Genomic DNA, 288358 nt, shown 5'->3' with positions numbered 1-288358 from the left:
GGGAAGGCAAAGCATGCCCTGAGATCCAGCACTGCTTCTTCTGGAAACTTGTTTCTCAGAGCACTCTCACGAATGTGCAAAGATTCATGTACAAGGGGGATCACTGCCATGCTGGTTACAGTGGCAGAAAATAGGGAGCAACATAAATGTTGATCAAGAGGGAAATGGTTAAATAAATCAAGGAAGCTCGGTACCTTGGAGTACTGCAGCTATTAAAAAGAGTTATATGAGTCTTTATGTGCTGACTTGGAAAGACTCTATGTACATGATATAATAGTAAATGGAAAGGAAGATTATGGAAGTTCATGCCCATTTTGTTCAAATATACACACACTCACACATATGTGTGTTTATGTAAATAGAAAATCATCCAGAAGGATACTCAGCTGTTGACAGTGGGACAATGGGATGAGAACAGACAAGGGGAGGCTTTCATTTTGGGGTCTTATTTGAGTTTGTTGAAATTGGCATGGAGTCACTTTCAGATTAAATAAAAAGAAAGAAAGAGAGAAAAGCAAGTCCCAGGAGCTTATGGTCACCAGGCAGAAGGGACAAACGGAAGGTCCACAAATACAAAGAGGTCAGGATCATTGATCAAAGCAGGTCAGAGGGATTAAAGCAAATGAGAGCTAGGAGTCAGGAAGATGAGCTCATTGAAGACCAGGTCATGGCAGAGCAGTGGGGAGGAGCAGAGCCTAGGTGACCCGATTCCAGGAGCAGCATCATTGACTCTCTGACCTCGAGGCCACTTCCTGCAGGCTTTACGTGTGTGCAGCCGGCCTCGGCAGTCAGAAAGAGCCACCCCCGGTTACACTGTACCCGGAAAGGGGCAGAAATAGCAGAGTTCCAATGATGAAGAGGTTCTCCTAAGGCAGGCCCAACCCTTCTAGCTTTCTCTAACCCAGGCCCACCTTGCTCTATCCCTGAGGACAGAGAAGATGGAGCACTTCTGCCTTTTCATACCAGCTGCTTTCACCAAAGGTCTTTTCTTCTTTGCTCATTGCAAGACTTCGCAGAGCCTTTAACAAGCTTTTTTGCTTGTTTGTTTTTCATTATGAATCTCTAAGAGGGGATGCTATACACAGACAGCATTTCCAAAAAGTATTTGGCCCCAGAGCACTCCTTCATTAGGTAATATATTTTAATTGCCATCAAGTTTTAATTAAACAAGTACTATATGGGTGCTTTCTCCTTGTAAAGAACTCCAGGCTACCATGCTGGAGGGAAAGACCACGTGGAAAAAAGAAGACCTGGGGGATGAGACACCACATGGAGAGAGAAGCCAAGAGGGAAAGGCCCAAGGCCCGGCAGCCGGGCGGGTGAGGCCATCTTGACCCTGCAGCCCAGGGCAGCTGAATGCAGTCACATGACAGAACCAGATGGTTCTGTGTGGAACAAAGACAAGCCAGCCCTTCTGAGCCCCGTCTGAGGTGTTGACTCAGAGAATCATGAGCAATTGATTTTTGTTTTAAGCCACCAAGTTTCGGCGTGGTCCATTACACAGCAATAGACAACAGATACCTTCTCTCATCCCATCCCCAAAGTCAATCTCCCTTTTCCCCAAGGAAATATTATCTTGCAATTTGTTTAAAATAGTTCTATCAAGTATTTTTTTGCAATCTATTATGTGATTTGCAGCTGTTTTTGAGCATTAGAATTGTAGACTCATGCTTACATGAGAGAATAGAATTGTGGAATACTCACCCAATGAAATATTATTGCAACAGTGAAAATGAATGTTGCCACACACAAAACATGAATGGATGAAGCCTAGAGTCATAGTGTTGCATGAAAACAGAAAGTTGCAGAAGACTGTAATGCAGATCATTCATCTTTTCATATGATTATTGGCCGTTTCTTCTTCTCTAATTTTCTAGTTCATTTCTCTCGTCCACTTTTCTTTTGGGTTATTTGTCTTTTTCTTACTGATTTATTGGACTTCTTTATAAGTTTTAAGAAGTGCCCCCCAAAAGTAGAGTACTAGGGATTACTTGGATCTTGAGAAACATTTCCAAGAATAGAGTTTAAAATTACCAAACCAAATCCACCAACCAAAAACACCCTGGAAGGTATTGAAAAAAAAAAGAATGGACAAAATTAATGACAAATTACCAGGCTCTTTGACTTCGGGGCTGAAATGTCAAGGATCAGAGACCCAAAAGAGTTTCGGGCCCCGTTGCCAGATAAGAGGCTATTTATATAAATCCACAGTGCACAGAGGTTCTATTTCATATTTTCTTTGCTACCAATAGGAAATGCATCATTTAACTTGAGATATGGTCCCCCTTTTACACATTTCTTAGGATAGACCAATGAATTACTATCCCTCCTAGCAGTGAATTTATATTGCACTAAGGAAAAATAGACTCCTTTAACACCTGAAGAGTCACATTTCTTTCACTTGGGTCACTTGATAGGGCCATTATAGGCTCAGATAAGACATGTGGGACTCTGTTTAATATCGGGCAATTTTCCTGTGCCTCTTCATTTATTAAAAGAATGTCTCCATTAGCAGTCATTAGTACATTCTGTCAAGATGAGGGCTAAATGATCCTCAGTGGCTGAAGAGAAAGTGCTTTTTGAAGAAAAATAATGGCATTAATTGCTCAGTGGAATAGATAGGGCTTTCTTTGTCACAACCTCTCCCTCCCCGGCCCCCTCCCCTCCAGCGCAATCGGACACTGCTTACCTCTGTGAAAGATCCAGGCCATTTTCTCCCTATTCTATGAGTCAGCTCCTTGCTCCAGCCTGTGGCCTCTCCAGCGGCAGACCACTATCCACAGGGAATACACAGAGCTCCTCAGCCCATCACAGCGAGGAAACTTGACTGATTCCTCTTGCTCCCTAATTCATCCAAGGGTAAAAGAGGAAGGAGATGCCTCGCTTAGCAAACAATCTCATTTGAAGGGACTCCGTTTTAGCTACAGGAAGCAAATCACATTAGAGAAATAATTGCCCTCCTGTAGCTCCAAACTGAAACCCATCTCCTTTTTGCCCTTTCATTTGGAACTTACACTCTCTGGAATATGTGGTTCGAGGAGTGCAGGTGTAGGCGTGGGTGTTGTGTGCAGTATGTTTTCATAATCACAACACGTTTCCTACGTAGCTTTTTCATTAAAAATCTCAAAGTTTAAGTAGCGAAAAGCTTCCATCCCCTAAATATCGGTGTATCTCCAGGCTTTGTCTTTCTCTTACTCCCTCCCTCTCAGCTCACATCCATTCTCACGCACATTAGTAATTACATCTGTTTCAGTTGAGATATGTTCAGGGGAAGGTAAGAAAATACTAGTTAGCAGTAACGTAAGTAATGAAGACATTTAATAAACTTATGTGTAACAAGAAGGCTGGATGTAGGCAATTCCAGATTTTGTTTAGCCGACCAACAAGGACACCAGTGATCAGAGCTTCTTACCATCTTTCCGCTTTGTTGCCATCCGCGTGGCAGCCATACCTCTCAATGTGCCAAGGCACATCTCTCCAACAATCCCATTCTCTCCTGACAGGGTCACAAGCAGGAAGGAAAGAGATGGAAGCAAATTGGCCTTCTCATGAAGGTCTGTTTTATCAGGAAGAAAATCCTTCCTGAAGCCCCTTGGCCATTGGCCAGAACTGCTTGACCAACCAAAGGGAATTAAGTTATCATATTTGCACTTCGGCCAGTCATGACTTATCCTCTCCATCTGAGCCATTGCAACCCAAACACAGGTGGGATTTTACTCAGAAGGAAAGAGGAATTGAGGAGGCAACAGCTCCCAGATCTTGTTTCCAGCCGACTGTTCTTCTCACCTCTAGTTACATCTTTCCAACAGCCTACCAATGGGCAGCGCTACCTCATTGTCCTACTGTCATCTCAAACTCAGTCGTTCAGGAAACAGATTCCTTTTCTTATCCTAATACTGTCTCCCCTTTTTGCATTTCCTGACTTTTCCTGTGGTAATTTCATCTACCCATTATGGAGGATTGGAGCCTTAGGATCACTTTTGATGCCCTCTTAATGCCTTTCTTATCCAGTTGGTCCCCAAGGGAAGTCAATCCTTTGTCCTCCCAACATCTTCATTCATCGTTCCCACTGTTCTTGCCACACTTGCAGTCATGCTGTTCCAGCTGCACACGGACCACTTCATGTCATCTGAAATGGGCCCCAGCCTCAGGGTCGTGCACTCTGCAACCAGATTCACCTTCTTAAGGCCTGCAGTCCTCATTCCTCCCATACCTGGGACCATACACCTATGAGAGAAAAACTTCTTGGTTTGGGTTTTAAGATTTTCTACATTACCTTGTGAAAAAAATTCCCCATTATTCTCTACTCTGGCCAGACTGGTCAATTCACTGTTCCCTGAAATATGCTTTATGCATTCCCTTTGTCCACACCATTCCCTTTAAAAAGAAACTCCAGGGTTAGATAATTAGGCAAATTTAACTCTGGCCATATTTCCAGTGCTTTGCAATGTGTCAAAATGATAGTTGCATGGTAAATAATGATATAATACTCATTGGTGAATATCGAGGAAAGTTTGTAAAATATTCCATTCTAATTATTAAACTTCAAAAAGTTCAGAACCATTTTAAAAGATAAAGGAAGGGGTGCCTGGGTGCCTCAGTTGGTTAAGCGTCTGACTCTTGATTTCAGCTCAGGTCATGATCTCAGGGTTGTGGGATCGAGCCCTGTGTCAGGCTCTGCACTGGGCATGGAGCCTGCTTAAGAGTCTCTCTCTCCCTCTCCCCCTCCCCACCCCACTCTCCTTCTCTTATAAATAAATAAATAAATAAATAAATAAATAAATAAATAAATAAATAAATGTAGTAGCACTCTAAACCAGGACCGCAATAGATTCTTCAAAAGAGTAGCAGTAAATCTATACAATATGATGTCATCCCTCAGTGGAGAGACCATTCATTTGTTCATTCGTTGGTGATCAGGAGATAGCAATTTTATGGCCTGACAACTGCCACGCGAATTCTAGGCAGGAGAACTCCAAGATGTTTAGGAAAATATCTTGACAATTTGCTTGGGAATAGAGAGTGAGGTTCAGACAGAATTTGACTACACTATTTTTATCAGGGTGCCATGCTCATGTCTAGGGAAGGGGAAGACTTATCTTCTTAAGCGTTTCCTCATAAAGAAAAAGCAAGGCACCTCAAGAAAAAGGGCAAGGTTATCAAGACAGAACCTGTGTCAAAAACCAGGAGATACACCAAACTATTTTCTGTTCAAATATTTTATAAGAACTACAGCAAAATGTAGGAGGCCTAGGGCTTAGCTGCTAAGATTAGGTGAAGGTAAGTTCAGACACCAAGTTGCCTGTAGGACTTCTCCGAAGGAAGTTGTCAAAGGACAGATTTTTGTGGATATCTCAGGTTTATATGCCTAGCAGGAATGCTAAGGCTATGTCACTTCAAAGCTTTGTTGAAATTCTAGGAACTCATCTCTTCATTTGGAAGATAGAAGTTAGGGGTAAGGGTGGCAGGACACTATACGCCACCCAGGTCTGCTTTCTGTTGTATTTCCTATACACATCTACACATTTATGTTAATCTGACTTCTCATTTTTTGATTCACATTTCTTTGGTAAAATTGTCTATATCAGGAGCGATGCTTTTGGCAGAAAGTGACAGAAACTCCATTTCAACTGGCTCACACCCTAAAGGGGGATTTACTGGCCCATGTAACTAGAAGAGTCCAGATGTCGAGTGGCCATCAAGTGTGGTTCCATCAGCCTCCAAACTGCCTCTCTATCATTTGCTTGGTCCATCCCTCTTTTCTGGGTTGGCAACATACTCAAGCCAACAGCAAGGTGACCATAGCATCTCCTAGCTTTTCAGTCTGACCATAACACTGTCCACAGGAAGAGAGACCACTTGGTTCAGTAACACCACTCTTAAGAGTGAGACCCTCTTACCCCTAAACTCCTGCCAAACCTTCCATTTCATTTCATTGGCCAGAATTTTGTCAGATGCCCACTCCTGAACCAATCCCCGTGGCCTGAGGAATGCCATACACTAATTGTCTCAGGTCTGGATTCCTCATCTAATGAATCTCTGTGGCAAGGGGGCAGGATTCTCAGACCAGTTAAGCCCAGACTATTGCAGTGTGGAGGCAGCTCCCTAAACCTCAGGCCACATGGGCCTGAACAAAACTCCCTGAACAAAAATCGGGGGGCTGCCAGAAACAGGCAAAAGGAAATGGATGCTGGGCGAGCATCTTCAAAATTCCTTCTGTACAAAACTGTAGAATACCTATTTCATCTCGTACCACTGAACAGGATACAGGCATGTCTGATAACCAGAGGCTGTAATGTTCACAGACTTCAAGTCTGCCAGATCTTTATCTAACAAAGTCTAAAAATTTCCACAAGGAAATGGGAAACATGTAAACAATTACAGCTCTGTGGGAAACCGTACACCAGCATACGTGAAACCAATTGTTTCCACTCCATATGGGATACTAATCAGCTTAATTACATGGGGGAAAAAAAAACCTCCAAGAACCAAAACTGCTCCAATGTTTCATCAGAGGAAAACCAAAAAAGCTGAAAAATATGCTTTCTTTGAACAGAAAAACAGGTAAAATGTTGGAAAGGATCAATCAAAAATGGGCCTTTAATTGCTGTTTCTTTCACCAGAGGAACATAGAAGACATTGGAAAATACATTCTTTTCAGATAGAAAAATAGAATGTTGGAAAAGATCATTCCGAGACTGAGCGGTTTTTAGTTGTCAACCATTAATATCCATTTTTATTCTGCCACCGAGTTTACACTCAGCATTTACATATTATCTGCGAGATACTACGTGTGTCAGTTTTGTGGGTATGGTGAGCAGCCTGTCAATCTCACCCTGCTTTGGGCTCAAACTGACTTAGAAGTACAGTTGATGCATTCTTCCAACAAAACATCCGTTGAGGGCCTCTGACGTACCAGGCTGCCCCGAGCCTGCTGCTTCGTCATGTGCTCAGCCAGCTGCCTTCCTTCCCTTTCAGAGGAAGAGGGTACTTCGGAGGCCATCGTCCAGTGCCCTTCCTTTGAGCGCCCTGATCCTTCCTCTGATGCCAGCTCAGATGGGTCACTGATTTACGGGGCTCCTGATACCAAGAAAGAACCTCCAAAAGGCTGTATGAGAAGATAAAGAAATCATTGGCATAGCTCTTGTCCCTGAGACCCTCGCAATGGTTCTGGAGATAGAGCATCACCAGGAAAGAAAGAAAAGCCCATCTTTCAGAGAGTTGGTGAGCTGACACCCGAAGGGTAGGTAATACAGGAGCGAAACAGGAGTGAAATATGTCTTCCAAGTCCCAGGTTAACTATGGCGTGTATGCAGGGTGGGAAGGGAAACTGCACGAATGCAGAACAGTCCAAATGAGCCAGTAGAGGCTCAACTGTGGAAGGCTTGGAAGTCAGGGATAGATTTAGACCTTCTGGGCTAAGGAAAAGGGAATAGTTTACATATCAAAAGCAAGGCTCTGATACATTGCCTCCTCCCCACCCCCCAAAAATCATGCGTGTTGAAGCAGCCAGTGTGGTAGAGTGGAAAGAGTAAAGCCTTTGGTAAAGCCTTGGGTTGAATCCGGGCTTAACCACTTACCAGCCATGTGACCTTGGGAAAGCTTCTTATCATCTCTGAGCCTCAGTTTTCTCATGTAAATAAAGAAACGAGGTCTGTGTTCCAAAGTTGTGCTGTTGGGCGCCTGGGTGGCTCAGTCAGTTAAGTGTCTGCCTTCAGCTCAGCTCGTGGTCCCAGGGTCCTGGGATTGAGCCCCACATCGGGCTCCTGCTCGGCGGGAAGACTGCTTCTCCCTCTCCCACTCCCCTTGTTTGTGTTCCCTCTCTCGCTGTCTCTCTCTCTCTCTGTCAAATAAATAAACAAAACCTTTAAAAAAATAAACATTAAAAAAAAATAAAGTTGTGCTGTCTGGTGTGGTAGACATCAGCCTTAGTGGCTATTGCGCTTGAAATGCAGTTAGTCCAAATTCAGATGTACTCTAAGTTGTGAAATGTACACCAGATGTGGAAAATTCAGTATGAAAAAGTAAAAGGGAGAAAAATATCTCATGATTCTTTATATTGATTATATGCTGAAATTGATGACATTGGATATATTGGGTTAAATAAAATACATTGTGAAAGTTCATTTTATCTGTTTCTTTTTTACTTTTTTTAATGTAGCTACTAGAAAATTTAAAATTACATAGCCATAATGTTAGACGAAGCAAGAAACAGTTCTTTTTCTCTAGTAGAAACAGGAAGTAGGTGGTGCCTGGGTGGCACAGTTGGTTAAGCCTCCAACTCATGATTTTGGCTCAGGTCATGATCTCAGGGTCGTGAGATCAAGCCCGCATCAGGCACTGCCCTGGGTGTGGAACCTGCTTAAGATTCTTTTTCTCATTCTTCCTCTGCCCCTCCTGACTCTCTCTCTCTCAAATAAATAAATCTTAAAAAAGAAAGAAAGAAAGAAAGAAAGAAAGAAAGAAAGAAAGAAAGAAAGAAAGAAAGAAAGAAAGAAAGAAAGAAAGGAACTGTAAGTAAAATATTGTTCCCTAATATCTTTAAAATCAAATATCTTTAAATTTACCATACATGGCCACGATTTCTATCAATGCCGTTTGGCCGTGTCCTCCTACTCAGACTCTGGGCTGGACTTGCTACTTGCTTTGCCGTGGTGACTTGAGCAAACAGGATGCAAGCAGAGGCTGTCAGACTGTGCATCAGGGCTAACTCTCTTGCACTCTTGGGAACCTCACAGCTAAGTGAGTAAACCCAAGCTAGCCTGCTGAATGACAAAAGATAACATGGTCAAGTTTCCCCACTGTTCCAGCTGTCACAGAGCCAATCACCAGACATGTAAGCAAAGCCATTCTAGGTCATCCAGCCCCAACTAAGCTGATCTAGCTGACCCATAGAATCATGAGAAATAATAAATGTGTATTGTTTTAGCATAAGACTTGGGCTGTCTTGTGCAGCAAAAGTTAACTGGTAGAGTGTGGATGGGTCCATGACAACCATGTTATGAGTAGAGTCTTCAGCAGAGTCTGGGGAAGAATGGAGATTGGTAAAATCCAGTTAATCTGGTCTCTATTTGGGGGGTGAGCTTCCAACTTCATTCATACACACACATACACTGACATACACCCCCACACACACACATACACCACACACACACACACACACACACACACACATACAACTCAGAGAATTGGAAATGTGGGTTCAAACAGATTGAAGATCTCACACAGGATTTTCCAACCCTTTGAGGCATAAAGATTACTTTTTCTTTTTTTAAAAAAGATTTTATTTATTTATTTGACAGAGAGAGAGAGCATGTGCACAAGCAGGGAGAGCGGCAGAGGGAGAGGGAGAAACAGACTCCCCGATGAGCAGGGAGCCCCAATGGGGCTTGATCCCAGGACCCTGGGATCATGACCTGAGCCAAAGGCGGACACTTAACCAACAGAGCCACCTAGGTGCCCCAAGATTTCTTTTTCTGATGGCAAAACACTTGGACACCTGTATTCTGGTAGTTGTTTATTAATATCTATCTATTGACTGAGAACATATATAATGGCCACAGAGCCCTTGCCAGTACTTACATGCATTTATGAAATTGAAAGAGGGCTTTCCAGATGGATCAATTAAAAAATGATGCCACTCAGGGATGACTCAGCCCCAAAGTAGGACAAATGGCTCATGGAAGGGAGATAGAGCTGGTTTCAATTCTTGTATGAGCTCCTCAGCTGGGCAATTTGGGCCAGAGGACAGCCCATCTAACCACAGGGAAGCCCTGATAACCCAAAGACTATGGATTCAGTAAAGCTTTGAAATAAAATTGTGTTTGGCTCCTAGGAACGGTGTCTGGATGGATTTGAAAAATAGTCACTATTTATTTTACAGAAAAGACCAAAAAAAAGAAAAACAAGCTTTGAGGGTTGAAATGGATTCAGAGACTTCTAGCCATGATTTTAAACTTCCCCAAGGGTCTGTAGGCCAGAGCTGGGTAGAGACCACTCAAGATTGTGTCTAATGGCCACGGTAGGGCAAGAATGAAAGTGACATTGTCCATTTCTGGACCAAACTGAGTTCACAACTACAGATCAAGTGTGAGAATTGAGGAAGTACAGTGACACCTTACCATTCTGTCCCACATTGAAATCACAGAACTTGGGGCTAAATGAATCCTTTTATGTTTTGTTCACACATTTTTCTGTGGAAAAAAAAAGCCTACAAATGAATAATCTTCATATAAAATTCTGAGTTATTAATAACACTTAGCTTGAGCCATGAGTTAATTTAGCCACTCAACTCTCCCAGCGTAACCAAAATGTGCCACCTGAGAAACTGCTTTGGTGTGTCAAGATTCCCCCCAAAGGCCACTAAATCCAGAGTTGGGCATTGACGCATTATTCCATCACTCCTCACGTCCAGCCAAACACTGAATTAAATATAAAAATATGCCTTCCTATCTGTTGACTGTTCCCTGGAGACCCTGTGATCCTCCGTAACAATGCCTCATATATAATGTATTCACTTTTCTACAGCGCTTTTGTTAAACCACAAATCATAAACCACAGAACTATCTTTACAGGTAAAATAAATTTTTCTTTCACAATGATCTTATAAGATGACAAGGGCAAGCATGACATTTTTACCTGTTTTAGAGATGAGAGAAATTGAGGGACAGAGATGATATTCTTTTTTTTAATTTTATTTACTTATTTGACAGAGAGAGAGAGAGAGCGCAAGCGGGGGAAGAAGCAGAGGGAGAAGGAGAAGCAGGCTTCCCGCTGAGCAGGGAGCCCGATTCGGGATCATGGGATCATGACCCGAGCCAAAGGCAGATGCTTAACTGACTGAGCCATCAAAAAGTTGCCGCAACAGAGATAATACTCTTAAAATGATTAGCAGTCTGGTCAGCGCAGAGCTCTCTCCACTACCTGAAGCTGCTCTGTACGGGACAATAGGAAATCACAGGTACCATCTTTCTCAACTCTTTAGTTAACCCAAGCCAGTAGGCACGCTGGCAAATGTTTAACAACTGGATCTCCAAGTGGCAAAGCCATAATTTGCAGCACTTGCCAATTTCCATGGTATAAATACTCCCACCGAAGCTGATTTCCAGACCTTGTGATATCACCCAATGCGGTTGGGAAGCGATGCTCAGCAGCTCACCATTGTTTAGGGTTTCTGTACAATAGACCTAAGTAACCACAAGAACATGATAATAGTAAAATGTAGTAAAATAATTAGGATGTGAAGAATTTTGAGTATTTATTACCTCCATTTTTAAATAGAATTTATTTAATCCTAAATTTATATAATTTAATTTTTAATAACGCCCTGTATCACCCAATTCCTGAAAATTTAACAATTGGCTCTCACAGTCAGGAGGAGCTAACTCTGCATGCCCCAGACACAAGCCCTCCTTTCACGTTATTTGAAATTTCAAATAAAATACAAATCACCCCTAGGGGGCGTGGCTAATTGTACGCCTTAACACCATCCTCCCCAACCAACACGTATTTTGAGAATTTTTAGGTTGCACAAGTGAACGCATAGCAGTTTGCGGATGGCCTAGGCTAAAAGTCAAAGACAAATACTAAAACAGTGGTTCTCAGTCTAGGTGGCACATTAGAATATCCTCAGGGAGGGGTGCCTGGGTGGCTCAGTTGTTAAGCATCTGCCTTTGGCTCAGGTCATGATCCCAGGAGGCTCAGGTCATGATCCCAGGGTCCTGGGATCGAGCCCTGCATTGGGCTCCCTATTCAGCAGAAGGCCTGCTTCTCCCTCTCCCACTCCCCCTGCTTGAGTTCCCTCTCTCACTGTGTCTGTCAAATAAACAAATAAAATCTTTAAAAAAAAATAAAGAATATCCTCAGGGAGCCTTAACCATTTCTGATTCCTGGGTCCCACTCAGATTTTAATTCAGACTTGTTCTGGGATGGGCCCTGGCATCATTTTTCTTTATTTGTTTTTAAAACTTCTCTGTGATTATTATATGCAGCCCAGGTTGATAACCATTGCATAATAAAAACAACAATAACAATAACCGTCCCAGTGAAAGACCAGATGAGTTAAGAAAGGGCATGTTTTATTTATGCCGGGGTATTGAATATCAGTGTCCTTTCCCATTGGTATTGTTAATTTAGTGTATTCTCTGCATCCATAAAGAACTATCTGGTTTAAGAAAAAATGAAAATCAAACAAGCAGGTAGCACATTCGCCTGGATGAAGGCCCTGAGCCCTATTCGATCGCAGGGCGAGACCTCACCCACCACAAGGCAATCACAGTGTTCCAGCAGGCTGGACTTTTTTTTTGCACTCTCAGTGGGAAAAATGCTTGTAAGGTAAATCAACATATAAACAAGGGAAATGTTTAGTATTCTTAAGAAGGAAAGCTATGAACTATTTCTGAGTACTTGTAAAATTATTTTGAATAGAGCCACTTGACCAAACAATGACTTTGCTAATTTACAAATCACTCCTCTTATTGAGTGAGACACAGAGGATCCTCCAAAGGGAAGAGTGTTTTTACCATTTTCATTGGTGTTTGTCAGGGATTTGAGAGTAAGGGGTCTGCATTTACTCAGGAATATTCTAAAATATAGGCTTTTCAATAGCCCAGGTATACCCAGAAATCCCTATTTAACTCAAGAGAAAATGTAAACTCTATCAGTCAGTTGGTGGTGGTGGTGGTTACCTGATTTGTCAAAACTTAAAGAACTGTACACTTAAAAGTGGTGAATTACACGGTAAGAAAATGACGTATCCATTTTTAAAAAATGAACACAGGGATAGGCACAGATAAATGTTTGTGAAGAGAAAAGAGAGACAGAAAGACTTTCTTTTTCATTTTGCTAAATTGGAAAGTTTTCACTCTCTAAATGAAACCACATAAGTCCCGGCTACTAAAACAACTCTTCTGTGCTACTTTGTGCATTGCAGGCCAGTGTCTCCTCTGGCCTGAGACTAAAGACCTACTCAGCTGCCCGCGTAATCATGGGTGCCCTGTTTAAGCACAAGCTGTTTGTCTTTGAGAACCAGCAAAACTGGGCAGTAGAAATCATGGTATCACCGAGTAGAATACATTTTCTGTGCACTTAAAAGCAACAATGACAGAATGTTTGTCATATGTCAGGCACTGTAACGGGATGATCAAACTTTTTTTTTCCTAATGGGACCATTCTGGCTTCTATGCTGAGAAGCTATGGAGGTGATGGGAGGAAAGGGGTGTGAACAGAGCGGAAGCAGGGGGCTCACCAGGATGGTATTGCAACATGCAGGTAAGACATGGCTTGGTCCACACTGAAGGTATTGGGAAGGGTAAGACATGGTGGCACTTTGGATGTTTTGAAGACAGAGTCCACAATCTTTGCCAAAAGACTGGATGTGAAGTGTTAGAGAAAAAGGGGAGTCAAATATGCCTTATAGACTTGAGTCCCTGAATAGCTAGAAGGATAGAGTTGCCGTTTCTCGGGATGGGGAAGATGGAGGAGAAGCGATTTTCAAAGGACAGAAGGTCAGGTGTTCAGCATGTTAAGTGTGAGGTATCTACTAGCTGTCCAGTAGGGCTTTCAAATGGGAGATATACATGAGTCTGGAATTCAGAGGAAGGGTCAGGCTGGCAGTAGATGAGCTATGGCCATGACCCTGGGTAACTAACCACCGGGTGCGGGAGAGAAGAAAGAGTAGAGGTCCAAGGCAGGGATCTTGGACACTGCAACATTAGGAGGTCATGGAGGTAAGGAGGAACTGGCAAAAGAGACTGAGCTGGAGCAGCTAACAAGGTAGGAAGAGGGTGGTGTCCTGGGTGATGACGAAGAGAGTGTATTAACAGGGGAAAGATCTACCATATCAAGAAGACCCTGGAGTGAGGCATCTTTGGATCCCAGATCTTAGAGCAAGATCTTTAGTGAGGCATCCCTGGATCCCAGTCCAGGAGGCCACCCTTCCTTCCTCACCTTCACCTTGCCCACTTCTATCTCGGTCACATGTCTTATTACACTCCCCTGTAATCTCTCTCGAGCTCTCCTCTTGGTCATTTCACTATTTCCAGTGCCCAGCATATGTTTAGTTATTGACTAAACAAAAGATGAAGGAATGAGTAAATGGTCAGGGGTGGGGACTGGACCTGAGAGAAGTTTATATGCCTCCCATCCCCAACATCCGAGGAAAATGTGTTCTTTGTCTTCAAGGGCCACGAAGGTCAGGGTTGAGCTGGAGCCTCTTAGCTTGACTCACACAAACTGTTAAATTTTCAGGAATTCTGAAAGCTAGCCATTAAAAACAGCCATAATTAAAAACTATATTATGCAGGAAACGTGGGCGGCTCAGTCGGTTAAACATCTGCCTTTGGCTCAGGTCATGGTCCGTGGGTCCTGGGATCGAGCCCCATGGCGGGCGCCCTGCTCAGCGGAGAACCTGCTTCTCCCTCTCCCTCTGCTCCCCCTACTTGTGCTCACTCTGTCTCACTCTCTCTGACAAATAAACAAATAAATAAAATCTTTGGAAAAAAACCCTACATTTTGCAAACTTATAACCAAATAAATACATAAGAACAAATGTGATAAATACTCAAAAATCTCCATGTCCCGATTATTTCACTGCATTTTACTATTTTCCGTGCCCTCGAGTTTACCACTTGTATTATATCTGAATGGTGGAAACACTAGGCCATGGTGTGCTACTGGTTACTTTCTCCCACCACCACATTCAGCGACATCATGTTGGGACCTTGGAACAGATCATGGTGAGAAGATTTGCACCACTGCAGCAAGCACTGTCTACAAATCAGGACTCCCTCCCCCCAGTCTGTTGTTAAACATCTGCCTTCTTACCACTGGTTATTCTGTATTTCCTACAACAGCCTCTGGTACGCAACCTTTCTTCAGTGGGGGAGAAAACATCCCTGAATTCTCTGAGAATTCTTCTTTCATTTGCTATCTTTTACTTGTGTGGATTACAGGTGGACAAAACAGTGGCTTCACTGAATTCTTTCTCTCCCACCAGCGGTTCGATGGGCAGACAGCTAGTGTTTAGCGCCATCAATCAAATGGGTTTCAACATCACCACTGATGATGACTCCTCCCCCAGCCACCGCCCTGCAGCCTCGTCTGCTGGGTTCTTGTGAGAGAAAAAGTTTAGATTTATAAAAATCACTCATTATTATTTAACTGGGTCGGCAGCTGAGCTGGTTATGAAACGTGTGTCTGGATCAGAAATGTGGGTATAAACTGCCAGACTTAAAGGAATTTTTTTTAAAAAGCATATATGGTAAATGTGGAGGAGAGTAGGATTATTCCCTTTGAAAGCTAGGACTCCAGCCTGATTCCTCTCCAGGTCTCTTTCCAGCTCGCGGATGATGCAATTCATCTCCCCACTGGAGTGCATTATGCTCTCTTTAAAGACCCGGAGCTAATGGAACACTGAGAAAATCAATCCTTTCTTATTATGCAGGCCTGCTGTTTGGTAAATGGAAAGCACATTCTTTCTCCTTCTAAGTAGGCAAAAAGACAGCCCTGGGAGACACCTTGATTATACCCTCTGCATGTCCTGAATGAGAGTCTACACACCAGATCTATGCTTAACATACATTTAATTCGAAAGGCTAGGGGCATATCCACTCGCAATTCAATGGAGAGACAGCACACATGCACTCTATCTCTCTGTCTCTCTCTCTTTCCTCTGAAGAGGGCACATATCGTAATGCAGTACTTTGGAGGAGATCTATTCAACTGACATCTAACATCCAGAATCGTATCTACCATTTATTAAGCGTTTACCACGTGCCAAGTGACAGGCTTTAAAGATATTTTTAAAACAACAACAAGAAGGTGTATTGTATTTTTATCCCCCTTTTGCACTGAGCAAACTAGGTGAGATAAATGCACTAGGTCCCTGTAGGGAGCACAGTCTGGATTTAAACCCAGTTCCGTCTGACCCCAAAGCCAGGTCTACTAAACACTTTGTTCCATGCTGATGATCATGCCTCACTTAGAACTAACCAAGTGGAAAGCTATGGGCAGTTTCAGGGTTAATATAAGGATCTCTGCTAAGACTGAGAATACATTGCCTTGCAAGAAGACAATGTGCTCCCTGATATTGGAGATATTCAAGGAGAAATTGAAAGAACACTTCCCAGTGGAAGTTTCACAATTTGGTAGGCTTCTTATTCTAAGAAGAATGGTTGCTCAAATCTGCTACTTCCCAAAGGTGGTTTTTCATCAGGGAAACAGCGAACATATTTTTGGTAAGAAAGTTGACTTGTTCTACAAAACCAGACTAGAAATGAAGGACAAAAATGCAGTGATTTGGGCCATCATGTGGAAGGACTTCTTTTTAATCCAGGCAGTGAACAAGGCTTCTCTGGGAATGATGACCTTCTCTCCATGAGGTTGTTTATAGAAAAGCTGATGACCACACATAGAGTTCCTTTTGCCTCTACCCTTGTCCGGGACTTCATTACCTCTCACCTGCAATTTTGCCCCATTTTCCTAACTGATTCCTCCTCCAGTCTTTCCACAACCTAGATCATCCTCACGCTGATCTATCTCTATCACCACCCAAGCCAGTCTCACTTTTCACTCTCTTACTTACAAAGACTTCTTAGCTCACATTGGCAGGCTGAGTTCCAGAAAGCAGAAATAGACAGAGACTAGCAGATCTGATATCTACTTAGGAGAGCTCTTGAAATTAACACCTGTGTTGGGGCAGAAAGGGGGCAGGATTGGACAGACACGTGGAGAAGTCATCGAAACAAAGCTTCAACAAATCCCCAGGGGGTCTTTTGATATTGGGATGGCCTTCAGAGTTCTCCTGAATTGGGGTAAGATTGACAGACTCTTTCTTCTTCTCCGTAGACCAGTCATTGGATGTAGGCTGCTCCAGGAAACTGGCGTGAGCTTGGGCAAGGTGGCTACCTTCAGGAAAGAGCGCAAGACGACTGAGAGGAAGGGCCATCTGCTAGCAGCACACCATGAAGCCCACAGAACAAGCCCTTCAGTCCTGAAAGGGGATCTGGGTAACACGACACAGCGTCCCCGTTCTGTCCTACACCCGCAGAATATACTCCACTCCTTTGCCTGACCTGCAAGGTCCTTCACAATCTAGCCCCTGCTACCATCTCCAGCCCCATCTTCCTCCACTCCCTGCTGCCCAACCCAGATACATTCAGCTTCTCAGGGGATTCTTAAATGTGCTGCCACTTTCGTGATTTGTGCATATGCTTCCCTCTTACTAGGATGCTCTTACCTGCTGTGTTAGTCTCCTCTGGCTGCTTTAATAAATCACCACAAACTAAGTGTCTTAAAACAACACACATTTGGGGAACCTGGGTGGCTCAGTCGTTAAGCATCTGCCTTCGGCTCAGGTCATGATCCCGGGGTCCTGGGATTGAGCCCCGCATCGGGCTCCCTGCTTGGCGGGAAGTCTGCTTCTCCCTCTCCCACTCCCCCCTGCTTGTGTTCCCTCTCTCGCTGTGTCTCTCTTTGTCAAATAAATAAATAAAATCTAAAAACAAACAAACAAACAAACACGTTTATTTCCTCACAGTCCTGGAGGTCAGGAGTCCGACCTCAGTTCCACTAAAGCCATAATGGGGGATGTCAGCAGGGCCATGCTCCCTCAGAAAGCTCTGGGGAAGAATCCAACTGTCTTTTCCAGCCTCTGGAGCTGCATTCTTCGCATTCCTTGGCTGGCAGTTCCTTCCTCTGTCTTCAAAGCCGGCAGCGAAGTAAGTATCTTGCCTTATGGCCACCTGCACTTCTGTTGCTGCTACATCTGCTTTTGTCGCCCTCCTACAAGCTTACTTGTGATCGCATATGGGGGTCCACCAGATAATACGGGATAATTTCTCCCACCTCAAGATACCTACTCACATCTGTAAGTCTCTTTTGTCATATAAGGTAACACTCGCAGTTTCCAAGGATAAGGACCTGGATATCTCTGGGGGCCGTTATTCCATCTACCACATCTGCCGTGACCCACCTCCCTCTCTTTCAAGTCCCAGATCAAGCGTCACCTCTTCTGTGAAACTTACCCTGACATTCTCAGGTAGACTGAATTGGCACCCCTTTTTCATTCCTCAGCACTTTGTCCACGTCTTTATTCTATCAGTTACCCTGCTATGCTGTAATTTATTCATGAAACAATGAACTCATTCATGCATTGAGCACCTCCTATGTGCCCGACACTGTGCTTAATTCTTGGAGTTAAGGGCGCCTGGGTGGCTCAGATGGTTGAGCGTCTGCCTTCGGCTCAGGTCATGATCCCGGGGTCCTGGGATCGAGTCCCGCATCGGGCTCCCTGCTCCTTGGGAGTCTGCTTCTCCTTCCGCTTCTCTCTCTCTCTCTCTCTCCCTCTGTCTCTCATGAATAATAAATAAATAAAATCTTAAAAAAAAAATTCTTGGAGTTAAAGCAGTGAACAAACGGGACAAAAAGCCCAGCCCTGTCTAGCTTCTATTCCAATGAAGGTAGACAGACAACTTAAAAAGTTAACATAAACACTGTGTTAGAAAGAAACAAGTAAGCAAAAAAAAGCAAAAGTGCCAGAGAGAGCCAGGTATAAGAGATTAGGAATGTAGCAGAGGAAGATGGAGATAATTGCAGTTTGGAACAGGTGGCCAAGGAAGGCCTCCATGAAATGGTGACAGTTAAGTAAAGCCTTGAGGGAGATTTGGGTAGATATCCGGCAGAAGAGCTTCCTAGGGAGAGAGAAGTGCCAGCGCCAAGGTTCTGGGGCTAGAGTATGGCTTACGTGTTTGGGGAAAAGAGAAAAGAGCTCCTGGAGCATTTTGTGCCAAGGGGTAATGTGAGCTGACTTGTAACAGGATCCCTTTCCCAGGGCTGCCACATATAGCCACGTGGGGTGGACTGCCCACAACACTGTCGAGGGGGTTCCTTTTGCATTTTTTCCATGTACATAGACCGTACATGTAACATAGTGACTGTAACGGCTCCTGGCTGAGTAAAAATGAAGGCGATGCCAGGGTGGAAGCAAGGAGACCAATTAAAAGGCCTTTGTAACAACCCCTGCGATCTATCTACCGCTAGGACTGTTGCATCCCCAACACCTAGAACTGTGCCAGGAACATAGTAGGCAGACAAAGAATGAAATGCCTATATTCTGTATCACAGTGTAAGTTAGACTTGAGGACTCACATCTTTGTATTCCCCGGGCTCTCACTGGTTACTTCTTGGATTCATATTCTCAAATGAAGTGGTAGACCTGATGATTTTTCAAATCTAAAATTCTGTCAACCCAACTGCCATCTGGGCTTCTCCACTAGGATGTTCCACTATCATCTCCAATTCTACATCTTTAAGCTGAATTTATCCCTTTCTCCCCTTCCCACCTGAAACAACTTCCTCCTGGCTTTCCTCACCTGTGGATGGAGGCATTATAGGTTTGAAATCTGTTATCTTTAACCAAATTTGTCCAGGTCCAAGTCCTGGGACACCTCCAATTTCAATTCTAAATTTTTATTTCCTAAGCATTTCCCCCCACCCTGGAGTACTTTAAAGCAAATCTCAGACAACATATGCCCATCACCCAATCCTGCCCTCGCCGTATCTCCCCAAGAGCACGCAATGCCTGTCATTCTCATCTCATTCTCTATCTGCTACCAAGTTTCTGCTTCTTGCCATCCTTCCCCACTCATGGGATGCTCCCATTTCCTTTACTCTACCTCCAGGACCTACATCCAAGCTCAAGTCCTTCATGGTCCTTCGTTAGTCCTTGTTGGCCCCATCTCTCCATGATCACATCCTCCTCAAAATTCCTCTGCCCTTTGTGGTCTGGAATTTGGCTATATCTAGGGAGGAGGTGATGGGTAGGGAAAAGAATGCAAGCCTTGGAGGCAGTCAGTTGGGATTCAAATCCCAGCCCCCTCCTAGTGTGGGATCTTTGGGATTCATTCATACTCTCTGGGCCATAGTTTCTCCACATTAAAACTTTTGAAAAAGATTAAAGCTTTATTATTATTATTTTTTAGAGATTTTATTTATTTATTTATTTATTTATTTATTTATTTATTTATTTGACAGAGAGAGACACAGCGAGAGAAGGAACACAAGCAGGGGGAGTGGGAGAGGGAGAAGCAGGCTTCCCTCTGAGCAGGGAGCCCGAACCGGGGCTCGATCCCAGGACCCCAGGACCATGACCTGAGTTGAAGGCAGATGCTTAATGACTGAGCCACCCAGGCGCCCCAAGATTAAAACTTTAAAAAGTCTAATTCGTAGACCTGTGTGAGCATCCAAAGATAATGTTTACAAAGCATCTCATATGCATTAGGCACTCAGTAAATGCTGATTCCTTCTTCCTTGCCCGCTTGTCCGTTGCCCACAGTTCTGCTGCTTGCAGTTGGCATTTTGATTCCTTTCCCTACCACCTTATTGTATTCGGTTAAGTTCTTATTTATAAATATATGTTAGTAGCACATTTATTTCAGGCCATCACAGCCCAGGTTAGAACACAAGATGTTGGGAAACCCTTTTTCAGTAATTACTTACTTAGATGTGCATCAAAATCATCTTAATAATTGTCACTGTCAATTTTTTTAAACTTATTTGGATATTTTCAAATATACTCTACAATAGAAGAGAACACTGTAATGAACCTCCACGTATCTGTTACCCAGCTCCAAGAATTGTCAATTCTTAGCCAGTCTTGTTTCATCTATCCCTTACTCTAAATTTTTATTTCCTAAGCATTTTTCCCCCTGGAGTATTTTAAAGCAAATCTCAGACAACATATTGTTCTACTCATAAATAATTTAGTAAGTGTTTCTACTATGTAAGGACTGGTCTTAGTTTGCTAGAGCTGCCACAACAAAATTCCATAGATTCAGCGGCTTAAACAACAGAAATTTAGTTTCTAACAGTTCTGTTATCTAGAAGTCCAAGATCAAGGCATCAGCAAGTTTGGTTTTTCCTGAGACCTCTCTCCTTGGCTTACATACAGATGACCACTTTTTCGCTATAAGCCCACATGGCATTTCCTCTGTGCCCATGCACTCATGGTGTCTCTTCCTCTTCTTATAAGGACACCAGGCCTATTGGACTGGAGCCCCACGCTTATGATCTCATTTAATCTTTATTATTTCCTTAAGGCCCTGTCTCCAAATATAGTCACATTGGGGGTTAGGGCTTCAACAGTTAAGTTGAGGGGGGACACATTTCAGTCCATAATAAGGCTTTTTAAAAACATGATTGTAGCATCATTATTATACCTAAAAAATAATAATAATTGCTTTACTATTATCTAATACCCTGTCCATGTCAAACTTTCCTAGTTGCCCCCAAAACATTTTTTTAATAGTTGGGTTTTTGAGTATATGTGCTGCCAAAGTGAGTACAATGGTTGGTTTGTATAAATTAAGGTTCAGAAGGTGGCACATTGTTTTAGAAATACAGATTCCCAGGTCCCACCCAGGAGTTGGGATTTAGCTTCCACCTAGCTGCCTCTTCAGAAGGCAGCCTCTGGGGAGTCATGAAAATTTTTTACCCCAGTGGAAGTTTGACCATAAATATTTTAATCAAAATTATGCCAACATCAATAGATTTCCATCAAGAAAGTAATTTCTAAAATAAGTGTCTTTTATGTATCATATGACCTCACTGATATGAGGAATTCTTAATCTCAGGAAACAAACTGAGGGTTGCTGGAGTGGTAGGGGGTGGGAGGGATGGGGTGGCTGGGTGATAGACATTGGGGAGGGTATGTGCTCTGGTGAGCGCTGTGAATTGTGTAAGACTGATGAATCACAGACCTGTACCTCTGAAACAAATAATACATTGTATGTTAAAAGAAGAAGAAGAAGAAGAAGATAGCAGGAAGGGAAAAATGAAGGGGGGGGGAACCAGAGGGGGAGATGAACCATGAGAGATGATGGACTCTGAGAAACAAACTGAGGGTTCTAGAGGGGAGGGGGGTGGGGGGATGGGTTAGCCTGGTGATGGGTATTAAAGAGGGCACGTTCTGTGTGGAGCACTGGGTGTTACAGGCAAACAATGAATCATGGAACACTACATCAAACACTAATAATGTAAGGTATGGTGATTAACATAACATAATAAAATAAAATAAGTGTCTTTTTTTATTGCAGTATAGTTGACATACAATATTATATTAGTTTCAGATGTACAACATAGCGATCAACAATTAGATATATTATGCAGTGCTCCGCACGGTAAGTGTAGTCACCGTCTGTCACCATACAATGTTATTGCAATATTATTGACCATATTCTCCACGCTGTACCTTGCATTCTTGTGACTTGTTTATTTTATAAGTTTGTACCTCTTAATCCCCTCCACCTATTTTACCATTCCTCAACCTCTTCCCTCTCTGACAACCACCAGTTTGTTCTGTGTATTTATGAGTCTGTTTCTGCTTTTTTGTTTGTTTATTCATTTGTTTTGTTTCTTAAATTCCACATATGAGTGAAATTGTATGGTATGTGTCTTTCTCTGTCAGACTTATTTCACTTACCATAATATCCTCTAGGTTCATCCATGTTGTCACAAATGACAAGATTCCTTTTCCTTTTTTATGGCTGAGTGATATTCCATTGTATATACATATATATGACACTTTATCTATTCATCTGTCAATGGACACTTGGGCTACTTCCATAGTTTGCCTATTGTAATAATAATAAACATAGGGGTGCATATATCCTTTTGAATTAGTGTTTTTTTTTTCCTTTGGGTAAATATCCAGAAGTATAATTATAGGATCATGTGGTATTTCTATTTTTAGCTTTGAAGGACCTCATACCATTTTCCATAATGGCTGCACCAATATACTTTCCTACCAACTGTGCATGAGGGTTCCCAGAAAGAGTATCATTAAGCAGTAAAATTCATTGATCAATTTCACCTAGAGCATAATTCATTTCCAGTTTTACCACTTATATTATAGTTTATGGGAATTATTTTCATCAGCATTAATTCTTTTTCCATTTAAATGATACAACAAGATTTGATTCATTATCATGTTTTCGTCCATGTCAAATTTTACCAATTATAACATCTGCCTTTGCGAGTTTCATTTTGTGGTCATTATTTCTACCAAATTCAATTTTTCCCCAGTAAGATTTGGAGATCTACATTTTTGTCAAGATATGATTCTTTGGGCCATTTTTCATTAATAATCATTTTTTCCCCTGTATGTAGTTTCAGCTGCTGTTACTCTTTATTTTGTGTCGGTTATTTCCATCAGGGATATTCGTTATTACTCTGATAATAGACTGAGAACTTAGATTTATTTCTTTACTTTTCCATGAAAAAACATTATGTATCTAAGACATAGCAAAGGAGATAAAGTGTAGGAGTCAGAAAATGAGGAAAAGAGACACGCACAGGGGAAATGGAGACAGATTGAGATAGAAGCGGCAGCTCTCTTGAGATAGGGTTTGCTAGGCTCTCCGAGGGGTCCGGATGTCTTGAGGGTCAAAATGGCAAGATTAAAACAATATGGAGGCTGCAATATGATTCTTGAGCATGGGCTGGGCAAATAGTGCCCGGACTTGAAATCCTAGGAAGTTAAACACACAGTATCACTCACCCGACCACCTGCCCCTTTATGGCTCTTCATAGTTCCTTCTTATCCTTGCCTAGGGACTGAATTTCAGCCCTCTGCTCTTCTTGAATTTCAGGCAGACCCTAAGCCTCCCCCAAACTTCTGTTCCTTCCTTTCCCCTGCCCATTAACTACCTTCAGCAGGGGTGACCTCCCACTTGGTTTTATCAGTGCCTTGCACAGTGCCCTGCATGCAGTGGGTGTCCAACCTGTTCCTAGTTTATCTTAAACTATCACCCTTATGACTTAAACTCTCCTAAGCTCGACCACTGTTAACAAATTCAAACACATCTAACTCGACCTACCACTTCCTGGGGCGTAAGTGGGTGGATGGAGCCAGATTCGGCAATTCTGAACTGTTGGGGAGCCTCTCAATCTGTCTGCAGAAATGAAGCTTGAAAAGTTTTATTTTTTGCCGACGTTCCCTAGCAAATGCCTGCTGCACACCCACACACTTAGCCAGCAAGAAGAGAAGAGTTGCTGCAAGCGTTATTCCTTCTGGGACCAACCATCACGGGAGCAGCCCTCCCTGATCATCCAGCCCGGGGGCGGGGGGCCCAGCCCTCCTGGCCCAGCCCCCCAGCTGCCATCCGCAGAAGCTCAGGAGGAGGAGGTGCCAGGATGGGCTACAAATGGCAGCCCCTCATAGGAGAGTAGGGTGCTGGGGGGTGACCTTGTGGAGGTGAGGAGGAGGGACACAGAGACTAAGCCAACAGAGAGACAAGTAGATAAAGGAGGGGACTACAGGGCTAAGTTTTTGCAAATGTTTTAAATGGCTTGGAATGGCAGCACCCATAATGTAAACTGTGCGATCACAGGGTTAAAACCTGAGGATTAACAAAAGAAAACAGGGACGCCTGGGTGGCTCAGATGGTTAAGCGTCTGCCTTCGGCTCAGGTCATGATCCCAGGGTCCTGGAATCGAGTCCCGCATCGGGCTCCCAAGGAGCCTGCTTCTCCCTCTGCTTCTTTCTCTCTCTCTCCCTCTGTCTCTCATGAATAAATAAATAAAATCTTTAAAAAAAGAAAAAAGAAAAAGAAAACAGAAGGAACAAGAGAAGTCTTCTGGCCTTTAAGGGAATAGGAGAAAGAAGACGGAGGTGGGCTAGACTTGATGTTTCTCAAACTTGGCTGCAGGTTGGGATCACCTAGGGAGCTTTAAAAAGACTGAGGCCTGGGCCCCACCCCCAGAGACTTAGTTAACTGGTCTGGGGTGGGTTCTGGGCATCCAGATTTTTAAAAAGCTCCCCAAGGGGTTCTGATGTACAGCCAGCTGAGACCAACTGAGCTAGACTGAAGACGGAAGAGGAAATATGATCTGCTGTGTCTTCTGTGGCCCAAGAGAGAAGGACGTTGGGCCAGAACCCTCTGGTGTCCGTGGCAGGCTGTGTGGCTCAGTGGAGAGAGCTGTGTATGTGCATCTCAAGGTCTGGGTTCTGGTTTGGGAATGACCACTAGCCACGGTGTGACCTTGGATGATGGGGGTACTGACCAGAGAAGACCTGAGCTAACTCTGTGCGGGGCTGGTCACTTCTCCCTGCCTGCAGTTCCCCCACATCATCTCCGGCTCTGAAACATTCCAAATCTCTACTTTCATTAAAATAGCCCAGTCACTTCTAGTTCAACAGATTTTTTTTTCATGAATTATTCAAACTTGGGAGTTGAATGTTGAAAATAACATGTTCGAGTTGTCCTCATTAGGAAGCTTTTAGCTGCGGATCTCCTGTCTTCCACTCTATTTACAAAGCCTGGTCTCTGCAGAGTTGGGGGGATGAACACAGTCAATCATTTACAAAGTCTCTAGAGAATGCCATGTGGAAATAAAGTAAGTAATAAAACCCACACAATAAACAGAGACGGTTCAACAAAGGGACCAAGAGGGAGCAGCCAGGGGGCACTCAGAAGCGTTCACAGCCTTTCGTAAGCCTATTGGCCTTGCTGGGCTTCCGTTTTAGTTATGTCCATGAATATCTATTTCATGCCTACCTTGTAAAGGGGGAATTAAACAGATGACTCTTGCCCTTGGAGGACCCCTAATCTGGGGGATTGTGGCAGATGCACAAATAGCCAATGGTAAGGGAATATGAATGAGAGGCAGAATGCGGTATAGGCTTTTAACTTCTGACTTTCAACCATGAAGCAGTAAATCAAGTAAGCGGAAGGTGGAACTGAGTGATGACAACCCTCAGAAGGGCCCAGAATCTCTGCCTGTGGGACACCACGACCTCATCACCGATGTGGCCACCTTCCAGACAACACAGGGCTTCACTGTAACTGCATCTAGAGATGGAGTTGCTAAGGTGCAGAAATGAAAACCTAGTGATCTGTATAATTTGTAATAAAGTTATAAATACATTGTAACTCTAGAGGAAAGGTATCTCTAGAGAACAGAAGTTGAGATCAGATTCCTTCGCTTCGTTTTCAAGATCATTCTCTTTATTAGTGCCTCGTGATTAAACAAACCCCACCCAAGACAATGGAGAAAGTTCTGTCTGGTGGCTGTGCTCATGCATATCTCTGCAAGAATCAGCAGACAGTAACATCTGGAATGTATACAGTATATGTCAAGGAGGGGAGGAAATTAAAATGCTAAGATATTTACGATATCATTTTACTTTGCTTTGGAAAAGATGGTCGTAAGCTGTTATAATGTAAACCAGTAATTTGCAACCTCTAGTGTGGATCTGAATCACATATAAGCTTTGCTAAAACACTGATTGTTGGTCCCACCCCCAGGGTTTCTGATTCAGTAGGGCCTGGGCCAGAGCTGGAGTATTTGCATTTCTAACAATTTCCCAGGTGATGCTGCTGCTGCCTATTAGAGACCACACTTTGAGAACCATTGATAGGGATACCTAATTTGACTCTTCAAAATACTGTGCAAAGCAGCAAATACAATGCATTTGAAGACGCTAACTTGTGCTTCTTTTGCTCTACTGTACTATCTCTCTTGTCTATTCATGTTCCGACTTAGTTCTCATAACCGATAGGACGGATCTGTGGTTGAGCAGCTGTAGAAAAACGTGTCCCTTCTTGGCCACCATCATCTTAAATTACTATTGGCACATAGTGCTATTGTAAAATCTGAAATTTGGCTCATCGGTGCAGATTATTTTCTCCTCCAGTATTTCACGAGTAAATGAGATGATTTTTAAGAACTTGCCCCAGCCTAGAGTCCCATGATTTTATGAAGCAATGGTTTTAAGAAGCAGTGTCCATTTGCTTTGGAAGGAGGAAAATTACTTTTATATACGTCCATTTATCTATGGATGAACGAAGTCTCATTTAATTCTCCTGTAGCCATTCAAGTTGATGGCCATCTTAGCGATAGAAACATGGCAGTTCAGAGAGTTTAAGTAACCTGTCTGCATCACCCAGCTAATGAGTAATGGAATGGAGTTTGAACTCTGGTCCTTGCTCTGTCCTGCACGCTGCAGGCTCTTTGCTGCGGAGGCAAACTGAGAATGATGTTGGGGAAATGCTTCTTCTCACGGACTTATGCTTCTAAACACCACACTGCTTGGGTGTTTGCACCCAAGAGGGAGGCTTTGGCTCCAGGCCCCCTTGTTTATAGATCTGGAATCCCACACACATGGAAAGTGAATGTGGGGCCAAGAGGGAGGGCAGAGGGCTAGGCCAAGCTCGGATGGCACAACTGTCAACACAGCAAAAATACAGGGAAAGGCAAAGACATTTCAAAAATACAACCACAGCCATTTTCTTCTTGCTAGAGCCAGTAGCTTTTGACCCTCGATTTGAATGGGCTTTTATTTTCCTAAAAAAAAAAAAAAAAAAAAAAAGGCTGTTCTATTTGTAGCTCTCCTAATGACAACGTTCACAGGGATGATAGGAGGAAACCTCTCTGTGACACAGGCGGATCTTGCCAATCTTAACATCAAGTAACGCAAAATCACAGGCTGGAGTGACACTCAGGGAGGAAAACAGATCTTCCCAAGTCTGCACATTAGCGAGAAGAAAGTAAGAGCTATCAGCTACCACTTACCAAGGGTCCCTTAGGGGCCATCTAGTCTTACATAAGCAGTCTTCGAATTATTTGTAATCAGAAAGCCCAGCTCAGCCAGTTCTGTAGGCTGCTAGAAACTGAAGCAGGGGACTTGTTGGAGAACTGAAGCCAGGAACATGAGCAGCAGACACTGAAAAATTATTTAAATGATAGCCTACCCTGGGAAGGAGCCCACACGAGGGCCATGGACAGATTCCAGGCTATGAAGGCAGATTTTGCTGGGAGGGGAGGTCCAGCCCAGTGTCTCTCAAACTTGCATGTGCTTACGAAACACCCTGAGATTCTGTTAAATGCTGATTCTGATTCGGTAGGTCTGGCGTGGGCCTGAGATTCTGCATTTCTACCCAGGTCCCAGCTGATGCCCAAGCTGCCCACGCACAGACCGCACTCCAATAGCAAGAGTCTAGAGAACTTTTCATGTTCAGTCTTGAGTTCTCTTACGGGAATCAATTTTCAGATCCTCAAAACACATGTTTACTCTTTTCTAAAAGCTACCTAAGAGAGAGTGAGGTCAAAGTTGTATATTGCCCTTTTGAAATGGACTTCTTCCTACTATACAGAGCAAAGACCCTCCTCTCTTCCACCTCAGCTCTTAGGGGATCCGTTGCCTCAGGGTGCAAAACCCACCAGGTTCCCTAGTGAAACAATAATGTGAAACAAACATCTTTGTTGTTGCTGAGAAAGTGACTAACTCTAATAACTGGTTATAAATATTTTCACAAGTCAAATGGCATTGATTCATTGCTCACAACAGAATTGAAGGAGATGTGGATTATCCACTGAGAGTTATTTTAAAATAAGTTTGAGAAAAAAATCATTAAATGATTTTCAGCATTTAACTCAAAAAGAATTCAAAGAATTCAAAGACATTTCTATAACAAAACTTCCAATCCCACTGCTTAAATATGAACAAAATGTCTCAGCATTCACATCTAAAAAAGAAAGAAAAAATAGGGTGAGTATTGATGCTGAATTCTGTTCCCTTTTTAGCAATAAGTAGTAGTCAACATGGACATATTAATTGTTTTTAAAAAGCAGAGTAACATAAAGAAAAAATGTCTATGTCATGAAGAGATCTGTTTCCAATAAACATTTTGTTTAAAAACAGTAATTACCAAAACACATGTATGTTGTTTTCATCAATTGTGTACCAGTAATCACTGTAGGACTCAATTCAGAAGAAATGTTTTAACACTTAGAGACTTATGGACTCTGATTTTATATATATTATTTTGTTATAGAAAAATATGACACAAATTATGTTTTATAAGGATAAAGTTTTATAAGGTAAAGGAATGGAAAGATGAATCAAAGTTAAGAAAGAACAATGCAACAATTAAGAACTTCTTCTTCTTGGGTCACCTGGGTGGCTCGGTGTCAAGCAGCTGCCTTCAGCTCAGGTCATGATTCTGGGGTCCTGGGATGGAGCCCCGCGTCGGGCTCCCTGCTCAGTGGGGAGCCTGCTTCTCCCTCTCCCACTCCCCATGTTTGTGTTCCCTCTCTCGCTGTGTCTCTGTCAAATAAATAAATAAAATAAAATAAAAAAAAGAACTTGTTTTTCTATTTCTAAAAGGATGCTGATATCAAATCACTACAGCATAATAGGGTCCATTGGAAGCATTTTTACAAATTATATAAACGTCTTATTTTAAATGTCAATACTTTAAGAGTTTGTTCTTGTCTGTTCTTACTGGATATTATATATGAAATTACTGTAGATTCCATTGGAAACATTTTTTTAAATTGTGTAAGAGGCTTGTTTTATTTTATTTTTTTAAAGATTTTATTTATTTATTTGACACAGAGCGAGTGATAGAGAGACAGAGAGTACAAGCAGGGGGAGTGGCAGGCAGAGGGAGCGGGAGAAGCAGGCTCCCTGCTGAGCAAGGAGCCTGATACGGGGCTTCATCCCAGGACTCCAGGATCATGACCTGAGCCAAAGGCAGACATTTAACGACTGAACCACCCAGGCGCCCCAAGAGGCTTTTTTAAAAAATGTCAGCATTCAAAATAGATTATTGCATTCTTTCCAACTACTTAAACTTACGATAAAACGTTTTTAATGTAAACAAAAATTATGAGCTGTACATAGCTTTTCAGATTTTCTTTAAGAAGTTCATAGCAAAACACAAAAAGTTTGAAGACCACATGTCTGAAAGCTTTTCCTCTGACCTTCAAGGCATAGCAAGGTTTATCAAGACACAGAGTCATCTTGCCCATGTATGATGCAGCCCCCTCTCTGACCTCTCAGGCAAGCAGAGCAAACCACTTGTGACTTTGTGCCCCCAAATCTCCTGAGACCCGATTCCAACCTCACACCATCCTTCTACAGTGTGATTGATTACTTCTAACTCTTCTTCTTGTCATCTCCAGCAGCTTCTTAGCCCTGGCATAAGGAAGGAACTCAGTGCTGGAGGGCAAATGAAGGATGGATGGATCGATGCCTACATGGACAGATTCCGGGCTATGTAGCCAGGCATTCTAAATTATTCAGGATAAAATCACTTATTTTTAGAGTTAAAAAACAACAGCTCTTCAAGACCCTGCTCTCTGTATAACAGCATTTCACCAAGTTATCACACCTCTTGCTCATATCATACAGTGAAGGGTACACCTGACTGGGAGGAGTCAAAGTCATGGCAGAGCAGTTCCCTTAGCCCTTAGGAGGATGTCTTTTGTATCTTGGTTTTACTGATCCATTTTTTTGTTTACTTTTTAAATAACTGTACTCAAATTATGGTTGGTTTTTGTTTTCTTTTTTTGGCAGTGGGGAGGGAGGAGCAATAGGGAATGTTGGTAGAGAAGATAAAAGAGAATGTAGATTGGTTTCTCCAAAAGATAGTACTTCCCTGAGTTATTTAATACATAGCCATCCATTCCAGTCATCTTCGCCTCTCTCATCTCCATTTTTTTCATTTCATATTTACAAAAATGTATAAGGTATTAGTTACAATAATAATAATATGAATTTTCATGGATCTACTACACTGCTCGAGAAAGAGAACATTATCCGTTCTAAGTTCCTTCTGCGCCCCACCTTCGTGCCATTCTCCTGACTTCTCTTCTCCTAAAAGTAAGCACTGCTCCAAATTTTGGGTATATCATTCCATCACTTTTTTAAAAATAGATTCTCACACATGTCTTAACAATATATGATTTGGTTTTGTCTGTTTTTGCACTTCATATGTTATCATATTGCATATATTCTTTTACAACGTGATTTTTTCACTTGACGTTTTGTTTGAAAAAATCATCCATATTGATGTACATAGCTGAAGTTCATTAATTTTCATTGCAGCAAAGTATGCATTATACAAGTATGGCAAAATGATCCATTCTCCTATTGATAGCCATTTAATTGTATTTTGTTGTTTCTGCTACAAAAGAAATGTTGCTGTGTACGTATTTGTGCATGTGCCAATTGCACGTGTGTTAAGAGTTGGAATTCCTAGGAATTCCTAAGAATTTCTGGGTTAGAGAACATTTTATGTGTATGTTTAACTTTACTAGATAATGCCGAAATATTTCTAAAAGAGGATGGAGTAATTTATACTCCCACCAGCAGTGTATAAGACTTCACCATACCTTCACCAACATGTTTTAAAAATGTTTTATCAGTTTGGGGGCTATAAAATGTTACCTCATTCTGGTTTAACTTGTATCCCCTAATTATAAATGATTGAGCATGTTTACCTGTTTATTGGACAGTCATGGTTTCCCTTCTGTTAAATGCCTTTCTGTGCCTTTTGCCCATTTTTTTCAATGGGTTTTTTCCCTTTTTTATTGATTTTTAAAATATGTGTGTATTATACATGTGTGTTATAAAACATAGCTGATATATATATTATACAACATAGTTTTTTTTCTGGATAGAACTCCTTGTCAGTTATGTTTTGCAAATTTCTTTTCTCAGATTAGAACTTGTCTTTCACATTGTTGTGCCATCTCTTGATAATCAGAATTTTAATTGATAATCTTAATTTTAATGGAGTGGAGTTTGAAAATACTTTCCTTTTACTTTCTGTTCTTTGTTTAGAAAATTCTTTCCTGTATTGAGATCAAACAGATATTCTCCTATATTTTCTTCTAAAAGTTTTGAAGTTTTCCTTTTCATACTCAACTCTTCGATTTACCTAGAATTGACTGTTATGTGCAGTGTGAAGGAGGAACCAAATTTTTTTTTTTTTTGTCCATAAGTATATCCAATTTCCCCTACACCAACTATTGTGTGGTCCATACTTCCCTCACCAATCTGCAGTGCCAGGGCTATTGTATAAAACATTTCTATCCATGCATGGGGCAGTTTCTGGGATCTACTCTGTTCCATCGGTTTCAGTTTTTAAAATTCCATTTTGGTATAGCTTCTTTCCAATTGTGCTTCAATCAGTATGGGGAAGTCATACCATTATCCTTATCTTGGCTAAGGGTTTTGGGGGACTACATATATCTGTATCTACCTCATAGCATTGGTGTAAAGTGATCAAACCGGATATAACAGGGGCACGTGGGTGGCTCAGTTGGTTAAGCATCTGCCTTCGGCTCAGGTCATGATCCCAGGGTCTTGGGATCAAGTCCCACATCAGGCTCCCTGCTCAGTGGGGAGCCTGCTTCTCCCTCTGCCTGCAGCTCCCCCGGCTTGTGCTCTGTCAAATAAATAAAATCTTAAAAAAAAAATAGGATATGACATATACAATGCTTAATAAAATACCTGGCCCAGAATAAGCCCTCAGTAAACTGTAATTATCACTACCATGGTAAGTTATAGTATCCATTATTTACTTTCTTTAGTGTCACAATGGCTACATTCCTCAAAAAAATAAATTATCTGAGGATTTCAGGGTGGGGCCAGGCCATGTAGCATAAATTGCCTGTTTTATGCCAATAAAACTAATTAAAGAAAAAGAGGAATTAAGTCACACACACACAAAAAATGTGTGTGTTTCATAAGAAGGGATAATAAAAGGAGAGGTGGCTCTTTTGCCAATGACACACCCAGGCCAGATCTGAGAGTGTTTGAAAATTTCATCAAGATTTAAATTTAAGGCATTTTATGGGTTGTGATGGTATTACAATATGTCCACCAATTCCTTAACATTTCTCTTCTCAAAAAGTGGAGCCTATGAGAACGTGTTTAATAATGACATGTAGTATTTATTATGAGGAAGAGAATTTCTCAAATATTAAATCTGTACCACCTAAATATATTGAATGTAAAACCATTAATTTTACCTTATAACTGATTAAATAAATCTTTAATAAGTTTCTACCATGTGCCAGATCCTGGCATAGTACTAAAGAACTGGCGATGTGAACCACAATATGTTTCTCTTTATTTCTCTATGTTAACATAGGATCAGTTCTTCAGATATGTTTTTCAGTGCATTCTGTCTGCTGTTGGAATTCAAAATTACAATAATTATATTTTCATTAAAAAAAATTTCTTCTTGTGCCCTTTTCTGGGGGGGGGGCTGTTTTTTCTTATTCCTTGTTTATTTAAAAAAAAAAAGTGGAGCCTAATTCTCCTCCCCTCCAGTGTGGGCTAGACGTAATGGCTTACTCCTACTAACTAATATATTGTGGTGGAAGTGATGTTTATGTGACTTCCAAGATTAGGCTCCATGGTATATGACTTCCTTCTTGCTCTCTTTTGAATCATTCACACTGGAGGAAGTCAAGTGATGTGTTGTGAGGACACTCAGGTAGCCCGAGGGAGAGGTCCATGTGGTGAGGAACTGAGACGCTCTCCAATAGCCAGGTGAGGGAGCCATCTTGGCAACAGATCATCCAGCCCCAGTCAAGCTTTTAGATGACTGCAGCCACAGCAAAATCTTGACTGCAACCTCATGAGAGTCCTTGAGCCAGAACCACTCACCTAAGTTGCTTCCAAATTTCTAAGCCCCAGAAACTGTGAGATAATAAATGTTTGTTGTTTTAAACCACTACGTTTTGAGTTAATCTATTACACAGCAACAGATAACTAATATGTGGGTCCTCCACAAGAATGAGGAGCTGATAAAAAATACAAGACAAAAATAAATTTTAAAAATAACTAATTAAAAATAAAAAATAAAGAATAAGAAGCTGAAATGGAGAAGACAGTGATGGATGTGAGGAAATGACTTGAAATCTGGATCTCGACAATGACCAGGGTGGAGAGAGGTTTCTACAGTCCAGTGATATTTACTCAAAATTAGAAGAGGTACTCTCTCATTTGTTAATTTGCTTATTTTAATGAGGGAGAAAGATTAAGATGAAGGACAGCATTTTAAGTATATCATGTGTTTTCATCTTTATCATTGAATAGCTCCATTTTACAGATGAAGAAAACTATAGTTCAGAGTTACGTAACAGTAGCTGGGGGAGTCTGCCCAACTCCGGAGCCCATATCCTTAAAATTTATGTTATACTGGAATCTCCTATGATACCATAGTCAGTCTTATTATAGAATATCTAATTTCCACCATCTGATTTCATAAACACTTATTGAACACCCACAGTGTAGGAATTTCACTACCCATGTGATCCCAAATTAAATCTGGGCCAGTCCCTGCTCTTGAGTTGTACACAATCTCAAAATATACCTAAAAGCTGTGTGCTATCTGTCCTACTCCAAGGCACCGTCATGCCTCCCCAAGACCTCCACAAATAGCCTTCCCTGACTAGTTGCCTTGCTGTATTCCTGCCCTGCTCCCTCTGGTTTAACACGTAACCAAAATGATCTTGTTAAAACACTGTTTTACTCATGCCATTCACCTGTTAATACCCACCAACAGCTTTCCATGGCACTCAGAATAAAAGCCAATCCCCTCACCACAGCGGGCAAAACCCCACAAAGTCTAGTCTCTGCCTGTCCCTGATCCCTCTTTCTTTCCCATTGGCCTCCTTCTTCAGCCACGTGGGCCACTTCTCCAGTCCTCGGTCCTATAAGACCCCCTTCTTCCTGGAAAACTTGTTCTGCTCTTCCCATACTTCCGATCTCAGCTTAAATGTCACCTCCTCAAGGGAGACTTTCCAGAACACACTCTCAGTTGCCCTCCCCCTTACTCCACCCACCGTTCTGTCTCACAGCACATCATGGGTTTCCTGACAGCAATTATTACAATTTTATCAACTAGTATATTTGCTTATTTTCTGTCTTCCCCACTAGAATGTAAATCCCTTGAAGACAAAAACCATGTTTATCTAGATCACACTCTTTTACGTCCAACCTAGTTCTCTGCCTGCATAGAGTGGATGCTGAATAGCTATTGAATGAATCAATCCATCAGCTGAGATGGGGAGAGAATCAGCAAATAATTACAATACAGGTGTCAATCCTAATGGTTACTGTTTCTCAAAAGCTCCTGATGAGCCAGGCAGTGTATTCATACATTGTTTTATTGAGTTCCTATATTGTTCCAAGTCCTTACAAATACCATTTTCTTATTTCCATAAGAACTCTGCAGGGTAAATGCTATCATCTTCGTTATTTCAGATCAGGAAACTGAGGCTGTACACAATTTATAACATAGTTTATAGAAGACTACTCGACCAGAAAGTGGCAAAGTCAAGATGTGAACAGAACAGCCTTGCTACAAAGACTACATGTTTGCCTTATATCACATCAACTCTCTAAAACTTGGTACTTTACAAAAAACATGGGCTAAGGTCAAATCCTTGCATCACCACCACCCTATTCTAACCAACAAATAAAGAACCAGCTACAACCAAGGGACGTACCAAGTGCTATAGAACTTCCTGCACTTACTTCATGAAATATAATTAGATACATTAATTTATTTAAATATATGAAGTGCTTAGCATAGTGGCAGACACAAAATATTCACTCAACAAATGGTTACTGTAACTGGGAGGTAGACTCTCAAAGCTGTTAATGGCATGGACTTTGGAGCCAGACTTAACCTGAATTTGAAGCTTCTCTTCAACTTACTAGTTATGTGACCTTGGGTAAGTTAGTTCACATCTCTGTACCTCCATGTCTTCTTAGATTTGCTGTAAGATTAAATGCATTTCAAGTGCTTAGCACAGTAACGGCTAACAGTAATTTTCATTGTGTTGACTATTAAAGCATCACAAAGTGTTTAACTCTCCCTAAGGCAGCTGCCTGCTGTGTGACCTGTTGTTAGCACCTCTGCAATTCAGGGGGCCACACAAGCATGGAGCCCATTCACCCCACCCCATTTATTTGGCCGTAGGCCGACCCTGTCTTCTTTCAGAATGTCTCCTGATAATATGGAGTATTTGTTTCTCCTGGAATTCTTAATTTGTGGTAATGTTTACCAAATGAAGAAAAAAAAATTATAGTTAGAGTGACACAAGAAAAAGGGAATATTGATTAATTTAATAATATATTTTTGGTGAAAAAGAATGTTGAAGCAAGAGAAAACTGACCTCTAATGTCAGTTGTGCTGTGCATGCTTGGGTTAGTTAAGTAGCTTTTCTGAGTTTCTGCTTCTCCATCTATAAAATGAATACAGTAAAACTTACTTGCTAGATTATAATGATTATTTGAATGTATGTGAGTCATACATGGGAGAGTGAATTGTGCATAGTAGGTCCTCAATCCATAACAAATAAACACATTTGCTGAGCCAAAGAGACCCAGACCCTAAGTTAGATAGCAAAACTTAAAAAAAAAAAGTATCTCCCTTCATCGTAGATTCTAGCACATGGATTACAAACTGGTAGTTTCATTTGGATCACATGGCTATATTGAAACATTTGAATTTGTTGCCAAGATTTAAATACTGGCAGATATATTAACACTGTTGGATGACTTCCACCCTCTAGGAGGTACGTTTTCACTAGAAGTGTCAGAAGAGGCAGTAGGTGTTGTCTCCTATAAATTAAACACTATGTTAATAATTCACTAACTTACAATGAAAAACATTGACAACTTTAGGAATCAGAACTCAAGTCTTCTCTCATCAGCATATTCTCTTCTAGAAGGAAATGCACGTGGATGGCCAGATTGTAGACAAAGGATTTGTTGGTGAAGAGGAAATCAGAACAAGGGGTGTGTTCAACGATCCCAATGGCCAGTGACATCAATCTATAATGAGCTCAACCAGCCATATCCTCCACTAGGAGAGAGCTCCAAGGGGTGGTTGCCTGAGTCTTCTCTCTCTAAAGGACAGCGCCGGAGAACACCATCAACTTTTAATCCTTTTTTTTTTTAAAGATTTTATTTATTTATTTGACAGAGACAAAGCGAGAGAAGGACCACAAGCAGGGGGAGTGGGAGAGGGAGAAGCAGGCTTCCCAAGGAGCAGGGAGCCTAATGTAGAGCTCTATCCCAGGACCCCGGGATCATGACCTGAGCCAAAGGCAGATGCTTAACAGCTGTGCCACCCAAGCGCCCCTCAACTTTTAATTCTTTTGTACCCTTGATTCTCCTTCTTTGGTTAGGCTCCATGAAGATATAGTTCAGTTCCAGTCCTCCTATCTAATAAAATTGATAAGTGTAGTGTCTTAATAGAATATCTTTTATTTTGTTTGTTTTTTTAAAGATTTTATTTATTTATCTGACAAAGAGAGAGAGCACAAGCGGGGGAGCGTAAGGCAGAGGGAGAGGGAGAAGCAGGCTCCCCAAGGAGCGGGGAGTCCGATGCAGGGCTCGATCCCAGGACCCTGGGATCATGACCTGAGCTGAAGGCAGTTGCTTAACAAACTGAGCCACCCAGGCACCCCAATAGAATATCTTTTAAAAGTAAATTAGAAACAAGTTCACTGGGAAAAAGTGAGGAAATTATTTTTTAAAAAAAGAATGCATTTAACATTTTTTTCCAAAACATTTAAATGCACCTTTATGTGCCAATCTGTTGATCTAGGGCTAAGACCTATTCTTTCAATTTTACCTCATTTCCCTTGCACAATGCCCACCTGTAAAGCATCATCTACAATTTCCTTTTAGATTCTTTAAAGTGGAGCAAGAACATAAAGACCGCTGTGAAGCAATTTGAGAGCAGAAGCCTAGATTTTTACAATTTCAACCCAAAGTTCTCTCCTTTACATATCATTCAATGGCAACTTTAAAGGGCACCTGGGTGGCTCAGTCAGTTAAATATCTGTCTTCAGCTCAGGTCATGATCCCAGGGTCCTGGGATCAAGCCCCGCATCAGTTCCCTGCTCAGTGGGGAGACTGCTCCTCCCTCTCCCTCTGCCCATACCCCCCACTCATGTGCTCTCTCTATCTCTAACTCAAGTAAATAATCTTTTTTTCAAAAAAAATGGCAACTTTAATAAAAACATCTTCGTCCAAGTTTTTCACAGCACCTAACTTAATTTTCATCAAAACAAGAACTCATCATTTTTTGCACTCATTATTTCGTCAATTGATATAATATTTTCTTTAACTTTATAATTACAAAAGGCACAACCAACATAAACAGGTTTGGGAACAAACCCAACTGACTCTAGGAAAGCCTATAACGTGGTTGGTAGGCATACAACAGACTGGACTTCCAGCCAGAAGTTTTTAGTGAGATGTGGGCATTCGTCAGTATGTCTTACAGAGAAAACAGCACATCAGTTTCTGGCTTCTGTAACTGACTGGATCTATGCTGTCTTAGGTACAGTCACAACCCTCTCTTGCCTACCTGCGAACACACTATTTAGCCACCCAATGAGTGATTATTAAGTCAGGGAGGTTTCCTTCCCATTTAGCACGAGCTCATTTTGTAGCTCCAAGTTTGGAACTTACCTCGCGCTGGCCACTTACCTGGTGCTTCCAGGATCTGTTGTAAGGATCAAATCAAACTGTATCTGTGAAAACATTTTGTTAACTCAACAGCTTTAATCTAAAGGCTGTCATTCATTCTGTGTGTATTTATCACACCATCGTATTAGATTGTGGGTTCCTTGAGGATAGGAACAAAATCATTCTCTATAAAGCCAGCAGAGCAGTGACCACACAGTGAGGACCAAGATTACTTGGGGATTGGTTTTATATGGATATATGTAAAACTTCCTTGTTGCTCTTATCTGCCAGGTATAAGCCCATGCTGGAAAGATCCCATCAATCCTGCCTGTCCCATAAGTACGGAAGCATTGTCAGTGATCAAGAAAATAATGAATTTTACAGGATCCTTCACTCCAGAAAGAATCAGCTAGTAGCAGCTCCTTGGAATTACCAGGGATGACAATGGAGATTGACAAGGAAGATGAGCAGGTGGTTTTCTCTGAAAGGAGTGGCACTTTCACATAAAACCACAGCTCAATTTTTTTGACATGTTTCTTTGCTCTTTCCTATGCTATAAAAAGTCTGTTTTTGCAATTGTTGAATATATATATTTTTTACAGACAAAGTTTCGGTTTTTTCAGGAAGGATAACAACCTGCTATTGCTGATTTATTTCTTCCTGGTCACTGGTAATATCTTTGTGGTGTTTCTTTTCTTTCTTTCCTATTTTTTTTCCAAAGGCAGTGGGTGGTGATAGAAGAATATAAAGAAGTGTCTGTTACAGATAAAAAGCATCTGCGTTCTTGATGTCCCAAAGCCAAAGCAGTCTTCTAGGCTCCAATATTCTGCAACAATGGTTCTTAAACTTTAACCTGCATCAGAATCTGCTGGAGGGTTTGTTAAAACAGATTGCTAGACTCCACCTCCCGAGTTTCTGATTCAGTAGGTCTAGGATGAGACCCCAAGAATTTATATTTCCAACAAGTCCTGAACGGATGCTGACACTATAGGTTCGGGACCATACATTGAGCATCTCTGCCCTAACCCTAGAATGTTAGCTCAGCTACCCTATATCGAACCCCTACAATGTGCCAGGCTCTGTGCTGGGGACACCAAAAGAGGTGAGACTCATCTCATGCCCTTGAGGAGCTCGTAGTCAAAGTTGGGCAATAAACAGACATGTACATGAACGCATTTATTCATTGAGCGCAGTTAAGGGAATACGGCATCAATGTTCTTTCTCTGGGCCTCCGTTTCCCTCCCGATATGCGAGGCCTCTGGTAGTACTGCTCTTTTTGACACTAGCTCTTCCCTTCTCTGACTGGTTCCAGAAGGTCACAGTTGAAAAGGAACCTTGGTTTCTTGAGGAGTGGTTTTGGAAGACAGGCTGATTTCTTTTTATTAACATGTCAGTGCAGCTCCCTTCTGGGCCAGGAAGGTACTGAGGAAGGACCCAGAGGGGCCTGGACACATGTCAGCAGCACTTTGGTGTGGAAGGCGAAGTGGGCGTGTCAGAAATTATCCCCTCAGCCAGTCTCTAACCCCCAAATCCTTATTTCTTCATATCCAAATGTCACCCTTAATTTAAAGCTTGGCTTAGATGCCATCATGTGTGTGAAGACTTTCTTGGCCCCCTACCCTTCACTGTCTCCACTGAACGCCCCCACCCCAACCCCATGAACAGTTACAGCTTTTTTTCTTGCCTCTTCTGGGGCAGCTGCTTCCTCCTGCCTTTTAGAATAGCTCAGTCTTCTCTCTCTTGCTGACTGTGAATTCCATCTTTTCTCAGAATCCTCCACTGCACATGGCACCGCACCTCATACAATATTCAACACACATCAGAGAAATGAAGAATGAATAAACTGAGCGCTCATGCTACAAAAATCACTTCTATCCCCAAACCCACAATGTGAAGCAAAAGAAAATGGAAGAGAAGTTGGGATAGAAAGAAATGGAACATGGAGTGGGTAAATTGGCTCGTTCCAGAATCTGGCTAGAGACTGGAGGATTTAGTGGAGGATCACGGGAGTTGCAGGATTCCCTATTCACTCAGTTGCTGGCTTAGTTTTTCCTTTCTTCTTTAGTGTTGCTAGTGTGGCCAGGCTGCCTTCAGCAGCATCTGCTCTCACCTTGAACCCTCCTTGAAACAGAACTCAGCATTTGATGTGTCCCTCAAAACAGACCCACAGTGCATTCACAGAAGAGAATTTACTGAAGATTTGGTGGAGGGAAGGCAGAGGAGATTGGCGTCACACATCACAAAGCAAAGACTTCTTCAGTTCCTAAGGGGTATCTTGCTTCCCTTCAGAATTTTCTTCCAGTCGACTCCCTCACCACTCCCTGCTGCCTTCCCCAAACAGCTCCTAAAGCCCTGTTTGCTGCCCCAAGCACTTTGGGTCTTCCTAGGTGTAATACTTCACTCTACAAAATGGAAGCCTAAGAGTTAGCCAACCACAATCACCTATGGCTCCTGAGCAGTCCTCTGGGGGCCCCAGAACATCCCTCTGGCACACTCAGTCTACACAGATATATGAGATCCTATTAGCCAACTTCCACACTGCTCCCTGCTCAGTGATCACGTCCTTAGGGAGTCCCCTCCCACACAAATTAAAATGACCACGAAACCTCTGCTTTATTCTTCTGGAATACCTGCTCCTAGTGCCTTGACCTGGGTGTAAGATGTCCAACTATCCTGAGGCCACAAGCTGGAAGTATCACAAGAGAAATCTCATTGGGAGGCTTGGGACTGTGTGAGAAGAGAATGAAATGCCCAGACAGCCCTTAGCTGATCCAGCCCCAGCCATTTGAGTCACTTCAGCTGAGGGCCCAGATGTGGCATGGAGCAGAGACAAACTGCCCAAAATGCAGATTCCTGAGAAATTCCTGTTGCATTAGGCCAGTAATTGTGGGGATGGTTGGTTATACAGCAACAGATAACAAGAGTATCCTACCACTGAACTGCGAGCTCACTGGGCACTGGAAAAGCCAGGAAGAAAGCATTTCTTGAGGCTGTTGACACAGGGCACACCTTGGGAGATCCTACTATTGTCCCATGAGTCCCAAGTCAGCTCCAGAGCCCCAGACTGAAGACAGCCCTATCTTCCTGCTTCTTCATAACCCTCTTTGCCCCATCACCCCTCTTCCAACCTTCACTGGTCCTATGCAAAGTCACACTCCCTGCTTGGAATCCCCAGTGGGTTTCATGACTCCCAGAATAAAATCCAAACTTATTATTCCTTTGCACAATTTAACCCCTGCCTAAGGGTGTAACCTCATCTCAAGGACTCTCCTCCACACTTTCTCTGCCCACCACACCCAACCCCACTGGCTGTCTTCAGTTCCTCCATCAGACCAAACTTTCACTGCAGGGCCTTTGCCCTCACTGTTTCTTACCTGAATATTCTTTCTGCACTGTTCCCAGGGGTGGTTCTTTTTGTTCATCTTAATGGATCTCTCTCAGCTTTAATGACACCTCTTCCAAAGAGGCTTTTTCTGAGTTACCCTCTAAACAAGAATCCCAGTATCTCAGTCCTTATTTTTGTTATAGCACTTATTTCAGATCCAAAAACATTTTAAAAGTCTATCCATTGACCTACTTGCTTTTAGTCAATCAGCCCCACGAGAATGTAAGCTCCAAGAGGTCAGGGACTGGATCCATCTTGTTCGTTGCACCCAGGAGTATGCCTCACTCATAGTAGGTGCTTAATAGACATTTATGGGATGTTAATGCCAAGAACTATTCTTGCACCTGTATGCACGGAAGCTTTCATATTTCTACCAGAACCGTCTTGCCAAGATTTCCCTTGCTTGTAAAGTCCTGACTGTCAAACAATAAATAGATTGTATTTCTAGATACTACTGAGTCTAGAAGAAAAAGAATTTTCTAGTTCTTATAAAACCAGTATTAACTTTTAACTTATTATTATAGACAATTTCAAACATACACAAAAATAAACAAAATAGTTTAATGCACCTGTGCAAATTCCATCACCAGCTTCAACAAATATCAACTGATAGCCAGTTGTGTTGCATTTATTCTATCTTCCACTACCCCCCATATTATTTTGAAGCAAATCCCAGATATCACATCATTTCCTCTGTAAATAGTTCAGTATGTATCTAAATACTCTTTTTTTAAGGAAAAAAACATAACCACAATAAGCTGGTCACACCTAAAAATTACTTAACATCATAAAATATCCAGTCAGTGTTCAAATTTCCAATTGTCTCATAAATGTCATAAATAGTGTGGTTATCTATGACTTTCTCTTTTTCTTCTTTCCAGTTTATTTAAATCAGGATCCAAATAAGGCCCACACATATGCTTGGTCGATGTGTCTTTTAAGTCCCTTTAATCTTCAGAGTCTTCTTCTACCTCTGTCTGTTTCTCTGTCTGTCTGTCTATCTGCCTCCCCATCTCTCTCTTTCTCTTACTGCAATTTATTTGTTGAAGAAACCAGGGTGGTTGCCCTCCAGAGTTTCCTATGTATTAGTCTGCTTGGGCTGCTGTAACAAAATAGCCTGGACTAGGTCGCTTAGACAACAGAAATTTATTTGCTGACAATTTTGGAGCCTACAAGTCCAAGATTAAGGTGTTGGCAGGGTCGGTTCCTGGTGGGGCATCTCTTCCTGACTTGTAGGCAGCTACCTTTTCATTGTCTCCTCATATGGTTTTTCCCTCTCCTTGTGTGTGCTTGGAGAAAAAGAGGGGTCTCTGGTGTCTCTTTCTTTGCTCCTAAGGACTCCAGTATTATTGGATTAGAGCCCCACCCTATGATCTCATTTCACCTTAATTACCTCCTTATATGCTTATCCCCCAATATAGGCCCATTTGGGTTTAGAATTTCAATATATGAATTTGAGGGCTAGGAGGCTAGGCTAATTCAGTCCAAAATACCTACAGTCTGGATTTGGTTGATTGCATCCCTGTGGTGTCATTTAACATGTTCTTATGTCCTCTGTATTTTCTGTGTCTTTTTTTTTTTTTTTTTTTTTAGAGAGATAGCATCAGCCGGGGGGAGAGAAAGAAGGAGAGGGAGAAGCAGACTCCCCACCAAGCAGGGAGCCTAACACAGAACTCAATCCCAGGACCCAGGGATTATGATGTGAGCTGAAGGCAGACACTTAACCCACTGAGCCACCCAGGTGCTCCAATTTTCTGTATCTTTTGATAAGATGATTTTGTGGTGGTACTGTATACCTCCATCTATACTACTAGTTTATATAAATGAAACCCATACTTATTAACAAACTTATAGTTTAGTTATCCAAAAATGGAAATCAGTTCCTCAAAGCAGTCAAAATACAGAGTATATTTTCTTGTCTAGCCCTATCAAATTTTTCAAAGGTAAAATCATAAAACTCAATAAAGACAGTTAATATTTAATGAGCACTATGTGCCAGACACTTTGCCTCTACTCTTCAGAACAATCTTGTCATGAGGGAATATTGTTTCTTGCTTTTGCCAGTGGAGAAAATAAGATTTTAGGAAGTCTTAAAATGGCTTTTGAAAACATTTTCTCAAATATTTGGTCAAACACTAAGTTACTTGAATTTGCTTTTGAAAAAGCTTTAGATGGGATTGGATGAGGCATTAACTTATGAGAGTTCTCCCTGGGAGGGCTAAAATAGGTTGCCAATTAATATTCACCAAGTTAGTGATATCGAGTTTCACCACAGTGGCTCAACCTATGGTGAGACTAAAATGGAAAATTCATATAGATGAATACACTCCCCTCCACTCCATTATATTTCCTAGTATTTGTTTGAATTCTCACTACCTGTGCTTCTTGCTACATTTACACATTTTCACCAATTTTTGATTAAAAACCCTCATTTGATTGGACACTAGCCCTGCAGAGTTTTTTTTAATTTTGTTTTTATATGAGGATTACTGTATATGAGGTTCTATAATCCACTTTGTGGATTAACTCAATCAGTCTTCACAACAACCCTATCAGGTAGGTATTTTTATTATTCCTATTTTATAGAGGAGAAAAATGAAGGTCAGAGAAATGAAGTAACTTGTCCAAGGCCACCCAGCCAGTGAGTGGTGGCATTTAGATTTGGATCCAAGCAATTTGGCTCCAGGGTCTGTTCTCACAAGGTCAGAGGCTTTATGTGAAATCAGAGCCTTCTTCAATGTTCAAATGTCAAAGATGTGGCCCTCACGGACCGTTGTTCTTCAGGGGGCCATGATGCCACAGGCACCGTGATGCAGTATCTGGCTCACCACTGCCTCTCTCAGTCTGAAACTTCTTGTTTTCCATCAACCAGGCATGGCATCTGCTCAGTTTCACACCAGAGCAATTCAAATTCCTGAAAACCAGCTGACAAATCTAGTAAGTTCACTCTCAAGCACACCAGGACCCTCCTGTTGGCCAGTCTTCCATTTTCCTCATAGCAGGGAAGGCTCTTTGGAAAAAGAACTTTGGGTCAGAAAACTCAGAGCCAAGGGAGTGAATGATGTGTGGTGGGAAAGTACGTCCCAGCAGGTGGAATTGAAGTGGGGAGGAGGGTGGGGTCTACCTAGCGTTCAGGGTATGAAGGGAAGAACCGATGTGGTCATGTGCTGGCTATTCTCAACCTGTCCCCGACTTCCTGCATACCTTCTCGACCTTTCTCTGTCGTGCCCTATACTCAGGGAAGCTGATCCCAGTGGATTACATCAGCCAGGCCCCTCACCAGCTGATTTCTGATTGGACTCGGCAATGAGAGGCACTCGCAGACTGGAAAGTGGAAGGAGAGAAGATTCAGCTTTGCACCTTGTGCGGCCTTGGCTATGCCCCTCCATAGCTACAGCTCCTCAATGGCTTCAGCTCACACAACCTCTGGTAAAACTCTCTTTTCCGCTTGCCCCTTGCAAGCCTAGAAGGGTGGTAACAGCTTCCCGCTAGTCTCTGGGTTTGCCTCAACACCCTGTGTGTTCCCTTGACCTGAATCACACCTCAATGAGCAGTTCCCTCCTTAAAGTCTTTTCAGTTGTACCATCCAGGTGAAGTTGATTTCATGGTGGGACTCTGATTCAGGCACCCAAGTGTGCACATGGGCTGAGCAAGAGTGACTCAGAAGAACAAGAAAGGGCAGACTGGGGTGGGAGTGTTTGGGAGCTGGCCCTGCACCAAAGTGTAAATGTCAGATACCCTCAGACATAGTGCTGGCCGGGCCCAACAGGTGATTTTAAGAGGACTTATTTACCATCCACCCATTTGGGTAGCCAGGCGAAGCCCTTCCTTCCATATGAGAATGATAACCCAAGCCCTTTATGGTCTTCACTATGGCCGGCCAGGGACACCATGACTCTAGAACAAAGCTGGACAAATTCTCATACATGCTTTTGCTTTTGTTTTTGCAAACATTGCGACATGCCCTTTCTAGTGTAGAAGTTAGATGTTCCTCTGCCTCAATTCAGACCTTAGCTCTACCCCCTTGTTAGCCACGTGACCTTGAATAAATAGGTAATCCCTCTAGGCCTCCCTGTTCTCATCTATAAGATGGGGATAATGGGTTTGGGGCAAGGACTAAATGACTTACTACATATAAAGCTCTTAGCACAGTGCCTGACACCAGCAAAGGCTCAAAAAGTGTTATTATCTCCACCACTTATGTAGCCACATGACCCTGGGCAGTTCACCTCACCTTCTTGTGCCTCTGTTTCCTCCCCTAAAACTGGAATAGTAACACAGACCTCCTGGGGTATAAGGAGATCAAAATGAAGAAAATGTCAATGAAAGCATTCTAGAAACTATAAGGCATCTTATGAACGCAGGGTCTTTTAAAAATATATATAATGATTATTATCACAATTAAAAAACTAGCGAGGGCCCCTAAGAAATGTTTCCATAAGTCTTCACACCATTATCCATAGTGAGATGGAGGAGTAAATTTAATAAGGCCCATGAGAAGGTCTTGGATAAAGAACAAACTACTTAAAAAAAAAAAAAAGTTAAGAAAACTTCTGAGAAGTAGATTTGGTTTCATTATGAGACTAACAGCTTAAAAGTACCTCCTGAAAAGGAATTTCTAGCACAATATATTATCCAAATTCACTGATCATTAAGCCAAGTATGAACAATGACGAAAATACACTGGATCAGATGCACTGAAATGAGTAAGTCTCCCCAGGAGAGCCACTAGAGGAGTTTTCCCACTTCCCCAACCATCCAGAGTGGACCACTCCCCTCTTCGGGGCAGCACACCTCCCTGTGCACACCCAGGAGGCAGACAGCCACAGGCCAGGGCCCAGGGGCATGACCGTGTTTTTGGAAAATTAGACTCTCAAACTAGACTACTTTTGTTTTCCTGCCTTTCGTTGTCTGCCTTCCCCTTCATAATAATAAAAGCATTGACTTTGTGGTAAGGGTGTTAACGTCTTCGATACTCAAAGTATGGTGTGTGGACCAGCAGTATCAGCATTACCTGGAGCTTGTCAGAAATGTTCAATCTTGGGGAGCACCTGGGTGGCTCAGTCATTAAGCGTCTGCCTTCGGCTCAGGTCGTGATCCCAGGGTCCTGGGATCGAGTCCCCACATTGGGCTCCCTGCTCAGCTGGGAGCCTGCTTCTCCTTCTCCCACTCCCCCTGCTTGTGTTCCGTCTCGCTCTCCTTGTATAAATAAATAAATAAAAAGAAAAAAAAAAAGAAATGTTCAATCTTGGGCCCCACCCCAGACCTGCTGAATCAGAATCTGCACTTAAACATGATCCTCAGGTGATTCATAGGCTCACTAAAGTGTGAGAAGCACTGTTTTAATCTTTCTGAACCTTGCACTTATCTTGCAAGGTTATTGTGAGGGGCAAATGTATTCAAAGTGTCTGGCAAGTCCTAGGTGCTAAAGACATTATCCTCTTCACCCGGCACCTGGCGCTGTCATGCCTCCGTGCCCAGCTCCATCGGCCTGAGCCCTTCTCCTTGGCCTGGGCTTCTGAAAGCTGACCTTAACTTGCTTACTCAGACTCTACCACTGGGCCAGTGCCCCAGACTGACCTCAACTTTTTCCCTGGAGTCCCTGGCAGACTCACTGGGGCCTGTTGCTGTACTTCTCGGCACTCCCCGCTGACCTAGACTGTTCTAGACTCATCCCTGCTCTCCCCAAGCCCCATCTCTCTTGGCCTGCCCCTACGTTTGGATACCAAAAACCTCACAACAGCACTTATTTTAGTCACATTGCCATTACTCAAAATGGCCTTGGAACTGCTCCTTGGAATTTGCCTTCACAACCTCACACGACACCTGGCCCAGCATAGGCACTAACTAAATATTCCTTAGGGAAATGAATGAAGAACCAGTCTTCATATTAGGCCACAGTGTTTGGATTTATACCTCCTTTGGGGGATCCAGTCTCTTTGTTTTTCCTTTTTCTCACTTTTCTTTGCCATCTGAAAAGTGTGATGCAGAAGGCTGAAATTCAATGTTGGCCCAGGAAGAAAGGGCCGATGAGAATGCCTGACTCGTTAGGATTCTAGACCTCAACTTCTCTAAGCAAGGGAATCCTTATGGCCCCACAGGGTCCAGCCCTGCTCACTATGATTCCACACTGGGGTTTGAGGCCAGGAGGTAATAGTGTCTGGGCTTGGCCTGGCCTTCTGTATTTAGGTGCTATGGGTTATCAGAGTTCTGTCCAAATCTCCTTCACTAGCCAGTACACGTGTCTCCCAGCTGCTGCAAGTGCAAGGGCCTGAAGCTTCTACCTGTGACCTTCTTTGGACAATTGCTGTTGGATGAGCTATCTCACCTAGAAAATCGGGGGAATGTGTCATCCCCACTCCTGCCCCAAGCAACCAATGACTGATAGATACAGGGGTATAAAGCCCAGTCCCCTCGCTTCAAGGTGGGATAACTCTGTAATGCAGTTTACACTGCAGAGTCCCCACAGCCTGGCCAAAGCAGGAATTTACCTGAGACCACATCCCTGATTGGCTCATTCCTCTGCCTATCATGCTTCCCTCACTCCCTTACAAGTTTCTTTCCAGGGCAGCCCTCAATAAATTGTGTGCACCTAAAACTCTTTCTCAGGCTCTGCTTCCTGGAAAACCGATCTAAAACAGTGTTTTGTGGGTGAGTGGCAGGACAAGGTTTCTGTGTTTAAGGTCCTGAGTGCTCACCAAGCACCATCTTGACACCAGCCCAACATGACTTACACTGGCATCTCCTCCCCACTCCCATCAGCCCATGGAGACCCCAGAACCAAGTCTAAGGGAGAGGGATGAGGCCCTAGAGCTGTGTTGTCCAAAACGGTAGCCACTAGCTACATGTGACTACTGAACACTTGAACTATGGCTCATGCAACTGAAAAACTGAATAGTTAATTTCACTTAATTTTCATTTAAAAAATTGATACTTCAATTATTAGAAAACTATAAGAGCATGTTTGTAACAACTTGGGTGTGTAAATCTACATTTTCTCAAGTTGTAGATTTTATGAAATCTAGAATTCCAATGAAAATCTAGCATCCAAATCTATGTATAAAAAATGTGCACTGGGTGCCAAAGATCTAGTATTAAAAGATAACATAAAAGATATCACTGCTATTTTTAATGCTGGTTATATGTTAAAATAATATTTACTTTGTTAAATAAAATGTTATTAAACTTAATTTTCAAAATATGGCTACTAAAAGTTTTAAATTATGTACGTAATAAGAATATGCAGTAATTACACATGTAATAAGAATTAATGTGAGGACCAGACAAAGTACTGGAGCCCAGATTAGAATGTGACCAACAAGGGGCTTATACATGCTGAGCCCCAGAGACGTTAAGATATCTCAGTTGCTCATATAGCTTCTCAGGAAACTCCCACGTCTCAAGTGGAGTTCCCCAGAAACAGACGTTGAAATGAGGATTAATATGAAAAGCAAGTATTAAGAAAGTGCTCCCAGGAGAAGCTGGTAGAAAGCGGAGGACAGGGTAGGGACGCAGGGAAAGCTCAGCATGTATGATTTCAACATCCTGCAGAGGCTACCTTCAGCCTGATCCAAGCGGCACATTCTGAAGTATAAGTCATACTTCAGAGGTTCCCCAACTCAAGATGAGGGAGGTTGGTTTTCATAGCCCTCACACCAATCAGCCCTTTGTCCAAGGCCTCCTCAGCAGGGGACCTAAACTCCTGGGTACTTCCTGCATGTGATACTTGGCAACGCAGCTCTAGTAGCTCAAAGAGAGTTCTAGGAAAAAGAGTTATAGGTATAGACTATTGGAGGCAAAGCACACTGAAGCCAGGGAAGGAGTGACCAGAAACAGTAAAGAAATGTGAGGATTCTGGGGAGGACATCGACAGTGTCCACTATATTCCCTCATGGAAGGTCACTGTGTACATCTCTCCCTGGCAGCCTGAAGAGTGTAGCTGGATCAGCAACCTTATGCATTCTCTTCAATTTGCCTTCTGGTTTTCAGAATGTTCTCTATAGAGTTTCCTCTTAGGTCAACATTAAGCCAGGAGAGCCCAGCTGGCAAGGCTCCAGGCCCTCTACCCAGCTAAAAATGAAGCAATTCTACTTTTATTTTTTTTCTTTTATGTATTGGGCTTCTATATGTGCTTTTGCTTAACCATAGGTCTCCGCAGCTAAAAGAAAGCCTTGAGAACTACTGTGATAGACCATAGTCAAAATAAGTGTATTAGTTTTTTATCACTGCATAACAACTTACCAAAAACTTAGAAGCTTAATATATGTTTTTTTTCTCACAGTCTCTGTAGGTCAGAAGTCCAGGCACAACTAAGCTCGGAGTCTCATAAGGCTGCCATCCAGGTGTTGGCAGAGGCTGCAGTCTCATCAGAAGCTTGACTGGGGAAAGATCTGCTTCCAGGCTCCTTCAGGCTGTTGGCAGAATTGATCTCCTTGTAGTTGTAGGACCAGGGCCTGTTTTCTGACTGTCAGTGGGGGCTGCTGTCAGCAAATACAGGCCACTCAAAGTTTCTTGCCATATGGCCCTCTTGTGGCATGGCATCTTACTCCTCCGAGGCCTGTTGGAGTCTCTCTAGTGCATGCTAGCAAGACAGAGCTATATATGAACATAATAACATAATCGTGAGAATGACATATAATAACATAATCATAAGAGTGACATGCTTGCCATATTCTAGGGAGAATTCCTAGTCCCACCCACACTCAAAGGGAGGAGATTATACAGGGCATAAAAATGGAGCCATACTATGATCTGTCCACCACAACGGTTTCATTGGAGGCCTCTTGGGAAAGCCTTGCTGTGTCGTAGAAAGCATTGCTACATTTCTAATTCTTCCATTCATACCAACCTGGTCTTAAGCACGCAAGCAAGGTCTTTCCCATGGAGACCCTAAGTGATTTTGATCTATTCCTTTGCTTTCTGACCTCTCGTATCTGTGTGCATTTTGACAACACATTTTCAACTGGTATCTCTGGACCACTGGTTCAGTCTTGAGTTCCCCCTGGCTAGTTACACAGCCCCATCTCTGTATTCTTGCAGCTGTTGCCTGTGGTCCCACACTTAATAGTCTTTTTTTTAGTTAATTTCCTGCCTCAGTTTTCATGTATTTGATCAAAACTGTCACATGGGGGAAAACTACAGCTGACTGGATCAGACGAAGTACATTATAATTATTAAATAAGAAGATCTTGGTTAAATTTCTTCAGATAAGAAGAAGCTGTTTTAGATGAACAGTACTTGACTACCTTGAGAAATTGGACATCATTTAGATTTTTAGTTTAGCCTTGTAGTAATTTACAAAGAACATCTATAGGATACCAGCTTTAGGGAATTTGACCAGCATTACTAAAAGTCACATTTTGCTGAAAGCTTGTTGAATTTAGAACTCACATTTTATGTAAAACTTGAAGACTTTGATGCTTAATACCTCCAATTTATTATCTCTCTAAGGTCTTAAAATGTCATGATACCTTATTTCACCAATGAAAACAGTTAATAGTAAACATCAGGGAATGAAACAAAAACATGTTATTCATCAAGCATTATCAGAAAGAAAAACCTAAAAATCACCAGAGAAGCAAAGGAATTTGAGAACTGAAGATCATTTCACAGACTGACTAATCAGTAATGGCAAACATTTACCATGGAGGCCTCAACTTCCCTGGCTGGTGTCCGTAGCAGACATCATCAATCCATCGCTACATTCTTCTGCTGAGTCTGAATAGAGTTTCAGAGTTCTCAGTTCTCAGAACCTACTACTGCTTTAGATAAGGCTCTTAGGTTACAAGTAATAGAAACCAACTTGAGTCACCTTGAGCAAATGAGGAGGAAATTCATAGAAGAGTACAAGGCTTTCGTAAAATAGTCAAGCACAAGAATGCAGCTAGGCCTCAAGAACCAGGAACCAGAGCACCAACAGGACTCTGTCCCTTATCTCTGTGTGTTTCTGCCTGCTTGTTTCACTTTTGCTCTCTGCAGTCAGGCTTTCTTGGCATCTCCAATCTGCTTGTGGTCATGCGGCCACTCCTAGCACCCATGGTTACCTATTCCAATTACAGGCTCCGACAGCGACTGTATCTGAATCTCGGCATCAAATTCTCGAGGGAGAAACTCTGATTGACTGTGCTGGGGTCAGGTGACCCCTGCTGGTCCCATCAGCCCTAATCTAAAAGGAAGTGACAGAGCTCAAAATGGCTACATGGTGTCCGCTCCTTTGGAATGGAGAGCAGTTCTCAGAGAGGGTAGGGATGGCTCACAGCCTGAGCAGAAACTCAGAGATGTGTTCCATTACTATTATCAATCAACAGGCAGTGGCATAAGAGATGAAACATATTTTCTCCTTAGGGTCTAGATCAGGGTAGACCAACAGAACGTTTGTTGATAATGGACACGCTCTATATCTGCGCTTTCAGATATGATAGCCACTCACCACACTGTGCATTGTCGAGTAATTGAAATGTGTCTGAGGAACTGAATTTTTTATCTTATTTCTTTTTTATTTAAGTTTAAGTAGCTATATATAGCAAGTGGCTACCATACTAAGCAGTGTAGTTTAAAAATAAGGAAACTGAGGGTGCCTGGGTGGCTCAGATGGTTAAGCACCTGCCTTCAGCTCAGGTCATGGTCCCGGGGTCCTGGGATCGAGTCCCACATCGGGCTCCCTGCTCCGTGGGAGCCTGCTTCTCCCTCTGCCTCTCTCTCTCTGTCTCTCATGAATAAATAAATAAAATCTTAAAAAAAAAAAAATAAGGAACTTGAGCTCCCTGACCACATAGCTAGTAAATAACACAACCGAAACTGAAAGCTTGCTCTCCTCTATTTTTTAAATGTTTCCATCCTATTCCTTGTAATTGAGGAATCTGCATAAAGATTTTCCCAAATAATTCAAATTTGCCATTTTAATTGTCCATTCCTAACCATTCTTTGATGTAAAGCTTTCTGAGACATACTGCACACTTCCCCGCCTTGGAAAAAAGCCATGTGGCCATAATTGTAGACTTTTCTTAATAACACAAAGTGTGAACCTCAGTTGTCATTCTGGGTAATAATAACAAGGCCCTCAGAACAGGGCCTAGTGAGGCTTACAGGGCTGTCTTCCCCACACTTAACGTCTCTACAGCTGGAAGTGATTTGGCTCTTTCCTCTCTCCTTGTCACATCTTGATGTGGTGGCTTCTGACAGCATCCCACCTCCCTTCACTAGCTCAGCAATGAACCAAGTACAGGAACTTGATCCATTAGTGAGCTTAATTTCACCCACGATTCTAAACCATTAGGCCTGGGGGAGTTTCACAACTGAGTCAGGTACACAGGGTTTTATATAAAATTTTCCACAATACACAGTTTTTCTCTTAAAGGTCTATAATGCTGTGAATCTCATGAAAACTGATTGTGGGATAAATGGTATGCTGTTTTATTTTTACTTTAACTGTGCCACTCTGGATATGTCAATATTGCCATGTTTAGGGTACCAAGGCAGGATGGGGTTGTGCACAAAATATTTCAAGAAGTGAGACTGAAACTAGGTGTGGATTATTTTAGATGACTTTCCTAAGCTCTTTTTCCATAGTGTATTTTCAGGTCATGGGATAGCAACAGTTTTACAAATATTTTGTAAATATTAAAAAACCAAAGTGAACTCTAAGACTACTAAAAGAAATAATAATATTCATTTCCATATTCTCTACTTATATAGGGGCCAGACTTGTAGTAATTGGATCTATTCAAAACATAGCTGAGAGCATGAGAGCCAGAAAGGGCTCAAAGCAAAGGGAATAGTTGTCACAAAGCCCATGCACTAGAGCCCCTGACCTCTAGCCAGGAGAAACAAAACACCCTGATGGCCTTAGGCCTACGTCTCATGCTCTACTCCTGGAGCCCAGACTGAGGGTGCGTGAGAAGGGTGGTTCAGAAGGAGCTCTGGAGGGCGTCTGGGTGGCTCAGTCGGTGAAGCATCTAACTCTTGATTTCAGCTCAGGTCATGATCTCAGGGTCCTGGGATCGAGCCCCATGTGGAGCTCTGTGCTCAGCAGGGAGCCTGCTTGAGGATTCTCTCTCCCTCTCTCTTCCTCTGCCCCTCGCCTGTGCTCTCTCTCTCTCAAATCAATCAATCAATCTTTAGAAGGAAATCTGCGTTCTGCTTCCTGGACCACCAAAAGCCAATATATGACTATGTACTCCATTCACCGTCTCTGGGGAGAATATAATCCATTTTAGAAAGACTTCCCTTACACAATTAAAATGTTGGGGGTTTTTTCGACGTCTGTGAGGGTAGCATTCAGTTATCTGAAAAAATTGTTTATGTAGAGGCACCACCACCAGACAGGTGTTCTGCATTTTCACTTGGCCTTCTGAAACAGCTTGAGGATTTGCTCAAGGGAAGCACTCATTTTGCCTGTATGCTGCTTTACAAAATAACTTCCCTAACGCGTTCATCATTTCATTAGTTATTTATAGTCAAGTTTTGATTATCCACTAGGCAGGTTCCTGGCACGGTTTTCAGCCCTCTGTTTGCCTTTCTCACCTCCCACTGACACACACTTCTGCAGCTTGTAGCAACTTAGAACTTCCCCTGAGTCACAGCTCCTCTACCGCCACCCCCTGCCCCGTGCCAGCTCAGCTGCCCCTCCCCCAACGAGTCTACAAACCCAAACAACAGCTACCTACCTCTCCTCAGCCTTTCCCAAGAACAGGATGAGGTCACCAGAGAGGACTCTGGGACCCCTGGGCAGCATGCAGAGAGCCCCAGAGCTTCTGTGAAGGCTGGAGAAGGGTCATTAACCAGGGTGGGGCAGAGCCATCCACTAGCTTCTCATCTCACTTCACAGCGTGGCATCATTTTGTTTGAAGTGTTCTGTATTCCCAAGACATGGGACACACCCTCCCCTCCTCAAATTCCACATGAGTATAAAAACCAATTCCTAAGTTGCATCAGGATATTATTTCTTCTCTACCTGCCCTTTGGGCCTCAGTGAGAGCAGCACTGGCACCTTTTCGTGCTGAGGGATGGCTTCCAGGTCTTCTGATCCCTAAGCCAGAGCTATTGCCATGCTACCTTAGAGCAGTGGTTCTCAGTCTCGGAACTCTGAGGCCTAGGCCTCAGCTCCAGATATTCTGATTTTAACGGGTCTAAGGGTAGGTCTGAGCATTGGGCTTTTCAAACATCCCCCAAGTGATTCTAATGTGCAGCCAAGGCTGAGAACTACTGGCTTGGAGCCCCACTTGGCTAATAGTGATTGTGGAGGTAGCTCTTCAATTGCACAGCTGTGGCTCCACTGGTTTAGAATAAATGTTTGACTAGGAAGGGGAGAAGAAGTACATACACATAGAACAATTCAGGAGCTATTGCACACTGCCAGGGTCAACATTTCATTCGCTCATTTGGTCAACAAACATTTATTGAGGGCTGCTACTAGAATGGGTAGATGCAAAAAATGCATGACAAAGTCACTAACCCCCGGGATCTAACAATTCCCTAGAAGAAGCTTTTTGGACATGTTCTCTGGACCCCCAGAGTCCCCTACAGGGACAGTCAATTCTAGCCCTTCCTCCTTTCTGGTTTATGCCCGGTTAGTGACTCATAATTCCCCTGCACTTGCACATGATTTGACTGAACATATATAATCCTGGTGCCTATAGTCTCTGGTTGCTCTGCAGAATGCAGTTGCTTGAATTACGACAGTTATCTCTGCTAATAAAGTTCACTTTTTTACTGCAGAGTTATAAATACATATGCAGCTTGCATATTCGAGGAGGCATGTGGGAGGAAACGCTGAGCTGTGGGGCCCTTCTAGAACAGAAACCACTCCCTGGCACCTGCACATACATAACTTTCCTGATACCCCCCCCCCCCCCCCCCCCCCCCCGCTTCACTCCACAAAGGCTCATCTTTAGGGCTTTCTTATAAAAAGGATTTACTGTAAACAACCCTGGTGAGAAGATCAGAAATTAGCATCCTTGACATTTGCATTCTTTCCTCGGCCCCCAGATGGATTCACAGCCATTAGCTTCCCTTTTCCCAGGGAAAAATGGGTCCCACAGTCTCTGAGGAAACTGGAACGGTGTTAACTGGGATGTAAAGGGACAGCCAAATGGGGATTAAGAAGAAGAGCAGCAGGAAGAGGGGGGAGGAGGGATGGCCGATCTTGTAAATTTGAACCATGCAAATAAGTTCATTAAATCGAGGATATGCTCAGGGTGCTGCTGGTAAGGCATGTAAAGCAGCATCAGACAAATAAATCTGGCCAGTTATCTGAAGGAGAGAGCTAATGGAGGAATTTTCTAAAAGGAGCTTTAACTTTTTACTGAATGCAGAAACACTATACATTATCAACCAGCTGACTATAATTTTACAATTTAGCCTGGAATTTGAACTGCTTGCAGGAGATTGTACCTTGTGGGTAATAATAGGTATGTATGGTGAATGTTATATAGCACATTTCTTTAAAATATACAGTGAGCTACTTTGGTAACAAATATGTTTATTTACAAAGAAAATTATGATTATGTTGTGACACAGCATGGAGCAGGCACTGCTGGTTGTCTAACCAACAGTTTTTCCTTACTTTCCTTGCTAGTCAAGCACTGATTTGCGAGGGAGGCGGCTGGGTTTCAATCCTCCCCCAAGCGACACGTTGAGAGTGACTTTACCCTACCCCCAGGATCAAAAGGAAAGCCTAATGGGCCTCAGTGAATCTCAGGGGTCCATTCCCCTTTGCTGGAGCTACTTTAGGGGTGGGTATGCTGGATTGTCAGCTGCCAGATGGACCACTATTCCCCTTTAAGTCTAGGACCCATGCTGTCCAGAATCACTGTCTCTGTCCTGTTCCAGGCCATTGCTCACAAGAGGAACTCAGGTCAAGATTTGCAAAGAAGGGGCTGTTATTCCTCTAGAGATGGTTGTAGCTATACAGGCGGGCAGATGAGAGAGTCCCAGCAGCTTCCTGGCACAAATTTGAGGCGTTACACACTTAGGTGTTTGAGGCTAAGGTTGTTCAGGGTCAACTCTTCTGATCTTTAAGGATAGAATTTCTGAAGTCTGCTCCCCCGGTTCTCCCGAGAGTTGTGTATGCCCCAAATTCTATGTTAAGCCCCTTCGATCCAGAATGCACACAGTGGCTTTAGTTTTCCATCCTGAACCCTGACTGATACAGTGGCCAGGGGGCCAGTGAGGACAACAGGCTGGAGGGCTTTTCTTCTCCTTCTGCAAAGCAGACTGTAGAAGAGACAGCCCCTATCTGCCTCTGGACGACATGGCATTTGGATGTGATGCCTGGTACAGCTGTCACCATTTGCTGCAAGCCTGAAATAGAGCCAATATGCAAGTAAAAGGAGAGCCAGGAGAAATGCCCAGCAAAAGGAGCAGAAGTCCTGACGCACCTGCAGCCAATGGCCTTCTAATTGGCGCAGATTTCTTCTTTAAGGAAGCAAATGTTAAGATGGTTTGACAGCCGCTGCCATGTTTTCTGAGGATGAGACATTATATGGTGATTCACACCTGTTCTCCATCCTTTTCTTCATATAGTCTTCCTCCACACCAGGCAAATGATACCCAGGTGATCTCTGTCTCAGATGCATCACACACTTTTGAAATATCTATGTGGATTGTTGGTTTGCACTGGCAGTTGTGTCTACAATATTATTGCACCTTTTATTTTTTTTCTAAACCCCAATTATACTTTAAAATAGACTTACATTGCCAAGGCATTAGTACAATCCTATCATTTTTAATTTCTTCTTGTTTTACCCGTATATAGGCAGCCCTCACTTTGCATGGTAGCACGGGAGCATAAAAATGACCAGGCAAGCTGAAAGTGTACAAAGCGATCTTAATAATTAACAGGAAAAATTACAACTTCTCCATAAAATCTTTTTTCCAAAATATTAAAAACTTAACTTTCATTTACAAATGTATAGGGATATTTTAAAAATAGTAAAAGTTACATTTATTTAAGAGTGTTGCTTAAAACATTAGAAACATTGATTAAATGTTTTATTTCTTTGAAAAATTCTATCAAGAGTAGTTTGAACAGTGCTTACCTTCAGAGCGTCTTTTCTCTGCCTTGGCAAATTGTCATATCCGTTCTAACTTTAGCTCTGCTTCCAACATTTATCCTTTAAACTTACGGGTGAAATACCCTTGGGAGTTCCTTTAATATGAAAATGTTGCCAGTGTCATTTCCTCTGAGACATCCTCCTTTTTGTCACGCCACTCATTGATGATAAATTTGCCTTCTGGCTGCATACTTAAAGTTTCTTCAATAGCTGCAGTATCAACATTCTCACTATAGAAATGTATGTGTTATTTGCAACCCGAATAATTATGATCTAGGAACCATTATTATTATTGTTGTTGTGAAGTCAATACAGAAACTTCCTGGTGAGATCTGTATCAGTTATAGTAGTAGAACTTGAAGAGAACTGTCTATAAACTTTGGGGTTTTGCCTCTGGAAAAACAAAAACAAAACAAAACAAAGAAACATGTACTATGAATTCTCCCATCCTATTGAGTATTGACTTCCTAAAATGCTGTCGTTCTTTCCTAGGGCCCCGTTGCGCACCACAAGGAATTGTTTTGGTTAGAACCTATCTACTCTTCTGGAAAAAAAGAAGGGTGTGAAGCCAAGTTTTTACTTGAGGAAAGCCAGCTGGACACAAAGGAAATTCATTTTGTGAAGTCATTATCCATCCAGGCTAGCAATCATTAGAGTCTTACAGGTTGAGTGGCAGTACCTGCCTGGATCACTGTGTTAAAAAGGACTTTGAGACTATGTCTTGGCTCAACAGAAAAGAGTACTGCAATTGATTAGCAATGTCTGTCAGGGTTAGGGAGAAGAGAGTTGAGGGCATGTGCTCCGTACAGGCCATTCCTAATCTAGGGGCTGCCTCTTAAGGTCAGATGTACAAGCTTGCCAGCATATATAAAGGTATTTGATACCTCAGGGATGGACTTGTGCCAACCAAATTCATAAGAAACTGATATATAAATCAGAAAGGCCATTTATTGCCTAGATTTAGAAAGACAATTACGAATATGCACCTATTAAATGGGAACTTGAATGGTATTATGAAGGAACTTGACCTTTGGAGTCAGACAGACCTAGTTTTGCACCATGGCTGCAATTCTCAGTCACTACGTAGCTCCTTTATAGCATTCTGTTGATAAGGACATTGATGCTGTGTCTGGGGTCAGTAGGAAAAAAAAATGTCCTGGTTAGTTGACTATGTCTGGAACAGTCAAGATGGGGAAAGTGGGAGTGGCTATTATTGGTATATATTGTTATATGTCTAAATGCATGCACTCCCAATAAGAAAGTCTATTTTCTAGAATTGAAAAACTGCTTTGTGAACAAGGCTATAAAAGATGTTTGCTACATGATTTGTATAGCTAGTACCACTGAGCCATCTTCACAGTACAAACACAAATGATACATAAATAAGAAATGACAGTTTGTGGTTTTGGACACCGACTCTCCTGCTCAGAGCTGGAGGAAAAATGGTCACATATCCATCCTCCATTTTATATACACCTTATAGACCAGTACTGACTGATGGAAACATAATGCAAGCCATCAATGTGAACTACATAGGTTATTTTAAATTTTCTGATAGCCATATGAAAAAGCTGAAGAGAAACGAACACATTTTTACAAAAATTCTACCAGTTTTATTATCCATATACCTTGTGCTGAACACCCTCACTTTCAGAGGATAGTTTTTATATTTAGGGCTTGTGGTATCTCTGGCCAAGGACTGGTATTTAGAGGAGGTTGGGGGCCTTAGACCTCTCTAGTCTGTACTTACTGCTGGGTGGTAGACAGCAGCTGCCCAGCCTGACATTTGTGGTTCTCTTTGTGGAGCACTGGTCTCTCCACAACGACCACAGTCAGGCCCTCGGCCAAGCTAAACTATCTTTCTACCTTGGATTCTTTCAAAATTTCTCCTATAATCATAATTTTTTTTTTAACTTGGAGAAAAGAGCAGGCTCCTTTTCCTTCTTTAAACTGCGTTTCTGGAACCCTTACTGCTTTTCTCTAAACTAGTGGCTCCCATACTTGAGTGAGCATTAACATCACCAGGAGGGTTTGTTAATTACTGACCCAGCTGAAGTTTCAGATTCAGTAGGTCGGAGGCGGGGCTGCAGCATTTGCATTGCTAAACGTTCCCAGGGGATAGCAATGCAGCTGGTCCAGGAATCACACTTTGAGAACCACTGATCTATATCTTTCATGTCAGTGGAGGAAGGAGCTGAGAAGCTTTGGGTATTTGAAAGTGAAAAGTATCAGGTTACATCTTTCCTCCAAAATAAGTCAACCCCAATTCTGTTGTTATTGTTTCCCTGAAGCAGCATCTTCCCGTGCTCTAACACCTCCTCTTCCGAGATTTCTCCCCCAGTCTTTTGCTAGAGGCAAAGCAATGGGGTCTCTGCCTTTCCCAGACCTCTGTTACAGCCGTCTGTTTTTCCCTGGTGTGGTCAGCATCTGGGCACGCATGTTGACAGTCGTGGGCAGCAGGGCTGGAGACTTCTTTTGACTAGCTGTACCCTCTCCCTAACACCAAGACCTCTCATAAAACTCTCCTGGCCAAAAAGTATTTAATGATTGAGTGGCTGAAGGATACATGTTTGGAAAACAACAGGGGAACTAGTCACATGTTAGTTAAAACTTTCCAAAGTATCAGAGATAACAATGACACAAGGAATTGTTAAAAACCCAAACCAAAACAACAAACACGTGGACCTCCTGAGAACTCATTATGACTTTAGTATCACTTACATGGTGTCAATCACACACCATTCTAAATACCTACCATGGGAGTGCCTGGGTGGCTGAGTCATTGGGCGTCTGCCTTCGGCTCAGGTCATGATCCCAGCGCCCTGGGATCGAGCCCCACATTGGGCTCCCTGCTTGGCGGAAAGCCTGCTTCTCCCTCTCCCACTCCCCCTGCTTGTGTTCCCTCTCTCGCTGTGTCTCTCTCTGTCAAATGGATGGATAAAAGCTTTAAAAAATAAAAATAAAAAAAATAAATACCTACCATGGTTTTAAAGACGCGACTTCCATTTGATACAGATGCTGTTACTTGGAGTGATGGACCTAAGGTGCATTATTTTGAAGAAAATGGATTCAGTGCCCTTAAACACTGGGTCTCAGAGGCCTTTTTTTTTTAACTTTTTATTTTGGAAAATTTCAAATATTTATAAAGGTAAAGAGGACAATACGATGAAACTTCGTGAACCAATCATCTAGATTCAATAACGTCAACTCTTGGCCAATCTTGTTTAATCTGTAATTTCACCCACTTCAACAATACATGTAGTTCTTTTGAAGCGACTGCCAGTGTCATATCAGTTCATACATGAGAAGTTTCGGTGTGTGTCTCTAATATACGAAGATTATTTGGAGAACATAACAACACTATCATTATCACATTTAAATAATAAATCCTTAACATCAAATATTTAACCAGTGTTTAAATTTTCCCATTGTCTCATAAACTTTTTCAGTTTGTTTACTCAAACAACTTGTAGTCAAGTTGTATTGTACTCAGAATACAAATAGATTCATAAATTGTCATTGGTTGATACGTACTTAAGTCCCTCTTTTTAATTGCTAGGTTCTCATTCTTTCCCTTTAGGGTTTTTAAAAAAATTTTTTGGTTGAAGGAACTGGATTGGTTGCTCTATAATGTTTCCCACAGTCTGGAGGTTGCATATTATATTCCTGTTGTACCATTTACCTTATTCCTTCTCTCCCTCTGTAGGTAATAATTTCTTTTGAAAATTTTATGTTATCCTTTCATCAAAAAAATAGTTTAAAAATAGCCTACCTTACACACTTTTTCTCTGCCTTGCTTTTTTTCACTCAACGTTATCTGCTGGTGATCACTCCACCATAGTTTGCAGAGGAATCCCTCATTCCTTTTTTTATAGCTGCATATTACTCCACCATGTGGATGTTACAAAGCTTATTCAACCAGGCCCCTACTGCTAGACAATTGATCTGTTTGAAGTTTGTTGCTACTACAAATAGTGCTGCAATAAATAGCTAATACCTCTCTTTGTATTTTTGCCAGGGTATCTTTGGAATAGATACCCAGAAGGGAAACTGCTGAGACAAAGGATAAATGTGTATGTAAATTTCTAGAAATTGCAGAAGCTCTGCTTTTAAATGCAATGTGTTTCTGGGGCGCCTGGGTGGCTCAGTCATTAAGCGTCTGGCTTCAGCTCAGGTCATGATCCCGGGGTCCTGGGATTGAGCCCCGCATCCGGCTCTCTGCTCGGTGGGAAGCCTGCTTCTCCCTCTCTCACTCCCCCTCTCGCTGTCTCTCTGTCAAATAAATAAATAAAATCTTTAAAAAAAATAAATAAATAAATGCAATGTGTTTCTAGAAGTTGTTATCAAATGGATCCTGAAATAGATTCTGTTTTAGTTACCTATTTCTACATAACAAATAACCCCCACAGGTAGTGGCTTAAAACAACAGCTTTCATTATTTCTCATGATTGTGCAGTTTGGATGGGTCTCCTCAGGGATGGTTTATCTCTGCTCCATTTGGTTGACTGGGACAGCTTGGCTGGCGCTGGAGAATCCATGTGATTTCATTCACGTTTCGTGCCTCAGCCATAGTGAGTGGGACGGTTGGACACTGGCTGGGCTTCTCTCTCTCTCCATGTCTCACATTATCCAGAATCCCAGAATTCCAAGCTTCTTAAGCATGGTGTCTAAATCCCAAGATGGTAAAACTGGAAATTGCAAGGTCTCTTGAGGTGTTGGCCCAGACTCATATGACATTACTTCTGCAATCTCCAGGCCAAAACAAGTCTCATGGCCAACCAGATTCAAAGGGAAGGGAGATAAACCCCATATCCTGTTGGAGGAACAATATGCATATATAGAGATGAAAGCCATCGTTAATGGCCATCTTTCAGGCAATCTACCCCAGATCCCAACTGCATATGTGCATTACATAAACCAAAAACGCATGCCCTATTCTTACCTACTTCAGCATCAGCAGAATCTGTGGAAAGAGTCCATAAAGGTGGTGAGAAGTGAAACACCTCTTTATGCTGCAGTGTTAAGTGTGGGTGATGGTAAAGCTCAAGGGGACCCAAAGGCGAGATAACATCTACCAAAGAAAAGGGAGGAGGTCTTGCCTTGAGGTGCCTGATCACCTGTCTAGAACATAAATCTGTCAATAGCAATTGTATTCATTCATTCTGTTTGTGTTTATTCAAGAACATCGTTCCAGGTTCAAAGAATACAATGATGAACATCACAAACAAGGTCCTAGTTCTTGGAGTACTTAACTTTCTAGGTGGGGAAATGCAGAACAGGGTAAGGGATAGAAAGATAGATATATAAGAGAATATCCTGCCCTTGAAGGAGTTACAGTGTACAGTAGTTGAAAGTGGGGATGATATGCAATCGTGACCTGGCTAGAACCAAACAGAGATAATGGAAAGACAAATACAACTTAGTGTAAGTGGAGGGAAACAAACACAGAGTATCTGCTCTGCATAAATAGCTACATTACTAGCAGGAATGACTGCAGAGGTACAGACAATTCTGAGGAAAGGAGGGGTTCGGAGGAAACTGGAGGAAAGGAGGTATCACTGTGGCGTGGGGAGGTCAGGGAACACTGCATAATGGGAGGGAGGCATGGTGGGGAACAGAGCCCTCTTCTTTGTATCTGATGACACACTGGCAAGTCCCAGGGGTTGCTGTGTGATTAAAGGTTCTCACCAAGATGGCTTCCCTCCAAGACTGCCTCCTACTACTTGCTAAGAGAAAGGCAAAATGGGGTTTTAAAACTGATTGATCTGGTAGGTAATGCAGTTCTATATAAAATATCATATTTGTTCAAAGGCCAAAACTGGAGCCTGTGACAGATGTTCAAGGCGTAGTCCTCGGCTGTCAGATCTGCATGTTCTCCCTTGGTGATCTCACTCAGCTACGTGGCTTTACATAGTATCTAAATGCCAATGACTCACAAAAGGATATCTTCAGCTCTGACATCTTGCCATACTCACATATCAACCCTTTAATCTACATACTCATTTGGAAGTCTGATAAGCTTCACATGGCCAAAATGGAATGCTTGATTTTTCCCTGGAAAAACTCTGCTCCTCCCCCAGTTTCCTATCAGTTAGTGGCACCACCAGGACCAAGTTACTTAAGCCAAAACACCGGAGTCTGTTTTGACTTCTCTCTTTCTAACACTCCACATCCAACCCATCCCCCTGTCCTGCGGTTCTATCTTCAGAATGTATCTCAAATTCAGCTATCCTAAGCCTCTTCTCTGACACCAAGCCACCATCACATCTCATGTCCTAACCCATCTCTTGCCTACTCTCATGCTCCCCTCAGTCTATTACCCACACAGATGCCAGAGCAAACTTTTAAAAATAAAAGTAAGGTCATATAATATCTCTGATTAAAACCCTCCAATGGCTTACCACAGCAAGTAAATTAAAATTCAAACTCCTAGCCTTGGCTTACAAGGCCCTATTTATTCTAGCCCTGACTCTTGCTTCAGCCTCACCTTCTGTTACACTGTCCCACCCTTATAGCTCTCCAGCCACAATGGCCTTCTTTATATTTCTTAAACATGCTGAACTTGTGGCTTTCTTGGGAACTTTACATTGCTCTTTCCCTGCCCTCTTCTCTGCATGGCTGAAAACGCTTCATTTTTTAGGTCTCAGTTCAGATGGTGCCTCCTTAGAGATACCTCTCCCATTTAAAGGAACCCACAGTTAAAATTCACTAATCAAGGCACAGAGGGCACAGTGATGAATAATAAACAAAATACTAGCTCTTGTGAAACTTACGTTCTAAATGGAGAGAATGCAAAACATGGTAAGGGATATATTGTTACCCTGTTTTATATTCTCCGTAGCATTGATCATACTCTGAAAAATATCTTATTCATCTTCCTGTTTATGTCCATCCCTACTGTCCATTCAGTATACATTAGCAAAGGGAGATAGGACAGGGCACTTAACTGTCTTGGCTCTCCACAGTATTTCCAGCTCTTATGAAGGTGCTTACCATATAGTGGATCTCAACAAATATTTGTTAACTGTATGACTGAATGTGTTTGCATATATTAAAAATTATAGAAGTAACATTATAAAGGATGAATTTGTTATAGAGGAAAAACTGTTTATATCCCCTTTATTCCAATTATATCCTTCTAAATCTTGACTTCCAATCCCATCCCAACATTATGCTGATGTCAAGGGTTATTGGACCCATTCATTACATTTGCCACCAGGGAAATGCATGTCAGCCTAATTACTCCAGAGTGACATACATTTCCTAGAGGGCAACATACCTCTTTGCTTCCTGTAAAAATGTGTTCTTTCAGGGCTGTGTTAAATACTGGTGCTCCAGTTATGGTTTCTGATAGTCCTTTCTTTGTTCTTTAACATACACAATCATGACCTAGCCAGAACCAAATAGAGATAATGAAAAGACAAACACAACTTTGTGTAAGTGAAGGGAAACAAACACAGATTAGGGCATCTACTCTGTACCCTGTAAGATCTAACACAAACAACAATGAACCTGACTTAATAGTCTGATGCTGAACAAATTATATAGTCATTCATGGTTCAATTTCCTCTTTCTGTAACATCTGGATAATAGTGCTTATTCTTCCTAACTTCCTTGTGAAATGTACATTGTTTTATATCATAGAATTATGGAATATTAGGCCCTCAGGTATCTTGAGAATCATCTAATCAATAACCAAATGTGGAAACTGAAGCCTGGTGAGAGTAAGTGATTTACCTAAGCTCACAGCTAACTATTGGCATGGCTGGAACTAGAACTCAGATCTTCTGACTCTTAGACCAGTGTGTTTTTGGCCTTACCATACTGCAATGTCTGCTGTTTAACTTTTCATGGGTGTCTATATTATCTTCAAGTTAGCTTATATAATTCTTCAGGATCATGATAACTTGTTTCTCTCACAGTGCTTACTTGGTCATATGTATAAATATCTATTTAAAAAAGGAATAGTCTGTCCATAGTACCTGCCACCCCTCCCTGTCATAATCATCTGTAATTTTCTAGTTGCTTCCCCTCATTCATTGAAAATTTTAGCACCTGGCTCGCTGTCATTCTTTCCATGTGACTCCAGTTATTCTTGGTGATTTCACAAGCTCATAAATGAACTATATGACACTCTGACCACTTAGTTTACTGAACTCCTCACCTCTAATGAGACTTTTCTCTACCCCACCTCAGCTATCCATTCTCATGCTCAGATATTGTAACTCTAAATCTTGATTTTTTAAGCATTCCATTGTTTGACTACCGCCTCTCGTCTTCTAGTTCACTTATTATAATACCCTGACTCCAACCATTCTTCAACCCCATCGGGAACTCTGATCCTTTAGCTCTATCCATGTTTCACAGTTCTTCGTCTCCTCATTCTCTTTCTTCTTCATCCTAGAATCCTGGGTCCATCACTGTAATCAGTCCTTTGTGTACATCCACAACTCCATTGCCACTTTCTTTCTCCATCACTTGCCTGGAAAAACTCCAATCCTGCTTCAAGTCAACTCTCTACCCATCTTGTCCCTACACCCAAGCAGTGGAACAAACCTGGTTAAAACAATCATAACTTGTGCTATATAAACTTAGAATTATAAATTAGAGGAGGGCCCTCAGCAGTGCCCAGTAATTCCTCATTTCCTTAGTTAATCCTCTCTCATTCTTCTAGACTTTATGTTTATTTAAATCCTGCACTTTCAATGTCCAGTCCTCACTCTTACCTGATACTCTCACCCACTGATACACTGGGGAAAAAAAATAAAATTAAGCAAAAGAGAGAGACTGGCTCTTTTCCTTTTTCTTTTTTATCTTCCCTACTTCCCCAACATCCACGCCCTAAAACAAAGTGTCCATGCTATTAAGGCTAAACTCTCTGTTGAGAGATAGTTCTCCATGTATCTCTCCCATTTGTTTTGATTCAGACCTTCTTATCAAGGATATTTGTAGAGTGAATTGCCTTGGAAGATAGAGATAGTGTCTTCCTTTGGAGCAAACAATAGGGATGCTTACTGTCCACTATAATAAAAATAATTTCTTTCTCTGGAGCAAAGGACAAGCATGTTTACTGCCCAGTGTAAAAGATAAGTGTTCACTAAACTCAGATTTCCTTACTTGTAATGCAACACTCCATGTCCAGGCATTACCTGGCCCTCTTCCTACATTGCTTTGTGGGAATTGAGGTTCAGGAAATTGATGCAACAAAACTCTGATCTCTGGCTACTGTGAGAAATGAAATCCTTTGTCTCTGACCCAGGAGTCTCATGTTTTCTGCCTGCATTCATAAAATTATGACAGGCTAACTTGTTAGCATGCAAGTTGGATAAAATCTCAGACATTTCAGTTCTTGAAACTTTCTACTTCTGAATTGCTTCTCATTTCCTCTTGCCTTTTTAAGGACTTTGCTCCTACAGGTATCTGCTCTCTCTTTTGCATTGTCAATTTTTCCCTTTCGACTGTATCACTCCCCAGCCTGTACACGTGATGTAATATCTACCACCTTAAAAGACAAAAACAGCTCCCCTTAGGGTTCTCATTTCTCTTCATCTCCTGCTCCATTTCTCTGCTGCCTTTTAAAATAAGACTCCTTGAGAAAGTTGTCTTTATTCCTTTTCTTCACCTCTTCACTTTTCATTCCCTTCTAACTCATTCCAATATTATATCATTTTTCTGAAACCCTTCCGAAAGTTGTCAGCAACCTCCATGTGGTTTAATCCAATGGTCCTAAAAAATCCAATTTCTCTTTTTATTGGACTTAGCAGCAAACAACCAGTTGACCACTCTCTCTTTCTTGAAATACATTCTCGGTTTCTGGTTTTTCTTATTCCACTCACTATCCTTTGCTGGCTCTTCCTACTCTACAGAAAAGATTATGTGGGTTTGTCCTTTATTCCATTAATATAATACATTGATTTTCAGATGTTAAACTAACTTTGCATTCCTGGAATAAATCCAACTTGGGAATGATATATTATTCTTTTTTTTTTTAAGTTGCTTAATTCGATTTGGTATTATTTTGTTAAGGATTTTTGCATCTTTGTTCACAAGGGATATTGTTCTGCAGTCTTGTGATGTCTTTGTCTGGCTTTGGTATCAGGGTAGTACTGGCCTCATAAAATAAGCTGGGAAGTGTTCTTTTTCTCAAAGAATTTTTTAAGGATTGGTCTTATTTCTTCTTTAAACATTTGCTAGAATTCACCAGGGACACCATCTGGGCCTGGCTTTTGTTAGTGAGATTTTATTATTTTATTTTATTTTTTTTAAGATTTTATTTATTTGTCAGAGAGACAGAGAGAGAGAGCATACAAGCACAAGTAGGGGGAGTGGCAGAGGGAGAAGCAGGCTCCCCAATGAGCAGGGAGACCGATGTGGGACTCGATCCCAGGATCCTGGATCATGACCCAAGGCGAAGGCAGATACTCAACTGACTGAGCCACCCAGGTGTCCCTGTTAGTGAGATTTTAAATTGCTCTCTCTCTCTCTCTGTGTGTCAAATAAATAAAAATCTTTAAGAAAAAAATAAATTACTAATTCAATATCTTTACCTGTCAAAGGTTTATGCAGATATTTTGTTTCTTCTTGAGTCAGTTTTGATTATTTGTGTTCTTCTAGAAATTATTCCATTTTATCTAAGTTGTTTAATTTATTGGCATTCAGCTGTTGATAATATTCCCTTATAATCCTTTTAATTCCTGTAGAGTTGGTAGTGATATCCTTTTTTTCATGATTTTAGTAATTAGTGCCTTTTCTCTTATTTTCTTGGTCAGTCTAGGTAAATGCTTATCAATTTTATTGATCCTTTCAAAGAATCAACTTTTAAAAAAGTTTTCTCTATTGTTTTTCTGCTATAATATCTATTAATTCATTCCTTCTGCTTGCTTTGTGTTTAGCTTGCTTTTTGATTTCTAGTTTCTTATTGTGGAATCTTAGGTTTTTGATTTTTCAAAATCTTCTTATGTAGGCATCTAAAGTTATACATTTCTAAGCACTGCTTTTTTTTTATTTTTTTTAAGAGAGAGAGAGCACATGTACATGTGTGCAAGTGGGGGGAGGGGCAGAGGGAGAGAATCTTCATGAAGACTCCCCACAGAGTGTGGAGCCCCACTTGGGCTTGATCCCACAGTCCATGATATAAGGACTCCAGTGGAAACCAGGAGTCAGTTGCGCAACTGACTAAGCCACCCAGCCACCTGTAAGCACTGCTTTAGATGCATGCCATGAATTTTGATTAATTTCCCTTGTGATTTCTTCTTTGACTCATCGGTTATTCAGAAATATGTTGCTTGATTTCCAACTATTTGGTGTTTTCTCAGGTATCTTTCTGTTACAGATCTCTAATTCCATTGTGGTCACAGGACATATTTGTGTAATTTTAATATTCAATCTTCTGTATTTTATCGGGACTTGTTTTGGGCTATATTATATGGTTTATCCTGGAGAATGTTCCATATGCACTTGAAAAGAAATGTGTATTCTACAGTTTTTGGGTGGAGTGTTTTATAAATATTAGTTAAGACAAGTTGGTTGATGTTCTTAAAGTCTTCTATAGCTGTTCTATCAACTATTGAAAGTGGGATATTGACATTCTATTATATCGTCTGGTTCTCCTTTCATTTTTGCCAGTTTTTTGTGTCATACGTTTTTGGGAGTTGGTTCTTTGATGTATACATAACTATTATATCTTCTAGATGTGTTGACCACTTATCAAAAATGTTTCCAGTAATATGTCTTAAAGTTTGTCTGATATTAACATAGCCACTCTAGGCCTCTTATTATTACTGTTTACATGCTGTACCTTTTCCATTCTTTGCTTTCCATCTACTCATATCTTTGAACTCAGGTATGTCTTTTGTAGGCCAGTGACACAGAGTTGGGTCTTGCTGTTTTATTCTGTCTGATAGTATCTGCCTTTTGAGTAGCATGTTTTGTCCAATCATACTTAATGAACTTATTGATATACTCAGAATTTCTTTTTGCTAGTTTGCTAGTTCTTTTCTATATGTCTCATATCTTTTTTTTTTTTTTTAGAGAGAGAGAGAGAGAGACCGCGAGCATGCACGAGTGGGGGAAGGAGGGGCAGAGGGAGTGGGGGGAGGGGAGAATCTTAAGCAGGCTCCACACCCAGTGCAGAGCCCAACTTGGGGTTCCATCTCATGACCTGAGCTCAACCAACTGAGCCACCCAGATGCCCTGATGTGTTTCATATCTTTTTTAATCCAGTGAAGTAATGGAATTATGAAGCACTGATATATTTGGAAACAACTTAAACAATTTCTCACTAAACAAAATATGCAGAGTATAGAAAAATAGAAGAAACGACTCATACTTCTGTCATTCAACCACAACTTTACTTAATATTGTAGTATTTTTTTCCAGTCTTTTAAACTTTTTTTCTATTCAGATTTTTGCTTTTTTGTTCACATAGTTTATATCACATTATGCATACAATTGTATATCTTTAGCTCATGCAGTCTATTATATGCATTTCCTATGTAGTTCAGCCACAGAGCAGCCATCACCAACAGAGAGATATTTGAAGCAGTTAAGCAGAGATCCCTTTGGAAGAGCTTTTGACCAAATGAAATGGTTCTGAATGGCCTTACTGAAATAACCACACTTGTCAAAAACTGGATATGTCAGAGGGTTGGTTTGGAAGACAAGGTATCTGAGAAGCACCAAGCACCTGGTGCATCAGGAGTCTTGGTTATACACTTGGTTTTTAGCTTCCTACTTTGTGACACAAAACAAAGACATTTTCTCCTGTACACTTGGTGAAATTCACCTGTAAAATGGCTGGACTAAGTTTCTTGGAGGAATGGTATCTATTTTTTACTATTGATTATGGATTGTTATGTGTGTGTACATATAATCTCACATGATATTAAGCTTATTGATTCTTTGGTATTCTAACCTTTTATCTACTTGTCTTAGTTTTTGATGATGCATTTGTCAATTTCTCTATGTGGTTCCATCAAACTTTGCTCTATTTGGTTAAGTGCACATAGGTTCATGATTGTATCACAACTGTAGGTCATCCTGGTGGATAGTTCCTTTTATAATTACTGCATGTCACCTCTTTATCTCTAACACTCCTTCTTTTTTTTTTTTAAAGATTTCATTTACTTATTTGAGAAAGAGAGAATGAGAGACAGAGAGCACGAGAGGGAAGAGGGTCAGAGGGAGAAGCAGACTACCCGCTGAGCAGGGTGCCCGACGTGGGACTCGATCCTGGGACTCCAGGATCATGACCCGAGCCGAGGGCAGTCGCTTAACCGACTGAGCCACCCAGGCGCCCTCTATCACTCCTTCTTGTTTAAAATTGTTATGTTGGATATTAATGTTATTGGATGAACCATTTTTTGGTTAGTATTTTCTTGGTAGTTTTTTTTTTTAAATTGTCTTTCTCCAAATGTTTTGATGATATATTCTAACTGTATAGTTGCAAATAGCACATGGTTTGGTTTCTTTAAAAACCCAATCTAATTGTGTTTTTTGTGTCATTTTTTAATGATATAAACCATTTATATTTATTGTGATTAATAACACTTGGACTTCTCTCTAGAATCTTGTTTCCTATTTATACTTTTAATTTGCTTTTCTTTTTCTTCTTTTTGCCTGCTAATACAGTAACTAAGTTTTCTTTAGGTCATTTTTTCCCTCTATCAATTTGGAAGTTAGGCATTCTATTTCTCTAATTTTGATGAGTACCCTTCAATGTTTAATATGTATATCAGTAACAAACTGTCATTTTCAAGGCTGCCATAATCTTTTAAATAGCCCTTCTATATTTAGGATAATTCCCTGGTTATAAATCTCACTTTCCCAGTATAAAATTCAGAACTCAGATTTCCTGCCTCCATTGCAACCAGGATGCAGGCCTATGACATAGACTCTGCTAACCAGAAGCACCTGTGGAAATGTGAAGACTATGAGAATACAAGCTCTGCACACACCTTCCATTTTCCTGGTGCAGGTAAAGATAGAGGCATCCAGTCTGTAAAGGTGGCAGTGGTTGCAAGATCAAAGTTCTGACACAGAATTGGCTGATAGCAGGAACAGATGAAGAAAAGCTGAGCTCATGGCATCTGGGGCTTGATGGGAATAGCAGCAGTTTCTTTATCATGTCAGTTCTGTTGCATGGTTTAGGGCAATTTTTCTGGCACCTGAACTCAAGCTTGCTTGTTTGTTCATTTATTTAGCATACCCAATGGCCCTGGAGCTGCTGAATGTCAATTTAAGAAATTCTTGCTTGGAGTCTGTTATTTGCAAGAAGGAATTTTAACCAATATAATAACTTGGAAAGTCTAAACTTAGGTATATTTCACTCCTTCTGAGTAAAAGAAATCAAGTCTTTAATTCAGAACTCCCTTCTATCATTTACCATATTTTTAAGAGTTAATATTTTATTTTATGTTTAAGAGAGGGAGGGAGAGAGAGAGAGAGAGAGGAGGGGCAGAGGGAGAGAATCTTAAGCAGGCTTCATGCCCAATGTGGAGCCTGATGCAGAGCTCAGTCTCACCACCCTGAGATTGTGACCTGAACCAAAATCAAGAGTTGGATGCTCAACTGACTGAGTCACCCAGGTGCCCCATTAGGGGCTAATATTTTAATTTCACCTGGTTTTAAACTCCCAAAATATAGTATGTAAAAAATATACTGATTTAGATTAGCTGAGATATTTGCTAATTTATTTGTTTATTCTTCCTTCTCCCATCTCACTTATTCCTTTTGGGTTCAGCTTTTTTCTTATTGGAGCAAATTCTTTAGTATGTCTTTCAATGAACACCTGTGAGTATTAAATTTAAAAATGTTGTTTATTTTGTTCTTCCTCCTGAAAGATAGTTCAGCTAGGTATAGAATTCTAGTTTTTCTGTTATGAACTCTCAATACTTTGAAGATATTTTCCATTGTCTTCTGTCACCTATTGTTGCTTATAAATCTGCTGACAGGTCATTCCTGTCAAAAAGACTGTCATTCCTTTTAGGATACTTTGATTTTTCTCAGTGGTAACTTTTAACATTTTCCTATTGCATTTGGTACTCTGTAATTTCACTACTATGTACAGGTGTCAGTTTTAAAAATTTATTCTGCTTGAGCCTCAGCGTTTTCCTTTGATTTGATAACTCATGTTTTTCTTCAGGTCTGAAAAATTCTCACATATTATTTCTTTGGATATTGCCTCTCTTTCATACTCTATTTTCTCTTCTCTAGAAACTCTTTAAGATGTACAATGGGTCTTCTGTTTCTATCCTCCAGGTTTTTGAACTTATATTTGCTGCTTTAGCAGTTTATTATATGCATTTTCCATGTATCTCAGTCTCTTCTTAAAAATCGTTTTTATAATATAAAGATTATCTGGCTCAAAAGTGATCAATGGTGTATTTCCTACCACATTAGTTACTCTCCTGGCTTTCAAGGCTCTCATGCATCCAGGCCCTGACATTAGTTAGTTAGGTAACTATGGGCACACTTCTCTGGGTCCCAGTTTCCCAACACAAAGAGATTACTGAGATTATTAAAAAACTTAAATGAGGTGAAGCATTTAAGGTGCCAAGTGCCCAACACATAGCAGCATACTAAATAAAATTTAGTGTGGTTGCCTAGCTCATAGCAATTTCCCCAGTGATCACATCTGTATGACATCTTTCCTCCTACCATTTTAGACATGAATTCTGAATGGAAGCTGGATTGGGTATGCTAAATGGAAGTTCTAAGACCTTGCTTCTTTGGTTGTAATGACTGGCCAAGGCATGGTCAGATGAGTCTAACCCAACTGATTAGTCATTCCCTGAGACTTAAAATTTGGTTTCCTTTATGACAGCAGAGTACTTAAAATATAAGTAGAGCTGCTGGCTGTAGTAAGAGAGAATGAAAATGACATTTAGAAAAGGTGGGAGGGGGAGGTGGAGGGGGATGGGTGGGAGAGAGATTACAGACACCATTCAAGTTCCTGGTCTCATTAGCTCTGATGATATGGGACTCTTCAACACTATAGATTCCTTTAACATTTGAATATTTTATAATAGGGAGGAATAACCTTATAAGAAAAATTCTGAGAGATTTTATCAGAATTTGAATATGAATCTTATTTCATTTTACTGCTCAATTATATAGGTTTTTTATTCCAGAATGATTGTTATCCCCTCTCCAGCTATGGAAATGTAGCTGTAATAACATTACATTTGAATGGTCCTTCAGAGTTCCCACAGCCTTTCATGTCATTATCTTATTTGATTGTGTGAAATGAGTGGGCCAGGTAATGTTGAGCTTAGTTTTTACAAATCATGAAATTAAGACCCAAGTTACATGTTGTTCAGGATGGAGAAGGGTGAGAACTGAGCTAGGTATTAAGCATTCCCTACCAGGAGAGCTCAGAGCTTAATATTTGCAAGGTTGTCAGAGATGGTGCATTATAAAATATTTTCATTAATTATTGTTAATTAGGATTTTCAGAAGAGCCCTGAAAAGTTTCATTAGCTCAATCATAAAACCTATTAAAATGCACTCAAGTCCACAATTTAAATTCATTCTCTCAAATACACTTGTGTTTTCTCCAAAAGTTAATCTTTGCCATGTTCTGAATCAAGTTCCTGTTGTGACTTTAACCTTGAGAAGATATTATTGGGGGTGGAGTGGGGGAGAAAGGGGTATATTAATTCCTAGCTAGACATCCAGTGCTTAACAGGGTCATGTACAAATGAGGGTAAATTCCTGCACCCCTTGACTAAGATAGAACTCTATGTTGGATATAGCACATGGCTAATTATTTACAAAGGTGAGTGGTAATCACAAAGTACTCAAGCAATATTATCACAACACCTTTGTTTTGGAGAACTCAAATGTTTTCACAACTGAACTCATTCAACCTCACTGAATCGACAAGGAGAGGCTAGATGACAAATATCTGCTGAAGCTGAAGTAAAGTGGAGTGAGGTACTGAAGATAACGCAAAGCAAGAATAGTTTAGCTTCCTTTTTAGCCTCAGCATGATTGTACCTGTTATGAGAATCTTTCCATTTCAAGTAGAAACATAATTTATGATGAGAACTGTTAATTTTAGATAAGAAATTGTTTCTATGGAATCAAGGCATTGATATGTCAAAGAATATTGGAAGGATACTATTAATCAGCAGTGTTTTTCATTTTGCACTGATATTTTCATTTTTTTATGGGGCTAAAAGATAAGCTTTTTGTTTTAAGCACAGCATTGTAATAAACTGACAGTCCTGGCATAGATCCCCTTTTCTCCTATTAGACTCAAATCGATCCTCTAAATAAAGTCTGTCCCAAGAGATACAATTGATGTAGGGAAAAGGGGACTTTTTTAAACCGAGCCTGACGTCACACATTTGTGCTCTAACCATCTGTACCTTTTATTAACCAGGGGCTGGAGCCGCCCAGGCGGACAGACACGGGCGCACAACAGCCTTCTCCCACACAAGCCTGGAATGGTAACAGTGTGTGGCTGCCTTAGAAAGAAAAGCCGTTTCAGAACTGTGGGGTGGCATGGGGGTGTGTGTGGCAGGGTGAGGGAATCATTTTTCTTCTTCTCCATCCAAGGATGCTATTTATTGGAAATCCAGCACATCTTTTATTTTTTAAATTGATTTCTCTAGAGTGGGAGGCAAAACCCTTCAGATGCGAAAGAAGAAAGGGGAAAAAAATGCAAGTCGGGCAGGAGGATTTTGGAGAATCGCAGCCTTGCTTCGGATTGGGACTACAGGCAGAGAAAGACTCCGGCGTCCACAACCTGTTTGGCTGCAAAGATGCCGCCGTTCCGCCCCGAGTGCAGCTTCGCGCCTCTCCCCTCCCCCGCCCCCCGGTCCCCCGGCCTGGTTGCTGCCCCCGGGACGGCAGCAAGCCCCCACGCGTCACCTCTCACACCCCGCGGTGACTAGTCCAACCAAGTCCCGAGGGGCGTGTGCTGGGGAGGAGCGCTCATTCTCCCTTGACGCGCGAGACCCGGCCAGTTCACGCTCCCCCATGGCCCCCTCCTTCTAGCCTTGCCCACAGTCCCCGGGAGGGCAGCAGCCTCCCGGTGACCGCCTCTTCCCCCTACTCCCTCGGCTCCTTCATCCTTCCCAAGCCCAGGGGCGCATTCTCACTCTCCCTCCACGTGCGCGTCGGGTTCGCCCCTCTCCCCTCACCGCTGCCAGGAAAGCAGCAGCCCCCAGGTGCCCACTTCTCACGCCCCTTCCGGCCCCTCACCCAGTTGCTTCATCTTCCTCTAGCTTTGGGGAGAGTCCCCACTCCACCTCCACGTGCGAACCCAGGGCCGTTACCCCGCTTCCAAATGCCCCCCACCTCCAGCCCGGGCTCCGCCCACCGCGCCCCGGGCGCGCGCCCAGGACTACCTGGCCACCCCTCCCCCTGCTCGGCTCCGCTGCCCTCCCGCCTCCCCCGCCCCCCACGCAGTAGCTCGCAGCCCACCCCTCGCAGCTTCCTTCTCCCCGCCCCCTCCCTCTCCAGGAGGTGGGGGGGGGCACGAACGAGCGCGGTGGCGTGGCCAATGGGCGCTCGGCTTACTCTGGCCTCTCCCCCGCGCGGCCGCCAATCGCGGCGGGCGGTGGTGGTAATATTGTGGAGTGGAGTTTGGATGCCGCCGCTGCCGCGGGCTGGAACGGCGCGGCCGCGGGGGCTGCCAGGGTATTTCGGGAAGGGGGCGTGAGGAGGCGGCGGCTGCGGCGGCGACGGCGGTGGCTGTGGCAGCGGCAGCGTGTGGAGGCAGCTGAGAGAAAGAGAAAGAAAGGAAAGAAGAGGGCGGGGGACTACTCAGAGGAGGAGGCGGGACCGACCAGGCTCCTCACCTCTCGGTAGCGGCGGCGGGCGGCCCGGGAGGCGGCACCGCCCCCTGCCCGCGGACTCCTCAGCGCAGCCGGCCGCCGACCTGCCGGCCCCTGGCAGCGGCCGAAGCTACGGGGGCGGAAGAGGTGGGCCGGGGCGGCGGTGGAGGCGACCGCCATGGCGTTCCTCAAACTCCGTGACCAGGTAAGTGAGGAGCAGCGGGGCGGGATCTCGCCGACCGGGGAAGAAGGAAGGGAGGGCAGCGGGTAAACGGTGTGGGCCGCTTGGGCGCCCACTCGGCTGGGTGGGTGCGAGGGAGGCGGGGTGCCGCCCCGGGGACTGGCGCGCGGAGGCCCGGCCGGGGATCGCGGGCTACCCGCCTGTCAGCGAAGCACCGGCCGGGTGAAGCCCACGTGCAGCTGGGGGGCTAGCCGCCGTCTCCGGTCGCCGCCGCGTGAGGGGCGGGTCCCACGCTGGTCGCCTAGGCGTCCGCGCCCGGCTCACTGCCGGGTATGCGCCTCCTCTCTCCTGCCAGGTGAGGCTCGGCCTAACAGGTGGCTTCCCGCTGCCGAGCGGGAGCGGTTCTGGCGGCCGTGACCTTAGGTCACGACCTTGCTCGCCTGTTTGCTTCGTCGAATAGTTCGAGGCACATTCTCTCGGGGTTAAAGGCGGTTGATTCTGCTTCGAGGGTATTCAACCTGCAAGTTCCCAGACTTGTTTTCTTTTGACATCTTGTGCACCATCTTGGTTACTTTTCTTGACTTAGGAAGAACTGGTCAAAAAATACCTGAAGTGCCGAAGAGAGTAGTGACTCTTTTGGACTGAAAGTAATTGTGTTTAGGGACGAAATCGCAACTATGTCAGAATGATTTGTACGTCTGAATACGTGGAAAGATGGATAACAAGGCTTTCAGGCGATGCAGACTTCCAAACATTTTATCTCTTCTTTAAGGAAAGGGAAATCAACGAGTGAAATTTACCGAGTGGCAGTAGACGTAATAGTGCTGAGAATTTATTTTTGTCATTTGGTCTTTTTGAACAGAAGATATTGGGCAGATTTGAAGGGGAAGTAACTTGCATATATTGGGAAACTATTCTTAAAGTGAGTACCCCTTTTGTAGAAACAATGGGGAAAAACTTGAGTTTTTAATATCGTCTCCTAGTGAATATTGTGCCTTAAATTCTGAATCTTGGTATCATCAATTCTCATAAGCGAATTTTATTTTGTTTATTTGATGTTTAAGCCGTTGGCTTAACTTGCGTATCATTAGTTATCAAGGTTTTAGCTGGTGTTAACATCCTCAGGAATGATACTTTTGAAAAACTACTGTTCAGTGAAGTTAATACATTTTATTTCAAATGATAGAACTGCATTGTTCAATATGATAGCCACTAGCCTGCATGTGGCAATTTAAATTTTAATAATTAAAATTAAATAAAAAGTTCACTTAGACTTGCTAGCAACAATTCAAGTGCTTGGTAACCACGTGTGGTTATTGACTATGGTATTGGACAGCACAAATACAGAACATTTTTATCAGAAAGTTCTGTGGGACATGACTGTTAAACAACAGGTAAAATGTAACTAATTCCTGCTAATTCCTGTATAGTCAACTCACGTTATACTCTTAAAGGTGTAAAACTCAAGATGTAGATTCTCTAATCTTTATCAATCTAATGGCACCTCATGCTTCCATAAGTCATAGTTGAGGTACTGATTGATTTTTGTTTTGTTTGTAGTCCTACACTTTTGAAAAAGTTATTTTTGCAATTTGGATCATAGTGTGCATTAGGAATTCTGTGAACTTTTTGGAGACCATCCCATTTTATTCACCATAAAGTTTAAGCAGAAACAAGATTATTGTTTCAGTTGGACATAAAATCCAATTGCACCTTTCTTTGCATTTGTGTATTTAGGAATTGCAGTTATAAAGCAATTGTGATGCTACTCCAATTTTATATAGTATCTTTTAATAGTCAGTGGTTGTGATGATATGTAAAATGTCACCTGTAAACTTAAGGATACTTGGGGCAAGTTAAGTGGCGTGGCTCAGAGGCGGAAGAATGTTGAAGTTTACATCTAAACTACTAAGCAATTGACTCATCTGGTCTCTCTTTTGGAAGACTTTGAGAAATGAGTTTGGTTTGCCTATTTCAAAGGGAATAGCTGCTTTTATTTTATTTTATTTTTTTTAAAGATTATTTATTTATGTATTTATTTGAAAGGGAGAGCACAGGAGAGGGAGAGGGAGAAGCAGAAGCAGACTCCCCCCCCCAAGCAGGGAGCCTGATGTGGGGCTCCATCCCAGGACCCTGGGATCCTGACCTGAGCCGAAGGCAGACGCTTAATGACTGCACCACCCAGGCACCCCAGGAATAGCTGCTTTTAGAAGTCATCTTGTGTGTTGCTATTTTATTGGCTATTAGAAATGATGATAAAAATGAAATGGAATACAGGTACTATCTTAACCTTTTCTATCTACTGGAAAAGCAGTTCAGCTAGATGAATTATTTTATCTGGAGAAAAGGAAGAAAAAATGTGGATAAATACACAGTTTTAAAGTTGGAAGGTTCTTGATGTAGCATTTAACTCAGTCCTTATTTACACTTGGAATCGGAAATAGTTCAGGCTACTTTTTTCTGTTACTGCCATATTCACCTTGTGTTTTGTTTTCTTTTAGTTCTGTAAATACAGCTAGAACCTATTAATGGGTAGGAATTGTTCTTTGTGCACTTAAGCATTAGGTGGGTTCTAGATGGTTTAAACATAAAATCAGTGAATAAATAAAGCAATTTGTTTTCATATCCAGTAAATAATCTGGATAAAACAGCTTTCCCCCTTTCTGTGGCAACACCTGATATGAGTTTTCATATTGAGTTTTCAGTTGGACATAAAATCTAATTACACCTTTGCATTCATGAATTGCAATTATGAAGTAATTGTCGTGCTTCTCTGGTTTTATATAGTATCTTAATACTCAATGTAGTGATAATATGTGAAATGTCACCTGTAAACTTGAGGATACATGGACAAGAACTCGGACTAGTGCACTGCTTTTTGTTAATAGATGAAAATAATTTTTAATTGTAAATGAGGTGAAAATAATTTGCTTTCTATTTGTAGGACAAGAAACATGAACTTTTCCCTCGATTTCCCCCCCCCCACATTAAAGTGTTTATACAGCATGAATCTCTGACAGTTGCAGGCTTTTATTTAAGAGGTATTTTGTGCAGATTTTTATCTTTGCATTTAATAAAAATGTAATTGTATATGATTACATTTAAATTTTAAAATTATATTTCTAGTTTTATTGAGATATTATTGACATATAACATGTAAGTATAAGGTATACAGTGTGATGATTTGATACATGCATATAAAGCAAAATGATTACCACAATAAGATTAGTTGACACTACCAGGGGTTCCTGGGTTGCTTAGTTGGTTAAGTGTCCGACTCTTGATTTTCGTCAGGTCCTGATGTGGGGCTCAATTGATTGAGCCCCACATCAGGCTCTGTGCTCAGCGCAGGGTCTTCTTGTCCCTCTCCCTCAGCTTCTGCCCCAGCTCACCTGCACGCAGGCTCCCTCTCTCTTTCTCTGTCTCTAAAATAAATAAATAAATAAAATCTTAAAAACGGTTAGTTGACACTACCATCCCCTCACGCAATTACTTTGTGTGTGTATAGATAACATTTAATATTTACTTTCTTAACAACTTGGAAGTGTATATATGTATAATACAGTATTGTTAATTATAGTTTGCCAGGCTGTACATTAGATCCCTGGAACTTGTAGCTGGAAATTTGTACCTTTTGGCCAATTGCATAATTACATTTTAATTTATCAGCAGTGATTCATAGTGTACCCTGATAAGAAGGAGAAGACTATTTGGTTAGGATGTGTAAGGTAACAGACTCACAAATGGGAAGCTAAATGGCAACTGGTACTTGGCTTTAGTATCTAGAAGACAGTAGGGAGTGATGGAGATCATGGCAGATAGGAGCAGGTACGTTAGTTGCTGCTTAGCTCCAGGACATTGTTGCTGTGCAGGTGTGCCTACTATTTTTAGAACTCCAGTTTTCTTTAGGAAGTTAGAGATCCAGATACTTATGAGAAATCTCTCTGTAAATACTGGCAAGTTAGTAGTTACCATTGATAAAAATTTAAAGCTGTAGTTTTACATAGGGGTTGGCAGGGGACCAGTTTGTAATCACAAGTTTAGCTCAGCTTCAGAAAACAAACTACAAAATAAGATTTCTATTTTATTTATTTTTTTAAGAGATTTATTTATTTGAGAGAGAGAGAGAGAGAGAGATCACACTTGAGTGGGAGGAGGCGCAGAGGGAAAGAATCTCAAGCAGACTCCCTGCTGAGCTCGACACAGGGCTCGATCTCACAATCCTGAGCCGAAATCAAGAGTCAGATGCCTAACCGATGGAGCCACCCCGATGCCCCAAGATTCCTATCTTAAAAGAACAGTTTTCTTTCAGATAAAATAGTCAAAATGGTCATAAACTTAAAAAAAATTGAGATATAATTTGTATACCATAAAAGTCATCTTTTAAAGTGTACAATTCAAGCCAAAGCAAACTTGAGAAAGAAGAACAAAGCTAGAGGTATCACAATCCCAGATTTCAAGATATACTGCAAAGTTGTAATAATCAAAACAGTGTGGTACTGGCACAAAAGTAGATGTATAGATTAATGGAATAGAATAGAGAGCCCAGAAATAAACACATGCTTATTTGGTCAATTAATGTATGACGAAGGAGGCAAGAATATATAATGGGGAAAAGACAATCTCTTCAATAAATGGTGGTGGAAAAACTAGATAACTACATGTAAAAGAAACTGGACCACTCTAACACAATACACAAAATAAACTCGATAAAGACCTAAATGTGAGACCTGAAACCATAAACTAGAAGAAAACAGGCTGTAGTATCTTTAACATTGACCTTGGCAGCATTTTTCTTAAATGTGTCTCTGCGAGCAAGGGAAACAAAAGCAAGAGTAAACAATTGGGATTACACCAAAACAGAAAGCTTTTGCACAATGAAGGAAACCATCAACGAAACAAAAAGGCAGCCTACTGAGTGGGAGAAGATATTTTCAAGTGATATATCTGGTAAGGAGTTAATATCTAAAATATATGAAGAACTTACACAACTCAGCACTGGTGGGGGTGATAATAATCTGATTAAAAAATGGACAGAGGACATTTTTCCAAATGCTCAACAACACTTATCGTCAGGGAAATACAAATCAAAAACAGGTGAGATATCAGCTAACACCTGTCAGAATGGCTAGACTCAAAAGGAAAAGAAATAACAGGTATTGGTGAGGATGTGGAGAAAAAGGAACCCTGGTGCACTCTTGGTGGGAATGCAAATTGGTGCAGCAACTGTGGGAAACAGTATAGAGGTTCCCCAAAAAATTAAAAATAGAAAAACCATAGCATCCAGTAATTCTACTGGATGTTTACGCAAAGAAAATGAAAACACTAATTCAAAAGGATATATGCACCCCTGTATTAATTGCAGCATTTACAATAGCCAAGATTTAGAAGCAACCTAAGTGTCTATCAGTAGATGGATAAAGATGTCTCTCACACACACACACACACACACACACACACACACACACACACACACACACACACACACACACACGGGAATATTAGCCATGAAAAAGAAGATCTTGCCATTTACTACAACATGGATATACCTTAGAGGGCATTATGCTAAGTAAAATAAGTCAGTAAAAGACAAATACCATATGTTTACATTTACATGTGAAATCTAAAAAAAACAAAAAATGCTGAGACAGTCCCATAAATAACTAGTGGTTGCCTGAGGGGAGAGGAGTGGGGGATGGGCAAACAGGGATGAAGGAAGGGGAATACAGGCTTCCAGTTATGGAATGAATAAATTACAGGGATTTTGTTTTGGCATAAGGAATATAGTCAGTGGTATTGTCATAGCAGTGTATGGTGACAGATGGTAGCTACACTTGTGATAATAGCATAATGAGTAGAGTTGTTGAATTGCTATGTTGTATACCTGAAACCCGTGTAACATTGTGTGTCAACTACACTTCAATTAAAAAAAAAATTATTCAGTAAAACCTCCAGAAAAGTGTGCAATTCAGTGGTTTTTGATATATTCACAAAGTTGTGCAACCATCACCACTATGTAATTCCAAAAATTTCTATCCGTTCAAAAAGCAATTAGCGGTCACTCCCCATTTCCCTCCCCCCCCCCCGCCCTAGTCCCTGGTGAGCACTAATCTACTCTCTGTCTCTATGAATTTGCCTATTCTGGATATTCATATAAATGGAATTCTACAGTATGTGACTTTTTATGTTTGACTTCTTTCACTTAGTGTAATCTTGTTAAGGTTTATCCATTCATGTAGCATGAATCAGTTAATCAGTTGGTCATAAACCTTATATCGTGTTTGAGTTTCTTCTAAAGAAAGTTCCTACACTTTTATGCTGTTTTATTGCTTCTTGTAGTGTGCAGATATATAATCTGGGATGTTTGTTCCTGTTTTCTGAGTTGGTTTTAAAACTGGAGTTAGACTGTTGGCAGTAGTACTAGAGGATAGTAGATTTTACATTTGGATTACTATTTTTGTGTAGAAGCTGTCTTTGTGTTCTCTTCTGGGTTAATGGTCATTAGGTAAGGATTCTTGATATGTTGGAAGTTTTTTTTTTTTTTTGGAACAGGGTTGGGCATATATCAATAAGTAGATAACGGATGAGAATAATTTGACTGCTATTTTGGGTAGTTAGTAAACTCTAACTTGATCAAGTATCCATTAAGGGTAGAGCATTATTTGACTTTCAGTAGAAAAACAACAGATGATCCTTGAAAAATCTTATAATTAGGAATACAGAATATACAAAATGCCTGAAAAACATTTATGCTCAGATATTCAAGTATTCTGTATTGAGTGTTCCCTTGCTTTGTGTTGGAGACTGGGCCACACAAGGGTACAGTAGTCACTACCTCTGTCCTTAAAAATTTTACTGGCTAGGAAAAGACAAAAGATAATAAATGCACAGTGTCTGATACACTTCATCTGAAAAGGTTTATAGAGGTTGAAGGAAAACGTATGGAGCATATTATTTGGAAATATACCTAACATAGTTAAAAAATAAGTGTGTCTTGTGTTTACTGATTTTTTTTTGATGCTTTGTATATACAGTGCAGAACATGGAAAAATGTAGAACATAAAAGATGTGTATAACATGCTTCAGAATTCAGAAAGGAATAGATGATCTGATTGTAGGCAGAGGGAAACTTTTGTGGCACGGGAATTATTTGAGGTTCACAGGAAGGATTTGTTGAAAGCAAACAGTTGTGCAGGAAAGCAACAAGAGAGGAATAGAAGGCAAGCCAAAAAAGGAGAATGATGTATCTATGCTGTAGTGAGGAGATAGACCTCATTGGTGTGTGTAGTTTCAGAGGATAGGAGATAGATTAGCTAATTAACAGTGACTACATTTTGAATTACTTTGAATATAAGGCTAGGAAGTTTGGACTTGATTAGAAGTGTTGGGAAGTTGTCATAGGTGGGTTTCTTAATCTAGGGTCTGTGAAGGGGTTTTTGGAGGAATGTGCATACATATACTTAAGAGGCTTCATAACTTCATTTAGATCCTCTGAGTCCATGACACCCAAAAGTTAAATAACCACTACATTGTAAGTTTTAGAAGAGTGAATTACAGAAGACAAACAGGAACACCCGAGACCAGTTAGGGGGCTACTGCTATAATTCAGAACATATGTAAAACATTTTAGTGCAAGTCAGGTACTTTAAGTACGAAGCAGAAGTTTGAATGGAAATGAGTACATCTTTAAAGGATCCTCATAGCTATATTAATGGCTCATTTAAGTGTACCACTAAGTGTCTTACATTTATATGACAGTTGACAGTTTTTTTGCTGGATAGTCCCACTAGGGTAAATTAAATATGAAAATACAATTAAACATTGATAATTCAAGTAGTTAGATTTGGGTTATATTAGGTTTTCTAGCATTTTATCTTATTTCCTCTTTATTTTCCAGTCTAATGTAAAATTTATATTTGGTGAATGCACTCTACCTGGGTTGAAGTGAGATGCTACTGGAGAAAGTTTTGTTCCTGGAGAGAATAGTTTGGGGTTAAGTCTTTTTGTTCTGGACATTGTATTCTGTGGACAATTCACATTAAACACACACAGTGATACTGAATCACAGAGTTATACAGTACTTCTCATTCAAAGCAAAAATTAGTGAAATCTTCAGTTTCTTAAACCAGTAATGTTTTAAAGTATAACAGTACATTGTACATAATGATTAAAGTTCTCAAGTACTTCAAGTTTAATTTCTGCTCCTACTCTCCAGTCCCAGTTCTTAGTTAAGTGATTTATCCACCTTCCTTATGTGATACTGATTTTTTTAAAAAAGGATTCTTCTGTGTGTATACTGATTGGCATGCAAAACTAAATCTGAATAGAATTACGACTCCCACAACTTTAGTGGAAAGTTCACTTTCGCCTAGTAAATTTAAATTCAAATTCTTAATTAGTGATGATTTACTTATTTATTTATTATAAACTTAAAGGTATATCTTTTCTACTCTTAAGGATTTGAGGCCACAGATAATGTTAAAACATACAGCATAGGACAGTTAAAATATTTAAAAAGGAAAATCAGGAAGCAGTTGCTTATGAAACATATACTTGTTCCAGAGCCTAGAGAGTTATTATGGTTCAGTACTACATTTAACTTTATTTTTGTTATCTAAGGTACAAACCGCCCCCCCCCCCCGCCCCGAAACTTTGTATCTTACAATAGGAAGTATAAATTAGTCTGGAGAGGCAGCCTTTTCTCTTGTATCAGTTTCTGGATTTAAAAATTTGATAGCTTTTTCTTTTTTAAAAGGCTTTGCTGTGACATAATTCACACACCAATTTAAGTTATACAGTCCAATGATTTTTAGTATTTCACAGAGCTGTGTAAGTATCACCTCAGTCAATTTTAGATCATTTTATAATGCTGAAAAGAAACCTCTTTACCCCTAAACTATCATTCCCCCACCCCATCACTCCTAGCCCTAAACAAGTGCTAATTTACTTTTTGTTTCTATATATTTGCCTATTTTATGTAGCATGTTTGCAAGGCTCATCTGTACTGTAGCATGTATCAGTATTTTTATTGCTGAGTAATATTACATTGAATCATACCACATTTTATCTAGGCATTCAACAGTTGATAGGCATTTGGATTATTTTCACTTTTTGGCTAGTACAAATAATGCTGCTACGAACAGTTGTGTACAAGTTTTTGTGTAGACATAAGTTTTCATTTCTCTTGGGTACTTAGGAGTGGACTAGTTGGGTCATATGGAAACTCTGTATTTAGCCTTAATTTTAAGGAACTGCCAATCCGTTTTCCAGAGTGGCTGTACCATTTTACATCCCCACTAGCAGTACACAAAAGTTCCGGTTTCTCCACATCTTCAATAACACTAACTATCTTTTATTCATTATTGTCATCCTGGTTGGTGTAAAGCGGTATGCCCTTGTGGTTTTGATTTGCATTTCCCGATGGCTAATGTTGAGCATCTTTTCATCAGATCTTTTGCACATTTTTAAAAATTGGGCTAGTTATCTTTTTATTATTGGGTTTTAGTGCTTTATATATTTTAGATACCAGTCCCTTATCAGATATGTGATTTGCAAAAAATATCCCCAATTTCTCCCATTTCTACTTTGTTACTATTCTTTGAAGGGCAAAACTTTTAATTATGGAGTACAATTTGTCAGTGATTTATAGAATTTTGACTAGGGTGCCTAGGTGGATAGGGCATGCAAGCAGAGGAGTTGACTTGAGGGTGAGATGAATTCAGTTTTGGATATATTGAGGTCCTAAGGGGACATTTGATTGGAAAAGTTGTTATAGGAGGCAGTTAAATGAGAGGCTGGGTTCAGAGAAAAGTGTTTTCGATGGTAATTGAGGTGAATGAGGTCTTTTAGTGAGAAAAGTTCATGGCCAAGGAGAATATAATGGGGAATATGGAATGGGTGGAGGAAAGGAAGCCTGTGAAGCTAACCAGAGTTAGGAAGAGAGCCAGGATAGACTACTATCACAGGCCAGAGGAGGGAAGAATTTCCCAAGTTCTACCTATATTGTGTTCTCCTAGGCACAAAGGCTCAATTTTTTCATCACCTTTTATTTAGCTTTCTTTTTATCTAGCACATTGTTACAAACTTTCCATGGAAATGTTTTTCATATTTTCCCCAATTTCTTTACTTCCTAAGCCAGTAATTCCTAAGTTGGGCATACATCAAAATCAGTTGGCCAGCTTTAATACAGGATTTTGGGGTCCTATTAGACATGCTGAATGAGGATAACCTTGGGTAGTGTCCCAGAATATCTGTATTTTAAAACCTCTTGAGGTAAAGAGTGGTTTGCTCTTCACCAAGCTTGTTTACTTTTTTCTTGGATCCCAACTAACTTATATTTTCCAGCCCCTCTTGCATTTGGGGATGGCCATATGATTGAGATCTGGCCATAGGAAATTAAGCAGAAGTGTTGAGTGTTTCTTCAGCCCTGGAAAATACAAACTTTCCTTGAACAATCCTCTCTTCTCTCTTCTCCTCTCTCCTGCTGGCTGGGTGTTGTCTGCCAAAAGCAACTTTGGAAATGATGGGTCCAAGAGAGCTGAACTTCTGTCAGCCTGGGTCATCTCCAGCCTCTTCATGCCCACAGCTGATCATTAACATGGATTTTTGGACTTCATGTAAGCATGAAATAAAAATAAACTATTATGTCACACTTTGGGATTTATCTATTATAATATCCATTGTTACTTTAATCAGTATAACTCCTTAGCTTATTATCCAAAATCTGTTTTGGGATCCATTGCCCTTGGTTTGTACTATTTTATATTTTAAAACTCATTTATATGGTAAGTTAGTCTTCAGCTGTTAACTTCCAGGCCTTACACATAAATACTGTGTTTTCTTTGTAAAAATTTTCATGGAAATTATTATAATTAACATCCTGATTATTATATAACAAACATTTGTATGCCTGCTACCTGCTGGTCCTCCATACTAGGGATATACATGTGTCTAAATCATGGTCTCTGTCTTCTAGTATGGGATAAGATGGAATTAGATAAGGGCCATTATCTTATGTGTGCTTTGAGAGCATCAGGGGAGAAATGGCTGATTGAACCCAGTGGTGGAGTTGGGGGTCCTTGAAGTTTATTTTAATGGGATTTTATTTACCCATGTTCATTTGTAATCTTGTTCTCTCTCCTCCTCGGTGGATGAGAGCCATATATAGCCTATATAAAATATTCTTTTAGAGGAGCAAAAAGTACAAGTGCATTTTGGTAGGTTTGTGTTACATGTGGGTATTTTGTTTGAGTGTATATTTTTTGTTAATTTCTACCACCAAGAAAGAAGAGAATGCTTTATTTAGGAGAACTGCAGATCTTAGTCCTGTTGCAGATTATCTTGTTAAACTTCTCCTTTTGTTAACTAAGGCGTTTTTTTGTTTCTTGTTTTGTTTTTAAATAAATACATGTTTTCCTTTTTAGGGGACTTTCTGATCAGAAATGGTGAAAATCAGAAAGAACGTACCTGCTGTTAGTATTGTTTTCTTATTAGTGTAAATTAGGAAGAAGGTAATTCAAACAGGACTTTGAAAGACTGTGTATGTGTGTGTTTGTAAATAGGTAAACAAGAGCCTTCTATTTTGACTAGTTCTCTGAATGGTGAGAGGCTTCCTCCACTTTTTGAAAGCTTATGCTAGTCAGTGTGTGTAGTTCCAGAGTGTCACACTGGGTCATGCCAAGAGTGAGGAGAGTGTCCCTGGGAGAACTAAAAAGAGCTAGGCAAGTGACAATCACATCCTGAAGAACAGGAGTTGAACTTGAGGGTTAAAAACAGCTGGCTTTTAAGGGATGTAAAAGCAAACTGTAGCACCAGGAGTGAGTAGTGGAGTTGAAACCAGGTGAATAGATTAGAATAGCAAGTGTAGTGTTTGTCAGGTAGATCCAATAAGTAGCCTAATCCAGGGAATAGGCAGGTAGTTAGAAACTAGCATGTCTGTGAGAGCTTGAATGATTCATATAGTGAAGATATCTGGAATTAAGAGACTTCAGTAGATGAGGCCAAGGGACTATAACCTTTCAGACCTTTTCATTTGATACTGTAGCAGGGACAGTGAGAAGGAACCTGATTGGAATATTTCCCAATTTAGAAACAAGAGGTGTAAATGAAATACAGTATAGGTGTACTATAGAAATGTTCTGGAAGATTGTGTATATGTTAAATAATGGCTAATCCACTCATTTAACAATGAGAAACTTCTCTGTTTTAATGACACTTGTGGTAAATTGTTTTAAATACAGAATTTATTAGTAAAACAAGTTGTCCTTCAGCTTATCTTTTACCATAAAGCTGAACTTCTATATATCACCTTCACTTAAGCTTAGATATACTGACTGCTTAACTATTATAGATGGTTGGTAACACATGGATTATTTTGGATGTCTTGGTGCATTACTGATTTTAGAAGCTTTTATGTTTTGGCTATGGAATTACTGCTTTTTTGAAATGTCACTAATCAACCTGTTTGTATTTTCTTTTCTACTAGCAATTTCTACTTTCTAAGACTTCTGTTGGACTGTAAGATTCTATTATGAAGTCACATGAACTTTATACCTGCTCACCTTGTAGTTTCTTCAGCATCTTGGAGCTACAGTTTTGAACATGGAATTTCTTTCCTCTGACCACAGCTTCTTTCATTACTGGTTCTCCCACTTCCTCACCCACAGTGAACCTGAGCTTTGCTGTGTTGGAACCTACTTTACCTAGTTTGCTAGGTACAGTTTAGCCACAAACTGGCCTCTTAAGAAGCCTTGATCTCCTGATTAGAGCAGTACTGGTTAGGGTAGTGTTTTCTGAAACATGGGACAATTTTTACTACTGGTGTTTTTCTTGAGACTTTTTGTGGGTGACCTGTCTACTTTGATTACCAGATGTTGACTGATACTTCCTGGCTTCCTGTCCAGACTCCTGAGTATAGCCCTGTATCCTGCTTCATTCTCACTTTCCTCAGGCCTATTCAGGAGTCTCCCAGCTCACTCTGTTGCAGCCTTTCCTGCTAACCATTCTGTAGGTTTCATGTTGTCCTCTTCAACACCCTATGTCTTCCCCTCAGCTGTCACCCATCTCTACCATCTTTCAGCTTTCATGTCTTTTCCACCTCCACCTGCTTTTTTTTAGTCCTTTTGACCCAACATCTTGAGCCTCAACTCCTATCTTACAGTCTCTTCCCGTTCATCTTAGTCTTCTGGCCTCTTGCAACTTGTCCATTTTCCTACTCCCACATCCTTCTCAGGCTGGACCCTTTCCTCAGCAAGCCTTGTTTCTCAGTGGGAACTTTCCCTGCAGTCCTTCCCTTAGTGCTGTTATGTCTCTGTGTTTTCTACTCCTGTCGTTACCCCCAACACTACCCTTTCAGCTTATAGCTCCGTTCTTTCCTTCAGCTTTGTCAGGCAAGAGAAGCAAATGACTTAAAGAAAAATGTTAAGTAAATAGTAGTGAATGTCACCATATATGCATATGGCAAACAATTATAATGAATTGAATGTCTGAATGGTAGAGTATGTACTTTTAATTCTGGCTCATTAATTTATCACCCCTGTGATTTTGGGCCAGTTACTTCACTTAAGTTTGAGTTTTCTCACTTAAAAAGGGAGATAATAGCATCTATCTCACAGATTTGCTGAATTAAATGAGATACATAGTTAGCACTTGCAAAATGGTAGCAATTATTGTACTGAAAACGACTTTGGCTTGAGAGATCTGGGCAGCTCTACCACTGTCTTACTGTGTGACCTTGGGCAAAGAAACTAAATCTGAGCCTGAGTTTGTTTGGTTGGTTGTTTTAACATCTTTTTTGAGATATAACTGACATACCACAAAATATACCCATTTAAAATATACAAAGCAGTATTGTTATTGTTGTTGTTTAAGTAAATTTACAGGATTGTGCAGCTATCACTACAGTCTAATATTTTTTTACATTTTTGTCACCTCAGAAAGAAGCCCCTGTACCCAGCAGCCACCCCATTCCTCTTAAGTCCCCCTCCCCTGGTCCACCTTTCCCTCAGCCTTAGGCAGCCACTAATCTCCTTTCTGTTTCTATGCATTTGCTTATTCTGGACATTTCATATAAATGAAGTCATAAAATATGTAATCTTTTATGACTGGCTTCTTTCCTTACAAGGTTTTAGAGTTTCATTCATACTGTAGTATGTATCAGAACTTCATTTCTTTTTATTGCTATAGTGGGTTGTTTCTACTTTCTGAATAAAATAAAATGGGCATGGGGATATCTTCATTGAATTTTGAGAATTGTGAGAATGTTGATAAAGTGTCTAGTACGTAGTAGTTGCTCAATAAATGATCACTTACCCAAACAATTTAAACTCCTGTATTCCCTTGACTTTCTCAGTCAACCTATGGATTACTTCTACAATATTTATTCTCTTGTTTCAGCTCTGGGACCACTGAAAAATTGGTGAAGGAAGTAATGAAACCAAGTTGAATATACTCCAGTTTTCTGATGTCTAACTTCAGTTGCACCTTCAAGGCTATTTAATCCTTACCATTCCTTTTCTGTATCCATTAATATTTAATTTCTGCCTTCTCCATTTTAACATGTAGTTGTGTCTCCTAATTTACTATCTACCCATGTAAGCTTTCTTATTGATCTCCTTTCTTATGCAAATCATTTATTTCTACACTTTGCTTTTTTTCCCTCTTTTTCTTATTTTGACTGAGAGAAATGAATATACTTTTTTCCTTCTCAGAGCTTTTTTCTGCTGTAATCCTAATCATACCTTCATCTGAGATTTAGATATATTATTTCTTATTTTTATTTTTTCATATTTTTGCACTTCTCTCACTGCTCTCACACATTGTTAAATATATTGGTGTCTGGATGGACACTACCTATTAATCAAGATTCTAATACTCAGAGTGGGCAAGACAAGGTAAGCAACACCCACTGTAGGATTCACCCTTAACAAGGCTTATTTCTATTTGGGTATGCCATATATTGTTTTACAATATAACTTTTAAAATATTGCTTACTTGAGTGTAAAGTAGTAAATCAAGGTCATTTGAGTTGAATTTTTTTTTATTACAATAGTGAAAACATTTTCCTTTTCATTGTCCTGTGTTAAGTCTGAGTATATGTAATTTTTTTTAAAAAAGAATTTATTTATTTGACAGAGAGAACACATGCAGGGGGAGCAGCAGGCAGAGGGAGAGGGAGAAGCAGGCTCTCTACTGAGCAGGGAGCCTGATGTGGGGCTTGATCCCAGGACCCCAGAATCATGACCTGAGCCTAAGGCAGCCACTCAACCGACTGAGCCACCCATGCGCCCCTATATGTAATATTTTTTAAAAAATGTATCCTTTTATTATTATCCCGGGAGACAGAAATCTGACCCACCCTTTAGGTAGCCTTCTCTCTGAACCACATTGATTCTAAAATGTGCTGAGTTTGTATAGTTCTCATTGGTTCCACATTCCTATGTCCACCGTGTCAGAAAATCTTCCTTTTTACCCAATTCAGTTCTCTCCAGCTATAATTCAGTCATTCTGTGTTGTATTGTCTACAATAAGGATCCTGTATAGGTGATCAACCTTTCAAGCTGGATTCAGGGAGCTGGCAATTGGTTAGACCAGTGGCTCCTTTTTCCTCTTTAACAGTTTATTAAGGTATAATTTACATACTATAAAATTCATCTGTTTTAAGAGCACAATTCAGTCATTTTAATAAATTTAAGGAGTTTTGCACTCAGCGCCACATTCCAGTTTTAGAACATTTCCATCACCCAAAAAGGTACCTATTTTGGAAAAACTTCAGTTCTCCTCCTGTGTATTGCTCCCTTATTGTCACACTAACTACCATGCTCATCACACTTCTACACCTGACGGGTGTCCTACAGTTCAACTCAGTTTTGACACCGTTGACCTGGCAGTAGCATCAGATCCCATAGCTTAAGGGCTTAGTCCTACAAGACTGTCCCCCCACCTTTCCCTACAGATTCCAGTCGCAGATCCAGGTGCTTCTGACTGACTGGCTGTAAATCAGAAGTTCCCAAATAATTTGCTGGAGTGGCTCACAGAACTCGAAGAAACATTTTATAAACTGGATTACTGGTTTAGTACAAAAGAATATAACTAAGTAATAGCCAAATGGAAGAGATGCATAGGGCAAGGTATGTAAGATGGGACATGGAGCCTCCATGCTCTTTGGGTTCGCCACTTTCCCCAAATCTTCATGTGTTCACCAACCTAGAAGCTCTTTGAACCCCATCCTTTTGGGTTTTTTGTGGAGGCTTCATTACATAGGCACAATTGGTTAAATCATTGATCATTGGTGATTAAACTGAATTTCCAGCCCCTCTCCCCTCCCCAGAAGTCAGGGGTAATGGTGGGGATGAGGGTGGGACTGAAAGTTTCAACCCTCTGATCACCTTGGTTGGTTATCTTTAGGCAGTTTCCAAAAGTTACCTCATTGACATAACAAAAGACACTTATGGCTCACATCATAGGAAATTCCAAAAATTTTAGGAGCTCTGTGCCAGAAAAGGGGGATGAACACCAAATATATATTTCTTATTAAAAATCACAGTATCTCAATACTTCATACCCATTTTGCAGTCACTCCTCATTCCACCTTCAGCCCCAGGCAATAACTGACTAGTAGTCTGTCTCCATGATGTAGCTTTTTTAAACATTTTATATAAATGAATCATATGTTCAGTTTTGTCTGACATCTTTCATTTTAGGTTCATCCATATTGTAGCATGTATATTAATTCTTCATTGCTGACTAGTAATCCATTGTATGGCTATACCACAATATTTTGTTTATCCATTCACCAGTTAGAAATTTGAATTCTGATTTCTGGCTATTACGAATAAAGTTGTGATGACTATTCATATTTTAAATCTTTGTATAAACATGTTTTAATTTCTTTGGGGAAGATTCATAGAAGTGGAATTGCTGGTCATGTTGTAAGCTTATGTTTAATGTTTTAAGAACAGTCAAACTAATCCCTATTGCGTATTGCTGGATTTGGCTTGCTAATATTTTGTTGAGAGTTTTTATATCTTTATTGTTTGGTATGATGGTAATGTTGACCTCATAAAATGAATTAAGAAGTGTTCTCTTTTTTTTAGAAGAGTTTGTGAGGTTTTAGTATTATTTCTTCTTTAAATATTTGATAGAATTTAGCTGTGAAGCTATGTAGGCAAGGACTTTTCTTTGTGGTAAGCTTTTAAATTACTAATTTAGTTTCTTCACTTGTTACAGGTCTATCCAGATTTTTTATTTTCTTTTGAGTTTTGTTAATTTGTGTCTTTTAGGGAATTTGTTCATTTTATCTAACTTGTTGGCATAAAGATGTTCATAGTATTCCTTTATAAAACTTTTAATTTCTCTGAGGCTGATAATGATGTATCTCTTTTCATTCCTGATTTTGGTAATTTGTCTTCATTCTTTTTTTCCTGGTGAATCTTTTCAAAAAACCAATTTTTGGTTTTGATTTTTCTCTATTTTTCTTTTTTCTATGGTATTGATTCCCCTCTAATATTAATAATTTATTTCCTTCTGCTTACTTTGGGTTTAGTTTGCCTTTTTTTTTTTTACTTAAGATGGAAGCTTACTCAAGGTCTAGGATATTATGTGCAGCTATAAATTTCCCTTTAAGCACTGTGTTAGCTGTCCTATAAGTTTTGATGTGTTTTGTTTTCATTCAGCTTGGAATATTCTAAGTTCTCTTGAGATTTTGTTTTTGACCCATAGGTCATTTAGAAGTGTCTTTGGTATCTAGACGTTTGTAGATTTCCCAATTTCTTTTTCTAATTTAATTTCATTGTGATTGAGGAACATTTTTTATATTCTTTGTATCATTTCATTTCTTCCCCCCCAACATTTTTTAAACTTTTTTTTGTTTTGATTTGTTTTTTTAATTCATTTGAGAGGGGGAGAGAGAGAGAGCGTCAATGAGGGCGGGGGGGGGGGAGTCAGAGGGAGAGGGAGAAGCGGACTCCCCATTGAGCAGGGAGCCCAGTGCAGGGCTCCATCTCAGGACCCTGGGATCATGACCTGAGCTGAAGGCAGACGCTTAACCAACTGCGCCACCCAGGCATCCCTCCCGCATTTTTAAAAAAGATTTTATTTATATGAGAGAGAGCAAGAGAGAGAAAGAGCAAGCACATGAGCAGGGGGGAGGGGCAGAGGAAGAAGCAGCAGCAGACTCCTCACTAAGCATAGAGTCTGACATGGGGTCCCAGGTCCCTGAGATCATGACCTGAGCCAGTCAGATGCTTAACCTACTGAGCTACCCAGGCACTCCTTCCCCAAATTTTTATTACAATTTAACTCAAGAAATTCAACATTGTAATTTTAATTATAATCCACACCAGAATAATGAGTAAGATATGTATTATACTTTAAAAAAAAAGTTCTATTTTTCAAGTATAGGTGACCTATAGTGTTTTATTAATTTCAGGTATACAGCATGGTGATTTAACAGTACCGTACATAACTCAGTGCTCACCATGTTAAGTGTGGTCACCATCTGTTACCATACAACATTATTACAGTGTTACTGACTATATTCCCTATATGTATTTTTCATCTCCGTGACTTCTTTTATGACTGGAAGTTTGTACTTCTTAATCCTTTTCACCGATTTTGCCCATCCCCCCATTCCCTTTGCCTTTGGCATTCACCAATTCTCTGTGTTCATGAAATCTATTTCTGTTTTTTGTTTGACATTCCACATATAATGAAATTATAGTATTTGTCTTTCTCTGTTTTATTTCATTTAGCATAACACACTCTAGGTCCAATCCGTGTTGTTGCAAATGACAAGATATTCTTTTTTATGGCTAATATTCCAGTTTGTGTATATACCACATCTTCTTTATCCTTTCTTCTGTCAGTGGACACTTAGGTTATTTCCATATGTTGGCTATTATAAAGCAGCAATAAACACAGGGGTGCATATTTCTTTTCAGATTAGTGTTTTAATTTTGGGGGGGTAAATAACCAGTAATGGAATCCTATGGTATTTCTGTTTTAATTCTTTCAGGAACCTCCATCCTCTTTTCCACGTGGCTGCATCAATTTGCATTTCTACCAGTAATGCATGAGGGTTCCCTTTTTTCCACATCCTTGCCAACACTTGCTATTTCTTGTCTTTTTGATACTAGCCATTCTGACTGGTATGAGATGATATCTCAGTGTGGTTTTAATTTTCATTTCAGTTCTTTTAATTTGAGATTTGTTTTATGGCCTAGCATATGGTGTATCGTAGAGAATATTCTGTGCATGCTTGAAAGGAATGTGAATTCTGTTGCTGTGTAGAATAACAACTGAAATTCTAAAACAAACAAACAAACAACTGTTGCTGGGTTGAGTCTTATGGAAGCCTTAGGTGTCAGTGGAGGTCAGGTTGGTTAGTAGTGTTGTTTAAATTCAGTGTTGTTGATGATTTCCTGTTTACTTTGTTCTATCCATTATTGAGGGGGGTATTGAAGTCTCTTATTAATGTTTAATTGTCTTTTTCCCCCCTTCATTTCTTTCATTTATTGCTTCCCTTATTTTGGGTTGTTTTGTTAGGTATGTTTATATTCGTTATATCTTCCTGTTGAATTGATGCTTTTAATACCCCTCTTTGTTTTAAGTAATTTTTTTTCTTACTTAAAGTCCATTTTGTCAGATATTTATGGAGCTACTTCAGTTCTCTGATGTTATTGTTTACATGTTATATCTTTTTCCATCCTTTCAACCTGTTTGTGCCTTTGAATTTAAAGTGTCTCTTGCAGATAGCATATGGTTGGGTATTGCCTTTTTATCCAGTCCAACAAATATGTCTCTTTAATCGACTCTTTAATCCTCTCCTGTTTGATACTATTTTTGAAACAGTTGGGTTTACATCTCCCATTTGCTTTTTGGTTTTTGTATATCTCATGTCTTTTTTGTTCCTCTGTTCCTCTTTTATTACCTTGTGTATTTTCTTTTTACCATTTACATTTTTTTGACTTTTTGAGATTATACATTTTTTTATTTTTTTTAAAGATTTTATTTATTTGACACAGAGAGAGCAACAGCGAGAGAGGGAACACAAGCAGGAGGAGTGGAAGAGGGAGAAACAGGCTTCCTGCGTAACAGGGAGCCGGATGCGGGGCTCGATCCCAGGACCCTGGGATCATGACCTGAGCTGAAGGCAGACGTTTAATGACTGAGCCACCCAGGTGCCCCAAGATTATACATTTCTTAGTGTTTGTTCTAGGGACTACAGTATCCATCAGACTTTATCACGGTCTACTTCAGATTGATACTAATAATACTCCAGTAGAGCTCCATTTCCTTCACTGTCCTTTGTGCTATTATTTTTACATATATTTTGTTCATTTATATAAAAAACCCAGCAGTACAGCGTTTTAATTATTGCTTTAAACAGTGTATGTCTTTTATTTTTTTATTTTTATTTTTTGACAATGTATGTCTTTCTGTTTTTTTGAGGGAGAGTATGTGCACGTGTGAGGAGGGGGGTTGGGGAGGGAGGGGCAGTGGGAGAGGGAGAGAGAGAATCTTAAGCAGGCTCCATGCCCAGCACAGAGCCGACTTGGGGCTCAGTCTCACAACCCTGATATCATGACCTGAGCCAAAATTAAGAGTCAATGCTTAATTGACTGAGCCATCCAGGTGCCCCAACAATGTATGTCTTTTAAAGAAGAGAAGGAAGGAGAAGGATATTCAGTCGTTTGTATTAACCAACGTGTTTACCATTTCCAGTCCCTGTTTCTTCTTGTGGATTTGAGTTACCTTCTGGTGTCATCATTTCCTTCCTCCAGTGTAGCTTCATTCCCTCTTTCCTTTATGTGCTCTTATTGTATATATTACATCTTTCTATGTTATAAGTTTAACAGTACAATTTTATAATTGTTTTATGCAATTACCTTTTCAAATCAAGGGAAGAGGAAAAAATTTATTTCTCTCTCTCTCTTTTTTTGGAGGTTTTATTTATTTGACAGAATACAAGCAGGGGAGTGGCAGGCAGAGGGAGAGGGAGAAGCAGGCTCGCTGCAGAACAGGGGAAGCCCGATTTGGGACTCAATCCCAGGACCCCGGCATCATGACCTGAGCCGAAGACAGTTGCTTAACCAGCTGAGCCACCCAGGCGCCCTATTTATCTCTTTATTGTCATTTTTCCATTATCTTTAATTATCTTTGTCAGTGTTATTTTTTCATATGGATTCCAGTCACTTCTTTTCATCCTGAATAACTTCCTTTAGTATTTGGCTTACATCTATATCTTTCAAAGAATACATGTTAGGATTAGTGGGCCCCCTCTCATCTTTTCATTTGGGAATTCATATGCCTTATGATCTTACACACTGGTATTAGTTGATTGAGGGTTGAGAAGGGTTGGCAGGAGATTGGGCTGGGGGAAAGTGTGGAGGGGCCGATTCCTAGAGTATCAAGTGTTCTAAGCTATGGGATTTAAACCTTAGAACTGTGGGGAGCAACCGTTGGAAGATTTTTATGTAGTGTTCTTTCATCAGATTTGAGCCTTGGGGAAAGGACTTTGCAAAGACTGAGTTCTAAATGCTTTTTTAGAGATGGCAGTGACAAACCGCAGGCTCTGAAAGGAAGGTAAATCTGCTTTTTTCTCTGGAATTCCTTCTTCATTCTTTTGAGCAGTTAAAAGCTGTTTATATCCAAGTAACTACTTCCTTGCAGGCATAAAATATTTATGGATTTGTGACAGAGTGATACATAGTTTATAGAGTGGAAACCATGCCAGTGCCCTGTGAAGTTTGTGAAACAACAGTTTGAAAACCACTGTTACAGGATGAACAGATTGCTTACTGTTTGTGTATATGGAATGGAGTGTATATTGAAATATATAAACATCTTGGGGCATCTGACCTTTTTTTTCTCTTTTTATTCTTAAAGGCTGGGTGTACATAAGCCATACCTTTTACCTTTTACTCATTTTGATATGTCAGAGAAGTGTTTGATCTTTTTCTTATTGGGTACTCAGAAGCTTTTTTTTTTTTAACCGTAGAAAGAATATCACCCCCACACACACATACTCTCTCACACAAGCTATATTTTATGGTTTTCTTTTATACTTGTTAGGAAAAATTAAAGAGCAGAAAACTTATTAATTCTAGTTCATGCTACCAGTTCTTTACAGAAGTATAAAATGAAAAGAAAAATATGTCCCCATCTCCAGTCTTGTCAAATTCTGTTGGAAACTGTCCATGTGATTGTCAACCTGTCAATGTTTTCACCTTTGAGTAATTTCTGTGGGAGATGACCTTGTTCCTGGACTACTCTCACTGAATTCCTGCAGTTTTATGAATGCAGGAGGTTTTTTTCCCTCATTAAATCATTAAATGATTTTCCTCATAAAATCATTCAAGTCTACAATTTTTTTTAAAGATTATTTATTTATTTGACAGAGAGAAACACAGCTAGAGAGGGAACACAAGCAGGGGGAGTGGGAGAGGGGGAGGGAGAAGCAGGCTCCTGGCGAGCAGGGAGCCCGATGCGGGACTCGATCCCAGGACCCCGGGATCATGACCTGAGCTGAAGGGAGACGCTTAACGACTGAGCCACCCAGGTGCCCCTCAAGTTTACGATTTTCAAGAGTTTAACATAGTGTTTTCACTAAACTAATGGAAGTTAGAATTGAAACTATGTGGAAACCTATTTAGTCTTGAGCTTAAAATTTCCCAAAGATTAAGGGCCACAGTTTTGCCCAGGACCATCACATAACAAGGAGTTTAGGCATATAATTATGTCACAAGCTTTCTAAATACTAGCATGCAAAAATAACATTTTTACCTAGCACATTCAAATTTTGATAATATCTCTACTAATATTGTTGAGAATGCAGGAGATTGGTCCCATTATACTGTTTGATTTCCCCATGGCACTTTCTGAAGTAATTCTATTTATTTGTTTACATTTCATGGTCTTTCTCTCTCTACTGGAATGTAAACTCAAAGAGGGTAAGAATCATATCTTATTTAATATGGTATCCCCATCACCTGTAATAATGCTTTGCATCTGATGGGCATTCAGATAATTGCTAGATAATAAATTCTGACTAGGTGTATCTGAAATGGGATGCTGGTATTATATTTTTAAAGAGAAGCATCTCCAGTTATTTTGAAGTATACTCCCAAAGTTGAGAAACAGTAGCCTGTCTTCCTTCCCTGATGTTCAGTAATGTGCATAAGGTACAGAAAATATGTATGTATCTTTACTGAAATATCATTGCTAGAGGTTTCCTTCACTCTTGAAATTGGAAACCTGTGACTGAGTCCCCTAGAAGGAAGAATTTAGTTCAGTACTATTTTCCAAATATTATTTACAGGTAAGACTCAGAATGGACAGTTGCTTTCCATCATCAAATAGTTAAGTTTAGGAAGGTGAAAAGATAGAGCTAAAATGGAATTTATTCCTTTTTTTTTTAAATGGGGAAAAAGAAGGCAAGGACAGGTTTCCTAGATGATTTTTCTCTAAAATAGTTATTCTCAGTGACATGGTGGGGGTATTTTACAATGACTGGAGACATTTTTGATTGTTAAAACTGGGGAGAGGGAAAGGATACTATTGGCATCTGTTGGATAGAGGCCAAGGTACAGCTAAATGTCCTACAATGAACAGGACATCCACCCCCAACAAAGAATCATCTGAAATGTCAGTATTGCAGAGGTTGAGAAGCTGTTCTCTTAACAGGCTGCTTGGAGAAAGCATTGATAGTTAACTTGGAGTTGGCGTACACCTACACATACACACCAGGTTTTGGCCCTGGGCAAAACTGAATGTCTTGTGTAGAGAAAACTTTAGGTGTGGAATTGGCTTTTATATATGTAGGAGTTTGCTTGTAACTAACCTTGTTTGGGAGGTCCCTGAGACCACTCTCAGGTTCAGTAATTTGCTACTCAGAACTCAGCAACGATTTTATATTCATGGCAATGATTTATTACAGTGAAAGGGTATAGATTAAAACCGGGAATGGGAAAAGGCCCATAGAGCAGAGTCCAGGAGAGTTCAGATAAAAACTTGCAGTTGTTCTCTCTCAGTGGAGTTACGTAGACAGTGCTTATTTCTCCTAGCAACAACCTACGTGGAGTATTGCCAACTAGGAGTATTGCCACTCCATCTGAGCCTTGTGGTCCAGGGATTTTATTGAGGGTCAGTCACATAGTCTCCAAACCCTTAAGAGGTCAAGCTGATACTGCATGGCCAAAAGCCTTTACCATAAATCACATTATTAGACTATTTGTTGTGGCTCTAGGTTCCCAGGTAAACAGACACTTTTGCCAAACAGGACATTTCAAGAGCTTAGAGGTTACCTTCTAGAAGCTGGGGAAAAGCCAAACCTTTCTTTGCAAGGTTAAGCCTTTACTGTACACATTGGGCCTGCTGGTTTTTTCTTTCTTTAGAAACTGCCATCTGAGTGATTCTTAGAGGCTAGTTTAGGATGTTCTGTTATTGATAGCTTGTACCCAAATCTTGTATCTTAGAGACCTGTTGGTACAAATAAATCAGTGGTTCTCAAATGTGCTTTATAAACCTCTGGGAATCTGTGAGATCAAAACTGTTCTCATAATAACAGTAAAATATTCTATGCCCCTTTACTTTGTTAACATTTGCACTAATGGTACAAAAGTGATGCTAAGTAAAACTGCTGATACCTTTTTAGGAATCTCAGCAGTGGCACTAGACTAGTAGTTTGTATCCTTTACTGCCATGCACTCGCATTTAAAAAAAAAAAGTGCCCATTTCCCTTAATGTTTTTAAGTATAAATTTTATTATGCTGACTCTTGCATTCGTATGATAAAATGGGTATGTACTGCACAGGAAAAGCACTTTTGGGATGGAGTTGCCATCTGAATTAGGCAATTTTTTTCATGAAAAACTTTTTACTTGAAAAAGCAACTGACAAACTATGGTTTTTCAGACTTGGGTATTTGGCAAATATTTTCTTGAAAAGGAACAAAGCCAACTTGTCATTTCAAGGAAAGCAGCTCTCAGTATTTGTTACCTTTGATAAAATTTAAGCTTTCCAGAAAGAAATCAGATTTTGAGAAAATCTGTGTCATTTACCTTGAGCTTAGCAGCATCACAATACTTAAAAGACTTCTTATCCTATTGGTAATGACTTTTTTGATATTGTATATAATGAAATGTGTGATGGTTTGGAAGACGTGAATAACTCCATGAACCAGTATTTTCTTAAGAACTGATTCATGATCTTATAAAAACATTCTTGGGTAAAAGATACATTCAAAGTGCATGGATTTCAATGTCAAAAAGTATGAAGAGTTTATTGATACAGTTTTATATTTCACATTTTAACTAGCCTTTGAGAGATACCATTTGACAGGTTTTGATGTAGTATCAAAGGAAGATATCCACAATTATCTGAAAAGGCTTTTAAAATATGCTATTTTCTGTCTAGTTATGAGTACAGATTTTTTTCATATACTTGAATCAGGATAATTTATCATAGCAGATTGAGTGCAGAAGCAGCTATGAGACTCCAGCTATTTTCTATTAAGTTAGTCCTTAAAGTGATTTGTAAAAATGTAAAACAGTGCCAATCCTCCCACTAATTTTTAAAACTTGTTTTCATAAAATTATTTATATTGATAGGTACTATATTAAGTGAATTAAAATAAATATTTTAACAACTTCTCAGTTTTAATTTTGAGTATAATAGACATCAACATAAATAACCATCACAAACAAAACTCTATGGGGCCCTCAACAATTTAAAAGTGTGAAGGGGTCCTGAGGCCAAAATTTTTTTGAACACATGGCTTCCTGACATTCATCCCACAGATATTGTCGAACCTAAGTTTGTGTCTCTTATAGGATTATGCTACCACAGGCTGGAAGATTTAAATTCCTTGGGCTTCAATGGAAAATTCTGGTTTTTTATTTCGATCTGAGTATATTTTTAATATATAAAATACTTAGAATTTATGGTGGTTAAGTTTTGACTGTGTATGGCTAAAATACTATTTCTAGATCAGATGAGTGGAGAATTATATCTGGAAGAATGACAAAAAGAATTGCAGGAAATGGTAAATTATTTTCTAAAAGTTTCTTAGGCAAATGATTGTAGAAAGAGCATTACCACATGAGAGTCTTAGAGAAACAATATAAGGGTTAGCAGACAATTTACATACCCATAAAAGGGGTTATGATAGGATCATTTTAATTATTGACACGCACTATAGCTTTATCTAACCCTAGAGAAATAATAGGTTTTCTGTTTTTTTAACCTTTTTTTTTTTTTTTTTTTTTTTAGATTTTATTTATCTGTGAGAAGAGGGCACAAGCGGCAGGCAGAGGGAGAAGCAGGCTCCCCACTGATCAAGGAGCCTGATGCGGGACTTGATCCCAGGACCCTGGGATCATGACCTGAGCCAGAGGCAGACACTTAACTGACTGAGCCACCCAGGCATCCCTGTTAAGCTGATTTTGTATATACAGTTTTTTTTTATATGTAGCTCTAGTCCATAGTGGGTTTATGACCCCTAGTCACTTCATAGCAGGGGTTAAGAACTAGAATATTAGGAAAAAACCATAATCTGTTTTTTTCTCAAGTCCTAGTACAAATAATTCTTAGCATTGATATTTGTATACTTGGAGGTTTTTCACTAGTTGAATGTGAGGAAGTTCTATCTTTAAAAAATCTTGCCTTTCTAATCACCAGTGTACTTTTTGGGAAACATTTAATTAGATACAGTTATCTTTTTAAATTCCATGTTAACTCTTTCTTTTATACTCTCCACTGTTCTCATTTTAGATCAAATGATTTAAACTTACATTTCCTATTCTATCTAAACAGAGACATGAGATATTTAGGGTCACAGGTCTTCATAAATCTTGTGTGTGTGTGATAGAATCCATGAGAATACTGTTTTACCTCAGATGTTAAAAAAAACTATTCTAAAATTAAAAATACATATTATCCTGGTATGCCTGGGTGGCTCAGTCAGTTGGGCATCCAACTTTTAGATTTCAGCTCAGGTCATGGTCTCAAGGTCATGGGATTAAGCCCCACTTCAGGCTCTGCACTGGGGGGTGGAGCCTGCTTGGGTTTCTCTCTCTTCCTCTGCCCCTCCCTTATGCACGTGCGCTCCCTCTCTCTCTCTCTCTCTCCTAAAAATGTGTGTGTGTGTGTGTGTGTGTGTGTGCGCGCGCGTGTGTATAGCAAATAATGTGGTCTAAATTATTCATTTACATAAAAACAAATTATTTCTATTAGTTTTTTATTATGGTAAAATGTACATACATAAAATTTATCATTTTAATCATTTTAAGGTGTACAGTCCATTGACATTAAATACATTCACATTGTTGTACAACCATCATCACCATCTAGCTCCACAACCTTTTTTAATCTTCACAAAATGAAACTCCATACACATTGAATGTCAACTTTTCATTCCCTTCATCCCCTAATCCTTGGCAAATAGGAGTTTGTCAAAAAATTCCACATTCTTTTGTGATTGACTTAATTAGTATAATGTCTTCAAGGCCTATCCATGTAGAATGTGTCAAAATAGCTTTACTTTTTAAGGCTGAACAATATTTCAGTGTATGTATGTGCCACATTTTGTTTATCAGTTAATCCATCTGTGGACACTTGGGTTGCTTCCCAAGTGTCCTTTTGGCTCTTGTGAATAATGCTGGTTGAAACTTGTGCATATGAGGATGTTTCAGTTCCTGCTTTCATATATATCCACAGGACTGTAATTGCTGGATCATATGGAAATTCTGTTTAATATTTCAGGAAACACCATACTGTAATCTATGCATTAATTGCTGTATCATTTAACTTTTTTTTTTTTTTTTTCATTTGAGAGAGAGTACAAGCAGGGCGAAGAGCAGAGAGAGGAGCAGGCTCTCGCCTGAGCAGGGAGCCCGATGCAGGGCTCAGTCCCGGGACTATGGGATCGTGATCTGAGCCAAAGGCAGATGCTTAACTGACTGAGCCACCCAGGCGCCCGTATCATTTAACATTCTCACCAGCAGTGCACAAGAATTTCAGTTTCTCTGCATCCTTTCCAATATTTATTTTTTTTTAATAATTGCAATTCTAATGTGTATGAAGTGGTATTTTGTGGTTTTGATTTGCATTTCCCTAATTATTAGTGATACTGAGGGTCTTTTCATGTGCTTATTGCCATTTGTGTGCCTTAGGGGAAATGTTTGTTCAAGTCCTTTGCCCATTTTTTAATTGGGTTGTTTTGTTACTGTTTTTGAGTTGTAGGATTTCTTTATATATTCTGGATATTAACTCCTTATTAGATACATGATTTGCAAATATGTTCTCCCATTCAGTAGGTTGCTTTTTCACTCCAGTGGTAGTGTCTTTTCATGCACAAAAGTTTTAACTTCTAATTAAGTTGAGTTTATCTGTTTTTTTCTTTTGTTGCCTGTAGTTTTCTCATTGCAGAATCCAGTGTCAAGGTTTTCCCTTGTTTTCTTCTAAGTTTTTTTATAATTTTAGCTCTTGTGGTTAGGTCTTTGATCCATTTTGAATTAATTTTTGCGTATGGTGTGAGGTAAGGGTCCAACTTCATTCTTTTGCTTGTAGTTGTGCAGTTTTCCCAACACCATTTGTTGAAAAGACCCCATTGAATGGTCTTGGCACCCTTGTTAAGATCATTTGATCACATAGGTATGGAAAGGTTTATTTCTGGGCTCTGTCCTAGTCTGTTGGTCTGTATGGCCATCTTTATGGCTAGTTCCACACTGTTTTGATTACTGTGGCTTTGTAGTAAGTTTTGAAATCAGGAAATGTGAAACCTCCAAATTTGTTCTTTTTTTTTTCAAGATTATTTTGGCTATTTGGAGTCCCTTGAGATTCCATGTGGATTTTAGGATGGATTTTTTTTTTATTTATAAAAAACAATGTTGCGAATTTGATAGGCATTATATTGAATCTGTAGATTGCTCTATTCAGGTAAGGACATTTTAACAATATTAAGTCAATCTGACACTTGATTATCTCCAGGAATAAAATTGTTTCAGGTCTTGTGGAATTAGGGAGAGAAGTGCATAAAGACTAGAGACAAAGGTTACTCCATTTTTCACTAAGGGGAAGAAGGAAAATAATAGAGCTTGATGTGACTTTCAAGTGAGATTCTTGAATAAATTATTTAAAGAGTTACTTGTTTTCAAGAGAGGTGAAGCACTAATCATTAAAAAAAAATTAGCCTCAATGTAGCCTAACTCTTTTTGTGTACGAAGCCTGCTATCTTAAATGGATTACAAGAGATTTAAGGCATACTCATCAAATTTGCTGATAGCACAGTTATGGAAGGGATAGTGCATTTGCAGGGATGGGCTAGATTTTGCTGTAGTAATAATGTGCCATTTTCATATGGTGTTTTCAGGGTCCTAGGGTCTTGCTGCAGTGCTTTGTGACTGGAATTGGAGTGGTGACCTGGTGGACCTCTGGGCTATATTCTCTTTCTTAATCAGAGTTGGGTCTGTTGGGGTTGTCTTCTGTTTATACATTGTCATGAATGTGTGTGAAAGCATAGGCATACACACGTATATTAGATGAAATCTGAAGTCTTAGCTTTGATGAAAGGATACTCTCAGATTCAAATTATATGTATCAGGACATTGCTGTTCAGTGATGTTAACTCATAATTTTAAGTGTTCTTACGTGTCTTTTTGGAATTTGCAATGTTTTTGCCTACAATTCTGTTTGGATCCAATGTTAATGACTGTTGAAGCCTGGGTCTGGAATTATTTTCGGGTGATGATAAGAGATGATGAACTTTATTTTTTTTAATTTTTTAAAAAAGATTTGAGAGAGTGAGCAAGTGAGTGAGAGAGCACGAGTGGGAGGGAGGAACAGAGGGAGAGGGAGAAGCAGACTCCCTGCCAAGCAGGGACCCCAATGTGGGGCTTGATCCTGGGACTCCAGGACCATGACCTGAGCCACACAGGCTCAGATCACTGAGATGATGAATTTTTATTTATAAGCTGTCAGCTTTTGTGTGATACACAAATAGTGAAAGTGACAAGTTTGGTGTAGGTTGACAAGGATGTGTCTTTGGTACATTGTGTTAGTAATACAGACATGATAATGTGAATCCGATATAATAATAGAATTGTAGAGCTTCTGGATGGAGGCTCCTTAGGCTTTGATACTTACGAAATAATTTTATAGAAAGGCATCCTAAGTTCCTTGTAGGTTCCTAACCTGGAAGGTGGTATAATTGAACTTAAATTTATGAGACAGTCTAAAAATCAAGCTCACGTCAAGGGACTTTTTTTTTTTTTTTTAACTTTGGTTTAGTGTATATGCACAAACAGTGCAACAATATAGGAGATCCAAGAAAATGACTCATAGGCATATACCAGTGTTTCATAACTTTGTGAAGAACTCTCTGGTCCTAATTCATATGTTTATGTAATACAGATTTTTCTCCTTCCATGTTCTGGTCTTAGTTCATGCTGCTGTCATATCTTATTTGGACTGATGTGGTAGTTCTCTGACCAGTATACCCTTTTCCAGTCTTGCCCCCATTTCAGTTCAGTTTTTTCTTTGTTCGTTTGTTTTGTTTCTTAAATTCCACATGAGTGAAATCATACAGTATTTGTCTTTCACTTAGCATTATACTGTCTCATCCATCCATGTTGTTGCAAATGGCAACATTTCATTCTTTTTTATGGCTGAATATTATTCCATTATGTATATGTACCACATCTTCTTTGTTCATTCATCTATTAGTGGATACTTAGGCTGCTTCCATAGTTTGGTTATTGTAAATAATACTGCAGTAAACATAGGGGTGCATGTGTATCCCTTTGAATTAGTGTTTTTATATATTTGCGTTAAATACCCAGTAGTTCAATCTCTAGATCATAGGGCAGTTCTATTTTTAATTTTTTGAGGAACCACCATACTGTTTTCCACAGTGGCTGCACCAGTTTGCATTCCCATCAACAGTGCATGAGGGTTCCTTTTTCTCTATATCCTCACCAACACTTGTTGTTTCTTGTGTTTTTGATATTAGCCTTCTGAGAGGTGTGAGGTGATAGCTCATTGTGGTTTGGGTTTCCATTTCCCTGATGATGAGTGATCTTGAGCATCTTTTCATGTGTCTGTTGGCCATCTGTATGTTTTCTTTCATGTCTTCTGCTCATGTTTTAATTGGATTATTGGGGGTTTTCTGGCGTAGGGTTACATAAGGTCTTTATATATTTTGGATACTAATCCTTTATTGGATATGTCATTTGCAAATATCTTCTCCCATTCAGTAGGTTACTTTTTAGTTTTGATTGTTTCCTTTGCTGTGCAGAAGCCTTTTATTTAAATGTAGCCCCAGTATATTTTTGCTTTTGTTTCCCTTGCCTCAGCAGACATACCTAAAAAAATGTTTCTGTGGCCAGTGTCAGAGAGATTACTGCTTGTGCTCTCTTCTGGGATTTTTATGGTTTCAGGTCTCACATTTAGGTCCTTAATCCATTTTGAGTTTATTTTTATGTATAGGGTAAGAAAGTGATCCAATTTCATTCTTTTACATGTAGCTGTCCAGTTTTCTCAACACCGTTTGTTGAAGAGACTTCTTCCCATTGCATATTCTTGTCTCCTTTGTTGAAGATGAATTGACCATTATAATCATGGGTTTATTTTTGGGCTTTCTGTTTTTATTCCATTGGATAAAATAAATAAAAAAATAAAAAATAAATAAAATAAATAAAATAAAAAATAGACACATAAAAATATGTCTTATTTTTGTGCCAGTACCATATGTACTGTTTTTTTTTTTTTTTTAAGATTTATTTATTTATTTGAGAGAGCAAGAATGAGAGAGAGAGAGTACATGAGAGGGGGAGGGTTAGAGGGAGAAGCAGGCTCCTCGCTGAGCAGGGAGCCCAATGCGGGACTCGATCCCAGGACTCCAGGATCATGACCTGAGCCGAAGGCAGTCACTTAACCAACTGAGCTACCCAGGCGCCCCCCCATACGTACTGTTTTGATTACTACAGGTTTGTAGTATGTCTTGAGGTCTGGGATTGTGACACCTCTAGCTTTGTTCTTTTTCCAGATTTCTTTGGCTATTTGGGGTCTTTTGTGGTTCCATACAAATTTTAGGATTATTTGTTCTAGTTCTGTGAAAAATGCTGTTGGTATTTTTACCAACATTGCATTAAATCTGTAGATTGCTTTGGGTCATACGGACATTTTAGCAGTATTTGTTCTTCCTATCCATGAGTATGAAATATCTTTCCATTTGTTTGTGTTTCCTTAATTTTCTTTCATCATTGTTTTATAGTTTTCAAAGTATAGGTCTTTCACCTCCCTGGATAAGTATATTCCTAGGTATTTTATTATTTTTGGTGCAAATGTAAATGGGTTTATTTTCTTAATTTCTCTTTCTGCTACTTCATTGTTAGTGTATAGAATGCAACAGATTTCTGTATATTGATTTTGTATCCTGCAACTTTATTGAATTCATGATCAGTTATAGTAGTTTTTTTGGTGGAATTTAGGGTTTTCTACATATAGTATCCTGTCATCTGCAAATAGTGAAAGTTTTGCTTCTTCCTTACCAATTTGGATGCCTTTTATTTCTTTCTGTTGTCTGATTGCTCTGATTAGAACTTCCAGTACTATGTTGAATAAAAGTGGTGAGAGTGGCCATCCTTGTCTTATTCCTGATCTTAGGGGAAAAACTCTTCAGTTTTTCACCATTGAGGATGATGTTAGCTGTGGGGTTTTCGATATATGACCTTTATTATGTTGAGGTATGTTTCCTCTAAACCTACTTTGTTGAGAGTTTCTGTCATGAATGGTTGTTGTACTTTGTCAAATGCTTTCTCTGCATCTGTTGAAAGGATCATATGGTTTTTATCCTTTCTCTTGTTGATGTGTTGTATCACATTGATTTGCAAATATTGAGCTACCCTTGCATTCCAGGTATAAATCCTACTTAATCATGGTGAATGATTTTTTTAATGTATTGTGGGGTTCAGTTTGCTAATATTTTATTCAGGATTTTTGCATCTGTGTTCATCAGAGATAAAGGCCTGCAGTTCTCTTTTTTTTGTAGTGTCTATCTGGTTTTGGTATCAGAGTAATGCTGCCCTCACAGAATGAGTTTGGAAGCTTTTCTTCCTCTTCTATTTTTGGAAAAGTTTGAGAAGAGTAAGTATTGAGTCTTCTTTAAATGTTTGGTAGAATTCATCTGTGAAGCCATCTGGTCCTAGACTTTTGTTTGTTGCAAGTTTTTTGATTAGTGATTCAATTTCATTGCTGATGATTTTCAAATTGTCTATTTCTGATTCAGTTTTGGGAAGTTATATGTTTCTAGGAATTTATCCATTTCTTATAGATTGTCCAGTTTGTTGGCATAAAATTTTTCATAATATTCTCTTATAATCCTTTATGTTTCTGTGATGTCAATTGTTTCATTTCTGGTTTTGTTTGAGTCCCTACCCCCCTGCCTTCTTTTTGATGTGTCTGGCTAATGGTTTATCCATTTTGTTAGTCTTTTCAACAAACCATCTCCTGGTTTCATTGATCTGTAAGAATGATCATTCTTGATAGTTTTAATTAATTTTTTTATTAACATATACTGTATTGTTTGTTTCAGAGGTGCAGGTCTGTGATTCATCAGTCCTACACAATACACAGCACTCACTACCACACATACCTTCCCCAATTCCATCACCCAGCCACCCCATCCCTCCCACCCCCCTCCCCTCCAGCAACCCTCAGTTTGTTTCCCAGAATCAAGAGTCTCCCATGGTTTGTCTCCCCTCTGGCCTCGTCCCGTCCCATCCTTTCCCCTCTTCCCGTCCCATCCTTTCCCTTCTTCCCCCATGATCCTCCACTCTGCCTCTCAAATACCACACATTAGTGAGATCACATGACAATTGTCTTTCTCTCGTTGACTTATTTCGCTTAGCATAATACCCTCTAGTCCCATCCACGTTGCTGCAAATGGCAAGACCTCATTCTCCTTGATGGGTGCACAATATTCCATTGCATATATATACCACATCTTCTTTATCCATTCATCTGTTGATGGACATCTGGGCTCCCCCCACAGCTTGACCATTGTGGACATTGCTGCCACAAACATGGGGTGCAGGTGCCCCCTCGGACCATCACATCTTGATAGGTTTTTTTTAAGATTTTTTATTTATTTGTCAGAGAGAGAGAGAGAGAGAGAGCGCGCCCAAGCTCCGGGAGTGGCAGGCAGAGGGAGAAGCAGGCTCCCTGCTGAACAAGGAGCCCGATGCAGTACTCAGTCCCAGGACCCTGGGATCATGACCTGAGCCGAAGGCAGACAGTTAACCAACTGAGCCACCCAGGCATCCCATATCTTGATAGTTTTTAAATTAGATTTTAAAATTAGACAATATTTTAAAATTTGAATGTAATTTTCAGACACAGGATAAAATAAAATTCAATAGGAATATAAATACCTACCACCAAGAATAAACAGATGTTAATACTTTCCCATATTTCCTTTGTGTCTCTTTAAAAACAGTTTTATCTATATATATAGTTATATATACAGCTGGAGCCCCATTCCCATTTTTCCCTAGGTAATTGCCTTGAAAGTTTTTTTTAGCATTTATACTGTGTTTACATATCCATAAACAATATATGCTATCATTCTTATGTTTTCTAAACTTTTAAATAGTATATGTCTTTTGCAACAGTTTTAAAAATTTATCTGTGTTGCATCACTATATTCCTCATACAAATAAACAGTTCATTTTCTTAATACTGCAGATGGGTAGTTTCCAGTTTTGAGCTGTTACAAATAGTGCTGCAGTAGATGTTCTGGTATGTCTCCTTGTGCATATATCAAAGTTTCTCTGAGGTTGATGTGGGGAAGTAGACTTACATATAGCATATATACATGTTTACCTTTACTGTGTGATTTATATTTTTTCCCAAGTGGTTATACCAATTACATTGTGTCTTTACTCTCAAACTTTTTTTTTTAAAGATTTTATTTATTTATTTGAGAGAGAGAATGAGCATGAGTGGGGTGAGGGGGGTTGGGGGGCTAGAGAGAGAAGCAAACTCTGGGATCATGACCTGAGCCGAAGGCAGACACTTAATCGACTGAGCCTCCTAAGTGCCCCTCAAACTTGTTAAGAGTTGTTTCAATTTGACTTTGGTTTTTACAGCTTGATATGTGTCAAGTAATATCTTGTTTTTACTTGTATTTCCCAGGTTCCTAGTGAGATTGAATACATTTTCACATGTTTTGACCAATTGGATTTTTTTGTATGAATTGCCCATTTCGTTTTTTTCTTATAATACAGTTATGTATGTGTGTGTGTTCACTATGAATTTTACTGGTTTTGCTCTATAAAACATCTGGATATATAGCTAGTCTTTTCACTTCGCTTACAGGATCTTGTTCAGGACTTTTAAATTGCGGCATAATCCGACTTAACAGTGTTTTATGTTCTTTTCTTTCTTGTGTAAGAAACCCGTCAAGGTTCTAAAAGTATTCAGTTTCTTCTTAAAATTTGCAGTTTCTTTGCCCACTTATTTTCTGACCCACTGGAATTTTATTTTTGTACATAGTGTGAGAATAAGTTTTTTTTTCAAAATTGATTTTTCTTTACCCTTTGATTTTCTGTATACATTTTTAAAAATTTCACATCCCCATGAAAATTATTGAGCTTAACCAGTATTCCACTGAAATTATGGATTTAATTTGGAAAATTGACATTGTACAATACTGAGTCTGGAAAAAGTAGATGATTCTCATGCAGCAGCTACTCACACCTGTCCCTGTTGTCTGCCCATGCATCTTCCCACAGTTGCCATCAAACAATCATAGCTCTTCCTTCTCTTCCTTAAATCTTGCATGAGTGTTCCTCATTGGCAGATGCTATCCTTGAATCATTTGGGGGAAAGGGATTCTGGGAAATGTAGTTCCAGACTTCTGCCCTGTGATGCAGAATAGACTACAGAAGAGTGTATGACGATGCAGATGTTACAATACACAAGCCAAGCAAACATAAACAAATATGTTCTTATTTCCCTCCCTCTTTTACATACAAGGGGGCTTGGTTGTTGTGTACTTTACCCCCCAACTGATTTATTTTGGAGATCTTTTTCAGTGGGATGTGCATTTATAGTTTTGCTAGCTATTGTCAGCCTGCCCTTCACTGAGGTTATATCAATTTATATTTCTACCCATAGTGTGTCACTTTCTATTGTTTTGCATCCTGGCTAACTGCATCCTGCTCTCCTATTAAAAATATTGTTTTACCTTCATTTGGTAAACTCCTTTTTGTTTAAAAACTGTGAAGTCTTCCTGGCAGAAGTGATAATCTGACAGTATACATACACATGCACCTACTCAGTTCATCTTACTCTACTATATTAGAATAGTTGTGCTTTCTCTGTGGTTATATGACATTTCATAAATTATTTATAAACATTTTCTCTGTGCCCCTTTGTAGGTGTGGGCTTTTTTTTACTTGTGATTGTATATCCCTCTATCATAAACACATTGGGTATGTGTTTGTCTCCTTTACTAAACTATAATCCTTTAGAACAATGCAATGCTATTTTTTTGTGGGCAGCACCTAGCACATAGTAACAACTCAGTAACTGTTGGAATGAATAATACACAATTCTAAATAGAGGGTATATGCAGCTTTATGACCTTTTTTAATTTAGCAGTGTATTATGCTAGATGCTTCACATATATGAACATAATTCATTAAAACCATTGAGTCTTTTTGGTATTGAGTTGTATGAATACTTTATATATTCTGGATACTAGACTCTTATCAGATACATAATTTGCAAATAGTTTTTCATTCTTTGGGGGCATTTTCCTACTTTTTAAGATAGTGTCCTTTGATGCACAAAAATTTTAATTTAATTTGGTAAAGTCCAATTTGTCAAATTTTGGATGTTGCCTATGCTTTTGGTGTCAGATCTAAGAATCCTTGCCAAATCCAGTATGATGAAATTTACTCTAAAATTTTGTTTAAGTGCACATGGAACATTCTCCAGCATAGATCACATACTGGGTCACAGATCAGCCCTCAGCAAGTACAAAAAGATTGAAATTATACCATGCATATTTTCAGACCACAATGCTATGAAACATGAAGTCAACCACAAGAAAAATTTTGGAAAGACTACAAATACATGGAGGTTACAGAACATTCTAGAAAAGAATGAATGGGTTAACCAGGAAATTAAAGAAGAAATTTAAAAAGTACATGGAAGCAATGAAAATGAAAACACTACAGTCCAAAACCTTTGGGATGCAGCAAAGGCAGTCCTAGGAAGGAAGTATATTGCAATACAGGCCTACCTCAAGAAGCAAGAAAAGTCTCAAATACACAACCTAGCCTTACACCTAAAGGAACTAGAAAAGGAACAGCAAATAAAACCTAAAGCCAGCAGAAGGGAGATAATAAAGATTAAAGCAGAAATAAATGATACAGAAACAAAACAGTAGAACAGATCAATGAAGCTAGGAGCTGGTTCTTCGAAATAATACAGTTGATAAACCCCTAGCCAGACTTATCAAAAAGAAAAAAAGAAAGGACCCAAATAGATAAAATCACGAATGAAAGAGGAGCGATCACAACCAACATCACAGAAATACAAACAACTGTAAGAGAATATTATAAAAAATTATATGCTAACAACTGGGCAATCTGTAGGAAATGGACAAATTCCTAGAAACATACAAACTACCAAAACTGAAACAGAGGAAGAAATGGAAAATTTGAACAGATCCATAACCAGCAGGAAATTGAATAAAAAATCGCCCAACAAACCAAAGTCCAGGGCCATATGGCTTTACAGGGGAATTTTACCAAACATTTAAAGAAGAATTAATCCCTATTCTTCTCAAACTGTTGATTCCAAAACCAGACAAACCAGAAACAGTCATTTCTATACACCAGACCCCACTAAAAATGAACATGGATGTAAAAAATTCTCGACAAGATAGTAGCAAATCGAATCCAACAGTATATTAAAAGAACTAATTACCACGGTCAAATGGGATTTATTTCTGGGCTGCAGGGCTGGTTCAACATTCGCAAATCAATCAGCATGATAGAGCACGTTAACAAAAGAAAGGCTAAGAAGCATATGATCCTCTCAATAGATGCAGAAAAAGCATTTGACAAAATACAGCATCCATTCTTGATAAAATCCCTCAACAAAGTAGAGATAGATGGAACATACCTCAACCTCATAAAGGCTATATATGAAAGACCCCACAGCTAATATCCTCAATGGAGAAAAGCTTGAGAGCCTTTCCCCTATGGTCAGGAACGAGACTCTGATGTCCACTCGCACCATTACTATTTAATATAGTATTGGAAGTCTTAGCCTCCACAATCAGACTACAAAAAGAAATAAATAGCATCCAAATCAGCAAGGAAGAAGTAAAACTTTCACTATTTGCAGATGACATGATACTCTGTAGAAAACCTGAAAGACTTCACCAAAAAATTGCTAGAACTAATTACATGAATCCAGCAAAGTCGCAGGATATAAAATCAATGTACAGAAATCTGTTGCATTTCTATACACCAATAACAAAGCAGCAGAAAAAGAAATCAAGGGATCAGTCCCATTTGCAGTTGCACCAAAAACCATAAGATACCTAGGAATAAGCCTAACCAAAGAGGTAAAAGATCTGTACCCTGAAAACTATAGAACACTTAGGAAAGAAGTTGAAGAGGACCCAAAGAAATGGAAAAACATTCCATACTCATGAATTGGAAGAACAAACATGGTTAAAATGTATCTACTGCTCAAAGTAGTCTACACAGTTCAATCGAATCACTGTCCAAATACCACCAGCATTTGTCACAGAGCTAGAACAAACAATCCTAAAATTTGTATAGAATCACAAAAGATCCCAAATAGCCAGAGTCGTCCTGAAAAAGAAGAGCAAAACTGGAGGCATCACAATTCCGGATTTCAAGCTATATTACAAAGCTATAGTCATCAAGACAATATGGTGCTGGCACAAAAATAGACACATCAATGAAACCAGAATGGAAAACCCAGAAATCGACCCACAGCTCTATGGTCAACTAATCTTTGATGCAGCAGAAAGGAATATCCAGTGGAAAAAAAGCAGTTTCCTTAACAAATGGTGTTGGGAAAACTGGACAGCAACATGCAGAAGAATGAAACTGGACCGCTTTCTTATACCATACACAAAAATTAAATTCAAAATGGATGAAAGACCTAAATGTGAAGTAGGAAACCATCAAAATCCTAGAGGAGAACAAAGACAGCAACATCTTTGACCTGAGCTGTAGCAGCCTCTTACTAGACATGTCACCAGAGGCAAGGGAAACAAAAGCAAAAATGAACTGTTGGGACTTCATCAAGATAAAAAGCTTCTGCACAGCGAAGGAAACAGTCACCGAAACTAAAAGGCAACCTACGGAATGGGAGAAGATATTTGCAAATGGCATATCTGATAAAGGGTTAGTATCCAAAATCTATAAAGAACTTATCAAACTCAATACCCAAAAAAACAAATAAACCAGTTAATAAATGGGCGGAAGACATGAAAAGACACTTTTCCAAAGAAGACATCCAGATGGCTAACAGACACATGAAAAGATGCTCAGCATCACTCATCATCAGGGAAATGCAAATCAAAATCACAGTGAGATACCAGCTCACATATGTCAGAATGGCTACAGTTAACATAAGAAACAACAGGTGTTCGTGAGGATGCAGAGAAAGGGGAAATCTCTTGCACTGTTGATGGGAATGTAAACTGGTGCAGCCACTCTGGAGAACAGTATGGAGGTTCCTTAAAAATTAAAAATAGAACTACCCTACGATCCAGCAATTGTACTACTAGGTATTTACCCAAAGGATAAAAAATGTACAGATTTGAATGGGTACGTGCACCCTGATGTTTATAGCAGCATTATCAACAATAGCCAAACTATGAAGAGAGCCCAAATGTCCATTGACTGAGGAATGGATAAAGAATTGTTTGCATGCGTGCACGCGCGCGCGCACACACACATACACACACGAATATTACTCACCATCAAAAAGAAATCTTGCCATTTGCAATGATGTGGATGGAGCTAGAGTGTATTATGCTAAGCGAAATAAGTCAGAGAAAGACAAATACTGTATGATCTCATATGTGAAATTTAAGAAACAAAACAGATGAACACATGGAAAAGGGGGAAAAGATAAAATGAGAGAGAGAAAAACAAACCATAAGAGACTCTTTTAATGATAGAGAACAAACTGAAGGTTGATGGAGGGATGTGGGGTGGGGGGTGGGGTAGATGGGTGATGAGTATTCAGGAGAGCACTTGTGATGATCACTGAGTGTTGTATATAAGCGATGAATCACTGAATTCTGTTCCTAAAACCAGTACTGCATTGTATGTTAACTAGAATTTAAGTAAAAATTTAAAAAAAAATAAAATTTTTTAGGAGTTTTACAGTGTTAGCTCTTAGATTTAGGTCTTTGATCTTTTTTGAATGTCATGAGGTGAGATTCTAAGTTCATTCTTTTGCATGTGGATATCCAGTTGTCCTAGCACTGAGTTTTGAAGAAACTATTCTTTCCCATTGAGTAGTCTTAGCACCCTTACCCGAACTAGTTGACCACACATATATGGGTTTATTTTCAGACTCTCAGTTATATTCTATTGACCTGTGTATCTGTCTATCCTTATTTTAGTACCACATTGTTTTGATTACTGTCACTTTGTAATAAGATTTGAAACCATGAAGTGTGAATTTTCTGTGTTCTTGTTTTCCAGAATATTTGGACTATTCTGAGTCCCTTGTATTTCCATATGAATTTTAAGATCAACTTTTTCCATTTCTGGGGGGCGGGGGGGATGGGAAGGCTGTTGTATTAAGTCATCCAATCCATGAACACAGGAAGTATTCCCCTTTATTTAAGATTTCTTTATTCTTTCAACACTGTTTTATAGTTTTCTGTGTATAAGTCTTACATGCACCTCCTTGGTTAAATTTATTCCAAATTCTTGTTCTTTTTGATGCTATTGTAAATGGAATTATGTTTTTTTATTTTGGATTGTTCATTGCTAATGTATGGAAAGAACTGATTAACTTTGCTGAATTTGTTCATCAGTTTTGACAGTCCTTTTTTTTTTTGGAGATTCTTTAGGATTTTCTATATATAAGATCATATCAAATAAGAGATAGTTTTACTTCTTCCTTTTCAATTTGGATGCCTTTTATTACTTTTTCTTGCCAAGTTAATCTGGCTAGAACTTCCAGTAGTGTTAAATGTAAGTGGCAAAAATGGGTGTCCTTGTCTTGTTCTTGATCTTAGGAGGAAAGCATTGAGTCTTTCAACATTATGATATTAGCTGTGGGGTTTTCATAAGCATTCTTGATTATGTCAGGGAGGCTACCTTCTAGTTTGTTGAGTAATTTTATCATGAAAGCATGTTGGGAGAGTCCAAGATGGTGGAGAGGTAGGAGACCTTAGTTTCATCAGGTCCCAGGAATTCAGCTAGATAGCTATCAGATCATTCTGTGAACTCAACCGGATATCTAAGAAAAAATAGCTGCAACTCTACGAATAGAAAGGCAACCACTTTCTGCAAGAATGACAAGATGGAAAAACTCACCTCAAAAAAGAGAACAAGAGGCAGTACTGACTGCCAGGGACCTAATTAGTATGGAAATAAGTTAGATGTCTGAACTAGAGTTCAAAATAACAATTATGAAGCTACTAGCTGGGCTTGAAAAAAGCATAGAAGACAATAGAGAATCCCTTTCTGGAGAAATAAAAGAACTAAAATCTAACCAAGTCAAAAAATTAATGAGATACAATCAAAACTGGAGGCTCTAACTGCTAGGATAATGAGGCAGAAGAGAGAATTAGTGATATAGAACACCAAATGGTGGAGAATAAAGAAGCTGAGAAAAAGAGAGATGACAACTACTGGATCACCAGGGGAGAATTCGAGAGATAAGTGTTACCATAAGACAAAACAGTATTAGAATAATTGGGATCCCAGAAGAGGAAAGAGAGAGAGGGGCAGAAGGTATGTTGGAACAAATTATAGTGGAGAACTTTTACTAATCTGGGGAAAGAAACAGGCATCAAAATCCAGGAGGCACAGAGAACCCCCCCAAAATAAAAAATAAAATAGGTCAACACCCCAACATATAATAGTGAAACTGCAGGTCTCAGAGACAAAGAGAAAATCCTGAAAGCAGCTCAGGACAAGAGGTCTGTAACCTACAAGCATAGAAACATTAGATTGGCAGGAGACCTATCCACAAAGACCTGGCAGGCCGGAAGGGACTGGCATGATAAATTCAGGGTGCTAAATGAGAAAAATACTCAGTCAAGAATACTTTATCCAGCTAGGATATCATTCAAAATAGAAGGAGTGATAAAAGCTTCTAGGACAAACAAGAACTAAAAGAATTTGTGATCACCAAACCAGCACTACAAGAAATACTGAAAGCAGTCCTCTAAGCAAAGAGAGAGCCCAAAAGTAACATGGACCAGAAAGGAACAGAGACAATATACAGTAAAAGTCACTTTACAGGCAATACAATGGCACTAAATTCATATCTTTCACTAGTTACCCTGAATAAATGGACTAAATGCCCCAATCAAAAGACACAGGCTATCAGATTGGATTAAAAAAACAAGACCCGGGGCGCCTGGGTGGCTCAGTTGGTTAAGCGACTGCCTTCGGCTCAGGTCAAGGTCCTGGAGTCCCGGGATCAAGTCCCACATCGGGCTCCCTGCTCAGCGGGGAGTCTGCTTCTCCCTCTAACCCTCCTCCCTCTCGTGCTCTCTATCTCTCATTCTCTCTCTCTCAAATAAATAAATAAAATCTTTAAAAAAAAAAAGACCCATTGATATGCTATCTGCAAGAGACTCATTTTAGACCCAAAGACACCTTAGACTTAAAGTGAGGAGGTGGAAAACCATTTATCATGCTAATGGACATCAAAAGAAAGCTGGAGTGGCAATCCGTATATCAGACAAATTAGATTTTAAACCAAAGACTGTAATAAGAGGTGAGGAAGGACACTATATCATACTTAAAGGGTCTGTCCAACAAGAATATCTAACAGTTGTAAATATTAATGCCCCTAACATGGGAGCAGCCAATTATATAAGCCAATTAATAACAAAATTAAACATCAATAATAATACAATGATAGGGGCTTTAACACCCCCCTCACTGCAATGGATGGATCATCTAAGCAGAAGATCAACAGGAAACAAGGGCTTTGAATGACACACTGGACCAGCTGGACTTCACAGATATATTCAGAACATTCCATCCCAAAGCAACAGAATACACATTCTTCTCCAGTGCACATGGAACATTCTCCAGAATAGATCACATCCTGGGTCACAAATCAGGTGTCAAATGGTACCAAAAGATTGGGATCATTCCCTTCATATTTTCAGACCACAGTGCTTTGAAACTGGAACCCAGTCACAAGAGGAAAGTTGGAAAGAACTCAAATACATAGAGGCCAAGGAGCATCCTACTAATGAATGAATGGGTCAACCAGGAAATTAAAGAAGAATTTTTTAAAAATTTATGGAAACAAATGAAAAAGAAAACACAGCTCTTCAAAGGCTTGGGGAAGCAGCAAAGGCAGTCCTAAGAGGGAAGTATATAGCATCAAGCCTTTCTCAAGAAACAAGAAAGGTCTCAAATACAGACTAACCCTACACCTAAAGGACTTGGAGAAAGAACAGCAGATAAAGCCTAAACCCAGCAGGAGAAGAGAAGTAATAAAGATTAGAGCAGAAATCAATGAAGTAGAAACCAAAAGAACAGTGGAACAGATCAACGAAACTAGGAGGCTGGTTCTTTGAAAGAATTAATAAGATCGATAAACCCCTGGCCAAACTTATCAAAAAGAAAAGAGAATGGACCCAAACATAAAATCATGAATGAAAGAGGGGAGGTCACTACAAAGAATTATAAGAACATATTATGAGCAACTATATGCCAGCAAATTAGGCAATCTGGAAGAAATGGATGCATTCCTAGAGACATATAAACTACCAAAACTGAACCAGGAAGAAATAGAAAACCTGAACAGACCCCATAACCAGCAAGGAAATTGAAGCAGTAATCAAAAATCTCCCAACAAACAAGAGCCCAGGGCCGGATCGCTTCCCTGGGGAATTCTATCAAACATTTAAAGAAGAAATAATACCTATTCTTCTGAAGCTGTTTCAAAAAATAGAAATGGAAGGAAAAGTTCCAGACTCTTGGCATGACACCAGCATTACCTTGATCCCAAAACCAAAGACCCCATCAAAAAGGAGAATTACAGACCAATATCCCTGATGAACATGGATGTAAAAATTCTCACCAAAATACTAGCCAGATGGATCCAACAGTGCATTAAAAGGATTATTCACCATGACCAAGTGGGATTTATTCCTGGGCTGCAAGGTTGGTTCAACATCTGCAAATCAGCCAGTGTGATACACTACATAAATAAAAGACAAGACAAGAACCATATGATCTAGAACTCAGGAAAGTGCTGTACTTATTTTACAGTTTTCTTCTAGATATCTGAACCTGTAAAAGGGAGAGACCCATAAGATGAGGTCTGAGAGGGTCCCATACCGTTTCTATGTCCTCAGGACATGTCACCCTCTTAGGATGTTGATGCTCAACCGAGCTTCAGTGTCAAGACTTTTTATCAAGGATTCAATTTATAGGTATGTAGGTTGAATCGTTGGTAACATAATTAAATTCAATCTTTAGCCCTGTTCCTCTCCTTAGAGGTCAGGTGGTCAGGTTAATAGGACATGGCTCACAGCCTCAACTCTCTTATCACATGTTTGTTCTTTCCGGCATGGCCAGCCTCAATCTGGAACAATCTAGGGGCCTACCATGAGTTACTTCATTAGCATTAACTCATATATGGTCCTAGGGGCTCACCGTGAATAACAAAGACACTTATATCACTCAGGAAATTGGTAGGTTTTAGAAGCTCTCAGGTATCCGGGACAAAGATAAGACAAATTTTTTTATTATTTAACACTTTACATATATTGCTTTGTTCATGTGCAAATATATCAACTAAAAGGTAAATTTCTCTTCCTCCTCCCCCTTTCTTTTCCCATCTTCCCATGATTTAATAATCAAAACCAAATAGAGCTGTACTTGAGAAATCTTTCTCCCACTTTGAGTCCGATGAATAAAAACTTGTGCAGCCCACTTGAAATGAATCACCATGTTTTCTTCTGTACGCTTCATGCTTCTATGTGCAAATAAAAGCAGGTATATGTGTCTTATTCTCTCTATACAGTCTACACTGTATAGACTCCAATGTAACCTGCTTTTTTCACTTAAAAATATGGAAATACATATCTGGGGTATATCAGTAGAATACGCATTCACAGTTTGGTTAGATAATTGACAAATTGCTCTCCAAAAGAGATTATATTAATATGTTATTTCAGTATGGAACCCAAATAGTTTCAGACTTCTTGCTCTTTGTCAGTTTGAGTGATGAACAATGGTTTATACATGTATTTTTAATATGAGTTTCTCTTAAGTTGAGCATCTGTGTATGTTTGCACATTTGTGCTTCCTTTTCTATGAATTGTTTATATTCTTTGCCTATTTTTTAGTGGACTGGTTTTTTTTTTTCTGTTTGTCATTTGTTGTACTTTGTGGTTACGTCTTTTTCAGTGTAGAAATTTAATGTTTTTAAATAGATTTATGAATTTGTATGGCTTTCTAAATTTTTGTGTCTTCCCTATTTGATGATTTTAATAAAACTATTGTGTGCATTTTCTAATACTTTTATACTTTTTCTCTATGTTTATTAAGGTGTAATTTAGCGGGGCTCCTGGGTGGCTCAGTAAAGCATCTGCCTTCAGCTTAGGTCATGATCCCAGGTTCTGGGATAAAGCTCCCTGCTCAGCAGGGAATCTGCTTGTCCCTCGCCTTCTGCCCCTCTCCCTTGCTTATGCCCTCACGTGCACATGCACTCTCTTCTCTCAAATAAATTAAAATCTTAAAGCTCGCGTGCACTCACTCTCAAATAAATAAAATCTTTAAAAAAGGGGTGTAATTTAGGTGTAGTAAAATTTACCCTTTTTGGTGTACAGTTTTGTGATATCTTACAAATGCATTTAATGACTACCACTTCCATTATCCCTAAAAATTCATTTGTGTCCTTTTGTATTCATCCCCTCCTGAGATTCCCCAGGTCCTGGCAACTACTTAACCCTTCTCTGTCCTTAAAGTTTTGCCTTTTGCAGAGTGTTGTAAGAAATTGAATCATTCAGTGGGGCGCCTGGGTGGCTCAGTGGTTAAGTGTCTGTCTTCGGCTCAGGTCATGATCCCAGGGTCCTGGGATCGAGTCCCCACATCGGGCTCCCTGCTCAGCGGGAAGCCTGCTTCTCTGCCTCTCCCTCTCCCCCTGCTTGTGTTCTGTGTCTCACTGTGTCTCTCTCTGTCAAATAAATAGGTAAAATCTTAAAAAAAAAAAAAAATTGAATCTTTCAGTATGCAGCCTTTCACTTAGCATAATGCATTTAAGATTTACCCATGTTGTTGGTGTGTTCAAGTCATTGATTGGTTCCTTTTCTATTACTGAATCATTTTCTGGTATATGAATTTACCACAACTTATTTATCCATTCTCTAGTTGAGGTATTTCCAAGTTTTGGAGGTTATGAATAAAGCCAATATAAGTGTTCATGTACAAGATTTTTTCTGAGCATAAATTTTTATTTTATTAGATTCATATCTAGGAATAAAATTGTTGAATTATATGTATGACTATATGCAACTGCCAAATCATTTTCCAAAGTGGCTGTACCATTTTGCATTCCCACCAGTAATGTATGAGAATTGTAATTGCTCTGCATCCTCTCCAGCATTCAATATTGTCAGTTTTTTTTTTTTTAAGCCATTCTACTAGGTGTGTAATAGTATCTCATTGCACTTTAATTTGCATTTTCTTAGTGATTAATGTCTGTGTATTGTCTTTTGTGAAGTGTCAAACTGTTTACATTTTTTGCCCATTTTAAAAATTGGGCTTTTCTATTACTATGTTATACGAGTTCTTTATTTTGGATATAAATTCTTTGTTATATATCTGATTTGTAAGGATTTTCTCATTTTTTGTTTTTTTGTCAGAGAGAGAGAGAGAGGGCATGAGAGTGTGAGAGTACAAGCAGGAGGAGTGGCAGGCAGAGGGAGAAGCAGGCTCCCCACGCAGCAAGGAGCCAGATGTGGGACTCAATCCCAGGACCCCAGGATCATGACCAGAGCCAAAGGCAGACTCTTAACCAACTGAGCCACCCAGGCGCCCCAGGATTTTCTCATTCTGTGGCTTGTATTTTCATTCTTTTAATGATCCTTTTCAAAGAGCAGGAATTCTTTACTTTGATTAATTTTAATAAATCAATATTTTTATCTCTGTATTGTACTTTTGATATTGTCTCTAAGACATCTTTGCCTATTCCAGGCCACAAATATTTCATCCTGTGTTTTTTTCTAGAAATTTTATAGTTTCAGATTGTATGTTTAGATCTGTGATCCATTTTCAGTCATTTACTGTGTTAGATAGTAGATGGAGGTATAAGTTTGTTGGGTTTTTTTTTCCCTTGCCAGTGGATTCTCCAGTTGTTCCAGACCATTTTTGGGGAAGATTATTTTTTCTCCATTGACTTCCTTTTGTGCCTTTGTCAAAAATCACTTTACCATGTATGTGTGCATCTATTTCTGGACTCTTCTGTTCCATTTCATCAGATCTGTATGTCTCTCTTGCAGTATCGCACTGTCTTGATTACTGTAGCTTTCTAGGAGTGTGAATCCTCCAACTTCATTCTTCTTTTTAAGTATTGTTTTGGTCTTCTATATAAATTTTGCCTTTCCATATAAATTTTTGTATCAGTTTATTCATTTCTACAAATACCAAAGGTACTTGTGGAAAAATTGGCCTCTTAACATATTGAGTCTTTCAGTCCATGAATGTGGTATCTCTCTTCATTTATTTAGGTCTTTGATTTCCTTCAGCAATATTTTAGTTTCTAAAGCATACAGATTCTGCATATATTTTGTTAAATTACACCTTAGTATGTCAGTTTTTAGGGTGCTGCTACAAATGCTATGCTTTTAAATTCTTTATTTCCAGTTCTTTGGTAGTATGTGCAAATATAATTGTATTCCACGACTTTGCTAAACTTTCTAGATATGAAAACGTTTTCCGAGATACTGTGGCGTTTTCCACATAGATAATCATGTTGTGTGCTAATATAGGCAGTTCTCTTTCTAAATTGTATGCCTTTTATTTCTTCTTATAGCCCTGTTGCAGTGGCTAGGACTTCCAATATTATATTGAATAGAATTGGTGAGAGCAGACATCCCTGCCTTGTTTCCCCTTAGGGAGAAATCAGTCAGTAGTTTCCTAGTACTTTTATAGTTCTTTTAACACAAACATTTCAGTATAGTGATCACTTAGCAAAGGAATCCTATGAATTTTTTTTGCCAGATGGCTCCCAGTTTTCCTGATATCATTTCTTGACTAGTGTACCATATGTATGCATGTCTTTGCCCCCCACATGTGAACTTCAATCAAAGCACCTACTGCATTGCTTTGCTGTTTACTTTTTACTTATCTTTCTCTCTTAATAGAAGAGCAATTTGGGGGGAATAAGAAATGGTGCCTACCCTCAATGAACTAATGTTGTGAATAATTGATATTAGATTGGACCATACAAAATTGCCAGTATTAATTTTTTCTGCTTACAAGGTCTAATTATCAGTGTGAGAAATGTTCCTGCATGAGAAATGGTTCATCACGGTTGTGTGCTTATAAGCAAAGCCATGGAGCCTAGAAATACTGATATAAATGGGATACAACCACTACCCTTGAAGGTGATACTTTCTCTGTGGAAGACAGGGTCTTTACAACATTCAGATGTGTTTAATTCTGTGGTGAGTCTGTCATATGCACAAATATAATCTCAGTTGGAATCTACTTGTGATATTAGCTTCATACTTCTTGGTATCTTGGACTATAAGACATTTTGGCAGTGATTTCTGTAACTTACTGAGAAGCTTGTCATACTTTTATATGTGATAATTTTATGTGGAAAATATACTCTACATTGTTCAGTTTGATATGACATTTTTTCAGTCAGTTGGTATCTTACAGATTTCCTTTTGAAATAACTTGATATTTTAAAAGAAGAAAGACATTAAGGAAATCATAATACAAAAAATAAAACTGTTGCATTTCCCTACTCCAGTTTTTTGTGTAATTTTTTTATTGTAAATTATATGTGGAGGGAAACTATAATATTTTGGTATTATATATATTTTTGTAATACTTAGGCTCTCAAGCTGGTCTTTCACTACTCTATATTGCAAGTCTGGAAAAAATATTTGAGAGACTTTGTGTAAGCTTCATGAAGCTAAGTAGTTATTAACATGATTATTGAATAAGTATTTGTAGTGGGGGGGAGGCTAAACTAGCTGGGTTTGATTACAGTAAGAAAATATAATTTTTACATGGAAATATGTTGATTTTAGTTAGTAGAGATGAAAGTTACTATAGTCACATATTTGATCAGCATCAAGAGAGTTGCACAGTTTTTGAGGCAATTAAATTGTATTGGTAAATATATAGTAACAAGACTTTTTAATCAGTTATTCAGGAATTTGCTTATGGTATTGTTTTGGGCTTGACTATTAATGAGATTAAAATATAACATTAAAACCTTTAAAGCACCATTTTTTTCATTTGAACTCTTGTTTAAAATACATGACTCAGAGAAGACCACCTTTGTGTTAGTAATAATCAGTAGATAGAAGTACCCAGGAAATTTACTTTCTTTTGTATTTAATGCCACCAAATGGCAAATTAATAATATTACTATGTCTGTTATATTAATCTGTAGAAGACATACTGAACGTAATGCCCTGTTAGTATTGTTCTGACAGGGACGCCTGGGTGGCTCAGTCTGTTAAGTGGCTGCCTTAGGCTCAAGTCATGATCTCAGGGTCCTGGGGTTGACTCCCACATCGGGCTCCCTGCTCAGTGGGGAGCCTGCTTCTCCCTCTCCCTCTGCTTGTGCTCTCTCTGTCAAATAAATAAAACCTTTAAAAAAAAATTACTGTTCTGACAAGGTTAATTTGTTCATAAAGAGTTTTGACAAGAGAAGAAAAAACACAAAACAAATTTTAATCTGTTTAGAACTGTAGCGGACCTTCTACCAGAGCATATAGTCTGGTTTCTATCTTCTTTAACATACAGAAAGGCATATTAGAGCATAGTGGAAATTATAAATTTGTTCACAGTTTTTTTAAAAAGTACATTTATAGAAAATAATTATCAGTGTTTATCTTTGGGAGATATTGTGATTTCTTAAATTTATGCATATCTAAAATGAACATGTTTTAAATATTCAGAAATTCTATAGATTGAATATTTTATGCTTTATAGACAGATCCCCATGGATGCATTTGATTATATTACAGTGAATATATTCGAACAGTTTTTTGGTTTTATGGGTTTTTTTTTTGAATAATGTCTTATTGCAGGCAGTTCTGACTCAGACTTCACTGTTAGACTGGAGGCACTTGTGAAGACAGTATAAGCTAGTTTGATACCATTGGCATTGTTTGCTAGGCTTCTTACTTGGAAATTCAAATATATTGAAAGGTTGTGTAGAAAGGAAAAATGTATGGTTCAGTAATTGGCTTCTTTACCATTATCAGGTTTCAACTTGCTGTACTTTCTGTTTAATATTTTTAATCCTAACTGGTAATACCATTTGATATTAAGTAGACTTGATACAGAGTTGTTTTACAACAACAAAAACCACCCTTACTGAGCTTTGTTATAATTTGTTGAACTTTTTTTGTTATTTTAAAGAAAAGAAGATGATTAGAACTCTATTATGCTGAAAGCTGAAAGATTTTGTCCATCTTATTCTGGTAGAAGGGGAACCAATTATTGGGAAAACATTTATTAGGTTGTGTTGTTCCAGTTGGAATAATTTTGGTTGACATTAAAGATTCTCGAGAAATTTTGAATTCTGTGTGAATTAACCAGTTGTGACTCTACCTTACCTTTCAGAATTGTCTACTAAATTACCACTTAAAAAACAACCACCCACATAGGATGCCTCTCTTTTTTTGTTATCCGGATGGCTTTTGCTGACTAGAATCCTACTGGAAACTCATCCCCTCGTACAACCTTGTTTCTGTTCTTTATAAATCACTTTCTAGGAGCATCTGGGTGGTGCAGTCAGTTAAGCGTCTGACTTCGGCTCAGGTCATGATCTCAAGGTCCCGGGAGTCTGTTTTTTCCTCTACCCCCCCCCACCATGCACTCTCACTCACGCACGTGCTCTTTCTCTCAAATAAAAATAAAATCTTTTAAAAGATTTAAAAATAAAAATAAATAAATCATTTTCTAACCATTGGTTCAATAAAAGATGAGTATTGAAATACCCCCAGCCTAATTCAGTCAAGGATTTGAGTAATAGATATGCAAGACAGGAAAAGAAAAAAAAAGTCAAACTTAAGATAGTATGGATAAGATTTGATTGGGAAAATGGTAACAAATAGCAGACACCATCAGTATCATATGGCTCATTTATTTTTTCTTTCCTGGTAATGCAGGGTCACAAATTTACCTTTTTTATATGATCGTTGTATAAATTGTAATTTTCATCTTTTACCACTGGATGGTGCTTTTGCATTGGTTTCTGCAGACTCTCTAAATTTACTTACAAAAGGAACATTTTAAAATTCATCATAAAGAATAATGAAATTAAAATTTGATAGTGATATAGTTGGTCACATAGACAAATTAAAACTAGTTAAACATAACCATTATTTGTGATATATACTGTAATTATTTTTAAAAAGATAAATTCTTGTGTATGAAACGGTTAAGAGCTATACCTGACCGTATTTTCTAATACAGTCTTCAGTCCACCACCTTAGAAGCATTTTAGATGTTTGATTTTTTAGGCGATACTGTAATTTAAATGGCATCTAAATAAACCTGTTTCTTGATTTGTAGTGTTAAAAATATATATACAGATAGGTCAGGCTTTTAAAATTGTTTTTGATGATCATCTTTCTTCTACCTAATAGCCATCTATTGAAGCCTTTTATTTCATAAATACTATATTCAAATTCTCTTTTGTTGGTTGCCAAGTGACTTTTTGATAGTTATCCTGCTTGGGCAATTTGAGTTTATTTAGGATTGTAACAAACAAAGCTTGAGTTTATTGAGATTGTAGCAAGGCTGTAGAGATGCCAATTCAAGGAAATAATGATCTTAAATAATAAAGCATTCACTTATGTTTTAAAAAGCAAAGTACAAACTCTAGAACATCAGTGTCTCTAAACCTTTCTCTGAGACCTTTCTCCAATTTAGTCTGTTTCCTTTTCTGTTCTTTAAAGGATTATTTATATGAAAACAAAGTTAAAAAACAAGCATCTGAAATTACCCCTTCTTGTATTCTGCTCTTCAGTGGCTATTTGACAGCTTTTGAGGTATGAATTGGGAGGCAGTTATAGCCCAGCAAGTTTCAAGTCTCAGTTGCTTTGTTCTACATTCAGTGTCCAGCTGTTCTAGTCCCTGGAGCTGTGGGTATGGAGCTGCTCAATGGCTTTGGCCTGATAGGTTTGCTTCTTAACAGTGAATCCTCACCTGGGCAGTGTTCAAATTTTAGTCCTAAATTTTATTACTGGGGCACCTGGGTGGCTCGTTTGGTTGGGCCTCTGCCTTCCGCTCGGGTCATAGTCCCGGTCTGGAATGGGGCCCTTTGTCGGGCTCTCTGCTGGCAGGGGGTCTGCTTCTCCCTCTCCCTCTACCCCTCCTCCCTGCCTGTGTTCTTTCTCTCTCTCTCTCTCAGATAAACACAATCTTTTAAAAAATAAATTTTATTACTTATTGGAATGTGAACTTTTGTCATTTAACCCTCATAGAACTTATTTTTCTTACCTCTAAAGTAGTGATTGAATTTAGCAAATAAGAATCATAACTAAGTGGTAGTCTTATTCAGAAAGAAATATATATATGTGTACATTGGAAGGAAAGAACTAAGTACCCATAATCCTGTCACTGAGTTAACTAATCTGTTGTTGCTTAAAAAAAAAAAAAGATCCTTCTGATCATTTAACATAATTAGAATCCTATTTTATATATTGTAGAGTTCCACTTAATACTTTTATAAGTATTATTTGTCCCATTTTTTAGAAATTCTTTAAAAATTTTGTTTCTAAATATTCAGTTGGGGCCCCTGGGTGGCTCAATCAGTTAAGCGGCTGCCTTTGGCTTGGGTCATGGTCCCGGAGTCCTGGGATCCAGCCCTACATCTGGCTCCCTGCTAGGTGGGGAGTCGGCTTGTCTTTCTCCTTCTGCTCCAGCCCCTGCTTGTGCTCTCTCTTTGTCTCTCTCTCTCTCTCAAATAAATTAAAAAAAAAATCTTTATCATTCAATTTTATTATATAATATATGCTATATTTTACATCATTTTATTGTTCAACATTTAGGTTGTTTTGAATGTTTTGTTATAAATGATGCTTGAGTAAAATCATGATATGCACAGTTTTGTAGGCTTCACTTTTCCTTCTGTCTACATTCTTGTAAGAGATGCTAGCTTAAAAACTTTGAAAGACTTGGGGCGCCTGGGTGGCTCAGTCGTTAAGCGTCTACCTTTGGCTCAGGTCATGATCCCAGGGTCCTGGGATCGAGCCCCGCATCGGGCTCCCTGTTCCATGGGAAGCCTGCTTCTCCCTCTGCCGCTCCCCCTGCTTGTGTTCCCTCTCTCGTTGTGTCTCTGTCAAATAAAGAAATAAAATCTTAAAAAAAACAACTTTGATTTATCAATGAATGCTATTGACAGCAGTTCGCAAACTTTTTTCCCTAGAAAAGTCTCAGTTTACTCATTTTATCATCCCTCATGGTCTCTCTGGCTTGGACAGTTGCATGCAGTAGCCTGATATTGTTTTCTGTCTTTAGTATCACCTCATTTTTAGGCCATCTTTTATATTGCATCCACAGTGAGGCTTCTAAGATGCAAATCTAATTACGTTGCTCCTTGACTTAAAGTTTTTTAGTGGTTTCCTCATTTTGCAGGTTAAAATGTATATACTTTAATGTGGCATTCAAGGCCCTTCATGATTTAGCCCCTGTCTGATTTTCTAGACTTATTTTAATGCAACCCTACTATATATTTTGTTGATAAGCAAGTAAGAAGGGAACATTCTAGGCAGGGGGAACATCATATTCAGAGGCACAGCTGCAGGAAACAGCATGGTACATTTAAATTGCAACAAGTACATTTATATGTGAAACTTAAAGACAGGGTAGTGGTGGTCTTCAATATAGTGTACTTTAATAAAACTTAGTTAACTAAATAAAAGCGGGCAAATATCATTTTATCTATGATTTAGAAAGTGGTGATAAAGAGAATTATTAATGAAGACCCTTGGTTACAATGACAGAAATCCCAACTCAAAATGACTTAAATGCAAAAGGATATATATTGGCCAGGCAGTAGCAGGGTGGTCAGGCAGAGCTGGATCTAGGACTTGGTGACAATAGATTCCCCACCACCCCACACCCTTTTTAAATTTTGTCCTTTTTTTTTTCCTCTCCTACAGGGAAGTTAGATTACATTGTCCTTACCTGTAATCCTAAAAGAAAAGAACGTATCTTTCTTGATAGCTTTGGCAAGAAAGCAAAGTCCTGAGGAAGACCCTGTCTGGCTTTGATCGTTTGTTCATCCCTTGGACTAGACATGTGACTGGGAGTAGGTGGTACTCTGGCCAGTCCTAGGTCTCTTATATATCTTTGGAGCAGCTGAACTCCTGAAAGGAAGAGATTCTTGTGAACCTGTGTTTACTACAAGGATGGATAGAACTGGTGAAAGGAGAACCAAGAATTGAGAGACCAGTTAAGAGGTGGTTTTGATAACTTGGGTGAGGACTGAAGTGGGTCTGAAATAGATCACTATGAAGAAAGAAAGTTCAGGAGGATTTTAGGTAAAATGCCTACACATGGGTGACTAAGGAGAAATGGGAGATGAAGTAAGGGTAGGCTTCTAGATAATTCTTTGTGTTCTGGGCTGTTGTGTATATGGTGATCCCATTATTATTAATCGACCTGGGAGGTTTAGAAAAAGGACACTTTGGGGAAGTAGACTAGAGATGGTAAATTGATTTTTGACATGCTGAGTCTGAGATAATCTGGAATATGCAGGTAAAATGGCTCATTGTGCATTTGGAAGTTGTATCTGGAGGTTAGGACTGGAAATAAAGACTCGGAAGTTATCACATGTGATGGCTATTATTAGATATCTAATAGATGAGATTGTCCAGGAAGAGGTTGTAGACAGAAAAGTGGGCCGAAAGAAAAGCCTGTATTTAAGTATGGATGGTGGAAGAAAAGCCATGTAGAAGGGGACAAAAAAGAAGATTTAGAAATGTAGGTGAAAATCTTATGGAAGAGAGTTTTAATAAAGATCATTGGTATCCAGTATTGTAGAGTAGTTTGGGAAAAATGAAGATTTTGCAATAAATTACCATTGGTAACCTTAGACCAATTTCAATTGAATGGTAAGTATGGAAGTCAGATTGCAGCAGGATGAAACAAGTAGAAAATGGAAGGGTAGCTCGTTAAGGAAGCAGAGTAATTTTGTGTAGGTCAAGACAAGGGATAGAGACATCAATAGGGGATAAATCAAAGTGATAAAAGAATCAGGATTGGTAAAGTTTATAAAAAGATGGAAATAATTTTGAATAAACTTACTGTTTCTTCTGTGACTATAAGCCCCTTCCCAATGACTGCCAAGTCAATGAGGTATGGTACCTGGCATGTAAGAAATGTTTAATAAATGACTACTGAATGAATGAAAGATCAGAGAGGAAACTTGAAGATAAAAATATATTTAAAGGTAAACCAGAAGGAAGTTGGAGGAATTGACCCTTGTTCTCTTTCTCTCTGAGGCAGAATGCCAAGAAATAGTGCCTCCCCAGCTTGCTTACCTCAGCACAGCTGTGAGGAAGCAATGTGAGAATAGATGTGAGAGCATTCTTAAACTAAGAAATACTGATATAACTAGAAGGGAATAATACTTTTCATTTCTGGCATCTTAATTTTGAAATCAGGGACTTCAGATCAGATGCTATTTGGTTCTCACCAACTCAGAAATCCCATTTGCTTCCTTAACTGCTAATTTAACTTCTCTTAGATTTGTGATTTATAGGAAGAGCTAGACTTTGGAGACAGATGGTCCTGGGTTAGGGTCCATTTTTCTCCCCTTGTCAGCCATGTGATTTCCAGTGTTTAACTTTTCCAGTTCAGATTTTTATCTGTGAAATTGGGAGTAGAAACTACTTTGCAGGCGTGTTGTTACAACTGAATACACATAAAGTGCATAGAATCATTGTAGGTATTCACATTATCTGAGATGTTCATCCCAGCCCCGTATGAGCAGCCAACCTTGTTCCATCTTCACATAATACAATGCTAGATAAAAGTACCATCTTATATTGAACCCCATTGTATCTTGATACTTGTTATTATTCATTGATCTAGTTCTTATCTCTAGACCTATGCAATTTGGTATCTCTTTATAATGACTTCACCTCAAATATTTTAAAGGTGTCATTCTCCCTGACTCCTTTTCAGACAAAATACCCGCAGCTTCATTGACACTTTTTTTTTTTTAAAGATTTTATTATTTGTCAGAGAGCACACGCACGGGGAATGGCAGGCAGAGGGAGAAGCAGGCTCCCTGGTGAGCAAGGAGCCTGATGTGGAACTTGGTCCCAGGACCCTGGGATCATGACCTCAGCCTAAGGCAGAAGCTTAACTGACTGAGACACACAGGCGTCCCTTCATTGACGCTTAACGGTTTTTAGATGAACCATCATCCTGGCTTTGAGTATGTTCTAGTCTTATTACTTTAGATGTGGTTTAACCTATGTCTAGGAAATAGCATACTTTTCCTAGAGGAGAAAAGTGAGATTAATAGGAAACATTTTCTGAGATAAAACTTTCATTTTAATTGGTCAAAATTAAAGTGTAATTTTACTATTTCATATTCTAAAGTATACTCTTGTCAATGGCATTTATAAAGTGATTGCCTTTAGTCTATTTTAAGATAAGGTACTGGTTACTGATTTTTTTTTCCCCTTTTAAAAATAAATCTCTAGAGCTTTCAATATCATCTAGCACTAGTGTGTTGTGCTCCACTAATAAAGGTGGAAAAAGTATTGAAATAAAATGCCAAGATTCAATTTTTCAGTGTAATACGTAGCATACTTTTGGTTGTTTACTCACCAGTCATTACCCACTTCCTTCCTTGCAGGCCTCCAGTTTTGTTTGGATGCTTACTCCTCTTCTACATGACTTGGAGAAGTCCTTAATAGTGTAAGCTAATCATAGTAATCCTACTCTGCCTCTTAGTGATTTGTTTAAGAAGAACGTAAGAGCCAAGACTGGTCACATGTCAGGAAAAGTCAGCTTAGGTAGCTTCTAGGAAAATCCTTTTGTATCTAAAAAGGGAGACACAGCAAGAAACTTCCCTTTCTGCTGGGCAACAATATATGTCTGATATGATGCCTTGAAGTATGACAGGTATCTGTGATTATGAAGGGAATTATCTAAGATCCATACTGAGTCTGACAGAGAAGACTCAGCTGGAGCCTAGGGTCAGTTGGGTACCTTAGAGCTACCTTAATTTCACTTCTTGTTGTTATGGTAAGTCTTTGTTTAAGCCAGTTGAGTATAATGTGCTATTTTAGTTTAGTTTAGGATAGCCCTAATGTTAAAGAACAAACATATTTTGAAAGTCTGCTATGCAAAATGGTAGACACTTTGTGGGAGGCCCATTAAGTTGTAATGAAGAGTCTCATAATTTTAAGATCACATTAGAATCATATTCAGGTCAAAAGCTTCATGAGTATTCTCACATACTAAATGTTCTGATTGTGAACAAACAGACAAAAACATTTCTGTACTGCAATAACTGATAGAGATTTAATTACCCGCTTAGTCAAGAATGAGCTAATTATCAATTCTGACAGGGTCCCCTTCTTTCCATTTAAGAAGTTCAAAATTGACTACATCTAAAGGAATTGACGTTTTACTCTGAAGTAACATTAAGTTATAAGCATGGCTTTTTACAGGTTATCAAGGGCATGAAAATCTATTTATGCAAAAAAAAAATTCCATGCCTGATACACATTAGAAACACCCTTTCCTTTTTTTAACAATAGAAGCTGTTCTATCAAATTTTAGATAGCACTCTTTAATAAAGGGAACTGAAGAATATGAAAAATGTTCTAACTATCTGAGTCATCACTTGGACTTTAAAATAGTTACAAGTTTCAGTATTTTTGTCTCCACCCTTCTATAGTTTAGAAAGATGTGAATCATTTTCTTTAGTATTTCCCAAATGATAGCTACTTTCAAAGGGAAGTGGTGTATGTAGTCCCAATTTGTGTGTGAAATAACCAGTGTACACTTCAGTTACTGATTTTACTGCACTTTGTGGGATTCCCTTGGATGTCCCATGTAATTATTGCTTATAAAGGTAAACATTGGGTAACCATAGCAACTTATTTTTAAATTGAAAATTTCCCCCAGTTTTTAAAGTGCAGTAACTTGATATTACATTTATCCCAGTGTCACCACATTGTGGAAACGAGAATGAATTGCAAATAACCTTTCCTCAGTTTTTTTTTAAAGAAGAGCAGAAGTTCAGCCTGTTTAAAAATTTTACATTCTAATTTGTAATACTGGACCTAAGTTGTCTTTGATGCAGTTGCTAAGAGATAATTGAGTACATAAATAATAATGTTAAATTATATTTCAGAGAATGTATTTATCCTGGGCCTGGCAGGATGTAAGTCATATGCCAGAGATTCTGCTAATTAACATAAATCCCAACAAAAATTATACTAATAAGAGACAGAACACATAGGATATTTAAAAGTAATACGGCTTAAATAACTACTTCAGTCTGGCCTTCAGTTCAGTCTAAATGATGAATACTTTTGCTCAATTTCAGACTACTCAAGGTAATCAAAATTATGAAGAAAATAATCCAACTTTTTAAAATATTGCTTAAATGTAGTACTACGTACTTGACAACAGAATGTTTTCCTCGCCTTTTTCCCTTAGTTTTGGCATATTGGGTGTATTTTGGAAAACTACCTATATTGTTACATTTGGCTTGTTAAATTTTTTTGCTTGCATACTTTTTGAAGGAAATAATTATTTCTTTTAAGACTCTAAAAACAGTCATTTAAATGTTGATTTAGACCTTAAGTTATCATATATAACTCTTGAATCTGTACTCCTTCCAGGAAGCCCATTCCATCCCTTAACTGAAATTCTGTGTTTTCATAAGTACATGCTTCTCCAGAGGTCACATGTATCGTTCCTTTGTTCATAGGCAGTATATCTTGGGAATGCCTGTGTGTGTGTGTGTGTGTGTGTGCACGCGCGCATGTGTGTGTGTGTAGGAAGGAGAGGAGTAGAGTCAGCATTTTTCTAGTCATCCACTATAGCTATTGAAATGTTACCAGTCTAATAACTATAAAAAATCTTCCTTCTTTTGAGGCACACGCCATTTGGCTAGGTGTCTCTTCTTGTTTGTTGCTATTGTCTGTCGAATCTCACTCCCCAGTTCTACATCTGGATCAGAGTTGTATCAGTCATCTACATGATTTCATTTCTTTGTAGATGACATTTTATATATCATACTTCACAGTGTCACAGCTTCCATACCAGTAATCCTCTCCACTTGGCTCTAACCACATACTCCAATAACCACATCCCACAATTTGTTTCTTGTACTACCTTCACTTCTGTATTTTTGTTATTATCCAGCCTAGACCCCATGACCCATTACCTTCAACTGCTACACACTCACACTTACTCCTTTTCAACGTTATACTTTCTCTTCTACTTACCCACATCAACCCTTCCTTCCTGTTTCAGAAGACAGAGATCTTCTCTTCATAAGTCAAGGTAACTTTCCACCTCCATACTAGAACTCCCTTTTTTCTGCATCTGTGATATCTTCCTTCCTCAACTCTTTTTTTTTTTTTTTACTTTTTTAATCTTTTTTTTTAGATTTTTTTCAGCATTAGATTTTTAAAATTTTTTTATTTAAATTCAATTAATTAACACATAATGTATTATTAGTTTCAGAGGTAGAGTTCAGTGATTTATCAGTCTTATATAACACCCAGTGCTTATTATATCATATGCTCTCCTTAACGCCCATCACGCAGTTACCCCTTTTTGGCGATACTAAGTCTTCTAATTCATGAACACAGGATATATTTCCATTTATTTACGTCATTTTAATTTCTTTCCTCTATGTTTTGTAATTTTTTAATGTACAAGTCTTTTACCTCCTTAGTTAAGTTTATTACTAAGTATTTTATTGTTTATGATGCTATTGTAAATGAGGTTATTTCTTAAATTTCCTTTTCACATATTTATTCTTAGTGTATAGAAATGCAAGTGATTTGGTTGATTTTTGTATCTGCACCTTTACTGAATTAATTAATTCTAAGATTTTTTTTGTGGAGTCTTAAGGGTTTTGTACATAAGATCATGTTTTCACATTTTTTACTTTCTTTCTGATTTGTATGTCATTTATTTCTTTTCCTTGCCTAATCTGTCTAGGAAATCTAATACTTTATTAAATGGAAGTAGTGAGAATGAACATCTTGGCCATATTCCTGATCTTAGAGGAAAAGCTTTCAGTTTTCCATCACTGAATGTGTGGGCTTTTCATATATGGCCTGTATAATTTCCTTCTGTTGCTAGTTTGTTGCAAGTTTTTATCATGAAAGGGTGTTGAATTTTTTCAAATGTTTTTTTCTGTATCTATTGAGATGATCATGTTGTGCGTGTGTGTTTTACCCTTTATTTTGTTAATGTCACGTGTTATGTTAATTGATTTTTGTGTAATGAACCGTGGTTGCATGTCAGGCATAAGTCCCATTTTGCTATGGTGTATGATCCTTTCACTTATTTATTTTTTAAAATTTTATTATTTGAGAGAGAGAGCAGGAGCAAGAGGAGGGGCAGAGGGAGAAGCATGCTCCCTGCTGAGCAGGGAGCCTGCTGTGGGCCTCCATCCCAGGACCCTGGGATGTTGAAGGCAGATGCTTAACTGACTGAGCCACCCAGGCACCCCGCATATGATGCTTTTAATGTTCTGTTGAATTTGGTTTGCTAGTATTCTGTTGACAATTTTTGTATTTGTGTTCATCAGGAATTCTATGTTCACCTGTAATTTTTTTTTTTTTTTTTTGTAGTGTCTTTGGTTTTGGTATCAGGGTAATGCTGGCCCATAAAATTAGTTTAGAAGTGTTCCTTCCTCTTCCATCTTTTTTGGAAGAGTTTGAGAAGGATTGGCATTAATTTTTTTAAATGTTTGGTAGAATTTACCAGTAAAGCTATTTGGTCCTGGGCTTTTCTTTGTTGGAGATTTTTGATACTGATTCATTCTTTTTCTCTTCATGATTTAGTCTTTGGTAGGTTGTATGTTTCTAGGAATTTATCCATTTATTCTAGGTTGCTCAGTTGCTTGGCATTATAATTGTTCACAATAGTCTCTTATCTTCCCTCCTTCCCCCTTCTCACAACTCCCCCCCTTCCCATGACATCAGTTATAATGTCTCCTTTTTCATTTTATATTTCACTTGAGTTCTCTGTTTTTATTAGTATAGCTAAAGTTTTGTCAGTTTAATATTTTCAAACAACTGACTCAGTTTTGTTGATTTTTTTTTTTTCTATTCTATTTTCTTTAGTTCTGCTTTAATCTATGTTATTTTCTTCCTTATGCTAACTTCGGGCTTAGCTTGTTCTTTTTCTGACTCCTTGAGGTGTAAAGTTAGGTTATTTGAGAGCTTTCTTTTTTAATATAGATTTTTATCACAGTAAACTTCCCTCTTAGTACTGCTTTTGCTATATCCCATAAGTTTTGGTCTTTTGTCTTTTCATTTTTGTCTCAAGATACTGAGATATTTCTAATTTCCCTTTTGATTCCTTCTTTGATCCATTGGTTGTTCAAGATTGTGTTGTTTAATTTCCATATATTTATTACTTTTCCAATATTCCTTTTGCTGTGGATTACTAGTTTCATTCTGTTTTGGTAAGAAAAGATATTTGGTATGATTTCACTCTTAAATTTGTTAAAATTTGTTTTGTGACCTAAGATGTCATCTCTCCTGGAGAATATTCTAGGTGTGCTTGAGGACAGTGTATATTCTGCTACTGTTGGGTGGAACGTTCTGTATGTTTCTGTTAGGTCTTTTTGGTCTATAGTGTTCAAGCCCACTGTTTCCTTGTTGATTACCTGTTTGGATGTTCTGTCTATTACTTAAAGTGGGATATTGAAGTCTGCTACTATTATTAATATATTGTCAAGTTCTCCTTTCAGTTTGTCAATGTTTGCTTCATATATTTAGATGCTCTGATGTTGGGTGTGTGTATATTTATAATTGTTACATCTCCCTAGTTTTGTCCTTATATAATGTCCTTTGCCTCACATGAAAATTTTTGACTTAAGGTCTATTTTGTCTGACATAAGTTTAGCCGCCCTGCTCTTTTTTTGTTAACGTTTGCATGGAATATCTTTTCCATCCCTTCACTTCCAGCCTACATGTGCCCTTCAGTCTAAAGTGAGTCTCATATTGGGACACGTGGGTGGCTCAGTTGGTTAAGCGTCTGCCTTCAGCTCAGGTCATGATCCCAGGGTCCTGGGATCAAGTCCAGCATTGGTCTCCTTGCTCAGCAGGGAGACTGCTTCTCCCTCTGCCTCTGCTCCCCCTGCTTGTGCTCTCTTACTGACCAATAGATAAAATCTTAAAGCACGTCTCTTGTAGACAGCATATAGTTGGATCTTGGTATTTTTTTTTAATCCAGTCATTCTGTGTCTTTCGATTAGTTCTTTTTTGAAAATCCAGTTCTTTAGCCTTCAACATGTTTATCTTGATCAGATCTTGCCTTTTCTTCTGTAACCTTTTTGGGTTAAATATTGCCTAGTTTATTGTTTTCTCAGGGTCACATTTATTGAAGAAATCTAATCTATGGTCGCTACCACTACTTTCGGTACCTTCTTTTCATGGTCAACCTATTTTTCTCAGAAAAGAGACATAAAGTCATAAAATGCCAGAACTGAAAACAGCTGTAAAAATCAGTCAGTCACTTTCACTTGCTTCAACAGTAAAATGAAGGTGCCAAGAGAAATGAAGTAATGTGCTGACAGCTAGTCAACTTTTGTTAACTTCAACTTAGGAATTCTATATGGAACCTTAATATATGTGAAGAGGCCTCTGAATACTGAAGGAAATGGCACCTATAAAGTTGATGTCCTTTTATTTCATAGGAAAATAATGTTGCCCTCAAACCAGGGTTAATATTGTGATTAAATTAGATGTGTATGTGTTTTCAGGGAAGAAACAAAAGGTAAGAGAAAGACAGCTAGTGAGCCGCTATTAAAATTATGACAAATATTTAGGAAAAGTCAACTAAGGCCGCTAGCTCCTGTTGTGTCTATTTTACTGTGGAACAGTCTAGCAATGTATATTCATATTACTGACTCTGAACCATCATAAAAATCTAAGCTACGTTCTTTTCCTTAAGACAGTAGTTTCTTTCTAGAACAGTTAAACTTTTAAAAAGATAGGCTTTATAGATATAAACCAGTGTTGTGTAATGATCGTCACTAGCCAGATATATATGGCTAGCTAATGTAACTGAGGAACTGAATTCTTGATTTAGTTTTATCTAAATTCTAAAAATACTTGATTTAGTTATTGGAACTTCAAAATATGTTTGCCACAATTCGAGCACATGTATTTACATCCTCAACTGTAAATTTCTCGAGGTCCAAATACAAATCCATTATTTCTAACGAAAATTTAATGTTCACATTGAGATATGCTTTAAGTATAAAATACAAACAAAATTTGAAGACAATAAAAGAATGTAAAATATCCATTAACTATATTCACTACAAGGTGAAATAATATTTGGGATATATTTGATTACATAAAATGTTGTATAATTTTACCTGTTTGTTTCACCATTTTAAAGTGTGTTTACTAGAAAATTTTAAGTTATGTGGCTTGTTTTTCATTTCTATTGTATGGCACTTGTCTGCACTTTAACTAAACTATTCTGTCATTATAAATAGTTTTAATGTTAAATAAACCTAATAAATAAATAAAATGGTTTCAACCATTTTCTGAGAAATGTGATCATCAAGAGGAAGTTTTGATATTAGGTGTTCTAACTAGTTGGCCATTGGTGTGAGAAAGCACTCTTTCAATTAATCAGAGGAAAGAATAGCAACAGTGAAGATTATGGATAGCTTTATAAAAGCCATCATTTTTTAAGAGAATGGACAATTAGAAGATATCTTTATATACCAATTACAATTAATAAATTCATATGCTGTACTCTTACCAATGACTTAATTGGTAGCAGGTTTGTCTTGTACGTCTTACTTAGGTCTTCTGTATATACTGCCTTTTACTATCCTTTGTGTTCTTACCTTGTACTGGATAGTTTTTCTTGTGTACCTCGTTTAGGCTACATAAGGTCTTTTTTCCCCCCTGCTCTACTGAGGTGTAATTGACAAGTAAAAATTGTATTATTTAAAATGGTGTACAATGTGATGATTTGAAGTACATATCCATTGTGAAATGATTACTGCTATCAAGCTAAACGTGTGTTAATTAACACATCTGTCACCTCTCATAGTTACCTTTTTTTCCTTTTATGGTAAGAACATAATATCTAGTCTCAGCAGATTTCAAGTATATAGTTCAGTATTGTTAACTATAGCCATCATGCTGTGTGTATAGATCCCCAAAAGTTACTATTCTTAAAACTGAAAGTTTGTACCCTCTGACCAAGGTCTTCCCATTTCCCTTACCTTACCCCCATACCCCCATGCCCCTGGCAACCCCCATTCTACTCTGCTTCTATGCATTCAACTTTTTAGATTCCACGTATAAGTGGAATAATACAGTATTTGTCTTTTTGTGTCTGGCTTATTTATGCTTATTTTATTAATGTAAATGTCCTCCAGTTTCATCCATGTTGTTGGAAATGGCAGGATCCTTCATTTTTATGGCTGAATAATACTCCATTGTATATACATATAGCATATTTTTTTTTATCCATTCATCCCTTGACAAACAGGTTGTTTCTATTTCTTGTCTTTGTTAATGTTGCAATGAACTTGGAAGTGCAGACAGACAGCTCTTCGAGATACTGATTTGATTTTCTTTGGATATATACCCAGAAGTGAGATTGCAGGATCCTTTGGTAGTTTTATATTTAACTTTTTGAGGAACCTTCATACTGTTTTCCATGGTGGCTGTACCAATTTACATTCAACCAAGAGTGTACAAGCATTCTCTTTTCTCCACATCTTCGCCAACATGTTATCTCTCTTCTTTTTGATACTAGTCCTATTAGGTGTGAGGTGAAAACTCACTGTGATTTTGCTTTGCATTTTCCCTAATGTTTAGTGAGTAGAGCACCTTTTCATGTACCTGTGGACAATTGTATGTCTTTTCTAGAAAAATATTTATTTAGGTCCTTTGTCTATTTTTAAAAATCAGGTTATTTATTTGGGTGTTTTTTTGTTTTTGTTTTTTTGCTGTTGAGTTATGTGAGTTCCTTATATATTTTGGATATTAATCTGTTATTGGATATATATGGATTACAGATATTTTCTCCCATTCCATAGGTTGACTTTTCATTTTGTTGATACTTTCCTTTGCTGTGCAGAAGCTTTTTAGTTTGATATAGTCCCACATGTTTGCCTTTGTTGCCTGTGTTTTTGGTGTAATGTCCAAAAAATCATTAGGATGTATAAGGTCTTTGAAGGTGGAGATGATATATGACATTTCATAATTTCTTGGTGTGTGTATAGTAGAGTAGAAATATTAATATGAAATATTTGTTGAATCAGTTGCTGTTATAATTTTGAATGTTTTACAAATGAGGTATTCTTGCCAAAAGGTTTTTAGATTATTTCAGTGTACTGAATTTTGAGTGGGATGGAACAAATCTCAACATCCTTTAGAAACTTTTTTATACTCAGAATTAGACAAGTTCGGGATTGTTAACATTTCATTTTCAAATCATGAGAGTAGATGTAGGATACAGATTTTGGACTAAGATTTGGAACTGATGTAGAGCCTGAAGGGTCCTTGGATATGATGCAACAAGTCATATTACTGATTAAATTAGGAAACTGAAGAAGGCCTAGATTGCTTAAGCTCCTGTAAGCACTTGTTGCTTATGTAAAAAACCTGGGTGTTGTTTGTAATTACCATTTTCTCCCTCACCCCTACAGCCTATCTACTAGTATGTCTTGTAAATCCTGTTCCTAAAATATATCTCAGTTTCTGCATTTACATCCTCAACATCTTAGTTCAAATTACCTACTTTTTGGATTATTGCAACAGTCTCCTGATTAGTCCTTTGGCTTCCATTCTTCTCAAATTTGTTCTCTACACTGAAGCCACATAATCTTTGTAAAGCAAATCATGATGATTGTCTTGCTTAAAAATTTCTAATGACTTTTCAATCACTTAGAAAATACAAACTTTATATTGGCTTACAAAGCCCTATATAGTCTTGAGTTTACCTATTTCTCCCAACTACATCTATTACTGTTCCTGATGGTTGTTTGCTGCAGCCACATGGACCTTCCTCTAGTTTTTTCCCCTCCAAGAAATTTTTTCCTTCTACAGTTTATCGCAGTTTGCAATTATATAATATTTATTTGTGTGTAAGCTCCGTTAGAGTGAGGAATGACTGTTTATTCATAATTTTGTTTCCTTAGCATAACAGAAAGCCTGGCACATAGTAGATGATGAATAAATATAGATGAACGGATGAGTCATTGACTGGATGTTACTGAGCCTCCACTTCCCATATATAACTTGGGTAGTAGTACCCACAAGAAGTGATGAGGATTCAGTGAGAATATTTTTTTTAAGATTTTATTTATTTATTGAGAGAGAGAGAGAGAGAGAGAGCAGGAGTAGGGCCAGAAGGAGAGAGAATCTCAAGCAGACTCGATGCTGAGCACAGAGCCCGATGCAGGTCCCGATCCCATGACTCTGAGGTCATGACCCGAGCTGAAAGCAAGAGTCAGATGCCTAACAACTGAGCCACCCAGGCACCCCACAGTGAGACTGTTTGTGATAAATATTTGTTTCCTTCTCCCTCCACTGATTTTTCTTTGCTTACCCAGTGTAATATAGCAGATTCATTCTTTGAGCCTTTTTCTGCTCATTGTTTCTATGTAGTTTGTTGCAATTAATGTTTATAATTCATTTTATTTATTGAAAATTTAACTATAGGGCGCCTGGGTGGCTCAGTTGGTTAAACGACTGCCTTCGGCTCAGGTCATGATCCTGGAGTCCCTGGATCGAGTCCCACATCAGGCTCCCTGCTCGGCAGGGAGTCTGCTTCTCCCTCTGACCCTTTTCCCTCTTGTGCTCTCTGTCTCTCATTCTCTCTCTCTCAAATAAATAAATAAAATAAAAAAAAAAGAAAATTTAACTATACTGTACTAAAATGTGGATCACTGATTGATGACTGAAGGAAGAGTAAGGTTATCATTTAGTGTTAGCTTTAGGTCAGAGTAAAAGAGACTCAATCCCATTGTCTTAAACAAGGTAGAATTTCTGTTTCTTTGTAACACAAGAGTTTGGGAGATGGGCAGTCTAGGGCTTTTATGGAAGTTCTCTCCCACAGAGCCCTCAAGGGACCCAGATCCCCTGTAGCCTACTCTTCTACCACCCTAGATTCTGGTCCTTGTTTGGTTTAAGATGTTGGTGAGTCATCCATGTTCCAGGAAGCAGGGTGGATATACCATTTGTCCTTGTAGAAATAGGAAGTTTTCTGGAAACCACATAATACCTCTACTTAAAATGCTGGTCAGAACTTTGTCTTGTGGCTCCCAGCTACAAGGGAGGCTGAGAAGTATAGACTTTGTTCTGTGAGGCTCTGAACTTACCTAAAAATTAAATGTTCTAGTTGAATGCAAGATGGGAAGAATAGATGCAGACTATGGATGGGTCTTTGTAAAGAACACTTCAGAGTAATAATAGGTAATATTAATATGTTTACAATGTGCGGTATATGATAATATTAATAATGGAAGGGTTAACAATTTGTTATTAACATTATAACATACCAGTGGGATCAAACCACTTGAGATCATTGGATAACAGTGGTTGTCAGCCATTTTGGAAGTATGGTGGGTAACATTTAAAAAAATAGCCTAGTTTGTAAATACATTATGTACAGAGAATTAATTTGCATGTGTTATAAGAATTTTGAATTCTTCATTTTTAAATAGTCATTTTTCAGTGGCTGTACTAAGAACAGGGAAATCTGACCAATAACATAAAGAACAGCTATTTACATGTGGCTCTCCAGTTTTCCCAACACCATTTGTTGAAGAGAATGTCTTTTCCATTGGACATTCTTTCCTGCTTTGTCAAAGATTAGTTGACCATAGAGTTGAGGGCCAATTTCTGGGCTCTCTGTTCTGTTCCATTGATCTGTGTGTCTGTTTTTTGTGCTAGTACCATACTGTCTTGATGATGACAGCTTTGTAATAGAGCTTGAAGTCTGGAATTGTGATGCCACCAGCTTTGCTTTTCTTTTTCAACAGTCCTCTGGCTGTTCGGGGTCTTTTTTGGTTCCATACAGATTTTAGAATTATTTGTTCCATTTCTTTGAGAAGAGTTGATGGTATTTTGATAGGGACTAACATAACATAATAAAATAAAATTAAAAAAAAAGAACAGCTATTAAAAAAAATTTTTTCCTTCCCTCTCCTTCTGCCCCATTTTCTTTTAAATCTGTTCATAGGACTTTTTCTAAAATAGGCAGATAAAGCCTAGCTCAAGAAGATTGTTCAGGATTCATGAACTATGAGAAAGTTTCTGAAATGTGGTTTAAACCCACTTCCTTAACATACTTCACCACAAGCTTTTTATTTTTTAATACTCAGAGACTAGCTTGGTACAGAGTAGCCACTTTATACACCCTAAAATTCCTTTTCTATGATAATCAATATGGAGGTCACAGATCAATATGGAGGAGCACAGATAAGATGAGCTTTGGATTGAATCTCTATACAGAAAGAAAAAATCATTTGTGTCAGAAAAAGGAATTCTGGCATAACAAAATTAGGAACCTAAAAAAAAAAATCTTTCAGGACATTAAATATCTTACCATTAAAAGTTTAAACCAGCTTTACTGTTACATGATTCTGTGAGAAGTAGGAGTAAGCTGTTGATAGAATACATTTTAACATGAAGAATGGAAGGATTATGAAGTTGGCAGAGTTTAAATTTGTTGGCTTATTAAAAATTTAATCTAATTTGGCCTAAAAAGTAAGTGCCTCAAGAAAAAAAACCACATCCCTTTGCCATTGTTCAACTGAAAACAAAAATTATTGAACTTAAGTTTGCACAGTCTTTGTCAATAATGTTTCATCATAAATAACTTTGTACATTCCTAATTTCTTAAAATTTGACCTGTCTCCTTTTCCTTTAAGATACGAGTTCCTTGAGATTAAGGGCCTGTCTTATTTAGTAGAAGGTGTAAAATAGTGCCATATGGTGCTGTTAGCTTAAATAATAAAAAATAGTGAAGTATTTATCTCTGGTTTTTTCATCTGTTTTTGATTGTATAGGATATCATGGGCCAGTAATTTTTACCTTTCTCTTCCCTTAGAGTGTAAAATACAGTGAATGTGGAAGAATAGTAAAACCCCTAGTCCTACTTCTTGCCTTAATTTACTGCTTCCTCCCCAAACGCTTAGTTTGGTTACTGGAGTGTTATGACAAACGTCTAGCAGTGTCTTAAGAGGCCTGAAAAGGGGGGGGCGGGTGGAGTATGGGGAGTTGTACTTAAGCAACTGAATTGCAATTTCCAGACACCAGTCTGAATCACCTCTCCAGTAGGGGGAGAAACTACCGCCCTGACGGGATATCATTCTATTACCCTAAATATCCATAATAATAAGACTGTCTTCATTTTATTTCAAACTAGATTCTGTTAATGTCCTTTAATAGATGTTGAAATGAGACACGGAGAGGTTAAGTAACTTGCTCAAGGTCATACTTAGGTTTGTTAGTAGGAAGTTAGATTAGAACACAGGCAGTTTGACTACAAAGCCTATGTTCTCAGTCAGTCACGGAGCTATTACTGTATTTCTCCTAGATAAAAATCTCTGGAGATTATTCTTCTTATAAGTGTAAGGAAATTTGGGCTCAAGGAATTTGCCTGGCCCAAGGACACAGCTAATCAGTAATGGAATCAGAATTTGAATTCCAGGTAGGCTGATTCCTGAGGCCTTAATTTTAGCTGTCATCCTATATCATTGTTTTATATCCTGTCAACTTCTGCATGTTAAGTTGATTACCTACTAGAGGTACGAAACTCATTTTACTGTACCTTAATACCTGTTGTGTTTTCTGATTAAAGTATGTGTGTGTGTATATATAATATATATACTCTTTTTTTTTAAATTTTAGAGAGAGAGAGAGCGTGCATGAGTGGGAGGGGCAGAGGGAGAGGGAGAGAGACTCTCAAGCGGACTCCAGGCTGAGTGTGAGCTGTCGTGAGGCTTGATCTCAGGACTCTGAGATCATGACCTGAGCTGAAACCAAGAGTTAGAACCTTAACTGACTTATCTCCCAGGCACCCCTTAAGCTATACGTATTCATATATACATATGAATTCCCTGTTGTTGTTTTTTTCAGGTCCCTTTTTTTATAATTTTGCCACGCAATTTCCAGAGTCTTGTGACATAATGGGATTCTTTTCAATGAAATTGTTTTTAAGTGGAAGAAAGTGGAAGGGAAGTAATTGTGTGCACACGGTGTATATAAAAACATAGTCCCTGCCTTCAAGGAGCTTGTTGTGCTCTGGCCAGGAAAGACCTAAGTATGGAAGTTGACGTAAAACAAGAGATCCTGTTTAAGTAGGTGAACTTATACACTGGATACTTTGGAACAAGTTAAAGTTGTCTATATAAAAAGAGCTTTTTGTTTGGGGTGGGGGGAAAAAAATAAACCTGAAGATAGAATATAGGATACTGTTATCATAGTGGTTTCATTTTCACATGTTTCACATATCAAGATGAGATTTTTGATTTAGCCATGTGGAGATAGTTAACATCATTTTGTATGTCAAAATATTTGCATATCTTTAATTTGGCTTAAAACCATTTTATGTGTTTTTAAAATACAACTATGAATTGTTAGCATATTTTAGTATCTTGATACAATTATGTTAAGATTACAGGTTTTTTCATAGATTGACATTTAGTGGTTTTGTTCTTAAAGTCTGGCATTCTTACATTATCTATATCATGCTGGGGTTTTTTTTTATGTTTTGGTAAGTAAATTGGCTTAAACACATGTGATAACAGTAGCCCTGAATTACCCATTCAAAAATAACTTGTTTAGGAATATTATGGCAATAAATAGTATATTCCTTTGTTACCTAAACATTTCACAACCATTATGGATTACCAGTCTTTTAAGATTACTCTTACAGTCTAGGTGGTAAAGATCTTGAGAGAGATCTTGAGAAAGAGTGGAAGGGTGGGGGGTACATGTACAAGTGTGTACACTCAATGGAAGCAGAATAAGATTCAAAAGAGCAGTGTGTTTGGAATTAGGTACAACTTTACTAATTTATATGCCTTTGAATAAAATACTTAATTTTTGTGTCTGTTTTTTTCCTTTTATATGAAAACATAAGCTTATTGTATTAAATGAGAATGTACAACACTTAGTGCATCATAAATGTTCAAAAATAGCTATTAGGTTTATGAATAAAAATGCTAGTTGTTAGGAGAAAGAACAAAGATTGAAGGGAAACCATGGTATTTTCTTTGTAATTTTTTGTTGGGAAATATCTGATTTCTTTAGTAAATAGAGAAGAGGAAACCCAATTATAAATTGGTTGCCTTTGACACTTAATTTGTAGCTTTGGGGAAATTAATTTTATAGAGGAAGGAGAATCTTTGCTTTATGTTACCCTGTGCCTTTTTTGACATATAGAAAATTAATGCTAAGGACTTCAAACAATAGTTTCATGAAGCTGTTTAAAAGATTTTAAGGCTTTGTTCCATTTCTAGATGGGAAGGTAGAATTATTTAATTTCTTCAGTGAAATTCAGATGATCCACAGATGTTTTGAGTTAGGATTTTTACATTTTTACATTTTTATTTTTTCCCTTTAAATATATTTCCCTTTAAATATATTTCCCTTAAATATATGATAGATTAAATTCAACAACCTAGAAATTGTTAGTAAATCTTAAGTTTCTTTGTTTGAACTTTTTCCTTTTTTGAAAATAAATATATCTGGTTTATTAAAAAATGATCTTGGTAAAAAATAAGAATAAAATCTTAGATTTGTGTTTTTATGTTCTCATAAATATTTCTCCTTCATCTCTTTTATGGGCTCACTGCAGACATTCTTATTGCAGCTGTCATTATAGGGTTAAACATTTGCTATATTGTAACATACGAAAGCAGTTAAGCTGTTTGGAATTGTTTACTTGCTAAAACCAGTGTTAGTCAGCAGAGGCAGTACACCAGATTTCCTTGTGGCTTTTAGTGGAAAATGTTAAAAGCGCACTCATTTTTCAGTTATAGAATTTTTCAGTTTGATCTGGATTAGTCACAGAACTGGCATGAACCTTCTAATTGTGAAGGCTGTCCAAATGCACTATTTTTTTCTCCTGCTAGAGGAAGTTACATCCCGAGCAGTAGCTCAGATCTCTGGTAAGTGTAACATGTGAGCATTACTAGGCATTTCATCCTGCGGTTCTGCAGTCTTTGCTATTCAGACTGTTGCTCAGTTGGAATGCTTCTGTGGGGCCGATCCTGAGGTTCCGTAGATATTTTTTAAGGACTTACCCACTGGAGGTATTAGTGGCATTTTGCAAGATCATCTGAGGAACGGGAAAGCATCTGAAATCTACTGAAAGGGTAACTGTAGCGGTTTTTACAGTGGAAGGAAACTGTACTGGCACAGAGCAGATGATTGAATAAAGTAGTTGGCTCAAAGAAGATGCACAGTCTGCTGTTTTTTCCTGTGAATGAAGACTATTTAATGGAAGCTGTATTCATGTGGAGATCAAAGGAAACACTGGAATGATAAACTACTGGGGTTTTTTCTCTTTTTTTTTAAATGAAAAGCCTGAAGCAGTAATTTGAGCTCAAATGCCTTCTAATTCCTTCGCAGCCTGCCTGTTCCATTAGGATCCTCTGCTAACACTATTTCTGCCTGGTGCTGTGCCCTTTTGCTGGAGCAGCCACAGACAACTGCCTGATGGAGAAAGAATGAACGCTCTGCCTTGCTTATGCTATTGATGGGAATAAAGCTATCTGTGTTTCTTCTATTACATGGGATATCTGGATTAATCAAGCTGTATTCTAGTACCAAGAGTCCTATTGTCTCTTGTGGTCTGACTCATCGCATGTAAATGTACTGCAGCTTTGCTATTAATGCAGAGTGTTTTTTTTTTTTCTTTCCCAAACACAGAAAGAATTGTCAACCTCTGAGCTTTATTTTAAGAATTTGTGCTGAGCTCTAGATATTTTTTTTTCTGGATAATATCTGTATTAAACCAGAAGCTGAAGAAATGAAGACAAGTTAGAAGTGGAAACAAAATAGTGAGATTTTTTTTTTTTTTTTTAATTACAAGCAAGTCAGCTACTGGTAACTGTATGACCTTGCAGGCAAGAGTGGGTATAGCTGTAATCATCTCTGTCACAGTAATTGTTTCTCATTTCATTTTGTATTGTGTGGTGTTGTTGCCCCAAACAATGATCTTTTTATGCAAGTAAATTTCTGTGAGACAGAGAGCAATATGACTATTTTAGTAGGGGAAAAATATTTTTAAATGAGCTTGTGCTGGACTCCGTTTTAGTAATTGACATGTTGATGTGAAATTTCTTTTAAGTATTAGAGTAACCCAACAGAAGATAATAGAATTTTGTTGTTTTTAGGAAGTTATGTAGTCATAATTTTAAACTTCAGTTTTTCTGATAGTACTTATTAACTTTAAAAAACCAGCTGCGCTGTTCAGAGAATGATCCTAAGTGTTGTACAGAAGAGGAGGAAAAACTACTTGTGCTCTTCCAACTGTGACTTTTATCACATAGCTTGGGATTTAGTATTTTAAAAGAGCGAATGAGTCGAGTGTGTATTGTTGTTTTGGAGGAGGTAGAAGATGAATCTCCTGCATTCATTTCTAAATTGCCACAGGAAAATAAATCCCTACATTCACCACCTTCTGGAAGTGTATTGGTAAGATATGAGAGTTTATGTTTACTGTCTTCTGCTGAACTAGTAGGGTAAATTTTATCTTTTAAGAATAAATATAAGTTGGTTTCCACTAGTTTCATTAAAAACCCAAATAAAGCAATATAGGTATGTACATATGATATAGTATTACTTGGGTATAAAATGCACACATTTCTGATTTTTACTACTTTAGATGTTTAGATAACATTTCAGACTTTACTTACTGTCTCTTACTCTCTTAAAAAGACTTTTTTTAAAAGAATTGAGAATCGTAGTTCTGGCAACCACGTTTCTGTTTTCATTTTGTGGTTTTAAAAACTGCTGTAACAAGAATGAGGAACTGTATGTTTTAGGAAAGCTACGGCTAGAAATACCGAGGCACAGCCTTTTCTGTAATGAATTTTATGTATTTACACATAGCACTTTTATATGAAAAAGAATCAGACTTCATCCTTAACCTTACTTTCAATGTTGTTGTCAATTGGTTTCTTGTTTGACTAGTATAATATGATACCTTATCGGAGAGGCTGTGTTGTTAAGAAATTGTTATATTTAGATACACATGTTTGCCTCTTTGTGTTTTTCAGGTATATGGTATTTTTTGGTCTTTGGATAGTAGTGATTTTCATCAATTGACAGATTTTCTTCCTTGGATTTCTATCTGTATAACGTGTAATGCTAACCCATGCAAGTTATTTAATGCCCCAAACGAACTTTTCAAAAAGGCCTACTACCTTCACGGGCCTCAGTGTGGCCTAGGAATGGCTTGTTCGACAAGTTATGTTCCACAAGTAGATGTTGAGATGTCACACTTGTATTTGGAAGAGACTTTGTTTTTACCATATATACACACACATATATAAACAAAACACTTCTACTCACACAAAATAAAGTTTGCTTGTATTTACTATCTACCTAATTTTGGTTATACTGAACTGATTTTTTTTTTAATTAGGCCTTTTTTATTCGGGGAGGAATCCTGTACTTTCATATGATTTGACTTCCTGAAACTTTTGGTTAATGTCAAAAACCAAATTGATTATTGTTGCTAAAGGGGAGAAAAATTTTAGGTTTAAAAGTTATGTGGAAATATCTTTAGAATCATCCATGCAGTGTGATTAATATTTTTATTGCTCTCTTGTATTTTAGCCATCACTGGTGCAAGCTATATTTAATGGAGATCCTGATGAAGTTCGAGCACTAATATTTAAGAAAGAAGATGTTAACTTTCAGGTAAAACAATTAATTCACTGATACTGGCCTTTAAATCTACTTATAAAAACTCTTTCCCGGAGTTATGATTTCCTTAAAAAGACATAACACAGTTCTATAACAGTTGTTTTAAATGAAAGCAGAAGGGTCTTGAGGTAATTGCCTCAAAAGAAAGGGACTGGACATATATTCAGGATAAAGACTGTAACACAAGAGAGCTAGGAGCCTGTGAGGGTCCTTTGTTTCCCCATCTTTTTACTTGGAAATTTTTCCACAGGAAAGCTGAAAAAAAAAAATACTCTGAATACCCATATATCTTCCACGTAGATCCAGCATTGATAGCAATTTGCCACATTTGCTTTTCCCTCTTATATTTGCACGTATTATATATATACACACATATGCTTTTTCTTTTTCTTTTGCTGAATCCTTTTTGAAAGTAAGTTGTAGACATCATGACACTTCACTGTTAAATACTTGTATGCATTTTAGATGAGGGTTCTTTTTTGTGAACTTTAAAAGATATTTCTATTAAGTTTATATCTAATTTAATTATGAGATCAAATTTGTTTTCTTTAAATAAGCATTGTAAGCATTATACACAGACTCATCTGTTTGAGTCTCTCGGTAAAGAAAGACATATTTGAAGTGTCTCCAAACTAAGAGATATAGTGGATTTAACATTCAGGACTGACATGAGACACAGTTTTATAAAGATTGGGTATATGGATAATTTCCTCTGTGTTTCTCTAGTGGCTAATTTAATTTACTAAATTGAGGCTAAAAATACATAATTTACTATAGTAAGATCAGATTCATTAATGTGTGTTATTGATACTGGAAACACACTGACAATACATTTTTCATACATAATTCAGTCCTCTGAATTACTGGGGTGAGGGGCTCATGAATCATAAAGTTGCTATAGCAACACCAAAACAGATGACCAAAAATGATTGGTAATTCTGTGAAAACCTGCAGGTTCATCTCAAACTCTCATCTTTTCCTTCATTTTTTTGTACAGTACTACTATGGTAATATTAAGTAGCTATAAAAAGTATTTATCTTTTAAAAGTTGGATTATCCAAATAAATTTGATCTTTAGCTAAAATGGTTCATTCTAACATTAGTAGTGATCCAACAAAATGCTATCACAATGTTTTTTTTAAACCTTCCTAAGTGAATTGCCTTTAAGTTGATATTTATTGGATACATGCACCTAATTCAGGATGTACATATTTATTTTAAATGGAGTGCCTGTTTACTTTACCTAATTGGGGTGTCCTGAAGCTTTTCTTAGGACAGAAAATAATTATAGTGGTATAGACTTATGAAAAGGAGGAAAATGGCTTTCTCTTCTGCTTAACTCTAGTCTTTTGGGTTTGTTTGCTTGTTTTCTTAATAGTACTGACAAATCTTATCTTGGTGAGAAAGTTTGACTATAATGCTATTTACCATGATTAATGTCCCCATCATTACAAAGTCTCATTATAGTCAACACTGGTTTTTGCTATATTAATCAAATTATTTTAAATTAAAAAAATTAATCATTTTGAGCATCAGTTTATTCTGGTGTCATATCCTTGGGAACTATTGTGTATGTGTCACTAGTGTGTGACCCCCAAACATTTACAATTTTTAGCCTCTACTTACAGATTCCTTTCTTTACTTGCTTTTAACCATCATTTCTTAACATCTCCTAGCTTGTGCCCTTACTCTGAAACTTAGGGCAGAACTAAAAGCTAAGTTAGTATTTCAAATCAGTTGGCCCTTCTTGAGGGTGGGTGACTCTTCAGTTGTCTTCAGTGATTCATGGGTTTTTGACAAGTTTTTTTTATGGCTACTTTTTGGTCTTTTCTCATGTGGCTCAGTAGTTGAAAGTATTGTCATAATTTTACAATTTGTTAAATCCGTGGCCATTTTTCGAATTCAAGATAGTAAATTTTTTCTTTTAAGAGGTGATGTATATACATTTGTTTAGGAAAACAATGTTTTGTCGTATAAAATGACTCTTGATAAGTAATAAAATATATTTAAGCTTCATGTCAGCGTGACAGCAGTGTTTTTCAAAAATAAGTTTAAGTAATTGAGAATAACATCTTTTTGAAACTTACAGTTTTTGAAGTTATTTTTATAAATTTTTAGAATGGATATATAAATTCAGATTTGTTTCTATACTGAATAAACATTGTATTATTTTAGACTTATTATTTTAGTTTCTTCAGTCATGTCCTAAAGTTTTGAATACTGTGGACTACCAAAGAGTACCTTTTTTACTAACACACCTAATTGATTTTTAATAAAACTCTTAATTTAAAATTCATTTATATTATTTGGTCTGAGAAGGAAGTCTTCTATTGTAGAAGCTAGGTAAGATGGTTTCACTAGAAAATACTGAAATTTCATATTTGGAAGCTTTGGGCCACAAGTAATTGATTGCCTAACTAAATACAGGTTTATTGCTTATATAATTTAATCTAGAGCAAGGTGATTTGGGGGTTGGTTAAGACAGTAATGTCAGAGCTCTGGATGAGCTTTTCTGTGAGACTTTTAGCTTTCTCCTCATAGTAGGTATGACTGCTGCGTTATGTGCTTATGAGAAACAACCAAAGAAAGTGGAAAGGGGACACTCACTGTAAGTTTCCTTTTTTTCTTTGTTTCTTTTTGTAATCAAGCAAAGGCATCTTTTTCAAAATCCCCTCAAAACTCCCCTCAGGTTCCGTTGGTTACTAGCTTACTCTAAACCAATCCATCAACAGAGGTAGAATGGGATTAACTTCTTGCTTAGATCAATCATTGTTTATTACCTGGTTTATTCCCTGGGGCAAGAATAGAGGCTTTCCGTCACTGGTTATATTGCCATTCCATATATGGAGAAAATCAACATTTTCATAGGAAGGCATAAAGGGAAAATAATTGTTTGGATAGGTAACCTAATAGAAGATTTTTGATTGCCTAGAAGCAGTTGAAATAGCAAACTTTTGGAAAAATAAAAGTCACTTGGAAGAAGCACTATTAATCAAAAGGGTGAAACACAGTATAAAGGCAGAGTGGTATGTATATGTAGTGTAAAGAACAATTGGAATAGAAGTTATTAGAACTAAGTACTCATATTTTCTTACCTTGTTACCTATATATACTACTTGAGCAAATCCATTTAAGTTCTTTGGGACTAACTTTTCTTTTGTAAAATGTGTGGGGTTACAATAATGGACTTCAGTGCTTTTTCAACTCCAAATTTAAGATGATCTAAAAATTCTGAATGACCTGCGTTTGCCCAGAAGGTTTCATTTGTATTTCTAAATATATGTAGCCAAGGGTGCCTGAGTGGCTCAGTCAGTTAAGTGACTGCCTTCAGTTCAGGTCATAATCCCAGGACCCTACATAATCAAGCCCTACATCAGGTTCCAGCAGGGGAGTCTGCTTCTCCCTCTCCCCTTGCTCATGTTCTCTCTCTCACTCACTCTCTCCCTTTCAAATAAATAAAAATCTTCATAAGTAAATGAATGAATGTAGCCAAAATAATAGTTATTATTACTTACTTTCCCTAGGATTTACTAAAACTTAAGGCCATGTTGTGGAGCCCAAATGATTTAGTCTGAAATATTAATAACACATTTCAGAGGAAAGGTCTGACTTTGTAAGAAAACTATTTTCTACACATAGAAGTTTTCTTCTATCCAGAGTGATAAAAATTGGTGTTAATTATAGAATTTTATTTCACAGACAGTGATATGCCTAAGCCTTCTTATGTTACGTGATTCAGTTCATACTGCAATCTCGTAAACTTGGTAGGTTAACATTTCCATTCCACCAATAGTTAACAAAACTAAAACTCAGAAAGGTTGAACATCTCCAGGATCAGTAAGTATAGAAGAACAGGAATTTGAACCCATGTCAGACTTGATAGTAACTGAGGAAATAAAGTAAATTGGAGAAAGAGAAATACATTTTCTTTTGTCACATAGTGCCATAAAGCAATAATGGTTCAAAAATGGATTTTTCCCCCTAAAAGTTATGGCCATGTTCTGTGGATTCCTACCTTTTAAACTGTAATGCAAGTTGTGATCCTAATTTTCATACCAAGTGCTATTAAATGTCAGCATTACAAATGAATGAATACATAAGCCTCCCTGGTGCCTAATTTTTTGGCTAGATAAAAACGTCATTCAAAGAAATATCAAACTCTAGGGGTAATTATAATCTAGCCAGTGCTGTTTTTAGTGTTTAAAACAGAGGAAGGCTTAGATTATGAGTGACCCTTTTTAAACACAAAAGAGTTGATTTAAGAGCTAGTCAATAAGTAGACCTTACCTATATCTATCATATAACTTAATATTTTTGGAAATGCTATCTTGTATATTTTATTCGCTTCTGAATTTAGCTTTATCATTTGAAATATTTGGGGATTGATTTGCCCAAGTAGCCTTCCAAATTATTAACATCTTTTAAGCTTTCCAAAAATACTTTCTGGGATCACTGAAATGATACTGATTTTACTTTGTCAGATGAAGTGCTCGGCAAGTACACATACATACATATATCATACAAGCAGATCATTAGTTTTCATTATTATTGTAATAATATTGTTGGCAGTTAACACAAAGTAGTAAATCCTAAGTTTACACAGGTTGCCTGAATTCCACACATCCCCACCCTTCACCATGTTCTCTAGTCTTTTCTGGAAATCAGCAAGAAGTGCTCTAATCTTCAACCAGTCTTTCTTATGGTCACATGTCACTTCTGCTGGCTTCCAGTATACCAAGCTGTTGATGTTCCTAAGCTCTTAAAACCTCTTTGCTCAGTTACTTGAGGTCATGTGTACTGTCTGTCCTAAAACTATACACATGTACACGCTGTACGCATGTACATGGTCTTCTGTAGCTACTCACAGTTAACTAGTATTGGAACCCATAACTCTGAGCCCCATGTCAGGTGTACCCACCCAACTTCCAGCTGGCTTCCATGGGACGTGGAGTAAAAAGGGGGGAGTGAAGAAGAGAGAAGAACCAACTCAGTTAACACCCAGGAGAGAATTCCTCTATAGTTTCTCCATGCCTAGAAATGACACCTCTCCTCTATTCTTGCCAGTGCTTCTAGATTCTGGCTTCAGATTTTTAAATTTTCTTCACCAATGTGCAGTTTTCCCCGAAGATCTATAAATGAGTGTATGTACTAAATGTCATTGTGACTAAATGGCTTTTGGGTGGTTCTGAAACAGAGACGGTATTATCTAAATGAAACCAGCTGTTTTTGCAGCTAGAAACTGATGGTGGCTTATTTTTATGTTTCAGTCATGTATCATTTTTTATTTAGCATATACACATTTTGCATCTTTTATTTTTCACCCCCATTTTATTTGGGGAGTATATATTGGGAATGTGGTACATTAATAGTCCTTGTTAGTAATGAGAGCTTCCTCATTTTTCTTGATAGCCATATAGTTTTGCATTGTTTATAATGTAATTTATTTTACCAGTCTCCCTTTTAAAAAACAGCATTTGGATTATTTTTAATCTTGCTAATTGGAAATAAAGTGGGATCCAAGAAAACAAAAATTCTGCTTCAGTGGACATGCAAAAATTTTAGAATGTTTGTATTTATTATGAATTATTAAATTATTGTCTTTCCAAATAGACTAAATGTAGTCTAAGTTCTTTGAAGTAATTTTCCTGGACATCTATATATAAGTAGGTGTTGGGTAAACAATGATACTTTTAATAGAGATGAAGTCTCTTTACTCATATACTCAGCAGTAAAGCTGATGATTTTTTTTTTATACTTATTACATATAAATAAACAATGATAGTTACATCGTATAGCAGAATGTCATAAATTCTGTCCTAAGTTTCAGACGGAGCTGAAGTTACTAATTGGTCTGTTAGGTCGCAGCTAGCACCTCAGCCTTTTGTTTTGTTTTGTTTTGTTTTGGTGAGGTATAATTGACATACAATAAATTGCATATATTTAAATTGTACTATTTTCATAAGTTTTGGCATGTGCATATACCTATAAAACCATCACCTTAATCAAAGTAGCTAACATTTCTGTCACTCCCAAAAGATTCCATTTGCCCCTAATCTCTGATCTGTTTTGTGTCACTATAGGTTAATTTGTATTTTCTAGAGGTTTGTATAAATGAAATGATATAATATGTCTTCGTTTTGCCTAGCTTTTTTTTCACTCAGTATAATTATTTTGAATTTTATCCATGCTATGGCATGTGTTAACAGTAGTAGTCCATTGTATCTATAAACACAATTATGTTTATCCACTGAACTATTGGTGGACATTTGCATTGTTTCCCTTTTTCATCTATTACAAATAAAGCTACTATGAACCTTTCTGTATAAGTCTTTATATGAACATAGGCTTTGCTTTCTCTTGGGTAAATATCTAGTGTAAGGTCAGACCATATGGTAGGTATATGTTTAACTTTTTAAGAAATTGCCAACTGTTTCCAAATTGGTTGTATCATTATACATTCCCACCAACAAGATATGAAAATCTGTTTTTCCACATTCTCACCAATATTTGGTATGATCAGTCTTTTCTAATCTAAAAAAAAAAAAAATTCTAATAGATTGGGTACACTGTATCCATCCCACAGTGTATCTCATTGTAGTTTTAATTTGCATTGCTGTGATGACTAATGATATTGAACATCTTTTCATGTACCTCTTGGCAATCTGTATATTCTCGTTGGTGAAATGTCTTTTCAAATGTTTTTGCTAGTTTTTTTTTATTTGGATCGTTTTCTTGCTCTTTAGTTTTGAGAGTTCTTTATATGTTCTGGATACAAATACTCAATCTGTGGCTGTGTTTTCATTCTCCTAAGAGTTTATTTGAAGAGAAGTTTTAAATTCTGTGATGTCTAATTTGTCAATTCATTCTTTTATGGATCTTGGTTTTGGTGTTGTATCTAAAAAGATAGCTATCTCAGTGTCACATAGGTTTTCTTATAGCTTCCAAAGGTTTTATAGTTTTAAATTTCACATTTAGATCTATAATCTGTTTTGAGTTAATATTTGTATATTATTCAGGAGTGCCTGGGTTAAGTGTCTGCCTTTGGCTCAAGTCATGATCCCAGAGTCCTGGGATCAAGCCCCACCTTGGGCTCCCTGCTCAGCAGGGAGTCTGCTTTTCCCTCTCCCTGTGTGTGCTCTCTATCTCTCTCAAATAAATAAATCTTTAAAAAATATTTGTATATTATGCACGATATATACCAAAGTTAACTTTTTTAATATGTGGCTATATTCAGTTATTAAAATATTTGTTGAAAAGACTATTTTTTCACTGAATTGTCTTTATATCTTTATTAAAAGTCTGTTGTTAATGCCAGTACCATACTGTTGAGATGCTATAGCTTTATAATAAGTCTTGATCACCAACTTTTTCCTTTTTCAAAATTGTTTTGGGTAGGTCCTTTGTGTTTTATATAAATTTTAGAATCAGCTTGTCAATTCTAGGGGCAAAATTGGATTATGTTGATCTGTAGGTCAGCTTGGCAAAAATTAACATCTTAACAATATTGAGTCTTCTGACCCATGAACAGGTGATAGCTCTCCTTCTATTTAGGTCATTTTTAATTTCTCTCAGCAAATTTTGTAATTTCACTGTGGATGGCCTTTTATATATTTTGTCAAATTTAGATTTTATAAATTTTGTTTCTATAAATGGTACTTAATTTTTAAAAAATGCTAGGTATTCTCTACTGAGGTAAGTTTTTCTTGAGTACTCTGTCCAGTGCTCCAGGAAATTCGAGTTTTTCACCTTAGCTTATGTAAACAGGACACTTTCCTGTATGAAACCCAAGCACTGTTCCTTCAAAATCCATGCATTCTCACTGGGAGTGATATCACCTCCAACTTAGCAAAATTTATTTTTTTGCTGTGAGTATGTATGTGTATATGTGTGAGAGAAAGATCAATCATGTTATTACAATGATTAATAGTCCTCCAAAGGGCCAAACTGTAGAGATTAGGTACACAGTAATATTAAAATTTCATGGGGGCAGTTAGGGAAGAAAAAAAAAAGTCTCAAAAACCCCCTAGGTCAGGGTGATAAGGAGAAAAAGGTTGAGAAACATTGCTTTAATTACTTTGGATGCTGCTTTTCCCCAGACGTGTTTTTATACACATGTGCTGTTTTGTACTTAGCTGAGTACCCAAGGGGATAAGCTGCAGATCTTTGGGATTTTTCTAGCTGTACCAGCCTCTCTCTGTTACTCTATCCTGAGAATTCTAGCCCCTGTATTCTCCCCAGACTATCAGCTCTGTCTCCTTAACTCAGGCAAGTATGCCTATTAAAATATACGTAGCTCTGTAAAAGCCATTAAAAATAATTTTATTGATTGAAACAACGACTGACATTCCACTGGATGTTTTCAGATTTACACCTTACATATTTTGTGAAGTGCAGTTTTCTGGTTTAGTCCAGCAGTATTTTTGAAATCGAAATTCTATACATTAGTTTTCTAAACAGTAGTATTATATTTGATAATTAAATTGCCCATCATAGATGACATTACCTTACCTCCTCTTATTCTAATAGGATCTGGTATTGATAGGTAATTTTGGGGGTGCCTGGCTGGCTCTGTCAGTAGAGCATGCATCTCTTGATCTCAGAGTCCTGAGTTCAAGCCCCATGTTGGGCATCAAGCCTACTTTAAAAAAATAATACAAGATATGTAGTTTTGGCAAGTAAACCTTAGCATCGGAGTGTCTGATTACTGCTAAATTTGTAAAAGAGAGTAAATTCCGTGTTTAGAGTAAGATTCTTTGTGGATTTGTCTTTTTAATATTATTGCTGATAAAGCAATGTCTAGATTACAACATGAATTAATAGATTGTAAACTTGCTAAATAGAATTTGCCTCAGGGCAAGAACCATGCCTTCCATTTTGTAGGATAGTTAGTACTAGAAAGGGATCTTAGAAATCAAGTAGTTAAATCATCTCTGTTAAAGATGAGGCAAAACTAAAGCCCTTGGAATTTATTGATTTGGTCACTTATATTTAAAAGAGATACAGGATAAGAGTCCAGTTTTCTCAATGTCCAGTTAGTTTTCTGTCCATGTTGTCTCCCCTGGTTTGTCACTCCTCAGTTCTGCCTAGTGGTTTAGTACTACAAGAAATTCTTAGCTTTTCCCTTATAGCTGTAAGTATATAAGCCCTTATTAAATACTTGCTAGCTTAATTTGGTATAACTTGGTATGTTGGTTCATTCCCTTGGCACATTAGTCCCGGTTACTCTGCTGGGGACTGGGAAGACAAGTCCAGTCATACATACTTTCCCCCCCTACTCTTTCATGCTCTTTCCTGACTCAGGATATCAGTTGTGCTCTCATTGTCTCCAACTCCCTTTGCCTCATCTTCAGTTTCTGTTCATTCTTTAGGTTGCCCTTAATGGTAGGCAAAATTCCTAAGATGGCCCATAGGAATCTCCCCCCTCCGCCGGGAGTACATTTCTTATATAATCTTCTATACTGTAAATAAATGAACCTAGAGGTAGATTCTTCCTTAGGTCTTCTGGTGAGAACACTGCTCACTGACACTTTGATTTCAGCTTTAGGAGAGATTCTGAGCGGAGGACCCAGCCACACTGTGCCTGGACTTCTGCCCTGCAGAACTGTGAATTAATAAATGACTGCTGTCATGAGCTGCTAAGTTTGTGGTAATTTGTTATGCAGCAATAGAGAACCAATATAAGACTGTAATATCCCTTTTCTGGAACACCTTTCTTGGTCTTCCAGGTAGATTATGGCAGCCTGCTAGATGTCCACAGTTCTCTAGATGTTTGTAGCACTCATATAAATTAACATGTGTCTTGTTTAAAACCTTTAACCTAGGGACCTGGTTTGAATTATTCCCTGTATTCATGCCCAGTCTGTGGTAAATAGTAGCCATTTAAAAAGTGTTAGAAGTGAATGAATAAAAATAAGACGTAGTCCCTGACCTAAAAAAGTGTGTAATCTAAGGGTGTTTGGCTATGTTGTGTGTGGGTATCAGTAAATAAAAGTAAGTTTGCAGGATTGCTGAACACATAGCACAAAGCAACACAGGAAAAAAATGGAAACTTCACAGGTGAAGAGGGCATGCTGGGAGCTGCCATTCATTGTTAAGAACTGCCTAATAAGCCAAGTGTATAGTTTTTTATAATGTGGGGTTCACTATTTATGCTCTCAGAATGGTGGCACTTATAAACTATAAACAAGACTAAATAGCTGATACATTGGTAATTATGTGTAAACCAAAGTACCTGTAATAGCCAGTCAGATTTGGGAAAGGAAACTTCCTGTCCCATCCCACCCCAAATCATGTATTCACAAAGAAAATATATATATATATTTTAAAGATTTTATTTATTTATCTGAGAGAAAGAGAGAATGAGAGAGAGTGGGAGGGGGGAGCAATAGAAGGAGAAGCAGACTCCCCACCGAGCAGGGAGCCCGATGTGGCACTTGATCCCAGGGCCCTGAGATCATGACCCGAGCCGAAGGCAGGTGCCTAACAACTGAGCCACCCAGGTGCCCAAGAAAATATATTTTATTTGAATTACATAATTATAAATTATCTAGTATAAAAGTGAGTGATTTAATTAATAGATTAATTAGTAAATATTCTCCATAAAATTACAGTGACAAAACCTTGAGATACATTTTTCCTAATCTTAGATTGTTGAATAAAACATGGAAATTACATAAATATTTTACCTTATTTTAAAGATTTTATTTGTTTATTTGACAGAGACAGAGCATAGCAGAGGGAGAGGGAGAAGCAGACTCCCTACTGAGCAGGGAGCCCAGTACGGGGAATTGATCCCAGGACCCTGGGATCATGACCTGAGCCAAAGGCAGATGCTTAACCAACAGAGCCACCCAGGCGTCCCGCTACTATTCTTATTCTTAAGCTGAAATACCATGTTTGAGCCTGTGTCTTCTGCCAATTTTTTTATATGCTTATCCTTTTAGTTCAGTTATATTTTAATTGATACTTTAGAAGAATGATGGAACACTCATGTCCAGTGTTTTTTTCCTTCTTTTAATCTTTTTAAAAATTGTGAAGTATAACACACTCAAAATATGTAAAACAAATGTAGATTATTGTGAATTATTTAAATGTAACCTCTGCCCAGATCAAGAAACAGAACATTGCTATCGCCACAAAAGTGCCCTTGGTGCCCACCTTATGATCAGAAGGGTTTATTCCCACCCTGAAATGTGGCCATTAATCTGACTTTTATAATAGTCTCAGTTTTCTTCTAAAATTTTGCCACTTAATTATTCCTCTCTAACCAGTACAATTTAATTGTGCATGTTTTTGAATTAAATAATCTTACCACATGTATTCTTTTGGGTCTGGGTTCTTTTGCACGACGCTATCTTATTTCAAAAATTTACCTGTGTTATGTATATCTAAGATTATTCGTAATATTCCACCAAATGTATGCACCACAGTTTATCCATATTCTGCTATTGATGGATAGTTGGGTTATTTCCAGTTTTTGCCTATTATGAACAATGCAGCTAGTCATAAACCTGCTTCTGTTGCACATGAGCATTTCTCTAAGGTATATACCTAGGCATAGAATTTCTGGCATGTAGGCTATGCATATATTCAGCTTAATAGAGAATACCATATTATTAAACAATTTATACTGCCATGAGAACTGTATGAGATTTCTTGTTGCTCCACATTTTCAGACACACTCTTGGTTTTTGGGTTTTGTCAGGCTTCTTTATTTAGACATTCTATTTTTTATGTAGTAGTATCTCATTATTTGTACAGTTTGAGTTTTTTATGACAGTGTCAAGTACCTTTTTATATGTTAATTAGACATTCACATAGCCTCTTTTATGTAAAGTGCCTATTAAATCTCTTGCTCATTTTTCTTTTGAATTTTCTTATTAATTTACAGTTCTTTATGTATCCTAGATATGAACTTTTTGTGAGCTGTGTATGTTGCAGGTGTCTTCTCCCATTCCAGCTTGACTTTTTACTCTTTCTTGTGTCGTTGAACATGAGGTCTTAATGTTTAGTCAAGTTTTTTCATTATTCCTTCATGGTTAAAGCTTTTGAGCTCTCGATATCTTAAGAAGTCTTTCCCTAACCTGAGTGATAAAGATAATATCCTGTATTTGTTTCTGAGAGCTTTATCATTTTGCTTTTTACATTTAGCTTTATGATACAATTACAATTAAATGTGAATTGTGTGACTGTTGAATCACAGACCTGTACCTCTGAGACAAATAATACATTATATGTTAAAAAAGAAGAAGAAGAAGAAGATAGCAGGAAGGAAAGAATGAAGGGGGGGATATCGGAGAGGGAGACAAACCATGAGAGACTATGGACTCTGGGAAACAAACTGAGGGTTCTAGAGGGGAGGGGCATGGGAGGATGGGTTAGCCTGGTGATGGGCATTAAAGAGGGCACATACTGCATTGGAGCACTGGGTGTTATATGCAAACAATGAATCATGGAACACTACTCAAAAACTAATGATGTAATATATGGTGATTAACATAGTAATAAAAAATTAGGCATATAATGGGAGATAGTGTTTTTTGGTTTTTGTTTTTTTCTTTCCCAAATGGGTACTAAGTTTTCCCAACACAATGTAATTACTCATATTTTGTTGAGCTGTCATCTTATTTTTTGAGTTTTGAGAGTTCTTTGTTTATTATGAATGCAAGTTCTCTGTCATATTTTCCTCAGAGCAAAAGTTTTTCATTTTATGAAGTTTAATTTATCAACTTGGTGGATTGTGCTTTTGGTGTCCTATGCAAGAACTCTTTGCCCAACCTACACATTTTCTCCTATCTTTTCTTCTAGACATTTAAAAATCTTAGATTTGTCAGTTAGATCTATGATCCTTTTTGAATTAATTTTTGTATTCAGTGTTAAGTATAGATTGGCGTTCATTTTTTGGCATGTGGATATCTGGGACCATTTGTTGGAAAGGTTATATCTCCATTTAATTGCCTTTGTACTTTTGTTAAAAATCAGTTGATCAGATTTGCATGGGTTTATTTCTGGATTCTTTATTCTAGATATGTCTTTTTTTCTTATATTGCACTACCTTGATTACTGCAGCTTTATAGTAATTCTTGAAATCACACTGTGGGAGATCCCCAACTAAGTTCTATTCACTCAGAATTGCTCTGGCTATTCTAGTATCTCTGCCTTTCCATGTAAATTTTAGATCATTAATATTTACAAGGAATCCTGCTGGGATTTTGATTCAGATTACATTGGATATACAGATCAAATTGACATTTTAGCAATAATGAATCTTCCACTTCATGAACATGTTATTCCTATTTATGTAGGTTTTCTTTAAGTCCTTCATGACTGTCTTGTAGTTTTCAGCATACAAATCCTGCATTTTTGGGGGGGTTTATACCCAAGCATTTTTCTGTTGTTGTTTTTTTTTTTTTTCACTTTCTCTCTTCTTTTGTTTTGTATTGTAAATATACAGTCTTTAAGAATTGTTTTTCTGATTAATTGCTAGTATGTGGAAATACAGTTGCTTTTTGTATATTGACCTTGCATTCAGCAACATTTCTAAACTCATTCTTGGATTTTTTTAATAGATTTTCTCGGTAAACAATAATGCTGTCTAGGAGTAGAGACAGTTTTATGTTTTCTTTCCCAATCTATAATGCCTTTTGTTTCTTTTTCTTTTTACTGACTAGGACTACCAGTCTGAGAATGAATAGGAGTGACAAGAATAGACATAACCTTGCTTTATTTCTGATCTTAGAAATCCTCACCATTAAGTAGGATATTGTCTGTAACTTTTATAAATACCCTTAATCAGGTTAAAGGAGTTACCTTCTATTCCTAGTCTGCTGAGAGGTTTTTTGTTTTCCAGTCATGAAATGGTGTTGTTTTGTTAAATGTTCTGATGATGTGGTTTTTTATTTAGTCCATATGCATTGGTTGATTCTAGAGTTATGATCTCAGAATAAACCCCACTTGGTTGTGATACATAATTCTTTTCATGTATTATTGGATTCAATTTGCTAATATTCAGTTAAGGGTATTTATGTCCATGTAAATGAATGATACTATCTATAGTTTTCTTGTAATGTCTGTGCCTGGTTTTGGTATTAGAATTATAACATGTTGGCCTCATAAAGTGGGATGTATTCCGTCTTCTGCTTTCTAGATGTGCAGATTGGTATTATTTTTTAAATGTTTGTTAGAATTGACCATTGAAACTATCTAGGTTTGGAATTTTTTTTCTTGGAATGTTTTTACCTACGAGTTTAATTCTTTAATAGCTGTTAGGACTACTTAGGTCACTTTTTTTTTTCTTTGACTAACATTTGTGTCTTTGAAGGACTGGTCTTGTCATCCAAATTGTAGAATTTATATGCCTAACGTTGTTCATAATATTCCCTTAATCTTTTTAACATCTTTGAGGTTTTTACCAATAATCCCCTCTTTCATTCCTGATACTGGTTCTTTCTTTTTTCTTTTGTTATTCTGGTTAGAGGATTATCAATTTTATTGATCTTTTCAAAGAACTAGCTTTGGGATTCATTAATTTTCTGTAGTTTTTCTGTTTTCACCTTTGTTGATTTCTGTCCTTTATTCTTTCTATCTTCCTACTTGCTGTACGGTTATTTTATTCTTTTTCTAGTTTCTTAAATGAAAGCTTAAATTATTAATTTGAGAACTTCTTTTGTGATAGAAACATTTAATAAATTACCCTCTAAGTACTGCTTATAACTTCATCCTTAAAATTTTGATATACTATATTTTAATTTTCATCCAGTCAGATTCAGAGTATTTTCTGATGTCCCGTGAGATTTCCTCTTTCCATGGGTTATTTAGAATTAGTTTTCCTTTTTTCTCTATTAGAGTATCAACTTTGATTTCCAAATACTTAGGGATTTTCTAAGCATCTTTCTGTTACTGATTTCTAGTTTAATTCTTTTATGGCCAGAGTACATACTTGTATGTTTTCAATTTATTCTAATATGTTAAGGTGTGGTTTTGGGCTGAGTGTTTCAAGTGCAGTTGAAAATACAGTATATTATTTTGTTGTTAGGTAGAGTGTTCTATAAATATCAATTAGACTTGGTAGTGTTGTTCAGGTCATATATATCTTTGCTGATTTTATGTATTTATTTGGTTCTGTTGGTTATTGGGAGAGACATGTGAGGTTTCCTATAATTGTGAATTACCTATCTCTCCCAGCATTTTTACCATTTTTGCTTGCATATACTTTGAAGCTCTGTTATTAGTTGTATATTATGTGAAGATTGTGATGTCTTTTAGATAAATTGACCCTTTTACCATTACGTAATGTCCTTCTTTGTCTCTGGTAATTTTTTTTTATTCTGCATTCTAAGTGATATTACTGATGTAGCCATGTTAGCCATCTTTACATTACTGTTTATATGGTATATCTTTTAACATCTTGTTAACATTATGCATATCTGTATCATTACATTTAAAATGATTTCTTATAGGTAGTGTATAATTCGGTATTCTTTTTATATCCAAAATAACAATCTGAATCTTTTAATTGGTATGTTTAGATCTTTACATTTTTATTTTATTTATTGTTTTGGCTGGATTTAGGTCTGCTCTTTTTATTTGTGCCTTCCAAGTTGTGTTCTTCTTCCCTCTTTCCTTCCTTCTTTTGGATTATTTGGATTTATTTAGAACTATTTTTATGTTCTTCATTGGCGTTTTGACCATATCTCTGTTTATTATTTTCTTTAATAGTTGATCTAGGGATTACTATATATATATATGTGTGTATATATATATATATCTTTTCACAGTCTACATTATGGAGTTAATATTTTACCACTTCAAGTTTTTCTTTTTCATTTCATTTATTTATTTTTTATTAAAATATGTATTACTGGTTTCACAGGTACAGGTCTATGATACATCAGTTGTATACCCAGTGCTCATTACATCATGTGCCCTCCTTAATGTCTATCACCCAGTTACCCCATCCTTTCACTCCCTCCTACCCTCCAGCAACCTTCAGTTTGTTTCCTATGATTAAGAGTCTCTTATGGTTTGTCTCCCTCTCTGCTTTCTTCTTGTTTTATTTTTCCTCTCTTCCCCTATGATCCTCTGTTTTGTTTCTTAAATTCCACATATCAGTGAGATCATATGATAATTGTCTTTCTCTGATTGACTTATTTCGCTTAGCATAGTACTCTCTAGTTCTATCCACATCGGTGCAAATGGCAAGATTTCAATTTTTTGATGGCTGCCTAATACTCGTGTGTGTGTGTTTGTGTGTGTGTACACACCACATCTTCTTTATCCATTCATCTGTCAATGGACATCTGGGCTCTTTCCATAGTTTGGTTATTGTGGACATTGCTGCTATAAACATTGGGGTGCAGGTGCCCCTTTGGATCACTGCATTTGTATCTTTGGTGTAAATACCCATAGTACAATTGCTGGGTCATAGGGTAGCTCTACTTTCAACTTTCTGAGGAACCTTCATACTGTTTTCCAGAGTGGCTGCAGCAGCTTGTGTTCCCACCAGCTGTGTAGGAGGGTTCCCCTTTCTCTGCATCTTCACCAACATCTGTTGTTTCCTGACCTGTTCATTTTAGCTATTCTTAACCGGTGTGAGGTGGTATCTCATTGAGGTTTTGGTTTGTATTTCCCTGATGCTAGGTGATGTTGAGCATTTTTTCATGTGTCTGTTGTCCATTTGGATGTCTTTGGGGAAATGTCTGTTCATGTCTTCTGCCCATTTCTTGAATGGATTATTTGTTTTTTGGGGGGTGTTGAGTTTGATAAGTTCTTTATAGATTTTGGATACTAGCCCTTTATCTGATAAGACATTTGCAAATATCTTATCCCATTCTGTCGGTTGTCTCTTGGTTTTGTAGACTGTTGCCTTTTGCTGTGCAAAAGTTTTTTATCTTGAAGTCCCAATAGGTCATTTTTGCCTTTGTTTCTCTCGCCTTTGGAGACATGTCTAGCAAGAAGTTGCTGTTGCTGAGGTCATAGAGGTTGCTGCCTGTGTTCTCCTCTAGGATTTTGATGGATTCCTGTCTCACATTTAGGTCTTCCATCCATTTTGAGTCTATTTTTTGTATGATGTAAGGAAATGGTCCAGTTTAATTCTTCTGCATGTGGTTGTCCAATTTTCCCAACACCATTTGTAGAAGAGATTGTCTTTTTTCCATTGGATATTCTTTCCTGCTTTGTCGAAGATTAGTTGACTATAGAGTTGAAGGTCCGTTTCTGGGTTCTCTATTCTGTTCCATTGATCTATGTGTCTGTTTTTGTGACAGTACCATACTGTCTTGATGATTACAGCCTTGTAATAGAGCTTGAAGTATGGAATTGTGATGCCACCAGTTTTGGTTTTCTTTTTCAACATTCCTCTGGCTATTTGGGCTCTTTTCTGGTTCCATACAAATTTTAGGATTATTTGTTCCAGCTTTGTGAAAAAAGTGGATGGTATTTTGATAGGGATTGCAATGAATGTGTAGATTGCTCTAGGTAGCATTGACATTTTAACAATCTTGTTCTTCCAATCCATGAGCAGGGAATGTTTTTCCATTTCTTTGTGTCTTCCTCAATCTCTTTCATGAGTGTTCTATAGTTTTCTGAGTACCAAACATTTAAAGAAGAATTAATACGTATTTTTCTGAATCTGTTTCAAAAAAATAGAAATGGAACGAGAACTTCCAAATCTTTCTGTAAGGCCAGAATTACCTTGATCCCAAAACCAGACAAAGACCCCACCGAAAAGGAGAATTACAGACCAATATCCCTGATGAACATGGATGCAGAAGTTCTCACCAAAATACTAGTCAATATCCAGCAGTACATTAAAAGGATTATTCACCATGAAGAAGTGGGCTATATCCCTGGGCGGTTCAACATCTATAAATCAATGTGATACACTACATAAAAGACTAGAAGAAAAGACAAGAACCATATGATCCTCTCAATAGATGCAGAAAAAGCATTTGACAAAGTACAACATCCTTTCTTGATTAAAACTCTTCATGGTGTAGGGGCAGAGGGAACCTACCTCAGTATCATAAAAGTCATCTATGAAAAGCCCACAGCGAATATCATTCTCAATGAAGAAATACTGAGAGCTTTTCCCCTAAGGTCAGGAACATGGCCAGGATGTCCACTATCACCAGTGTTATTCAACATAGTACTAGAAGTCCTAGCCTCAGCAATCAGACAACAAAAAGAAATAAAAGGCATGTGAATCAGCAAAGAAGAAGTCAAACTCTCACTCTTTGCAGATGACATGATACTCTTTATGAAAACCCAAAAGACTCTACCCCAAAATTACTAGAACTTATACAGGATTTCAGCAAAGTGGCAGGATAAAAAAATCAATGCACAGAAATCAGTTGCATTTCTATACACTAACATTGAGACAGAAGAAAGAGAAATTAAGGAGTTGATCCCATTTACAATTGTATCCAAAACCATAAAATACCTAGGAATAAACATAACCAAAGAGGTAAAAGATCTGTACCACTTCAAGTTTTAGAAAACCAAAAGTCCCTACTCTCCCCACTTTATATTAGAGTTGCCATGTAATATATGTAATACATTGAACTCCTTCCCAGAAAACATTAAAAATTTTTGTTTTCAATTAATTGTGCTTCCTTCATACTTAAAGTCTATGTTTCCCTCTGGTATCATTTCCCTTCAGCTTGAAGAACTTCCTTTGGCATTTCTTTTTAGACCAAGATTGCTGGAAATGAATTTTCTTTAGTTTTCCTTCATCTGAGAATGTTCTTAGCTTGCCTTCATTTCTAAAGGATGTTTTCATGCGATGAGGATTCTCGTTTGATGGGGTTTTGTTTTTGAGTCTTCTGGCCTCCATGGTTTCTGATGAGAAATCCATAGTCTTTCAAATCTTTCTTTTATGTGTAACTAGTCTTTAAAGCAGTCTAAGAAAAACGATTTTTGTCTTTATCTGGGTTTTAACAATTTGTGCGTCTTGGCATGATTTTCTCTGTGTTTATCCTACTTGTGGTTTACTAAACTTTGTGAATCTATAAATTTATGTCTTTTACCAAATTTGGGAAATTTCCAGCCATTATTTCTTCAGAACATTTTTTTTCTACAGCACTTTCTTTCTCTTCTCCTTCTGGGACTCCAGTGACACAAATCTTAAGACCTTTGATATTGTCCCGGTTGGTAGTGTATTAAATACAAATTTTCATACTGAAGATCCTCCTGAATGAAAGGATAATGTTTTTTAAAGGTGTCGAAAACTCTGTTTGATAGGTAACTAAGGGAAATAAAACCTGCTTTTAATTCAGCTGCTAAATAAAAAGCAGCATATAAATTATATAAATCACTTAAAGAATATATAAAATTATAAGAAGTCACCATACAGGCTTGATTTTAAAATAATTTAGTAAGATGGATAATTTTGTTCCCTGTCCCCCCAAAATAGGTTTCTCTGTGTTGTATATTTATGTTGATTTCACTGGTTATCTACCAACCACAAATAGCCATGTTTGTATATGCCCACTGTATTAGAGTTTGTGCATAGAGTTTTAGAATGAAATCAAATCTTTCTGGTAAATCTGGTGATTGGTATATTTCAAGTTCAAGATTTTTTTCCCCTTTGATAGTAGCTGTGTAATCTGATACTTACTTGATTTTTCAGTTCTCTAAGTTAAGGTTTACGACTGTAAAATATGTAATTTTCTGGTATTGCATATTCAGATCACCTTTATTAATTTGGAATATATGCTTAATTTAACAGTCAGATATCACGGCTATGGGTAGTATTTGTGCATCTATTTGTGACAATCTAGATTTTTTTTCCTCAAGTTGTTGTTACTGTATAAAATGTTACCTTGTGCTGCAGATTAATACTGAAAGTTGAGTGAGGGCATGTTTGGGTAGCCTTGTTCGGGTCTTTGTTTATAAATAGAGTGGATTGTCCCATCACTCCAAGGCATTGATTTAGTTTCAAAAAAAGCTTGATCAAGAAGTATGAATAGTGAAATTAATTTGTTAGATGTATCTTCCTTGTTTACTAGCCATAAACTGAAACTTTTTTTTAAAAGATTTTTTATTTATTCATTTGAGAGAGAGAGAGCACACACAGGGGGAGAGGAAGAGGGAGAAGCAGACTCCCCACTGAGCAAGGAGCCCGACGTGGGACTCAATCCCAGGACCTTGGGATCATGACCTGAGCTGAAGGCAGATGCTTAAATGCCTGGGCCACCCACGCGTCCCAAACTGAAACTTAATAATTAGTTTAAATGTATAAATCTTTCAGTTGTATAGTCTTGTAGACAAGAATGTGATATTTTTATGCTCAAATGATTTGTCTTATAATAGGTTCATCTGTTTTCTGTGATTCTTTCCTAAGAAATGAAAATCTCTCACTCTTCTTCCCAGACTTGGTACTTTTTAAGTATCACCTACTTGTAACTAACCAAAATAGAGAGCTGTAAAAAATAACATTAAGATTGTCACATTGTGGAAAAATTTTCTAGAGTGAGACCATACTTGTACAGTTATAGAAGGGTGAGGAATCCCTTGTTACTGGTATGGTTTTTAAGGATATATTCTTTTCCAGAATCTAACATATGCCTGGATATTTAGAGATAAACACATGCACATGAAGAATGATTGCTACATCACTGTTGCTGTTAACTTAATTAAACTGTAAGGAAGTGAAGAGGTCCTCAGGGACCTTGATCTATAAATTAAGCAAACTAGACTCTTTTCTCATTTGTAAGATGAGGTGATTAAACTTGATCTCTAAGGCTATTTCTGTCCCTAATGTATTACTTTGACAATTCTGTAAACTATTATATTTGCTTTATGAATTATATCACTTAAGCCTGGGTTATTTCACATTAATTTTGGGTGGAAGGGAGAATATTTCAGCAGATTTTAGCTTAGAATTAGCTAAGTGATTCTTCTTTCTTCTGTTACCTTTTTCATTTCAGTGGGTAGTTACACATTGATCTGAATATTTTCTCTGGGTGTCCTTCTTAATCTGATATTTCCCTGTTACTACATCAGAGGCTATATAAAAATCACAAAGTGGCAGAAACTTTGGTTACTTAGTGTCCATTTATTTCCCAACTTCTTCTAATGCACAGTACTCAGGTTTTGTTTGGGCATTTTATCCCCCATCTCACTGGGAAATGATCCCTTTCCTACCTCCAGTGGTGTCATAACACAAGACTGGCCATTGAGAAGTGAAAGGAAGTTATATGAATGCCTTCTGGGCCGTTTCCTCACTGATTAAAAATAGACACGGGGGTAGGGGGGTGGCTCCTGGGTAGCTCAGTCAGTTAAGCATCTGCCTTTGGCTCAGGTCATGATCTCAAGGTCCTGGGATTGAGCCCTGTGTGCTGCATGGGCCCCCTACTCAGTGGGGAATGGGCTCCTCTCTTCACCTCTGCCCCTCTGCTTGTGCTTTCTCTCTCCCCCTCTCTCTCTCTCTCAAATAAATAAAATTTTCAAAAAAAGAATAGACACAAAGACTTCCAGTTCCACATGTAAGAAACTTGGAAGTCACCACTCTGTCCTAACAAGTACAAAACTGAACAGACTGAAAAATTAACAGCTCTTTCTGGGTCCATGAGGGAGAGGACCCCAAGGACAAACCACTGCACCCAAGATGGGAGAGTCACAGATGAACACAGAAAGCTGAAGCTTGAAGAGCAGTGACTCATGAGCAGAAACTGCCCAGGAATCAGTGCTGGGGAAGGAAAAACTGAACTTTAGTTGACAAATTGCTGGAGGTTCAGTATGGATAACTCTGAGAGTTAAAAACACTAGGGGACCCAGTCACAGGCTACCAGAATATTATAAGGTTTACCTCCAGGAGCTGGATTGGGTTCTCAAGCAGGGGTGGGGGGAAAGGGAACCATTTTGAAATATATCATACCACTCTCTTCTTCTTAACAAGGCCTGCAAACTAGTTAACCAGAGCCTAACTGACCCAGGGGAAGGCAAATACCCAATTCCAGCTCCCTCTAGCCATTCTTTCCCACCTGGGGGCAAGAGGGGGTAGACTGGGAAACACTTGTGAAGTTCACAGACCAGGGGCATGGGCTCACTAAAAGACAGACCTAATTATAGAACCCTGCCCCTCCCCTCACACTTCACAACACATTAATTACCAAAGACCTATTTACGGTCGTTCCTTTTATCCAATACGTCATATCTAGTTATCAAGAAAAAACTATGAGATGCACCAGAAGGCCAAAGCACATTTGAAGAGAGATGGAAAGCCTAAGAAAGAACCAAAAGGAAGTACTAGAGATCAAAAACACTGTAAAAGATTTTTAAAAATTCTTTTGATAAACTTCTTAATAGGCTGGACATAGCTGAAGAAAAATCTCTGAGCTAGAGGATATAGCAATAGAATGCTCATAAACTGAAAAAGCAAAGAGAACAAAGACTTAAAATAACAACAGAATTATGAACAACTACAAAAGGTGCACATACTTGTAATAGAAATGCCAAAAGGAGAAGAAAGAGGAACAGAAGAAACATTTGAAACAGTCATGACTGAGAATTTTCCAACTAATGTCAAGACGCTAAACCACAGATCCAGGAAGCTCAGAGAACACTAACCAAAATAAATGTAAACAACAACAACTACAATAAAAAACACTTAGGTATACCATTTTGTAAACTGCAGAAAATCAAAGATAAAAAATACTTATAGAGGAGCAAAGGTAAGAATTATATTCAACTTCTCAGAAACCATGCAGAGAGTGGAGGGAAATATTTAAAACGTTAAAGGAAAATAAAGACTTTCTCAAGCAAATAAAAATCAAAAGAATTTGTTACTGGTAGACCTGCCTTGTAAGAAATGTTAAAAGAAGTTCTTACATGGAAGGAAAATAATAGAGATCAGAAACTCAGATCTACATAAGGAAGAGCATTGAAGAAGGAATATGTCAGAGTAAAATGAAAATAGATTTCTTTTCTAATTGATCTAATATAAAGCTTGTTTAAAGTAACAGTGTAGGGGCGCCTGGGTGGCTCAGTTGGTTAAGCATCTGCCTTCGGCTCAGGTCATGATCCCAGGGTCCTGGGATCAAGTCCCTCATGGGGCTCCCTGCTGAGCAGGGAGCCTGCAGCTCCCCCTGCTTGTGCACTCTCTCTCTCTCTCTGTCAAATAAATAAATAAAATCTTTAAAAAAAAGTAATGTATTCCATTATGTGTGCTTATATATGTGTGTATATGTATGTATCTTATGTATATATAGTATGTGTATATATATTTATCTTTCACATTTATGTACTTCTATGTAAGTGAAACAGATGAAAGCAGTGATAAAAGGGAGAGGAAGGGGAATTAGGATTAATTTGTTATTAAAAAGTTACACTATTTTTTTAAGTGATTTGTGATATTTGAAAATAGATTTGGATTAGTTGTAAATTTGTACTGTAAACTCTAGGGCAACCATTAAAAAAATGTTTTTAAAGTATAACCAATATGCTAAAAATAGAAGATGGATTCATACTGTATGCTCAGTTAAAACCACAAAAGGCAGAAAAAGAGTGGAAGATAAAAATAGGAACAAAAAATGAGGGAAACAAATAGAAAACTGTAACAAATATAGTAGATATTAACCCAGTTGTATCAATAATGCTCTAAATATACCAGTTAAAAGGCAGAGATTGTCATAGTGGATCAAAAAAAAAAAATTATATGTTGCTTTCAAGAAACCCATTTTAAATAAAAAGAAACTTACAGAGTAAAAAATGGATGATGAAAACATACCATGCTAACATCAAAAGAAGGCAGGAGTAGCTATATAAACAAATAGTACTGGAACAAGTAGATATCCACATGAGAAAATGTTAATCTATTTAGGTTAATAATCTAAATAATATATATATACTATAACATTAATATTCTAAATAATCTAAATGATTAATACTTTATTCGGAAATTTAACTCAAAATGGATCACAGACCTAAATGTTACATACAAAATTGTAAGGTTTTTGGCACATAATATCAGAGAAAACCTAGATGATCTTGTGTATGGCCGTGTCTTTTTAGATACTGAAAAGCTCAGTATCTAAAGGCCCGATCATTGAAAGAATTGATTAGCTGGGCTTCATTAAGATTAAAAAAAAAAAAAAACCCTGCTCTAAAACAATTGTCTTAACTAAAAAAAAATTTTTTTTAAATATAAAAAATAGGAGTGAGAGGAAGAGATGGCCTCTTTTCCTGCTGCTTGCTGTTGTTTGGGATGAACTAACTTGAGATGAGCCTATACACTGTGCTTATATAGTTGTGCTTGGCAAAGTAGAAAGGTAGAATTTTTGAGAGACCTAGATGATATCTTTGAGTTGCTAATAAATCAACCAGCTTTGTCCCCATCCTATGTAAGAGTAAATCTTTTGTTTTTTAAACCATTTTTAATTGGTGCTCTTCTGCACTTGAAAGCTACAAAGGATACAATTAAAGAACTAACTATAAACATTAATTTTGTGTCCCGAAAGATAGTGCTGCTTTAAAAGTCTTATTAGTACCATATTGAATTAAGAGATTAACTTTTCTCCCTCTTCCTGCCTCTTTCCCCCTTCCCTGTCTCTCACTCTTTCTCCAGCTTCCTTAGAATATGTTCATTACTGTATTCTTTTACAAAGATGTTTGAGGGGCATGTAAAATTTCTTTGTCTACTGTCATCCAAAGTGATTGTTATTCTCAAAAACTAAACATTTCTAGTTACTTTACATTTTGAATTGTGCTTCTATGTGACTTTAATTTTTATCTGTCCTGTGAATTTTGTCCATGCGTTTGATATATTCAAACTAGCAAATATTTATTGAGCATCCATTGTATTGCTCTGGACTTCTTAAAGTTTGGATTGCATTTGTTGTAGTGAAGAGATAGGTTTTAAATCTATCTAAGCCGATGCTTACACACGGCAAGCATCCCTTGCCGTGTGTAAGATACATTATTTGAGATTAAATGTTTTTGTTTTTTAGTTTAACCAGCAGAATTAACTAATTATATTATTTAAAATATAGCTGATTATAAGTTACGTATTCATTGGTGAGTTATCTGGTCGAATTATTCTTGCTACATGTTTTCAGAAGCCTAGGAGTTTAGACATACCTACTTATGCAGTGTCTCTAGTATTTAAATATATACAATCCTAGATCTCTAGCTCTTGCAGCTTTTCTAAAGGGATTGAAAGAAAGATAGCATGCTTTATTACCTAATTATGCCTTAGCCATTCCTTTTCCTTTCTGTGCAACTATAGAAAGGGAATAGAGAAATGCATCATTTATAGGCTAGTGATAGTTCTGTTCTATGTGTAGAAGTATTAAGCTAGATTTCAGCTTCCATGAGGTGTGTGGAAACTCAGCCTCCAGCCCAAATTGCTGAGCAGTTTACTTGGCAGCAGTTTTGCTGCTCTCAAGATTCTCAAGAGAAGCCAAAACTGGTCTAGCTTTGAATGAATAGGGATTGAACTGATTGCTTACATTTAATTGAAGTTGTCAATAGAGTATTTTGATGAAGAGCATGAGTTTGGAGGCAGTTTCCTCATCTTTAAAAATAATATGTTAAACTATACAATAATTTTGCAAAATAAAACAGCTATTTCAAGTGCTTTATGCAGTGCCTACCACAAAATAAAGATCTGTAGGGTTGCCCTCATTTTCTGAGAAAGTCTTCCATTCCACATAGTTACTGTGGAATACAGTATGTTGATACAATATTTGTACATACAATATAACTCTTCTACCTGTTCTTACCTGATTGGTACATGAGTGAGGATCTAACCAAAACTGAGTCACTCAGAATACTATTTTAGGGTTTTGGAATTAAAAGACTTCTCTTTGGACTCCTGAAGTTCTAAGAGTAAATCTCAGGATCTATGATGGATGGCTTTGTTTCCTGCCATGAGGAAAAGTGTTGTTGGTAAAGATGGAAAAAAAAAGGAAGAAAGAAGCTGATGCATAGAAAAACAGAGATGAAAGATGGTCCTGAATGTTTCAAGTGCTTGATTCTAGTTGTCCTTGTGGCCTAGCCATCCCCTTCCTTATCTAAATTTTGATTGTTTGGTACTCAATTCCATGAGGTATTTCACTCCTTTTAATAAATATATTTTGCCTGACTGGTTTAATTTAGATTTCTGTCACTTGCACCCAGTAGTGGTATCTAATATATGTATTTACTTTTTTTAAGATTTTATTTATTTATTTATTAGAGAGCGCGCGCACGCGCGAAACAGCACAAGCAGGGGCAGTGGCAGAGGGAGAGGGATAGCAGGCTTCCTGCTGAGCAGGGAGCCCAACAGGGGGCTTGATCCCAGGACCCCAGGATCATGACCTGAGCTGAAGGTAGACGCTTAACAGACTGAGCCACCCAGGCACCCCTCTAATGTATGTATTTAATAGTAACTATTAAGGACAATATGAGCTCTAGACTGTTAATGTACTTAGTTAAAACACTTTTTACTTCGTTACTTTGCTAAATACTAATGATTTTTCATCTTATAATCTGAAACTTTAAGGTTCCATAGCGGTTTTCAAAGTATTTCTTGGGAAAGAATCATAGCGTACATCTTAGAACTGGTTAATTCATTTATGGAGAGTTACCTGTTACCTAGGAATTTGGTTAACCGTCTGTTAGAGGCAGTTCTAGAATGTATTTTGTTCTAGGACCCCAAAATCAATTACAGAAGTCTACAACCTCCAACGCATTAGAATATCATGATTCATAGCAGGTTTTCTTCATTAACATTTTATTTTGTTTAAACCTCTCTAGTGCCTGTGAGATATACAACTTTGAGCCAGGTGCAAATAATGGGCACAAAATTAGACAGTTTGCTTTCTCTAGATATTAATTACTTTATTATGAAGCCATGACATAAACCTAAAATTGAGCAGTTACCAAAATGCCAGCTGTATGGTACAGATGATAATGTCAAGATAGAGAGATCTGAGCGTACTAACATGGTCCTGAAGACTTGGTGAAGGAGATAGAACTTGAACTGGGCCATGAAGAGTAGAAGGGATTTGGGCAGGAGAAAGACATTCTGGGCAAAGGGAACAGAGGTGAAAGATGAAAATGTGCCATTACTCATTCTGTTAGTAGAAATTAACTGTTGTGGTTCCAGCTACAGGTTAGTGGCTTTTGAATATCAAGTTATGGGTGTAGAACTGAGATGATTTGTGGTGATGACAGCCACTAAAGGTGATTGAGCAGGGTAGCTGATGGTTTTGGTGAATGTGAAATTGCCTTCCAAGCTTGATCTGCTAGCAGGTAAATCAGTTGGATCTTTAATATGCTTTGAGGATGAGAGGATAAGGTTGGTGGGTAGTAGTGAATTTAAAAATAAAGTTAACTAAAAACACAATCTAAGGATTTTTCCAAATAACTAAGTATACAGAGCATCACTTCTGTACCAAAGTAAACTAGAGTTCTCTTATTTAAAGCAGCTACAGAGCATCCACCAGCACCGTATAAAACCATATCCCAAGGCTGAGGTTCACCATGGACCTTCCTTGAGTGCAGTTTTGAGAACAACCAAGCATCGTAATCTATTTATGAAGGGGTAAGACAAGTTTGGATCTGATAGGGCCTAGGTTAAGTCCAGCTGAGCTCTGTGGACTGGAAACTGAGTGTTGGAAGATAATATCCAAGTACTAAATATGGGTCCTTCAGTCTGATAGCAGTACAAATAAAAGAGAAAGGGAAAAAATTACTAAGAAAATTATGATAAAAATTTGATAAGTAAAATGAAGTCAGTCCACAGAATGTTTTGAAGGAGAATGATTAGTTTTAAGCAGACTGTGGTTAAATGGATAGTGGAGCATTACAAATAGAGGCTATATGGTAAATTAACACACAGCACATACCTTGGAGCCCAACTGCCTGTGCTTGAATACTGATTCTGCCACTGCCATATGATCTTGATTGATAAGTTACTTAAACTTTTCTGTGCTTTATCTGTTAAATAAGGAAACATACTCAGTTCTTAAACCCTGCAGGGTAAAGGACTTAGAGCAGTCCTAGCATAAAGTAAGCACTAGATAAGTGTTAACTGTTGTGATTGCTAGGATTACTATTCTTAAGTTACAGCTAATATACATGAACACTTTCAGTACCTGGACAAGGGCAGAATTACAGAATTGAGTCCTTGCTATGAAGGTTGTGGTTGAATCCATATAAGTGGATGAATTCTCACAGTCTCTTTAAGTATTTCTCCTTGTACAAATGTTCTGTTTCACTTTTCTTTCGCTTTATCATTTCTAACTTTTCACTTATCTATTTTCCTGCCCTGTATAGTTTCCTCTTATTCCAACCTGATCTTGGAATCTGCTTTAAAGCTTCTACTCAAACTATTGAGAATATACAAGTGCAGTTTTTAGTTTCCAGATTTTACTTAGGTACCTCTCTTGCATCTAACCCTTTTCCTGGCCTGTGCTTGGGATCCACCATGGATTCCCTTTTTTCTCACAGCCTCATTCCATAGGTTATCCAACCTTGTTTGCCTGTGTTTCACAAACTGCTTCTGGAGCTCACTGTAGCACAACATATAAAGCAAAATATAATTCAGGATTTTTCTGAATACTTTTTTAAAAACTTTATTTTGAAGAAATTATAGATACACCAGAAATTGCAGAAATGATACAGAAAGCTTTGTTTCCATCAACCAGATTCTTCAAATGCTGACATCATACTCTACATTACCAAAATCAGGAAACCGATATTGGCACAATACAACTAATTAAAGTGGAGACTTCTTTTGGATTTCACCAAGTTTTTTGCATTCACTAATTTGGAAGAGGACTGAATGTGGTAGTAGTGGTAATGTCCTTGTGAATAATTTTGACATTTTGTCACATGTGTAGATTCGTATAACCATCAACATGTTTAAGGTACAGAACTGTTGCATCACCATAAAGAGCTCCTTCATGTTCCATTCACTTGTGTAGCTCTTCTGTAAGGTACCAGCCCAGCATATGCCTGTGGCCCAACCCCAAGTGGTTAGCAATCACTGATCTTCCTAACCCATCTAATGTATATCATCTTCTTTCAGGATAATTGCTTATAAAAGTTATAGCTATTTTTTGTTTGTTTTTATTTGGGGAGGGTGGGGAGTTAATTTTTTGTTGTCCTAATCATGAACAAAGTATCTTTTCTGAGTACTTACAAAGGAACTGTAAGAAAAGTGTAGTTCAAAAACTATGATCAAATGGTCAAAACTATATAATCAAATGAGTTAACATTTGTTTGAGTCTGGTGTGTGTATTTAATAATTCTAGTTGAGATTATTTTAGGAATACTACATGGAGATGCAATAGTTTCTTAAAAAGCTGACTTAATAGCTAAGAAACATTTTCTTTTTGAAATGGATACGTGATACTTGTGAAATGTCTAGCATGGTAAATTATTTTTAGAATTTTTAATAAATAGCTTTTCAGTTGGTTTAAATGTTATTTTTATTTTTTTTCTTTTTTCTTTTACTTTTTGAAACAGTATGTGGTTAATAAGTCCAAACAATACCAAAGGCCACAAATAGTGAAAAATAACTCTTTCTCATACTTTAAACCCTAGTCCACCAGTTCACCCAGAGGTAATCACTGTATTAGTGTCTCGAGTATCCTTCCAAAGATATTTTTTGCATATTCAGGCCTAAGCGGGTGTATAACTACTTTTATCCTAAAGTTGTTCTGAGCCTGCATTTTTTCATTTAACACTGCTTTAGAGACTTTTCCATTGATAAGGAACATTGAGGTCTGCTTGTTATTTTAAATTGGAAGCATAGTGTGATATTGTGATTTATAATCCTATTTCTGGCACTGAGCTCCTAAAAACCTTTGGAATTACCTGTGAGAGAGCAGTGAAAGTTTATATTAATGAAGTGACTTTTAGAAAGCTTAGAATGGGGGCTAGTTGCCTGTGGAGCCAACTTTGTGGTTAGAAGGTGGGGACTTCCAGTCCCCTTTCCCCCCAGTTACCATCACTTTTGGGGAGTGGAGGAGCTAGAGATTAAGCTCAATTGCCAGTGGATGGCAATTTAATCCGTTGTGCCTACATAATGAAACCTCCATAAAAACCTCAAAGGAGGGAGTTTGGAGAGCTTCTGGGTTGGTTAACCAGAAATACTTACAGTTACCACTATGCTGGACCCCAGATGTTACTAGGATTAAAGTTCTTTGTTCAGCATCTCATTCTGTGTTTCTTTAACATCTGGCTGTTGATTCGTATCTTCTAATATCCTTGTAATAAACTGGTAATCCCGTGAGAAAAGTGGTTTCCTGAACGCTGTGAACACTGTAGCAAGGAGGGAGCCAGGGTAACCTCTGATTAATAGCTGTTGGGTTAGAAGAAGTACAGGTGTGCACAACCTGGACTTGCTATTGGCATTTGAAGTGAGGGGAAGCAGAGTTTTATAGGACTGAACCTATAGCCTGTGAGATCTGATGCTCTTTCCTAGTTGATAGTGTCAGAATTGAATTGAATGGTAAGACCAGCTGGTATTGGAGCACTGCCTGGATGTGTGGAAGAAAAAAACACACACAATGGGATTGGATGTAGAACCCTTACATCGTGTTTAATTTTATGGATGTACAACTGGAAGTTCTCTCATCTGGATATGAGAGAACTATATAAAGTTATATATAGTTATATATATTTATATAAACTATATAAAGTTATATAGTTTATAACTATAAAGTTATAGTTATAAACTATATAACTTTATATAGTTATAAAAAATTATAACTTTTATAATTGGTAATTAATAAGTTAATCAGTCTGACAGAGGGAACCATAAAAAGTGATCTTTAAGCATTTTACTCCAGCAATGTGTATTTGCCAGCCATTTGTTTTGTAATTGAGCCGAGGCTTTTTTGTTGACACTATTGTTCATTCTTACTTTCCTTGTACAGACCCTTCCCCAAGTGCATTATCTGTAATCGATTTGGGGTTTCTTTAAGTGATGGGAGAATTTAGACATTGAAGAATCAAACATCTCCATTTGTTTACTGTTTGCCTTAGTGATTCAGTTCTCAGCCACACCCAATTCAATAGCCCTTATTTTGGTAGCTTACCTTTATTGAGTCTTCATGTGGTATTCAACCTAGTGATCATAAAAACAATTTGCTTTTTTCATTCCTATTTTATCAGTTTAAATAATATTGAAATAAATCACATAGTTATAATTGCAGGTACAATTTGCACAAACTGTTGTGGTAACAAACATACCCTACCCTTGATAAATAGACACGCAGTGGTGGGAACAAAAGTTCAAGGGTTTGATATGAGGAATTCTTAATCTCAGGAACAAACTGAGGGTTGCTGGAGTGGTCGGGGGTGGGAGGGATGGGGTGGCTGGGTGATGGACATTGGGGAAGATATGTGCTACCGTGAGCGCTGTGAATTGTGTAAGACTGTTGAATCACAGATCTGTACTTCTGAAACAAATAACGCAACATATTTTAAGAAAAAAGAAAAAAGAAGATAGCAGGAGAGGAAGAATGAAGGGGAGTAAGTCAGAGGGGGAGACGAACCAGGAGAGATGATGGACTCTGAAAAACAAACTGAGGTTTCTGGAGGGGAGGCTAACCAGGGTTAGCCTGGTGATGGGTATTGAGGAGGGCACATTCTGCATGGAGCACTGGGTGTTATGAATAAACAATGAATCATGGAACAGTACACCAAAACAAATTATGTAATATATGGTGATTAACATAACAATAAAAAATTTAAAAAAAAAGTTCAAGGGTTTACTAGTGGTAGCCTGATAGTCCAAATACATGGTGTGCCAAATCACCTTTAGTTTTACTCAGGAGACAGAATATTGATTAATCATATGAGTTGGTTAAATGAGGGTTGGTTAAGAACTTCTTGTTTCTTTTTTTTTTAGGTTTTATTTATTTATTTGACAGAGAGACACAGCGAGAGAGGGAACACAAGCCAGGGGAGAGGGAGAGGAAGAAGCAGGCTTCCTGCAGAGCAGGGAGCCGGATGGGGGCCCAATCCCAGGACCCCGGGTTCATGACCTGAGCCGAAGGCAGACGCTTAAGGACTGAGCCACCCAGGCGCTTTAAAGAACTTCTTGTTTCATTTTAACCATTCCCCTCTGGCAGGCATTTAAGTTGTTTCCATCATTTTCCTTCCTACAATAATCAGTAAATATACTTAATTATTTTGTTTGCATATACATTAGAATATCTTTATCTTAAAAAGATTCCTTGAAATAGAATTAGTATGTACAAGGGGATAGTCATTTTTTTATATTAATAAATTTTGCTAAAGAGACCTTAAATAAGTACTGTGTAATTTTCAGTATTTAATTGTAGTAAAGTAAAATATGATAGGTAAATATATTTCTTTTAAAATTAAAGTGTTCCTTTTTCCCTTCAGTTTGATTTGTAGAGAGGAAAACTATGCTCATGAGTCATAAAATACATGAATAGTATTCAAGGCATTGAGTCATAGAGTTCCAGACATCTCTCACACATAAAATGACTCACTTTGTGTGTGCACTGTGTGTGTGTGTGGTTTATCCTTTGTAATAGATATGTTTCTCAATTGAGTAAGTCTGATCATGTTTAAACACTCTAGGGAAGTTTGCTGTCTTAATGATTAACATTGAAAAGCCTTAAACCAAGGATCCTTTTATTAAAATGACTAAATCAGGACTCAGCTTTGAATAAAGCCTGAGATTTTGGTGGTTCTGTGTTAGCTTTTTCACTTTAAACTGAATAGTTTCAGTGATTTTTGTGCAAAGCATTCTGTTTGCTGGGGTATATATTGGAATAAAAAAACATGCTCTTGTGGAAATTAATTGTGGTTAGAGAGACAAGAGCTCTTAGCTTACTAAATAACATTAATAGTCACTATCCCAACCTCCTTTGACTGAAGTACCTGTTGCTGTTATAAAGACAAAAACAATATCACAAATATATTAAAATTATATAAAGAAGCCAGTGTAGAGCCAGTGATAATTGTGCTACACACATCTTTATAATACCTTTATATGCTGTTAAACCTTTTTTGGATTGCCTATAACCCCTCTTTTGACTAGCAGCTTTTTTTCCTAATTTATTTTCAGTTGTCTATTCTTTCTTAGAGTAATTGGGGTATTGCCAAACTAGAAAATTATTATGATGTGAAATAAACTTCTTCATTTTCTTAAATCTTGAAAGCTATAATATTCTAATATGGTAAAAGACCCCAAAATACAATACCTGTTTAAATGAGAAATTTAGGGACGCCTGGGTGGCTCAGTTGGTTAAGCATCTGCCTTCCACTCAGGTCATGGTCCTGGGATCAAGTCCCACCTCAGGCTCCTTGCTCACCGGGGAGCCTGCTTCTCCCTCTGCCCAGCTCTCCCTCTGCTTTGTGTGTGCGCTCTCTCTCTCTAACCAATTTTTTTAAAAATGAGAAGTTTATTTCTCTTAGTAGTATAGGAGTTAGTGGTCCAGGTTTGTGGAGCAACTCTGTTCTATAAGATCATTCAAGATCGTGACAGTCTTCTAGGATATTGGCCTACCTCTGTAGAGTCAAAGCTGGCTCAGTTTCACATCTGCCTTCCAGCCTGTGGGAAGTGCAAAAGTATTAATCCAGAGTAAGGTGGCTGTCTTTTAAGTTGAGGATGACCTGAAAGTTGTGTCCTTACTTCCAACTCACATACCACACTGGTCCACACTAAGTAGCAAAACTTAAAGGCAGATTTAGGAGTATATTCTCTCACTGCATGGGTAAATTACCAGCTACAACTCTATTCCTATGGACAAAGGGGGACAATAAATAATGGAAAACAATTAACAATCTATCACAAATCCTCTATCCAAAAAATTGGGTGTAAATTTCAAAATAAGTGTAAATAAATAGCTTTCTCAGAAACAGCACTCTTTGGGTGCCAGGGTGGTTCATTTGGCTCAGATCATGATCCCAGGGCCCGGGATTGAGCCCCATGTCAGGCCCCCTGGTCAGCGGGGAGACTACTTCTCCCTCTTCCCTGGCTTTTGCTCTCTCTCTCTCTCTCATTATCTCTCTCTCTCAAATAAATAAAATCTTTAAAAAAGAAAAAGAAACAACATTCTTGTAACTTTAGATGAGGTGCAAATATGAATTAAAAATCCCTGAATGTGACTCTACCTCAAGATCTTGCTTCTCAAACTGGAGATCATTGGTGTTTGAGGGGGTGAGGTACATGAAGCCTTGCATTAGATGTATCTTCTTTTCTTGAAGATTTGGAAGAGTATGCATTTTTTTAAATTGGGGTGCCTGGGTGGCTCAAGTTGGTTAAGCATCTGCCTTCGGCTCGGGTTGTGATCCCAGGGTCCTGGGATCGAGCCCCGCATCGGGCTCCCTGCTCCGCGGGAAGCCTGCCTCTCCCTCTCCCACTCCCCCTGCTTGTGTTCCCTCTCTCGCTATGTCTCTGTCTGTCAAATAAATAAATAAAATCTTTTAAAAAAAATTGAAGTATAGTTAAATACATTATTATATTAGTTTCAGGTGTACAATGTAATGATTGAACAGTTTTATACATTTCTCCTTGCTCATCAAGATAAGTGTACTCTGAATCCTCTTTATCTGTTTTACCCATTCCCTCAACCCATCTCCCCTCAGGCAACCACCAGTTTGTTCTCTGTATTTTAGTGGGTTTTTTTGTTTGTCTGTCTGTCTCTTTTTTTCTTTGTTCATTTGTTTTGTTTCATAAATTCCACATAAATTCGTATGATATTTGTCTTTCTCTGAATGACTAATTTCACTTAAGTACTCTTTAGGTCCATCTGTGTTGTTGCAAATGGCAAGATTTTGTTCTTTTTTATGGCTAAATAATAGTCCATTGTGTATGTACACCACATCTTCTTTATCCAGTTATCTGTGGATGGACATTTGGGCTGCTTTCATAGCTTAGCTATTGTATACAATGCTACAGTAAACATAGGGGTGCATGTGTATCCCTTTAAATTAGTGTTTTTGTTTTCTTTGGGTAAATATCCTGTAGTGGAATTCCTGGATCATATGGTAATTCTATTTTTAATTTTTTGAGGAACCTTCCTACTATTTTGCACAGTGGCTGCACCAATTTGCATTCCCACCAACAGTGCACGAGGGTTCTTTTTCTCCATATCCTTGCCAACTCTTGTTATTTCTTGTCTTTTTTGATTTAGCCATTCTGACAGGTATAAAATGATATCTCATTATGGTTTTAATTTGCATTTCCCTGATGATGAGTGATGCTAGTTAGTTTCATGTGTCGTTGACTATAGTCTTCTTTGGAAAAATGTCTATTCAGGTCCTCTGCCCATTTTTTAATTGGATTGTTTGGGGGTTTTTTTGGTCTTAAGTCATATAGATTCTTGATATATTTTGGATATTAACCACTTACGGGATATATCATTTGCAAGTATCTCTTCCCATTTAGTAGATTGCCTTTTTGTTTTGTTGATGGTTTCCTTCACTGTGCAAAATGGAGAACTGTGTATTTTTTATATTTACAAAGATAGGAATATATTTTAAAGCCACAAACAAAATTGGCAGGAATTTTAAGAAATCCTTAAGATTGTTTTAAGGGATAACTTCAAATCCCCAGAGAAAAATTTGAGGGTACCTGTGGAAACATTTTGATAGGCAAACCTTTTGTTAAGGTTTGTTTTATTTAGTTAGGTCAATAATTCCAAACTGTGTAAAACTGTGGAAGTATATTGGGAAAAATAGGATGAAGTAAAGGAAATTTTACTATGTATATCAGCAGCATAGGCATCTTTATTCAAAGAAAGCCTAAGAAGTTATTTTCTCTGTCACCTTAGATTTTATTTTTGCTATAGTTAGTAAAGCTGTTCCTTTAAGGCCAAAATATTTTTTTAGGCCTTCCTTCTCCTAGCAGGGAAATATTCTGTTAATGGGTTGCTAACTTAGACTAAGCCTATGGAACTAGTAAGTTGGTAGTTAATGGTTTTTCTTCATTTAAAGTATACTGAAATTAATTTTATATTAAAACTTATGTTCCACCTTTCCTCTTTTTACAGGACAATGAAAAGAGAACTCCACTGCATGCTGCTGCCTATCTTGGAGATGCAGAAATCATTGAACTGCTTATTTTATCTGGTATGGTAAAGCTCTGGTTAATAAGAGCACATCATGCATATTTTTGTCATAATTAATATTTATCAAACCTGGTTGACTATTTCTTTATATTTGTCTCAGAGTTGAAACTTGTTCATTCTACAGCTGATCTTACATCATGTGCCAAGTACTGTTCTAGTGCTTAGAGTATGTCGGAGAGCAAAACAAAGATGACTGCCCTTAGGGGGTGGATACTCCAATAAGGAAAAATAGGCTGTAAATACAAGTAAATGTTACAGCATGTTAGAAGATGATTAAGTGCTATAGAAAAATGAGAAAGTAGGTCAGGATAATGGGTGAGATGAATGATATATAGGCTCAGGCATTATAGAGAATATTCGTAGGAGGCCTAATTAACCACAGAGTAACTAGGAGACAATTGCAGTTCTACTAGGGGAAGGTGATGTGGCTCAGACCAAGTGCAGTAGTGGAGGTAGTGAGAAATGGTATGATTGTGATATATTTTGAAAGTGATGCCAGCAAGGTGTCTGTCTTTAAATAGCTTTTATCTAAATCTTTTTGAGGGCCTGTTAAATTCATTTTAGGAACCTGTACTTTATCTTTTAATTTCTCCTAAACTGTTTAAGACTTCGCAATATGAAGTAATGGTAGAACTGTTTCTTATGGAATAGCTCCTATTGTGGTCAGACTGCCTGCAGTCAAACAGCTTAGAAGTATTTTTGTTGTAGCCAAATTATTGTAAATAATATTTATTGGAAAAAGATTCACATGTTTAAATTGTGCTTGTGTTACCAGATTGTAGATAGACAATGTAATTAAAGAAATAGCATCATTCATTTAATATTTGGGAGTAGGAGCACTGAGAGAATTTGTGAATGAGATCTCATTCAGTAGCCTAAATAGAGGGGTACCTGGTTGGCTCAGTCAGTTAAGCATCTTACTCTTGATTTAGGCTCAGGTCATGATCTCAGAGTCATGAGATCAAGCCTTGCGTCAGGCTCCGTGCTGGGCATTGGGCCTGCTTGAGATTCTCTCTCTCTCTCCCACTCCCTCTGCTTGTGCTCTTGTTTCTCTCTCTCAAAAAAAAAAAAAAAAAAAACTAAATAGAATTTTGCCGTTCCATAAATTTATGAAAATTTTAAAATCTGGGTTTTATAACAAATTGCATGATCATATAGAATTAAATATAGCTAAATATTGACCCAGCTAATATTTTTTTATTGAAGTATTAGTTTCAGGGATACAACATATATATTACTCAGTGGTCCCCAGCTGATATTCTTATATTACTTTCTTGATGAGTAACTTCATCGTAGATGCACTTCCTTGAAGATATCTGTTCCTCTGTGGATGCTAGCTCACTAGTTACCAGCTTAAATTTACTAGAGGAAATCATATTTCCTCTTAATTGAGGCTTCTACTATAATAATGTGAATTGATGGGGTATAGGTTTATATGTGGAATTTTCTTTACAAACATTGTCTAAGAAACAGTTTCTTTTTTCTTTTAAGACATAGCTATGCTAGAAACGGTACATTCTAGTTAGTCTAATGTCTTGGACTTTGGATAAGAACTCTACTGCCACGTTTTTTATTTTAAACACAGAATTCTGTTCATTTACTTCCCCTTTAATATAAAGATTTTATGACTTAAAGTGGAGGCTTCTTTTTCCCATTTTTAATTTTTAACCTAGGAGAAACTTTTCAGGTGCTCCGTTTGACTTAATTCCTGGCTTTGAAAGTGAATGTTTATATCAAGGATTTTTAGCTATTTACAGAAGGTTGACTTCCTAGTCTTTGTAAGTATGATAGTCAGATGAGCCTTACGAATGTGACAATATCAGATATCAGCTTTGAAATAAGCATTTGAGAGAGTGCTTAATTTCTTTTAAATAATTGAAAGAGAAATAATGTATAAAATTAACCACCATATATGTATAAATGCTATATCAGCTTGTCTTTGAAAACTAATTTTAGTATTGTATTTTATCAGTTTATGAGGATGGAAAAAGTCACAAATTTATAGTTTTCAGAATAAAATTACATTTTACATTGGTCTCAAACTGTATTATTTCCTTGATCCAAATTTCATTTGACTTCAATTTCTACTCCTCTCCCTTTTGCATATTCCACTCTGATGCCACTGGCTTACCATCTCTGGGTATTTGAACCGCTTTTTCTTTATCCTCACACTCTCTTTTCTCAGGTAGCCACATGACTTGTTCTTTTACTCACCTTTTTTATGTCCTTGCTCAAATGTTACCTCTGGGGTGAAGTTGTCCCTGATCACTGCCTCCACCACCACCATCCTTTCCCTTTCCTGTGTTCTCTTTTTTCCTAGTACTTATTGTTATCTGATATCCTTTTTTTAAAATTTTACTTAGTCACTTCCTATCATTCTCTCCTTACTAGAATGTAAACTCCCAAGGCAGGCAGGGGGAGGGGCAGAGGGAGAAAGAGAATCTTAATCAGGCTCCTCACCCAGCACCGAGCCCTATGGGTGGGGGAGGGGGGGTAGTGGCTCCATCTCATGACCTTGAGATCATGACCTGAGCCTAAATCAAGAGTCAGTTGCTTAACTAGACTGAGCCACCCAGACGCCCAGCAATATAAGTTTAGACTTTACATTTTGGTCTCAGTTTCTCAAGTCTTTAGTTGAAGTGAGAATGGGAGAGGTGGAAATGCAGTAGGAATGTGGAGTGTAGGAGTTCAGGTAATTGAAAAAGGAAAGAAGACAAATGATCTGTTTTCTATGGATGCAACTCAAGCTCTTCCATAGACTTCGTTCTTCTTCAGACTACCACCTAGGCTCTAGGAAAAATAAAATAAAAACTTAATTGGATCTGGAATGAAATCCAAGTCTAAGTTTCTACTAAACCAGAACCTCCGTTTTCCACTTACAAATGAAAAATAAACCAGGCTCTGTGTTGTCATGAGAGGCACTGCAGATAGTGTTTAGGTGCGAATCTTGGTCCCACCTCTTAGCACCTCTGTGATCTTTGGGAAGTTATCTAATCTCTCAGCCTTAACATCCTTTTCTGAAAAGTGGGAAAAATATTAATTTTATAGTTTTGAAGCAAATATGATGTAGTTAAGATACCTAGAAAAGTACCTGGTACATCAGAGATACTCAAAATCTGGCTATTTTTTTTTTTTTAAACAACCCTTCTTTCTTTCCTCAACTTTATTTGGTCCTGCAAATAAGTAAATTCCCGATGTCAGGAATAACCTTTTTTTAGTGATTTTTAGATATAGTCTCCTAAAAATTCTACCCTCCTCATTGTGAAATCCAGTCACATTCTGAAATGATAAACTGGAAGGAGTTATTTAACAATGGAGGAAATACAGACAAGAGTTTATTTCCACAATCTAGAGAGACAATGAAACAAAATAGACTCTACAGAATATTCTTACTCAGCAAATTCTAGAATTAAAAAAAAAGTCTTTAAAACTATAGATAGTTACATAAGTGTCTTACTGAACACAGCCCCCAGTAGCTCAGCAAATAATGAGTGAAGGCTCATATAATTTGTAAACAGAGCTCTAACAAGTCAGAAGATAGGGAGTAATCAGAAATGTGTTCCTAACTTTTAAAGTTAGTTGCTGTATAGGATGACTGTCACGACCTTTATAAAAATGCCACTTTACATAGTTGAAGACTGAAACCTGAGTCAGAAGGAATTCTAGTTTGATGGGTTTTAACATTTGCTATAATTTTATGTATTTGAAGGTTTGTGCTGATTTGTATAAAATTAACAATTTTTAAAATAATTATTCATTCATGTTATATCAATTTAAAATTCCCATTAACTCTTTGAAAGTTGATTAGAATAGTTTTATGGAAGATACAGTAGATAACTTAGCAATCAACAAGTATAAGCTAGCTACTGAATTCTAAGTATTACAAATAGATTTCCAGAATAACAAGCTAATAACTAATTATATTCAAAGAATTTTCAACAACAAAGATTATCCAGATAGTAAATAAATAAGAACACATTGGGCTTAAAGTACACATTAGAGCAGGTGGATTTAGCAGATGTTTACAAACATTCTATCCAAAAGCAGCAGAATATACATTCTTCTCAAGCATACATGGAAGATTCTCCAGGATCATGTTAGGCCACAAAACAGTTTTTCATAATTAAGATTGAAATCCCATTCAGCATCTTTTCAACCACAGTGATCTGAAACTAGAAATTAAAGGAGTAAAGTTGAAAATTCACAAATATATGGGGGTTAAATATTACTGAACAACCAGTGGGTCAAAAAATAAAAGAGCAAAAAATATCTTGACAAATGAAAATACAACATACCTAAAACTAATGGGATATGGCAAAAGCAATTCTGAGAGAGAAGTTCATAGCAATAAATGCCTGCATTAATAGAAAAAAGAAAGAACTCAACCTGGCTTTTCACCTCAAGGAACAAGAAAAAGAAAAGCCCAAAGTTACTAGAAAGAAGAAAATAACAAAGGTCAGAGTAGAAATAAGTGAAATTTTATTTTATTTTTCTAAAGATTTTATTTATTTATTTGACAGAGAGATACAGCGAGAGAGGGAACACAAGCAGGGGGAGTGGGAGATGGAGAAGCAGGCTCCCCACTGAGCAGGGATCCTGATGTGGGGCTTGATCCCAGGACCCTGAGATCATGACCTGAGCCGAAGGCAGACGCTTAATGACTGAGCCACCCAGGCACCCCAAAATAAGTGAAATTTTAAAAACAAAAGAAAAATCAGTGAAACTAAGAGCTCATTTTTAAAAAAAATAAACAGACAAACCTTTAACTAGACTTATCAAGAAAAAAGTTAAATAAGATCAGGAGACATTCCAGCCAATACCACAGAAATACAAAGGCTCATAAGAGATAATGAATAGTTATATACCAACAAATGGGACAACCAAGCAAAAATGGTTAAATTTATAGAAACATAAAATCTACCAAAATTGCATCATGAAGAAATAAGAAATCTGAACAGACCAATTACTAGTAAGGAGATAGAGTCTGTAATCAAAAACCTCCCAACAAAGACAAGTCAGGACAGATGGCTTCACTGGTGAATTCTACCAAATTTTAAAGAAGAGGATGGAACACTTCCAAACTTCTTTTTTTATGTGGCAAGTATCGCCCTGATAACAAAACCAGACAAGGATACTATAAGAAATGAAAATTATAGGCCAATATTCCTGATGAACATAGATGCAGAAATCCTCAACCAATATTAGCAAACCAAATTCAGCAGTACATTAAAAGGATCATACACCATTTTCAAGTGGGATTTACTGTAGGGATGCAAGAATGGTTCAACATCTGCAAATCAGTGAGATGCACCAATTAACAAAATGAAGGATAAAAATTATATGATCTCAGTAGATGCAGAAAAAACATTTGACAAATTCAGCATCCATTCATGAGAAAAACACTCAACAAAGTGCTCATAGAGGGAACATACCTCAGTATAATAAAGCCATATATGACAAGCCCACAGCTATCAACATACGCAATTGGTGAAGAGCTGAAAACTTTTTCGCTAAAATCAGGAGCAAGATGTAGATACCATTCTCATTACTTTTACTCAGCATAGCCCTAGAAGTCCCAGCCAGAGCAGTTAGGCAAGAAAAAGAAATTAAAGGCAATCCAAATTGAAAAGTGAAACTGTCTCTATTCATAGATAACATATTATATATAGAAAACTGTAGACTTCGCCAAAAAACTGCTAGAACTAATAAACTGAGTAAAGTTTCAGGATACAGAATCGATATACTTAAATGTGTTGCATTTCTTTCTATACATTGATAATGCACTATCAGAAAGAGAAATTAAGAAAACAGTCCCATTTACAGTTACATCAAAAAGAATTAAAATAGCTAGGAACAAATTTAGTCAAGCAAGTAAAAATCGGTACACTGAAAACTAATAAGACATAATGAAAGAAATTGAAGAAGATAAAAATAAATGGGAAGATATTCCATGCTCATGGATTGGAAGAATTAATATTGTTAAATGTCTGTACTACCCAAAGCAATCTACAGTTTCAGTGCAGTCCTTATGAAAATTCCAATGGCATTTTAACAGAAGTAGTAAAAAACAGTACTGAAATCTGTATAGAACCACAAAGACCCCAAATAGTCCAAACAATCTTGAAAAAGAACAAGGCTAGAAACATCACATTTTCTGATTTCAAACTATTCACAAAGCTATAGTAATCACACCAGCATGGTATTGGCATAAAAACAGACACATATATCAGTGGAACAAAAAGAGAGCCCAGAAATAAACCTATGTATATATGATAATTTGTGACAAAGCCAAAAATATGCAATGGGTTAAGGACAGTCTCTTCAGTCATTGGTGTTGGGAACATTGAACAGTCACATGCAAAAAGTGACACCAGATCACTATCTTACACCATACACAAAAATCAACTCAGAATGGATTAAAGACTTGAATGTAAGACCTGAAACCATAAAATTCCTAGAAGAAAACATAGGGGATAAGCTCCTTGATATCAGTCTTGACAGTGATTTTTTTTGCATTTGACACCAGAAGCAGAAATAACAAGCAGGACGGCATTGAACTAAAAGACTTCTTCAGTACAGCAAAAGAAACCAACAAAATGAAAAGGCAACCTACAGAATGGGAGAAAATATTTGCAAATCATATATCTGATAAGGGGTTGATATCCAAAATATAGAAAACTCTCACAAATAGGTAACAAAACAATCAATCTAATTAAAACTTGGGCAGAGGAACTGAAGAGACATATTTCCAAAGGAGACATACATATGGCCAACAGGTGTATGAAGGTGCTTAACATCACTATTCATCAGGGAAATGCAAAGCAAAATCACAATGAGATATCACCTCACACTTGGTAGAATGGTTTTTATGAAAAATACAAGAGTTAAAAAGTATTGGCAAGGATGTGAAAAAAAAGGGAACCCTTGTGTACTCTTGGTAAGAATGTAAATTGGTACAGCTGCCATGGAAAAAGTTCCTCAGAAAATTAAAAATGGAACTACCATGGGATCCAGCAATTCCAATTCTGAGTATGTATCCAAAGGAAATGAAATCACTATCTCAGAGATATCTGCACTCCCATATTAGTGGTAGCATTATTCACAATAGCCAAGACATGGAAACAACCTAAGTGTCTGTTAATGAATGGATAAAGAAGTTGTTATTTGTGTATATATATAATATGGAATATTATTCAGCCATCAAAAAGATACCTTGTCAGTCTTCCAGCAAGGTCCATGAATGGACCTTGAAAACATTATGCTAAATGAAATAAGTTAGAGAAAGATAAGTAATGCATTTACATCTGAATGTAAGTGAATCTGAAAAGTAAGTAAGGGAATCTGAAAAAACTGAACTCCTAAAAACAGAAGAGCTTCGTGGTTGCCAGGAGTGGGGGAGATGTGTAAGGGCAGTCAAAAGGTAACGGAATTCTAGTTTATAAGATAAGTAAGTTCTGGGGATTTAATGTGCAGCATGGTAGCTATAGTAAACAATATTGTATATTTGAAAGTTACTAGGAGAGTAGATCATCAAAGTTCTTTTCACACAGCAAAATTTTTAACTATGTGATGTGATGGATATTAACTAAACTTACAATTTTTCACAACATATATGTATCAAATCATGTACATTTTAAACTAATACAGGGTTACGTCAAGTATATCTCAGTAAAACTGTGAAAAAAAGAATATCACTCAGAACAGTAGTCTTCAAACAGTGTACTTCAACTTTATAAAAGTAGACTTTAAGTTTGAGTAGTGGTGCTTCGAGGGTTCTACTTAAATTTGGTGTGAATGCTATGGTTGCTAAGGCCCAGGTTAGACACTTATTTCAAATTCTGCCTCTACCACCAACCTTATATTGAATGAATTTTTAATAAGTTTAGTTAGAAATTAGAATTTAATCTAGGTTTTTGACCTAATCGAGTCTCTAGATCGAGAAGAGAATGAAATTACATGGAGAGGAAAGTAGGCAACAAAATTAGGCTAATTTGTTCTTGCTAGCAGCAAAAATGGGTAGTGTAGAAACTTCAGGGTAGATTGCTCCTGCCTTTCATATTAATTATTAGTGACATTTTATAATAGTGATTAGGTTAACCATAACTGGTGTCATCTTAAGAAAATTAAGCAATATGAAGTAATCTCCATTGAGCACTTGCATTATACCAAAATCATGATATGCTTCAATAAAAACACAATAAATACTGTAATTTTGTATTATAAAAACTACTTTGGTATCTATGGCAAGGTTATCTGTTGCTGCAATATTTCTCTAAAATAGAAAACGAAGAAGATAAAAAGGTTGACATCAGTCTATAGAGTCATGTCCTTCCATGTTCATGTTTCAGGTTTTGATTGTTTTCTGACTTCCTATTATGAGAAATTAGGAAACCATGTTCTCTAATTTGTTCCAGTCTTGTGTTTTCATTTTTTTTTTTTTAAGATTTTTTTTATTTATTTGACAGAGAGACAGCGAGAGAGGGAACACAAGCTGGGGGAGTGGGCGAGGGAGAAGCAGACTTCCCGCAGAGCAGGGAGCCCAATGCAGGGCTCGATCCCAGGACCCCAGGACCACGACCCAAGCCGAAGGCAGATGCTCAACAACTGAGCCACCTAGGCGCCCCTTGTGTTTTCATTCTTAAAAATTACGACTTTACATTCTATTTTGTAATCAGAAATCCCACTGTTTTCACACGCACCCCAGTCCTTATTCATAGCTTCTCTAGCCCCAAGTTTTTTATTTTTGTTTATCTCTTGGTTGAATAGACATCATTATCAAGTTTTTGGAGGGTTGGGTTTTGTTTTAATATTTAGTAAGAGCTCATGGATGTCATATTCTTATTTGTTTGAGATTGTTGCCTTTTTATTTAACTGAAGGGTAGATTGGCTAGTTAAAAAATTCTTGATTCACACTCTTCCCTCTCAACTTTATAGATGTTACTCCAATGTCTTCTAGCATTGAGTGGGAGTCTTGGATTAGGCTCTTCTCTCCTTACCATTTCTGTTCCCCACCCCCCCCATACCACCCTCCACTACCATGGTCACTTCTTTTCTGCCTGGATGCCTGCAGGATTCAATTCTTTATCCCTAAAATTCAGTACTAACTTAGGCTAAATCTATTGATTATTTTTGCTGGGACATAATGTGAGCGTGCATTTTTAGTTCTGAAATTTAGATTTTTATATCATGTATATTTTTCCCCTTTTTTATTGTTATGTCAATCACCATATATTACATAATTTGTTTTGGTGTACTGTTCCATGATTCATTGTTTGTTCATAACACCCAGTGCTCCATGCAGAATGTGCCCTCCTCAATACCCATCACCAGGCTAACCCATCCCCCCACCCTCCTCCCCTCCAGAAACCTCAGTTTGTTTTTCAGAGTCCATCATCTCTCCTGGTTCGTCTCCCCCTCTGACTTACTCCCCTTCATTCTTCCTCTCCTGCTATCTTCTTCTTTTTCTTTTTTCTTAAAATATGTTGCGTTATTTGTTTCAGAAGTACAGATCTGTGATTTAACAGTCTTACACAATTCACAGTGCTCACCGTAGCACATATCTTCCCCAATGTCCATCACCCAGCCACCCCATCCCTCCCACCCCCGACCACTCCAGCAACCATGTATATTTTACATTAAACCTTTGAATATTTTATTTCCATGTTTTTCTGTCAGTAAATTTTTCTACCATATGTTTTTCTGTGAGCTTTTCTCTGAATTGTAGTTTTGTCTCTTCCATTTAGTTTTGGTTATTGCCTTATGCCTGTCCTTCATTCATTTATCAAATATTTAATGAGCATGTCTGTATCAGGCACTATTCTAGGTGCTGTGGGTGAAGCAATGAATAAAATAGATGGAAGTCCCAGCCTTCGTGGAGTTTATGTTTTGGTGGGGGAGATAGTAACAAGTTAATATACATAGCTTGTCTTGAGGTGATAATTGCTATGGGAAGATTAAAGGAATATATGTTGGGTGGGGATCAGTTGCTGTTCTATATTAGATCATCAGAAAAGAGTACATTTGAGCAGATAACCGAAGGATGTGAGGAAGCAAGCTTTGCACACCAGGCAGGTATTTGGAGGAAACTGAGAGAATAAGAACAAACACCATGAAGTGGTAGCATGTTTGGAGGCAAGTGAAAAGGACAGTAAGAGATGAAATAGAGGAGGTGGCAAGGTTCCAGATCATGTGTGGCCTTGTAGGCTTTGGCAAAGACTTGTTTTGGTCCTTAAAGTGACATGTAAAACCAAAGGCGAGTTTTGAGTGGCGTGACATGGTCTGACTTGGGTTTTTAAAGATTCACTCTGGTTGTGGTTCAGAGTCTTAGCTGTGTTTTAAATTGTGTTTACTCTGCTTTTTGTTATTTCTAGGCTTTTATCTGTAATCGTTTTATTTTCCTTTTTTACTTTCCTGATCTCTGCCAGCCCTCGTCTCTTGGCATTGTCTTGCCTCTATCTTCAAACTCTTTGAGATCTCTCCTCAGCGCTTACTCTCTCTGAATTTGTGTATAGAGAGTAGTTTGCAAATTCATCCTCTCCTTTCCTGGGATAATTTCTTTCAGATATACCTGTTAGCTGTATTTTACTCAGTTTACTCTGCTCCCATATATTTTTCCTTTTGTCCTGTGCTGGATCCTTAACATATCTTTAAAGAATTTGCTTCTCTCCAGAATAGTTATTTGGTAATGAATAGAGTAGGGAGGGGCAAAAAGTGAGCATTAGTTAGGTTTGTCTGTTCCAGTAGTTCTCAAACTAAATGGGTTTTCTCTCAGTCTAGGAGAATAGTTTCTTTTAGTTCTTGGTGTACTATGTGTAGTTGGGGCACTTGGCAGCTCCTTAGATCACAGAGTCTTAGGTAATGATCTGCTGGTATTTGGCCCTTTCCCTCCATCTCCAGCTGGGTCAAAAATAGTAAAGATTCATGGTTGGTTCTTCCTTTAGCACTACCCCACTTTGTTCTTCTTTATTATAAAGTTAGAGTTCTATGGATCAACAGCTCTAGATCATCTAAGATATTGTTAGAAAGGGATTCTGGGACACAGCAGAGAAAAAGGGACAGATATACATGCACACAAAAACATTCTTTTAGAAGGACTCAGTAACCTTCCCAGAATCTGAAGAAGCTTCACTTGATTGGGTATCCTTCCTTGTTTTGGTATAGATTTCACTGTATTTGTTAAAAATTTTCATAGTTTGGTTTGCAGTTACAGCTGTTTTGTTGTATTGAGGATGGTATTTCTCCACATTCTCTTTTATATTTTTGTGAGGTTTTTTTCTTTTTAAGAGTAAAACTACTCTCTTTAACCTGCAGTCCAGGACTAAATTCATTGAAAATGATATGTTTACACATGATGCAGCTCCAGGACTTTTGGATGAGAGGTATCATTTGTGACATATTATATGTAATCAAACAAGTGAATCCTTCCATAGAGTCTATAGTCACACTAGAATCTAGTGTAATTCACAATTATTGATTGGGGTAAAATAATAAAAGGAAATTGTGTTTACTGTATCTCAAATACTATGCTAAATTTACTTTTTCACTCTTAACTCTGTGAAAGTGTTATTATGGATAGGGAAACTAAGGCATGTAGAGATTTAATAACTGGCCAAAAGTTACTCTGCTATAGTCTCTTGCTCCCCTCTATGCTCCCCTCCCACCCTGCCGCCAGCACCCCCCCCCCCCAGCAAATTTGGGTAGACAATTACTTTTATTGAAGAACTTCTGTTTTAAGGACTGAATTTTCTGGCTACATGAGTATAGATACTTTTATGGGAGCTATTCATTTAATGTTTGTATTTAAAACCATAGGTTTAGCAGTACCTCAGACTGTTTCCTTTATGTGGTTAAGTGGTTAAATGACTGTGTTGTGTAAGGCATTAGTCAAAAACTCATTTATCAGTCTGTTTTAGAAAATAATAGCCCTTAAAAAGGAAATACGAATGTTATGTATTAGGAATTAAACCTAAAGTATGTGACCCTTGAAAACCTTCAGTGCTGGTATATTAGTTTGCTAGGACAACCATAACAAAGTACCACAAGTTGAGTGATTTAAACAACAGAAATTTATTTTTTCACAATTCTAGAGGTTAGAAGTGTGGAGATCAAGGTGTTGCAGCATCAACTCCTTCTCAGGGCTGTGAGGGAAGGAACTGTTCTAGGCCTCTCTCCTTGGCTTGTGGATGATCACCTTCTTTTTGTGTCTTTCATCTGTACTTGTCCGTGTCTAAATGTCTTCTGCTTGTAAGGATATCAGTCATACTGGATTAGGGCCGACCTTAATTACCTCATTTTAACTTAATTACCTACCTCTGTAAAGACCCTATTTCCAAATAAGATCGCTTTCTGAGGTGCTAAGGTTAGGACTGCAGCATATGAATTTGGGAAGGGTGTTGGGGAGACAGTTCAACCCACAGTATCTGGTGTCCATAACACCATCCTAAATGATACAATGCAGCAGCAGCTGTCCACACACCCGCCCGCCCCTCCCCCCCCCCCCCCCCCCCCCGCATTGCAGGTGGAAAAGTGGAAATGTAGTTGCTTTTTGCTTATTCCACTCCCAGCCTGAAAACAGAATCTGAAGCTTTTGCCATTACTTTTGGTAGGCAGCCAAAGGAAAGCATTATTTCCAGTTTGAGAAGAGTAATGAAAGTATTTGGCTCCTAGCTCAGTTCACTGGACATGGACCGTCTCCTCGGAGGCTTAGGAGTAGAGAAGAGAACTATTCTCTGCAAGGAGAAGTTTTAGAAAATTATTAGGGGGACTGCTTATAATTATTATAAACACCTGTGGAAATAGAAATAACTTTAATAGTATCTACTATCAAGTCCTTAGCCTAGATCAGAGGTCAAAAGACATTTTATGTAAAGAGCCAGACAGACACCTGGCAAGTACTTAATTCTACAACTCTATAATGTGAAAGCTACATAGTTAACACTTTCAGTGAATAGGTGTAGCTGTATTGCGCCAAAACTTTATTTACAAAATAGATGGCTGGCAGTCTGTGGACTGTAATTGAAGACACCCTGGTATAGATTATAAAAGATGCTACCTTATCTACTTAATGGTAAGGTAGGGCAAGGTATTTAATAAGTATGAAATAATTTATTCTGGGTACCTATTTCAAAATAGGATAGAATGTTCTAATAGGAAATGGATCATACAGATCACTTGGCACAACCTTGTTTTACTGATAACTTAGTTTCAAAACTCAAAGAATTGGCAGATCTTGTTGATTAATTAGATTAAGGAGAAAACAGATGAGTTGAGACCTAGAGTTAAATGAGATGCTCCTGATTTGAGTTTCTGACTCCTGAAACCCATTTTGCAGAAACAGGAGCTCCCTGTGTTATTTCAACCTGGGGCCCATCCTCCCTCGCTCTCTGCCCCCACTTCCCCATATACACACACAAGGCACAGGAGGCAGAGATTGATTGACAACATGAAGGTCTAGGCTCTGGGGAACAGCCTCAGCTCACACAGCATGCTATTACAGAGCCATTATTAGATCATAGGTGCTGCTCCTGGGCTCCTTCCACTACTGCCTGTCTCCTCACAAGTCCAGACTTCTCTTCAGCTGCATGGTTTTCTAGAGCCCAGAATAGACTAATGTAAGTAAATCAGATTATTTATTTATTTTAGAGTTTTAAGCAGACTCTGCACTGAGCATGGAGCTGGACACAGGGCTTGATCTCACAACCCTGAGATTACTACCTGAGCTGAAACCAAGAGTCAGATGCTTAACTGACTGTGCCACCCATGTGCCCCAGATTTTTTATTTTTTTAAATTATTTTCTTGTTGATCTTCAGATGAGCTAGACATTGACCTAATTCTGGAAATCTTACCTTAATTTTTTTTCTTTCAAAAACTGTCAGTACATTTTTATATGTATGAATTATTAAATGAAAAGACTGGGTGAGAGGAAGCTGGTTATCTGAATTTTTCTATATAATCTAATGGTGATATCAAATGGATACAACCTATTTGGGTTACCCTACAGTTGTTTTTTGCTTTTTTTTTTTTTTCTTTTTGCTTTCAACATTTCAGAAATCTTAATTACATCTCTACTCTGGAAGATGAATCTAAATTCAGATATTTGAAGTGGCATACGTGCTGGCTGCTTACTTAGCATCTTAAGGGAGAGCTCATGGATTTCCCTTATACATGGATTTGTGGGGGGGAGACTAGTAAAGAAAGTATTTGATACACAATTGGGCATAGCTATCTTGGATTTAATGAGATGTGCTCCTAGCACTTGAGAGGTTTTCTGAAAGTATTGGTTTGTAGTAGTTATCAGTATATCATCCTTAAATTGCTATCTTAATTGTCTTCAGTTTCTCAGCAGTGCTTCCTCTTTACCTGAGGGTCTCCCAGTAACCTAACTTCAATAATTGGGATGGGGCTGCTATCTTACATTTTCTTCATTTTTAATGATTAGGAAACAGTAAAGAAATTAATCTTTTCTTGGTGACTTAAGATCATCCTTATAAACTACAGATATTATACTCTGCCATGTACAAAGTATGTGATGTTTCCATCAGAGCTATTAACATTTGATTTTCTCTGTTCCAAGACTTTTATGTTTTAAGTCGGTATGATTTTTTCCCTTTCTCCATCATCATTGTTAGCCTTTGTTGCTGGTTTTCAGCTGTTAGACTGGTAAACTTTACTCTGGAAATACCTTTTTCATTACTGGAATGACTTTGTAGCTTGTGTTTATGAATATACAGATAATTTTGGAGCTGTCTAGAACAAAAATCTGGTTATCTTCAGAATTCACATGAGATGAGCTCTGGGAGCCTGGACATCTGAAGTGTGCCACCATGTTTGTTGCTCTTATGCCATTTTTCATTTTATAGCCAGCTGTCACTCTTGTACATTGCTATGCCATATTTGTTAATATGTAAAGTGTATACTAATTAATGGATGGGGGCAGGGGAGATATTTGTTCTGTTGGTGTCCTTAGAAATAGATCAACTATTTCTTGTATACTTGACCGTTAGTTTACAAGGAATTAAAACATTTGATTAGTGCTGTGTGATTTAACAAAAGATAAGATGAGTGCCTTCTGGAAAGATTATGATCAGATGTCTAGAATCCTATGGTGCTGATCTTCCCGGGGATAAGTATCTTTCAATTCTAAAAAGGATAAGCCATTTTTTTTAAATCACATCATCTGTTACATGAGTACCAACTAGTAGTATTTTGTATCCTCAGTAAACCATTAGTGGATTCTTTGTTGTAGTCACTCATGTTTTTTGATAAATTAACTTTCAATTTGTTATTAAAATTTGTTATTAAAAGTGAAGAGACTAATTAATTAATTATCACAACTTAAAATGGAAGAATGAAACCAGCAGGGTCTTTTACTTTAGGCTGCCAAATGGGCATCAAAATTAGAGTTTCTTTCTTTAACCATGTATCTGATAATCTATGTTCATAAGAAAGACAAAGCTATCTTTACTGTCTACCTAGTCACTTTCCATTTCTCTTTGCACTTGAAGCCAGATTCTTGGAATTTTTTTATGGCCACTCCTTTTATTCCTTCTTAAATACATTCCTTTCTTTTTTTTTAATAAGTAGTATTTCAATTTTATTTAAAATAGGTATATTTAAAGGTATGTGGTATACAGTGAAATTGCCTTTCTATCCCAGTCCCCTATTACCCAATTCTCATTGTACCTCACCACCTACACAAATGCATAGGCAACCGTTATTAATGTCTTAGTGTTCTTTCAGGGTTTCCTTATGCATATAATGCAAATATGAATAAAGATACTTATACTTACCTCTTCCATTTTCTACATAAAATTAAAGAACATTACTCATCCAGTTCTCACTGCTTTTTTCACTTTTTTCCCCCTCAGATCTTTAGGAGCTCATAGAGATTCTTCTCAATTTTTGTGACAGCCACATTCCATTTTCTTGTTAATTAACACCTGGAATCACACTTAATAACCCTTCCCATTTGCTGAAGACCTATTATCAGACCTCATTCTTTTCTACCTTTGTCTATCCAAAGTACTATTTCTGAGTGAATCACTACCTTTCAGGCCTTAATGCCAGGATTTGCCCTTCTACTATGCACATAAACATTGTAGAAAGAGGTGCAAGGATTATGGAGAACCTTTGAAGTTCCAAGCAAAGAAATGGGAGAATGAAACAGCCAGAGCCTAGCTTTGATATTGTCCCTTTATCATTTCTGAGGACTCCCAACCTTCTAACCTATATGCATTTCAAATATTTGCAGTATCCACATTCTACCTTTTACCCAGAACAAATGCTGACTTCATTGTGGTCTCACAGTCTATGTTTTAACCATCTTGGTCTCCGAAGAGCCTAGCAGGTAGTTGTTCACGTTTATTACATAAATATACCACTCTCTCTAGCTATTTCTTTATTCTGCTTGCTTTCTTTCTCTTTCTGCTATTTCTTTCTCCCAAAGCCTAATTGAGCAATCATGAAAGCTCTCATATTGGTTAATTCTTCCAGTGTCCTCACTGTCACTGCTCAGGAGTTCAGTTACTCTCAGAATTTCAACTGCTACATTTGTGAATGATTTTATACACCTGCATTTCATATCATTTTTCTCTCAGGTTCAGGACTTTTAAATCTACTTCTAACATATCTGTGTTGTATGTTTATTACGTTAACCTTTGTAACAGGGCATTAGGAGATCTGCTCTATAGATGAAGAAACTTTTGTTCAGAGGGATCACACAACTAGTTAGGAACCCATAGCTAGTAGTTGTTAGAGCTGTGACTCAGAGTCACTGCACTTGATTATTCCCTGGAACCTCCACTCAAAACATGGAATGCAAACATTAGGACATCTGAATTCTAGCCTTGCTTCTACCATACTGGACTTCAATGTTAAGCTATTCTCTGTGCCTGTGTTTCATCATCTAGAAAATGAGGAGGTTGGACTAGATATCTAAAGCCCTTTCGCACCAGGTAGTTGTGATCCTGGATATAAATCTAGGGTTGCTTATAGTGTAAGACTCTTCACCAGTTTCTCTGTACTTTTAAGAGCCAGTGCTGTTTCTCTCTGCTTCGATATACACTAACCCTACAGTTTGGTTGCTGCTTCTGTTTGGGGTTTAGGTACCAAATCAGTGGATTTTATGTAGGCAATAGATGCTACCCCCCCAAATTTAATACATTTTGTCTTACTAAATGCATTTATATTCGTTAAGGATAAATTTTGTCCATTGACTCAATGATTTTTAAATAACTGTATGTAGTTGATTTTTTAAAAATTCTTTAAACCTTTAGGTATAACCCAGAAAGACATATGGGTTTGTTCATTTCTTTCTTTCTCAATTTTTTTCCTAAGTCTATAGCCACTGTATCCATTTTACACAATAACTTTATAGTACTAGTGCACTTTTAATCCTCATTGGAGAAATATTTTGGTATTATATTGCTTTATAACACAATGCATTCATTAATAAAGAAATGTAATGAAGACTTTGTAATGGTCTGCATTTTACATAGGAATATTCTTATTTATTTGAGTTTTTCAAGACACATTCTAAAATGGGGCCTTATTTTTACTGTAATATGCTCTGTATAAAGGTGCTTTTCTAGCCTACATATAAAATGATGTTTCTTTTATTTTTAATAAAAAGAGCTAATACCTTATTGGATAGTTTTGTTTTGTAACTTAGTAGTAACTTATGAGCAGAAAGTATAAAAAATAAAGTACTACTTTTTCAATTGTTAATTATCCAATTTGGACTATATATAACTAATTCAGGAGATTTATTTAAAATATTTTATGCAAAATATTTCAATTTATTTTTTTCTTCTTGTTGCAGGAGCTAGAGTTAATGCCAAAGACAGCAAATGGTTGACACCTTTACACAGAGCAGTTGCATCTTGTAGTGAGGTATGAAATTTCTTTTAGTAAATATATTGTATATAAAAGCATTAAGCAGGCTTGCCTGTGAGCCTGTATTCAAATTCTGTGTTTTCAAAAGAAGGAAAAAGCAACTGAAAATACCTAGACTGGTTAATTTATTTTAAAATTTGTACAGACCAAGTTAACTGTTCCCATTTCTCTTTTGTGACAAAGTTCTCTTGGAGAGTCTGAAGTGCAGAGAGTAGAAAACCCTCCTTATATATGCCCTACAAGAGAGATTATTTTCTATACCTATAAAATCCTCCTCAGTCTTTTCTTTCCAGATATGCTGCAAAGGTTCTGCTGACCATGATCAAGAAATAATAATCTCAGCAGTATGTAACAGTTCATTGAAATATTGTTTAAACACTGAAATTAACTTCAAAAACATGATGTGATCTCACATTTTACCAGTTCTAAATATACAACCTAAAATGTTAGGTGTCTTATGGGGAAGAACAGTTTCTTATTTATAACCCTGTGTATGATTTGTTCTTCAAGATAACTGACATTTTTGGAGAACATTCATTTTTATGTTTTTCATATCTTCCAGTCCTCATGACACCCTTGTAGGATAGATATTTTGAGGGAGTTGTAGTTAATGATTTGCCATAAACCACTCAACTTTTGAGTAGCAGAGATGGAATGAAAACCTGGACCCTCTTTTTTGTCATCTTACTCTCTTTCTAAAATGTATTAGGTGCATTTTACAAAAGCATTGTGCCCAAGGAGCTCTTGTCTCTTCATTCTTCTTTGTATTCCTCGTTGTGAATGTCTTGAACCCAGAACCAGTGAAGAGAAGTAGGGGCAGAATGGCTGGGAAGGATTTCAGACCCTGAGATGTGACAGGCAGTGTTAGCTGTAGCCTCCTACTTGGAAGGAGGAGAGAGGGAACAGTGGGTGGTGTGCTGGAGCACACATCTTACCTTAGATCTGGGTCCGTGGTGTGCTCTAGCTGTTGAAATGTGGAACTTGGATCTGGAGAAACTGGCTACACTAGCTGTGTGATCTTAGGCAGATCTGGGGATTATCATGAAAACTAAGACATTAACCAAAATACTTTGAACTCTGAAATTCCATGGGAATATTTGGTGGTTAGCCCTCTTGTAAAGAGTTTCTATAAACAAGGGCAGTTAAGGAAGATAAACATTACTGTCTTTGGAACCTATTAATAAGTTAGACCTAACCATTTTTTAGTATGACTCTTGGGAATGTGATTATTAAAATTGGTGTTTTGCCAAATTAAGTCATAAGAAGGAACACTTTGTATATTTGTAGAGATTGTGAAACAGACAAAAAATTCTTAAAGAAAATAATTAATGGTAGAGGAAGATGGCAGGTTCTTCCCAAAATCTTGACAGCTGATTTTTTAAAACTGTGTACTTAGCCTGAGCTGTAGGATAGAAAGCAGTGATCTTAAGAAGTTTCTTAAGTCTGCTTTCATCCTAAAAATTACTGGGCTGTGTAGTATTACTCTTTTGCAGGAAACCTAGTCAAGATTATCAGTTTCACCCATGTTCTTTTAATTTTTTCTATTACATCCTCAGAGCAAAAGAGAGTTGTACTTAATTTCATTTAATAAGAAAATATAGCCACATAGGGGTATGGAAAAGACAAAATTTTAGGCAGTTTTGCTTTATGTTTTTGAGATACCATGAGAGAAGTAAACCCTACAGAGGATGATCAGAGTGACTGTTTTCTCAATTCTCCAAGGCCTTTGGAAGCTAACACCATTGTAGAGCATCGTGGAGAAATTTAATTCATCACAGAGAGGATGCCTTAGGTCTAATTCCCTCACTGTACCTAGGCTGAGAAAGGCTGCTTCTGGTTATATATCCTGAGCTCCTCCACTCTCCCTCAGTGACATGGCTTCCACACACTTCATCATATTGGCTGGCTGACTTGTTTCATCACCAGAGATTTGTGACTTCCATTCTTCTAGTGGAGTGTACAGTTCAGCTCCCTGTAAATGCGGAGTATTCTGAATATATTGATTTCTGAGTATTAGGACTTTGTGTGTGTGTGTGTGTGTGTTTTGGTTTTTCTTTGCTTGTTTTTTTAAGAAGCCACATCACACTGCTAGATCCTCTAGAAGATATACATTTACTTTTTTAACTTAACTCTAGGAATTACATTTTAGTTCTATCAAGACACTGAGTTTATATTATCACATGAGATAGTAATAGCCCATCCAGCTATTAAAGTTTATTTGCAAATGTATTAGCCCTTCTTTTCCCTGTGCCTGACTTCAGATCAATGGTAAGAATTGCTAAAAAGGCAGAGCCACAGACAGCTAGTGCTGTACAGACTCTTCTAGATTGACCCCAAGCTATGAATAAATACTCTTTAGATAAAATTATTTAACCTTTTGTCATCACCCCATATTTCATAATCTTATTAAAATCAGTGTCCTGGGATATTTTCTTAGCTGTTTTTTCAAAGTCAAGGTACATGTGCAGCATTTCTTATATATACATAGCATCTAATAATGGAAAAATTGCTATTGAGGTTACTATGGTAATTACCATTAGTAAAACCATGTATACCCTTTATTATCCTTATATCATTTTCTCAGTGCTTATGATGTGCTGATAATATGATCTAGAATTTTATTAGGTTATGACATCAGGCTCATTGATTTGCAATTTCCAGAAATTTGCCTGTTTAGGGGCACCTGGGTGGCTCAGTCTGTTAGGTGTCCGACTCTTGATTTCAGCTCAGGTCATGATCTCAGGGTTGTGAGATCGAGCCCTGGATCAGGCTCCACATTGGGCGTGTAGCCTGCTTAAGATTTTCTTCTTCCCTCTCCATTCTCCCCCCCCCACTCTTGTGTGCTCTCTCTAAAAAGAGAGAGAAAGAAAGAGGAAGTGAGGGAGGGAGGAATTTGCCCATTTGATTTGGTTTAATGTCTCCCATCTGTATATTTGTTTTTTCTGAATTTTTAAAGATCACTGCTATTGTGATCTGACATACTGTTCTGAGCGGTAAATGGTGCATAGATTAGTTAGTTTGGGTTGCCATAACAAAATATTATAGACTGGCTGGCTTAAACAACAGAAATTTATTTTCTCATAGTCTGGAAGCTAGAAGTCCTAGATCAAGATCTAGCAGAGTCCATTTCTGATGAGGGCTCTCTTTTGGGGTTGCAAATTGCTACTTCTCATTGTGTCTTCACATGGTAAAGAGAAAGGGGGTATCTTTCTCTTCCTCTTCTTAAAAAGCCGCCAGTCTTATCAGATTAGGTTGCCTCTCTTTCATCTCATTTAACTTTAATTTTTTCCTAAAGACCCTATCTCCAAATACAGTTACACTGGGAGTTTAGGGCTTCAACATATGAATGGTGGGAAAACACAATTTGGTCTATAGCAGTCAACCCATGGTTCAAACATTGCTCTCTATTGATTCTAGGATCTTAGTAACTGTGTTTATAGCCTTTCTTAGGTTCCATCTTACTTCCCTTACCTACCATTAACTGGATTTTGTTTTTGCTTTTCAGTGAAACAAAAGAATAGTTTTGATTTTTCTACTTCTTGCTAATGGAACATAAGTATTCTCCAGACTTTTCAGAAGATTTAATGTATGCACTGTGAATTCCAGAGTGGGAATGAATAAGGCAAGCCTGGCATCTATAGTATGCCGTGTTTGCCTAATTTATCCAATTATAAATTCTTCATTTTGTTTTTAATTATTTTCTGGTATATCCATCAGCACACCAACTAACATTTCCCAGTATAGTGTTCATTTTATCCCCCAAGTCACAATATGCCCTTCTTGAGATGGAGAATCCTGATGGTGTGTTTGTACCACTTCCTTTCTGTATCCTTTCTCCATACTCCTTTTTTTTTTAATTGAAGTATAATTTACAGTAAATGCAAAGATACTGTGTGTAGGCTTGAGTTTTGACACATGTATCCATCCATGTAACCACCCATGTAACCTTTTTCCCAGTCAAGATATGGAAGATTTCCATCACTCCAGCAAGTTACCTCATGTCCCTATGCAGTCAGTCTTCCTTGTCCCCAGAGGCAACCACCGTTCTGATTTCTTACAGCATAGAATAATTTTGCTTATTCCAGAACTTTATAAAAATGGAATCATACACTACGTGCTCTTGTGTCTTGAATTTTTTGTTCAACTTAATATTTTTGAGAATCCTCCATATTGTGTACATTGTTTATTCCTTTTATTGCTGAGGAGTATTTCACTGTATGATGTACAACAGTTTGCATATCTGCTTTTTGGCTCTTATGAATAGAGCTACTGTGGATATTCTTGGATGGGTGGGTCTTTTTAAGTTTCTCCTGGGCAGATAACTAGAGTAGAATTGTGGGTTCTAGGGTAGGTCTCCATTTGTATCTTTGCTGGCTGACTTCCTTAGCAGATTGATAGATTACTGGGCATCTCTCGTCTTTTGTCAGTCTTGTTGAATACTTAGGGTCTTTCCCATATTTCAAACAGTTCTGATTACCTTTCATTTGAAAGGCTTAAAAAAACTATGTGTGAATCACAGATAGTAGTATTTTGTTTAGTCTTCCTTGCTACTTTACATATTGATAATTGATTGATGCTTTTGAACACTTTTCATGGTGTTTGTTTGTTTTAAGGAAATCAAGGGTCACTGGGGTGCCTGGGTGAGACTCAGTTGGTTAAGGGCCCATCTCTTGGTTTCGGCTCAGGTCATGATCTCAGGGTTGGGAGAGTGAGCCCCATGTCAGGCTCCACGCTCAGCAGGGTGTCTGCTTGGGGATTCTCTCTCCCTCTCCCTTTACCCCTCCTCCTCCTAGCTCGCACATGCTCTGTCTCTCAAATAAATAAAAATCTTAAAAATAAATAAATAAAAGAAAAAGAAAAGAAAGAAAAAACCAAAGGTCAGTATTACTAGGCTTAGTTCTGATTCTGGTCCTTTTCATTTCATGTGTACTTCATCATTCATCTGCCAAAGATAGGATTATCACTGCAAGGAGAAATTTTCACTAAGTTTAGTTCTGACTGTATTGCTTAATGTAGATAGCATACTGGAGTCCTTAGTATCTAGCCATGAGTCCAGTTTATATATGTGTTGTGAAGTTTTCATCATCTTCTGGGTGACAAATTCCTTTGGATACTAAGCTTTTAAATTGCCTTGTTAACATCAGCTTTACCAATTAGCAGTACAGCATCTATTTCTCTGTCTTTCTCTCTGTCTCTAATAAACTAGATACTAGTGATTTTTCCATTTGTAAAATATAATGTATACTAATAGTATGCTTTAAATTTTTATATATTTAATTGCAAAACAATCTATTCCTTAAAACTGTTGAAAGTACAAATTAATTATATCTTGTTATCTAGAAAAACAAGAGAAGTAGTGAATGTTTTTTGTTTTTTTTTTTTAGAGAGCATGGGCAGGGGGAGGGTCCGAGGGAGAGAGAGAGAGAGAATCCTCAAGCAGACTCCCTGCTGAGCACAGAGACTGACGGTGGGGCTCCATCTCCCAACCCTGAGATCATGACCTGAGCCAAAATGAAGAGTTGGACATTTAACCGACTGACCCACCCAGGCGCCCCTATAATTAATGTTTTTAAAGAATATTTGTCAGTATTTGTTCTTGCACATTTTGATCTTGTTTTGCCTTTAATAGGAGGACAGAAAAAGGGAATGTTTTATCTCAGTGCTTCTTATAATGGCTCTGAGTAGTCCTGCCTTAAGTCCAAAATATTTTGTTTTTTGGGTAAATTTCTACTCATTTGTAGCAGGTTCTACCAGACTTTTTATTTCCTCAGGAAATACTAGTTCCTTAATATATATACAGTTTCTAAAACTGTTAACTCGAGGCACCTGGGTGGCTCAGTCAGTTAAGCGTCTGCCTTCAGCTCAGGTCATGATCCCAGGGTCCTGAGATTGAGTCCCATATCAGGCTCCCTGCTCAGCGGGGAGCCTGCTTCTCCCTCTGCCTGCCACTCTCCTTTCTTGTGTTCTCTCTCTCTCTCTGACAAATAAATAAAATCTTTAAAAAAAAAAAAAATAAAACTGTTAACTCATTTGTCTTTTGTAACCTAATCATATCATATATGTTTCAGGAAGCAGTGCAGATACTTTTGAAGCATTCTGCAGATGTTAATGCTCGAGACAAAAATTGGCAAACCCCTTTACACATAGCTGCTGCTAATAAAGCTGTAAAGTGCGCTGAAGCTTTGGTACCTCTTCTGAGTAATGTAAACGTGTCTGATCGAGCGGGGAGGACTGCATTACATCATGCAGCTTTTAGTGGACATGGTGAGGTAGGTGGTGGTCATTTAGACAGTGATTCTCCTTTCATCATGCCACTCCCCACCCCCAACTATTAGTGAACTTACCCTTTTTAGCCATTCAGTCCAGGGGAATAGCAAAAAAAAAAATACTTTCTGGTTGTTTTTGTCTAATTTTGCCTTTAGCAAATTCTCAGACTTCATGATAAAATTCATGATATAAATTTCTCAATTTTAGAAGTTTACTTATCAAATACAACCCATGCACTTGAATTTCATGGTGAACCTGGGGAGACAAAGGAGAACACTGCCAGCTATACACAATGTGAAAAATATGTTCTGTTGTTGTGGAAAAAATAATCCAGAAAGACAGAGCATTTCATAGTGCTCCCAGAAAGATAGTAGCAAAGGAAGGCAGGGTTTGGAAAAGATTTTCTTATAGTTCATTATCAACATTTAGTCAAAAATTCTTTGGTAACAGACCATCAAAAGAAAAAAAAATTAAGAACTACATCAAAAACTAATGATGTATGGTGATTAACATAACAATAAAAAATAAAAAATTAAGAAAATTAATATTTAGTTATACAACAAGCATCGCCTAATGTTAGATGTTGTCATGGCAAAGAGTGAGATTTATGTGTATATAGAAGGCTTAAGAAAGAAGAAAACACAGAGTTATAAGAACCTTTGAGGACAACTTGTCCAGTCCTTCATTTTTGTTGCAGACACAGAAACTCAAAGAGGTAAAGTGACATTCCCAAGATTCCATGGCTGAGAGCTAGTGGCTACAGTGTTTTCACTGTTTCTCTGCAACATAAAGAATCCTTGCCTTCGCTGCAGTTAAGGCCACAGATGTGTCCCTTTTTTGAAACATGGAGTGCCCTTTCCCATGGGGAAACTATTGTAAATATGGTTAGACGGACTAGAAATACTGTTCTTGATACATTATGAGGTAAGCCGACTGTGTGCAGTGACCTTCAGATCTAATCATATTATAGATAGTATATTTGTGTTTGAATTAAATTTAAGACATTTCTGGGATAAGAATGCACTTTGCATTTTAAAAACACCTTGGGCTATTAAAAGAAATAAACCTGTTGTTAAGTATTCCACCTTTAGACCTTCCAGATTTGTACTTCATTGTTCATAAAATATCAGGACACAAAGTAGCATCTTTAAAAGATACTGATACCCACTTCAATAACACCCATTGTGAATCCTTTTTTCATATTTTGTCCTATTATTTATTAAATTACATTGAAGGGTCTTCAGGGTTTAGTCTAGCTCCTTCCTTTCTACAAATGCAGAAATTCAGTGCCAGAGAGATTGAGATGAGTAGTCAACATAAGGGATATTCATGAATAGTTCTACTTCTGAATTTTGATGAAACTGTTTATTTTTATTACAGATGGTCAAACTACTCTTGTCTAGAGGTGCCAATATTAATGCTTTTGACAAGAAAGATAGACGGGCTATTCATTGGGCAGCATATATGGGTATGTACGTTTTAAATTTCATTTTCTGACATTATGTATTCAGGAAAATTTGTACGTTTTAGTTCTTGCATTTGGTATAACATCTGTTTTTTAGGATAGTGGGAAGTTACACCATATCTAAATTTGCTGCCCAAGTGGAACCAGCCTGGTAGTGGGAGAGGTTTACCAGAACAGGAGCGTGTTGGGTCCTCTTCTAAAAGCTGATTGAAAATAATTCTGTTTATCTTTAAAGGAAGAGACACCCTAGACACAGGTCTGGGAAACATAATTTAAGTTGGTGTTTACTAAAAGCCCATTCTTACATCCATCCTTGTTTTTATGGGAATATTAAGGTAGAAGTTATGAAGATGCTTTTAAGAATCCTATTATTTTGGGCCACCACTGGGTTGAGTAGGCATCATCGTGTTTGATTTCTACAACAGTAATTTCAGAGAAAGAAACTAAGGCTTAGAGTATAGGTTTTTCTGTAGTAACATGATATATATGTTCTTGAAAAATCTTAGGATTTGCAAAATTGCATTCTAAAACTAACAGAGCTCATGGGAAAACAGTCTTGGGGTAGACCCAAGACCATGCGACTTTGTGACCAGAACGCTGACAAAAACATTAATTGGTTCTTGAGTGACTTGGACAGCAGAGAGCAAGCAGGTCTTGAGCTTACCTCAGGATATTTTTAAGTGCACAAAAAGAGCAGAATAGAAATATTGGCTTTTGGGTGCTAAGACCATGCATGTAGAATAAATTTCTAAGCATGGAGGAAGTAAAACCTGCCATGAACCTTGCAAGTCCTGCACGGCCAGGATTGTATGTCTGGAAGACGTGAATATAGACATTCATTTTTCAAGTTTTTTCTCTTCCCTGCCAAAGGTTATAATTCTACTTCTGCTATTCTGGCTCCTCTGGCTTAAGGAAAATCACATATGGACTGACCTCTTCTGTGTAATACTGGAGTCATTCCCTGATTTACCACTCATATTGCCTGATTACAAAGACATTTAGCTAGCCACCCTTCTTATAGGCGTAACTTATCCTCAGTACTCCCTGCTCTTGGTTTTGCCTTTTCCTTTCTCTCATATAAAAATAAAAGATTAAAGGAAAATTTGATGGAAGATTATTAATTTTTAAAACTATGTAAAATTGTGAAACATTATAGTGGAAGAAAATAAACGCACTCAAACTAGTTATGTAGATAACCCAACAGTCCAGGAAAATTTTTTGCCTATAGTAAAAAAAATGCAGCAGAATCCATATTGAATTGCAAGTCTGACCTTTAACATGAGTGTAAAGGAATATCAAAAATGAAGGTTCCTAAGGTTAACATCCTTAGCAGATGTCCCTGTTTTGAAAGCCAAAAGCTGAACATTTGGAGCTTCTTATGTTTCTCTCACATCAAATATTTGTGCCTCTAGTTATATCATGGGCAGTTTTCTTCTGTTACTTGGAGGTAAACATCCAGAAACAAGTCTCCTGTAGCATCCTAAAGTCCCCTCCTCACAACCTATACATTTTTCATATTTTAAGTCTTGAGGGACTTTTCTAAATATTCTAGTGTACCTTATCCTTCCAGACCATTTAGGAGCAGCTGATTTGCATGATTTAAAACCATATACCTTATATTAAGAGGTTTAAACTTGAAGCAGAATGCATCAGGCCTTTTACCTCCAAAGAATTAAGACTTAACTAAGCAGCTGTTTTCATGAAATTGAAGGCCAGAGGATTTTGTGGATTGCCTCTAATTGAGCTCCCAGAATAGCTGGGTGTGTATATATCAGGAGCCCTCCTCAGATGGCTTTGTTTTCCTTGATGCACTAGATGTCGCTTTCAGGCCAGTTGTGGATTAAAAAAGATATTCCATGTTTCTTGGACCTTACTTAATTTTTGAGCATAAACATTGAGGGATTTATAATTCCCTATCTCTTTCAGCATGGAAAAAGAGGAGTAAGGACACATAGCTTCTAAAACTGTTCAGCTATTCTAAGCATTCAGGATTAAAGAGAGCTAAACATGTAAAAGTAGGGAGCAATTGACTGGTCTAATAGACAACCCAGAAGTCCAGGTCATAGTCCCTTCTAGATTATATCCAGAGAATCTGTCAGTATTAGTGCAAGAGACACTAAAATTACATGTAATCTTGTACTTCCTCACAAACTTCCTTATTTGCCCTGGCCTTCTGTCCCCTGTTTGAAGTTCCCCTTACTTTTCTGTTAGGCTCTACCATTTATCCTTATGCTGTTACTGAATTATCTGTCAGTGGTTCAGAGCGACACCTCTTTCCCCAAAGAGTTGATCATTTCCTCCTCCCTACCCCATGTTTGCTGTGACCATGAACCTCTATTAAGATCCCGTTTACACATTCATCTTTCCTGTCACTTCAGTACTTTTAGCAATATCCAGCCAAGTTCTTCCTCCAATCACCTTACTATGATGACTTTGACATAGAAGGTGCTGAATAAATATTAATTACCTTGATTAGCAACTCATATTATTTCTTCTTAAAGCAGTGCATAACTTTAATAAATTTGAAGTGGTATTTTTTTCTCCTTTCCTTTTTGTAAAAACTTACAATTCTGAACACAGCTCATTTTACTTTTTTTACACGTTAATGAAGAAAAGAAAAATGTAGGGAATTTTCCAAGTAAAATTATGTATGCCATGCATGTCTAATGGATGCCATTTTCTAAAACTACACAAAGATGAATTAAATGAAACCTAGTCGTCTTGGTAGCATCAGTCTATAAATTGACAAGGAAGACACATACTTGTTCTGGCCAGGGTCCACCTAGGTAGAACAATATCATTTATTTCATTCTAGAGCTTTCTTCCCGTTTTTCTTCTAAATAAGTCACCCCAAACTGGCTGTAGAGAAGCCTCTTTTTTCATTTTCAGTGGTCCAGTAAAGGAATTTATCCATATTTCTGAAATGTGCTTAAATAAATATTTATCAATTTTAAGATTGTAAATTTGCCTATGCATAGCTCCTTTCCAAGTAAAGTTTTATTGATATTCATACTTCCTGGAATCTACTAGTTTATACACACAATTAATATGATCTGTGTCATTTACTTAAGAATGATGTATTGATTTTTTTTAAAGATTTATTTATTTATTTATTTGAGAGAGCGAGAATGAGAGAGAGAGAGCACATGAGAGAGGGGAGGGTCAGAGGGAGAAGCAGACTCCCCGCCAAGCAGGGAGCCCGATGTGGGACTCGATCCCGGGACTTCAGGATCATGACCTGAGCCAAAGGCAGTCGCCCAACCAACTGAGCCACCCAGCCGCCCCAAATGATGTATTGATTTTGAACTGTTTTTCCATTAAGCCTGCTAGTCTTAAGCATCAAGAGAACTTTGTTTCTTTTTGACATATTAGTGAATAATACGCATTGCCCAGTTGAAAAGTTGTATTTATGTGTGATCCTCCTGGGTACTGATTTTCACTGCATTACAATAAATGCAAGTAGCTATCTTTCTGGAGCCATAGATAAGAGAGTAGTGTATAGTGAGGGATCTTTTGTACCAGTTAATACTCTTACATGATAAGTATGTTTGATTTGGCACCTAATGATTTGATAGATATTCATTCGGTTTTTCCTACAAATATAGTAGATATTTCTTAATGAGATGGGGAAAAAATAGCTAAAAGTATCCATTTTAATTGGTAATTTACATATAAACAACAAAATCTATTTGATTCTGTGATCTTGTATCCTGGCTTAATTTTTGTCAAGGGAGAGGGGGGCCTGTGTTTGAGAGCCTCATTTTTATAGTTATTAACTTTATATACTCATTCCCTATTCAGTGATATCATGAACAATTCATTTAATGTAACAAATATTTATGGAGTGCCTATTTTGCACATAGCACTGTTCTCAGCCCTGTGGAATATACGAAGAAGTAGAACATAAGAGCATACGATATTTGCCTTTGAAGATATGTATTTGGGAAGTTAATACATAAAAGTAATTTGGGGCAATTAAATAATGATTTGAGTTTAAGAACCATCAGAAGGTATTATATACTTGTTAGATAGTATTTACAGGTATATATGGTGCTTTTGTCTTATAAGACTTACAGGAAAGAGAGATGACTGAGTTGATTGGGGAAAATGGGAACTGATGTGGGCCTTTAAGGATTAGTAGCAATGCTTGCAAAGAGACATCCAAGCAAAACATTCCATGCAATGAAGGAATCCCATGAACAAAGGCACAGATGTGGGAAGCATTATGGAAGAAGGAGAAAGCAGAGTTTAATCTAATCTGGTAAAGACCAAGGAGATATAAAAGGAGAATAGTGGTTCTCCCACCTTCTGGATGCATGTTCCCCTTCCTGGCCTCCTTGTATGGTGTGGTTGGGCCTGGGACTAATTCTGACTAGTGAACTGAAAGCCACATCACCTCTGGGCCAGAGCTTTTAATTGCTGATTTGAGATTCTACAGTCTATTGCTCCTTTTGGCACAGTGGCCACGTTCAAGACGGTGTCAGCTATATGAGCCTATGTCCTTGAGTGACTTAGCAGACCCCTCTTGCCAAGCTGTCATAGTGTTGATAAGAAATAAAATGCTTGTTAAGCCACTGAGATTTAGGAATTGATCGTTAACCACAGCACATATAACCCTATCCTGACTGATACAGAGGTGAATAGCAAACTAAGTTGGTTAAGGACATTTGGTGGAAATAATAGGGGAAAAGAAGTTTTTAACCACATGTTCTAAAAACCTAACGTTTTTAAGAAACAAGCTCCAGTCATTCCCAGATTTTCAAGTAGAAGATTCCACTAAGGCAGAGAAACATAAACTAATGTGTTACATTAGATATAAAACGCCAATTTCAGAACTTGAGAATGTAATAAAACAATCTTGAAAACAGCAAGATCTAGACAAAGGGTTATCTAGACAAAAGGTTGTCACTGTATAAAATAATCAAATATATTGTTTTCAGTTAGTTACCTCTATCAACATTTATTAAAATTACCTGAATTCTTATTTTTTTCTTCCATCCTTTCTCTGGTTATAACTTGATTCATTGGTGACTTATGCATTATTTAGGTAATTTGCATTTTTACCTTTTTTTTAAAGATATCCAGGATTATATTTCATATTTTCCTATACTCATCTGTTTTTTTCCCCCTCATAAACACATTTTCAGGTCACATTGAGGTAGTGAAATTACTTGTGGCACATGGAGCTGAAGTGACATGCAAGGATAAGAAGTCTTATACACCTCTTCATGCAGCAGCCTCTAGTGGAATGATCAGCGTAGTCAAGTACCTTCTGGATCTTGGAGTTGATGTAGGTATATAGATTGAGCAATATAAATGAAGGAGGCATTTTATATGTGATTTCATTGCTGGCAGAAGTTATTCTAATTTTAAAGATGATTTTATTTTATTTTTTTAAAGATTTATTTATTTATTTATTTGACAGGAAAAGAGAGACAGCAAGAGCAGGAACACAAGCAGGGGGAGTGGGAGAGAGAGAAGCAGGCTTCCCGCTGAGCAGGGAGCCCGATGCAGGGCTCGATGCCAGGACCCTGGGATCATGACCTGAGCCAAAGGCAGACATTTAATGACTGAGCCACCCAGGCGCCCCTTAAAGATAATTTTATATAATAATATTTTTATCTTTTAATTAGATATTTGTAGTCCTTCACATAATATATATCGCACTAATATCTGATCATGTAATTAGTCAAAGTATATTAAGAGGTAAAGGATATTTCAAAGATGAATGAATGACACAGGTTTTTCTTCTTCATCACTGTCCAAGCCCTGTAGCTCCATTTTAGCTGATCAGATACACTTGGGTTATTTTTCCTAAGTGGCTACGTTACTGTTAGTATTATTTGCTCAGTCTAATACTCCCTTTAAGTGACTATAACAGTTCACATTACAGGATATTGGCAAGAGCTAGGCAGGAAAACCAGAGGCTTCTTGCCCATCAACTGTAAGTGTTCCTTACTGTATAAATTTGTTTGGTTAGGAGGGTTGCTACTTTATATTTGATTCCTGAATTGAGATAGCTAAGAATACCTCACTTTCACAGGCCATCCTTTAAGCACTTGTGCTTTTATGCCCCTCTTCATATATTTACTCTTATTTTAGGTACAGTTCTGACAGACTTATCTGGTTCTTCAAAACAGATTAAAAAGAGCAAATTAGAAGGAGAGAGGGTTAGGCTGTGCTAGAAGGAGGGCTTTAGATCAGCTGCAAAAACAAACAAAAAGGTAAGTAGTAATCTGGTTGGATAAAGAATGCGAGGCAGAATTGTAGAGCTGAATAGACTCTTAATTTAAGGATTATATGAAGCACTTTGCCTAAAGCAAACAAGTAGTTACTGAAAATGTCGGGATTGTGAGATGTTACAAAAATCCAAACATGTTGTTAGGGAGGGTCTTGTAGAGTGCAAGTAGATAGAAGTTTTATTTCTCAGCAGTTCCTCTAGCTCTGTTTCACCAGAGTAGCATAATGCCTTACAGTACCCCTGATCTAGATAAATGAGGCATCTTGTTTCTGACTACTGTTTCACATCCATTTTGGTGAGTTTTTTAAATTTGTCTTATTGACAGTAAAGTAACATTTGTAAACTGTGGTGACAGATAGTTCTTTGGAATAAATGGTCAGACTCAGAGCCGTTTACTGACATGTGGCCTCCAGTTGCATGATTTATTAGTTTCCCAGGGCTTCCGTAACAAATTACCATAAAGTGAGTGACTTAAAACAACAAATTTAATCTCTCAAAGTTCTGGAGACTCTGAGGGAGAATCTATTCCGTCTCCTAACTTTTGGTGGTGAACTTGACTAAAGTTAAGTGTTATCTTTTCACTTTATCCAATTTCTGTTACCAGGGATTTCAGAAAAGAAAATGTTAAAATATAGTTGTGATAAGTTGAGGCCAACTTCAGAGTTAGAGGGCACAGTCTCCAAACAAGGCTGCCCTTATTTCTGATCAACTACAAGTTTGGGGCATTCCCCAAAATCACCTTAGGGTTTGATAAGTCACCAGAAGGATTCAAAGAGGGCGCCTGGGTGGCTCAGTTGGTTGGGTGACTGCCTTCGGCTCAGGTCATGGTCCTGGAGTCCCGGGATCAGGTCCCGCATCGGGCTGCTGCTTCTCCCTCTGACCCTCTTCCCTCTCGTGCTATCTCTCATTCTCTCTCTCAAATAAATAAATAAAATCTTTAAAAAAAAAAAAAGGATTCAAAAAATTCACTGAAGGGGCGCCTAGGTGGTTCAGTCAGTTTCCGATTCTTGATTTGGGCTCAGGTCTTGATCTCAGAGTTGTGAGTTCAAGCCCCACATTGGCCCCATGCTGGGCATGGAGCCTACTTAAAAACAAAAACAAACTCACTGACAACTATTACACTCATGGTTTATTATACAAAAAAGATACGAATTAAGATCAGCCAAAGGAAGAGACACATAGGGCAGAGTCCAGGAGTATTCTAAACAGAAAGCATTCATTGTTCTCTCCCCATGGAGTTGGGACTCCTTACTCTCCTAGCATCAGCGTGTGACAGTGTGCACATAGTATTGCGAAACAGGAAAGCTCATGTGAGCTTTGTTTTCAGAGTTTTTATTGGGGCTCCCTTACATAGGTGTGATTGATTTTTTTAAATTTATTTTTAAGATTTTATTTATTTGAGAAAGAGAGTGAGCAAGAGAGAGAGCACAGGAGCAGAGGGAGAGGGAGAAGCAGACTCCTCACTGAGCAGGGATGCTGGGCTCTATCCCAGGACCCTAGGATCATGACCTGAGCCAAAGGCAGATGCTTAACTAACTGAACCACCCAGGCACCCCATAGGTGTGATTGATTGATCGATCACTTGCCCACATGGTTGATTTCAGTCTCCAAGTGCACTGATAACTGAGGGCTCCAAAGCCCACACCCTAAATCACATAGTTAGTTTATGTGGCATTGGCACATCCTACCCCTAGACCATTGGCTACATCCATTCCTACTCTAAGATCCATTGTAGCCAGCTTCCACCCGAAACGAGGACACTCCTATCAAGTATGCCATAGATTACCTCCCAGAAGATAAGGGCAAGGGCTAGACATCTCCTTGGGCAAAGGTCACATTCTTTATGTAAAAGTCATGTAAACTTTAAAGTATTCACCCATTTTATTTATTAGAAACAGAATGAAAAGAGAAACTTGCTCAAGAATTATTTCTCAGTATGAAGAGCACATTCATTCGGGTAAAATGTTGACATGTAAGGCTGGAAAATATCTAGAGCCCAACTTTGTTGCAGAAATGAAATAGAAAAAGATGCCACTCATTTTTTTAAAATCCTTTTACTTCATTACCAACTTTAATCTTTTGTCACTGCAAATGTAAAGGCTGAAAATAAGCATGTTATTCATTATATCTCAGAATTTTCAGTTTGTGTTCATTTGTCATGATTTTTAGAGTTAATTCTTATAACTGTACCTTACTTTGAAGACCTTTAAAAATACATTATTTTGTTTTCATTTTCTTAAAATTTCTCTCTTGGAATCATTCAGTTTTGTCATGAAGTAGACATTGCATGTGTAAATTATATTCCCTGAATGTACAAAATCTATTTGACACCAAAATGCTGTTGTTAATGTTATTTTAAAAGAACTTTAGAGGGTGCCTGGGTGGCTCAGTTGGTTAAGCGACTGCCTTCGGCTCAGGTCATGATCCTGGAGTCCCGGATCGAGTCCCGCATCGGGCTCCCTGCTCAGCGGGGAGTCTGCTTCTCCCTCTGACCCTCTTTCCTCTTGTGCTTTCTGTCATTCTCTCTCTCTCTCAAATAAATAAAATCTTAAAAAAAAAAAGAACTTTAGAATTATAAGCCTTATCTGTGTATTTAGCCCTGTTTCTCACTTTATTAACTTGATTGCAACCCCAACATCGCTAAAATAACTCTCATTCTTGGGGCGCCTGGGTGGCTCAGTCGTTAAGCGTCTGCCTTCGGCTCAGGTCATGATCCCAGAGTCCTGGGATCGAGCCCCGCATCAGGCTCCCTGCTCCGCGGGAAGCCTGCTTCTCCCTCTCACACTCCCTCTGCTTGTGTTTCCTTTCTCGCTGTGTCTCTCTCTGTCAAATAAATAAATAAAATTTAAAAAAAAATAAAATAACTCTCATTCTTATAGCAAGTAGCAAGACTACTTTAACATTGAGATTTTTTTCTTCCTATAGATGAATGAACCAAATGCCTATGGAAATACACCTCTTCATGTAGCCTGCTATAATGGACAAGATGTTGTAGTGAATGAACTTATAGACTGTGGTGCTAATGTAAATCAAAAGAATGAAAAAGGATTTACTCCTTTGCACTTTGCTGCTGCATCAACACATGGAGCATTGTGTTTAGAGCTTCTAGTAGGCAATGGGGCCGATGTCAACATGAAGGTATGAAATAAAATCAGAATCCATACTGTAGTATTTAGGAGTTTGCTGTTTAAAACAGTATCAGTAACAGATACCATTCAGCAATAAAAAGGAACAAATTACTGATAGACACAAGAACACAGGTGAATCTTTAAAAAGTCTTACACAAGAATATACATATTATTCTCATTTATAGATGGTTTTAGAACAGATGAAATTCCATTTATATGGGGTTCCAGATTCTATAGTTGGAAAAAAAAACAGTTGCCTCTGTGAGGAAGGATTGATGAAAAAGGGATATAGCAGAACTTGCTGGGATGATGGTAATATTCTATATTTTGACAGGCTTTGTGTTATATAAATAAGCATTTGTCAAAACTCATGAAGTGGTACATTTAAGATTTGTACACTTCATTGCATGTATATTTTCCCTTAGGAGGTAACAAACAAAAGTGATGTTGAACACTCGTTTATGATAAGCATACCAAAGTGTTTAGAGATAATATGTAGTCATATCTTCAACTTTTGAAAAACATCAAATAATTGGGTGGATGGCTGGATGGAGAGATTGATATATGATGATGTGCGTATAGTAAAATGTTAGTGATAGAATCCAGGTGGTATGTATATGGGTGTTCATGGTAATCCTTTTAACTTTTCTGTTTTGAAGTTTTTTTTAATTTTATAAAAATTGAAAGACCACTATCAATGTGTTACATATAAAGAATAGTTTTTTGTTGTTTTTTGGTTACATTCACATTCAGGAATGAGCATTTGAATTTTAGAAATACGTGAAAATTCTGGAACCAAAATAAATGTTCTTTCGCTGTATAATTCTGTGAAAAAGCACATGCAGCCACACTTTTGAACACTACTTTATAATGTGTAATCATCATTTTGATTTTTCTAAGATGCTTTCACTGATTGTTTCTGTATTAATTCGTCAATTCATTCTTTGAGTATTTGCCAGTCTATATCTTGTGATATAAAGAAAAGAAAACCACAAATAAAATTGAACTGTTTAGTAAAAACATTTAACCTTAAAATGTGTTTTTCAGAGCTTTAATTACTTAAGCTTTCAGCTTCTTTTGTGGGTATCATGAGCCAGTCTTCAGATTGGTAAAGAAAGGGAGTCCATTTTCTTGTATTTCTTAACTTTAGAGAGACTTTTAGTGATGTTGCTGACCCTGATAGCTGTAGTAGCGGCAAGTCCATCTGTAATTAGTCATTGCTCTAAATTGCCCTCTCTCAGCTACAGGAAGAATTTATAGTTATCATACTCAAGGAAGGAAAGGGCATGAAGTATCATAAAGAACTCCTATTATATGATTATGTTTAAAATGCCTTTTCTAAGAATATACATTTAAACCTTCCAGTTCTGGGCGCCTGGGTGGCTCAGTTGGTTAAGCGACTGCCTTCGGCTCAGGTCATGATCCTGGAGTCCCAAGATCGAGTCCCACATCGGACTCCCTGCTCAGCAGGGAGTCTGCTTCTCCCTCTGACCCTCTTCCCTCTCATGCTCTCTATCTCCCATTCTCTCTCTCTCAAATAAATAAAATCTTTTAAAAAAAAATAAAGCTTCCAGTTCTCAGTCAAATCACCTACTGAAGTTTTTTTTTAATAGTTTAAATAATTACTAAAAATTTATTGATAATAAATTTGAACTCAGTTTGATTTGAAGAATTCCTGCTCTTTGGATAATCGGGGAATACAACAATATTTAAACTCTTGTGAAGAAAAGAAATTTGTTACTTGTTTCCTCAAAGGCCTAGTGATATTTTTTAATGAAGATTAGATCTTAACATTTCTCAAAAGATCATAACCAAATTTTTTTTAGTCTCTATGAGAACTGTTTATGATCAAGGGACTGTAGTTACATCATTGTTGTGTGTTAAATATTAAGTATCATGGCTTACCTATAACATTAGCTGTGACACATGTTTTAGTTTCTATAGTGCTGTCTTGGGTAATAATTAGGCTTTTTATTTTTATACAGTGCCATTTAGACATGAATATTTAATATAATTTGATGATAGATTGTTTGATTCATATGTGAATGCCTACATAGCTGACTCCAGTGGCTAAGTAGATTTGAAGGGAACAAGCCAATGATGTTGGTTTAGAAATAGATTTCCTAAAAAGTTGCCTTAGTCTTGCCTGGGGATATATGACATCCCATTTATATGAGGTTGTCCAATTATCTTATAGCCAAGTTCCTTTGGAACACAGTTCCCATGATGTTAATGACTTCTAAGGTACATTTCAGCTCTGAAATTATATAAAAATTATTAATAACTGTTTTCAAGAAGTAAGAATATATATTCACTCAAGAATCTTCATTCCTGACACCTGTGTATCCTATATTTATCAAATCAGTGCCTATCAAATTGTTGCTTGATTAAGGAGCTAATAAGGCTTTGACACTTGTCTTATAAAAAAATTATACTTGTAACCCTCATGTTCTCCTTATCAAGTCATCTCTTTCTCCCTGCTTCATCTTTTTCTTCTATGTCATTTTCCATTTTGGTGTTTCTGTCCCTCATCAAGTTGTGGATGACTAGAAATTGGAATGTGAATTTAGGCTTGAAATTACTCATTTATTTATATGTTTTTAAATTGGCTGCCTTACAAAGTACTACATAGAGATAAAGTGAATGAAGTTTTAAAAAGCAATATAGGTCTGGTTTTTATAACCTTGCTTATTAACATGAGCCCTACTGCATTGATTGTATCACTTAAATGCACATCTTTTCCCACTTCACCTTATTCTTAATAAATTTTGGTCAGATAAAATACCCCAAATAATTTGATTTAAAGTTTAAACATAAAAAGTAATGCTTACTTGTTGCTATTTATGGTCACCTGTGAACACAGCTCTTAGAATTTTGGTGGATCTTAATTTTTGCTTGAAACTCCAAATTTGATCTAAAATTAAGGTGACTTAAAAAAAAAATCTACCCATTGTCTCCCCAGTGCAGAGAGAAGTAAATGTCCTCTTCCCCCTTCTAACATGTCTTAAGGTGGACTTTTCAGTTGGTAATCTGAATCTTTGGGGGTGGTTTGTTTGTTTGTTTGTTTCTTTTAGTATATTTGGAATACTTTTTATGATCAGTAAGTATGTAGAAAGTAAAAATATCAATCCATTGCCACCTGTAGGACTCCACTTACTAGCTATGAGACTTGGTTACATTTCTTAACCCCTTGGCCTATTAAGATAGGGTCAATAGTATATATGTCATAGGGTTTTGAAAAGCAAATGACTAATATATATGAAATGTTTTAAAACTGCTTGGAACATAGTGCTTACTATGTATATAAATGTTAGCTATAATTATATTTCACATTTCATCATTTTATGAACTCAAATTTATATTACAGTTTAGTTTTTATTTTTACTTTTTTTTATCTGTAAGGTAAAAGATTAACATTAAAGAATCAAGGTATGTTAGGGAACATTTTGAAAAAACATTACAAACTGGAATCCCTTTATTAAAATGCTTTTGTGCTTTTTTTTTTTTCTGGTTGAAAAAATAACTGCTACATAGATAAGAACACCAAATACAGTAAGAGACTATAATAGACTATAACAGACACTGGTATATCATATGGGTGTTTTACAAAGATTAGTATATTCTGTACAGCAGACTGTGAGGCACAGGTAATATCATATCCATTGAGTGAAGGCTCAAGAAGATAGACAGCTTCTCCTAATCGTTTCTGTGGTAACTGGCAGAACCAGGATTCAGCTCAGGTCATTCTGACTCCAGAGCCTACCTTGTTTGTTCGCTTGGGTTTGTTTGTTTTGGTTTGCTTTGGTTTGTTTTCCCTCCTGTGTACACACTGCTTCTAAAGGTTTAAAAATTCTGAGATAAATTGCCAATTGGATAGTTTGCTTGAAAAAATTAATATAAAATTATGGAATCAAATACATTGCTAGGTAATTATGAAGTTCGTCTAACACTCCACTATTATGACATGAGAATTTTTTTTTTTAAAGATTTATTTGACAAAGACAGCGAGAGAGGGAACACAAGCAGGGGGAGTGGGAGAGGGAGAAGCAGGCTCCCCGCGGAGCAGGGAGCCCGATGTGGGCCTCAATCCCAGAACCCTGGGATCATGACCTGAGCCGAAAGCAGAAGCTTAATGACTGAGCCACCCAGGCGCCCCGACATGAGAATTTCTTAAGATCTGCATTATAGTTTTAGTATAAACTTAGGACACTTGTCACATTTCAGTTTTAAGTATATGTACACAGAAGATATTCTGAATATTGCTGAGGGATTAGGAATTGCAAAATAGACTCTTTCCTTTATAATGGTCACATTGTATGTTTTGACAAAGTCCTTTAGAATTTCAGAGTTTATACATTAAATACACACATGCCCAGCCAGTATAATTACTTATTTTAATTTGAGGAAAAAGCTAACAATATTTATTATAAATAATTATAAACAAATTAAAATATGAAGTTTTTAAAGTGAATTATAGTGGTTGAAGTTAATGCTAACATTCACTTTTTCTTGGTTGTTGAGGGATTCAGTGTTTCTTAGAATGAAAGAATTGTAGCAATGTGAAATTTTTGAAAGGTGGGAAACACATCCCAGTTGTACCACTACTGACTATGTGACCTTGGTTAAATCATTAATATCCTTGTGCTTCGGTTTTCCCGCCTTTGTAATAGGAATGATACTAAGATTACACTGTATACCTACCGTGCAGAGCTTTTTGTAAACCATAGGCATTGAGGGTTTTTTTTTTTGTATATTTGTGCTTTATAATATCCGTACTTAAAAAAAAATTCCTAATTTTGAACAGCTGTTTTACCTACATAGGATTGAGCTAAACTTAATGCTTGTTAATAGTAGTTTTACAAGGTGAAGATTCAAAATAAAACTAAGGGTTACATATGACAGATATAACAATAATTTTAAATCTTTCTTATTTGATTATTTCAGAGCAAGGATGGGAAAACCCCACTGCACATGACTGCCCTCCACGGTAGATTCTCCAGATCACAAACCATTATCCAGAGTGGTAAAAAGTATTTCTGTTTGTTTTTTTTCTTAAATGTAATAAAAACATCCACAAAATGAATGGTATTGAGGAATTGCTATAGCTGTCTATATATTTTTAATATTTGATTTCAGATATTACAAAAATCAAATAATAAAGAGTACAAAATGCCACGTATATGTATCTTTTACAATTTGTTTTTCATTTATTTTTGTTTTATTTCACCTGAATTATAAGTACAATTTCTCCAGCAGTTGGTGTGGGCTTTCTTTAAGCATTGCTAAATAGAAAACGTTGCCTTTCCACCACAGTTGGTATTTGTATTATACATCAACACAGCTCTGTTGCATTTATCATTTTTCCCCTTTTGGGTATTTTGAACTATTTTTAGGACTTTCATTTATTTTCGGAACCTGTATTCTTTTGCATTTGAATTAGTACTAGGCAAGCTAAACCTTTAAATACTCTTAGGTACGTTACTTTAGTGTTTCCCAAGCCATATTCCAGGGAACTGTTTGTTAGTAGTCCTCAAGATAATAGTTGTTATGGTCTTGCAAGGAAAAAGTAGTAGTTTCGTGATCAAATAATTCCTGAAGCATTGCATGCAATCTTGATGACACATTGTGTGTGTGCATTAAAGCTCTGAAATCTTGCTCTAAAGAAATATGTTTAATTTTGTTTTAATATAGTGGTTTCCAAACTTATTAGACCCCAGAACCCTTTCATCATTTTAAAATCTGTTAAAAGCTTATGCTTAGTTGACAAAATTGTTTTTAAGTGTAAAATCTGTAACCTCAGTGCCTGGCCCATTAAATGTCCTGTGAGTGAAACCTAGTTAAATCACTATATCCATTAGTTTATGCTTGAATAGTGTTTTATGGTACTTTCCATGTAATAAATTTGACTTGATCTTAATATAGTCCAGTATCTGATAGTACATTATTTATTGCAGGAGCTGTAATTGACTGTGAGGATAAGAATGGAAACACCCCTTTGCACATAGCAGCAAGGTACGGCCATGAGCTGCTAATCAACACTCTTATTACAAGTGGTGCTGACACTGCAAAGTAAGTACTTACCACAGTGTTGAGGGCTGTGCCGACAGGGAAACACAGATGGAAGTGAATTGCAGTTTTCTAGAGATTTCAAGTAGGAGTATGGATTTTGTGCCCACTGTGGTACTAATTGCTTGAGCTTTTTCCTATTTGTGTGGATGATGTGCTAGAATAGATATTTAATGTGATTTCATTTGGTAAGCCAGCATAGTATATTCTTGTATTTTTTTTAACCCCAGTGAATTCTAGATTATGAATAATACACAGTTTTAGTCAGAGCTTTACATTGTTGTGATCTATTTATTAAAAGTAAATAAAAGACCCAAAAATGTTTATATACTGAATGCTTTTCTTTTTCATTCAAATAATACTATCTGTAGATTTTTTGCCTCCTGCTTTGGTCAAAAGAGCTCACTTTGTCTATTTTATGCATTAAACTTTCTCTGTCAAGATTTTGTTTGAAAGATGGATTCTCTTGCGTGCTCTGCAGAAGTAAACACCCTACTTAATTTGATGGTTATCATTCCTATGTGTGTCTTTCTATTTTTATTACATTTATTACATTTATTAGATATATTCATTAACATGTTTTAAACCTTTTAAACTTTCTGTAAATGTGATGCTACTGTACACTTTTTTTGCAACCTCTTTGATTTAGCCATGTAGATATAGATTTGGACTTTTTTTTCACATCTCTACAAATACCTGTAGTTCATTCATTTTATAAAATTTAATTATTGTATAAAGATTTCATTTTTTTTTATTTATTCTACTTATTTGCAAACATAAGTTGCTTCCAATTTTACAAAATTTCCTGCAGTGAGCATTCTTGAACATTTTGTGTTGTGGTAATGATTCTCACTGGCGAGGCGGGGGGGAATGGATTTCACACCCTAGGGAAATGTCCAGAGACATTTTTGGTTGTCATGTTTTGGGAGGAGGGTGTTACTGGCATCTGGTTTGGATAGAGCCCAGGGGCACTGCTGAACATCCTGCATGCACAGGAAGGCCACCCTGCCCCCAGTAGAGTCCATCATGACAGTAGTGCCAAGGTTGAAAAATTCTCCTGGAGGAAAACTGCTGGATAATAAATAAGCTATGGTCACCTTCAGCCTTTTGCCAAATTGCTCTCCAAAATGTTAAAGGTTTTGACTCATCTAATTATCTCTCCACTTTAACTAGTTTCTTTGTAATTTATTCAAATGATTGTATTATTCTTGATTGTAATGCGGTTACTGTCCTGCTTATACTTCAGGCGTGGCATACATGGAATGTTCCCCCTCCATTTGGCAGCCTTAAGTGGTTTTTCAGATTGCTGCAGGAAACTTCTTTCTTCTGGTAAGTGGAACCATTGTAGACTGAGTCTTCTTTTTTTGTTTCCCCAAAACCCCCCACATTTTAATACAGTCTCTTTATCCTGCTTTTCCAAAATCACTTGTAGATATGTCCAAGTGTGAATCATTTATTAAGTCCTCTTAGAAGATGTTGGGTCTTTTTTAATTTTAAGATGCAGTTTTGGGGCGCCTGGGTGGCTCAGTTGTTAAGGCTCAGGTCATGATCCCAGGGTCCTGGGATGGAGCCCCACATTGGACTTTCTGCTCAGTGGGAGCCTACTTCTCCCTCTCCCCCTGCTTGTGTTCCCTCTCTCGCTGTATCTCTCTCTGTCAAATAAATAAATAAAATCTTTTTTTTTAAAGCACTTTTATCTTCAGATCTGGGAAAGATTTTATTTTTCCAGGATTTCCTTCCTTATTGTCTACTTTGAATAATTTTGTGCCTATTTGTAATTCAGTTTTGTTTGAGATTGGGGGGCATGTGATACTTGACATTTCTTGACATAGTACTTTAATATGAAGTAACTTACCTATGATACTATATAAGATGTATTCATTCTTACAGGTTTTGATATAGATACCCCAGATGATTTTGGCAGGACCTGTCTACACGCAGCTGCAGCTGGAGGGTATGTTAACAAAATTTTTACTTTTTTAAGAAGAAGGTAGCTGGTCATGTCAATTTTTCTCTTATTTTAGTTTCTCTTATTAGTTCTGGGCTGCCTCAAAAAGAAAACAAACCATAATAGGAGTGGTTTGGGAGAAGAAAGTCCAGAGTAGTAGAAATTGCTTTTTCTAAATCCTCTTCCACCTAAGTCATAAATTATGAGTGGGAGGAGAGATGGAACAAAACTGTAAAAGGAAGCGTTGTGGGGGAGGTGGAGCAAAACTATAAAAGGAAGTATTGCTTTTTATGAGAGAAAATTATTTCTGGGTAAATGAAAGGAATATATGTCCTCAAATGAGAGCAACAAAACATTACGGATGTTCTGAGTAATACTAATGTTCTTGGAGAAGGTGTTTAGGGTTTTTTAATCATAATTTTAGGGGAAAAAAAGGTCAGTGGCTTGTTTATGTCTTGCGTCTACTCAGGACCAATATCTAGGAAAAAGAAAATTTTGGAGATTGAAAAATTTTGGACGGTTTTAAATACTGCTGCTAGGGTAGGCTCTTGGTTTGAATAAACAACAACCTTCAGTTAAAACTCGTGGTCTCTGAAGCATGCTGCTAATCTAATGTTTCTGATCAGCTAGATCCTAAATCTAAAATAAGCCATTTAATTCATGATGACTTAATCAAAAACATCATTTGCAAGAATTTTATTACTAATAATCATTCTTTAAAAATTCCCAGTGGTTTCAGAGGACAAATATATTGAATCAAGACTCCCACTAGGCCAGTCTCAGATGCAAAGATGGATTGTGAACATATGACTGGGTCCTCTTGTTCTTCCAAGGTCACCAAAGAACCTTCCAGTTAAAACCTAGCTTCCATATTACTGGCCTCCAGAGGGAGGGACAAAAGACAGCACAACTATCTGATCACGTGGCAGTCACAGTTTCTAGTGTAACATAGTAATAATGTTCAGGTTTTTGAAAATTAAACTACAGAAAGACGCATGCATGTACAGTACTCTCCTATCATTTTAACTAAGGATACATCTAAGCAATTATAGTATAGAAGATAAGGGAAGGCAAATTGGAACATTTTCAGGTGTGATTTTTTTTTTTAACCCATTTTCTTTTAATTTAGTATTAAAAATCATTTAAATTTAAACATTCTATTAAAAGTCTGTTGTTTGAGGTTTGTTTTAAAGGTTCCTAAAAACTCTTAGGAAGTCTTTTTTTTTTTTTTTAAGATTTTATTTATTTGAGATAGAGCGTGAGCATTAAGGGGGCCAGAGAGCAGGAAGGGGGAGGGAGAAGCAGACTCCCCACTGAGCAGGGAGCCCAAGGACTCAGGCTGGATCCCAGGACCCATGAGATCATGACCTGAGCCTAAGGCAGCCACTTAACCGACTCTCAGGAACTCTTTTACAAATGTGAACTTTCTTTTAAATAGTGACAACATGACTCATTTGTTATTTCCTAGCAACATGCCAATATGTATATACATAAATTCTTAAAATATACGATGAATTTTAATGTTTTATTTTTTATAAAACATAAATCATGTCATTTTATTCACTTTGTCTTCATTTGAAAACATGCTTTGATACTTATTTAAACTACCAATTTTGTTTAAGAAATTATTGACAGTTAAGTCTAACTGTATTTTCCCTGAATAGGAATTTGGAGTGCCTAAACCTTCTGCTGAATACTGGTGCAGACTTCAACAAAAAGGACAAATTTGGGAGGTAGGCTGTGATGCCATTCCTCTGTAGAACCTAATTAATGTTTTTTACTTAATGACTTGCATGACCTTCTAAGTGGCTTCTGAGAATTAACAGTTCAGCATCTTTTGCATTGTGATCATGATTCACTGAGAGGCCTAAATAAGTCAGTAACTTTTAAATATTCATTTTTACCCACAGTTTTCTTCCACTTGGGCCCCTGCCACAGCCCCAGGCTGCCAGCCACAGCTTTACCTTAAAAGCACCTCTGTATCTCTTGATACCATTCTTCCTCCTCCCATATTTATACCATGGAAATGTAAAACCCCGTGGCGCCTCTGTTCCTTCAAGAAGAAACTCAGAAGACCTAGAACTCAGCAGTACAGGTCTCCTTGCCCCCAAGTCATTTCATTGTCAGAGATTCTACTGCCCATATTTGGTTACAGAGCACTAGAAATAGGAAGGAAATAGGTAACAAATATATATGAAATTTTTGTTCTCCCCTCCTATAACTCCCCACATATACATAAGCACATAACAACACATCCGCATACACCCCTTGGTATGACCGGTAGGAAAATACCTGCGAAGTGACAGAATCCCTTTGTAGTCTTTTAGCCAATCCTCATTCTCACTGTGACTAGCATTTATGGTAGCAGTACTTAAAGCCACCAGTATCTACTAAGTTACTTAGAGTAGGAATTGACCCAGCATGTGCTAAAACCATACAGGAAAGGATTGAAGGCAGTTTGAATTGGTTTACTATGGACTCTGAGAAATAAACTGAGAGTCTAGAGGGGAGGGGGGTGGGGGTGATGGGTTAGCCTGGTGATGGGTATTAAAGAGGGCATGTTCTACATGGAGCCCTGGGTGTTATACGCAAACAATGAATCATGGAACACTACATCAAAAACTAATGATGTGTAATGTATGGTGATTAACATAACATAATAAAAAATTTTAAAAAATAGAGGTGACAATGTGAGCAAAATTGTGGGTCACGAGTTTGAGAATTACATCAAAGTGTATGACAAGAAAGGGTGTGTGTGTCAGAAGGAAATGTGTGGATGTATGTTCAGTGCATGTGATGGGGTCACTGCAGAAGTAAACAGAATTATGTATGGTAGGGAATCAGAAATGCATATAAGAAAAAAAACTATTTGACCTCGTAATTACTTTGAGGAATAGACTGCTCTCATAAGCCCACTAATAAAAGGAACTAATGACCTACAAAATCAAAAGTCACTTTGTTTGGCTTTGCAATGCAATATTTTTATAGTTAATTGACTTTTATAATTGTACTTTAATCCATCTTATATTAGTTACTTTGTAGCACTTGAAGCATTTTTTACTACAAATAGCAGAGAGGGCTTCTGAAGCGTATTCTGAGTTTAGAAGCTTGAAAGTAATTCAGGGTTAATTGTATTTCTTAAAATGCCATTACTATACTGTACTGTTATCCAATAAAGTAAAATAATGTTTTACTATCGTTTCACTAGGTAAATGTTTTAGAAGAAGTTATACCATGAAGACCCTAGACTTAATTTACCTTAACTTTTCTGTTTTCTTCTCCTTCTCCATATTTTTTTAATGAAAAGTCATGGAATTGTTACAGAGTTGCAGTTCAAAGACAGGGACTCCTAATTTTAGTAACATTCTGTTGTAATTCAATAACTGGGAAGAAACCGGCTGTAAATATTCTGTCTTTAGAAATTAAAAACAGTACTCTAACTCTTCTGAATAGTGAACAGTCTTCAAAACTGTGCAATTTTTGCTTGAGAAACCTGTTATCACTATGCAGCTTTACTGTATGGTTGGTAGAATAGGGCATTCTATTTAATGCTTCTATATTTCTCTTAGCCTTTATTCCTCTCCTGAGACATGAATAGAAGCTTCTACCTCGGTACTGTGAAACATTTTTATTAGTATAAGGGAAGCTTTGTTAAAATGGAAGTTTTACAGAGTTTCTGAGCAGAATATGAAGGTGTCTATAATTCACTCAGAAGACTAGAATTGTCACTGTGGGGGGACCGTGAAATAATTTAATTGTTTCTATCATAATTTCCTATTCTTAGAGGTTCTTTCCCACCTTACTTTCTCGTACTAGCTTTCTGTCCAGCCCTCCAGAAGACTTAGTATATGGTAGAAATCAATCTCAGGCTCATTGTAAATACAGTATTTGTAATTGGGTCAAGTAAGAGTCAGCTGTGCTCTTGTTTACTGGTATATGTCCCTGGCTTTTATTTTTCTTATATTAACTTGGGCACCAAAGATCTCCGCTGCACTATGCTGCTGCCAACTGCAATTACCAGTGCCTGTTTGCTCTTGTGGGATCAGGAGCAAGTGTGAATGACCTTGATGAAAGAGGATGCACACCCCTGCACTATGCAGCAACATCAGACACAGATGGCAAGTAAGTATCATGTGGTGAGAATGAAGGATTGTTTCTATAAACCAACATTTGCCATGTTTTTATTGCAAATTTATGTTTTCTTTTTATACTTTTTGTGGTATTTTCTTGAGTCTAGTGTGGGAAATAAATTGGTTTCATAATTATTCCTAAATCATAGCTTACTACCTATTTCTGCTCAGCAACCTGCCTTATTGACTGATATGGTAGAAGAAAGATAAAGACCTCTTCTTGTCCTCCCTGCCAAAAGCACATCTTAATATCACTTTCATGTTTTTTCCCTCTGACTTCTCAGAGGCAACAGTCTTGAGTTTATCATAGGGAAAGGGACAGAGAAGAGACGGGGACCGTGCCAATGGAGATGGGGCAGAGATTGGAACACCAGTATCCGTCAGAGGTAGAGAGTTTATATTTGTAAGAGAGTCTTATAAATTGGTACCCAAAAAGGGAATAACCAAACTGGCAGAATCTGGCACTTGTTGGTTCTAAATATTGCTTAAATAAGTAAATGAGATAATGGAATAATATTGGCTAAGAATGCCTGAATAACAAAAGAATAAGAGATGTGTAAATTATTTTTATAATTAATATTCACCTAAAGTTGATCAGAACCATTTATAGTACCTTAATATATATATAAATAAATTCATTGGAGACAGATCATCAGTCTGTGGTATTCACCATGTCTGAGTCAGTTAAGAGCAAAAATACCCTTAGGGAAAAACAAAGAGTGGTTTGTAGGGGAGGATTTTATAAAAAATGCTTCAAGGAAGTTTTAATTAACATAGAACTATTTCTTTGGTTTTTAATATTTGCTTTTTACCCTCAAAAAGCATAACTTGATATATATATGTATATAATTATAAATTCTGTAACTAATATCAAAGCCATTTCTATCAGAAGCACTTTGTTATGTTGGATTCGTAGCTAAAACTCTAATCTCAAAAGTGCTAGTAAAGTCTACTTTTTGTTTACTAGAATAGATCACTTTCTACAATTTCATATATACCCAGAATAGTTAGGTATAGATAGATTTTGGGAGAAGTGAAGTTATTTGAAGTATGTTTTTATAGATAGTGGCTCTTCAAGGAAAATCCATGGTAAAGACTTTGTAAATAAGAAAATATTTTGGTGGGGTGCTTGGGTGGCTCAGTTGATTAAGCATCTGCCTTCGGCTCAGGTCATGATCCCAGGACCCTGGGATCAAGCCCCACATCGCAGTGGGCTCCCTGCACAGCAGAGAGCCTGCTTTTTCCTCTGCCTGCCTCTCCGCCTGTTTGTGCGCTCTCTCTCTCTGGGTGTCAAATAAATAAGTAAAATCTTATTTTAAAAAACGTTGGTAAACTTGGGTAAGTAGATCATCCTCTGGTGTATAAATTTTGTAACTTTAGGGTTTGATTTATAGATTTTCTTAAAATAGGTTATACCTAAAATGAGCATATCACCACCAATAATCCTTTACCACTGTTTCCACACACTAGTTATTAGGTGTCACTCAACGGGATCTACATAAATTCCGCTGAGAGGTCACACACATAAACACACACACATGCTCATAGAGATTACCCAAGTTCCTCCTGCCCTTAGACAATTACATTAGATCTGAATTCTTATGCAAAAATCAAGAGAATAATGATGTTCAATCCATACTGTTTGGGATTTGTGGTTTTGTTTTAAACCCACCTACTTTTTTTGTAGAAGGGTATTAGTACTGAAGTGATATAAATCAGTTCTCTCACCTAATATAAACTGTTTTGAGTAATAGGCTAGTGATATTTATTACTTAAACATTTAATTCTAGGTATCTACACAAGCAGCCTGATGGACTAGAAAGAACATGAGCTTTGGGATCCAAAAGACCCAGTTTAAATCTTGGGGTTTCTGTATTATACCCCTTTGAGCCTGAGCAGGTGATTGCCAAGCAAAATCTTTATCTGTAAAATTAGAAAAAAATGTACTTAGAATTGTGGGAAAAACTGAGATTATGTGTGTAAAACAATCTAGCACTTTTTTTTTTCTTTAAGATTTACTTTAGAGAAAGAATGAGGGGAGGAGCAAATGGAGAGAATCTTCAAGCAGACTCCCCGCTGAACATGGAGTCCAACACAGGGCTGGATCTCATGATGAGATCATGACCTGAGCTGAAACCAGGAGTTGGATGCCTAACTGACCAGCCACCCAGGTGCCCCTCTAGCACTGTTTCTTAGAGCCTCTATTTCTTTAAAGTATCAGAATCCCAGAGGTCCTATCTAATGCCATCATTTATTGTCTCAGTGATTTGTTCCTGAGAACTTTCTGGAAGCTATAAGCTACGGTAATCATTTTAGGATACCAGAGGCATCCTTTCAATAAATGATTGTTTTGGAGGCTTAAGCAGTAGCATTGTAACATTGATAAAACGTTTGGGCACCTGGGTGTCTCAGTTGGTTAAGCATCTGACTCTCGATTTCGGCTGTGGTCATGATCTCAGGGTTGTGAGATCAAGCCCTGTGTGGAGCTTCATGCTGGGCATGGAGCACACTTAAGATTCTCCTGTCCTTCTTTCCCTCCCTATCCCCAGAAAAAACAAAAAAATGTTGATTTATTTTTCTAAGTTACACTGATTTAATTCCCAGGTATAAAAGTTAGATAATAAAAGAATCTGGCATGATACTTCTGGCAAAGGAAGTGTGAAATATTTTCTAAAGAAAGACACAAAATCCCCATAACTTCAAGTTACTCTTATTCAGTAATGTGTATTTGTGGTTTGTTTTTTTTAATGATCATTTACTAATCCCCTGTCAGCATCCCCAGGGAAAGTTGTTTATATTTTGGAATTTTTGACACTCTGACATTGGTTTTTCTGCTATTCCAGAGTGACATATAAGTAATTATAACTCTCCCTTCTGCCTTGCATCCCTTGGTCTTCACTTTGAGTAAATGTTGGAAAAATACATGAAATCTTTCCTGACTCATTCTACTTATTCTTCTAGTGACTCCCATTATTCTAGTGCCTGCATTCTTTTTTTTTTTTTTAATGAATTTATTTATTTTAGAGAGCACGAGCGGGAGGGGCAGAGGGAGAGGGAGAGAGAATCTCAAGCAGACTCTGTGCTGAGTACGGAGCCTACTGTGGGGCTCCATCTCATGACCATGGATCACGACCTGAGCCAAAACCAAGAGTCGGATGCTTAACTAACTGCACCACTCAGGCACCCTGGTGCCTGCATTCTTCATAAACAGTCATGACTCAGATACATAGTCACAAGAAACATGTTTAATGTGTTAAATATTAATAAATAAAATTTTCTTTGCCAGTTCAAAAGAAATAGGGCTGGCTTTGAGCAAGATGGTTAAGGATCTCCCCTATACCCATGTGTGTGTATAAAAGGAGGAGACTGGGGTGGTTTTTTTTTTTTTTGATTATACATAAAGAAGAAATCCTTCTCATGCCTATTCTCCTAAGATAACCATTAACATGACTATTTGTGTATGTGTATGTAGATCATTTCATGTCATAGTCTAATCAATTAGTCTAATCAAAGTTAAAGACTTGGTATATGCTTTTCCATTGCCTTTTCTATGTTCATATAATTGTATATATAGATATATTTCACCAAGATCCTCTTTTATGGTGATAGTTGGCATTTTTCACAAAAATGGGATTATGTTTTGACTTCTAATAGCATTGTATACTTTTGTTTGTTTTGGGCTTGATATAAATGGAATCATACAGGGTTTTTTTGTTTTCTTAAAAATGTATTTTCTTTCTTTTTAAAGATTTTACTTATTTATTTGTCAGAGAGAGAACACGAGCATAAGCAGGGGGAACGGCAGGCGGAGGGAGAAGCAGGCTCCCTGCTCAGCAAGGAGCCTGACGTGGGACTCAGTCCCAGGACCCTGGGATCATGACCTGAGCCAAAGGCAGACGCTTAACCGACTGAGCCACCCAGGAGTCCCCATACAGTTTTTTGTTTAGAAGTTTTATAATCCTTAGATTTATTCCTAAGTACTAAATATTTTTATTGCCAAAATCTATCTTTAAATTTCCTTTTGTTGTGATATAGAGAAATACATTTGACTTTTGTATATGACTTTATAATATTCAGCAGCCTTTTATAACTCATTTTGAATATGTATATAAGATAATATTGGATTTGATAGTGGCTCTGCCCCTTGTGAGACTTTGGGCAAGTTACTTTACATCTCTGTGCCCCTTTTGTCTGTGAAATGGGGAAAATAGTCTGACCTAACTCATATAGCCAAATGAGGTATAGGATATCTGAACTGTTTAGAATAGTACCTATAATCTTCCCTTACCTATAAGGATTAGCTGTATTTTTTTTGTGTGTGTAAGAACAGACACTATTATACACCATAATGGGAGAGAGTAAAGGAAAGAGGGCCTCTGGTAGCAATACCGCGTTCCCTGCCCTGGGCTGAGTAGTCCTTACCCAGAATTCTGACCGGCCATGGGACTCATGGGTGGTAGGGGAAGAGTAGGTAAAATTTAAATAGTTTGAAATGCACTCTGACTTAAATTATGTTCTTAATTGGAATGATACTTAATTTGTCTAACATAAAATAAACAGTATGTAACAGTAAGTATAGTTTATGAGTTAGCTATTTAGCCATGAATATTCCTCCAGATTTTGCATAGGAGGGAGATTAAAGAGAATATTGATTGATAGCTTGATTTTTCTGACTTTTATAAAAATCAGTGTATGTTAACTTATAATCAGAAATGAAGAATAGATTCTCTCTCCTCCACCTTATTTGCAAATTAGATGTGAGGTCCAGATAGTCAAGATCAAGTAATTTTGTGGTTTAGTATTTTATAAGCACCCAGGTTAAAATGTCGCTCTAACTTATTGACCCCTGTGCTGAAGTATTTGGTAGCATGAAAAGAACACTGGATGAAAAGAAGACCTAAGATCTAGTCCTTGCTTTACTATATGCTAGCCAGTTTCTCTTTAGATCACATAAATCTTTTGCCTTTTACAAAAGATTTTGAATAGGTGTTTTTGTTTTCCTGAGTGTCAGTAATTTTTTCCATTTGTTAAAGATAATGCTTTATCTCATAAAGTAGTTATGAAAGTTGATACTGCTTAGCAAAATCTGAAAGGCAGGTCAATAGAAGGAATTTTATCATTTCAAAGTAACTCTTAGTCTTTGTTTTGTTACAGGAGACCAATTATCTGAATAATGTGAATGTAAAAAAATAAATAATATGATTTGATAAAACTACTACATGTATAACACTTAGAAATCTATTTGAAACCATTTGATGCTGTACATGTGGACTAGTCATTATAAATGCATTAAGATGTGCTCTCTTACTTTAGAAAGTAAACATGAACTTACCTACTTGCTTTGCTTTCCTTAAATATATCTTTTTTCAGTACTCATGTATCAGCAAGTTATCTTAAAATAGTTTGTTCCACTGATAGAATCTGCCTTGTACTCAGGTCTCAGGTCAGTTGGAGAACTCTTCCTGCTTTATCTCTCTCATCTAGAGAACTTGATTAAAGATAAAAAGTTATGCCCTTGGGTGAAATGTTTGTGCATATAAAGCAAGGGGACTGTCCTCCAGCCCTGTAGGTCTTTTATGCATTCCAGTGAGCACTGACCTCTGAGTTGGACACCTAGGAAAGAAAACTGGACACAAACAGTTTATACACTGTCTGGAACACTTTCTATAGGGCCCTCAGAGCTAGTTTATGAAAACAAAAAACACCAATCTTGTTACTTTAGAGTCAGATTTGGGTTTTTTTAATCATAGTGACCCAGTTCACCATGTTTGACTAATAATTTTAGCTGTACATAAGTATCAAAATCCCACTTAAATGGACATTTGCTATCATTGAGGATATTGTAATATAGATTCTGCAAGTAATTACTAAGGGATCTAAAGGATTTTAAGCAATTCAACATTAAAGAAATAAGTGTTGGCATTGAAAAGAATGGCCTTTATAGGTAGGTAGATTATAGATAGATAACATATAGATATATAAATGGTATAGTTATGGGGCGCCTGGGTGGCTCAGATGGTTGGGCATCTGCCTTCGGCTCGGGTCACGATCCCGGGGTCCTGGGATCGAGTCCTGCATCGGGCTCTCTGCTTCTTGGGAGCCTGCTTCTCCCTCTGCTTCTCTCTCTCTCCCTCTGTCTCTCATGAATAAATAAATAAAATCTTTAAAAATAAAAAAAAAGATATAGTTATGTATATGTGTAATACATTAATATATATGATACAGTTACTGAAAGATGTTACATTGCTTTAGAGTTCTTTTTTGTTTGTTTTTATATAACTTCAGTATGCTTTTGGAAACCTGAATTTTTGTTAGTCTTTTTTTAATTCCAGTATAGTTAACGTACAGTGTGATAATAGTTTCAAGTATACGATAAAGTGATTCAACAATTCCATACATCACCTAGTGCTCATCACAACAAGTGCACTCCTTAAGGAAACTTGAATTTTTAACAAGGATTATTATAAATTTCCCCCCTAGCAGTTGAATTAATATTTAGTTAGATGTACTACAACATTAGACAAATTACGAATGGAACCCCATCTATCAAATGAATAAACAGAGGCCATTCTACCATAAAGGCGAAATGATTTGATATGCTCAAGATCACTAGTATCAGACTACTTCTACAGACTTCTAATTTCTAATTCAGTGCTCTTTTTTTGCTACATTAACAATAAAATGTATGAAAATTATAACAAATCATGAACTGTATAGTACCTTTAAAAATTATTTTTCTAATGTTTTGATAGCCCAGGAATGAAGTAAATCTACCATGGGAGGCTCTTTCTTGTTACCTACATACGACTTTACACTGTTTACACCCTTCTCAATCCTCTGATTCAAGATCATTGAATTCTGACCTTGTTATCCTGAGATTTTTTTTTTATATCCTTTCTTTAGCTTCCTAATGAGATACTACACTCACTATGTGTTCCAGATATGTCAGCCGTAATATTGCCAACATTGGATGCTCACCACCACTAAGTTTAATCCTGTCAGATATTGTTTGAGTGGGATAGGTGGTGCCATACGTAGTGACTGTGTAAAAGACAGCCAGCCTTCAGGTATACTGAGCTTGTTGACAGACTTTGGAGATCGTCACTTTGAATGAAGGATATTCTCTTATGAATGTTTCGCTTGTATTCTTATGATAGTTACAGTCAATGTCATTTAAATGACAAATTTATGTAGTGTAGATATATTTATAATTTTTACATTACTCAAGAAAAAGAAGAATTGCAAGAAATTGTAAGAAAACTTGTCAGTTCTTAGTCTCAAGCTGTCTTTATCATTGGTTAAAATGCAGGATTTAGAATTTTGAATGTTATTACTATATATAGGTGCCTGGAATACTTATTACGAAATGATGCAAATCCAGGGATCCGTGACAAGCAGGGATACAATGCAGTTCATTATTCAGCTGCTTATGGTCACCGTCTATGTCTTCAGCTGGTAAGATTGGTGAATTGTTGTGGAAAGACTAATGTGATTTTATATTCTAATAACATAATGAAAATGAGAATAAATGAATCAAGAAACAAACTCTCTTGCTTTTTAATATTTTTAGAGCCAATATATACCTCTTACATTCATACTTGCCTCAGTAAGATATCTCTCATTCCCTTTTCCCTTTCAAAAAGAAAAGAGAAAGGAGAAAATTAGATCTCTAGAGAGGGCTACTTATGTCCTTCCCTTATACTACCCCATGTTGATGTAGCATTTCTTTTCCTTTTCCTTTGAATAAATGTTTTCCAGAAATTTCTAAAGAACTGTAACCATGTCTTGTGTGAGAAATGTCCCTGTGAGAGGAAGGTTTTTTCCATATATTTAGAGATTTCTGAAAGGCCCATTCTTTTTACAGTCCCTCCTCATAGAGGGGAGACAGTACTTCTGCAAAGGAACTTTTTATTTCAACTGTGATCTCATTCTTGAATATACACGCCATTCACCCCACTTTGCCAAATCAAAGAGAAAGCAAGGGACAAGTGAAAAGATTCTCAAGTGTGTAACAGATGCTTCAAGTTAAAAGTTTCTTTATTTAGACTTACCTTATAAATTATATTAAACTTTGCTTCCCTTCAAGGGAGAGTGGGTATTAAAGATAGAAAAAGTAGGTTGACGTATTTAATATAGTACTTAAAACCCTGCTATCAGAAACAACAAATATTTCCTTAGGTTATTATGGTATCTTATACACTAAAATCTTAGACCTATGAATATAGATTTGTGGTCTATTATATTGTACACTTGTTTATGTAAAAGACTTAATTTTTGGAGGCAAAGGGAGCCCAAGTTCAGAATAGAATTTAACAAAGACTTGTGTAAATAGAGGACCTGTAGCATTTAGCTCTAAAATATATGAAAACTTTCTAAGCTAAATATTCTTACTTTAAATTTTATTTCAGATTGCAAGTGAAACTCCTTTAGATGTTGTAAGTAATAATCAGTTTTCCCCCTACTATTCAGAGTATTATAATTAATTTATTTGCTCTCACTAGAAGCCTGTTTTACATATTCCTGAGAACAAAGACAGAGACAGAAATCATGTATTTATGGGATGGGGCTGGGGCGGGTGGTGAGTAAATAGCATTTCCCTTAGCTAGTTTATAGCCCTACCTCAGAGCTCTTACTCTGTGGTCCTCACTACCCTTTCATGATGATCTGTTGTATAAGATTGCTGAGTGGAATTTTCATAATATAATATGGTCTGGGATTTTAAAATTCATATTTAAATATCAATTTTTACTCTAAAATGGATTTAAACTTGGGGGGGCAGGAATAACTGCTATAATATATCTAAATACCATTTCTGACATTTCAAATACTTTTCTTTACAGTTAATGGAAACCTCTGGGACAGACATGCTGAATGATTCAGATAACAGAGCAACAATAAGCCCTTTACATTTGGCTGTGAGTACTGCCTTTAGAGCCAGCTTGGTGGCTGGTTTACTGAAAATATCTCCCATCTGGTGATTTGACTCAAACTAGTACCCAATAACTTTTGGGCCATGTATGATGATCATGAAATTAAACCTTCAAAAACTTTTAATTCAGAGACTTGAGTGTACTTGTTATGTTTTGTTTAAAAAATAAACAGTGGTCTTTGGGTTTCTCCCAAAGCCTACTCTAAGGGAGAGTTTACCTGTGATGTGAATTTTTAAAATGCACTGCCCTAATGGAATGGCTTCTAACTTGCTAAGCAGAACTGTATTTTCTGCTGTATTTCTACAACTTTTTGATCTTAGAGCACTAAGTGTGTGTTCACTGGTCCTTCAGTTGCTTATGCCATAGAATTTGGCCCTATGATTTGAAATGTCCCTTCTAGTTTAAGATGCCTCTAATTTTTTTCTCGTAATGTCGGTCACTAAGAGGAGAAGGTTAGTAAAGTATAACAGTTCTTTAAATCAGATATGGAATGAATTACTTTAGGAAATTTCAAGCAGGGCCCAATCTTGTTCTTTTTGTGCTGAAAGAAGAGTCTGTTTTTGGAACATGAGCATGTTAACAGTTGTTGGGGGTGAGAGCAAGACTGAGAATCAGGAGACTCGGATACAGTCATTAGCTGTTTGGGAGGTTTCTGGTTTTACGTATAGTAAAATGTTTATAAGGGTATATACTTAAGTTAATGAGGATCACTACAAGTTCACTGATCCCTTTGTTTCTTCTCACGTATGCTATTTTTTTTTTTTTATAATTTTCTCCTTGCGTATTTTCTAACACCGACGCATCTGCATTGAATTTTCTGCACCTTTCTCCCTGCTAGTATTTCCTACCATTTTCTGAATAACTGAGGAGATATGCTGCATCTTCCTGCTTCCTTGCCCTTTGGGTCTCTGGAAATACTATGTGCTCTCCCAGACTTGCAGAGTAAATAAGTCATCTGAAAGGGCAAAACGAGCATGGAGAAAATAGCTATTTTACTCTTGGTGGCGAGAAATGAAGTCTGAGCAGATGACTAGGCAGTTCTTCTTACGCCATCACCATTATTCTTACACTAGCACTGCCATTTCCTAAGCACTTACTAGGTGCCAGACTAAGCACTTTGCCAAGTTTTTGAATATATTAGCTCAAAAACTTCCATTTTTTTTTTTACTAGTTTTTTTACTTCATGGCTATTATGTATAGTGGTGTTATATATGAACATGGCTGTGCTGAAAGAGTGTTTTTAAGCTGAAATGGAAACAATTTTTAATTTAGTAATTAGGCTCAGTGAACTGTGATCATACCACCACTTTTCACATTTTGTATCTGTTCCTAGGAGGTTTTCAGAAATTAACTTGAAGTGATTTTTTTTTCCCTTCCAAACTCTCCTAATCCGTGACACCTTGATGCTATGAAAACACACCAGCTTGAGGTCTTGGTTCTTGTCTTTGCACATAGTACGTGTACAAATTCCTTGTCTCCGTCTTATACAGGGACATCATGAGGGGAACACCTCTCTGGCAAATCATCATGGCTTCTTGTCATCCTTATTTTGTCTCTTTTTATTGTTATATACTATCTTCTGCATATATTGTGTTTCTTAAAGTTCTTTCTGCTAGTAGCATAATTTCATTGACCCAGTATTGAGGAACAAGATTAAATATGATTCTAGGACAGTAGAGTTCCTTAATCTCCAGTTACTTTAATCTTTGAGGTGGTTGAGAATCTCTGTAGGTAGTCAGAAACATCAAAGAGATCAGTAAGGCCCAGAGCAACTTTACGTCTTCCTGGTACTTTCTGCAAGAAATAACTTTACAGCCCTTTGCTGCAGTGTGGGGTCTTCTAGCTATGTATCTTTTTTTTTTTTTTTCAGATTTAGCTCAAGTCTGGTAGACTTTTACATTTTTCAATTCCCAGTGAAATGTTCACATGTGATAACAAACTGCTAACCTGTAGTTCTGAATGGTATCAGTAATGATGTATGAAAGTCCTTTAGCTACAAAATGGTAATATGAGTGAACTAGAGAGAACATTCCTTGTGTGCCATAACTGGGTCTTGTTAATTGCTTTATGTCTTGCTCAGCACCTAGTCCAGCGAGAATAATAGATGTTCAGTTGACATGTTGGTTTTTGATATGAATTATTTGGAAAGCCTCTTCATCAGACTGTGGTAAAGAAGGGGACTTCAGTCTGACAAACCTTTACACTCTCGTCCTCTATTGTACAGCTAGTACTTGGCACATGGCAGTTATTCAGGCCGGGCTCAGTGTTAAGTATTTTTGTGCTAAAAGAAATGTTTATTTTTTAGATACAGCATGTTATGAAGTGAGGATAGTCATTTCAGTTTGAGAAATCAGAAGACTCAAATACTAATTAACTTTAGTTGCTGGCTATCTCTATAATTTAAGTATAGTAAAATTTTATCAGGGAGTTAAGCAGAGCACTGAACTGTAATTAATAGCACAGGCTTTGCAATCATAGACTTAGAATGAAAGCTTTAACTGAATCTATGTTACACATTCATTGAATGCCAGGAACCAGACCATTTATGCTAGTGATAAAATCACCTGTCATTTGAACGTTTATTCTCCACAGAATACCCATTCTCTAACACCGTAGCCTACTATTTGGTTATTAGAAAAATTTATACTTAACTTTTCTGAACTCTCAACATGCAAGTTTTAGATTATCTCAAATATAATAATTATGTGAAGACAAGTTTTCTTATTACTTCCTTTATGTTTTCTAAGGTATCTGAGAAGTCAGTCTAAATATGTACTTTTTTAATTTATATTTTTATTTATTCCTAGGCCTATCATGGTCACCACCAAGCACTAGAAGTGTTGGTACAGTCTTTGTTAGATCTTGATGTGAGAAATAGTAGTGGGAGAACACCCCTAGATCTTGCAGCATTTAAGGGCCATGTTGAATGTGTGGATGTACTCATTAATCAGGGAGCCTCAATTTTAGTAAAAGACTACATTTTGAAGAGGACACCTATACATGCTGCAGGTATGTCAAAAATTATGCATGATTTTAGTTACCACTTTCTTTCTAATACTCTTTTCTTTTTCAATTTTTTGTGTGTTGTACTCCTGGTAATTATTTTAATAATGTTGACTTTAAACAGTCGAATGAGGCGTGCCTAGATGGCTCAGTTAAGCGGTTGACTCTTGATTTTTGGCTCAGATCATGATCTCAGGGTCCTGGAATCGAGCCCTGTGGCGGGCTCTGTGCCCTGCATGGAGTCGGCTTGTCCCTCTTCCTTTGCTCCTCCCTCCTCTCATGCACGTGCACTCGCTGTCAAGTAAATAAATAAAATCTTAAAAAAATAAAAGGTCAAATTCTTCTTTCAAGGAAAAGCCAACAGAAAGATTATGATTGCTTTAAAGCATTATCTACCTTAGAAATTGGATTTATGTAGTAGTCTAACTTCTGAAGTACTTCATCAACAAAACAGTGCAATATTTTTTACTTCTTTTTGATGGAAGTTTTTTTGGATTGGTACGTGCTTTCATTTAACAGTGAACATTTTGACTTATTGTACTAGGGTGCTCTTTAAATTAAACATATATTCAGACAGGAGTTATAGAGCACCTACTTTATGCAAGATCTACTCCATGGTATGATTTTGTGATGTTGCAAATATGTGAAAATTCAAAATTAGGTAACCATGTCGTTGTATGACTTGGTACTGCTGTGTATCCCTAGCAGATGTAGATCTACAACTCTCTACAGGAATTACTACAAGTCAGTATTCATTTTATTTTATTTTTTTTAAGATTTTATTTATTTATTTATTTATTTATTTATTTATTTGACAGAGACAGCAAGAGAGGGAACACAAGCAGGGAGAGTGGGAGAGGGAGAAGCAGGCTTCCCACTGAGCAGGGAACCTGATACAGAGCTCGATCCCAGGACGCTGGGATCTTTACCTGAGCCAAAGGTAGACACTTAATGACTAAGCCACCCAGGCACCCCTGTACTCATTTTAAATAGCTAAGACTGGTACATTGGAAGAAATCATAGCCAAGTATTTTTTTTTTCACCCCCAGTAGGCCTCCTTTATATGATTAGATTCATTTCAGTTAGTCTGTTTTTATAGAGTGATTTTTAAGGACACATTTTAACATAGGTCTTGGACTTTACTTCTAGTCCTTTAGGAAACTTGCATTTTTGAAGACTCTAGGTAACACCCACTGTTGCTCCAAAGCAGCCTTTCAGAAACTGTCAGATATTCAAGCAGGGCTCAAAAACAGAAAAATTTATAAGTGGGTTAAAATTCCTAATAAATGTGTATATATATAAGAATTAAGTCAAAATGCCATCCTTTTCTATTATCTTACTCTGAAAAGAAATGAAATTTATATACCATTCTGCAACTTGAAAAATTGTGTTGTAAGCACACATCATTTGCAGACCTGATTTAAAGCTTTCATGGAGTGGTTTGCACTCTTAATTGATAAATATTGAACCAAGACACTAGTCAGTCCCTCAGAAGTGGCTAACCAATGTCAGATAGTCTATACATCCTATCCACTGAAAAAGCTACAGGTTATTATTGGTGCCTACCTATTTAATAAATGCAGACGTGGTTCTATAGATGCCTTTCAACTGTGGAGATTGTTAGCACCTTATTCATAAGTCATGAAGAGGACATTGCGATTTTTTTTCCAAGAGGGAACCAGGTTCTGCCCCCCCCCAGTGATGTTATGCTTGATGTTTTAGGTACTGAACTTATAAAATACAAAACTCCTCAGGAGCTCCTGTGTACTGAGTGCAAGTGACTCCATTAAAGAAGTGGCAGGCCAAACAATTTCCTTGATGCATCCCCAAGTGAGATGCGTCAATGACAGCTGTTAATGATTACAATGAGAGTTGCTGGCAGAGTATAGCATATAGATATGGAATGATCTTGTACCATAAGTCTTAATTAATAACTATTAGAATTTAATATAGTTGTTAGAAGGTACTGTAGAATATTAGGGCACCTAGCTTGCTTTTATTAATTTGTCTTTTAATTAGGAAAAACAGTGATAGATACTCCTTTTTGCATCATTATGTAAGTTATATATTACTTTAAACTTCAAATTTTATTGTATTAGGGGAAGGACCTGAATTTTGCAGAGGATTTAACTTACCTTAAAAGCTTACTGTTTTGGGGCGCCTGGGTGGCTCAGTCGGTTGAGCATCTGCCTTCGGCTCCGGCTCAGGTCATGATCCCAGGGCCCTGGGATCAAGCCCCACATCAGGCTCCCTGCTCAGCGGGGAGCCTGCTTCTCCCTCTCCTACCCACTCGTGCTATATCTCACTATCTCTGTCTCTTTCTCTTCTCTCAAATAAATAAATAAAACCTTAAAAAAAACTTACTATTTTCTTTAGGCTACTTCTATTTTATACCATTACACATATTATGTGTTTGGACATATAAATGCATTTTTTAGATAGATCATTTCTTCTTTTATTATATATGTATCAGTTGGAATTCTTTCATAGTACCTAGCTAAAAGGTGGCTTAAGTGACAAGTGTTTACCCTCTCACATAAAATGTTCAGAGGTAGAGTCAGCTCTGGGATTGATTGATTGAGCAGTGGTGTCAGAGCTCTCTATTCTCTTGCCTTCGCAGTCATGGTACAGAATGGCTATTGCTTCTTTACAGGGTTCCCATCAAAAATAAGGAAAAGATGGACTTGTCGTTATCAGGGATAAAAATATTTCCCAGAAGCCCTCAGACTTATTAGCATCTCAGTGGTCAGAGTAGACCAGCACTCATCTTGAAACCAGTAACTGGCAAAGAACAGAGCTGTGATGGACTTGATCTAATCACGATTTTATCCCTTGGCTGAAGGCAGGGTGCCTTCCTTGATCACACTGCCACCACCAGAGCGCCAAATAAAATGAGCATTCTATTAGCAGGGCAGATGGTGAGGGATGGCTGTGGCCATAATTTACTATGACGGATTTATATCTATTCAGTTTCACCAACAAAGGCAATAGAAACCTTTGTATCCATATTTTTTCTTTGACTATTAAATTCATTGACACTATCCCACAGTTAAACATCTAGAAAATGTGCCCTAAGATGGAAATTTTCTATTTTACCATTGTAATTACTGAAATTTTAAAATATCACTTTACAGCAACAAACGGTCATTCAGAGTGCTTGCGGCTACTAATAGGAAATGCAGAACCACAGAATGCAGTAGACATTCAAGATGGAAATGGACAGTAAGTTTTAATAGTTTTTAAATTATTTTTAAGATGTGTGTTAATCTTCATACTTTTGTCCCTATTTTAGTAAGTCTGTCATAGTATGTTAACTGAATAACATCAAGTATAGTTTTCTCATTTAAGTATACTTTAAAGTTGCATCACAAAAAGCCATGTTTAGAAAACAGGCCAGCACACTGTTTAATTGTTTTTCATGGAGTGGAGTCTTAGGTGGTAACAATGAACCTGTTCCTGTTGTTGCTCAGGACTCCTCTGATGCTGTCTGTTCTTAACGGGCACACGGACTGTGTTTACTCACTGCTGAACAAAGGAGCAAATGTAGATGCCAAAGATAAATGGGGAAGGACAGCATTGCATAGAGGGGTAAGCAAAAATATTCCCATTGCCTTTAATCAAAAATTTCTTAGGATCTCATTTTGCCTAAGACTGAACTAGGCTATGTTTATTTTTCTTCATCAAATTTTTACCAAATAGTTTTTGAATGCTAATTTTAAACAACTACAAAACCCAGCTTAATCGGGGCGCCTGGGTGGCTCAACAACCGAGCGTCTGCCTTTGGCTCAGGTCTTGATCCCAGAGTCCTCGGATCTAGCCCTGCATCAAGCTCCCAGCTCCACAGGAAGCCTGCTTCTCCCTCTCCCACTCCCCCTGCTTGTGTTCCTGTTCTCACTGTATCCCTCTCTGTCAAATAAATAAAATCTTAAAAAAAAAAAAAACAATCTAGGAAACAGTGTTGGAACAAAATTTTAAAACCCCAAGACCTTGAGTAGAATTAATGTCCCATTTACTTTTTCTCATTATTATAACTATTTTCTTACACATTTTTGTCTTTTTCACCTTTGCAACCATTCACCTTTTTTGCCTTCATTGTTTTCATTGATTTATAAGTTCCTTTATTCCTGTTTTTCATGATACTTGTATTTTGACATAGTTACTGCTATACATGAATTTTTAAGCCAATTCCAATAAAAATACTGAATTACTCAAAAAATGATAAATGCTTTGATTGATGGACAATTATGGGGAATACAGACTTTAAAATTTTTAAATTGGCATATAGTACCCAAAATAATATATTCAACTTCCTGCAAATACTTTTTCTTTCAGGCAGTTACAGGCCACGAAGAATGTGTAGATGCATTACTTCAACATGGTGCTAAGTGCTTATTTCGAGATAGCAGGGGCCGGACACCTATACACTTGTCAGCTGCCTGTGGACATATTGGTGTTCTCGGAGCCCTTTTGCAGTCAGCAGCATCTGTGGATGCAAATCCAGCCATAGCAGACAATCATGGATATACAGCACTTCACTGGGCCTGCTACAATGGTTGAGTATACAGATACAAATCTACATTAAATGCCTGTTAATGTATCAAGCAGAGACAACAAACTGTAACACATTCTGATATTCATGAATATTTAATAGGCAACTATAAGATCAGTAGGAAGCATAAAAATGCTGTACTACATAGTTGTAAGCTTACTCCTATCACTTGTCATGGTAAAGCCAAGGCACTAGTTTGTCAAAGATCTTTTGAAATAAACTATCATTAGGTTAGAAATTTTTCTTGAACTTTGCTTCAACAGCTATTTTGCATTTTTAACATACTTCTATAATATTTACAATGTCTTTTATATAGTATGTTTGTAGTTTGATTATGTTCTTTTACTTTCTAAGCGTACTTATATTAGGGGAAAAAAGACAGCAAAAAATGAAAATGTATCACATTCTAAACTGAAATCTGTGTATGTTTTCTGAGCACATTGCAAGATAGATCCTTCTATCAACAGTAACATGTATGCTCAGCATTTTAAGGGAATAAAATCTTAGCAGATCACAGAACTAGAAACTTAGAAACTTTTATGGTTAAGTTAACTTTGCTGCATGATTAGAACATCGGGCTCCCTGCTCAGCTGGAAGCCTGCTTCTCCCTCTCCCACTCCCCTTGCTTGTGTTCCCTCTCTCCCTGTGTCTCTCTCTGTCAAATAAATAAATAAAATCTTAAAAAAAAAAAAAAAAGAACACTGACCTTTGGCTTCCTAGAAGCTCACAGCCAGTCAGCTCACTAACTGTGACTCAGAGAAGTATAAAGCGATGTTTAAGGTATATATGTTCAAAGTGGAGTTTGGCTTATGAAATGTCACTAAGATAATTTAACTGATGAGGCATGTTGAGAGATAATGATTTTTTTCCTTGTGTAGGGCCACAGATTTGATCATGTTAGAAAATGCTAGGGTACATTATGTACATTGTAAACATCAACTCTGTCAAAAGTTTGGGCTTGGGACTTTAGCCAGGGATGTGAGGGGGGTTTTTAATTTGTTTTGAATTTCATTGTAGCATTTAGATTGCTGTTAGTTGTGAGAGATACCTGAAAAACTCGTTCACAATTCTAATAACTTTCCCTCAAAATACTAAGAAAATATAAATTGCCTCTTGATAAAAATATTGACTTGCTTAAAAAAATCAGTATCTGTTCTAAAATCCAGCTGACTGCCTTACCAGAGAGTTGAGGTTTCTGCCTTTCTGTAATGTGTTGCTTCATGGTTCTTTTACTGGAGCCATGTTGACAGATAATCTTGAGTTACAGTGAAAGGGGAGAAACCTGAATCTTGCAAAATCATAGTTTAATTAAATGTTTTCGTAAGTATTTTCTAGAGGCAGTATTTCAATTTTCTTATTAATCCTTGTGCCAGAATTGACAGTTTTAATCTTTTGCTAGGAGAAAGTTTTGGTCTCTTCTTGAGGATTGTTCTGTGATTACTATTGGGCATCCGTTATCTCTTGAGTACCATTTTGATGGTACCATCAAAACTTGACTAGTTAAATGTATTGCTAATTCACAAGCTTAGTTTAGTCCGTTTCATTTTTACTACCTCAGATCCTAAGCCAGAACAGTTTTGAAGATTAAAACCTTTGGATTTCAACTTCTTTTTTTTTTTCTTTTCTACTCAGTAAAGTTGGTATTTAATGAATATAGTGAAATGGCCAAAGATCAGTCCTGAATTTAAAAAGATAACTATATTTTGCCATTGGAATTTTATTTGTTTTTATAATGTAACCTGACATTTTACAAGTAGAACAAAAACCAAAACCATCTACTATTGTAGGGAAACACCTACAGATGTGAGTTTTATTTAAGAAATGAAACTAGGTTTTTGGGGGTTTCTTTGTTTTAGTTTTTAGAGAGGGGTAGGGAAGAGCAGAGAGAGAGGGAGAGAGAGAATCTTAAGCAGGCTCCACACACTGATCTCAGAGCCACTGTGGGGCTCTATCTCACAACCCTGAGATCATGACCTGAGCTGAAATCAAGAGTCGGATGCTTAACTGACTGAGCCACCCAGGCACCCCAAGAAATGAAACTGTTTTGAAGCAGACTTTTATTGCTTGATTCTTTTTTTTTTTTAATGTATCAGTGAGAATTAACCATTGGAAAAAATCACACAGTAAGCTATCTTTCCTCAGGCAGAGCATTCACTTGTAAATAAATTGCTGTTTTAACTGCCCTTTGGAGAGTTGCTATCTGTTATAACATTTCTTATCAGGTCTTTATGGAGAACACTGTTTCCCGAAAGTGAATTCCTACTCTGTTACTGCTAAATTTAGATTTTCTAAGCACGTTGTGTACGAGAGACAAAACAGACAAAATTTTGCATGAACTACATGCCTGGTTACCATTTAAAGATCATAGCAGATGTGTCTAATTTCCAGACTGTAGCAAATTTGTGCAGATTCTGAATTGAGCTGAAAGGAATTAGATGTGTGTTGGCTATATGCAATAAGAGACTATACCAGCAGTCTAAAATTAATACCATATTTATAGTCGAAAGTCTATTTTATAATTTGGCATTCTGAGAGTAGAATATGTAAAATGGTTTTACTTCCACTAGTAAATTATTGTATGGCTAAAAACAAAATTGGAAGCACTCTAACAAACCAGAAGACAACCTTTCTTTCAAAATTAAAATGAAATGATGACAAAGCATTAGAAAAGAACTGGTTATACATACTACATTTTAAAGTCCAGATTTTCAGTTTGTGTAATTATTCAATCACAAAACTTAGTACTTACATTATCCTTTTGTTTCTTTTAAAAATGGGTAAAATTTTTTTGAAACTCTTAAGTGTTCTCATAATATTCCTCTGAAACATGAAGAGACCATTTGTATCATCCTTTCATAAACTAGGATGCAAAGTGATGAGTTTTCAGCTTGATATGATTGCTAGAGGTAATCAGTAGCCCAGAACTCTCTTTTTGCAGTATACAGTCTGCTCAGTAGTTCTCAAATCTTTCAGTCTCGAGATCTGGGAGTTAGAGCTGGTCAATATTTACTACATTGGAAATGAGAACTGAGAAATTTAAGGATATTTATTAATTTACTTTAAAATGAATCCATTAAATATTAATATAAATAACTTTTATAAAAATAACTTCTTTTCAAAACAAAAAATTTTCGTGAGAAGGGTGGCAAATTTCTTTACTGGCTAGTTTAAGAGAAGACTAGTTTGCAGTACCACCCCAAGATTCCCCAGACTCACACCTTGAGAACTATTCTAGGAAGATAGGAAACTCTTAAATCTATACTGGCCAACTTTCCATGGCTACTTCTTGGTAATGAGTTGACATTTGGAGAGAGGAGATTAAAGCAAGTCTTTTCAACCTCAGCACTATTGCCATTTTGGCAAAAATTCTTTGTTGTGAGGGACTGCCGTGTGGATTGAAGGTGTTGAGCAGCTTCCCTAGCCTCTACCCACTAAATGAGAGTAGCACCCTCCTACCCCATGCCCAGTTGTGATGAGCAAAAATTTCTCCAGACATGGCTAAATGTCTCCTGAAAAGCAAAATTGCTCCAGTTGGGAACCACTGGTTTAGAGAAAATAACTAACATAAGATGAAACAATTATAGGTTTCCTAAAACATAACTTTCTTTTCCTGGTAAAAACATAATATAGGATAAAGATTAAGTTGAGCTATTATTTGCGAATATTAGAGTAATTAAAAAGAAAATAAATCTAGCATCACTTTGTTAGCCAAATATTAAGCCATAGAAATAAAGAGCCTGTGTAAGAATCTTATTTATTCCTAAAGCAGGTTCCAAATGACTAATGAAATAAATGATGGAGCATTTCATTTGCAGCAGTTAATATAGCAATTTGAGTGATTTAACTAAAATCCTGGCTTTGAAAATTAGGTAAAGAAAATCTGAGGTTTGGGTTTTTCCGTCTTCAAAAACTGTGGGCCTAGGAACCTGACTGGCTCAGTCTGTTGAGCGACTCTTGATTTCGACTCAGGTCATGGTCTCTGGGCTGTGGGATTGGCTCCGTGTCTGACTCTGCACTCAGTCCAGGATCTGCTTGAGGTTCTTGCTCCCCCTCTCCCTCTGCTCCTCCCCCCACTCACATGCGCACATGTGTGCACTCTCTCTCAAATAAATAAAATCTTTAAAAATAAATAAATAAAAACTGTGGGCCTGGTACCTATCAGTAATCTATACTTGTCCTTCAACCCAGCAATATCATTTCTAGGAAATTATCCTACAAAAATACTTGTTAAAAAAAAAAAAAGTACCAGAGAGTGCTTGGGTGGCTCAGTGGGTTAAGTGTCTGCCTTCAGCTCAGGTCATGATCCATCAGGCTCAGAGCCGGGAGTCTGCCTCTCCCCCTGGTTCCCCCCGTCACTCGCGCAGATGCACAAAAATAAATAAAATCTAAAAAGTTTTAAATAAAGTACTGGAATATTTCATTACAGCAGGTTTGTTATTTTAACAGAAGCAAACTAGCAGTCACCTCAAAATACATAGTTAGAAATTAAAATCATTTATAATACACTTTAATGCTGTGAAGTTTTTCCAAAGATTCAAGAATAAGATTTCTATATATGCTATTATGGAAGGATGTATACAATTTATTAAGTGAAAAGCAAGTTGCAGAATTAAAAATTTGCATAAAAATTTTAAAAGGACGTAGTACATGTTTATGTGCATGCAGTTGTATATGCCTAGAAATTTCCTGAAACTATTAAGGTAATAGTGGTTACGGTCTAGAAAGTAGAACTGGAGATGGTGGTGGGGACAGGGACATGTACTTTTTCCTTCTAGACACTACTGTAGTATTTGAGATTTTATCATTAGCTCATTACTAAAATCAGAACATATTTACATTTTTGAAGCTATATAAATATGTTAATTTTAAAGTTATATTATGCTATGTAAATAAGACTTTTTTAAAAATGACTGAATATATCTAACTGGTCATCATGAAAAAGATGAACGAGAGTAAATTTTTTCCCCACAAAACAAATATCTGTTGTGTCAGTAATAAACTGCTATAATTACAAGAAGCTTCTGAATTTCAGGTCTTGAGGTTGTACTTTGGATTTTAAAACTCCTAGAAATATGATGTTTAATGTATTCAGTGAACTCAGTTAACTTTTAATCCATGTAAAGTTTTTTCTTATTTGTGTTAGGGATATGTGGGTGTATTTGGGCACTTCATTATCTTTTTTGGATTTTAATATCTGATTCTCATTTACTTATTTAGGTCATGAGACATGTGTAGAACTTCTTTTAGAACAGGAAGTTTTCCAGAAAATGGAAGGAAATGCTTTCAGTCCTTTGCATTGTGCTGTGTAAGTAAAGGCAGATGAATCAGATTTCGTTTAACTATTTAAGAAATACACCATTGCTGTGAGAGTGATCACTTTGTTATCTTACACAGGATAAATGACAACGAAGGTGCTGCTGAAATGTTAATTGATACTTTAGGTGCCAGCATCGTGAACGCCACAGATTCAAAAGGAAGGTAGGAATTCAACTTTGTAGAAAATAGCCTGACTTGCAATAGGAAAAAAAAATTTAACTACTAGACTAGTGTGGAAGAATTAACAGAGAAGCCATTATTGAGTAAAAGTTGATTTTTATATTTGGAAGTACAAATTATTATAAAGTGTTAATATTTATAATACATTATAAATTTTGTGTAATATTAATATTTATATATAATAGTATTAATATTTATATATAATTATATAATTCTCATTATAAAAGGCTTTTTTATTATGATTTTTAGCAGTCTTCCTCTTTAGAACTTGTAAAATGTAAAATTCCCCCCTTTTTTAAAGGCATTTTTGTTACCCAAGGATTATTGTTAATAAAGTTAAAAGTTTTCTAAATATAAATAAAGGCTGGAGGAGAGTCCACCAGTTGTATTAGGTGGCAGTGTTGGATCAGGATTTATTTATTCTAAAATTTCCTTAATGATACAATTTTTTTAGCAATTTTATGTTATACTAGTTTAATTAAGGGCCTTTTATATTACCAGAAATACAAATTACTCTGGCAAAAATTAGTAAGCTCCATTAAGCCTATTTGTATCAGGCAGTGATTTTATAGCCTAATAGGTAAACCCTTGAAAATTGCTTGTCATAAATTCAGGAATAATTTTTTCTAGAGTATAAGACAAACAGATTTAGTGAAGTCTTCCCATTTCTTTGTATTATAGAACCCCTCTCCATGCGGCCGCCTTCACAGACCACGTAGAGTGTTTACAGCTGCTGCTCAGCCATAATGCTCAAGTCAATTCTATAGACTCTTCTGGGAAAACACCTCTCATGATGGCCGCAGAAAATGGACAGACAAATACAGTTGGTAAAGACACTAGTTAAAGCTTGTATTATTCTAATGCTATAATGCTATATTGCTTATGTGTGTTTAACTTATGGAAAACTAAGATCCCAAGCCTTCTGACTCTGTCAGATTTGCCACAGTTAACTCCCCACTCCCGAGATTTAAAACCTTTAACCCACTTTCAGGGCGCCTGGGTGTCTCAGTCATTAGAGTCTGTCTTCAGCTCGGGTCATGATCCCAGGATCCTGGGATCGAGCCCCGCATCGGGCTCCCTGCTCCATGGGAAGCCTGCTTCTCCCTCTCTCACTCCCCCTGCTTGTGTTCCCTCTCTCGCTGTGTCTCCCTCTATCAAATAAATAAATAAGATCTTTTTTTTTTTAATAAATAAATAAAACCTTTAACCCACTTTCAACCCGCATTTTTATCTAGGGCCACAGTGTTTTCATTTGCCCTTGCTGATTAAACGGTCTTACTATATCGGGGCGCCTGGGTGGCTCGGTTAAGCGACTGCTTTCGGCTCAGGTCATGATCCTGGAGTCCCTGGATCGAGTCCCGTATTGGGCTCCCTGCTCGGCAGGGAGTCTGCTTCTCCCTCTGACCCTCTTCCCTCTCGTGCTCTCTCTCATTCTCTCTCTCTCAAATAAATAAATAAAATCTTTAAAAAAAAAAAAAAAAAGGTCTTACTATAACAGGGCAGTGTAAGATAGCGGGTAAGACCCTGGCTCTGGAGTTAGATGGACTGCATAGGAGTCCTAGATCTACCAATTAAGTGACCTTATGACTCAATTTTTTCATTTTTAAAGTTGAGAAAATTAACAGTGCCTACTTTGTAGGATTATTGTGAGAGTATGAATCCAGAGTGCTTAAAGCAGTATTTGAAATTTAGTAAGCTCTCACAGCATAAATGTTAGTTGCCATTGTGTCTGTGACTTACAGGATAATGTGATGATATAGTGTGTACATTTTAGGCTACAGGATTTTTCTTAAACTTTCACTAGAGGGATATTGTTGCTTTGTATCTTTATTTCTATACAGTGAGTTTATTAGTAATCTAAGATATGTGTTCATAAATATAAGACTTGATGCCATTTTTCCTCCCAGAGATGCTGGTTAGCAGTGCTAGTGCAGATCTGACTTTACAAGATAACAGTAAAAACACCGCCCTCCATTTGGCTTGCAGCAAGGTAGGTACACATTTTAAGGATATGTTTTCATTGTTTATTTCAACAGTGGCATTTTTCCCAAACTTAGGGAAGCTTTCCTACTTCACCAAAGTGAACAGAGCTAGAGATTGAACCTCTTTACTGATCACTGGCATCAGATTTCTTGAGGGGGGAAAAAAAATACTGCCCTTTTAGGCACCATGATATATGAAAGTCTCCAGTGGGCCAAGTAAGTTTTGGAGTGTTAGCCTAAATGTAATTACTGTCTTCCTTTAATCTCCAGTCTTAAATATTCCTGTCTTCTCCCCTAACCTATTCCACCAACATATTTGGACCAATATTTGAGGCATTATTAGCCAAAAAAAAAAATCATGGCATATATATGGTGATGTATATATTGTATGAACAAGAGTTGAGGTTTATTGAGTTTATATATTTATCTTTAATGATATCTAAGTTTTTAAGAGTTATTTGCCATAATTTTAGGGTCATGAAACTAGTGCCTTGTTAATACTGGAAAAGATAACAGATAGAAACCTCATCAACGCAACCAATGCAGCCTTGCAAACGTGAGTATTTTCATGTCTGGTGTAAACCTTGTGACCTATAATTATAAAAATGATTAATAGGTTCTTTTTCTAACATGGGACCATTGGAATCAGTCTCAGTCACAGAAGCAGTTAATAAGTAAAGAACAGTTTTTATAATTTTTATAATTGTGACAAAACTCATTTTTAAAGTCATTACAATTAAAAGGCTTATTATTTAAAAAGGTTTTGTACTGAAACTTCATTATTGAAAATACTGTGTTTTTTCTTGATCCAACCCATAATTTTATATAGGAAAGTAATACTATTCTGTATGTTTTATGGAAATCAACTGGAACAATATGTTACTTGACCCCAGCAATAAATGAGGTAAAAAGCTTGACATGTGTCTGTAAACTAGAGAGATTCAGAAAGAATCGAGTTCTTAATGTGAGCAACCATCTTTCAAGTGACCGCTTAGATCTTAGATTGAAGTCTCCAATTTTTCTCTCCCAATTTCCATTTGCTGTTCTACTTTGAGTCTTGGTTTATATATATTTTTAATACTGGTTCCTATTCACGTTTCAATCAGATCTCTTGAGGGTCCAAAAACTAGTCATAGAACCTGTAAGTTATTTTCAAAGCCTATTAAAATTTGTGCTATTGAATTAATGGATTTTATTGTATATTCTATTATATGTATTTGCCCACCTCATTCTTAAAACAACTTAAGAATGCAGTTTAGTTAGTAAAATCTTCTTAAACATTGAGTCTTAGACTCAGTACCTTTGTTTGAAACAAACAGAAGGTATTGATTAAGGTGGATTGCTGGCAGGGGGACAATGCTATGTTTATGCACATTGCAGGGTTTGGCAGTGCACTCTGCACATTGATTTTGTTGTCCCCCATTCCCATCTATATTGCTGTTAGGACTGGGTGCCTCAGTTTTGTATTTCTGGGTCATCACAACTTAGCAAAAATGCCCTTCAACAACCAGGATTGAGAGAGAGAGAGGAAGTGTGTGTGTGTGTGTGTGTGTGTGTGTGTGTGTGTGTACACTCAGGGCCATGTACCTCTCTGTGTGTACATATGTAATATTTTCCCCCCCAGACCTCTGCATGTTGCTGCCCGAAATGGGCTGACAATGGTGGTTCAAGAACTTTTGGGGAAAGGAGCAAGTGTGCTTGCAGTAGATGAAAATGGTAAGTAGTTCTGTATTTTCTTTCATTAACCTATATTTTACTAGAAGCTTTTATCTTTCGATCCATATTTGAAGTGAAGTAAATGTGGATGTTTTGCATGGTTGAAGAGGAGAGCGGAAATTAATACTGAATAGTACTTTGTGGCAAAGGGAATAAGAGCAAGAAAAATAAGAAAAGTCTATATAACAGATGAACTTCCGAATTTCACTAACTTTGGTTTAGTGTTACCACCTTCCGTCCATCTTAGTATTCAAAGAATTTGTTCTGTCAGCAAATACTTATCAAGGCCCTTAAGAGCCAGGTTCTTATCTAAAGTTAATCTTCCCACTATTCATGATCCTATCCCCTTATGCCTACTTGAGACTGTCACTTAGCAGTTCTTCACTGTGTCCTATAATATGGACTTTTTTTGTAGGACTCGTCCTAGATTATTCCCATGTGTATATAAACATTATTTTCCTCATCTTAAAAAATCTTATATTAAGATTGGTTGGCTCAGTTGGCTTAAGCGTCTGCCGTTGGTTGGCTCAGTTGGTTAAGCGTCTGCCGTTGGCTCAGGTCATGATCTCGGGGTCCTGGGATTGAGCTCCCTGCTCAGTGGGGAGTCTGCTTCTCCCTCTGCCTCTCCCCCTCCTGCTCGTGCTTTCTCTCTCTCTCTCAAATAAATGAAATCCTAAAAAAAAAAAAAAATCTTCCATTAATCTAACTATTCCTGAAACTACTGCCATATTTCTTTCTTCCCCTTTGCAGCACAATTACTCGTGTTGGCTGTCTTGCTGTGCCCAGTTCTTCCCCTCTTTCATTCTCTCCTGAGGGCCCCCCAGTCATATCTTTGCCCCCACCATACTGCTACACTGTCCTCAAGATCACCAGTGATCTCCACAATATTGAGTCAGTTCTTAGTTCTCATTATACCTGACCTATCAGAATTTAGCACAATTGATTATTCCTTTTTCTTTTTTTTAATAGGAATAAGGGTTTTAATATAGAATTTAAAATATATAGGAATAAGGGAGTAACTAGGGATGTGAAGGTTGCAGTCTGCCATAGCAAGTGTCCAATATTTCCCCAAATAATCTCCATATTTTCCTTTATGCTGCACTCTTGTTACATGGATAAATAGGTACAGATCACTTTAGGTTGGGGTAAGAGGGAGAGTCATTTGATTTGATTACAGTATCCTTTTGTAGGTGAACTCAGTCTGCCTTCATTCACAAATACCTGCTTCCTTCAATTGATAACTGGGTTAGGGTTTGTAACTTGCTGTTTTGATGGTTGGATTCAGTAACCAAATTCACTGGAACTGAAATTTGTTTTTTATTTTATAATTTTTTTAACTGAGACATAATTAACATGCAACATTAGGTTAATTTCAGGTATATACTTTTTTCTTTGTTAAACTTTTTTTACTTGGCTTTTAGGACTTCACACTTTTTTGGTTTTCACCCTTTGTTACTAGTTATTCTTTCTCAGTTTCTTTTGTAAAGTTTCTCCCTAACTTCTTAATATTGGAGGGCTCTAGGACTCAGTCCTTGGGTCTTTTTGCTTCCCCTGTCTATATCCAGTCCTTTGGTTCTTTGATACTACGTACATGCTGAGAATTTCTGGATTTATATCTCCAGCCCAGACCTCTCACAATCTCTATAGAGATGTGATCCATTTGCAGATCCAGCTCCCTAACTGATAGTACTGTATGGATATCTAATAAACAGCTCAAACCTAACCTTTCCAGAACTGAACTGACTCCCTCTCCTTTCCCAGCCAACCCTTTTCTCCCCACAGCCTCCTGATCTCAGTTGATGACAATTCCCATCCTTGTAATTGCTCAGGACAAAAACCTGGGGTTATCCTTGACTCCTCTTTCTCACACCCAGGGTACAATCCTTCATACACTACTGACCCACCTCCAGAGTATATCCAAAATGGTTCCACTTTTTCTATTCTTACCACGCTGGCCTGGATCCTTTTAAAATATGTGACAAGATACTACTACTCATTTGAATCTCACTTGACTTACGGTGATTGTCAAGGCCCTGCATGATTGGTCCGCTGCCCTATTTCCTCTCTCACTCTCTTCTCTCCATTCTGCAATGCCAGCCCCTACACACCAGGGGTCTATGTGCATTGTGATCTTTGTTCTGGCTGTTTTCTCTGCCTGGAACACTCTGTCCTCCAGCAAGTCTTTGAGTAAATCCCTTAACTGTTTCAAATCTTTACTCAAGTTTTAATCTTAGTGAAGCCTGTCCTAACCCAATTTATACTGTAACCTGCTACAGACCTCTACCACAGCATTCTCAGTCCTTGTCATCCTGGTCTTTCCGCCTTTTTTTTTTTTTTTTTTTTTTACATAAAGCTTATCTTCTAATATATTGTGTATAATTTAATTTTTTATTATGTCGATTGTGTGTCTCCTCCACTAGAATGAATATAAGCTCCACGGGGACAGGGAGTCTATATCAGTTGCATTCAGTGTTATATTCTAAGTGCTTAGGAGAGTCCCTGGACATAATGAGTGGTTATTTGTTGGGTGAGTAGTTGTGCCAAGCACTGTGCTCAGTTCTGAAAATAGGATGTAGAATAAGACCGGCTTCTTTAAATGGAGAGGAGTGTAAACAGGCTGTTACAATGCACTGAAAGTGGTTCATATGGAGTTAACTTAAAATGCTATGAGAACATGTAAGAGAGTGTTCAAACTCTTTCTTGCAGGATCAGGGAAGGCATCCCAAAAAAGTGACCTGTAAGCCAAAATCCAAAGGACAAGTAAAAACGTGGGGCAAGAGCTTTCTAAGCAGAGAGTGGCATATTTAGAGATAAAAGGACACTGTAAATATCGGAGTTGTGCCAGAATCTCTTAGATCAAGTGGCAAAAAGGATCTGTGCACGAGGAAGTTAGCAGTTAGTCTGAAGGAGAGCAATATTAGAATGGGAAAACAAATTAACATTTACAAGTGAGAGGAAGTGGTAACCAGAATTATGGTAGAGGCACTGGAGATGAAAAGATGTAAATGTTTCTAGAGATCTTATGAAGGGAAACATTGGGACTTTGTGAGGGAAGAAGTCTTGTCCCACCTGGCTTGGAGAGCTCTTTGGATGGATGGAACATCCATTGTTTAAGACCGGAATGTAGGAGGAAGAGCTAGATTCATTTGGGGGCAGGAGAAGATTTCAGTGGAAACTCCCAAGTGGATAATGAGACATATAGATCTAGAGACCAAAAGCAAAATCTAGGTTGGACATAAAGATTTGGGAATCATAAGTATGTGTAGTCATGAAATCCAAAGAAGTGAATGATTATCACCTATAAGTTCAGACTCACAGAGCTTTAAAAGAAATTTTCATTATCAGTAAATTACATTTCTGGAAATACAGCTACTATATATGGATTAAAAAGAGCAGCCTAAAATGCTAACCTTATATGTTTGGCCACATTATGAGACTGAATCATTAGCTAATATTCAAATCTTTGTTGATCATTTTCAATATTTTATATATTTTTTTCCTTATAAATAAACGGAAGGGATAATATAACAGATGACAATGAAAGTCATCTGTGACCACCTGGGTATCTTCTAACACACTTTGCAATGTGAAATAGTAATCAAGACCCAAAGTTGACAGGTCATAGCTATGCCTTTCCATGGATTTTCTGGAGGAAGCAAAATATTTTATACTTGCATGGGATAGATTAGACCCTCGTCCTCAGGCTGTTTGCTTCTCTTACTTTTCTCTTTAGCTAACCATATCAACTTCATGCATAGGAGAGGAGCCTGCTTTTTATCATATTCCAATTACACAACACTCCTGAGATGCTCTTCTCCCCCTACCCTTACTCTCATCCAAGGTATCATGGCCTGCCTGAGGGGTTTACAGTCCAGCAGGCACCCTCAGACTTTCAGAAGAGTTCTTGAAAGAAGTGTGGGCATTGAAGCACTCCCCTACTCGTTTTGAGTAAACAAGGTTTAATTAAAAAATGCACACCCTTCAGTCACTCCTGTCAAGTTTGCAGGGGCATCAGCTGTTTCCTTTGACCCTTAAAAAGGGGGGGATTTATAAAGGGGAAAAAATATTTCTTCTTTCTCAAGGCTAATATAGCATGGATAAAAGAAAAAAATTATATATATATATATATAGGAGAACAGGAAACAGCCAAATGTCCAGTAGTTAGAATGGATAACTAAACCATGATATAATCACAGTAATGTAATGTATAACAATGAAAACAAACTGACTGTAGTTATGTACAACAACATGGATAAATCTCACAGACATAATATTAAGGAAAAGAAGCCAGATACAAAATAATACTTACTATATGTATGATTCCATTTATATTCAGTTCAAAAAAAGTCAAAACTAAACTATAGCATTTATGAATATAACTAGAAAGAAAAGCAGAACCATGATTACCACGTAAGTCAAGATAGTGGTTACCTTTGTGGAAGAGAAAAGGGGTGGTGATTAGTAAGGGATATGTGGGGCTCCTGGTATGCTGGTAATATTCTCTTTCTTAATCTGGATAGTGGTTACATAAATGTTTATTTTTTGATATATCATTTAGCTATTTAAAAAATTATAAAATATAAATTAAAAATAAAATATATAAATAAAAAATTATAAAATATATACAGTTGACCCATGAACAACACAGGTTTGAACTACATAGGTCATTTAATACATGGATTTTTTACAGTACTATAAAAATGTATTTTCTCTTTCTTATGACTTTCTTTTCTCTAGCTTACTTTATTATAAAAATACAGTTTATAATACATATAATATACAAAATATGTTAATTTTATGTTATTGGTAAGGCTTCCAGTTGACAGTAGGCTATTAATAGTTAAGTTTTTGGGAGTCAAAAGTTGTACACAGATTTTCAACTATGCAGGGGTTCGTGTCCCTAGCCTTCCCCCTGCCCCCACATTGTCCAAGGGTCAACTGTACATATATGAGTGTGAAAGCTAAAGCATTTGTATATATAGTAATAGGGAAAACTGTCCAGATGTGCAACAGAAAATGAAGCTGTAAATTAAAACTTTAAGACATTTGCTGCTAGAGTTCCATATGGGATAATCTAAACTTGGCATCATATGGTGTGCTCTCACCATCTTCTCTCTCACTTCATCTTGAAGACAGGGTCTTGTTCCAGTCAGGGTACCAAATGTTAACGTACTCAGTTTGTTGATACTTTGTGGTGCCTTAAGTCTTCTAAAGAAGGGAAGAGTTGAAAAGCAAACATTGGTTTAGACTTAGGAGTTTTTAAAATTTACCTGTTTATCTCCTGTTTATCTTCAGTGTTCTGTGTCCCTAAGAGAAAAGTTGATCAACCACCAAGTGTCATTCCATTCATTCAGTACACATCTTTGAACACCTGCTCAATGCCTCATTCGTGAATCTGTACACATTGAGATTTCTCAGCATGTAAGCACTAAATATAACTACAAATTAATAACATTCTTCCACCACTCTGAAGGAAGCTTGATCAGTCTGAGGATTTTTGTTTGTTTTAATTCTAGCTCAATATCTTCTATGAATTTAGGTGGGTAGGGATAAATTTTGAGATCTTGGAGAAATCATCCATCTCTGGGCCTGAGTTTTCTCTTCTGTAACAGTATACATATACATACACATATACACACACACACACACACACACACACACGCGTGTGTGTGTGTGTGTGTGTGTGTGTGTGTGTGTGTGGCCTCCTCCCACCCTAAATTTCTAGGACTTTACTCTTTTCTGCTGATTGGAAATTTCTGAATCATTCTGTTAAACCAGTTTATTATAAGCCAAGTAATTTAAACTGTCTAAAACTGAAGGCCATTAGGCTTATTTCCTTATCTCAGGATGTATTTAATTATTTAAATTTTATCTTTAATTCTAGGCTATACCCCAGCTTTGGCCTGTGCTCCCAATAAGGATGTGGCTGATTGCCTAGCTCTCATTTTGGCCACCATGATGCCTGTCTCATCCAGTAGCCCTTTATCATCCCTGACTTTCAATGCCATTAACCGTTACACCAACACCTCAAAAACAGTCAGCTTTGAAGCCTTGCCTATCATGAGGAATGAACCTAGCTCCTACTGCAGTTTCAACAACATTGGCGGGGAACAGGAATACTTATACACCGACGTGGACGAGCTCAATGACTCTGATTCCGAGACCTACTAAGAGGCTGAGCCAGAGGTCTGAGTGAGGAGTTCTGACACTAACGCTTCAGATTGTGCTTTTTCAGGAAAAAGGCACTTTATTATTCACGTACAAATTCAACCTAAGAGGAAAGATCGCAGAGTGAGCAAATATGAGAAATGTGATGACTTTAGGAAGAAGAGTTTTAAAGGCAAGTTTTGCAAAAGGAACTTCTAGAATCTTGAAATAGACTTGACCAGAGGAAAACACTTTTATGTCAAATTACTTTGTGGAATTGTTTGATTTGGTTTTGCAGTGCCAGGAATAATTTGGGACACTGTGCACCCTAATCTGCTTAAACAAGCAACACTATTGTAAAAGAAGAGATAAGGACACTAGATTTAAATTTTACCAGTAAAACTACAACTAAATTTAAGGGCAATAAAAGTTTGGTACAGTAGGCATTATGTGCACAGCAAATTGCCAAAGGACCAAGTAACTTAAAAGTTTTTTAATAGAATGCCATTTTGTGGAAACCAGAATAGGTGAAATGAGACATTATCTAAACCAAACTTTAATATTTCTGAAAATGAAGCTGAGATTTGGTTTTAAATGTTGATTTTTTTTTAAAGAAAACATCTGAAAGCCTTCGAATACTGTATTAAACCATGAGAGAAAGCAGATGTATTTTTACATTTTTTTCTTTTACATAAAAATTTAAAAATTCCAACTTTTATAATATTAGAATTTAAAACCAGCTGGCTGAGTGCAGTCGGGGTGAAAATACTTGTGATGTAGACATGAGATAGATTGGGGTTGGGCCGTCGTTGCCATTTTGAATGGTTTAGGTTTAAAATTGAACTATTTTTGTTTGAAAATGTAAAGAATTTCCTAGAAGAAGAAAATTTCATGGAATCAAAATATAGATTATTTTCACCCTATTGCAGCTAAGTGGTCCTGGGGAGTGGAGTTTTTGACCTCACTACTTTGGATGGTACACCTTCATCACTTATGTTACTTTTGTGCCTCCACAATGGACTGGGGGTTTTTGTTTTCACTGTTTAGTGAATACTCAAAAAGAAAAAAAAAATGCCTTGTTATTGATAGGTTAACATCATCGGGTCTCTTGGAAGGCATTTCTATATTGGGTCCTGTTCAGATTTAAACATGCTACTACTTGGGGAAAGAAGCAATTGCCTGCCGAATTGGAAGACTGCCTTTCAAATAACAGAGAGAGAAAGGCTGTTTAGGCTTTTAAATAACAATTTGTATGGTTCTGCTTTTACTGTAACTGTCATTTTCCCAGCAAGAATGATTTCACGTATGTAGGGGGTCTTACAGATCTGGGTAAAGTTCCATAAATTTTCACAAAATGATACCCATTTTCATTTTATCCTTTTTGTATTGTGAAACTGGAAACTTTATGACATTGTAAATTTCAGCTGGTTTTTCTGAATATAAAGTGTGAAAACACAGAACAGTATTTTGATCTATTTGATAATTTTGTGGGGTTTTTGAAGAATTAATGAGCATGTACATAGAAATAGTGACTGCTTGAATACTGTATTTACTTGCACTCTTTCAGTACATCAAGATTCCTGTATATTTTAGAGTATAATAAAACACAGATGTGAGTTGTATTTAATGAATAATGTATTTGTATCTGTGCATATTACCTAAAAATCTATAAAGTTTCTAGGGCATTGACTACTAGATTTTAAGCATTTTTTTCTAAAATATTTACAGAAATTATAAATGTAATCCGCCATCTTTTCTTTATAAATATAAAGGAGTCATAATGGACCCTTCCTAAATTATTAGTGGTAGGAAGGTGAATTTGCATTTTAAAGACAGTGGACTACATTTTCTATTGTACCTTTTGAAAAGAAAAAAGAGGATTCTAAAAGTATACATATGTGTGCTTTCTCTTTCCTTTTAGGAATTCTCTTCTGAATTCCCTGAGGGAATTTTCTAGAATCTCAGAATTGAAAGAGACCTGAGGTTCATCCAGTCTAACCTCTTAACAAATGCAGGAGTCCCTTCTACAAGGGTGATCTTTCCACCTTAAACACTTCCAGTGATTCTACCTCACCAAGCAGTCCATTCAGTTGTTGAGCAGCTCTAACTGTTAGAAAGGTCTTCCTTAGATGGAGTTGAAGCCTCCCTCCCGGTAACTTCTGTCTTTGGGCCTGGGTCTGTCCTCCAAGAGAACGCGAGAACGTTGGAAGGATGAATCTCACGCCCTCTGCCGTGTCTTCTCTTTTACAGGCTGTTTGACTTACCTGCTGAAGTGATTCCCAGAAGGACTCGTTAAACATAGATTTACCCATCTAATGAAATCCAAGGTGTAGCTATAAAGTAACAAGCTGTTTTTAACTTATCCTCACACATGCCAGAACTTAGATCTTGCATCACTTTATGTAAATGATGCTATTACTGAAAATATTTGTGAGGTGGTTCTTTCAATCGCTTGCCCACTAGGAAATCTGTTTCATTGCTTTGTGATCGCATTTTGTGATAGTCTATCCCCAGCTTGATCAGCCACTTCCTTTGGTCTGCACCTAATGAGGGGAAATCCCAAACTACTGGTCCAAATACTATTTGAGCAGCCCTAGTATTGTTGGAGTACGTACATGGACAACTTCAGTGAATGAACACAGCAGCACAGTAAGTTCCCTTATAGTTACACCTTGTATGTCAAAAGCATTCAGGCCCTGCTCTGTAGTGGTTTTTATACTCAAACAGAACAGAAAAGCCTGTTTGCTTTCTTAACTTCTGCATGAACGATGACATCTGAAATATCTGATGTGTATTATAGTAATACCAGCTTCTGCTCTAGAACTACTTTGGGGGAAATGGTGGTAATAGCAAATGACTTCCTTTAACAAGACACTCAACTCAAACAGTGCCATTTAGTTCAGGAGGTCTAAATAGCTGTCAATTTGGGGTTTAATTTGGCTTATATTGGACCTTTTAAATGAAATAAAATTTTTTAATGCAATAAATCAAGTGTCTTTCTTTTTTACATGCAAACTTCTTTATCTTTTAATGTCTAATTAGTATTCCAACTAGTTTCTAACCTTTCTTGAAAAACTTGATGGCTTCTCAATAAAAAACTGTTTCAGAATTTAGATGAACCTAAATGGACTTCTCAAATATATTCATTCAACAAATTGCTTGCCTGCCATATACTTGAGGGTGGGAATGGGCAGAAAGTGAGCCTAGAAATTGTGGTGTCCTCTAGAAATTATAGTCTCATGGAAAGACATATACTTGAAAATAGTATAAAACTGTAATTGAGGTAGAGATGAACTGCTAAGGAAGGTCGGAGAAAGATGACTTTGGAAAAGAAGATCAGAGGCTTCCTGGGAGAGATGACATTTAGGCTGGACATTGAGGAACAACTATGCTTTGAGCAGGTGGAGAAGAGGCCAATGCTATCCTAGGTGAAAAGAACAAAATCAGTAGTTTGTAAAATGGGTTGGTGGAAGAGAGGTTGGAATAGGTGTCAGCACTTAGCATTCCAGAGTACAAAAAGACAAAAGAGCTAATTATACACATGTACAGAGATGAGATAACAAAAGTGAGAACAAAAAGATACAAATAGGTGACCAGAGGAGCAGGCAAAGAGGACTTTAATAACCTTGCTCAAAATCTTCTGCTGGTAATAATAACTCAAAATGCCTGTAAGTGTTTATAAGTACTGGGTGAGGTTATAAGTAATTGAAATACATCTCTTAATCCACACAACTATCCTGTGAGGTAGGTACTATTAATAGTACCATTTAACAGAGGAGGAATGAGTCAGAAAGGTGAAATAACTTGCCCAAGATCACCTGGCCAATAATTCATGAAGCCTAGATTTAAATCCAGACAGTCATTTCTGTAGTCCTTGCTCTTAACCACCTAATGACCTCTAACATGCTTTCTGGTCCTTGTTGAAATTGGTGATTTTGAAGTTCGACCACATGCTTTACAACTAAACTATGTTAAGTTCCTTTCAGTTTTATTCTAAGTCACTAATTTTAGAAGAAATGTAAATGTGACCGCAACAGAAGTTAATTGAACATCTGCTAATTACCAGAAAGTGTGCTAGATTCTGGACCTATAGCACTGAAGGAAGAGGTAACAAGATTTGCCCTTAGGATGAGTCTAAGAGAAAGATGTGTTACTTAGGTTTCAGTTGCTATTGCTGCCCCAAATCTCAACTTAATCATTCTCACTCATGCTTTTGCAGGTTGGCTGACAGGCTTGGTTGGGTGACTGCTTCAAGCCGGAGATCTGGCTGGGCTTGACTACTTGCCATGAGTCGAGCTTGGGTCTACTCCATCTGTGTTCCTCTTCAGACTTCGACTAGACTGCAGAAGTTCTCCAGAAGTTCTCCATGATGATGACAAAAGCACAAGAAGGCAAGCCTGATCACACAAACACAGTTTATGCTTCTGCATACATCACATCTGCTAATACTCCTCTGGCTAGAGCAAATCATTTGGCCAAGCCCAACCTCAATTGGATAGTTGGCCGAGCCCGCCCCCCCCAAAATGGGAAGTTGGTTCATTTCTGGTACCCAAAATAACAGCAGTGCTGTGAGTAACATTGTTTGAGACCTAGTAGAAATAATCAAAGTGCATTTTTTACTTGATGATCTGCTTTTGAGCCCTTATGTATGCCACAAAGATGGCAGGACCTAGCATGCATGAGAGAAAAGTTGCTTGTGGTTCTGATACTCATTTTAAGAAATGCCAAAATCCAAGAAAATGTGAAAGAAGAGAATTAAAGGGATAGGGGCTTCTGGAGAAGAGCTTTGTCTTTATCCACCTTAGGAGGCAATAAATGTGTGGGAGCGTGGGGGGAAAGGCCATCAATTGCCTGCAGTTAGGCGACTAATAGGAATAGACACTGTAAGTGGTCAAATAGCTTTTACCAGCTGATATCAGTGAAAATGGCAGAGAAAAGAACTTCTGAGTCTCCGTAAGAACAGTGACCTTTGTGGCGTTTTAACTTGCTCTAGTGGCATTCCTCATTCCAGCTCTGCAGTAGCCTTGACACCACATTCCTGGTGCAGCTTAGAAGTCACAAGAGAGAACAAAACAAAGCTAGAGCTCTTTCAAAGCCTCATTCCCAAAGACTTGCCATCATTTGACCTATCTGATGGTTCCCCGGAATGCCTCACTTCCAAGGCTGTTTACAGTTGAGCTAACTCAGAGTGGACCCAGTATGAAAAGTATTCTCCCTGGGGAGGTATTTGTTGAAACAATTATAGGCAAAAGTTTTAATGTTGTACTTGCTTTAGGTGATCAGTAAGAGCTGAGGCAAGCAATAGACTAACCAGAGTTTAAAAGGAAAAGCTTGGGGGAATCAATACCCATAGGAGCTTTGTAAAGCTCTGGCATAGTTCTAGGAATCTAGAATGCCATGTGCACACAGCTGTGGCCACCTGTGGAAGACCTGAGACCACCCTATGCTCTCACCTATGGCTAATTTTGAGGCTCTGCACAAACAAGAAGTGAAAGCCAATTTTCAACTGCCAGGCTGAGGTTTGAAGGCATGCCTTAATATGCATACACACAGCCCCTTGGCAAAAACTAGGAGATTTTTTTGTTGTTGTTACAGGTGTTTTAGGAAATCTCTGATCATTAACTGGCTGCTAAGCTGAGTAAAAATTTCACTGGCCACACATAAGGTATACAGACTTTATAGAATTCTTTCAGAAAACTCTAAACAACTATAACAAGTAGCAATAACAACAAATCTTGGGGAAGGAGATAAATCTGATTTCCAGAATTGCTGTGTTATTTAAAATGTCCAATTTTCAACAAAAGATTATGATATGCAAAAAAGCAATGGATGGCCCATACACAGGAACAGCAATCAGAAACTGTCCTTGAAGGACACTGGACTTAGTAGACAAAGAACTTAAATTATGTTCAAGGAGCTGAAGGAAACCATGTCTAAAATATTAAATGAAAATATTTTTTAAATGCATCACCAATTAGAGAATATCAAATAATATAGAAATTAGATTTTAGGGGCACCTGGGTGGCTCAGTTGGTTGAGCGACCGACTGTTAGTTTCAGCTCAGGTCGTGGTCCCTGAGTTGTGGGATCAAGTCTGCTTGGGATTCTTTCCCCCACCCTCTCCCTTCTCCACTCCTTCCCCCACTTGCACACGTACACTCACTCTCTCTCTCTCTCTCTCTCTAGAATAAATAAATGGATAAAATCTTTTTTTTTCAAGATTTTATTTATGTATTTGACAGAGTGAAACACAGCGAGAGAGGGAACACAAGCAGGGGGAGTGGGAGAGGGAGAAGCAGGCTTCCTGCAGAGCAGGGAGCCCAATGTGGGGCTCCATCCCAGGACCCTGGGATCATGACCTGAGCCAAAGGTAGACGCTTAATAACTGAGACACCCAGGCGCCCCTGGATAAAGTCTTTTAAAAAAAAATTATATTTTAGGGGCACCTGGGTGGCTCAGATGGTTAAGTGTCTACCTTTGGCTCTGGTCATCCCAGGGTCCTGGGATCAAGCCCTGCATCAGGCTCCCTGCTCAGTGGGGACCCTGCTTCTCCCTCTCCTTCTACTGCTCCCCTTGCTTGTGCTCTCTAGCTCTGTCAAATAAATAAAATCTTAGAAATATATGTATTTTAAAAAGCAAATGGAAATTCTGGATTTGGAAAAATACAATAGCTGAAATAGAGGGCCTCAGTATTAGATTTGAGTAGGCAAAAGAAAGAATCAGTGAGCTTGAAAATATGTCAATTGTGACTATCCATTCTGAGGAATGTTTGTTGGGAAGGGGGGAGAATCATAGTCTCAGAGACCTGTGTGACACAATTAAACAGACCAGCATACACATAAGGGAAATCCTGGAAGAAGAAAAGAAAGGGGGACAGAAAGAATATATGAAGAAACATGACTAAAAACTTACCAATTTTGAAAAATGTTAACATACAAATTCAAAGAGCTTAACTCCAAGTAGAATAAATTCAAAGAGATTTACCCCACATACATTATATTGAAACTATCAAAAGATAAAACAAGAGTCTTCAAAGCAAAAGAACAACTCATGTACAAGGAATCCTCAATAAGATTAATAGCTAGTTTCTCATCAAAGTCCATGGAGGTCAGAAGGTAGTAGGTTGACCTATTAAAGCTGCTGAAAGAAAAATGGTGTCAATCAAAAATTCTATATCCAGGACAATTATCCTTCAAAAATGAAGGACAAATTAAGACATTATCAGATTAGCAAAAACAGGATTTGTCACTAGCAGACCTGCCCTCCAAGAAATACTAAAGGGAGTCCTTCAGACTGACATGAGAAAATATTAGACAATGACTCAAATTCACATAAAGAAATAAAGAGCAACAATAAAGGTAACAGCAAAGTAAATTTAAAAGACAATGTATAAATGTATTTTTAACTCTTTTTTATTCCTGATTTAAAAGACAGTTGCATAAAGCTGTAATTATAAGTCTATGTTGGTAGGCGCACAGTGCATAAAAATGTAATTTGTGACAACCGCACAAAGGTACAGGAAATAGAGCTACATAGAAAAGGTTTGTGTAGTACTGAAATTTTGTTTTATTAATCTGAACTAGATTCTTACAAATTAAGATGTTAGTTGTAAATCCCTAGGACAAACACTGAGAAAATAACTATAAAATACAGAAGAAAAGACAAGACAATTAAAATGGTACCCTAGAAAATATCTAATACAAAATAAGACAGGAATGGAAGACTAGAGAAACAAAAAAGACATAAGACAGAAAACGAATAGCAAAATGGCAGATTGTAAATCCTACCTTAACAGTAATTACATTAAATGTAACTAGATTAAACTCTAATTACAAGATAGAGATTAACCAAATGAATATAAAACATGATCCAATTGTATGCTCTCTGCAAGAGACATGCTTTACATTCAGTAACACAAGTTGAAAGCGACAAGATAATTATAAAATAAATACCATATAAGTAGCAACCAAAAGAAAGCTTTGGTGGCTGCACTCCTAAATAACCAATGGGTCAAGAAATAAGATATTTCAAGATAAATGAAAGCAAAAATACAACGTTCCAAAACCTATGAGATGCCGTGAAAGCAGTGCTTACTGGGAAATCTAGCTGTAAACAGTAAAAAAGAAGAAAGATCTCAAATCTGTAACCTAATCTTTGACCTTAAAAGACTGGAATAAAGGGGTGCAGACTAAACCCAAAGCAAGCAAAAGAAAGAAAACAATAAATATTAGAGCAGAAATAAGTGAAGTAGAGATTTAAAAAAATTAAAGAAAAATCAACAAAACAAAGTTGTTGCTTTGAAAAGATGGACACAATTGATAAATCTGTAGTGAGAATAACCAAGAAAAAACGACAACACTCAAGTTACTGAAATCACTAATGAAGAGGGGACATTCGACTGACTTCATAGAAATAAGAATTATAAGAATATGAATTACATACCAACACATTTGCTGATCTAGATGAAAGGGACAAATTTTTAGAAACTGACAAACTATCAAAACTGTTTCAAGGAGATACACTAAATCTGGGGCACCTGGGTGGCTCAGTCGGTTAAGCGGCTGCCTTTGGCTTGGGGCATGATCTCAAGGTCCAAAGTCCTGGAATGGAGCCCTGCATTAGGCTAGGGGCCCCTGCTCAGTGGGGAGTCTCCTTCTCCCACCTGCTCTGTCCCTCCCCCTGCTGGTGCACTCTCTCTCCCTTTCAAATAAAATCTTTAAAAAAATTAGAAGATACAGAAAATCTGAATAGACCTAAAGACATTGAATTCGTAATCAAAAAATATTCCAAAAAGAGAAGCCCAGGACCAAAGGACTTCAGTGATGAATTCTACAAAATATTTAAAGAATTACCAGTCTTGCAGGCACCTGGATGGCTCCGTTAAGCGTCTGCCTTCTGCCTTCCGCTCTGGCCCTTATCTCAGGGTCCTGGGATTAAACCACAAGTCAGGCTCCCTGCTGAGTGAGGAGTCTGTTTCTTCCCCTCCCTTTGCCTCTCCCCCTGCTCTTGTGCACTCCCTTGCTCGCTCTTAAATAAAATCTTTAAAAAAAATTACCAGTCTTTCTTCACAAACTTTTTTTTTTTTAAGAAGTGGAAGGATCACTTCCCAACTCACTCTGTGTGGTTGATACTAAAACCAAACAAAAGTAAGGGTGCCTGGGTGGCTCAGTTGGTTAAGCAACTGCCTTTGGCTCAGATCATGATCCTGAAGTCCCTGGATCGAGTCCGCATGGGGCTCCCTGCTCGGCAGGGAGTCTGCTTCTCCCTCTGACCCTCCCCCCTCTCATGTGCTCACTTGTTCTCTCATTCTCTCTCTCTCAAATAAATAAAATCTTCCAAAAAAAAAGTATCTCAAGAAAAGAACACAACAGACCAGTATCTTTTCTGATTATAGATATAAAAATTCTTAATCCAATCAAACAATCTATGATTATCTAAAAAGTATTGTATACCATGAATATCCTTTATGAATACAGATGTAAAAATCATCAAAAACATACTGTCAGAATCCATCAACCCATAAAAATCATTACAATACACCATGACCAAGTGGGATTTATCCAAGGAATGCAAGATAGTTTCGACATACAAAATTAATATAAAACACAATAAAGTATCAATATTTTGGTAATAAAGGGGAGGGGGCACTGGAGTATCTTTCATTGATGGAGAAAAGGCATTTAACAAAAATCCCACACTTTCTCATGATAAAAATAAGAATAGGGCAGGTTTTTTCAACCTGATAAAGAGCATCTATGAAAAACCCACAGCGAACATCATATTTAATGATGAACAACTGAAAACTTACCATCTAATATCAGGAACCAGTCAGGGATGTCCACTCTCATCACATGTATTCAACATTGTACTGGAAGTTCAGGACAAAACAATTAGGGAAAAAAAAAAAAGACATCCATATTGAAAAGGAAGAAGTATATAAACTATTTTTAGATGAAATGACTTTGTAGAAAATCCTAAGGAACCTACCTAAAAAGTATTAGTGCTGATAAGTTCGGCAAGGTTACTGGATATAAAAATCAATTGTATTTTTATACACTTGAACAACCCAAAAATGAAATTAAAACAATTCCATTTATGATAAAATCCAGAAAAATAAAAAATACTTGGGAATAAATTTAACAAAAAGTATAAAACTTGTACACTGAAAACTATAAAGCATCGTTGAAAAAATAAAGAATACCTAAATAAATGGAAAGATATCTTGTGTTCATGAATTGGAAGACTTCATATTGTTAAAATGGTAGATCAGCTTAGGGAATATTGCTATTTTAACAATATTTTAAATGCAGTTTCTATGAAAATTCCATTGCCTTTTTGGCAGATACTGACAGGCTGACCCTAAAATTCATAAGGGACTGCAAAGGACTCAACAATACCAAAACAATTTTACTAAACAAGAACAAAGAGGACTCAATTCCACTTCCCAATTTCTAAACTTACTACAAAGCTACAGTTACCAGGACAATGTGGTACTTAAGTATAGACAGATACAGAGATCATTGGTATATAATTGAGTCTAGAAATAAACCCATTCATCAATGGCCAATAGATTTCAATAGGGGTACCAAGATAATACAGTGGGGACAGAGATTCCTGCAGAAGGTAGCTTCGAGCAACCCTTCACTTACCCATAGGCACCATGTGGACCCAGAGACCCACAGCAGAAAGGCAGCTGGGACCATCCACACCTGAGAAGGGGTGTTTACCTGAAATACGGGAAGTCCACATTCTTGCAGAGCACTTGCAATATGCTTTATCATTCTGTTAATAATTACATGAAGTTGTGGTGAGAAATAGCCTAATTAATTCATTAGGTTACCATGCATACACTGCCTGGGTTCAAAACCTGGCCCACATAACTGAGTGGCCTTGAGCCAGTGGTTTAACCCCTTTGTCTCAGTTTCCTCACCTGTAATATTTGGATAATAAAGATCTCTCTCTCATAGAGTTAAGGGAAGGATTAAATGAGTCACTATGCCCAACAAGACTCAAATAAAAATGGTATCAGTATAGCAGCCTCTTTTGAGGTAGATTTAGAATAGCCACAGATTCTTTCACACCCTTCCCACCAGTGGGTGGTGTCTATATTTCTTCCCCTTGAATGCAGATGGGCTGTACAGTAACTTTACCAATCGGATTTGGTAGGAGAGCTGCTGCCCCAGCCTTCAGAAACTGACAACTCCCCCTTCCTGTCTCTTCTGACACACGTCCTGTTAGAAGTCGGACGATCCTGAGACCACCACGCTGGAGGACCACATGGAGAGGCCCAGCAGAGCCTGCTAGCCTCCCCCCATCAGTGCGCCAGACGTGTGAGTGGAGGGACTATCTGGGAAGTGGAGTCTCTAGCTCTAGAGAGACGAGCTACTATGAACCTGAGCCCTTTCCAAATTCCTGACACACAAAGCCGTGAGCAAATTAAAATGGTTATTTCTAGTCATTACATTTCAGAGTAGTTCCATTACTTAGCAATAGTTAATAACGCACTGATTATGAAAATCTAAACAATAAACGAATGAGTTGGGAAGAAGCCTGGGGGAAAGATGATTCATATTACAAATTAAGTCTTCATTTTTGTTTGTTTTACAAAGAGCTTCCCTGTCATTTGTGGATGCTGTTTGCTTCCTTACTGACTACTAGAAGGAACACAGGAAAAAGAGTCTCCAAGAGTGAGCTGAAATTGTCTAGTTTAGCCCCCTTTTACAGACAGGACCTTCGACCTGAAGGGGGGAGCGAAGGTACCCCAGGTCATGCTGCAAATTAGGAGGCCTGACTCTGCACTCTTAAGCCAGAACTTTACAAATATTATTTTATTTCTTGGTTTATATTTTTGTTGTGCTACCTTGCAAGAACAAATCTGTTTTGTGACACACATCCATTTTACACATTCAACATACATTGCCTGTGTCCCTAGGAAAGGTCTGAAACAATTTTATCAGGGCCTGTGGAATATAGGAGCCAATTGTGGTGTACTAATTGCAAAACAATGAAATTCTTAACTCTTTTCAGATTCATTTGTGATGCTAAAATAGTGGTTTATTACATCGTTTTGTCTCCATATTCCATCAACCCAGTAATTATCCTTACACATTTCACACTCTCTGTATGATTCACCCCTCAGTACTCGGCACATTGCGATCCAGAGGACACAACCTTCTTAGTTTTTTTGATGGTTGCTGAAAAATTTGGACTACAACCATTCTTCAAAGATGTGTATGTTACTGAAAACAAATGCCTTTCTGTTACCTGCAAATGTAGGGGGTCTTTTTCCCCCTTTGTTTTGACATATCCAGTAGTCTTCTAAAAACTGATACAGTGTTGTACTAGAAAATATCAAAATGGATAATCCCAAAGAATTTTTCCCTTAAATTGCTATTTATCATAGTCCCTTGGTGAGTCCTCATGGCTGGTCCTGAAGTGTGACTGACTCAGGAAGGAGTAGGGCTTCAGGAAACCCCATTAGCAGCCAGAGGAATCATTTAATTGACCATGCCATTCTCCTGCTTAATACCCTCTAACCGCTTCCCATAGAAACCCAAACTCCTGCTGCGGCCGGCAGGGCCTGCACACCCTGAAGTTGAACAAACTTCCATGGTTGATTTTAATCATTCTGACTATCGTAGGTAACAAACCGCCTCAAAATTTAGTGGCTTAAAATAATCCCTTAATATTGCTTATGAATCTGCAACTTGGTCAGTGCAAGGTGGAGGAGGCTTGCCTCTGCTCCGCTCACTGGGGCTGTTCTCTGAGGGCTGTTGGATCTGAGGACGCCGTCAGATGGTTGAGAAGCTGGCTCTGCTGTCAGCTGGGAGCTCAACTGGGGCTGAGGGCCAGGGACCTCAGTTTCTCTCCACATGAGTCTCCCCATGTGGTCTGTTTTTCCTCAGAGTGTGGTAGGGTTCCAAGAGTGAAATCCCCGAAAGAGAGAACCAGACAGGAGCCATATCGCCATTCATGACCTAGCTTCGGAAGTCATGCAGTGTCACGTCTGCCACACTGCTGTCATGGAGGCAGTCACAAAGTCCTGCCCAGGGTCAAGGGAAGGAGTGTAGACTCCACCTATTGATGGGGACTGGCACAAAGTTTTGGAAGAGCAAGTGGGACCGGAAAGATTGCAGCCATTTTTGGAAAATAGATTGCCACAATATCTTTCACAGATTTGTTTTGGGGTGTGTGTGTAAATCTTATGTTTAAATGAGTCCCAGATGGTAAGCTTTCTCTAAGGTTTTCTTATGTGACGACAAAACTGTATGATTCTAGCACAATGTTTTACGTGGAGCTAACGCTTAATTTTCACACCTGATGTTATGACAGCTGCAAGATATCCATAGATGAATCAATAATTTTTGAAGAATTAGAACCCCCAAATATATCTGAAAAATCACACTATATGTAATTTTATCTTTTTTTTTTTTTTTGATTATTCAGGAATCATTTTAGAACCCTGCAGTTCTTCCATCAATAGTATGGATTTCAATTGTCACATTCCAATACTTGGGGAAAATGTACAATGCTGACCATTTACATGTTCTGTAGGAATATTTAGAGTGTGGCAATGAGAAAGGTGGTGTCTTTACTTTCAGTGTAGTAGTATCTTTAGTTATCACATCAGGACCCTATGGCAATAAACTCAGGATTCATAAGGTAAACTACAAAACAAGTCTTGAAGTTAAAGGGCACAATATGAAGATTTTCATTCTGCCAAATCAGGTGATGATATATCAGAAAGTTTAAACACAGGATGCCTGAGTGGCCCAATCAGTTAAGCATCTGCCTTCAGCTCAGGTCATGATCCCAGGGTCCTGGGATCGAGCCCCACGTTGGGCTCCTTGCTCAGCAGGGAGTCTGCTTCTCCCTTTCCCCTTGCTCCTCCCCCCACTCGTGTTCTTTCTCTCTGTCAAATAAATAAAACCTTTTAAAAAGAGAAAAAAGAAAATTTAAACACTGGAAGTATTGATAAAACCGATCGTCTGACTTGCATGGTAGGTTCAGTACAGACATGTCCAGTAAGCATAAAAACAAGCAGCCATCTTATACGTTGTATTCAAAGGGTTGTAGTGCCAGATTAAAAGATTATAAAAGCATCCCATGCCAGTTTTCTCCCAGTGGAACTGAGTAAAGTGATCATACTCAAATATCTGCAGATAAATAGGTTCAACAAGATCTCTGCATTCCCTTGAAACCTTTTGTGAAATTTCAAAATTACACAGAACCTCATGAAAGGTAATTACTTAACTATAGATCATATTTTCCCATTGGTTCATCTTTGGTCAAACAAAAGTAGTGTATTTGGGTGACAAAAAGTCCCACAGAAAGGGTAATAATGGGTTGAAAACTAACAGGATAGGAGGCAAGCTGGTGATGTGGAAACTCACTATGCCTTGGTCCTGGGGTGGGGATTCCAGGCTCTGGCTGTGATGCTAGGGTGCTGGTTAGCCTTGGATGGTACACTTCTCATCCAAGCGTCAGTTCCCTCTTCTGTAAAATGGGCACACTTGCCCGTCTCAGAGAACTGATGTGGGGAACTGATGATTAGGGCTTGCACACATGCTTTGAAAAATGCACAGCATTAGCATGGTGGTCTCACACTTGATCAGGATACCCTGAAGGCTTATTAAACAGAGATTAATGGCTCCTCTCCCCAGAGTTTCTGATTCAGCAGCTCTGGGGTGGAACCCAAGATTTTGTGTTCCTAACAAGTTCCCATGTAATGCTAGTGCTGTTGTGTTGGGACCATCCTTTGAGAACCACTGTCTGTATCATGCCAGGCTGGGGTGAGTTAGGTACATTCTGGAGACAGAAGATCTTCCTGGCCATTTTCAGAATGTCTCCTCTAGAACTTCCAGTTTCAGAGCAACCAAGGTCTATTCAGTGTGGACCCCTCTTTGTGGTTTTCTCCCTCCATCTAAGAATATTGCCCGAGAGCACTTCACTCCTCAAAACCATAAGAAAAGATTATTTCTGAGCTTGTATAGTCCAACAAATAAGAACTAATAGTAGCGCTTGTATCCTGTGTAGCAGGAGAGAAACCTGGAAAGGGGCAGTCAGGACAGTTGGAAGACTGAGCATCAGATGGATTTGAATTGTGACGGGATTGAGGTGCCGTCAGGAAGATTACTGCATTAGTTATCTATGGCTGTATAATAAACTACCCCCAAACTTGGAAGCTTAAAAAACAACAAACATTTATCATCTTACAGATTCTGAGGGTTAGGAATTCGAGAGTGGTGTAGCCGGGTTGTTCTGGCTCGGGGCCTCTCATGAGGTTGCTGTAAGACATCGGCTGGGTTGGCAGTCATCTAAAGGCCAGACTGGGGCTGGAAGATCCGCTTCCAACATGGCTCACTTATGGGGCTGGTGGCAGGAGGCTTCAGTTTCTTGCTAAAAGGGCCTTTCCATAGGGCTCCATGAGACATGGCAGCTGGCTTTCCCCCAAGCAAGTGATCCAAGATGGAAAGTAGGCAACCAAGAGAGAAGACACAGGATCTTTTATAATCTAATCTCAGGAGCAACACACCATTCTAATGGTCACATAGAACAATGCTGGAATCATGTGGGAGGGCACTACACAAGACCATACCAGGATCGGGATCACTGGGGGCTATGTTGAGGCAAGCTAACATGGTTACGCTCATTAAGAAACCCATTTGTTGGGCGCCTGGGTGGCTCAGTCCGTTGAGCATCTGCCTTCGGGTCAGGTCATGATCCTGGGGTCCCGGGATCGAGTCCCTCATCAGGCTCTCTGCTCAGCGGGGAGCCTGCTTCTCCCTCTCCCTCTGCTGCTCCCCTTGCTTGTTCTCTCTCTCTCTCTGTCAAATAAATAAAACCTTTAAAAAAAAAAAAAAAGAAACCCATTTGTTCACAGGCCTTTCTCTCCCCTGACTCCCTAACTTTTCTCAAATGAACTGGTTCATGAACTTCCAGAATGTGCTGCACTTTCTTCCCTGCGCACTCTCCCCTCCTATGACCCTAACACTGACTTCTGTGGACAGCACCAACTACACTTTCTTGCCCTCTGCCTTGCTGTTGTGTCCGACCAATGGGAAGCAGCAGCAGGTGATGAGAGGGTAGGAGAAAAGAGAGAAGACATGGTGTTTATTGCTGGTGTCTTCTCTGTCAGATCACTGACCGTAGTCTGCTTGGATCTTTCTGAAGGCCGCAGCTCCTTCCAGGCTACTCTCTCCATACAGCTCCCTTCTCCTGATTCTGTAGCCACTTGAGCCCTTCACACCTTCAGGCCTGGGGGGCTAGTGGCTCCTGCTATTGCTAGCTCCCAAATATTGCACTATCCTTTGCAGGCTTCCCTACACCCCCTGCCCACACCTGTGTAAACTGTTCTTTTATTAGTCTCCTCCATTAACAGGGTGTGCAATCTGCTTCCTGCTATGACCCTGACTGCAACAGCATTTAACTAGGGTCAGAGAGCAGAGGAAGCAGCCCTAGTGGACATTTACAGTTTCTTCCTGACCACATCTCACCCACTACCCCACCCCAGTGTCCCTTCGGGGGCTGACCCTCTCCACTTCTTATCTGTGAGTGTCAGGTCTGACCCATGCCCAAGATCCCTCAGTGTCCTGGTGGGCCTGGGACTCGGTGCTGGCCAACAGGCCAATCAAAATATCATAGCCCTCGGGCCAATAACTGGGGACACTGTTCTGGGACTTTGTGGAAAGAGAAGCTCTTTTCTTGCGGTTGCTGAGAGAATCAGATGGCGCATAGGGCAGTGATGGCCATCATCATTACCACTGTATGAGGAGTCTGTCTGGAAAAGAAGCTGATAAGAATGCCAAGTGCAGAGAGAGACCCACATGCATAGACACTGTCCACAGACCATTTCAGCTCCTGAATCCAGCCATGCCTGAGGAGATCTACTCTCTAGACTTCAGTTACATAAGTCAATAAATGATCACTTTTGCTCAAACAAAAAAAAAAAAAAAAATGTGTGGAAGACTTATATATACATGAAGCCCAGCAGCTCATAGATCTATTGTTAATTTTATTTTTAACTGTTCGGCTGTTAGATTTTTACTTCAGTGCTAGAAAACTAAAATGAGAAAACTTTCCAAAGGGAAAGAAAATGTTCTGTTGTTCCAGTCTGTCTAAGTGAAATAAGCACACTTGTTGACTGTCTAATCATTCATTCACTCATTCATTCCGCAGTCAACATGTGCTGAGCCCATATTTCATAAGCCACAGGGGCTGTGCCAGGAGCTGTAGACACAAAGATTAATAGCATATCAGCTCTGTTCTCAGAGGGGGTCCCCATAGTCACGGTGAAGAAGACCCAGATTCCAGCACCAGCTCTAATCTACATGTGGGCAATTCACTAGGATCTCTGTTCAGGTTTCCTCTTCTGCAAGATGGCCATATCAAGCCTTCTTTAAGGCTCAGGGAGAAGGTTAAGGGAGCTATTTATGTGCCCCATCCAGCATAGAGCTGTCACTCACTAGAGGGCAGCCACTCTCAGTGCAGCTCATGGTCTGGCAGAGAGGACCTGGATAAATATGATGGCCCGATGAGGAACTGGGAACAGGAAACATCACTTCAGTGGGAGAAGATTCACAAAATGCTTGTGATGGAGTGGACCTTGAGAGGTGTATCCCCCTCAAAAGAGGCCATTTCAAGCAAAGACAATAGTGCTGAGGCCAAATTATGCTCAGCACGTAGCAGAGTTGAGAAAATTTGGCCATAGCTGTACCAGGGAGCTGGGTTCATAGTGAGGGGTCAGCATGGGGCTCAGCACAGGCAGGGGGCAGGTTGGGTACAACTATAAACTTCAGGGAGGTGAGAAACAGGAGAAGCGGGATTTGGACTGAGGGGTATGGTAACCAGCTCCAAGATGGTGCCTAGTGATCCTCCCCTCCTGGCCTATGTCCTGTGTCTCCTCCCTCCATGAGCAAGGCTGATCTGGGTTACCCACCAGGATCATATGGAAATGATAAAGTGGGTCCCACCCACTTTTTGGATGGTGGGTCATAATAGACACTGTGGCTTCCACACCTCCCTCCCTTGGATCACTTGCTCCAGGGGAAGCCAACTGCCAAGTCGGACAGCCAAACAGCCCTTCAGAGAGGACCTTGTGTTGAGGAACTGAGCCTCCTGCAGCAGCCAGCCATGTGACTGGGCGAAACTGATAGGTAGTTGTTTTCTAGGGTTGCCTTTAAAAAGTACCACCAACTGGGTGCCTTAAAACACAGAAATTTACTGTCTCACGGTTCTAGAGGCTCAGAGTCCAATATCAGGGTGTTAGCAGGGCCATGCTCCTGAGACCGGTAGGGGAGAATCCTTCCTTGACTCTTCTAGCTTCTGGCATTTGCCAGCAATCCTCAGGGTTTCTTGGCTCATGGATGCATCCCTCCTATCTGCACTTCTGTTGCCACATGGCCGTCTTCTCCCTGAGAATCAGGGAGGGCCACCCTACTCTAGTATGACCTTAACTTAATCATATCTACAAGGATCCTATTTCCAAATAAGGTCACATTCTGAGGTACTGGGGGTTAAGACTTCAACATATCTTAATGGGGAACACAATTACCAATAACATCTCCCAACTTCAGTGAAGCCTTCAGCTGACTAGGGCCCCAGTTCATATCTTGATTGTGGCCTCCCGAGACCCTAAGCCAGAACAACCCAACTAAGCCACTCCCAGATTCCTGACCCACAGAAACTGTGTGAGTTAATAACGTTCAGCACTGTTTTAAGCCACTACGTTTTGGGGTGACTTGTGTGGGAATAGGCAACTAACACAGGGAGGGAGACATGGCAATAAAAGACTAAAGGCCTCCACAGCAATCCTGCTCACAGATCTTCATGTCACGTTGGCATTTGTTTTAAATCTGAGCCTTCTTACACATTTCATCCTAAAACTTTTTTTTAAAGTTTCGCCATATGTATATCCACTTTGTTGAGAAACCATTTGTTCTAGTGGGTAATTGGTATTGGAGCAGTTCTGAGTTTCACTGAGAATCCAAGCAGCTGACGGAGATTGTCCCTCTCTGGGCAGAGCTTCGGTACCAGCCACCTCACAGGTCACCAGCCAGCCCTCTGACCGATTGGTCTGGGGTCGGGTGCCCACTCCCAGCCCAATGTGCGATGGCCAGGGGATGGGGCCATAAGGTACTGAACAGGTACCGGTGAGTTGGGGGTGGCCCAGGGGGGCTTCCCTCAGCAGGGCTGCAGGCAGGCTCTCCCCTTAGGAGGCAGCGGTGGGCACTGGACCTGACAGTCTGAGCAGGGCGTGGTTTTGCTTTCTCTAGGAGCAGGCCTTTCTCAGGCCAGTGTGAACACAGCTGATTGTGCCTCTCACTTCCCCCGTGAGGAAAACCACCAGGAGCCACAGCTGCACCTACAGGAGAAGCCACACCGACCAACCGACTTCCCCCAAGTCGACCAAAAATACATTCGATTTCCTGCCTCTATGTTATGGTCAAGATTGCCATTTGCTTCCTGAATTTCAGGATTACAGTTGACAAAAGCATATCACAACCATTAATCATAAGTGTATTTTTTTTCCTAAAAATGATTTCTTTTACTCATTTTCCCGTCCTCCATTTTGTTCCGCCACCTGGCAGCTACTTCTTTTTATTATAAAAACAATTTTTACCACCATTATTTATTCCCCCCCCATTTCTACTTCATAAGCAATTGGTTCTAAATTGTCAATAGAAAGTAACTCAGGGAAAGTTCTAGGTGCTCTGTTCAGAAGGGCAGAATGTGCATCCAGCAGGTGCTTCATAAGTGCTTCCTGGGTGGAGTAGTTCCACCAAGTCTGTATTTAGGATTGCTCTCTCCATCTCTCACTTTCTCAGGCTGACTTGAATCCTCTTGGCATGAAGCAACAAGATGCATTTTTAAGATGACTTCTGTTTCCCTGGGGTTTGGGGCAGAGAGCTAAGTGGGTGGTAGCCAGCCACATCCGGCGCCACAAGCGCACACCCTCCTGGCAGGTCCCACACTGGGGAGGGCGGGCGAGCTCTGTCAGCTGGTGGGAGAGGTCCAACGGGACTTCCCAGGGCTTCCTCAGAAATTCTGAGTTCTTCCTGCTTATTCCCTGAAGAGTGACTCATTCCAAACCTTTGTGAGTGAGCAGTGAGTCAGCAGGGGTTTCGCTTATTTGGATCATTCCCACATGGATTATTCGGTACACATTCTACGAATGAGAAGATTGTGGTGTGACGGGGTTTAAATAAATTGTCCAAAGCCTATGCAGTGAAGAGTAAACAGTGAGACGGAGGAAGTGAACCTGGACTGTCTCGAGTCCAGGGTCTGTGCTCTTTATTAGCCTGCTTGAAAGCCAGAAAAGGGGTCTAGAAGGCCACACTGCAGGGGGATGCGGAAGGAGTCCCATTTCTTACTTTGTATATTATATATATGCACAGACTGCTTTAAACACCTAATTAAAGGAGGAAACTGGCCACGACATGGAAGGGGCAAATCACAGCAGGCTAATTATCCATCTTCTTTAAAAATTATCTATTTTCCCACTTAAAAATCATCTGAAACAGTTACTAGGCATTGAGTCAAAATGACTTTGAAATGTTGGATACAAATAATACAGAAATTAGTGGCCTAGACATGATCCCAGGGCCCTGGGATGGAGCCCCACGTTGTGCTCCCTGCTCAGCGGGGAGTCTGCTTCTCCCTCTCCCTCTGCCCCTCCCCCCACCCCCCCTTGTGCTGTCTCTCAAATAAATAAAATCTTTAAAAAAAAAAATCAAGCACAAAAGAAAAAAAAATTAGTGGCCTAAAAATGTCTTCCCTCACTGATTATATGGTTTTGCATCTGGAACTCATACTGTGGCAGGGCCTTGCTCTGTACCTGGTGGGCTCTCCGAAAACACCTGTTGCGTGACTAAATGAATGAATGACAGTGGGCCGACCTCCATGGCAGTTCTTGCAACTTTTCTTCAAGAGGTGGGATGCCTCTCTCGCAGGGCAGGCCCTCTGGGGACTGCGCATGGAATCACACCCACATCATTCCAGCCCGCACAGTTGGGCAACTGGAAGGCTCTTGCCGGAA

General features: G+C 38.0%; 1 protein-coding gene across 7 annotated transcripts; it reads left to right on the top strand.

Annotated features, from left to right (window-relative positions):
• Positions 1-76325: 76325 nt before the first annotated feature.
• Positions 76326-270309, top strand: ANKRD28 (ankyrin repeat domain 28). 7 transcript variants are annotated; one of them, XM_028099161.2, is made up of 28 exons: positions 76326-76717; positions 152228-152311; positions 188284-188362; positions 206181-206251; positions 212323-212523; positions 213902-213989; positions 219134-219276; positions 223153-223365; positions 228300-228378; positions 229310-229424; positions 230668-230750; positions 231312-231375; positions 233034-233102; positions 235351-235491; positions 242843-242954; positions 243908-243934; positions 244340-244414; positions 247237-247438; positions 250567-250654; positions 250903-251020; positions 251765-251984; positions 257199-257286; positions 257376-257459; positions 258159-258304; positions 259385-259467; positions 259933-260015; positions 261084-261175; positions 267060-270309. In XM_028099161.2, exons 1-28 carry the CDS (start codon positions 76691-76693, stop codon positions 267344-267346), a joined length of 3162 nt encoding a protein of 1053 aa, XP_027954962.1. In that variant the 5' UTR covers positions 76326-76690; the 3' UTR covers positions 267347-270309. The 7 variants fall into 7 exon arrangements, with proteins under 7 accessions (XP_027954962.1, XP_087882366.1, XP_087882368.1 ...); XM_088026242.1 differs by lacking the exon at positions 76326-76717 and adding an exon at positions 134097-134102; XM_028099159.2 differs by lacking the exon at positions 76326-76717 and adding an exon at positions 149623-151081.
• Positions 270310-288358: the final 18049 nt, after the last annotated feature.

This window comes from Eumetopias jubatus, unplaced genomic scaffold (genome assembly GCF_037043125.1).
Source record: "Eumetopias jubatus isolate StellerSeaLion01/CBP00866 unplaced genomic scaffold, mEumJub1_p1.0 scaffold_1, whole genome shotgun sequence".
In the NCBI taxonomy this organism is placed as follows: Eukaryota; Metazoa; Chordata; class Mammalia; order Carnivora; family Otariidae; genus Eumetopias; species Eumetopias jubatus.
The sequence above is the reverse complement of the archived record's forward strand: the minus strand, read 5'-3'. Positions and strand labels throughout refer to the sequence as shown.

Bases quoted from the DNA above. Each gene is read 5' to 3' on its own strand.
- ANKRD28 (XM_028099159.2), top strand. From the start codon at position 150,965: ATGAGTCGAGTGTGTATTGTTGTTTTGGAGGAGGTAGAAGATGAATCT. The intron at 230,751-231,311 runs GTAAGTGGAACC...TCATTCTTACAG, and splicing joins CAGGAAACTTCTTTCTTCTG to GTTTTGATATAGATACCCCA. The intron at 261,176-267,059 runs GTAAGTAGTTCT...CTTTAATTCTAG, and splicing joins GCTTGCAGTAGATGAAAATG to GCTATACCCCAGCTTTGGCC.